At 39.6% G+C, this 245,748-nt stretch overlaps 4 protein-coding genes and 2 long non-coding RNA genes across 6 annotated transcripts; 4 read left to right on the forward strand and 2 right to left on the reverse strand.

Moving 5' to 3' along the window:
• The first annotated feature begins 8,135 nt into the window (after positions 1-8,135).
• On the forward strand, positions 8,136-126,358 carry PDSS2 (decaprenyl diphosphate synthase subunit 2). Its single transcript, XM_032683721.1, has 9 exons — positions 8,136-8,220; positions 8,267-8,606; positions 56,221-56,352; positions 81,897-82,095; positions 99,366-99,440; positions 107,675-107,848; positions 109,962-110,093; positions 115,328-115,363; positions 124,128-126,358. Exons 2-9 carry the CDS (start codon positions 8,380-8,382, stop codon positions 124,284-124,286), a joined length of 1,134 nt encoding a protein of 377 aa, XP_032539612.1. The 5' UTR covers positions 8,136-8,220; positions 8,267-8,379; the 3' UTR covers positions 124,287-126,358.
• Positions 114,060-122,925, reverse strand: LOC116784784. The gene is made up of 2 exons (XR_004356243.1): positions 122,455-122,925; positions 114,060-114,320 (listed from the first exon to the last, which is right to left on the reverse strand). It is a non-coding gene; the product is annotated as an uncharacterized LOC116784784 (long non-coding RNA).
• Positions 126,359-138,646: 12,288 nt separating the features above from the next.
• BEND3 (BEN domain containing 3) lies at positions 138,647-158,018 on the forward strand. The gene is given in 5 exon segments (XM_032683720.1): positions 138,647-138,876; positions 147,635-147,679; positions 148,084-148,304; positions 153,208-153,913; positions 153,916-158,018. Coding segments are annotated over 4 exon segments (2,526 nt in total). The 5' UTR covers positions 138,647-138,876; positions 147,635-147,645; the 3' UTR covers positions 155,481-158,018.
• An 8,264-nt stretch (positions 158,019-166,282) lies between these two features.
• Positions 166,283-170,701, reverse strand: MTRES1 (mitochondrial transcription rescue factor 1; the record flags this gene model as incomplete). Its single annotated transcript, XM_032682231.1, is given in 6 exon segments — positions 166,283-166,654; positions 166,657-166,687; positions 166,689-166,712; positions 167,796-167,868; positions 168,693-169,124; positions 170,484-170,701. Coding segments are annotated over 6 exon segments (897 nt in total), but the record flags the coding sequence as incomplete, so codon positions are not given.
• Positions 170,702-172,860: 2,159 nt separating this feature from the next.
• LOC116784783 lies at positions 172,861-176,104 on the forward strand. Its single transcript, XR_004356242.1, has 3 exons — positions 172,861-173,125; positions 174,496-174,628; positions 174,775-176,104. It is a non-coding gene; the product is annotated as an uncharacterized LOC116784783 (long non-coding RNA).
• A 6,094-nt stretch (positions 176,105-182,198) lies between these two features.
• Positions 182,199-186,767, forward strand: CD24 (CD24 molecule). Its single transcript, XM_032684190.1, has 2 exons — positions 182,199-182,347; positions 184,877-186,767. Exons 1-2 carry the CDS (start codon positions 182,279-182,281, stop codon positions 185,060-185,062), a joined length of 255 nt encoding a protein of 84 aa, XP_032540081.1. The 5' UTR covers positions 182,199-182,278; the 3' UTR covers positions 185,063-186,767.
• The last annotated feature ends 58,981 nt before the right edge of the window (positions 186,768-245,748 follow it).

Raw genomic sequence — 245,748 nt, forward strand, 5'->3', positions numbered from 1 at the left:
TAATCAGAAGAGAGATAAAGTGACAAAACACATGTACTTGAAGAGACTCGTGGTCTCAACTAGAACTCAGCTCTTATGCCTTGTAGGACAGTCCTGTCACCATTAGAACATGTAATCTAACCTTCTTGGAAAAAAATGAAATGTGAGCCTCCCTTTGAACCGGTTTGACTTTGAGCTCCCTCATGAAACACTGACGACCTTTGAAAGAACACGGGGATGGCACCATAGACAGATTTTCCCTCAGCTGGCTGCAAATAAAGTGATTTGAAATAACTGCCAAAGCTGTAATTTATCAGGCTTTTTCACAGATTCCACAAAAGCAAGGAAATTCGAAATTGAAAGGCTTTCTCCAGGCAGAACATGTCAGGCATTTGTGCATGAATTGCAGGAGGAGACACGATATGTTTCTTTTAGAGCTGTTGTTGCCATCGTGGTAAGCGAACAAGCATCTGTGCTTCGGAAATCAGTGGATGGAAGGTGTTCCGTGAAAAGCAGCATGTGGGAAAGCAGCTTAAAATGGTGAGAGTGTACAAAAGTAGCAGGAGTTCTGAATGCCATTCCGGAGAAGAACTGGAACAAGGCTGACACATAGAAAGGTGGTGAGAAAGCAAAAAGAAATGCAAAGAGGAGTACACTGAAGAAAAAAACCCGCCCACTTCTGGCTAGAGAACAGGTCTGAGCAAATTCCAAGAGAGGAACAGAGAAAGAGGAAAAATTAAAGGCCGAAAGGGAAGTGTATCTATTAGATGATTGTGCAGGTGAACATGTAAGTTAAAGTTTTGGTATGTTTTATTGTGGAAACAGATACAAAACTGAAAATCAGATGTCCCAGCAGGACTTCTGATGTAGCAAAGATGTATATATTTATAGTACACAAAACCTGTAAGATGATTCTCCTCTGTAGCAATCGCCACTGATACTGAAAAAATGGCAAGATTCACATTTAGTAGTATTTATTTCACAAGTAGTGCTTACCTTAAATCACCATATGTAAGGGTTGCACTGCCAGTCCTAAGGTTCTTAATTTCACTCCAGGGCTGACAATTTCCTATGTCACTACACTGTGAAGCTGTATCCAGAATAACAATTTAATACTTGAGTGCCCAGAGCCAGGCAGACGTTTTGCATAAAAGTGTTCTCTGGTGCTTGTGGAGTGCCTGCAGCTCCCCCCAAGAGGTGGTGGGTGATAAGCACCTCTGAAAAACAGGTCACTGTCACTCAAGAGCTCAGAAAGGAACTGAGGCACCGAAGTTTAAGGCTAAGCTTACAAGTAAGTGACATCACTGTGGAAGAGTGGGTCTCTGAAGGACTGCCATGCTTTCGGTCATTTGAATTTTGGCATGTAATAGGCATGCATTTGTAAATCAGATGCCTTTATAGCTTGTAACATCCTCCAGAAATGAGGATAAAAAAAAAGAGGGAATTAGAGAGGAAAGAAGGAAGATGAGGGGAATTAATAAAACAGAAATGGATGGAGATGTATTCAAGGTTCTTTTAGACTAGCTTGAGCATGCCTCATTGGTTCTGAATGCAAACTATCAGTTTGGAGGCTTAAAATAAACATAATGAAGTGAAGATTCTTCCACGTAATGCACACTAAAACTATGGAACACATGTCCATGGGATGTTTGGGGGAGAAAAAGTCTAAACAGCTTCAAAGAAGAGCTTAGAAGAGACAGACTTGGAAGATCTGGGAAATAGCTCCATTTTCATTTATAAAACATGATAGACTTGATAGGGCATCTGGCTCAAGAAGCCTCTAAAATGCAGTCAGGTGGGAGCTGGACTGATGTACCACAGGACATATTTCTTTGTACTTGCTTGATTTTTCATTCTATTCCCTTAAGCATTTCCTACAGACTCTTATGGGAGATGGTATACTACTGCAAATGCTCCTTTAATCTGACTCAATACTCCTATATGCTATCAAATTTTCTTCCTCTTGTCCTCCTGCAGCAGCGACTATGATTTCTATAATGTCCAAATATTAACTATTTTAGAGCATGTCCTGAAGAGGAGGGCAGGCATTTTACATACAGGAATTAAAGGGAGAACACATGCAAGTGAGTCGAGTGCCAGGTAAATATAAATGCATCAGGTCTGGTACCCTGAGATTCATCACTCTTTGCCTCCAATGGATTGACATCAGGATAGATTCAAAAGCAGAGGGAATAGTTCTGGCAAACACCTATATTTAACAGAAGGCTTTACCTAGACTGGGGGAAAGTGTGTTGATAGTACAGTATAACACAGACTAATACCTTCTAATTTCCCCAAAGCTATGTAATTATACTTGAAATAGATTATTTTAGTCAGAATTACAGAATTACAAGGACAGATTCAAACGGTTTTGTTTAACTTGGGGTTTCTAACTCAAATTGAAAAACCATTTTCTTTATCATCCAGGTTCACTTTCATATATCGAGGCTTGGTTCCCAGACTGGCATTACTGTCCACCTGGTAGCAAGGCAGTGAGTGGGCACAGAGGGAGAAAAGTCCCCTAGAAAACTGTTCTCTCAAGTGTTCTGGGCTTTGAAGTTGATCAGTAAACAGCAAGCCAGTGTTGAATCTCTGGTGCAGAGCGCTCGTGCTGGGCAGAACTGCTCAGGGAGTGGGTAGTGGCTTTCTTGGGAACTGGATCTTTCAGGCATGCTTCAAAGGGGACTCTTAGAAAGGTACAGAAACCCAGGTGATCGTAACAAAGACACTGGTGATTTCTGCAAAATTTACTTCAGAGGAAATGTGCAGCCAACCTTGGTGGAGAATACATACCTTCCACCCTTATAAAAAGAGAATGATAAAAAAGTGAACAAACCCAGCCCTACTAGCAGGAAGAACATTTAGTATTACATCCGTGTTTTGATTATGTATGTGAATAGTAAGCAGCAAAATATAAATAACACTTCATAAATTACGTATATTTAGTCCCTGAGAAGTAAGCACTTTAACGGAGAAATCTTTCCATTTATTTATTTAAATCCATGTAAAATGTGCATGTTGTGTATGTTTGCCAGTTTCCTGGCCATACTAGGTCTTTAATCCCTGGGTTCTATCATTACTTAGTAACTATGACATGATTTAGGTAGAGTTTTGCAACCAATTTTTCACATAACATACAAAATCCCAATTTTTTTTCTGCAGGACCCTCCCAAATAACATCTTCCGTGATTTTAAGGGATATGAGATGAAAAAAAATCCATAGAAAATCTACAGATTTGTGAGATATGGAGTTTAGTAATGGGCACATAGGTAAGCCTTTGTTCAGCATGGCTGTCATTTCGCTCTTGCCCAAAACATGAACTCCTTAGGCAAGAGACCATTTCCTTTGTTCTGGTTTTGATATGTGTCTGGCTGGAGTTTTCCATTGCTACTAGTGTTCAATTAAATACAAATAATAAATAGTTAATGGGTTGCCAAGCTGCAGAGGTGGGGCTAATCAGCTGAGGCTTCATAGGGTAGTTAATGATGGATTAGGAATGGGCGAACTGATAAAGCTGAATATTTAAAGGCTAATATTGTACAGGATGATGGATGCTTTGTCAGCTTCGATTGCGTATGACCAGAACTAACAATGTGCTTATCTTCCTCCTCCTTCTTCTGTAGATTACTTGGCTCCAAATCGCTGCTGTTTTGAGAGTCTCTGTCCAAATTCCCCTGAGTGGGATTCCGCCTGTCAGAGGAAATGGCCTAAGAGGCTGTCTTACAATTGAAATTGGGTTGGGAGGTGAAAAAACAGTGACTCTACGAAGGAGGGATGCGATCAGCTGCAGACTTGTCTGCCCCTGCTCATACTCAGCTTGCTGAAATGGAGCGACTTCAATTGATTTTGCTATTTTTGCAGTGCTGACTGACGAGCCAGTGAAGAGGGAACTGTGTTCTGTGAGAAAGCAGCATGGGAGGGGCATGTCCCACTGCCTGTGCTGCACTGCTGGGAGCTACCCTGAGCTTTGGCTTCTCATCTGCACTGTGCACCGACGAGCTACTGTATCACTGTGTTTTGTGTGCAAAGGGTAACATACACCTACTCTGTCAAAGGATTCCTATATATCACATCTATATTTATTTATTTGTTTAAAACAAAAATAGTTATGCATTTGTTATTTATTAACCAGCATGTTCTCATACTGGCATACTTAGGCTTAAAAATTAATACCTTTCAGTGTCAAATTCTGTGCAAGGGACATGACTCCTACTGAAACCAACTGATGTTAAACACTGATGGTGTTTTTTCAGCATCTAACTATGGGATCAATAAGGCCTTCATCCTTGTCGGTAGTCTGTCAGCTGGTAGGAAGACAGGCAGCCTTGTAGACAAGGCACAGACAAGGAGGTCAAGAGAAGTGGATTCTTTTCTCAGTTTGCCTTCGGGCTTTTGCAAAGCCTTGGACAAATCACACAACCTCTCTGCTAAACCTCCTGACTTCCAAAATGGAAATGAACATAACTGTCTGCTTCGCAAGGATGCTATGGAGTAAATCAATTCTCAGAGAGGGGGGAAGGGAGGGGAAGGAGGTGTGTGGGAACAACAACTACCTGGATGTTTTGGAAGGAACAGACATATTTCTGTTAGTATGCATTTTTGTAAACAGCCTTAGAGTGCACCTAAGTATTAACACATTAAAAAATTAAGCAACAGCTAGAGGATTTGGTTATATAGGTAGGGTATAGTTAATATAATATATTAACATTGCTAGTCTCATTTTCCTATGGACATCACTCATTTTGGATAAGGCCAGGGTAACTACAAAAAACTGAAAGGTCAAACGTTCCCAATCAAATGAGAACGCTTTGCAATTGTTTTGGTTTAGATGGTAGTCAGAAAAATATTTCCACCTTTCATTTGCTAGAAAAGCTATCCAGAGCTGGCATTAATAGTGGCTTTGATGTATTCTCTGGTACATTGGTCCAGAGCATGCTGATGTAAACAGAAGTGTCTCTTGACCTGTTATCTTTGTTCTTCAACTTTGATATTGGCCTCCTTCAATGGCTTCTTTCTCCTTCCAGGGAGGCTTAAAAAAGTCAATTGATAGAGGAAAGAAACAGTTTCAGGTTTTTTCTCTGTGTAAGACCCTAAAGAAATAGACACATCTATTGTACAGTCACTGAAGCTCTTGAAATAGTGTGGGTTTTTCTCTTGAATCCTGCAGGGAAATGAGCAAAGAAGGAAAGAAAGAAAAAAGCATGCAGTTTTGTCCACAACTACGGTAAGTACATCATACTTTTGATAGTTTTGCTCCTGATGTTTTTTTTGAGAGAAAAACTGAGAAACTCGGCTTCAGAAACAGGCAGTGCAAACAGTAATGCCTATGGGTAAGTTGGTCCATCATTGCCCATTATACGACCTTGGTTTTTGATGCCTATATCTGTCAAATATTAGCTAATTTATAATGACTTTTTTTCTGTGATTGGTGTGTCAGCCTGAAGCTAACTCTTAAAATAGTTCAGTCAGTTTGCAAAATGACGTTGGCAAAAAAATACATTTTTCTTCCGTTAAAAAATATCGTTGGGTTGCATGACTGAGAAAGTCTCCATGCACTATACCTGAAATTTGGCAAAGGATTTGCCAAGGATTTGATGGGTACCACCCATAAACATGTACGATAAGAAGAGCCCACTATTAGGATGCAAGCTGTGCAGACAAGAGGATGAGTGGAAGTTAATGAGCAAAAAATGATGAGGCTGTGACAAGAATGAAAGAGCAGTAGCGTGTAAGGATGGTGTGCAGGACTGAGGCAAAGACATGAGGATGTTAGGAGAAAGAAACCATGAGCATGGTCCAGGAGTTAAAAATGAACTACTGAAGTAAGATTCTTAGATTCTTAAGAGAAGGGATGAAGGGATTGGACTGGGAGACAGAAAGACCTTGGGTATTAACAGCACAGTCTTTTCAAAGAGTCTCTGTGGTCAAAAACTAATAAAAAAAAGCTATAAAACTCACTGACAAAGTGTTTCCTTTATTTCTCCAGTGATTGCTGCATTTAAAGAACATCAACCTACTGCTGATGAATCCTGAGGAAGCTCTAGTGGCAGTGTGTGGTGTTGTGGATATCAAGGGTCTTTCCCTAGTCCTAAAACATTTGGACTTAGAGGAGTTCCACATAAAGTTTGCAGAGGTGTTCAGTTTTTTAGACTAACACAAAGAACAGAAATTTGGAAAAGTGAAAGTTTTCCAAATCCATCTCCATGTTAGGAGATGGTAGGTTTGCTGCCCATAGAACCCTAATTCTCCTCAGTTTATATGCATTATTTTAAGCAGACTTTAATTGCATAATCATGTTAGTTTTTCACAGAACGGTTACCACATTAAGTGCAAGAATGGATATGGCTCAGAAAATGAATCAAGGAACTTGTCACCATTACAGGATGAGGTGCCTTGGTAGCAACTCTTAAGTGCATCCCTCCGGCAATTTTCATTAACTTACTCTTTCTGCACAGAAACATGCCACTGCATTCTGTCATTTCTAAACTGTGTTTATGAGCTGAAATTCCCTATTTAGCAACAGTTTGTTCTGCGACACCAGCTAACTAAACTGCCTCAATGGCAGCTCCTTCAAAGTAAAGCTTTATTCTCTCAGTGAACAGGCAGCACAGAAAGCAAAGATTTGACACCAGAACCTTAACTCATATGTCACCTTCCCAGTTCTCACAAGTTCTCTCTATTCTAGTTTTGCCTCTCTCCAGTCTGGGACAGGCAATTTACAAAATGCCACAGGCATGTCCAGTTGTTGTTGACTCCCCAGTCAAAGTCTCTTCCTTAGCACAGTACCTTTCAAAGTCTTGGAATTGTCTCAGGCATGAGCACAATAAACACCTTGTCATTGCCATTGAAAAACAGGTAAGGGTGTTCCTCCTCAGTAGCTTCCCCCTTGTAACTCCAAGAGTTATTTGCACTTTTCCCGGACATCTTTATTTGTGATGCAATTGTTTTCTATTTGCATCTTCTTTTACAGTATCCTTCAATGTAACTCTCTTTAATCATATGGAACAGTGCAAACAAAATAAAGTGACATGTATCTTGTATTGGTAAAGATAAGAAATGTAACACCCTCATTTTTCATGTGAATGTAGTCAATGGGACAATTTTCTCATCAGAACTCTGCCTGATTTGTTGTGACAAAGCCTTGAAGTTATAGGAGGAATGTAAGTGACTGTAAAGACAGAACAGATCGTATTCTTGCTGAAGTATTTGTGGGATTGAGGAAGTTGTTTAAATCCAGTTTCTGAAGATGGCCAGTGAGTCTTCCTCCTCTGGGGTACCGAAAATCCAGACTCTGAATTCACAAAAGGTTTGGGTGCAGGTAGCCGCAAAGAGGCATCGTGATGGCTGTGCTCAGAATAAATGAAACACTACATGACACACCATGTAGTGCAGACCATACTGTAGAATTGTGGGATTCAGAAGTCTTCAGAATTAGCTGTCAATTTTGATGTTAATTTTTTAGTTGTAAGTACCTCTTCAGCTCTCAAGGAGGCTGTTCATAAACCCCTCATCTGTGTCACAGTAGAGCACCATGGAATGAACCTATAAGGAAAGGCAGAACATGCAGTAACGTGCCACATCCCAAACAACTCTGAGAAGAGATAAAAAAAGAACACCCGTACACTGCAGTTATGGAATCACAGAATCATGAAGGCCAAAAGAGACCTTTAAGATCATCCAGTCCAACCATCAACCAAGTACTACCACTGTAACCTCTAAACCACTAAACCCCATCACTCAGCAGCAGATCCAGACGCCTCTCAAACACCTCCAGGGACGGTGACTCCAACCTATTCCAATGCCTGACCCTAACAGCGAAGAAATTTTATAGAAAACATGACTGTGTGGCCAAAGACTACAGGCTGAACACTTCAGGTGTGAACCTGAACTCTCTTCTCCGCCAATCTCTCTACCACAACCCTGGGCGCAGACTGAGCACATCCAGTTCTGTGAGACGTGTCCAGCCAGCCAGGAGCCAGGCGCGGGCAGAGCTCCCTCTCCAGAAGCTCCGGGAGGCAACAAGCACAGAATAGGGAAGAGAAGCGCTGCCCCTTTCCACGCCACGCGGGCTGAGGATGCAGGAAAACCAGAGACGCCCCCTCTGAGCTCCCAGATATATGACCCCGCCCGCCGCCCGCGCTTTACGGCCCAGCGCGTTTTGCGACGCCCAAGATGGCCGCCCCCAGGGCAAAATGAACCCGCTCCGGCCGCCGCCGGGGGGAACGCGGGCCAGGGCCAGGGCCAGGGCCAGGGCCAGGGCCAGGGCCAGGGCCGGCCGGGGCACAGCCGGGGCACAGCCGGGGCGCTTCTCCGCGAGGGACACTCGTCCGTGCCCGCTTGGCGTGCGGGGCCCTGCCGGGGCTCGTAGCTGGAGAGCGGAGACTCCCCGGGGAGGCGGCATGTGGGGCGCCCTGCTGCGGAGCGGGGTCCGCGGCACCGGCGGGCTACGGTCCATGTCGTCGGGCGGCCCGCCCTGGAGCCAGGTGGTGTCAGAGGCCGAGAAGATCGTGGGCTACCCGACGTCCTTCATGAGCCTGCGGTGCCTGCTGAGCGACGAGCTCAGCAACATCGTCATGCAGGTCCGCAAGCTGGTGGGCACCAAGCACCCGCTGCTCGACACCGCCCGGTAAGTGCCGGGGGAGGCCGGGGGGCTCGGCGGGGCCGGGGCCGCCCGCAGCCCTGGGAGGCTTGTCAGAGCTCTGGGGAAGTTTTGGGCTCCGCTCGCTGTCGGGAGTCGGCGGTCGGTATCGCCGCACGGCGCCCGGAGCCGGGGCCGTGACTGGGGTGTCCCTGGGGACGCGCTGTCCTGGGGCCGTGGGGTTTCGCCTCCGCTCCGGGATCCTCCTTCCCCTACCGCAACAGGTTTTCCCTGCGATTATACGCTGTCATTCGGAAGTTGCTTCGTTGTGACGCCACGTGCAATGCTTCCCCATGCGGTGCAAAAAACCCCAAACAGTTGTGTGTGGTTTGTTTTTTTTTTTAATATTAAGAACTATATGGCAAGGAAAACAGTGGAAAAAAGCGGGGGAACTACACAGCTTAAAAACTCAAAATGGCACTGCTCTGAACTGTGTATTTCGTTACCAAGAGCTTTAGGAAGCATTCTGTGTTTTGGAATATGCAGCTGGGAGCTGCGAGTTTTTTATGTTGTTGAGAATTTTAGGGTTGTTAAGCTCTTTATCCACTCTTTCAGTTTTTAAGGCAAACTAATGGAAGACTTGCATTCCTGCCAATAAGCAGAAATGGGGGTTGTTGAGTAGCGTTTTCTTTGACTGTAAAACAAGAACTGAATGGCAGTGGGGTTTTTTATATATACAGTAAACCTCCAGAAGCTTACCAAAATGAAGAGAAAAAAAGAAGTGCAATTTTCCAAGGGGTTTTTGGTTGTGGATTTGAGTGTTTTGATTTTTTTTGTGTGTGCTTTTTGTTTGATAGAACTGTGTTCGCTATAACTGCAAGTATAGTAACATTAACAGAATCCAAGTTCAGTATGCATAGTATTTTTAAACAGGTGTAAGAGGAAAATTAGCATTTGTTTAAAACAGATGTTCTGCTTTTCTTTTAAAGAACAGAAATTGTAGCTGTGTAGTGGTCCTTAGCAACTCCACAATTATGGTGTAATAATATAACAACAAGATTTGTTTTCCAAGCTCTTTGTCTCTAAATCTGGTTATATTGAGTGAACAGAATGAGTATAGGGGACTAACATAGCTTTTTTAAAGAAACATGATTTTCAGCAAGGGTGATTTATATATTTAAGTAGACTTTTCTGGAAGAAACAAATCAACTTGTCAATAAAAAATGGCAAATACCTGACTTTAGAAAATGCTGGTAGAGGGGATTTGTTGAATTAAACTTATAAATGGAGGTTGTGATATTATGATAAAGAGAAGGGACAAGAGAAAAATATTTTTCTGTCTTTGTGAGGTCAGTTGATGGAATTAAGGGAATAGGAGGACCAAAGCACAATATATTTGGGCTCTTAAGTTTCCACCACAGTCATAGAAGTATCATAGAGATCTGCAGTGCTAAAGTGAAACTTCAATGTTAGCTTTAGAGTGTCTGTTCAATGTGTGGTAGTTGCTGGTTTATTTGTGAATTAAATTTAAATGCAGCATTTTGGGGACTGGTGGGAAGTTTTGTGGTGGAGCTGTGATGTAAGAGTTTGTTGGTAGGAGTTTTTTTTGTTATTTTAAGTGGGCTACTTCAGGCTTAATTCTATAAGCCTGCGGCTTGTGGGACACCAATAGGAATATAGTCATGCCCAGGGTCAGCAGGATTAAATCCATTAGTTTTTAAAATTCATATATGTTACAGAGTACACTACTGACTAACCTGATGTGTCATGCTGGAAACAAAAAGTATTTACTCACATAAAACTGAAACCCTGTACCCTTCCTTTGAAGGTACTTAGTTATTTGCTTTGCTGGTATTTCCAAAGGCTTTGATGCAGATGCGTTTCCAATGGCCTTGACCTTCGTATTATAAGAAGAGTTAATGTCCTGCTGAGAAGTTGTAGTACACTGATAGCAATGCACAAATTGTTTCCTCATTCGCCTTGTTTTATGGTGTGATTTTGCAATAAGGTAAAATTTGACCTTGTTCTTTCTTAATAATCTTGATAATTTATTTCTGAAATTTAAGCATTGTATGTTTGAATGAAAACATGAGTGATTTTAGTTTTGGGTCTGAGATCTGTCCTCTAACTTACTACAGCAATTGATTTTTCAGTACTAGGATTTTTTCAATACTTTTAAATCTCTGGCTCATTACTTTTACTTAAAAAGTAACATAGGTTTCCTGTTGTGTGTTCAGACAAATGTTTTAAAGCATTGGTGATTTTTTTTTTAAATACTTAAGTGATTGATACGTTCTGCAAATCTAATCTTTGAGAGTGTGGGTACATACTGCATACGTCTGATAAGTACTCCAGCACTGAAGGAGGTTTTTGTATTTATGAAATATCTGAAAAATATGTGCTGTAAAATTGATTAATTGCGTGTGCTGTTCTCAAGTTTCTACTAATTTGTTTTTGAGGTTATAAGTGGTGACAATCAAATTGTGATTGTGTGCTGTCATGTCTAAATAATATTAATTTTCCTTAATCTTCTTTGACTGCTGGCATTTTGTCGTCAGTGGTTTTGTGTCTACCCTCCCTTCCTGCCTAAAGGCTTTACCGGCCTTTGAAGTCTTCCTGAGACCATTAGGGATTTCTTAAAGCAGAGAGTTTTCTACCAATACTTACCTGCACGGAGTAGGTTCTGATCTGAGGCAACGTAAGTCATAAGTGCCACCACACTAAAGCCTTTAGCGTAATGGGAGTGTTGATGAATGTTTTTAAAATTTTGCTGGGCTTTGGGTCACCAGGCTGTTGGAATGCAATGTCTGTGCTGAGAGCCTTGAAGAAGGCAGCTGAAAGATAAGTAACTGTCCATGTGAGACAGGACATGTGGAGAAACAGCTGTCGGGCCAGTGTATGTTTCTCTGATGATCCCATCCATTTCTTTCTCTTGTTTGGATGCAGCAGTGGCAGCTCCTGGGTATAAGTGCCTGCCGTGAATCAGGACTGCAGCAGGTGTTGTGCTGGGATGATGTGTGACCCTGATACCTCCTACCAAGGCTGCACCTGACCAGTGGCTTTAAATCTGTGAGCTATTGCTGACTCTGCTCTTGGGAGGGCAGAGATGGGTAACTGAGCCCTACGGTGAAGGATTTGGGAGCTCTGTAATTCATGCAGTGAAGTAAAGGGGGTTTGGTTTTGTTTTGTGGGTTGTTTTTTTGTTTGTTTGTTTGCTTGGTTTTTTTATTTCTAATATTTTGGTTTTTTAAAAGTCAGCCACATGAAGTGAACATCCTTAGTACTAGCTTTGCCAGACCTGTTAGAAAGAGGGTGAAATGTGAGGGAAAGGTTACATTTTGTTTTAGAAGGGCTAATGTCTAGTGGTTAATGGATCATTGGAAGCTGAGATATCTGGATTAGATTCACAGCTGTGCTTTTGGCTCTCTGACTAGAACAAGTCACTTAATTTTTCATACTTGCATTTACTTATCTGTGAAATGAATAATGTAGCATCTGTTTTCTGGAGATGTTACACTTCATTCATTACAGCCTGTATCGATCACTGTGATCTTTGAGTGGAAAATGGTGCATAAGCAATATTAACAAAGAATACTTTAAAGAAATGTTATCATTAAAATATTTGCCTCTAATGGATACTCTGGAAACAAAATTGCAACCTGACTACTTCTGGATCTTTCTTTTTGTAGTCCTGTGAGTCACTGTATGTTTTTTCAGAGCTTTAAGATTTCTTTCACTATAATGAAGTGTCTTCAGCAGCTACTAAAAACTAGCATTTATTTTTTTTTTCTCTTCAGGGGTTGCTGGACTAAAGGAAAACTTTTTTTAATGTGTGAATGTATGACCTCCTTTTCGGTTGAGAAGCAAACAGATCTCCAGTCTTCTCTTTCCCCTCTCTCTAGGCTAGCATACATCCTTCTTAATGTAGGAAAGAGTCTGTAATTGGCACAGTGATCTACTTTTCTCAAATACATAGTGTGAATAACGTTTTCTTGATTACTTAATCTCCCTTGAGAAGGGTATAGCTTGCTGCAGATTGTAAACAGTAAATGTTATGGCCAATGCATCACTTTTATAATATCACTGAATGAAATGGAACACTTCATACACGTAAAATTATTATGGGATACCATTTAGCTCCAGCCTTTCTCTCATTAGCCTGCGGGAGGAATGATTATATTTTAGTTCTGTCAGAATTGTTTGTTGGTGATAAATGCTTAAGTAGACTTAGTTATGGTTTTCCTGGATTATTACAGAAATAAAAAGACTGGCTAGAGTAGGTTTTGTTCTGTTGTAGTCTGCTCGGTGTAGATCTCTACCCATTCTAAGCACCAAACATAAAATGTGATCCAGAGGACTTTCCAGATTACATGCTTTTTGTTTCAAATGTCTGATAACATTGGTTTTCTGGTAGTTCTGTTTCTTTGTCAGCTTGCAATGGCTTAGTTCAGTAACAGGTCTTGTAACTTCAGGTGTGATGTGCCTCTGACTTCCTATGTAGGTGATCGATTTCAGAGTAGACCTAGGGGTTTGTTCTGGCCTATTGTTATTGGAATTGTTACTGCCAATTTATATTTTGCCTTAGAAGAATGGTGACCTTAAAGCTGTCCTTTTTTTATAATTGTAGGTTTAATTACCTAGGCAGCCTCCTCTCCTCGGATGGTAAGATTGACAGGGAGATAGACAACAGGTTAGCAAAGTCATATAGTGCTTTCAGAAAACTCCATAAAAGAGTATGGTGTAATTAAACACTTGAAGAAAAGTACCAAGATCAGTGTTTACAGAGCCATAGTGCTGTCTACTCTTTTATATGGATCCGAATCATGGGTCATTTACCGCCACCACCTGCGTCTCTTAGAACGCTTCCATCAACGCTGTCTCCGTACAATCCTAAACATCCACTGGTCAGATTATGTGACCAATACATCTGTTCTAGAACAAGCAGCAGTCACAAGTATTGAGGCCATGTTGCTGAGAACACAGCTGCTTTGGGCAGGACATGTCTCAGGATGAAGGACCACCGCCTCCCTAAGATCCTGCTCTATGGTGAACTTGCCACCGGCTGCCGCAAGAGAGGAGCCCCGAAGAAAAAATACAAGGACTCCCTGAAGCAACATCTCAGCCTCGGCCATACTGATCATCATAACTGGTCTACTCTGGCCTCCAGTTGGGAGGTCTGGAGACACACCATCTATAAGGCTGCTGATGCCTTTGAGAAAGCACACAGGATCACTCTTGAGGAGAAAAGACAGCGCAGAAAGAATCGTGTCTTGCAGAATATACCATCTAAGGAGTCTTTCTGCTGTGCCTGTTGCAATTGGACATCTATCTCGTATTGGCCTCATAAGCCACCAGCGTGCTTGTAACAAATGTGAATAAAGCCTTTCCCAAATCTTTGTTCGCCAAGCCTAGCCATGATGATGATGATGAGGTGCTGTGATTGACTGTGAGTAGCTTTTTAGCAACTTGTTTCAAATATTAATTATTTTTTTTCTGGGCTAGAAAAATGATAGTGTTTGTTTACTTGGCAGTGGCTAATGAGGTACCTTTCTCTGAAAACAGCAGGCAGCCGGATACTCAAAATGAAAAAACAAAGGGTCTGACTAACTTAGAACTACTAAAATTTACTACAACCTTGTAAGTTTTACGGAGTTGCCTAATCTGTAATGGGCCTGGAGTCATAAAGTCCCTCTCCTGCACTTGCCAGATTAGAAGTTGAAACACATTTGCCTTCACTAAATTTTATTGTATTTTCAGCCTGCTTTAACACTTTGTAAAAAATGTTTTTGTGGTAGAGGATGTGATTTTTATGATTGTGATCATAATGCCTGTGAAGTTAGCTATGATACAGCAGTTGTGGAATTTCCTACGTTTGCTGCAGAGATCTGTGACTTTGTGGAAACACTGGCCACCACAGCTGACCTGCAGGGCACTTCTGCAGAAAGTCTTAGTAGGGATGTTAGAAATGTGGAAATGTTTTTCCTTCTTGATGTGTTTGATACTACTTGCAAAATTACCAAAATACTTATAGGAAGTCTGGCTTTGTCTAGGAAGACTTTTTCCCAAAGCCTTTTGCATAGCTGATGGAAACAGGTGTTTTCAGGATAACTCCAGTTGATTGAAGTACTGGAGTTAAATTCTTGCTTTGACTCACCCCATCAAGAAATCTTTGTCTTTCAAGAAAGACTGGTCCCTTTTAGCTGAGTTGGGTTTTGTGAATATCTCCCAGTCAGTTGGGACAGACTTGAGTAGTAATTTCAGAACCTTCATGTTACATCTCTTGTAAATGTTGGTACTCCCTAGGGGTTTCTGTTACCATACTCACCATCACATAAACCCTTCTTAGACACAAAAACCAGTTGATTGTGTATTTTGACTGAATGAACTCACAAAGAGCTATTGCAGAAAAGTTAACCTTGGAAGGTAAAGACTTGAAAGAAGTTAAATCATTGTAGGTTCATATAGGGACTGAAACTTCCTTTTGATTACTTCCATCCTATTCATTGTACCTGTGGCCTTCAGAATGGCTCTCAGTCAACCACCACTTAATACTGCCTTGTACAGTTAAGAGGAAGAGAGAATCCATTTTTGTAGGTCACGCTCTTCCTTTATGCTGTAGTAAGGTAGAATGGGATGAATAGGTGTGTACTGTTTGTTCTGTTTTCTGAATTTTGTTTTTTCTTTCTATTCTTTGGTAAGTTTCACCAGTGGGTTTTTTTTTTTGTTTGTTTTGTTGTTTTGTTTTTTTTTTTTTTAGTTTTCTCCACCACCAACTTTACAGTCATATACTTAAATGCTCATATCTGTAAGTTATTACCGCTCTTTTGAAGAGTTGCACCAAAATTTGTACACTTGGGCTTGAGGTTCACAGTTCACGTTTACGGGACCTTAACTTTCTTGGTTTTGGTTATTTTAAACATTACATTTTGTTGGGTTTGGCAGTGATAATCTCGTTGTTGAAGGTAAAACATATTAGCCAGTCCTGTGTATGTGTGTGTATAGATATATTAAAAAAAGAGTATTTACTCAAGTTTGGTGCTTTTATTCTCAAAGACTCATTCCTCTCCCTCTGCCCCTCTCCCCCCTGAATTAGTAAACCCTAGCTCAAGAGGTAAAGGCAGTCATTGTCATGATTGTGGGTTTGCTACAGATTTTGAGAGAGGCTGAATTGATGATTAAACAGCCAGTTTTCACCTCTAATGGTGCTGAGTTCTTGTCATTCATTGATGGTATTTGCATGGAAGAATTTATGTAAAGGATGTTTAATTGTATGGTACAATTTTCTGCTGAATATTTTGCCACCACGAGCAAAGTAGGATTGAGTACCAAATCTGCAGTATGGATGTGCAAAAGCTAGGCTGCAAATTAAATTTTCTTGCATTTGAATAATTGCTTTTTTGCGATGATTCTCATTTAAATATCTTTGCAATGATTCTCATTTAAATATCTGTGTTGAATCCAGGCTTCTGTGCTTATGAAGAATGTATTATTTCAGCATGTAGGGTGGTCTTTGTAAGCAAAGTGTATTCAGTAGGTGATGATTCTGTTTGGGATTCTCTGATGGAATTATTTATGGTGAAAACTAATATGGTGTCCTGATGTTGGTAAGTTATGGTATTTTTAATAGGGAATACAAATCTGAAGATTTCAGCAGAATTTCATGTATAACTCAGTATGATTAAGTGAAAGACCTTGGAATTTCTTAAGCTTGGGTTTCAAGCATGTGACAAAGAAACTGAATCTATAATGAACAGATCCAAGTGCCTGTCAATCTTGAAAGGATGTAGTATACCACACCTAGAGAAAACTTTGCTTTACTTTGGGCTTTTTAAAGTTCACATCTGTTCTTTCCTGCTTTCGAGTACAATTGATTTGTAATGCATGTGAATATTGAATACCAAGTTTAATGTACTAGTGAATGACTGTTAGGTCAATGTTTGCTCTACGCAGGAAAAGAATACTGAATAAGTGGAAATAGTTTCAAAAGAATTCGTTGTAACACAGAAAAGAGTTGCCAAATATGCCTTTCTAGAAAGTGGAAATAAGAACCAATGTCAAAGAGTAATCAAAATTAATATTTGGGTTACTGGAAGTGGTTTTCACTCAGTGAATTTTCTGTTTGGCTATGATAAGTTAACTTCTTTGCCTTACAATAATAAGGGGAAAAAATACTTTTCCTAGAACTTTTTCTCTTTCTGAGGTCTATATTTTGTAGCTTACAGATAGTGTTTTCCCCTACTCAAGATATTTTCCTGCTCTGCTGCCTTTTTTGTTGATGCTGCCTCCCAGTTGACTTCTTTCCTTGCTTTGGAGGTCCTGGCAGTGAGACCTGGCAGGAGACCCAGTTAACCACGAGCATATTGAGAGCTCCTCCAAAGACCATGGGTAACACTGTATCCTCTATAGCACTTCATAATCTATTGAGGAAAATACAAAGCTCATCAAGGAGGAATGGCAGTTCGGGAGTTAGATGTTTTCATACTTACACTATTGCTTTCTCTGAGGGGTGGCAGACCATTGTCTTAAATTATTAATATCTTTCCTTTACCCCACATCTGAGTGTCTTAGTTTCCCTCAGGGTAGGCAGACTGTCTGCAGTGCTTGCCCTAAAGGAAGTACTGCTAGAGACAAACCTGACAGACTATAAAGGAGCACTAGGAATTTAAAAATCAGATCTATTACAAAAAATAAGTTTAAAATCTGTAGCAGCTGCTTTGCTGTCCTTGAATTGTCCCTGCCAATTGTCTGGCATTGACAATCACTTTAGATTAATTTTTTTTTCTCTCTTGCTGTACAACAGAATTTCATTTAAGGAAAGAAAAACTGATCATATAGGGAAATTGGTGAGACTCATTATATGTCTGAGCTTTTATCAAATATATGCTGTGAGCTACCTGGACTTTACTTATAATGATAGATAAGGCTTAGAAATTTGCCTCAATACTTAATTGAGAAACTCTAGGACTTGTTCAACCTGCTGGAGGTTCTTCAGGTGAGCCACAGTCATCTTTTCTTCAATCATCAACTATTCCTAAAGAAACATCAGGGCCTCTAGCTTTTGCGTTCATCTTTCTCATTTCTTTTCCACTTAAATTACTAGTGATGGTTGTTCCCATTTGCCTTCTTGTTCCCCCAGTTCTTTTCTTCGAAACAGCCCTAGTTGGTTCTTCATGGCTGCTCTTCCTTTTTGGGGAAAAACAAAGTAAGTTCTACAGGTAATCCTCTGTTTCTTAATTAAATGAAAGTTAATAGTTTGTTTGTTATGGTTTGTTACATCTAGTTTTTGTTCTTCCCAGCTAGGAAAGGGAGTCATACATCTAGGAACTACTGATTTAGCTTTATTTTTCTAGTTAAAAATATGAACAAGCAAATCCTTTAGCCTTTACTCCCAATTTGTTTCAAAAAGTACCGCCTTTAGAAGGAGCTTTCTTCAAAAACAAGTGGAAATTATTTTTGATTACTTGTTAGTTAAATGATCCTATAAACATGAATTGATTGACTTCCTAGCTGTCACTAAATTAATTCATTTTATAGAATTTGAACTGTTTAAAGAAAAAATCATTCTCCCTAACAGCTCCCATTATTTTGTGGTCCTTGAAATAACTTGCATATTTCACCTTAAAAAAAAGTAAAAAAAAAAAGAAAGAAAAATTCTGTGTTTCAGTCACAAGGTAGGTCTGGGTCTGTAACAGGATGAACTTGTGTAGACCCATCCTGCAAAGGCATAGTCGATTAAGGCAATTTGAGGGTAATGATCTATACCAACGTACTTTGTGTCTGATTGTCATCTGAATGATTAGCCAGTAGCAGAAGCACCATAGTTAGTTGATTTGGTAAGACTGCTTTTAGTCAAACTTTACAGAAAGTTCAACTTGTTAAGAGCTTAATGAAATAATTGTTAGGCCAAATACACAAGCAAAGCCACAAGTGGAAAAATTGTCTCTTTTACCCATTTGAAAATTGACTGTGCTACCATACATGATGGTTTGTGTTTTTGTTAAATTAGTGTTAAACTTTGAGACTGAATATTACAGAGCCACTATGTTTTCCTAGTATGGAAATTCATATGTTCTCATAGGCTAGAAACTAAAGGTTCCTGTAATATGTCAGTGCTGCCCATGTGCATGCTTTTATATGGGGGAAAGGTTTTACCACTGTAACCTTCCAGTGTCTGACTCTCAAATGCTTTCTATTCAATGTGGTTTGTGAAGATGAAGGTATACTGTGTGCATATTTTAAAAAGATTCCAGTGATGTTAATGCTACATTATGAATTTCATATTTGGATCATTCTTTTAGAAGTTGACTTCTGAATGTGATCTGTCTGGTATGACTATATTTCAGTAATTAAAAAATTATTCTGCAGGAAATCATATCTTCCCCAAACCTGCATTGCCTTGTGGAGGTGAAGCTGAAGTGTTAAAGAGCCTGGAGATCAATTAATCATCTGTTCTTTATCGCTGGTTGTTAAAGCCAGAAGTACCATGGAGGGTTTGTACTCCATGTTTTATTGTCCATGGGAAGAATTTGTCGCTTACTGATTATTTGTAAATTTAGATAGTATGGGAATCATTGGCAGGCTCTGGAAGAAATCAGATGACATCTCTCAGTAGGAGTAATAATGTGAAAAGATCCTTTTCAGAAACTACTTGAGAAAGTAGTAGCTCAGAAAACTTGAGAAAGCTGGAAGTACGGAGACCTTTGGGCAACCGTGCTTCCAATACACATTTATTTAAGGAATGGAAGGCATTAAAGGAGTTTCTATTGGTAGAATTTACAGTATATTTTATGTGTCTTTTGTCCATAATATAACTTCATAAAACTGAAACAAATAGTCCTGCCAGTTGGAAAGTAGGGAATGAATCCATGTAATGACTATAATGTGTCATAGCAACCAAGTTTTAAAATAGTCAGATTCCAAAATAATGTTACAAAAATTACATCAGAGGGGGGAAAAAAAGTACTACGTGTTATGTTATAACATGGCCTTGTTTGTTTGTGAATCACTTGAGATCACATTGCTGCCTGTGGATTTTTTGGGAGGAGTGGGGCCAGAGCCAGAGTCTATGTCCTAGCACATAGTGCTCATTCAAGGGATGCATGAGGTTATATTTTTTTTGGCCATCCTTGTTCCTGGGACACTTTGAAAGAGCTGAGTTAATTTTTCCTATTTTGAATTTATTTTCAGATAAAGTACTAACTGAATATTCACCTTCTTGATTGCTTTTCTACTTTTAAGACTTTGAGTTCCCTTGAATCTTTCTGGGTTTTTTTTACCAGGGCTTGTCAGGGAATGATTAAGTTTTAGTGCAAAACATTAAGAATGAAACTTCAAGAGATTGTTTGTTGTTTTTTTTTTCTAATTAATGCAAAATAGCATTGTTGGTGGATGCCATCCTGCAGCATGACATCTCGATGCTTCCCAGAGCAACAGCAGTGGGTATTTGTGCATCCCTCTCCTACCTTGAGAGGAGGACTCTGAGCCTGGAGGAGCTGCTCCCTGGGGGTGAGCCAGGCTCACTTTTTACCCAAGTGCCAGCTGAGGCTCTACAGATCTGTTATAAGACCATAGTGTATGTCTAGTACCTGTGTGCACGTAAGTGGCCAGCAGGACAGCTCTGTGTTGGATTCAAAGTGCAGACCCAGAAATGGCATGGGCTGTCTTGCTCTGCTTGTACAGATGTTCTTCTTTATGAGATTAGTGCTTGCAGTTAGCTCCTTGGAATATGTTTTCATTTGAGGGCTTTGATTTCTGTTTGACAGGTTTCATTTTCAGTCTACAGCGTTCTTTCAGACACACCATCTTCCTAATAGTTAATTTATAAAAAAAACTTTTTCAGCTAACTGTTAAAGTAAACATGCATTGTAACTAGAAGTTGAGGTGTCTTCAGAACTAGAATTGTTCCTTTCTCTTTCCTTGTTCTGTTGTAATTGCTAGGTGACTTGCTTCCTAGAAATATCAAGTCTGTATTAATATATTGTCCCTGGGTGCTACCACTGCTTCAGCTTACCTTGGTGTACATGTAGGTATTAAATATTGAAAGATGTTTTCATGTTGTCATGTGGTGGAGCTCTGTGTAAACAAGTTTTATTTACTGAGCAGTTTGGGAAGCATGTACACACCAGTTTGCCTTAGGAAATCTGCCATTTAAGCCTTTGTCCTGATTTTCTCTGGCTATGGTAAATGGAGTGGTAGACAAGGAACCATAGTAGTGAGTGTTATTGAGAGGAAGAACCATTGTCCTGAGGTTCTTGAATAACTTAAATGCTTACCAGCTACTGTCACTAAACCTCATAAAACATTTTTCAAACCTTTTTTCCCCTCAAAGGAATTCAAAAGCAAAAGTCTGACGTTGTATAAAATAGTATCTTTGCTCTAAAAATCTGTAATCCATGTGTTCAGTCTGGAGACAAACAAATATAAGACCTTATAAATATTAGGAAAGCAAGAAAGTATGTTGAAGATTGTAGACGTATTAATGCTTTAAATCTGCATAAGAATCAGTGTTACCATGGTATAGAGTGGAGTGCAAACGTATGAAACCTTTGAATGATGTTGCTAATTTCTGAGTGTAGTTGTATCCTTCACATTTAAAAAAAAAACCAAAACAACCAACCAAAAAAACCCCCACCACTTCAGGGAGCGATGAAGTGGAAGTTTTATTTGTTTCCTAGTTCCAAATGTGTATTGTTAAAGACAGCAGATGCTCAAAACTTATATATGTTTCACCCTGGCCTTATTGTGAGTAATTTGGAGATATTTTTACACTTCTGTATCAAGAATGGGAAATCCTTTCCTCATTTGAGTGTTTAGTAAACATTTCAGACCTGATCTGGCTCTAGAGAGTTAGAGGAAGAAAGAGCAAGCTGCCTCTCTTTTAGCTTCGAATTCCCCATTTATGAATTCACAAACCATTGAATATTTATTTATTTTTACTACTGAGACACAAAAGGCAGAAACCTGCAGGCTGCTTATGGTGTGGATAGTCTATTGTGTTTCTGTACCTGATGTATTATATTTAAAAACTGAATTTTGCATTAGATTACCTCAAAAACATCATCATTTGTTGATGTGAATAATTTTAAATTTTTCCCTTCCCTGTGAATGATGAATTATTCTTTCGCAGGAGATCTAGATTATTTTAATTAATTACTTTAGGCTTTAAGTCTTTAAATTTTAAATTAAGTTACAGGTGAGTTAAGCTGTTCCCTGAGGAGCTTTTACTGTTAGCGGTGGAGAAGGATAATATTTGCTGCATAATTCTCTAATGGGCTGTTGTATGCTGCTCCGTTGAACAAGTCTGATGTTTTGCTTTTGATTTCTGGTCTGTATCCAGCATTTCAGGGATCAACTTGGACAATTAGAAGATATCACCAGAAACATATTTTCCTGTCTGCTGTGGAAGAGAAAGATTAGGACCCATTGAAATATATTGCTTTGTGAAGTTGTTGAGGAGACCGCAGAAATTTAATGTAAAACTAAATGAGGCATTGATAACTGCATATATGAAAATTTAGTAGACAATGGGCAAAACACAGAGACAGGTTTATTGATGTTAGTTTCATATCCTGATCTCAGTACATATTCCCTTTGCCTAAGCTATTTTTTTTGTGTACATATATAACCATATACAATTACAGAAGGTAACCTAATCATTGGTTTATGGGCTGTGGAGATTGAACCAATGCGTATTTTCCTCTTCTCAAGTATGATTACTTGTTGAAGATGTCATACATGTAGGTCATATTTGGTATGTGTTTAACTGAGCCCAAGACTGATTTATGAAAACAGGGGAATAACAAACCTAAATTGTGTTTTCCCATGTGTGATTATTGTAGCCAAGCTGCAATTTATTTTGTAGTGTCTTAAATTACAATAAAAGTTACATTCATAAAATGAAGTAGGGTAAAGAGTTCAGTCATTTAACTTTTTTTTTAAGTTAGCTTTTGTCACTGTGCCTTTAATTGTGTTAATTACTTCAAAGAATTCTTTTGGAGGCCAGTTGAAGAGCAGAATCAAGAGGGAGGAAAAACTGCCTTAAGCAAAGACTTTTTTGTGAGAACATTCTTACAGTATCTTATGGGAGAGATATCACTAAAACACTAAAATCCCCCTGTCTGCATACATTTTTTAAATCTTAATATTTTTGGTTTCCTAGTAATCTTCCAGAATACCAGATTTCAATGCCTGAAGCCAATGGCGGAGAGCAAAATTATTGTGTAATTAAAATTTTCTCATCTATTTTCATTTATTCTATCTTTTGAAAGCGGAATGCTGAGTTAGATAAATTCAGTTGTCGAATTTGGTGTGCTCCCACAGTGTTCAGTGGTTGGAGTGCTACCCTTTCACATAAGAGGCCCAGACTGGGTTCTTCATTCTGCCCGTGTGACTGTTGGCAAGTCTTTTTTCTGGGCAAATTGTGGCAACTTGATGTGCACAGCGCCGTTTAGGAGTGTGGGTTCAGAGCCTGGTAGGAACATATCACCCCAGATACCTTGAGTTCAGAACACATGTGTACGTTCTGCTTCCCACTCCCTGTGTTGTGGAAATCCCCCTGGGGGAGCAAAAAAAAAATTGCCCTAGCCTGGAGTCACTGTTCACCAGGGTGCAAGAGCTGAAATATTAACAGAAAAGTTTATTAAAAACTTGAATGTGGCTAATTCCAAGTGATTGGAACTTGGCCATGATGTTTTGGAACTGATATACTTCAGTTTTGTTGTAGGTTGGATTTTTTGGCCTTTTTTTTTCTTCTTTTAATTTTTACCATCAGCTATTGTGAAGTCCTCCTTTCAAACACTACTGGCAAGTAATTTGGCAAATGCTTAATTTTTTTCACTACAAGTTATATAAGATTGCTTTGGTTATTACAAATTCAATATAAATGTAAGTTATTAATATAAATGCAGTTGGGGATGTCAAAGAGTGACAACATTATTTACAGAAATGTTGAAAGTCATAATGCTAAGTAAATGGGAACTTTTATTTGGCATCCTGTGATACTGAAAAAAAAGTATTTATTTATTTCATATGTAAAGAAAGTTACATCCAGTCTGATTTATTTCTTGCTTCATATACAAGTGGTTCTAACACATTTTTAGGCTGAGGCAGACAATAATCTCCAGGTAACAATATTCTGTGCTATTTTAAGAATGCATTCCCTACTGATGGTTTTTAAAGCACAAAATAATGATGACATACCGTGCAGAGGTCTTACTTGCCTGAGGCAAATGATCTGAATTGCACTGGATGCAGACTTCTGTTTGCTGATGGAAGTGTTGAAAAGGTGCTTGATTTCATTGTTCTGTGGTTGGTTTTTGTGTTTGTTTTTTTTTTAAAGTAACGTTTATTTCTTTTAATTTGCTATTAATTATACTGCATTCAATTAACAGCTGAAATATTTTACACAGAATAAGGAAAAAAGTGTAAGGTTGCCTGGGAAAGAAGTTTGGTCCTTAGTTTTGGCAAAAGTAAGGTTCAGTTGATTGCTTGATAACGGCAAGAACGCCATGCAGTTTGGATGAAGGGTGCCAAGCCAGGGGCAAGGTAGCTTTTCAAGCAAAGGAAAAGAGTTCTGACGGATTTCCTAGCAAGTGGGGAATTGGAGTGAAACCACTACATTATTAGAGAAGCAGTTAGTGAGGGAGGAAGCAGTCAAGAATGCTAAGAAACCCACAGATTTCAGAAGGACAAAGTAGGGGTATGTTACAGAAGTCAGATTAAAGAGGAGTCAGGGTGGAGTGTGTGCATGCTGAGGGCTGATCACAGTGAGATAGTTAGAAGTGCATGAAACAATTCCAGTTTGCATCCAGAGCCTTCCAGCAGTTTCAAGAGGTTTTTGGCTGTGTAGTGCTTTTGAAAGCTAAGCACCATGTATGTTCTTTTCATCACTTTAAATTGAAGCCAACAGAAAGATGTAGTTCAGCAGACAGCATCTCCCCTTATGGACAACAGTTCATGAACTTCATCTGTCTTGCAGTGCATGTCTGTGTTGTGCATACACAGTCTGACAGCCTTTCTTCAGTATCAGTGCGTACCTGTCAAGTAAAACTGGAAATACCTGGTGTTTTTAATACTAATCTTCAGAGAATATATGATACATAAAGGAATGCAATGTGACTCTTTTTAATTGAAGAGGTGTGTGAATAATATCATCATCATGGCTGGGCTTCGCGAACAAAGATGTCTGAAGGACTCTACCCACATTTGCTACAAGCGCGCTGGTGGCTAAAGAGGCCAGTGCGAGATAGACAAGTCCGGTTGCAAAAGACACAGCAGAAAGACTCCTTGGATGGTATCGGCAAGACACGATTCTTTCTGCGTTGTCTTTTCTCCTCAAGAGTGATCCTGTGTGCATAATCAAAAGCATCAGCTGCGTTATAGATGGTGTGTCTCCAGACCGCCCGATTGGAGGCCAGAGTAGACCAGTTATGTTGATCAATATGGCCAAGGCTGAGATGTTGTTTCAGGGAGTCCTTGTATCTCCTCTTCGGGGCTCCTCTCTTGCGGCAGCCGGTGGCAAGTTCACCATAAAGCAAGATCTTGGGGAGGCAGTGGTCCTTCATCCTTGAGACGTGTCCTGCCCAACGCAGCTGTGTTCTCACTAACATGACCTCAATACTTGTGACTGCTGCTTGTTCTAGAACAGATGTATTGGTCACCTAATCTGACCAGTGGATGTTTAGGATTGTACGGAGACAGCGTTGATGGAAGCGTTCTAGGAGTCGCAGGTGGTGGCGGTAAATGACCCATGATTCGGATCCGTATAAAAGAGTAGACAGCACAATGGCTCTGTAAACACTGATCTCTGTACTTGTCTTCAGGTGAATAATATACTAGTAGAATTATAGGGAAGAAGAACGTGTACTAATTAAAAATATGGAAGTGATGGTGTTGTTTGAGCAGGCGAATGACCGAGCATTGGCGTGTTGCATATGTATTTTTATGCAGGAATAGGAAATGATTTCCTAGTCTTTTGGGACTTAAAAATATTTAGTGTAAGAGATTTCTTTTCCATAATGAAGTAACTTCAATTTTAGTCTCATGATTTGCTGAGGGATTTAATACTTCATCTGAAATCTTGCATTGACTTTTGTAACAGCTCTTGCTATTTGAATCTTTGGAGTAGAGACATTAAAACTCTGCAAAGCTTTTCCTTTGGCAAGAGAAGTTCTTGGCTATGGTGGGCCCTAATAAGTTTTATTCCTGTTGCCTTAGTTATTACATTCTTGCTTCTCAATATTCTAGTTCAAAAAAGCTCTATGGAAGAGGAAAAAATCTGTAGCAAAATGAGAGAGAGCAAGAAAATCCCTAAGATATGTGAATCTCCTTTTCCTGGAGAACAAATGAAAGCTTACTGAAATTGATAATTATTTTGGAAAATGATGTTTGTGTCAGACCACTGTGTCTGTCACTGTGTCAGTGACCCATATAGTCACTAAAATCCAGAAATAAATCAAACCACTTTTTTTTCTTTTCCCAGTTTAGTGTCGAGACCATTTGTTCTGTATAGGAATAATACATAAGAGATTTATTATTGCTGTATTATTGTTATTTCAATTTTAATTGCCTCTTTTGAGAAGAAAAATTTTAAGGTGGAAGAAAAAAATGTCTTTGTACCTACAGGATGATGCTAATACTTTTGTGAACTTGTTTTTCTAATGGTTCAGGACAAAATTGTAGATAAATGGTTTTGTTAACTAAAAATCTTTCTGGATATATTGCATAGTTATTTCAGAAAGCGTGAAAGGAATCTCCTTGCTTTGGTTGGCCGTTAAGTGATGCAGTAGGATAGTTTTAACAAGTGACTTAAGGCTCATTGTGTTGGGTGGAAGATGCAAGATGAGCCAGAGAGATCTTGCATTGTGGTTTCACAAGCAGCTGAGTTGGTTTGATGGCTATTGCTGCTGAAAGGGAGATGATGCTCTTTTCTTCCCTGCTCTTGCCTGTGCCTCCTGCACACTGGCTGTGGTGTGGGTCTGACCTTTCTGTGAACTAGTGTAACTTGTTAATCCAGAAGGGAAAAATGGATGTTTTCTCTGTTTTGGTTTGTTTTCTGTTGTGCTGATCTGATTCACTGATATGGAGGTGCTTTAATGATCACTCTCTTTCAATGCATGATATTTAGGTTCCTTAGTGACGCTGCCTTGTTGTGGAGGAGTGACTGCTTCCCTCTTGGTGTTGGCAATTTGTAAAGACACTCTTGTTCCAGTGTCTGAAATAGCAGCTGAGCTTCCATGTGGCACAACATGTGGTTCCTCTAATTCTCTGCTAGTTTCTCCTTTAGCTGAAATGAAAAAAGCTTTAACAGTTCTCAGTTTCTCTCCTTGATTCCTAAATATGGATGAATGGCCTTGCATATTGTAGTTGTCCTTTGCTGTTACTGTTATTATACATTGGTTTCATTTATGGATGTAGTTCTGCAAACAGGCAATGAAGAGTGGTAGCAAGCCATGAATTGAGGTTTGTGACTAGATTTTCTCTGTTTACCCCTTCACTTCAGGATTGAGTCAGTAAAGGAGTGGCATCTGGTAGGAGCAATCCTGCTCTATTTCACGATAATTTCATCTTAATACAGAGCTCAGTGTAGGGAAGGATGTATTTGTCTTCACAGGCTGTCTAGTTTTGTGAGGTGAATACATGTCAAATATGCCTCAAATATTTTAACAACTGATTTTGTCTTGGCCATAAGAAGAGAAGGTTACAGATCTCTTTTCCTTTCAAGGATAGCCAAGGTCACACTCAGTCACCTCTATATGTTGTCTGAAATTTAACTTGCCTTAGGAAGTAAATGCATTTCAATGCTCTTTTTTAAAAACCTTCTCTGAAGAATCTCAGATAAGCTGAGATGAGAATGGCTGCCCTCCCAGACAGGGTAAGTGGGATGCTTAAAATCTTCCAGCTGTTTGTCAGATACTTAACTCTGAAACTGCTGTACCATCTGTCTAGCTAAAAAAGGTGAACCGAGCAAGAAGAAAGTATCTTTCCAATTCAGATGAGTCTGCTGCATCCTGTGAGGTAATCAAGTCACAAATGATTATAGGAACAGTGAATTCTAAATTTTATAGGAATAAAATCTATGAAAGATGAAATGGAATGAATTCAGCTTATGAGTGTCTCAAAGGAGCAACATCACACCATCCTAAGTTTAAAGTCACATTTTTGTCTGCTATGTGAATTTGTTATTCGACCTTGTATGTTGATAATAGATTTTGCTTCCTCTGTTAAAGGTGTCATTTTATTTAAATAACTGGTGTTATCCATTATTTTATATAACGTATTACACATGCCTAATATTTGTTGTATAAAGATTTTTTTTTTCCTGAAATTTCTGAGGAGAGTTGAAAGGTGCAGCAAGAGGACAGGGTAAATTTTATAGGTTTGAAATAATCAAGATAATTAAAACATGAGTTCTACAGAGTACAATTCAATGAGGAGGAAATGAATGCAGTGTAAAAGCCTCCGACAAGAAAAATATGAAAGACATTTCTTGGCCCCTAGTGCCATCTGCAGGATTGCCACTGGAACAAGCAGAGTAAGTAGGGGAACAGAAATTTGGGTGAATTTGATGAGAAAACAAGAAAGTGTCACCTCCAACAAAACCTGAGAAAATACAGTTTCTTTGTCATGCTAAATTACATAACAATGCATGTGTCACTTTGTTTTCAGCTTGTGAGCAGCATGAGGTTTGTTGGGAATACACTGTGTCATGAGGTTTCTCCACACATTTTGTTTTCTGCTTCTGCACTAGCAGGTGGCTTAACCAAGCTTCCTTTCTTTACACTTCCTGAAAGAAATATCAATCATGTAAAAACATACATCCACTGGGAACCATTTTTGGGATAACTGGCCCTTTGGCTGTGCTTTCTTTTTGAAAGCTGCATCCTCAGAGAGGAAGATTGGACCCTAAATATTTTCCTGATATTCCTTCCATAGACATTTATATAAAGGTACCTATCAGAAATAATGATGTAGATCTGCAGCTCCCCTACCACGTCTGCTTTTGTGGTATGAGACGGGAATTTTTTTCTCCAGAGACCATTTGGCAAGCTGACTGTAGACATGTGTGGTGGCAGTAGGCAAGTGATGTATACATGAAAGGGCATAAGTAACAACCAAGAAGAATCAAAATTGGGGTTTTGGGAAAGAGGGAGTGAAAGTTGAAACCAAATGTGGGTAAGATGGAGGTGACAATGGTGATGGTATCTGGAAAATTGCTAAGCCCTTCGAAGTTGCTGTACATACCTGCTCTTTGGCATTTGGCTCTGTCAGGAGTGTTCCCATCTGCTCTGCAAGAGCTTAACATTCACAAAGAATGTTTTTTCTTGCCTCTCCCTGACGGGAAACTCTCCCTTGTCAGAGGCCGACCTGACCTCAATTACCTACCTATTCATCACTTTTCTCCTGACTATTGTAATGTGATAGTCCTGGGCATAAAGCCTGCAGTTCCTCTGAAGCTCTAGTTGGTTTAGGGTCTTGTTGTGTGTCATGTCGGCAGCACTGGCTGCCACAGGGTGAATCTGATCTTTCTTTCTATGTTGACTTTCTGCAAAACAGCAGGCTAAGGTATCTGTCCATAATATTCAGAGTGCTTGCTGTTTGAGGTTCAGTATGTGTTAGGGGCTGCAAGAAGCTGCAGAGGGAAAGCTGTGGTTGCTTGATGTGCTTTCTTGCATACTGGAGCCCTTTTGGAGTGAAAATCATATTTAGCAGAACATTTTCCAGGACTGGTCCCTCACCAGAGAGGTAGGTCCCTTTGGGCCTAAGGACCTCTTAAGCCTACATTGGCAGTTTTCTGGCATCTGTTGTAATAGAAAGTTAATCATGTGAATTTTTGGAGTATCACGGACTGGGGAACAAAAGCATCAGCCTGTGTGTCCATCAGGAGTTAGTTTTTACTATGCCAATGTCTGTATGAGAGCTTGTTGCTGTGGACAGCCTTTATAACGAGCATAGGGAAATGAATACTTCAGAAAGCACAATCTGTGGCATCCTGTGCTGTGTTACTTTAGTAAGTTTGATGGTTGTCTTTTTGCAGAGCTATGCAGGAGGGAAGTGAATGATGCATGCTGACAGTGTTTCAGGTCTACAGGCATCCCTACTGAGTCTCTGAAGTTCAATAGTCACTTTATTTGAATTAGTCTTTGGATCAGTATAGGGAAGAGACTATGTGAGGGAAATACCTGAAGTCCATCAAGGACTTTTGGAGATTAGACATATGGTGATAAGTCAGGCATACTGGGTTGGTCTTGTGAGAACCTGAATCGAGACATTCTCTTAATCTTTCTCTTAAAAAAGGATAGCAGATTTTTTTCCCCAAATATATGTACCACCAGAGAAAAGGCACCAAGACTTGCACAACAGAAGCTGGGTTAGTAAAGTGGTTTTAGCACTGAAAGAGTGTCTTTTACACGTGAGGCTGTTTTGGCAATGAAAGTCAGAAAAAAGTACTATAGCAAGACCAGGGATAGGAAGAGGCAAAGGCCTTACTTTGTAAGGTTCTTCTTACTAAGTAAGCTTTTGCTTGTTTAAAAATAATAGAAGAAAAAACTGTAGTGGAACTATTATGTGCATGTTATTGAAAAACTATACCTCTCTGGCCTGATTAATCTATGTTTCAGAATTCTAAGAATTTTGCAATTCTGAATCAGTTATTTTGCTTGAGCCAGACTAAAACTGAAATTCCGAAGTGAGTTATTGGTCCTACAAGCCACCAGAGGAAAGTAAACAAATAGAAGTCTTAGCTGTTTTGTGCGTGCACAGTCTTTTGTTAAGTTGCACATCAAAATAGTAGACTCCTGGCCTTGAGTTCTCCAAGGAATGCCTTTTATTCTGTCCTTTTTTCATGAAGAATAAAATATGAAAGCAAACTTCTGATGTGAAAAAGGCGATATCACAAAGCAAGGAAGTGTAGAAATGGTGCTGATGCTAAATGAACAAATTATGGGAATGTTGCCATTGGGCACTTTGTCGTTCTTTGCATTTGAAAGGCAGGTGTCTGCTCATCTGAGCATATGTGATGGTTCCACACAGAAGGAAGCATCAATCCATTATTTGTGACAGTAGTCACAAATCTGCAAGATAATGCTGACTCTCCTTGTCACTTGTGTCCTGTTTATTTTGATTCCATCTCTGTTCAGAATGTTACTGGTATTTAGAAAGCATACAGGGATAAAGAATGGTCTCAAACAGCAGGTTGTAGTATGTGACGTAAGTTCTGCTTCATTTAAAAAAGTCCGTTCAAATATTTTAAAAGTCCAAAAGAAATCAGTATTTGTTTGCTATTGCTTATTAGAATAAGTGGGAATCATAAACAGTTTGAGATCACTAGAGCAGTTTGGGTATAGCAGAAGGTGTTTCATTGTTTAAGGGTATATGTACTGTTCTTTACTGTTCTGTAGCTGAACATGTATGCATATAAATTCTCTCTCAATTTATTTCCAAGGACTTGTGGAGAAGAGAATAATTTCATTAGGCAAGCTCTTGTAATGAAAACATATGTACTTTTGGCCGAGATTCTCCTCTAATTTGAATTATTTTCTTCAAAATAATTTGCCTATGAATGTGTGCGCACCGAAAGCGAGGTTCATGTGAGTGTAAAAGCAGATGCCAAAGTTGATCCTTGATTAGAAGAGCTTTCCTCTCAGTTTTAACTGACATGATTGTTCCCTCACAATGACACGGTGGGGAAGGTTTTTCAATGCAGCCTGCAAGAGTGCAACGAGTTCCTGTTCACACTGGGAATGGCGTAGTTAAATCCTCATGCATCATGCTGAATGTCTGTCACAGCAGTCAGTTATTAAAGGTATGAACCTACTGGGCAAACTGCGAGAAATTCAGAGGGTTGCTGTAGACATTATTAGGACCAATTACATGTTTTGAAAGTGAGCTTTACATGTATAGTCATTACTTGTTCTGTGCTGTGCTCAGATTGCAGCAAATGAAGTGACATTTAAAAAGATGTGTACAGTAGGATGCTTATGTAGCAGCTTAAATAGTCAACATTTTGATGTCTTTATTCCAAGGCAGGAACACAGAGGGAGGGAAGAGATTTTTTTTTTCTTTAACCCTCATAGAATAATTTGACCAAAAAAAATTATTCTTCTTTTCATGATTGTGGAAGAGACTACCTGGACTGTGTAAACTTTGAGTTCCAGGTTTTGGTTTCATCTCCTAGTTTCTTTGAGTCTTTATTTCCCTCTTTGTCTTTTCTTGTAAAACTTTCTCTGTGTGGATTCCTAGTTAAAATGTAAATTAAGGCACTCCCATTTCCTCTTACTTTGTCTAGAACCCTTAAAGAGACCCTGTACTGCAGAATTGTGGCCTGTTGGGATGATGTTTTGCTGCATTTTTGTAAAAAGAGATGTCGTTTGAGAGAAGGAATCAACTCCCTTAGGACACCTTTTACTCCTCACTTTTTTTTTTTTCCTCTCCTCCTTTGCTTCTTTCTGCAGCACCTTCTGCTGTTCAGCAGTTGCATATTGTTCAAAAGGTTTCTGCAACAGCTTTCCAAAAGGAAAAAAATGAAGAGCTCTCACCAGGAGCAGAGGAGATTTTCCTGGTTGTGGACTACTGTGCTTATCTTGGGACCTCCAAAGATGTGTATGGATCCATGCAGATTAAAATACTTGTAAAATGGACATTTGGATCTGGTTGAGTTGAAGGATGTTCTTCTGTAAGAACTAAATCTTTCCAAGCTGTTGTGAAATTAATTTCGGTGTTCATTTGGGTGCAGACTGCAGGAATATCTCATTGAAATGGTAATCTACACTTACGAAAACAGTGTCATTTTTGTATCCAATCCAACACCAAAGTTAATTTAAATGCTACATGAGAAGAACTGGGCAGATGTTAAGCAGACTCCAAATGGCCCATAGAGTGAAAATTCTGTCAATTCCTTCCATGGTTTTAGCATATATTTAGCTGCACAATACTGACCTTTTTTAAAGGACCAGAAAAGCAAAACCATGTGCTAAATTTTCGGGTTCTGTCCATTGTACTGCCAGTGGTAGTGTACTGTAACTGTGCGTTGTCTCAACACATGTAATTGAGTCTTAAAACCAGAATTGTTTATCAAGGGTGTGCAGTGAGGTTACTGCTCATCTGTGAACACTGAATAATGTGCATTCACATAGCCCAAAGCAAATGCAAAATAATGCAATGTAGATTGACCTTTTCTTATTGCAGGTTAACCTGATTCTAATTATCCTTGATTTGCCCCAGGCTTAAAGTGGACCGGAATCACACTTTGACCGAGTAGAAACTTTTTAACTCTTAGTAACTTGCTTTTGTGTTTACATTCTTTGCTGCTAGGGGGGAGGTAAAGGAATTGGGGGTAGAACAAAGGAGGACAAACCAAAAATGCTTGTAGTGGCAGTGGGAGTCACCTACTATAAATCTAAACTGAAGTTCAGCATCGAACATCTGCTGGGTGTTGTGCAGTCTTCAGTAACTTACAGTTCAAAGAGTTTTAGAACCAATCCCAAAAATAAAAAGCGATCAGTAACTTTGTATCAGCAGCACAGGGATTTTCTTTCAGTGAGTGTTGTTTGGTTCGTTTTTTTTTTTTTTTTGCCTTTTTCCGTTCAACACTGTGAGAAAATGAAGATAAATTGTAAATGTGTGAACTCATACGGGTGTATAAAGTGAAGATCTGAAGTTTTAATTTTGTTTAGCTTTGTGGTATTGAGTGAACTATATCTTAAGTATCACATCTATTTCTTTAAATTTGTATAATTTTTATTAACAATTATGAAAGTGATTTCGTTTCATAAGTCTCTTTTCTTCACTGACTCCAAATAAAGTCACTGAATTGTGGATTCACTGCTCCAGGCTGAAAGTTTAGAACAAAGAAATGCCAGTTTTGAGACGTTTGTGTTTTCTGTGTTCTGTAAATTCATAAACTTTTTACTTTACTCAGAGAGTACTCTAGATAGGGTTAAGAAGTAAACTCTCAGTGGTGTGCTGAGGTAGCTGTTATGGCAACACACTTTTGAACTTTCCCTTCCAAAATGTGAGTAGTAGTTTTTTTTCTTTTTTTGAATGGTGTGTGCTTTTCTTGCTTTGTGTTCCACGTGAGAGGTCATCACAGCTTGAGATACCAGTTGAAAAATTTGTAGCTCATACTATCAAGTCACATCCAGAAGTTCGTGCAAATTGTTGAAGTTCATTTTTGTGCCAGTGCAGCTGAAAAGCAGGAGTTTCACTACCTCATTGCGATTAACATGTAAGGTAATGAAACTAAGAATTGTACAACTGCGTTCTAAATTGTGCTCAGCACGAAATTCGGTTTCACAAGTTATTAAAAAATTCACTGTGTAAAGCTTAACCCACACTTACAAATAACTTAGTTCAGCTAGTGATAAATATGCCAGGTATTCTCAGTGTGTTCATGCCTTTATTTTGAGTGTGGTTCAAAATCCCCAACACTTCAGTCTAGTTTTTGTAGCTAGGAATAAATACACCAAATAAACAGCCTCCAAATGGGAATGGGTTTATGCCATAGCTTTTCATGTAGCTGCAACAAAATGAAAAGTGAGATAGGAAAGTCTTGACTGATAACTGGACTTCAAAACTATATCAGCAAGTTTGCCATGAATTATTTGAAAATTCTTGTATCTCTAGGCATATGAGACTTTTCATAACATGATATGGATGGTTTAATGCTACACTTGCCATGTGTGCAGCAGCTACAGCATCCCCGGGGAATTGTTGAAAAGATTCAGAAAAACATTCTAGCTTTATTTTGAAGAAACAGTAGTCTTTTTTTTCCTTGTAATGTTATGGCCAGCATCCCATCCATGTTACCCTGTTTCTTGACTTTGCTTTGCAAAAATAGTTTTGGTCTGGAAATGACCAGTTTTACCGTGAAGAAATAACGTTTCTGTAAAACTGTAAGTGAAGTCTAAATTACAGTACACTTGCAGTTTTGTTGCAGGTTTGGGTTTTTTTTTCCTTTTAACTCAAAAAAACCCCAGCCTTCTGTTTTCATCTGAAACAGCTTTACTTGAAAGTATTTTCAACACTTCTTGAGATTTAGGGGTCTATAGCTGAAGAAAAAGCAGTGTAAGCCCATACCCTGACACTTTTAATAATAATTTTGAGCTAAATACTTTTTTGGATCAGGAAAGATTCCTGTTGTCCTTTGCAACCGACATAGCAGTGTACAGTACACCCAGTAATACACAGTATTTTGCCCTTGTCCTAGGAGACGGAAGGATCAGCCTATCTGTTAAGTAAAAAACTGACCTATTCACAACCCACCCTCCCTACCTAAGGCTAAAACAGTAGACCATGTGCATATTTTGTTGATGGTGGATTTTTGGTGGGTTTTTAATAGAAACCTACATAGCAATGGTGCCTTGTCTACACACAGCAGTGGACTGGTGTAGCTATAGCACAAGAAGCTATTCTGGAGCAGGGTATAGATTCTTTTACAGAATAGAAGTGGTTGTACTCCAAAACAATTGTGGTCCTTTCTGAACAGTGCACTTATTTAAAATTGCTCTCTTAAGTGGTGTTTGCCTATAGCTGTGAATGTGAGTAGTTTAAAGACCTGTAACTGTTGTCCCCAAGCACCATCGTGTGCACAATATTTGCTTATATGATTCTTTATACCCCTGGGAAAGGAAAAGTCAAAACTGATGTTGCCACTGCTATATTGACATGGAGAGCAACTTAGTGTCATAACACTTGGCAGACCAGCTTGCTGTACATTTTTCCTGGGTCAGGAAATATTTTGTATCACTGCTCTCTAGCTATTGGGGATAAACTTCATCTTTCAATTTGCTCTGTTTTCTTGTAAGACAAAATAGTTGACCTTCTTTCAGTTGATGTCTAGTGATACTCAGGAGGTGGTATGTAGTTCCCCACACCTAACTGAATTTATCCTTTCTGCATATGTTCCTGTATAAGAAGCCCTGATGAATAGTGGATGCTATTCATCATGCTATTCCTCCTGAATAGGGTTCAGGAGGAAAGCAAGGAAAGACAAGGGAACATCAGCTGTGCCTCATGGTAATAGATGTCTTGATCTCCCTTAAAGAAAAATCTGTTTGCCTGACTTCTTGAACAGTAAGGATGGTGACATTCCACATTCCACATCAGTAGAGCTTAAGAACACACTTAACTGCTGCCTATCTCTAAAAATTTTAATTATTTTGCACAGAAATGGGATTACTGATCACTGACCTACAGTAGCATGTAATATTAGCCAACATCCTTGGATATTCATAACCCTAGGTTTTAGATGAAGGCACTTTTCTACAGGCATTAAAAATGATTAATTGACTATGAAATCATGTGAGAGCTCCATGCCCATACTGCTTATATCTGTGCATAACTTGAAGGATTATTCAGCTTGCTTGTTGTGGTATGGCAGAAGTGAGCGACTGGCACTGTGTGGTGATTTTGATCCTCTTTCTTCAACAGAACCCAGTACAAATGATTTAGAAACAGTTATTCCTCTCTGTTGGGCACCCCAAGGATAGGTTCTGAGCTCTTCTAGAATATTGTACTTCTTGGAAAGATAGGTGAACATAGAAACCAAGTACTGTTAACTGAGGTGTTCTTGCTCTGGATCTTTTTGGTGTTCAATTCCAGAAGAGATTTAGGGAAATTTTGGAGCTCTGTTGTTCCTAGACAATACTGGAAACATTTGTTTAAAGATCTTTCCACTGAAAGACTATTAATAACCATTATCTTTCACTAACCTTAATAACCAAGGGAGAAAACCTGCCTCTAAATCAATTGAAAGCAAGGTATATTAATTGGAAAAGGAAAAGAAAGCTTTTCCCAAGCTAAATTTTACCCTAAATGTAACAGATGCCAGAGACTGAATGTATTCAAACACAGATTTTTCTGTTAATTTCGTGTGAGAGGTAGGAGAAGTAGTGATGGACCTCAGTCACTTATGTCCTATGGTTACTAAAGGAAAATAATGCAGTTTTTACCTCTCACCCTTTTCCAGTGTGCAATTTTTTCCCTTCCCTATGTGCGGGATGTAATCATTTTGTCTGTGAAACTTAATTGGCTTAATGCAATTTGACGTAATTACCACCTTTTCTGAGAGGAAATAGGATCTTCAGTGCTGCTTCATCAGCCAACCTCCTCCTTCATTTCCAGCTTACTTGGGACTGGATTGTTTCTGGAGGAGTTAGTGATTGCTAGTCTACCTGCGTGTAACCTCTACCACAAGAAGAGCAGGTTCAATGGGTGCTGTGGTCTGTGACAGCCACCAGCCTAGCTCTACCCTTTCTTTTTGCTTTCCTTTCGGTGCTGTCTCCCCTCCTTGGGCTGTAAGAGCAAGGACAGGAGCTTTTAGCATGTATGGCAGTAGCTGGTATGGCGAGGAGGAACAAGGTTAATAGGATGTGGATGAAAAATGGGGAGGTTGGGAGCCAACATTACTGCAGGATTCACTGGAAAAAAGTCTGTGAGGGAGTAGCCCAGACCTCTAGTCCAGCCACACAAGTTGGCAAGACTGTGTGTTACAAGGGCCTTCAAAAAGTGTTGTCTGTAGCCTAGATTAAAAAGTTGTTAACCCTATACCAGGTTGTAGTGTTTCTTAGGGATTGAGGATGTGATGGAAAGTGCTGGTGATGGAAGACAATTTTACCTTCTAAAATAATAATAGCAGCAACAATAGTAATTATTATTAAGTAAAAATCAATTAGACTTTGAGTCATATTTCCTAGAACAACACCACTTTGATATTGGTGGCAATACTACCTTATATTACACAGTAGAAGTGTTCATTCCATTGTGTATATGATGCTGCATTAGCTATTATTCTTTTATTAGATGTAGATTGTGTTGGGAGAGATCTAATTCAAGTTGCTACGTACTTTACTACATGTTATTTACAAGAACAGTTTCCTGTTGATGTCTACCTTACCCTTCAAAAAAACTCCGTGTAATTTTTTTTTTGTTAAATAAGAGTAAATAATAAGATACATGATTGGACATTTAACATTCAAGAAGTGCTGATGCTGTGTTTGTAGTCTTGTATATACTCTTGGAATAGTCCTGGTACACTCTTAGATGAAGGAATAAATTGCAACAGATGTTTCTGGTATTCTTTTTAGCAGCAGACTAGTGGTAGGATTGCAGCAGATCCCCAAGAACATGAGAGTGTACCAGAAGCACCAAGTCCTTGCCACTTGAGATAGGAGCTTGTTTTCTTTTATTAATGGTACTTTGTCCTCTAGTTAAATCAGTCCTGCAAAGAAGCACAACTGTACAGCTACTGTCTCTGCAAAACTGGAAAGAAATTCAAGGTGAGCAAGGGAGTATTTTGTTCCCATCTCTACTCATCTTGTAAGTTACATTGTGAAAACTTCACTAAAAAGAGAGATAATTCTAAGAGACTGTTGAAGAACTTCAACTGTGCAGTCCTAAAACTGGGGACCATTGTAGTATCACTACAAACCATTTTTCATGTGAAAATGGTGGAAGATCATTGATTCAAAGGAAGAATTAAAGTCCCAAGAAGAGTTCTTTTTGCATTAGCGCACTGTATGTTTACTACAGTGGTTTTAATAAGAGAATATAGTGCAAGAGTAAAACTATTCTGAGTGTTTATGTTCGTGGCTACTATTTTATTTGAATACAACAAGCATAGTCTATGTAAATATAAAATTACTGCATGATTTCTATATGATGAAAAAGGGACATTATTTAAAAAGAAAGACTTTGTGCTGTTTTATAAATTGTTCAGTTGAAGTAATTTAAGTCACCAGTGTGACATGTTGATGACTTTGGATATACCTGGAATTACAGATTATATATGTTACTTGTCATTTATACTAGCTCATTTGAATTTTCTGCTTGAGGCACTGTCTCAAATGCTCCTCAGCTTCAGAGCTAAATCAAAGTGTTACAAGTTCCTAAGTGTTTGTTTTTGTGGATTTTGAAGATATGTTTGGTAAATTTAATGCAGCATTATTGACTGACAAAAAAGAATTAAGATATTCCATGTTCAGATGTTATATAAATGCTGTCATATGCCCCTTGTATTATTTTACAGAAAGAATGTTTTAAAATTTTGTGGTTTTGATGCTTCTGCAAGCGTAATAGATCTGATAAGAATGGAACACCAGTCCTACAAAATCATTTTTCACCAATGGTAGTTGCAAATATAAGCTAAAGACAGTGGAACATTGGGCTTATGTTCATATGAAGTCTTGGAAAGAAGGTTTGTCCTAATACATGAATATGTACTGTAACTCGGGTCAAGGGCAGTATATTTTAGTAGATTTAATCTTAAAATTAGCAGATGAAACACACCAAAAATTAGCATGTTCTCTCTTTTATTGCCTGGAAGGAGCATTTACATTAAATCATGGCATGGTCATTCAAACCTCTGGACAGCATTAGAAATTTCCTCTGACAGAGTCACTGAATTTCTGTCTGATACAAGGACTGAATGCACTGTTTATATTCTTTTATCAAAATAGGCTCCGTGGAGTCAGTTCTAAAAAGGTCAATAAAGGGGAGCTAATTAAACTTTACTTGTTGAGAATTTGTACCAGGATTGACATTTTCTATATACAGTCTATTAACATTTGCAAGTTCTTATTTTTAGATGGCTGACTTACCTATAACTGTCAGATGCACCCTTGACAGTTGAATTATCTTTTTCAGTCATTAAATCTAGAGAACAAGAATTTGATTACTTAAAGACTACATACTTTGATTTGATCTGAAGTTCTGCTCAGTGAATATAACTAGAAACCACTCTTGTCATTAAATTTAGTTAGCATGTGTCATTTTAGGTCCTACTATAGTGCTAAAGTGCCCTCAGAAGTTACTTTGTTTTCAAAGCAATGGGTGATTCTGTGTGTATTTGCAGTGGTTGAGAATGTGAAATATTTCTGCTTAAGGAGATCATTCTCTGTATGTTTGCTCTGTGTAAGTTAATGAGACCATATAGTCCTCTTTGTGAGATAAGATTGTCAGTAAATTGGAATTTGTTCTCTGTCCAAGATGGGCAAAACTGTGGCTCTCTCCAAAGATGTTATTATTGAGAGTTATCCTTCTTATTGAGAAGTGTCACCAATGTACTGTCATTCTGTCCTGTGGCACTAGTCAGCAGAATTGTATTTCTGTAGAGAGGACTGTGGTCTTCCAAAAGTGTGCAAATCCCGATGTGGGCTTGAAGGATCCCATTTGATTTTTATCTCCTTCACTCTCTTGCTCCAGTCCTGAAAGAGTAGGAGACCTGACTAGTAACTGATTTCAAAATTTTGGGCATTGAGGTTTGACTTTTTTTTTTTTCTTGTGGCTTGCTCCTAAGAGCCTACTCTTCTGCAGTTTATAGTATGGTAAAAGAGGAAGCAAGTTGGTGAGCTTATCGAGGCTGAGAAGAGCACTGCCTGGCCTCTGATCTGCTGACTCAACAAAGCTCTTGCAAGTTTGCTTCTAGAAGTGAAGACCATTTGAAGTGAGGATGTGTGCAAAGAAACAGATTTATTCTTTGAATTTTTAAAATTCAGGAAAGTTAAGGAAGATGGTAAGCCTGAAATCTAGAATAAAGTTTGCTGTAGTGTTATCAGCCTAGAATTAAAATTGCACTGAAGTACCTTCTAGTGTTTTGGGGATTGAACTGAAAGCTTGCCTGGCAGGTTGTACAGAAAGATGAGGCTAAGCCTCAATATACAGTGATGGCCTTTTTTATCATTGACTTTTGCAGGTTTATCTGAAGAATTATCTGAGTTATAAAAAAACTGTGTGTGTGTGTGTTCTTGGGTGTTTTCTAAGACACTGAATAATGCGTGTGGCAGGAGGCAGTGGATCCACACTTGTCTTTCCACATAAGGACCTCTCTAGATGCTTACTATTAAGGAAGAGTATAGTGCATATACAGACATTTTTGTGAATTATGTCTTACCTCTGGGTCAGACTGTTCATTGTGCCTGGAGATTTTTTTGTGCAATTTCTACTTTCTTCAGTGGAGTAAAGTGTTTTCAGTTCCCTCACAGCAGGCTTGCATGTCTCTGCAAAAATTTGTTGTGAGAGGAAAGACATTTATGACTTTTATTTTTTTTTCTAGAGGAACGAGTAGCCAAAATAGAATAAAACACAGAAACAGATACTGTTTTTTAGTGGAGAATCCAATATCTTCATTTTCTGCCTATTCTTTATTTCTCATCACTCACATTTCACCACAAAATACTAATCACATTTCATTTTAGAAACCTCAGGATCCGCTGTGGCTGGCCTCATCGACAGAAAGGAGATGTCTGAGCACAAGCACGGTCTCTGAAAGGTTCCAGCATTCTAGCTGGCTACCTCCTAGTCTGGTGAGGAGAGAAAATGAAATCTCTAGAACTTTTTTTGGAATGGCATCTGACAATGCTAAAGGCAGTATTTGCCAACTGGCAAAAAGCGAAGATGATAGGTAAAGGAAATTGTTGAGAGCACTGTGTATTATAATTGTAGTGGTACTGGGTTGGTTGCCTTTTCTTTTTTAATGTTCTTCATGATTCCAGTGGCGTGCTTCTTGGATATCTGTACATTTTTCATTTACATTTTGACATTTAAATTTATGATCCTGTAATTTTACAGCTCGTCTTACATACACTTTTTTCAATGGCAAATTGAAATCACAGATGAGTGCGCTTAACTTGAGTGCAGAAAAAAAATGTTTAGTGGGGTAGGGAAAAAAAAAGAGTTGTAGCATACAAACTTATTCCTTGGCTGCAAGCTTGTATGTGCAAATTAGGTTCTCTTATGAGAACGACCTTTTTGATTTTTTTTTTTTCTGGTGCTAACAAATCCCAAGGAAAGTGCATATGGTTCCTCAAAGTATTAAAATGTATCCTGCTGTTGGCATGGTAGGGAACATGGTTTGTAATACTTGAGAACTTGTCAGCAAACTGCAGTAAAAATATAACTGGACTATCAGATTTGTGGTGAAAGTTTAGCAAGTTTACTTAGAAGTACTTTGGCTATGATCTGAAGTTAAGTTCTGTCCTTCAGATATAAGGTAACATAGGAGGAAAAAAAAAGTTCTTTAACACTTTTGTCATGTTCTATCTCTTAATTTTTTAGAAATATGTTATTTTGTAATTCATGTGTCTTAGAAGCATTTTCTGCTGAAGCATTTACCCTGGTTTTTGTGTTCTAAAAGAAACTTAGTAATTAGACACCTATACATTAAAGCTGATGAACAGCACTGTTATGTGAAGTGTAGTGTTAAAAAATTTAGTTTGAATGCATGGTATTGTTTTGACCAAAGACAGACAAATAGAAGAATAGAACAGGCTAGCGCTCATCATAATTTTAGAATCTGAAGCATGCAATCGATGTTTTTTTTCCAGACTGAAATTATGTAGAGAGGTTTTCATTCATCGTATCAAGCATGAACTCTTCAGTTAATCCAATGATTTTATGTGTAAGCAGTACAAAATGGCTATTATTGAAATCTTACAGAATGATGTAGAAATTGAAGCAAGAGTTCCAAGTCTTTCTGGTTGTGTTGGGATGGTAGTTCTCAAATTCATTCATATTTACTTATGGGAACATTTGTAGTTGCATGTCATGAGCAGAACGTAGTTAGCATTGCTGTGGTGATTAATCAAGTCACGGCACATCAGGCAATGTGTATATTGGATTTTGTCTTTTTTCCATGGTCTCATGTGAGCTAAGTGAGGTCAGGCGTAGTTGGTTTTTAGCTAAAGTAAGAGCTGGAGAACTGGTGGAGGGAAAACCGATTTTAACAGGTAACTCGTTAACTTGTTTCTACAAGTCAGCGCTCCAGGAATATTGCCAAAGTATCATTTGGGAAAAACTGTTTCATAGAACCTGATAAATTTGGGGTGAAAATTTAAAAAAGATACTGAAATCTGATATTTGATTTTTGTATAATTTTTTCCTCAGACAAGACGGAGAACTGCCAGTTCTGTGCATTAGTTGTTACAGGTTTTCTGGAGCATTTCTGGTTTTTCACAAGGTGGTGGTGGTTTGAACCATTTTTTATTTTTCTTTTGTTCTTCTTCTTTTATTCTTAAGGTCTTGCTTTAATTTTTTGAGTGTATTGCAAGCAGTACTCTTGAAATAGTATTTGTATTTCATTCTTATATAACTGGAAAACTAAAAGATAAAATAACTGAATACTGGAAATTATTGTGTTTTTTTTTTTCATAATTATCTTTGCTCTTTTTTTCTTTCCCTGAAATGTCAGTACACTCAGGAGAATAAAAAGCCTAGGAGTTGTCATAGTTTTCAGTGAGTTACAGCTTTGCATGGGTGCCTTTTGCCATTGACAATAATAAGAGTGTGCTTTTGGTATAACTAAAGAATATTTGAAATACATGTAGAATTACATTCAGAAGATTTGTTTTCTTTTGTCAGTAGGGTGGTGTTGGTTTGGATAAAGTTACATTGCGTGACTGAAAGCAGCACTTTGTTGATCTTCATTCCAGACAAATTAGAAATCTTAAGATTTAAGATTATTAAGAATATTAAGTGGAAACATGCTTTCAGGTCTTTAAAGAAGAAATAGATACTCTTCAACATAAGATGGACTTCCAGTAGCAATTTGAGTTGACATTTTTCATGTAACAAATTTTATCATCATTTATTTAAGATTAAACTACTACTGAAAATACAGGTCCTATTTTCAGTTACTGTCAGCAGAAACTATTGGTGTTGTGAGCTATGTGGCAAGATGTGTGCCAGGTTAGAATAAAATATCAGGTACACCTGGCTAATCTACATAATAATAACAAACTACATGTAAACTACATGTAAAAAAACATTAGTTATCTCCCTGCATGTCACAGGCAAAGGTTTCTCTCTCCTCACTTCCACTACACTTTGTCTCAGCAAAGGTTTAATATCAGTGCTGTATTCCTTTATCAGAACCTGCCATTTTGTTTTTATTTGCCTCTGGCCTCTATATTTCTTGGAGGCAGGATCAGATCAGTGACTTAAATTTCCTTCCTTGTGACTCTTAATTCTGGGATAATTTTGTTCCTGGCAGTTTCACCCTGAGCTCTCTTTAGTTTTCCCTATGTGGTAGCCCTTGGAAAATCTTTATTTTTAGATTACCTGAAGAAGATTCCTCTACTTTCACCTTTCCTATTCCAGTGTTTTCCAAGGTTACCTGACTTATATAATGAATAACATTTTTTGTTGTACTGTAGGTACCTGAAGTGGTGGATACACTTCTTCGAAGCAAATTGACAAAGCATGACGTGTCCTTCATTTTTCATTTTTGTTTTCACTCTTACTTCTTCTCCAAGAATGACATTTTGGTAAGGTGTTCTCCTTTTTGACAGTTCTAGAGTGGCTGTTTTATGCCTCTGTTAGCAGTTCTGCCTTCCACTTGTTTGCTGTACAGTCAAGGTTGCTCCAGTGGGGAGAAATTAGGATCCTTATTCACATTCCAGCATTACTTCCTCTTGCCAGTTTTTTTTCTTGTGGACTCCAGCAATTCCTCTGAACTAAGTTTCTTAACTTGCCCTCCAGATTGTTGCACCTGGCAGTCTAGAAAAAACTGAGGTGGTCAGTACCACCAACACCTTTCTTGAGTAACTACGTGAGTTTAGTGCAGCAGCTCTATCTCTTCTTTATTTGTGCTGATGTTCTGTTTTGAAATTGGGATCCATCTTTTTGTATCAGGTAAATAAAGCAGCTGGTGTGAGGACTGTGTTGTCTTATCTTACTTGTTTAGTCTGGAGTCCTCTGGAATGATAAAAAGCATGTTTTTGCCTTCCACTCCCCACCCCATTACGAATTTTGTGTTGTTCCATATACTTGCCAAACGGAAGCTCAGACCCTTCACACACTGCTTGTTCTGGTCTACCACCCCTTTTAAAAGGGCTCTGTTAAATTAAAGCCTCACTTATTTGAAATGCTCATTGAAGATTTGACCCTACCTGCTTTGTAGCTTTAGCCGTCTTTGTAGCTTTCCAGCTTCTTTCTTGCCCTTCTTGAGCATGAGTGACACTTGCTTTCTTCCAGTCCTTGGCAACCTCCCCTGATTACCAGGACTTTTCAAAGATCATAGAGTGACCTGGCAATAATATCAGGTAGTTTCTTCAGCACTTGTGGGTGCATCCCATTGACTTGTGTACATCTGACTTATTTTAATGTTCCACAGCCTCATCCTCCTCCACCTGCTATTGATCAAGTTTATATATCAAACATAGATATTAAACTGGATTTATGTTATCACGGAGCTAAATTACCTGGAGCATAGAAATGGTGAGTTTTGGTGTAGCCAGTAGGTGAACAGTATCCTAAAATGACACTAGTGTTTTGGGATTGCTGGAATGTTGATCTTGGCAGTGGCCAGTGGACTGATCCTTGAAAGCATAGACAACAACAGGGACTTCTTGTCATGTGAACATGTACTTCTGAACAGGCTGGGCAACCAGACCGACCTGTGCTAAGTAGCGTTTGGTATCTACAGTTTAAGCACTGTTGGAAACTGTTGGGATTTTGGCAGAACAGACCCTGCTGTTAAATTGCACTTTTGTGTCATTTGCGTGGTATCAAACAGAAAAACATAAAACTAAGCAACACAAAAATTGTGTGTGATTATCTCTCTCTTGAACATGTTGCTTAATGCAGTCTCATTTGATGTGCAGGAAGACTTCTCATCCATACCCGAGCACATTTCTGGCTTCTCTGTGCATACTGAATGCTTGTTATCCTCTTGATCTTTGCCAAACATGTTCACATCTTTAGTAGTTCACACGTTTCCAAAATGTATTATTGGTTGTTTTATGAAGTTGAGTGGGTTTTGTGAACTTTGGGTTATGTGGTGATTTTTTTGAATCTCAAGCTTATTAGTGATAACTGCTGTGATTTGGTAGTGGATTGGATAGGAGTGGACCTGGAAATTTGTATTTGGGGTAAAGACAAGGTTTTAGATAGTACATTTGTCCTTGAGATACTACTGCTTAGTGAAAAAAACACCAGACCACAAAGTTACTACGAAAGAGTTACCAAAAATAAGCAATGGAGAGTTTATATTTCCTGATGGAAATGGGATGAATTTCAGTGGAAGTTGGATCAAAAATACTGATATTTTTATAGTATTTAAATAATAAAGTAGTTTGTAATCTGGTTAGAATACAGGCGATGCTTCAATCTGAAATGTGTAACTTGGGCTCCTGACATTCAGTGAAAAACCTGATGGGAGTTCTGTTTCTGCCTTTCCTTGACTATTTATCTTTTTCCCCTCATTTTTGGCACGAAACTTGTTAAGCAGCTAAACCACTGGAGGGATAAGTTGGATTTAGTGGCAAAAATCTATGTTAGCTTGCACTGCCAGTAGTTGGTACTTCAGACTTTTCCAGAGAGGTACCAAATCAAATGCTGTACCAAAGCAAATGCTCTTGATACTTCAAGCCATCTATGGAAGAAAATCCCCGAAGTGCTTGTATGTGATGTGCCATAGCTACAACTGAAAGATTAAAATTCAAAGAGATTTTCTTTATTTTACAAATCACCTGCAAGAATAATCTCTGCTTATTGTTACATGATGAAGATGAATTTACAGTTTGCTGCATCTTCTCTGAATAATTCCAAATGAAACACAACAAAAACAGTTCTAAAGTACACTTTATTACCAGTGGGTGTAAACAGTCACATTTCTTTTTCCTGTTTGAATTCAGTATTTTAATCCCTGACAGATTCATATTTGTGGTAGTAATGGACCCTGCATGGCAAGTGCTGAGAAAACATTTATAAAAAGCTTTGCCAAAGAAATCTGCCTATATAGAGTACAGTGACTTTACTGTTGAGAATGTGTTTATGGGAAAAAACCAACTTACTAGTTGAGCAAGTCTGATTTGCAGATTTTGTTGCTCAAATGTCCAAGTTACTTAATAACTCTAATACAAGAGATAGAGTAGTACAGCAGTTCTATTGATATGTTGGCAAAGAAGCAAACATGACTGGTCTTTACCATCTGTTTATAATGCTATATAAAGAAGACCTTACTGGTTGCCATGGAAACCAGCATTTCCAAAACCACAAGTGTTTGCTTAAAATCTCAGGCCTTCTAAAGTCTTGTATTTTCTGAGGAAAAAGGAATTGAAAATATCCAAAGTTTCCCAGTGATTTTTATTTCCTAACAGTTGTTTTACTGTAAAATGCTTTCAGTATTTTTGCTCTGTATCTTCTTTGAAGACTTGAGAAGTTTAAAGCATGCCACTGGTAACTTACTGAGCTTATTTGATGCTTAGCAATGACCCAGGAAAAGGGGACAGATACTTGTTGGGTTTTAGGTTGATCTTTGTAAAATGAGGGTTTTTTTGTTCAGATGAACAAGCCCAATTGTGATATTGACACAGTGGCGTGACAAATACGGAATTTGGGTGGAGGTTGCATTGAAAGTACTTCTTAGTCTAGTAAAAACCCAGATTCATCTCGATTAGCAGAGTCAGCCACCTGGGTCTCACTGAGAATAAAAGACTCTCTAGAATCAGAAATCTAGAGAAAAACAGCAAATGAAGGTAATACTGATAAGAGTTATGGTCTAAGTTTGTCTGTGGTCTCCACTCTTGGCTTGAAACCGATTTTTAAATATTTTTTTTTTTTTTATTCCTTGGAACTATTGAAAAGCCCTGAATTCTAGTATTTAGAAGTACCTACATTTGTCATAGAATGTAGGAATATTTATATTTCTTCTCATTTGTTACTATATGTACATATTACTGCCTTGCATTTTATCCTAATTACCCACTATGTTTTAAGGTGGTTTTTCGCCCCATCAGTTTACAAAAGGCTTCTGCTGTGTATGGACCACTTAACTCTAGTAGGCAGTGCCACTGTAGAGGTGCTGCATTTTGAGTAATGGTGCTGGTTGGTTTTCAACCAATTCATTTTATTTGTATTTAAAAGGAAGGTTATTATTTGTGGACTGTTGGTGTGTATTGGGCTTGAGTTACTTAAAGTGAGAACAATCCATTGAAGTACAGAACTTGGAACCTCTTTCTCACTACTGGTAAAGATCCTTCAGCGTTTTTAAGGAAGAAATATTTGTAATTAATTCATCTGAATAATGCTGAAAATCAGTTAAGTTGTTATCCAGAACTCTTGTTGCGTACAGAAGGTTAAAAGAACTTTTTATATCATTTTGTCATGGCAATACAGATTGCAACATTTTTGCCTTTTTATGTTTCATCCATTTGTAAAACATGCTGTGAGCATTTCAATCTGAGATAATGGCCAGGAGTTGACCTATTTCATTGTTACATTTTCCTAGTAAAGTTTATTTAATGCAAAATACATTTTTATGACAGGCTCTATAATTACAATATTGCTGAAGTGACACTGGACCTCCAGAGGTGTCTGAATTCATTAGCCTTGTGAAGCTAATCATCTTTCTGTCGTTCTCCAAACACTCCCAAAATATTTGTATTTCTTTTACTTAGCAGAATATTGCTGCATCTGAGAGAGTCTATTGCCAGAAAGGTAGTCTTGTGCTTGAGTTGACCTGTTGATATTGGTCGACAGTGGGGTGCTCGACCTCCTACTAAGTTTAAATAAAGCAAATATTGATGGAGAAATCAGACACACAAAAATTAGGCTTCTGTTTAAGTATTTGTGGTTAGAAAAATAAGGGTGCCAGACCTGCAAGCTACTCCTGGTCAGAGTAATTGCATTCAGACACTAACTGCATTTTTTGGTATTAATTTGCCTGCTACCCACATCACATTCCAAGATCAAGTCAAACACTGACTAGGAAAACCAGCGGAGACTGGCAGTTGGTTTAAAACCACATTTTGGTGGTTTGTTTTCTATATGGTGTCTTTAGTGTCATCCTTAAGGTGGTCCTTTTTGCCCTACCCCTACCACTTATAAGATGTGATGGATAAAGGGTAGAATGATTCAAAATAATAATAATAATAATAGTAGTAAATAATCTTTTTTTTTTTGAATAATCAGTGTCTTTGAGATAAATGTCTTATACGATTATAGCTGCCCTTTATTTTTATAGTGGGTTTTTTTGGGTATCCATTGTAGGCTGTTTTCAGATCTTAAATGACCATGCAACCTCAAAACAGCTTTTTTCAGCTTTAGTTTCAAACTGTTGCTGTGCATCTCCATCTTGATTCAAATGAAAAAGATAGTAGTTCCCTTCTTTTCACCAAGGAAAACTTTTTCCTCCTTGGCCTCAACTGGTCATAAGTTTTGCAGGAAAATGGGCTTCTTTGTTTTTTGGGGGGTTTTTGTGTGCTTTTTGGGTTTTTTGGTTGGTTGCCTTGGCAGGGTGTTTGCGTGTTTTTTTAACAGCAACTCCTCCCATTGATCCTAGAGATTATCCTGTCCTAAAGGAAATTAGTGCATCAAAACCCCTGTAAAATAATATGCAACTATGTAGCTGATTTCAATGGGGAATGATTCCAATAACCTCTGCCTCTGGGAAACCAAATAAACCTAGTAGCAGTGGATGGTAGACTGATATGAGTGTCTAGATAGGGTTCTACAGTCTCCAGGGGAAATTTTGTGGTTTCTTATTTCAAGAATTCAAAGGCTGTATTGATTTCTAGAAGCTGTAAATGTTCAATTACAGTGAACTCCAAGTTACCAAGGCCCAGTATCTGTATTTACTTTGTACCTGCTCAAAAAGCTGTCGTTTCTTAAACTTCATCTTTTGGATGAGGTTTGATTTTTGTGGGATCTTACCCATTTGAATCTCCACAATTTTATTTAACCTTCTGGCTTTTGTACTTTCCTAGAAGGTTCTCTCTTTTGTGATCATTGTTGTGTTTTAAAGGTTCTTGGAATTTTCTTCTTGAAAGTAGTGCAATAATGTGGGATAGATACCAAAGCTGGGAGAAATGAGTGCATGTAGCAGCTCCAGAAAGGGATCAGTCTCTCGTCTGATATTGAAGGGTGCTGTGGCTTTTCCTAGAAATTTATCTTGTTATAAATTACTTCTGGGAATGATGCAATTGACTCTGAATTCTGTGTGCCACCTGCCTGGAAATTTAGTTTTCTATACTCCCAGTCCCTGTGAAGATCACATTTAGTAAGCAATAGAGTGATGAAATTTTTGAAATTTTTCACCTTCAATTAAAAAATATTTCTCTTTGTAAGCAATATTCCATGAAAATTGAGCAGCTAGAGTCGCTCAGGTTGGAAAGGACCTTAGGAGCTCTCCTTCAGGAGCTTTCTGTTGAGGAAGGTATGCTTTTGCAACCTTCTTCCAAAATAAAGCAATGAAGATCATCTTTGTTACGTTTCTATTTAGTTAGTGAAGACTGTTTTTAAGACACACTTTATGTGGCTTTCTGGGACTCTTGAATACCTAAATTTCATACAAGCTGTATTTTAAGTGTACATTGAGTGATTTTTAGCCACTCTCTCCAGCTGAGTAGGTGTCTGAGACTTCATAAATGGAAGAAAAGGTACCCAAATTTATGGAGTTCTTTTCTGGAACCGAGCATTTTGAGGCCTTGGTTTTTCATTGAAGGCCTTGGTTGCAATTCGTTCCCAAGTATCCCTAAGTTCAAGACTAGCCAAATGGAAGCACAGATACCACGTTTCCTGCATAAGTTTTTCTGTGACTCTGCCTGTAGAGATGGAATTGTGAGCCCGCAATTTTGAAGCAAGTACTTTCTCACTGGACCACAATCATTCTTCTTTTGCACATAGCTAAGTTACCATTTTGGCTTAGTTTTAACTATACAAGCATCCCACTGTGTGGTGGTCAAAGTTATTCAAAAGTTGCTTTGTGTCATAAGTGAAGGCCACACACTTCTAAATTGCCTTTTTAATCTTTTTTTTTTTTTTTTTTTTGGCTTTGGACAAAAATCCAGTGCACAGACAGGCCTCTGTCATCTTCACACCAGAGTCCTTTTTGGTTTTTTTTTGTCTGAAATCTTGTGTTTCTTTGTGGTTGGCTTCACAAGCCAATGGGGTGAGACCCCTCATTTACTTGGAGGCAGGGAGAGCAGAAGTGCTATTAAAGACTCCCTTGTACCATGCCATAAGATCTTCCCTCAAAGTGGGATGGGAACATCAGTTCCTCCAAGCCTGGTCTGACACCTTAGACAAGTCTGCTCTTACTGGATAAACCTTTTAATTACCAGGCTGTTACATGATAGTTATGGTGATGAGCCCCACCCCCATCGCAGCTCGGTTTTTCAGGTCAAGAAATTCCCCCAACCCCAGTACTCATTTTCCATACGCAAAGAGATGTTTGGTTCTCTAAATCCAGGAATAAGTTTCTAAAACACGTTCTTTTCTGCAGCTCCAGTGAGCTTTTAAGATGAGGTGGCATGTGAGTTGCAGAGCATCCCTCCCTTTGCCCATGGTCAAAGTACGTGTCATGTCAAGGCTGATTCTCCCCTACGCATTTGGCTGTGGACATGGGAATGGACCAGGGTTTTTAATTCGTTCTGGAGATATGTTGTGCAGAAGGGTATTGAATATATACTTGAAACTTGAGTAGCAAGTGAAAAAAAAGTTGCTGTAGACTGCTGTTAGCATATACCACATATGTAAGATTGAATGTTCTGAGTCATCATATGCGTGTTTGAGTGTGATCATGTGGTCATATGGTGAATCCTGTGTGCATATACAGTGGTTTAACATCTCTTTAAAACCTGAGTATGTCAGAGAGTTTTCTCTTATTTACTTCTGACAAGTCATTAATGAAGCAAATTGGATAAAAGCCCTTAGGCCGGTATTTCTTACATTTCTAATAAGGAAGCTGACAATCTTGCTGAGTAGCTCCATGCCTTACCTCTAGTGCTAGATATAGAATTGTCAGTTATAATTGACTTCAAAAAAGTGGGTTATTTTTTAAATGTATCTGCAACTGTAGCCATGAGTGCCTCCTGATAACCCTTCTATACTGAGCAAAATAGAAGGTACTTTCCTGAGATGTTACAGGTTATTCAAAACTGCATTTGTATTGTCACATCTGGGATTGTCAGTTTGAATTTGTCAGAGGGGTTTCTTTTTTAGAATAGTTTGTATTTTATCCTAAAACTAGCCTGTGTTTTCAACGACACTATCCTAGGCTTATAAATCTTCATCAACGTAATTGATTTTGGTTGTGTTACACTTTCTCAGCTGCTTTTTATTGGAGCTGTGTGAACAGGTGATTTTTTTCCTCCTTTCGCTTGACAACTGAAGTGGGAATATAGAGGAATGGAATCTTTCTCTGTTTTCCTTCCTCTTGTAGTTACACAGATGATTGATCTTGTCAGTGGGACACGTTCAATAAAATGCATGGAAAGGAAGAGCAAAAATCACCAGAGGAGGTGAAGAGGACAGTGATCTGTTCACTTCAACTCCGACCAGCAGACCTGTGGCTAGAGCACACATGTGGGTGATGGTGGAGGGGCTCCTCTGGGGTGACTGAGGACAGAGCTGCAAATCCTGCAGCTCTTGCTTCCTTCGGTCATGAGTGGAACATTTGGGACTGACAACATTTATCTGAACATCTAACACCCCTTTTATGTCCATTCCAAAATACATTACCACAGCAGGTTTGTTTTTTTTTTTACTTCTATTTGGTACCATGGTACCATGAAATTACCCCATGTCCAGCTCCTCCTTACAGTAACTGTTGTATTTGCCATGTTTCCTTTCTGTTGTTTAAATTCACAGGTTAATGTAATGCAAAAAACTGTTAAGAATGTAACCTGGCTTTGTCTCATGCAAATAATTTAAAATCTTTGTGGTATTTAAATAGGATTGCTCAAAAATACAAATGATGCTTTCAATGAATAGCAGATTTTTTTTTTAATGAAAGTGTAAATTACTGATGGAGTTAAACCTGACAATTATTGGAGGTTAAAATTCTACTGAAATAGGTGCACGCGTGGAGCCATACACAAAGCACTAAGTGAAATGCTCATGTTTGCTTGATTTATTCTCTACAGCAGACGGATTTTGGTAGTAGGAGGTGTAATTTGCAGCACATTAGCTATTAGCCATGTCATTGCTTGAGTGGGTGGTGTGAGTCTCGGGTGCATGTACAGTGTCACACTGCGCATGTGTCAGAGCCAGGCGCTTCTCCCCTCTGCTGTAAGATGCATTTTTTGTGAACACTGTTCTGTCTTTAAAACTGTGAATTGCCAGTTTTCAAATGGGTTATTCTGTGACACAGAAAATATCCACAATAATGCCTTTCCCTCCTTTCCTCCCCACTCCCTGCCATGCCCTCCCCTAATTCTTAATGTTTTGCAAAACTGGATTATAAAGGTGGTTGACTTTCCTACCTTTTTTTGGTATGCAGTCCTCTGAGGATGAAGTATGTCATTTGCAGGATACCCAGCCTGTATTTTACAGGAAGCAGAATTGTGCTAACAGTTGGGGGTTTTTTGGGTGCCCTGTGCATGCACTTGTGGTGTTCAGCAGAGGTTTTCCAGAAGTGTCAGCTTGATGCATCTTTTTTTTGTGTGCACAATTTCATTTGTGATGCTTTTAGTTCACCTTTTTTTTTTTTTTCCCTGGAGGCACCTGTCTCCTGCCACATACCCATCAAGACTAATTGCACCATCTGGAAGATTTTTGTGTTGCTGTTACTTGTGCAGGGTATCTCTGGGGAGCTTAATTCAGAATGTGAATGTGACCCCTGAAGCCATGTCAAGTAGCTGCAGTAGTTTCTAGTGTCTAAAGGATGATCACCATAGGCTTTATTTGTTTCAAGTGTAATGTGGTTTGCTTTAGTGTGGATGTGTTATGTGTCAGTAGCACAACTTCAGTCATGTTTTGAAAATGGAGTTTGACTACTAGTTTGGTAATTCACAGAATATCCTGTCTAAAAGTACATCCAAACCATATGTAACATATAGGCTGTATGATTAGGTGTAGAAATGATAGACATGTTGCTCCTTATTATTTGATTTTTATGTCCTCTTCTTCCCCCCCCTCCCCCCCTGCTGCGCTTCTCATTAACAGTTTTCTGTTAAGAATGCAAGGTATTCCTTGCTAACTGTGTTGCAAGCCCCCTGAACAGCTCTGAACACTTGTTTTGCCTATTGCTGTGGACCTGTTCGAGTATTTTCAGCACAGGTAATTTTCTTCTTCTGTTCCTCACTTAGTTTGAATCAGGTAAAAGTACTTCCCTTCTAGTGTCTATCTAGGCAGTGGCTTTTTTTAAAGGCCAGTTCATAATCCTGTGATGAACACCTTTTTTCTCTACTTTTGTCATATCCTGTCCCATGTCAAGCTGTAGAGCACTGGGCACAAAAACCCAAAGTGTTCTGATTGTTAAAAGTATCACTACAATTTGCTGTGCTTTTTTTAAAAGGCATTATTCATTTCTCATGGAATCCTGCCTTTAATAATTCACTCCGATTTTACCAGATATGTGGAAAAAAAGCAATTATTTTCCTAAAACCAATTTTCTTCAAAAATGGAGTTGTAAATAGTGTTGAGGAAATATATTTAAATTTAGTTGCATCATCTGTGTACCTTTATGTGGCTGTGAGTAATGTGGTCAACTGAAGTTCAAGCCAGAGAAGTACTTACACCACCACACACAATTATGAGTTCTGTATACAGGATATGTACACACTATATATTATTCATTATATGTATTTTCTGTTTTTCCCTGGGTGGTTTAATGTTCATTGTGGCTCTGACTTTGGAAATCTGTGGAGTTTTAAGTGTATAACTCTCTTGGCTGCATTCTGTTAACTGTATATTGGAGCATGGTAAGAAAGAATTATGTATTTATGTGCTTGGTGAGAATAGAGTTATGCAGGTTATAAATTCAGAGTGTTGAAGGCAAGCAGCTGTCCCCTGCTCCTTAAGATCCCTCACTACTTGTACCCACTAAACAAAATAAAGGTGCACATTGCAAGACCACAGTGTGTGCCCGTGTGAAGAGATCTGAGCTGTGCAAACTTCTGTGGATTTGAGTGGCTAGAAAGTGCTGGAGACTGAACAACAACAACAAAAAAAGTAATTTCTGCTTGGGGAAGTTAAACAGTATCTTCCTTTCACTGCTTTTTGTGCTATTTTAGTCAGAGTTGCTGTGAGTGTGGGGTGTCATGCTGCCAGGCTCAAAGGGCACACCTGACCTGCCCGGGGTGGGCCAGCCTGTTTAGTCTGCAGGTGAAACAAATAGCATGTGGGCAGATTATAGAGGCACAGAAGTCATGACCTCATTTGGCTAATTAGATCTCACCAGAGCTAAAAATGTTGTGGGTTGTGGTAAAAAGCCATACTGACCTCCTATTATCTTAATTGATCATGGCATTCGTAGGGTGCAGCTGCACTGAGTGTGAGCTCAGAAGCTTCTCTGGAGGGAAAAATATTAACCTGGAATCAGTATGGGTGTGAAGATCAAGCCCAGTAGCTGTCAAGCACCAGCTACCTAGATGGATCTGCTCATTCTCCTCCTAGAGGATATATTTTGTGCCATTTTCCCATCACTGCCCCATGGGCTGTAAAGACTCACGAAGTCAGGATTTTATTTGCCGTAGCACAGGAACTTTCACACAGAAGGGTGCTATGTAAATTATTATTTTCATGTTTGTGTCTGTGTTAATGAAGTAGCATACAGAATATATTCTTGCATTGTGGAGTAATGACAAAATGCCAAATGAAACTTTAGCTTGCATCCACTGTTTTCTTTATTCAAACAAACTTGCAGTATGAACATCCTAGATTTTCATTCAGCTGTTTTAAGGATAGTTCCATTTTGATTTCCTTCAGTTATTAGGGCTAAAATTATACTCTGGAATAAAATGAGTTAAAGTGATTGTAATGTGGTTCTTCATATGATTTATTTAAGGAATATTTACATGATATAAGAGGTATGGGCTCTTATTTATTGAAAATTAGCTTACAAATTTAATAGCGTCTGGAATGTATTGTCCTTTTGTCTCGTATTTAGCCATATTGATGAATGTAGGAAGTAGAAAGTAGTTTGAGAAGAACAGGAAGAATACAATTGGAGACATTGCAGTCCAAAAAGAAAGCTAAGCTCGCCTTAAAACAAATTAATTTCTGAGGTGGTGTATCTAGAATTGCTGAGGTGGTCATTTAGAATTGCTCTCAACAAATACGATTTCGTGGGTAGTTTCCTTCTGAACCCAAACTTCAAGTTGTAGCATTCGAAACAGTTCTTTTGTTTAGAACAGCCCATCTATACTTCATTTATCTCCAACTTTTATTGTACATATTTCGTCAGTTTCTGCAAAGTTTTATTTCTAATACACTGAAACCTGTTTTATGTACTGTGCCCTCTGTTCATAACCACTCTGATCTAAACAGCTTTCTTTCAGCAGGTTATAGATTTTGGTTGTACCATTCCTCCTTTGCCTTTCTTCTCATGAAGTGGAAGGCTTCTTTTGGCTTTTTTGTATTTCAGACAAGAAACTGAAAGCTCTTATGTTCCTGTTAGAGTAGATCACATTGAATTATTTTGAAATACTCCTGTCATGACATGATGTGAAATGCAAGAGACATGCTGCTCCTTGAAAATAATCAAGGTTTAATTAAATCCTGAATACTTGTTTTTCTCTGCAATAGCAGTATTTCATTGTAAGTGTCAGGGAAGGCATGACAGAAGATGATGATTCATAATTCCAACTTACTTCCTTGCAAACATGAATATTAAAGACTGGATGAAGCGGTGGCAGCCCGAGGTCTTTCTTTTTTTCCACTTTGGTATGACCAGTGAAAATGGGGTTGTGAAAACATGCCTTTTTTTTTTTTTCTTTCCTTTTTCCAGGGGTTTTGTGTATGACAGCCGAAACAATTTACAAATGCGAGGTTTGGTCATATTGCTGATTTCCAAAGCTGCTGGACCCAGCACAGCAGAGCTCTCTTTCCAGCACAACATGGTCAGTGGAATTTATTCCAGGTATGTAGTAACTTTCTTCAGCATGATACCCTAAAGTATACATAATGGGCATTTTCATGGTAGTATCAAAGCATCTTAAGTGGCCTGTTCAGCTGTTCAGGAAAATCAGTACTTACCTAATCACAAAACTTGGTTCTTCAGGTTTATTATAAGCTTTCCACAGTGAAAACCATTTTTTACTGTTTGTATGGCTCATATCTTAATTGTGGCTTTTGGGCAGAACCAAATTGAGGCCATTTGGGTCAAGACAGCTGAAAAATTTATATTAAGAGGTACTTGGAATTAAAAGAAACCAAAGATGTTAGAAAATGTTTTTAATTAGAGTATTTTCATTTTGATTTACTCTGATGTTATTTGGGTACATGTGCTTACTAGAAATTTCAGAGTGAGAACCAGTTGGTTTGACTGAGCACATGAGTTTTTGTATAGCCCATTTGAAGGATATTTTCCCACAAAACAGCAGCATAGAATAAAGTTTTTACCTCCCACATATCACAGCAGATTTACTGAACTTACCACTACTGTTCCTCAGGCTTTCACTGAGATGTTTCTGCTTCATTGTGTTCCTAAATATTTTTTAAGTTTTTAAGCTAAGATACTTAATACTAGTAACAACAGTAATCAAAATCAGTGATTGCTGTCCTTTGTATATTGGACAGTGAACTATTCCATTGAAGTAAGTAATGAGATCTGGTTGAAAAATTGTAAAATTTGAATTTTTTAAAATCCTTTTGAAAAATCATGTGTGCTGCTTGGTTGAGGAAACAAGACTGTTGTATTTTACGTTAATTGTATTTCTGACCACTGTGATATATTAAATGAAGATGCACAAACTTAGTGACATGTTTGTATCCTGATTTAGTTTAAAATGCAGAGGTAGTATTTTAGAGTTGAAAAGACCAAACAAAGAAAGATGTTAAAATATATGTAGTATCTTAAAATAGCAGAGAAGGAAAATATGTATGAATTAATACAGACAGAAATAACAATAAGTAAGAAAAAGAACAAGGCTGTAAAAGAGGCTTGTTATGGAAGACTTTGTTGTCCCTTTAGCTGTTTAATTTGATTCTTGTTTTGTTTCATCTATAATGTCCCCTTAGGGTTGTAAAATTTTTATATTTATATGCAAATGATGCTGTATGAAAGCATAATTCTAGTTAGTTAATTATGGCACAGGAGGTATTTTAGTTTGTTTTGTAAATGAATAAAAAGGTTTACCTTAAATGTGCCTCATAGAAGGAGAGATACTTATTTTTTTGATAAGTAAGTTCTTGAGTATGATGATTCTGACCATGGAGGAAATGTTTGAGCATTTAAAGCTGCCGTTGGGAAGGTGACTAGTGGAAGTGTTCATTAAGGAGCAAATAAGACCTTGAATTAATAATGAGCCATTTGGTGTAAATGGACATAATTGGAATTATGCCAGTTCAACCAGCCGAAAATCTAGCCTAATAATCTAAGTTTGAGCAAGTCAGTAGCCATTATAATATCTAGTTCAGAGTTACAAAGGTACTCCAAAAATGAAGCACTTTTGAATACACCCACACAGGTTCACTTAAGGTTCATTACTGTCTGCAGAAGTGATAACTGTGGAGTTGTTAATTTAAATGGATTTTCAATGACACTTTAAGTCTGCAGAACAGTGTAAATACAAGCAAACTTGCTGCTGCTTTGTTTCATTTTGTGCCATAGTGGTCATTTCTTGCCCTACACTGAAGTCACTGTGGGCTTTGATTTTTGACTTTGGATTTCTTTCTTTATTTAAAGTACTTTTGCAACTACACTTCTAAATGTGAGTCTTATTTCTGATTTTCATTTTTGTATTGTATAAAGCTAAGAGAACAAGCAGCTTGTAAAACTGTGATCTTAAAGGGCTTTTGTGATTTTTTTTTTTTAATGCATTACAAATACTGTTTTACAAACTGCTTTCTTCTGAATAAGAACAAAAGGATATTGTTTTCCATCAGTACATTTTTGTCTGATATCTTGGCTGCATTGTAATTATATATGGTGTGTATATTGGACATATATATCAAAGGCAAACTATATCCCTCAGTGATATGAAGTGAAGAAATACGCTTAATCCTTTATTGTTCAAGTCTCCGATGTTGGAAAGCATTTTTTGGAAATAGATCCTTACAGATTTTCAGCTCAACTGTAAACTATACAGCTCTTTTTGTTGCCATGCCATATAATTACTTCATCTTTATATATTTTACTGGAAATATTATTTCTGGCACTGTAATGAGCATCTTTATTGCCTGATACTTACGTGCTGTGAACATTATATTGTGGACTATTAGCTGGGATATGGCTCACTTGATTTTAGGATACTTAGCAGTGATTAATTAATTACATTTCTGTAATCTGAGCATGAGCTAAGTTGTTCCAATACTTGTCAGCGACTGCACCCGCCCAGTTTTTCTTTTCCCAGTGTTTGTGTTGGAATCAGTTCTTGTACTGTCTTTAAACACTTGGTTCTGCAGCAGATAGCCAGGTTACATCAGTCCACTGTAACTGGTGCTACAGTCAATGTACAATGTGTGACCAGGAAGGTGTAACAGTGTAGTAAATTTTTTAACTTAGAAAACCACAAAAAAATGTGGTGGACTTTTTCATCCTGGATTTTGGCACGTTCTGTGTAACTTCCTCTCCCTATTTCATGTTCTTGTATGGCAATATAAACAAGCAATACAATAACTATAATTAAAATAGACACTGAGACCTGAGTTTGGAATAGCAAAACCTTTTTTTTTCTTATCCTGTTCTCTAGAAATGTCAATTCATGGAACAATTGACCTAAATGTATAAAAATAGATTATCTAGCTTCTTAGTGGGCATCTGTTTTTCACTGGTACACAATGGAACAAAACTGATGGCTGCTAGCAGAGAGCAACGTTTTCCAGAATAATGAGGATTACAATTTAGGTAGTTACAGGAACAGGGCTGGTGTAGTTAAATGGTGCTGCCGCTGGCCAGCATTGCCTCCAGCTTTAGCACTTCATAATTTGCAGGAGTCATGATCTGCCTGCATTAAGCTGGGGCCATGGGGGTCATTGTATGCAAGGATATTGCCTTATGAGCCATGCTGAAGATAAGGGAGGAAATGTTATAAAAGCCTGCTTGGCATGCTTTACTCTGTACAGCCACCTCCCTATCATGTTGGCAGCAACCTGACTTTATTCCTATTGGCAGGGAAAAGAACCTGGCTTTACTTCCAGCTCAGCACCAGTGATCCCAAAAGAGGATGAAGAGAAGTAGCAGAATGATAAACAGCTCTATTTCAGGTGCTGGACAGATTCCCAAAAGTTGAAACTTTCTGCTGGTCTCTTAGTATTAAAGAAAATATTTCCTTGGCTACAGAAGCATTGCAAATATAAGGATGAATTGTAGTGCTCACTACAGAGTATGTAGTGTCATGTAAGGGTTGATGTCATTGCCTGTAGTCAAGCAAAGTATGCATCCTATATTCCCTTGAAACTCCTTACTCCTGTGCTGAAGAGAAAGCAGAACTCCCATTTGGGTTTAGGCAGAATCGAAGTAACAATAATTTATCATGTGAATGGTATCAGAGAACACCTTAGATGAGACACAGGGGGCTAGAGCTTCATAAGAGCTTTGAGACGCATTTCCTGACTGGTGATTACACTAGAGCCTGACACTACATTGCCTTCTGTCAGAGCAAACTCACTTGTATACTCACTCAAGTATGTAGCTTGCTGTTATTTTACTTTACTGATGAAAGTGAGGTTTTTAATTGGAACTCCAGGGTCATGTGGTCTCTAAACACTGACAGCTTTATGCTTCATGGTTGGAGCTAGATTCTTACAGTTGAAGATACTAAGACTGGCTTGGATCCTCTCACTAAGTACCCAAAGGGGTGTCTTTTTCTTTTCATGTCTGGCACCACCAGACGCTACTGGCTGGAGACTGAGGAATCACCTTGGCTTTGTATTGAGCAATGAATTCTTGACACAGCCTCTATATTGCAGCTTAAAATGCAAGTGACACCAAAGAACAGGTTTGGGCTGTCTTTTCAGGACTCAGTATCCTTGGCTCTAATACAATAAGTTAGCTTTTTCTCTCTCTCATGTTTTGCCTTTTTTTTTTTTTTTTTTGCCATTAGTGCCAGTTTCAAAAATACCCTCTAGTACTGACATCCATTGAGTCAGCTCTGCAGATTTCCTTGGATGCTTATCAGAGATTTAAACAAAAAAACAATCCTTTTTTCAGTCAAATCTGCTGGTGCATTGACAATGGTGGATACTACGGTCATTGAAAAGCAAAGACCTTTTTATTCTACCAGTCTCTGCGTGTCTATCTTACTGGAGATGGGGACATATAAAGTACTGATACTGAACCTGATAAATTCACCTGGTAAATTCAGTAGATTGCTGGATTTGGACAATCGGTACTGGGGTCTGTCCTCGCCCGTTCTTCAGAATGATGCAGCTGGTCTTTTTAGCTCTAGGAATTCATCTTATTGCAAGATGAACACGCTTTCCTGCAATAAGGTACTCACTGGATAAACTTGTCTCTGAATCAGAATCCTTCCTGCTGCTTAGAAGAGTAGTGGCAATACTGTAGTGACAGGAATCATGAACATAGAATCCTGTTACTTAGTGTTTTAGTAATGATTTTGGAACCAGCATCGATGCTGCTTCCAATAAAAACCTGATTTAAGAGTAAGAAGGCAGCAGATGCCAACTCCTTGTTATGGTGATGGGTCTTTTGCTCATTGTATTCCAGTAGTAATGCTTATTAATTGCCCAGGGTACCCTTTTTGGGAGGTTTACACACACATGGGTCACACAGTCTGATTTCACATGCTTTTTGTCATTGTGGCTGTACCAAAGTCATGTTGTTCTAACCTTCTCCAAAGGAACACTGTTTTTGAATTTAAATCCAGATCTCAACCAGAGAACCATTCACCCTTAGGTTGCTTTTTCTCTGAAAGATTCTTTGGTTACAAAGAAGTCAGGAGGGGTTAGGTGTCTTCCTAAGGTCCATAAGGACAGAGGACATATAGCTGTGTCCCTTTGCAGTTCCACCTAGCTTTCTTCCAGTATTTTTTGCTGCATATGAAAACAAAGCTTTGCCTTAATTTTCTTCCCCTGTATCCCAAAGAGCTTTGTACCATCTTCAGAGAAAGTCTGACCTTCCATTAACCTCATTTAGGGTTAACCAGATGCTGTTGATAGCACATCAGGTTCACAGGATAATTGAAGTTGTAAGGGATATCAGGAGATCTGTAGACCAACCTTCTTCTGACAGTGGAGTCAGCAATGAGGTCAGGCTCATCTAGCTTTCTTCACAAAGGTCAGGTCTTTCAAGAACATAGTCTTCCCAAGGTGATAATCAAGATGTGTTTTAAACAGATAAGTGGAATGTTCTGCAGCCCTGCCTGTAGCCTCATGCTCTGTGTTTAATGCTGTCACTGGTGTGCATTCACGTATACATAGCTCACAAGAGGCCACATTGATGTTGGCGTAATCTAGCCTGTTAGGTGTCCTTTAGGTCATTTGAAAGCTGAAGTATCCAAAGAACTTTCCATCCCAAGATTTTCAGAATTAGAAATGGTGACTGTGTCAAGGCCTATTATGAAAACACAAGCATAAAGGTCTTGTCTCTCTTAGGGATGTGCGACTGAGTATTGGGGACAAATTGCTGTGTGTTTTTGTGACACTAGGAATCTCTTCTATTTCTTGAGGTGACAGCTCACCAACTGCAGCTCTCTCTGTTCTTTCTCCAAAACCCATGGCAGCTGTTACAAAGGTGATGCTGTGCTTATTAATGCAGTCTTTATTGCTGTATGCATGAAAGGCGCTCAGGCTGTCTCCTGGGAATTGAAGGTTATGTGAATGATGGTCCTTGGACAACTTCAGTCTGCAAAGAAAAATATGGACTAGGATAGTCAAAAGCTTAGAGGTAATATACTGGTTATAGTGTGCTTTTGAGACTCGCAGTCTGCACAAATTTACACAAATGAACACTGGTTTGTTGACTACTTATGTATGTGGCCTGGACTGCTGTTGGACTGGGATTTTATGGTTGAGAAGAATCTGAAATGGCAACACTCTGTTTTATGTATTTAGCATAACAGCATATGAGGTGTGAACACACCTTCTCTGGAAATTGAGAAAATGTAAAAGGTGTTCTGCTTTTTGGAATATAGAATTCCAAAATGCATGAAAAGTAGAATAAAATCCTGCATAAGGATGTGCACCTTGGGCTCTGTGTTCCCTGAGAGCTCCAGTTGTTGGCAAGTAGCCTCTGTCCTGTCTTTGTGAATACAATCAAACATCTGAGAGATGATAATGCTGTTCTTGACTTAGATGGCTGTTGCATCTCCAGCTGGAGTAGATGACTACAATAGCAAAGGGCTACCTTCTGGTTTAGGAGCAGGTCAGTGTTACTCTGGCAAAAGAGGTCTTTTACTGTGTAAGCTGTATCTTCTCTTGCTCAACTCAGCAGTAAAGTTTTGCCAGCAGATTCTTTCTACTGTAGACAAGTTTAAAGATGCTTGTGATTTTAAATAATTCTTTAAATGCTTTCCCACTGAAGTGTGTCTCCATATTAATATATGTTCGATTATTTATTAGTTCTATGGAAAGAAATCAGATAGTTCTTCTTTAAAAGAAAGAAAAAAAAAAGTGAATCCATTACAAAGCATCTTAGCTAATAAGCCGTGACAAACATGAGTAAATTTTGGTGCAGATGGTGAGGTTACAGTACAGCAATACAATAGTATTGCTACAGTGTAAGTGACACTTAGAGGTTGCTTTGACTTCTTTGCTGTTACATTTTACAAAAGCCTTCTTTTTACCTTGTATGGTGCAGGTTTATCTGTGGACAAATTCTATTTGAGAGTTACTGTAAAAGGCAAAACTCAAATGAAATAAAACCAAAGAAAAGCCATACAAATTATGATTTTGGTACCTACAAAAATACAAAGAGCACAAGTATGTGACTTTTCACCTCATCTTCAGATCTTACCTTTTTTTCAGTTTCTATTCTCTGAACTGTACAGCATTGGATTGGATTTGACTGTTTCTTACCTTCATATTTTGAAGTAAATAAGTGATTTCTAACTCTATCATGAACTCATGTCATGTGAAGAGTACTTTTGTATTTGTAAGAAGTTGGTTTTTTTCCCCATTACTACTTTTCTGAGTTTACTACTAATGGAAACTAAGATTTACCCTGACCTGGTGCAATGCAGAGGGAGTGGCTGTGAACCAGAGTTTTGGAGACCTCATGCTACATTACACCTCTTCCCATCCATGACATAAATCATAGTAAATATGTTTAAACAAAATATAAAGCAAGAAATGAGAAAAATGTAGTAAGATCAATAGTGTATGTAGGAACTCAAAGAAGGCAAAGCTTTTTTCTTTTGTGTGATGTAAGTATTGAAACTGGGAGTTTTAGTGCAGAATAGCTGTTGCATTTTAAATTCACACTGGCTTATTGTGCACAAGCCCTGGGTCTCAGCTGCAGATATTACAGAGATTAATCTTATTAATGGAACTGCTAATTGGTGTTTGACTTCTAATTATAGTAACAATAGGCCATAACAATCTATCCTCACCTTTACTGGGGCACATTAGGACTCTTTATCATAAAAATGATTTCCTCTGGGACTTACTGTTCTTATTCCTATCTTCTGGAAGGCTGGCTTTCAGCAAAGGTACAGTATCCCAACTAGCATGTACTTTGAAAGCTTAGCTAATTAACTGGTAGAGAAAATGCATGATCCTAAAATATTCAATATCTAAGTACATTAAGAAGTACAATGCTCTTGACAAAACTGTTTGAAAGATAATGGGAAAAGTATGTCAAAATATGAGCAGTGATGTCTTTTATAATCCTTGAGAAATATATAATTTTGTCTTCCAATCTCTGGTAGCTTTTCCATAGCTTTTAGTGAGAGGAAATCTAAGCGGTTATTCTAAATTATTCTATTTAGATTTTGCTCTCCGTGATTAATCCTGTGAGATTCTTCATCTCATTTACAAGACGAGTCTCAGGAGATGAAAAGCACATACAACTTGATTACATATTCCTATTGATCATCTTGCATCCACAACAATAAAAATCAACTCCAAATACAAATCTAAGAATATTACTAATTCATTACAACCAGTACTTTTCTTCATTAACTTTTATTGTTTTCAGCATACATAGTATGTGCAAATACAGCAATTCTATGTCAAATAGGAAAAAGTCCTCTCCTTATGTTGTAGAATAATAAAAAGGCACTGCATTAGAGCTGATCAAAGACAGTGCAGAGATATGGGCTCAAGTCTTGTTCAGAATAAGTCTGTTTAGCACTAGATAGCTGAGCAGTATGTGCATTGCAAAGTGAGTTTTGTTTTCTATTTTAAAAAGAAAGTAATTTTCACTATCAAAGAAAGCACAGTAGGGATGACTTACCTTGGAGAAATCATAATGCTGCTTCTGTCTGTCCAGCCCTCCCTTTTCTTGGAGCTTCTTCCTCCCAGTGAAGTGAGAGCTGGACCACCACGATGTGCAGCACAGCATACAAAACCAGAGCAGCATTGATGGAATTCTGCAGTGGGTCACGAGCAGCTGTGGGAGCAACAGAGCCCTGCCTTCACCCTAGTGGGAGCTTTTCGAAGAAGGGCCAGGCGACCTGTGGGTAACAAGATCTAACACAGCCTTTCTGGGTCATGGCACCTCCACACACTAGAGCTGTGCTTTGGTGGTTTTCTCTTGCCACAATTTTCTACTTGAGAACTTTCACATTTCTTTACAAGAAAAAGATAAAATAGTATTTGTGAAGAGAAATTTCCAACCATCACCTAAGGGCAATCCAGTGCTGTACCACAACAGCTCTAGGGACTGCTTATCCCTCAGAATGATAGTATCAGTGTGACCAATTGCTTCACTGCAAGTTCTAAAGTAACTGTACCTATGTAGTTTATTTGTCCTGCAGTCCCAAAATCTCTCTCATTCTTTTCCATCTGCTGAAGTACCAACTGTCCTTGTTCCAAACACAACCCATTAACTTCTCCCTTGACAAATTTTACAATGCAATTATGCAGTTTCAATACAATTTTCTACAATACTCAGAAAATTGTAGCAATATGAAGTATTATGAGACTTACTGTATCAATTAATTTATTTTCTTAATATGATTCAGTCAGTACTCTGATATAATGTAATTGAAGATATTACAGAATTTTTCATCTCCTGGAGTGGAGTTGAGGAGAAGGTCTTCATTTTACTCCACAAGTACATGTATATTAAAATATGAGACTGTATGAAGACTATGCAGCATTAATTCTCTTCCCCTCGCAATAACGGCATATTCTGGATCCTGATCACATTATACATTAAATGAATGAATATTTCTTACCTCTTCATTGGTATCTGGCCTTTAACCTTGAGTAGATTTTTATGTGGAATTTGACAGCTCTGAGATGCTTTTAGAGCAAACAATAAGAAAAAATAAGGACAACATATTATTGCGAGTAGTGTAGACAGGGCATTGTGTTGCTGGACAGAGAAACTTGGTTATTTGTAATATATTCCAGTATAAAGGTGGGTGTGTGAGTACACAGAGATAAGGAAAATACAAGCAAAGAGAGAGAGAAGTTGCCACTTGCTGTAGTGTTATAGCCAGGATTGATAAAGGTAGTAAAAAATTTGGCATGAAAAAAGGAAGAGAGGCAAGAGAAGCTTTTGTGTAGTGGTGTTGGTTGGTTTGTTTGGGTTTTTTTTGAAGGTGGGGAGAAAGGACTCGGTGGAATTCTGGAAAATAATCTAAAATAAAAAATTCCTGACCTGAGAAACTGCATTTTCCTTGGAGGCAACAGTTGGGCTGGGAGAAACAAATCTTTGGACTGACTCCCTTTTAAGTGGACAATGACTGTGAAATCAAGTGTATGCTGATGTCTTATGGTAGATCTTCATCTACTCAAGCAAAGCGGGATTTTTATTTGATTCAGTAGTGCAAGTGTAAGACTACTCTTTTATATGGATCTGAATCATGGGTCATCTACCACCATCACCTGTGACTCCTAGAACACTTCCATCAACGCTGCCTCCATACAATCCTAAAGATCCACTGGTTAGATTAGGTGACCAATACATCTGTTCTAGAACAAGCAGCAGTCACAAGTATTGAGGCCATGTTGCTGAGAACACAGCTGCGTTGGGCAGGACACGTCTCAAGGATGAAGGACCACCGCCTCTCTAAGATCTTGCTTTATGGTGAACTTGCCACCGGCTGCTGCAAGAGAGGAGCCCCAAAGAGGAGATACAAGGACTCCCTGAAACAACATCTCAGCCTTGGCCACATTGATCAACATAACTGGTCTACTCTGGCCTCCAGTCAGGAGGCCTGGAGACACACCATCTATAAGGCTGCTGATGCCTTTGAGAATGCACGCAGGATCACTCTTGAGGAGAAAAGACAATGCAGAAAGAATCGTGCCTTGCAGAATACACCATCTAAGGAGTCTTTCTGTTGTGCCTTTTGCAATCGGACATGCCTGTCTCGTATTGGCCTTTTTTTAGCCACCAGTGTGCTTGTAACAAACATGGGTAGAGACCTTTCCCAAATCTTTGTTCGCAAAGCCCAGCCATGATGATGATGATGACGAGTGCAAGACAAATTACTAAGGAACAATAGCTAGAATTAACCTGATGGAAATGACTCATTAATAAACGTGAATCATCTTTGCAGAAGCATTTTCAATGGGTATGAGAGGGCATTTCAGTACATTGGAATGGAGAATATTAGTCCTAATTATATTCTTCTTTGGCTATTAGATGAAGAGGAAAGTTAAATTATTACTTAAGTTAATAAAAGGTTTTAGGTATGGATGGCTTGCAAGACTAGCAAATCCAGATTTGGAGATAATGGTTGCATTTTGAGTTTAAGTTACTAGAAGTATGTACAATGACAGTGATCAGTGATTTGAGAAGAGGAATAAGGAGGTGGAGAATTAGGGATAAAGATTGTAAGAATATGAATACAGTATGTATTCTAACTGTGTTGTATTTGAGAAGGTGCTTATGCAGTCAAAAGATAAATTAAAAAGATGATGATTTTGTTCTAGAGTTTGCAGCAATTGAAAACTTCTGATCAGCACTGCCAGCATGATTATGGAGCATGTTTGGTACATGTGAGATTTTGGGAGCTTGATTGCTCAGCTCTTAACGTCCATTTAAGTACTTGCAGTTGTAGATTTTAATTTTTTCCAAGACTTGGCCAAATTTGTGTACATTTTTGTGGAAAAAAAATGCAGCCAAATAAATTATGCATCTATTATTGCTGGAAAGGGAAGAAATATAACCAAGTTTTATTTTATACTGTATAGTATTTCTGATTTCTTTCTCATAATTGTTATGTTTCACCAAGACAATGTTCTGAAACTTACTTCAGAAACTTACAAACCTTACTTCAGTGTCTTATAGCTGAAATTTCATTCTGGCTTTTGATATTCATGCAACAAAACAGTACAAAAGGTTCAACTAAATTCTTATGCTGTTCCAGTTGGCAAATTAAATTTTTAGCAAAGCTCCAGTAGTAACTGCAGTCAAAAAAGGATCCTATTTTGTGGACTCAGGTAGGAATTCTGCAGAAATAAAGTTTGTTCTTGAAGGTGGCTTATTAGCATATAGCTGTCTCTCTGTCATCACTCACTTGGGGTTAATGTTGCTTGAATTGCTTGATGTCATTTTATCCCGTATTAAAGTGTGAAGATTGAATCATTCTGGGATGAAAGAACCAAAAAATGAAGGCATGAGATTTTCAGATACCTTATAGAACTGCTGTTAATAAGGTAAAAATAGATGGAAATTGTGCCAATGGTATAATAGTAAGTCATTTTTTTAATCAAAAGGCACATTTTTCTCAAAATCACACAGTACTCTATTTGCATAATATATATATATATGAATAATAATGATAAAACTTTGCAGACCTCAACAGCACCAAATGCTTGTTACTATGCTGATATGGTCCCAGAAGCAGCAGTCTTTGCCTTGCTCCAAAAGGTTTATTATCCTTTCCCTGCTGGCGATTCTGTCAACACACCTGGTGTAAGGGACAAGGTCTCTGAGAAGGCTGCTGTCTCCCTTTAGCTATTAGTCTCTTTCCTTGTACACAGCAGGCAATATCCATCTGCTGCATACTTCTGCTTTGTGAAAAGCAAAAACATTCCTATAATAAACCATCTTAATATATGGTATTAATGTCCCTATCCAGTTTTGAACATGGAAACTTCGGAGAGGAGAGCACCTGTGATAACCATATTTGTAATTGCTGACTAGCAGAAATGCCATTACAGCTGTTTGGAATAGGACAGGTTTCCTTGATAGTATGAGGTATCTGTGGTTGTGCAAGCAGTATATGTTTTGAAAACTTTTTTCCCCTCTGTATCTTGGATATTTATGGGTATTTCAGAATATGCAATGTTTTTATGTAAGCCTGATTAAAAAAAAAAATAAATATATATATTTATATATTTATAAACTCTATCTGGGACACTGTATTCCAGTGATTCACATTTTATTTTTTAATGCCTTTTTCCTGTGCCATTAGACATATGAACAATCTATTCCCTTAACAGGACTGCTCATTTATCAAGTGTTCACTGCATAAAAAAGGTTACCTTCTTTGCTTTCGCATAAAAAGATTCCTTGTATTTCAGGTGTCATTAGTACTAGAGATTTAATGTCAAGGTTACTGCACCTTATCTTTCAGCTACATTGAATACAATTACAGACAAACTCTTCAGAGATATTTCAGAGGAAAACTTGAAGTAATAAGTCAAGCTGGCGGTCTCATCATAGGTGACAGTACACAGGAATGGGAATTTCTGTTATGTTGGATCAAAATGTCTCCCATAGTCATTGCAAGTAAAATGATAGCCATGCTTCAGAGTCTTGGAGGGCTGAGAAACAACTAATAAAAGGTAAGAAGAAGTATGGTCATAAAACTAATTGTTAGTATCCTGTTTCTTCCATTTACCTGCAAGTGAGAATTTTTGTTTCCCTTCATATCCTTGCAGTTAGTTTTAATGGAAGTATTTAAATATTTTGGTTAAATAAAGTGTAGAATAGTCAGAACTATTTTTAAACCATGATGTGAAATTTGTTATGGAATAGATGCATGAGATGTAATTGGATGATACGTATTGTTGAGGGCCTATAGAGCAAATCTGAGTAGTCCTGGATGGATGGGCATCCTGGGTGGTGCCCACAAGCAGTCTGGCTGACATATGCTGCCATCATATGGGAAGGAATCTCGGTCATTCCCGTAACAAAATATGTGATTTTCTCCATTATCGTGTTCCTTTTGGTTTCTGCTTTGGTGATAGCAAAGGCATCCAATCAACAAATTAATCCTTTAGTTCATACCTCATCTTTTGAGGTTTCTGGTCAACATACCTTATTCAGTTCTGGGTTTTACTGTCTTTTCTTGTATGGTGTATCCTACCATCACATTTTTTTCCAAGGCCATGCTACAGCAACTGTTGCCAAAGCTTTTGATTACCTTCTCTCTTGTCTTTTTTTGACTCTTGTTTGCAATACCTGTAACTCACTCACTTCAGTAAGCCAAAAAGAGGACCTTTATACTAGCTCCATTGTAAACTCTTCTTTTGGCTTGCTCTTATTCCACTGCATCAATTTCAAATGCCTTATTTTTACCTTTAGTTATTAAAAATGTAGTACTGCTGTTTTAAGGCAACAGTAGCTGTTTTGTTGTTTCTAGACCTGTGGTAGTTATGCAGAGGTGGGCTTGCTTGTGATCAGCTTTTTTGGAGCTGGTTATTCATTTTAATTTTTGAATTAAGATTACAGAATTTAAACTTACTCTGAGCTGCCTGGAAACTTAGCACTGATATAACTATATAAAACTAATGCATGATATTTGCTATGTTCTACTTAGACCTTTAAATTAGCCTGATGCCCTTTGGATTAAATAATGAATCAGGGACTTGGGTTTGTTTCACATTGCACAATATTTTCATATTTGCTGGTGTATGCTTGCAAAAGTGTCACCTTGTTGGGGTAAGTAGTTTTGTCAGTAATAAAATGAACTGTAAAAAGGGTAGGATGAACTTGATGCACAATATTGTTGTTGATAGAAAACTGTTTACTGTATTTCACTATCAGAGTACCTATTCAGTTGTCATAGACTGGCATTGCCTGGAATTAATGGAATTCTTTTTAATTTTGTAAGCATTTTTCTAAGACCCTCTTAAATAAAACATGTTTTTTATCTTTCAACCAATTGCAAAACACAATAGTATTTGTTGGTTTGTTTAACTAGAAAATTTTCTGAGTGGATTACCAAACTGGAGATATGCTGTTAACATTGGTCTGTGTTCTTTAGCCTCTGACTAAGCATTCACTGAGGATGCAGGAAGTCCAGGTTTGGCTTCCTCAAGAATTTTGTAGGATGCAAATCCCTAGTACTCCTCAGTCTGAATTTTCAGAAAAATCCTCTTTGCAGGGGGATATAGGACACCTAGGTCAGGAATGCCCAAGACTGTAATGTTGTTTCTCTCCCATTAACTTTGCGAAGCAGGATCTGGAGTCCAGGTGTCCCACCTTTCTTTCCTATAATCTCCTGGAGACGGACTTTTTTCACTCTTTTGCCATCTGGCTGAATGAGTAATTCAACGTTTTGTGTAACGGCAGAATAACTCAGCAGGAGTGGCCGAGGAAGGAGGTGTAAGGATGCCCTGGCCTTGAGAGCCCTGTGGCTCTCTGATGCGGGACCCAGATTTCCAAGTGATGCACTGCATGCTTCAAAAGAGCTTGGTCTGAAAAACAGTTCTCTGCAATCGTGCTGTCAGGTGGCACGTCCAGTACTCAAGTTCTTCCTCTCTCTTACAGTTTTATGACTTCCAAATGCTGGCTGTCACTTGGAGTTTGGGGGGACATTGGCATCTTTATAAGCAATAAACACGTCCTTGCTTGTGCTGACAAATTTTCACATTTGCCTGGTTACATCTTTTCACCCACATACCATCTATAAACACAAAAAGACAGGAAAATAAATGTCTCCAACAGTAATTTTCTAACTGGAAGTCAATGTATGCAGCTGGGTAGAAAGGTACTTTAAATCATCTTATAGGTGTTTCCTCAGAGATGGCACTCTAGTTGTTTGAAACAACTGTTTTTCCACCTGCTGTGAAGAATTAGTTGCCTTTCAGACACTTAAATATTTCCATGCTGTTAAAGCAGCAAATTGAAAAGCAGATGAGAAAGTTTAAATCCAAGGCTGAAAGTTCAGCTTCAACTTTTAGTTTTATGACTTTTTTCACTTTGTGTCACAACCTAATTGTTGTTTTCACTTTGAGCAAACTCAATATTACTTAATTAATAACTCTATTAAAAATATCTATCTTCCTTCATGGCAAATGACAGTTCTTTTTAGTATCCTGTGTTAGATAATAGTTGAGAGAATAATAGATTCAGGGGACCTTTGATCTACCATTACTGTAAAATAAAAATACAACTTAATTTTTTTTTTTCCCACTGACCATAATGGTTTTAACCTTGTGTACTAATTGGAATGGGCTTGTGGGGGCAGAGTCTTAAATGAGACACAAATGAAGGAAAAATTGCTAATGCTGCCACTGTATATCTAATGAGCACTGTGTAATAAACCATAACCTCTTCAACATTTCTATGGAAAATGGTGTGATTATTTTGGATGGCTGGCCCTTTGTGTGCGGCTCATTACCATCTGGCATAATGTGTATTGATATAGCCTGTAATTGTCAACTCTTATTTGACATGCTGCCTTTAATAAATGTGACTTGCATGGCTAGAACCCCCTAATGCTTATATGGAAAACTGTAATTAAAGAAAATATGTATACTTAGGTAAAATACACACCCTTATATCCATAAAATGATTCCGTAGATGGTCTCTGTTTTTCTTTGTCCTGTTCTTTGTGGGAATACTTGTATGTATTCCCAGGTTAGTACTGCACCAAATACATTGCATTACCGATGTGGATACCTAAATATATGAAGACAGACATGAATCTTGAATGTAGGTAATTTCCTCTTGCAGAACTTGCTGCAAAAAAAATGTTGAAATATATTTTCTATGTACTGTAAGATGGAATTAATATACCTGTGGTAATGGAAGGGTTCCCAGCCTGCTGTTTGCTTTGTGTGCTCCTGTGCTGGGAATGGGGGGAAACTGTAAGGCTCTGGTTTTGATGTTTTTCCTGAAGAAGGTGACTGAAAGTATTCATAGCTATTTAAAAGAAAATGGGCTTCTGGCCAATAATAAGTTTCAGATGCAGGGACCGGCATTATCTGCTACCAGATCTAAGTTATCTGTTGTTTATTTTCTGAAAAGTTTCCTTTCCTTGGCTTAATGATTCATTAATACATGACTGAGACATCATTCTGACAGTCAGAATGTTTGCACTACAAAACATAGGATTTCCCCAACTTTAATCAGCTTTAACGCTTGTGCAATGGGATATCATCAGGTGTTACCTTCAATTGTGCTGTTGATGGAGAGTCAAAGATCGTTGCTCTTTGTAATAGATTTTGGAAAGTGCCTTCACTTTATTCTCTTCTGGATTTGCTTATGTTCAGGCTACTGGATCTTAATTTATGTTTGCTTGATGATCAGCGTATTCTCTTGAATTTGTTTTCTCTTGTGTAGAAACTTAAAGATTCTTTAAATGGCTGTGACCAAATGTACTGATTGAATATCAGCCTTCTCCTTGCATTAAATAGCTTTGGTTTCTCACTTTGTCTATTTTCTTTTCTTTGACTGTTAGTATGACTCTTCTCAACTTTTTTCTCCTTTCCCAAATTCTTCCTGAATGAAGTTTCCAAGTAATAATTCTTACTGGTATCAGAAACTCAGAGTTGACCAAAACACTAGTTTTGCTAGTATTCTTCCCTTAAATCATCAGTGGATCCTACTGGTCTGTTTGAATACAGTCACATTTTGTATCTTAGCTGATGATCTGGGATGATCTGTTCCTTCACCCTCACTCCACCCTTTTCCAAACTTTGGGTGTTTTCTTCTTGAAAGAGTCCCTTGTCCTGTATGTGTATGGTCTGCTTTGAGATCTTTTGATTGATCTTTTTTTGCATTGCATATTTTTACTTGAGTAAAACATATTGAACCAGTTCAGTTGACTTTGTATTGAAGATGAGTCATTCTTTTTGCTGTTTATCAGCTGTGTCATTCCTTTTTTGTTGCCTTCTCTCCTGAGTGCAAGTTCTCTGGACCTGCTAACTGTAAAATCTTACCCTCTGCTGCTGTTCATGAGCATTATTCACTGTTGGACTAGGAGATATAAATACCTGCTTGTGGTAATACATTGCTTAAAAATATAGCAAGTTTTCTAAAATCCCTTGCTTTTACGTGGTTGTGTTTCTGCCCAACCTTGCCTAATGGACCAGTGCAGTTCCTAAAGTTCTTCTTGGCTTTGAGGCGTTTTTAGTATATCCTTTTAAAATTGGCTTTGCTCAGCTCCCAGTCCATCTCTGCGTTTTCTCATCCAGTCCTTTATCATTTTTCTTCTTTGACTTGTTTCTCTCGTTTGTATTTGTTGCTCTCAGTTTTCCAGTTTGTCTAAGCTAGATAGAGAAGGAACTGTAGCTGGTTTGGCTTTGTCTAAGCCACAATCTTTTAGCTTTTTGTTTTGTTTTTAATCAGATTAGTCTTTTTAACTGAGGATTTTTGACTTTTTGGTCACATAGCAAAATATGAAAAAAAATATACTCTTGAGGAGTTTCCAAAAAGTTTTCATGTTTTCCTGTTTAATTTATCTGACTGATTCAGCTTGTTTTAGCAATGAAAATATTGCTCATGTGTAATATTATATGCTTCTCAATATTATCTGTCATATTTGTAAGGAATGTTTTTATACTGGTTTGGATTATATTGTCTTCATGTAACAAATGTATTGAGCTCATGTTCACTTGTACCTATATTTTTAGTTGTGATATGAACTCTTTGTAGCAAATTGAATTTTTAATGTAGAGAATTCAAGTTTTAATGCAACATTTCTTGAGCAAGCAAAATTCCTTTTAGAAATTTGAGCTAGTGTCAATACATTATATTGCCAATATACATTATTGCATAAGCATACTGAACACTGAATACCTGCATCATTATTTACAAAATGAGGAAAGTAGATATTTAAAGAAGTAAACATCTTAGCTCCTGTTATTATTTGATGTGATATTTGACATGGTCTACATAGCTGTTAATATAGTCTATAGTAGATACCAACTGGAATTTCAACTTCCCTTTTATTAAAAGTTTAAATCTTGATAATTGCCTTATAAAAACACAATATAGCATTTGACAGCTTTACTTGATTTTTGAAATATGAATATTCCCATAGGGATAGTCAGTGATTTTAAAATGGGATTTTGATATGTGATTTTTATAAATTTGACAATATGCTTATAAATTAGTAGCTCTAAATTTTATGATTTATTTTTGGCATCAGTGTTCAAGTAATCAAAGAAATCTTTTTCCAGATAACCTAACTAATCAAACCAAAGGAAAAAGCAAAGAGTATTAACATGAATATGTAAAGAAAAAATTATTAGGTCAAGCTAACCAACTCTCCTTTAAAAAGTAAAAAAAGCCATAAAACCTAAACTGTAAAGCCATTTTGTTTTTAACAAAACTTATGTAAGTACTGGCTCATGTCTAGAACCTCTTTCTTCTCTAGCAATGTAGGAAAGGTCTCTAAGAAAAGGAAAGGTAATTGATATCTCCCTCTTTAACAGTTCTAGTGCTTATGAAATCTGTAGTAACTAAAATAAGATACAAAGCTATTTAAGTTTCTCATATCCTGGTCAGTGGGGATTAGAAAACATACCTAGACCTGCCACCATGTTTCACTTTGAGCAATGCCAGTGTTCTTTTAATACCTGTTCCATGCAGAAAGGACTTTAATAGCAAGAAGGATGCAAAGGACAAACACAACAAGATTTGTCTTTACAGAGAGTGTGTCTGGATTCTTACCTTGTCAGCCCAGCCCACCTGCTCCTTACCTGTTTACACAGCTGCATTGTCGTTGGTTTCTGGACCTTAAAGTGGCTAGATACTTCCTACTAAGCAGGTTTCTTCTTCATATTCCCTTCTTTATTGGTCCCAGCCTACATGCCTGCCTTTGGAAAGCATCAGCTTGACTTAGTGATTCTGGTGGTATTATTCTTCTGACTTTTCTGATTAACACTTTTTCTTTTTAAACTGAACTCGAGATAGTGAGTCTTACCAGGTCTTTGTCTAGATTCTTTCACCTGATTCCCATAATTGATGCTTTTGCTTCTAGTCTGGGAATACTTTTCTTTTAGGCTGTGCAATTTGGAAAGGGAATTGCTGTGATGATGCCATCCAGCCCAAGAAAACTGTGCTGTAGGTTGTGATCCCTATTCTTTGACCACTGATGCTGATTATAGGAGTAAGACACACAGAGCCTTCAAACACAAATTTACCAGTTTAGGGCTTTGTTTTGCTGGGGGTGATGATGCAAATATGGATTGGTTGCAATCTGGTGTAGGCAGCTGGCTCCCAGGCTCAAGGACTCCTGGCTACACTGTGATGTCACAGTGGTGGCTGTCTTGACACATCAGTGGCACTAGTTGGAAACTGATACAGGTTGATTAACAGAAGGGTTTTTGCAGGTCTTGACTTCACTGATTGCTCTGTGGTAGACTTAACACTGAAGTCAAGACCTGCAAAAACCCTTCTTCCTAATTCCTGCATTAAAGAAAGGAACAGGACCCTGACCTCAAGGGCTGTTCTCCCTCTGCTGCCAACCACCCACAATGCTTAGGAAAACTGGCTTTCCAGTTCAAGTGAATGTCTGCCCACTAAAAATCAGAAAACATTTCAAAACCTGTAATGGGCTGAGGGAAGATCTTACTAAGACAAATTATGGTGAAAAGAACCTGAACAATAATCAGTGGTGTGTGAGATTCAGAATGAAAATGTAAGATCTTTCCAAAATAAAGAAGGAAAACATGTGAAGGAATATTAGTAAAAGTTTCACTTCAAAAACTTTGTGATGCTAGGAAGAGAAGGATATGAAAGAGGTAAGATACATAGCCAGTTTAAAAACAAACTGGTTGTTAGGAATACAGTTAAACAACATACTCAACAAATTTCATAGAACTGATATCTTTCACCTGAGGGATAAATGAAGTTGAAAGGCACTGCTAACAGTAGCTTAAGTGACCAACATAGAAGAAAGCACAGAAGTCTTGGTCTCTGACCTTGTTAAGGGATAACAGTGGGTAGATGTTTTCTGCTGGATAACAGATATGTGAGTCATGGTAATGCAGTAAATATTTGGTGCTCTGCTTAAGTCTGCTGCTTTAACCTGAAGATTTTTCCTCTTAGTGAAACCACAGTACCTGCCACATATGTTGACTGGCTAAACACTTCCCCCCTACCCTTTAATTTCTTATAGAAGAGACTATACACACAAGATGAGAATGAGACTTTCCATCACTACGATGCTATTTGTTACTCACTATACATTGTTCCTCTAATCGTGGTTTAGTAACCATGGCATTGACTTTGAGAGGTGAATGGGAAAAAGAATTGTAAAAGTCACTGTCCTTTCTTGCTGTGTAACTAGGTGGGCTGTCTTGGTGCAGCACCAGATAGTATCCAGAACATACAGGATCAAATTGAATGTAGTGTGTGCACCTTCTTGTCTTTATAAAATTTTTCATTCTGTTAATTTTTCAAAAAACCAGTAAAATTGGATAGGGAGTTCTGCCCAAATACATTGTCAGTACCTGAGATTATTACTTTAATTCTTTAGTTAATGTTTTTTCATATGTAATTTCTACTAAAGAACTATTTCTTTTTTTTTTCAGATTCATAGGTGTGTATATATAGATTATTATACTTGTCACTGAAGTGGAATGGATGTTGGTAGTTTTAATTTTATTTTTTTTTTTTTAAATCCCAAATGTAAGGCTTTTCATCCGAATTAATCCTTTGTGTATTGAAGGGAAACTATTGAATTGACAATCACAAAGAAAATGTTCAAATCTTGGGTGTGTACTGTTAGTCACTTTAATTCAAAGGTTTGATGATAAAAGTTCTTAAAGAATTTTTGATCTATCAGTTCCATTATCTTTGTTCATTGCAGTTACTTCAAAAATTTTTGAATGTGGTTTTTAGTGGCTAATTTAAGTCTTTGGCCCATTTCTGTGAAATATTATGCCTAGTAATAACATTTTTAATTATTAAATGCTTCTTTGTGTAACCTGTCATCCTTTGAGAGGCCCAGTGTAGTTCTGACAGTTAGCTGATAATGAAAGGTAAACTGACTCAAGTTTTCTTGCTGTTACTGAGAACTTGAATTTCCATCACAAATATTTCCAAGGAGTATTTAAGCTGAAGTTCTCTTTTGTTTACAGCAATACAAATGCACTATTTAATATTTCTGTTTTATCACATTTTACAAAATGCTATTATTTCTTTTTAGAGTAGGACCTGAAATTAGGAACTGAAGTCACTTATAAGAACTCTTGCAGAGATCGTGCTGGTTAGTGTTTCATAGCCACAGGTCTTTAAAGGTAACGCAAACAACAAAGAACGTATTCAGGGTGCCAGGAAGAAACACTGCAAAAGTTTTAGAAGTTACATAGGAAATTTACAATCAAAACCTCTTTTGTTGCCACAGAATTTCGTTTCGCTGTTTTGCCAATCCCCTTTATCCTGTCATACATTTTTTGTAGGCTTTGACATTTGTGTGAATTCTGCATGAGATGTTCATCACTGTAAAACCATTACAGTGATACTGTGATGAGGCAGACCGCAAGACCTACAGATTGGAAATTTTAATCCAGAAAAAAACTGTGAAATGCATTTTTTTGCAGATAGAAGCATGTTTACAAAGTTTCTCCATTAGTTCTTTATTTTTCTCTATAGGTGTGGTGCCTGTATGAGTGTGAGGTTTCTACAAAACCTATATTCCTTACTTTGGTGTCACAGTAGCAGGTTGTTGCAGCTACTGCGTTAGTTTATGTGGGCCGATATAAAAGATTTCTTAAAGTCTGCTCAGAACTTTATCAAAGTTCACCAAAATATACTTAAATGTCAGTGATCTATGTACTTTCATTGTGGGGTGGGAACAAAGAGAGGGAATAGAAATAGCACTTGTTTTTTTTGTTGCGGGATCTAATTGTTCATATAACTTAATTTTTGTTTTTCTAGTGTTTTCCTGCAAGCTGGCGTTTCACTGTCCTAGAATCAATATAGCTTCAGAGGACCTTGCTGTAGGGTTTTTTCATTACTTGTGGGGTTAGTTTTTCCTTTGTCTTTCCAGAATGCCATTTACAGCTTGAGGAGCCCATAATATAAGGGATATTTTACAGCAAGCATTTAACAGAGCTTTAGATTAGGTATGCTTTTACTGAAAGTGCAGGAACAAGGAGTCAGAAGCATGTGTTAAACCACGATAGCCAGACTGTGACCCATCAAAATTTCTTAGTAAGGTCCCCCAGGTACCATTCTCTTTGGAACAACCATTTCTTTGTGTATTTCTGCATGTGGGTTGATTTTTGAAAGGGGGAGAAAGAAAAGAAGGTTAAGTAGTGTGTGGAGCTCAAAATAGTATCATCTCTTAAAACTTGATGCCTGAAAGTGGAGTTTCTGGGGCATTTGGTGGTGGTTTGCAGGGCCTTCTTGCTTCAGAGGTGAAAGGTGTGGAAGTGTGTTAGCATTTGGTGAAAAAGTTTTCCTGATTTTTAGCCTGCTTCCATTTAGGAATTTTGTGTGTTTAAAAATGTTGACTGTTTTGTCAGTTCTCCTTTGCTATGTAAATAATTCTTGTGGCAGCCACTTCTTGTGTGAATGTGGGCTCTGGAGTGGGAACAGGATGGAAGCAGTCAGTTTGTAATCTCATCGCCCTGTTTCTAAGTCCAGCATTGCATAAACATTATTTTTTTTGTATTTTAGGATTGGCTGCTTTCAAATACAAAATTATTTAGTCACTGAATTGTACTCTGGATTGAGAAAGCTGTATATAGTATTACTTTAGCCATTCAATAGCAACTTGGTAATAGCGGTGTTTATTTTTTGGATACTGGCCTTTACAAAGTTGTGTCAAGGATCCTCCTGTATCCACAGCAGCACCATGGACTTCTTATTCTGCCTGGGTGTTATGGAAATTATCACAAAAAGCATTCAGAAATGCATTGCCTGGGATTTCTGCAGTAGCTTTGATTCTTGTATTTTTAGTTTGCTAGGGAGAGAGGGTGGAAGAACAGTGTGTAAGATCAGAATTAGGCACAGATTATCTGCGTAATATGGTTCTTGTTAGCACAAATAATATGAATACCTCTTGGAGAACAAACGAATTATATAAAAAGAAATGAAAACATCCAGATCCTGAGCATTTGGAAAGCATGACGGTGATGTATTTGTGTAACCTTTTCATAAAGAGCGATGCTGAAGTCAAAGAGGGGATTTTTATTTCCTTCATTAAAAGCTTATTAAACGAAGAAATAGGACAGTCGTCGTTTTGCTTCAATAGTTGGGGGTCACAGAGGCAGGCCTGGTCTCCTCAGGATATTAATGCCTGCTTTCAGCTGGGGGAAATGAGCCATCGCTTGAGTTAGCTGCAGCTTTATGTGCTCGTCACTAGGGATCCCCATATGTCCTGGGATCTACGGCAGTCGGAAATGGCAGAGCTCGGCAGCAGGGAGCAGAGGGCTCTCATTGCTATTCGTAACAGGTAGCTCGGCTCAATCTGCCCAGAGCAAGTCTGTTTAATGTTGATCAGCTGTCCATCTGATAAACCGAATTGATATGGACATATCCTCCAAGGGCTGCCCCGACAATGACAGCAGGAACATCAGGATGTCTTGTTAGTCTTTTTCTTGGAGCTTGAAATTTTATTAACCCTTTGTTAGAGCTGAGGCAAGTGTGATTACAATACTGCAGCTGGGTTGTGTGAGTTTCTCCCTCACCTCTTTGAAAAGCAGCATCAACCTTCAGTTTTATTGTCTACATGGAGAATGGCTAGCTGTTTGGTTTTTGGATTCTTTTTCTTTCCTTGGAGCCAAAAATTGTGAATTATACAGGCAGCTTTGAAAACAGCTTAGTTTTTTTATGCATGACAAAATACATCGGGAACCTCTATTTATCCTCTCCCCCAAGCTCATCTGCGATTTGCATGCCTGCCCAGGCCACGTGACTCTCCTGGCTCTTCTCTCTTGCTAATTGGCACAGATCGCTGGCCTGAAACAATTGCTGCTGGGGCTCTTCACAGGTCACATATATCTGGGGCAGAAGGTTACTTTAGATTAATATGGTGTGGGGCAGTTGCAACACATCTGCACTGTCCAGAGGAAAGAGAATTAATTTACTGAGTATTACGTTAGTACTGAGGCAGAATCTAACCTGAGCGTGTATCAGCAGGTATATGCCTATGTGAAGGTTAGGAGCAGTTTGGTTACTCAGTGAATCAGCGCTAGGCCACTTTTGAATAAGCACAGGAAGCATAACATGCCTTTGTTCTATGTTGTAATTATTTGGAACTGCCTTTAGTCATCTGTTTAGTTGAGGGCATGAATTGTGGTTTTGCTCATATGTGAAGTCTCCATGGCATGAAGTGAACTGCTTGAGTCAGAAAAGATGTGAATATGCTGCAGATTTCATAAGGGGGGGGGTCCTGTGTGTATCTAGGTTTGCAGTGTTAAAAGGATGCTCCAGTGCATGGCTCTGTTCCCCTCTCTCCCTGTCCTGTTCAGTTAATGTCGGTTCAACATCTCGTTGTAGTTCTGAGCTAAGGTCACATCTCTGGGCTCCTTGGAGTGACAGTCACTAACTGTCTGGGGCTACAGGGTTGGACTGTGGGAGGAGAGGGCTGTGCTAATGACTCTTTTCATGCCTTTTCCAAAAAAAATCAAAATAGAGGGCAAACCTCTATGGAATAAGCTCTGTGGAAAACCTCTCACAGGGATTTGCTGGACAGTTGCTTTAGCTGCTTTTGACTGAAACAATCAGTGAAAAATCATTAGTACACAGTTCTAAAACGTTCAACTGTTTTTCTTCTGCCTGCACTCTTCCCCCTTGGTCGTATTGAACTGCAAGGTATCCTATTATTAATTAAACACTAATTTGAACAGTCATTGACTGCAGCATTCTTATGGTGTTCATATTGGCTTGCTTGCAGTTCCCCTGCTGATACATCCTTTGTTCCTTCCCATCAGTACTTTCTGCTTGGCATTTTCCTCATGTCAGTGTCCCTCAAGCTTCTGGTAGACAAAACAAAAGAAGAAAGCACCATGAGGACTGTATGGATTATTTTGCTTTAGAATTCAAACAAAGGGTAGCTGCTTACCTGGAAGTACTTAGTGACAGTTCTCTATGCTTAACACCTCCCAGTTGTGGCTTCTAGCAGTACATAGAAGAGCTACACAATAATTCATAAAATATCTGTTTAGTACATGTGGTTGGTTGTCCATTTTTTTTAAGAATCTCTGTTCATAGCATCAAAATAATTGTCCTTTTTTGTTTCTTTCTTTCAGTCAAAGAAGTCTGGCTGAGATTACGGAGCTGATCCACACTGCTTTCCTGGTGCATCGTGGTATAGTAAACATTGGTGAGCTCAAGTCCTGTGACGGCCCACTGAAGGATATGCAGTTTGGAAATAAAATGGCTGTTTTGAGTGGAGATTTTCTCCTAGCAAATGCTTGCACGAGCCTCGCGCAGTTGCAGAACACCAAGGTAAAAAGAAAAAGATTTTACTGCCAGAGCAAGTAACTAACTATGAGTGAATCTTTTGAAAGAGAGGCCCTTTTAAGAAATCAGCAGTTATGTATGTATATATGGAGCATCATTTAAAAATCAGCATACTTACAATATAGCTGTAGATGGATTGACAGGCTGCTGCTGCTGTGAACATGTTTACTGCTCTCCTATGGAACTACTGTAGTGATATCTTTAGTACACATTCTGAAGCACTGTAGTGTAATGGGTGAGTGGTTACTTTGGTGAATTGAAGATACATGCAGTGGCATCTTTATGACATGTCAGGCTACAATGCCACTGGCAAACTGCCAGCTGAAGACATATTTGGTCTGTTATTTTCTTTTACCTTGTGCTTTGTGAAAGGTTTGCTGTCTTAGAAAATTCTTGGGGGAAAAGGCTTTATTGCTTTGTCTCAGGTGACTTTTTGCTCTTAATAAAATTACTTTGTTAGGCATTTGGATGTCCCTGTATATTGGACTGCCCTATTGCTGTATATGTACTGGCTTCTACAGGACAGCTGCAATCCAGTTGCTTATACAAACTGTTTGAAACTTTACAGGGAGATGTTTTTAATGAGAAACAAATTGCATATATGTATTGTCTTAGAAAATGAGACCGATGGAGACATTAAGAGATCATCTCTCTAGCCGGTTCTTCTTTTTGCCAGGTATGATCAGCTACTCCAAACCATTCTTGACATGCATTTGTCTAGCTTGTTCTTAAAACCTCCCATGGTGGAGAGAATCCTGGGCATCCCTGTGCCAGTCTAATGTGGCTAGACTAACATGCATGGTTGAAGAGCTTCATGTGCCATTCCAGTAGAAACAGGAAACAGTACTTTTTTGCAGAGGTACTTTTTATACATTTGAAGATTGCTGCCATATCATAATGTAAAATAAATGTTTGTCCTGTGCAGCTGTCAATAATCAGCATAGTTGTAATCATGAGTTTAAGGAGACTATTTTTTTTAGATTCTTATGCTAAGTTTCCTCATGGTGGTAGTTGAGTATTTCTGCACTCCTTTGATCATGAGTGTGACAGTTTCTCTCAGAAGTGGTATCGTTTTCTAACACAGAGCTGAGATTCAAGAGAAGAGACAGAAAATTAGATGTCAATCTACTGGAATAGTGGGTTAAGCCATTATGGTGACAACTGGTAGTAAGAACTAAAAAAAAAAGTTTTAAATAGTGCATACCATAACCAAAATGGGGTGCAGTTGATTTTACTAATTATTATTGATTTGTATAAATTCATTTTTTTTAGTACTTCGTAGGATTGTCAAGAGAGACCAAAGGATTTAACCCTACATCAGTTTTTTGTTTCAACATAAGAGGAAACTTTTATAAAACATAGCACCTATTACTTTGCATTTAGTACATCAGTGAGTGCTGCAGCAGGAATGTATTATCCCTGAAGACTTGCCAGGAAGCAAGCCTACAGTGAAATGAAGCACAAGAAATAATTTTTTTTTAAAAACAGTCATTATACTGCATGTTGGAAAATTCTGCCAAAACATTTTAGCACTTTTTTTCATTTTTCTGACATCTAAATACTTTCGTAGCTTCTACATACGATAAGTGGGATGCCATTATGGAAACTGATTGACTTAGTAAATGATTCTTTTTCATGTGTCTAACCCTACTAGCAAAGTAAGAAAAATTGAAGTACAAGGTATAGAAATCTCTTGACAGGTGCAATGATTTAAACATACTGTATTTATTCTTTTGTAAATGATGAATTTTCGAATCCGGCATCTGTTTTTTAGCAGTGTGAAATAACTGTGACTTCTTTCCTTCATAATGTTTTGTGTTCTGTGATGTAGAAGGTAAAAATCACAATACTGCTTTTTTTGCTGGCTTTTAACAAATTGGCTAATGAAATGAGCAGCATCGTATCGTACATGGTAGTGACCATGGTATGCTATAACCTCCATAGACGTGCATAGACCAGAATTTAAATTAAAACGGGTTTTAACGTTAACTGAACTCACTGCTACCAAGATAATTTTATTGTGCTGTTAAACTCGTCTGAGCTTGTGTATGATGCATTTATCTCTGTGCTTCTCTCGGGGCTGACAATTAGACATGAAATTCTGTAGTCGTAATGAAATGCAGAGCTATTTTATAATTGCCAAGGGTAAAATTAGCAAAGTCAATTATTTTCCCTTAGGCTTTTCCCTGTAGATATTAAAAGGCTGCAAGGTAATTGCCTTAGGTAACACTTTGATTTTTAAATAACATTAAATATAGGAATTGTTGTTGTTAATTCGTAGTAATTTTCCTCTTCTTGCTACTGTTGTGGAATATAACTGTAATGATATTAACAAGAATCAAGGCTCAGTGTTTGTGGGTTTGGGGGTTTTCTTTTAAACTAGGTGCCCGTACCTCTCATATGTTTGCTAAAGTTATGCAAAAGAAGGGTTTGGAGTGGCCTTTTGGCCTTTATGTTTTTTAATCTCTGAGGTACAAGGACTCTAGATTTCTTGAAATGTTGAGTTAGGAAGCGTCCTGTAAGATAAATTCTTATTTATCTTTATCTTTTGGATACATAACAATTCAGAGGAAAGCATTGTCATTTTCTACTTTGTGAAGTTATGATACAATAATTATGAATACAAAGTTGGTGTCAGCTGAGGCTTAAAGTATTGACGGGCAGATGCATCTGCGTACTATGCTTTTGTAATCATGGCAAAGTTCTACATTTATTCAGATAATAAAAACTTTTGAAAATTAACAGTAATTTCTTCAAAAACCGTACAGCTGCAAAGCATTAGACTGATCAGGTCACATGTATTTACAATTCTTTTGTACATTCATGATAACTTTTTGGTTACCTTATATAAACTCACATTTGGATGGTGGCTCTTCTTGGCCTGTGGATTGTGGTGATAAATTATGTTATTGAAAATTATGTGGATAAAACCTTACTTCAGAACCACATCCTACAGTAGATTGAATATTGCTAATCCATGGATTTTAGAACAGAATTGAGCCTAAAGATGAATTGGGTTGGGATCTTTTAGTAGGTGGTATATCAGCAGTGGAAGGGGGAGCCTTTGACTAGGAAAAACTTGTTTTGTTTTGCTACTTAACAATGCCATAATGTGTGGTAGTGTGATGATTTGTTAATTGGGGTGTGTTTATAAGACAAGGTTATTTTGGTAGGCCTTCTCATTTTGAGGTTGCAGTGTTCTGATACTAGGATCATGATAAGATATTTGTGAAAGTCATTGTAAACATGTAGTGGGAGTGATGGAAGAGTAAATTATGTTTGCCTAACAAAATAGGGTACCTCCCAGCTATCTTGTGGGATATGTGAACATAAGCAGTTTTAAATAAATGTGTGAATGAATTATTAAGAAGTATAAAATGATATCTCTAACGGTTGGTTCTTTGTTGCCATCTGAAGGTAATATATCTTAACATTTGTTATCTTGCTTTGCCTAGCCAAGGATATGGGCATGAAGCTGCTAAGAGCAAATTTTTTGAATGAAAGTCCTTCTTTGGCTCTGGTAGCAAAAAGTGTTAGTTTTGTCTTTGATTTATGCTTGAGTAACCTTCACTTCTTGCAATGTTTTTATACTGGCTTTCAGATGCAAACATAGCAAAAGTAACAAATATTAATTGGCATTTTTGTCACCTGTCAGCCAGATAGATGTGCAATACAGGCATTTTACCACAGTGATGTGTGCATAGTGACCATGGTATTATCAAATAATGTACTTTTTCAGGGTTTATAATAGATAAGTTGGAAGAAATCTGTTGCAGCATTAAAGCTGGTACTTCCTAGCACACCTGAATCATTAGTTGTCTTATGAAAAACTATAGAGAGGATACCTAAAACATGTAATTATGACCAGTTTTGAAGCTTTCACACTCTGAAGACAGTGGTGCATAGAACTTTCAGACGGCTGAAATAATGCATTTTAGTGCAGTGCCTAGAAAATAGTAAAATAATCTGTAAATGCATTACTTTCAACTCCAAAAACTGATAAGAAGACATCCCTTTGTATTTAAAGAAAGAAAACCCACATAGCAGCCAAACAACCAAAATAAAACCATACAAACCCAGCATATCCAAAACAAAAAATAAAACCCCCAAAAAGAAGAAGAAAAAGCCTAGCCCAAAAACCTGAAATACATGTAGTGGTAGTGTTCTCCATAGTTCTTACTGAAATCTTAAGAACTGACTATTTTTCCCACCATAATTCAGTGAGGTCTCGTTGAAACAATTAAACTCTTCATGGAAACCCTTCAAAATCTGCAACCTGAAAGCTTAGAATTGAAATTAAAAATCTTGTCTGCCAATGCAGATCTCTGACAGAAGACCACATTATAGAGCATTGTTTTATTAAGTATTATTTGTTTATAAATAAACAGTAGCACAGATGTAGTACTTATATAGTGGATGCATTTCCTTATGTTAAGTTTATGTATTCCTGAAGACATAAATGTGTTGTTTATGAAATAAGCCTTTTGTTTGCATAAACATCAATAAGCTAGTCATTTGAGTCCTCATATCTTCCTATTGCAACAATCTAAATGTACATTGAACTTCGTATAAGAACTACTTATCTTGAACTGTGGTTACAACCTTCAAATTTTTTTATAGAAAACAGAATAAGGAGCTTTTCTGAAGTACTTTATCATGTCTGTCTTACGGTACCTTCCTCTGAGGCACTGTTTGATGATGATGTGTTGGTCAAGATGGGGAGTAGGATAGTATCTCTATTGATGAGTATTTTTATTTTAATTTAGTATTTTAGAGTACCACAGGGGCATGTCTTAAAACCAGACATTACTGAAAAATACAGATAAGTTTAAAGAGCTCTGAACTAATTTATGGAAAAGTACACTTAAGAAACACTGCTTTGTCTGCATACTGGGGGAGAAGAAAACCAAGGAAGAAATCCTATGTTTTTGAACCTTTACCCTAATATGCAATGACATAAGGCAACATGATTGAATTATTGCATATCAAAACTCTTCTTTGGCAACCCGAAGTAAACAGTTCTGTATCTTAAAATACTGAGATATATACTGAATATTGTCATACAACTTAGCATAGATTTTATTGGAGAATGCAAACACACTTTCAGTACTGACAAATTTATAATTGATTCATAATTATATATGAATCATAATGAAGAAAAGTATTATTTGTTTTAATTATTACTTTTAGACTGCACCGAAATTTACTAATGTGCATACATTTCTGAGAGGTAAGTTTAGTTTTAGTTTACTGCAAAATAAAACTTTAAAGAGACTGTAATTGAAAGAAAGTTTATGTTCATTTAATGGACATGTATTGTTTTTTTCTGCACGATGTTCTCAAACATTTTTAAATAAGAAGATTTCTTTTCTGAAGTTTTATTGACAGTCATGTGAAGTTCCTTTGGTAGCAAAAAAAAAGGCACTTTTTATAATAGTTGATAAAAGTATTTAAGCATGAGGGGAAAAAAAACCTTGTATGTTAGAGATAAAAGGTTAAAATCTTTTGGACTCAACACTTCAAATTTTACCCACCCTACTGCCGTAAAACTTTTGTCTAATATTTCTGCTGTCATTAGAGGCAACAGTTTTTGTGATGTTGATGATGATAAAATTCTAGAATGATGCCAGTGAATCTAACATTGTCTGTTCTGATGCTTATGTCAGTGGAACAGTTTCTTAGCAAGTGTATCTTCTGCCACTGTTTGCAAGAAGTAAATTTATAGCCCCTAAAATAAAATGCAAATTCAGTTTTCTGCATATTTTACAGAGTTTTTCCTATTTCACTTTTGCTATGTATAACTGGTAATATAATTAAATATTTAGAAAATTTCATTACCTTAATGGCTGTCATTATATATTTGAAAAGTAATCTTTTAGAGAAGTTAAATTAGAGGATTAGGTGACACAGCTTATTAACTTATTAATTTAATTAAAATTCTAAAAATTATACTTAATCTGTAATTGTGATAATATGTTAGAAACAGTCTCCATTTAGATCTATAAGAGTTCTGCTGCATTGCAATGAGTGTCAGTTCTGAGATTAAAACTGCTTAACTTTGCATTAATTCCTAATCGCTACATTCCTCAAATAGGTTTATCCTTCACCTTAGTGGCCTGTTGCACCTGTACTGGTTTTTAAAGCTAACGCTTATGTTAAGCTTTCCCAAAGTTGGACTCCACTGCGGTTAGTATAAGTCTGTATTGGAAGAGTATATTTTTCTGTGGTTTTTGGCCATGGCACTGCTGGAAAAATTTGTTTAGATTTCAGGCTGTTTTCTGTCCTTCCACTTCTGCATGAAAAAATAGTTTTTAAAAAAGGAGTGATTTCTGCCACTTCCCTTATGGACATGTATGACTTAAAAACAGGGCCTTGTAGCAGAATGACTGCTGCAGAACATGGAAGGACTGAAACTGAGACTGATAGCAGAATACATAATCACAGGTATCATTGAATCTTCAAGTCTAGATTAAAGTCTTTCCCAAAAATATACTGTGAGAATATTTTGAAAGGATCAAGGCATGGTGCTATTGAGAACAGAATTGTGTTTCAGGTTCTGTCTCAATGTCATGTTGACTGAGAAAGTAAATGTCTCAGGAAGAAGTTTTCCACTGAGTTGGGAGGTTTTTTCAGTAGCTTACTTAAGATTTTTATAGTGGTTTGCACAAAGTCCATTTAATGATCTTGCCTCTAAATTCTCTCACTAACAATTTCCTCAATTTGCATCTGAATTTGCCTTCGTCATCATAGCAGACACGTCTTTCTGCTTCTCTGGTCTGCCCAGCAGACCAAAGTCAATGTTACTGCTTGAGTTCTTGAACAAAACACCTGTCGTTATTCCAGGTAAATATTGTCTTCCTCAGAAGAAAACTGCACTGCTGCTTCTAACATGTGGTTAAGTAGTTCTTTTTCTGAGAGAACTATGGTTTGCCTCATTGTAGTTAGCAAAATGGTCTGGAAAATACTAATATGCTATCTGTACATGAAGGAGAGAGGGCTTTTTAGAGATGACTGAGCACCAATGAAGAAGAAAATGAAAACTAATTTAAAGAAACTGAAGAAAGGCTGATTTCAATGAAAGTCAAAAGTCATTTGACATCTCAAGATAAAAGCTAAAGCTGGGAAGTCTATTCTGGGTGGTTGGTGTCCATCCTTCTTACGTTTGCTCCCTTAATGTATGTCCTGGGATAAAAAACTGTTTTCCCCTGGAGTTAGAAAAAAGTGGTTAACCCCGGGGGGTGGTGTTTCTGGTGTGCCATGGCCAATTAGAAGCTACATTTTACTACTGTAAAAATCAACATATGGCACAGGCTGGAAGAGAAGGAAGTTGAGGTAGTTGAAAAAGTTGTAGCCATGTTGTGAAGCAAGGAGGAGGGAGGGCCAGCAGGCCTTCCCCTCCAGCCCTTGGCTGGGGGGCCTGGAGCAGTGCAGTAGCTGAGTGGAGCCTCTCCTGAGGCTGGTGATTGAGGGGGACTCCAAAAGAATCAGAGAGACCCCTGGATCGCACCTTCTTCCCCTCCTCTGTGTGTGTGGGGGGGAAGAAGATGGCTGCTTGCAGAGCTGAACAGAGACAGTGGTGGCTGAAAGGCAGAAAAATAGCCAGCAGCAGCGAGATGGCGTGGAGCCAGGCTCAAAGACACAGAGAGATGTCCTGCAAGGAGAGAGAGAGAGCTGGCAACAGAACAAAGAAACTCAATGAAGACTGTTTTGGGGGTAAGACTGAATTAAATCTCCCCAAAACCCCTTTTAGAGACCCTCTTTTGGAAAGAGGGGTGGACTTCCATTTGAAGGGAATTCCGAAATGCAGCAGCACCAGAGAAAAATAGTGAAAGTCTCCAAGGAAGTCCCCTGAAGGCTCGAGCTCGAGGGATTGGGATTTTCACAAAGTAAGAACAGAAAAATTCTGACTACAATACTCAAATCTGCTGCCTTAAAAATAAAGGGCACTAACTAATACCACAGAAACTAATTTGAAGGAACTGTGACCTGAAAGGTGACAAAAGGACTTTTCTCTTTTCTTCCTGAACTCTTGTTGAAGAAAAAGAGAAATTTAATCTAAGGTAAATATATTATTTCATCGTGAAAAAAATATTTAAGTTGTTACCTATATATATGTATGTAAATAAACCTTGTAAGTATTTTCCCCTTCCCCCTATGCTGAGTAGCTGTGTTTTGTCTGAAAACCCTCTCACACTGAAGCAAATTGGGGGAGGGGGGCTCAAACTCAGAAACTGGATTTTTGAGGGGTCTCAAACCACCACAGTGTATGACACTAAATTGTCAGTTGTCTAGTGGTGAAGACAAATATCTTAGAAGTCAAAATATTTACAGGCTTTGAGATAAATAGGTGCATATTACAGATGTGTGTATATATATGTGTATATATATGTAAATCAATTTAATTTGAATGTTAAGGCCAAATTGTGGAAGAAAGGGGTTTTTTGTGGGTTTTTTGTTGTTGTGTTCTTTGGTTGGTTTTTTTTAGGGTGAACCTCCTCAATTTTCAGAGAAATTGCCTTTCAAAGGTTTTAGACAAACAGTAAAAAGTGGCTGTATTTAATATTTGTTTAACTGTTAACAAGAGGCTGTATCCAAGATCACTGCCAGAATATATAGCAAATAGATGTTCAAAAGAAAACAAAATTTATTCTAAGAAATTGAACGAATGAAAACTTTTGGATATATGATGTTTTATTCTGTGTGACATGCATACTGTGAGAGAGGACTCTCAAGAGCCAGCAGTTCTGCTGCTTCATTCACCACTTACTTAGAATAGGTATTGGCACTGCCTGGGTTTCTTAAACAGAGATATTTGTTGCAACTTTTTCTTTCACAACCATGAATAATCATCATGGGGGAATTCGTTACAAAACAGCTTTCACCCCTACACAAATTATAAAATGAAAATGCATTTTCATAAAGCAGGTACATGAAATGAGTACTAGTGAGATTTCTTCACTAAAAGGGTTATGAAGCATTGGAAGCAGCTGCAACAGGGAAGTGGTGGAGTCACTATCCATAAAGGTATTTAAAAAGCATGTAAATGTGACACTTAGGGCCGTGGTTTACTGATGGACTTGACAGTGCTCGGTTTAGTTTGGACTTGATGATCTTGAAGGTCTTTTCTAACCCAAATGATTCCATGATTCTAAGGTGATGTCTTCCAGGAGTGATATTTGCAATGTCAGCTTCATTCTCTTTATAGCTGAAGGAGTCAAAGATCTAAAGTTCAGTTTTCTTGGCTTTATCTGAAGTCTGTTTCTCAAACATAGTAAGATTCCTATTGAGAGTGCGTAGTAGGATAAAAAGCAATCAGATCTCTCTTGGGTAAAATACTGTCTCAATATTATCTCTAGCCATTTTTGTGTGTGTGAGGACTTAACACATACTAACATCCATCTTTGGATGGATGGGGTCTTAGGTCATACTTGGTTCTAGAGGTGGACTTTCATGACGAGGCATTTAATATATACAGTTTTACAGAAGGACTGAAGGTCACTGTGATTTCAACAGAGAATACACTTTTAAAAAGCGAAAATGTATTTTATTTTCAGTTGCAATTCAAGCTGTTATTAGTAGTGATAAGAATCTAAGATTTGTCTGCATGGCCTTTCTTAGTCTCCCAAGAACATAACTATTTATCATAGGGAAATCTGTTCCCAGTACAATCAGTAATCTTAACTCTTCTGTAAGAGAGTATTTGACACCAGCTTTGTAGCCTTGATTTTTATTATTTTAAAGATGAGACAAGTTGTTGTTGTTATTATTATTATTATTGGTATGTAAAATCATCCATGTTCCTCCTCCAGTGGGCACTAGTGTCACAGAATGGTTGAAGTTGTCAGGGACCTTTGGAGATCATCTAGTCCAAACCTCCTGCTCAAGCTAGAGCAGATTGCCCAGGGCTATGTCCAGATGACTTTTAAATATCTCCAAGGATGGAGACTTCGCAGCCCTTTTGGGCAACCTCATCCATTGTTTGATGCCTTCACAGTAAACTGTTTTCATGTGTCCAGATGTAATTTTGTGTTTTAATTTGTGCCCATTGCCTCATCCTGTCAGTGGGCACTGCTGAGAAGAATTTGGCTCCCTCTTCTGCATTCCTTCCCATCAGGTGTTGTAGTGGGTTTCTGTGGATGGTAGGGGGGGGAGCTACAGGGGTGGCTTCTGCTAGAAGCTTCCCCTGTCCCATGGAGCCAATGCGGGCCAGTTCCAGGACGGACTTCCTGCTGCTAGCCAAGGCCAAGCCAATCAGGAGCAATAGTAACACCTCTGTGATAACACGTTTAAGAACAGAAGATTGTTGCACATAAGGAACTCCAGCCAGGGAAGAGGTGGAGTGAGAACAGGGGAACAACAAAGTAGACACCAAGGTCAGTGCAGAAGGAGGGGGAGGAGGTGCTCCAGGCACTGGAGCTGAGGCCCCTGCAGCCCGTGGTGCAGACCATGGTGGAGCAGCTGTACCCATGCAGGACCATTGGGACAGCACTTTGGGAAGAACTGCTGCCCGAGAGATGGACTCACGCCAGAGGGGTCCATCAAGGACTGTCTCCCATGGGAGGAACCCCATGGGAGCAGGGGAAGGACTCCTCCTCCTGAGCAGCAGCAGAAACAACAACTGACCGTAATCCCCATTCCCTGTCCCCCTGCACCGCTGGGGGGGAGGAGGGAGAACATGAAAGGAGGGGTGAGGGAAGTTGTTTTTAAGACTGTTTTATTTCTCACTCTTTGGCTCTTATCCTGTTAGTAAGAAATTTAAGTAATATCCCCACTTTGAGTCTGTTTTGCCCATGAAGGGAATCAGTAACTGACCTTTCCCAGCTCTTACCTCTTCTTATGAATCCTTAGCTGTTTCTCTTTTTCCTCTCCTCTGTCCAGTTGCAGAGAAAGAGTGAGAGAGTGGCTTTAGTGGGTACCTGGCATTTGGCCAGGGTCAACCCACTACAGCTGTTTGTACTGTAGGAGAGGTTAAAATAGGTGTGTCTTGTAAATAGGGTGATAGATTATATATCTTCTCCTTTCTTTTCACTGCTGTAAAGCTTGTCTTTAAAATTAACTTTCCCATTGTAAAATTTTTAGTAAAAGTGCCTTTACACCTGGAGTGGTTTCAGTGTAATATTATAATGCATAAAATTTTAGCGGTAATGTAGATAAGTTAATTGTATTTTTAAACAAGATGCTGATGTATTTGACTTCTTGTTGGCTAGCAAGAGTATTGAGTCTTTGGATGCACTGTAACTGGTTGTTAATATTAGCGTTTTGAAATTCAACAGCATTTCATCTGAAGTCTAGAATCTGATTGCTGCTACTCTGGTTGTTGATTTGTTAACTTAACAAACATCTGCAGCTTCACTTAGTTGATTCCATCTGTCAGATGCTAAGTGGTATTACTTCTGATTCACATTTTTTCAGATACAGACTGTGCAAAATTGTTAATGCTGCTTGCAGGTATAATTTGTGTTATTCAGTTGAATGCTCAATTCATTCGTGAACGTATCCTGATTTGATGGTTGTCTGCAACTGTGAGTGGGAATAGTGTTTTATAGCCATGCTCCTGTGTATCACTTATTGATGAGGAGGGGTTTGTATCTACAGAACCCTGTAGTCACGATACCTTCTTTATTCGCTGTTTTGTATAGAGGAAAGATGTAATGAAATTACCCTGTCCAAAAGGGTCAAGATGAAGAAATCACACATTTCTCTAACCTGGATTACTCAGCAACAGTTGTTGAGTACTGTATTGCTAGGATCTGCTGCACTGGATCTGCAAAGGTATTAATAAACTGTGTGAGGTATCATGTGGAGGTAGACAAGGGAAAAGGATATTTCTTCTGTTGGTTATGTTGGCATTAAGGAAAATGACTGAATTATGCACTGAAAGTCTTTATACTAATGAAACCCACTTCTGTAGATAGTGCTGCATCAGCATAAAAAGGGTGGCTTAACACTGGTGAAAATCCCTAAGGCAGACTGACCTTAAGGTAGATATTTGACAGTGTTAGCAATCTTCAAATTGACTGCTGCTGATTATTTTTATGTCTAGGAAGTACCTTTTTAACAAGTAATGGCTTTGGGTGATGCATTTACACTGGACATTGTATTTTGCTACTAATTCATCATTAACAGAAGACAAAAAAAATAAATGTGGTCTTCTAGACCACTTAAAACGTGCTAGGAAGCAAATCATTGTAAGGAGTCCTTTCTGTGTGTTTCAACTAAGAGAGGGCCAGCTTCAAAAAATAGTAAAGCTCAAGATGATTTCAAATAGTAAATTCAATAGGATTCATTAAACATTAAAAACCCCCAAAACATTCTGTAGGCTGTCACACTTAGTCATACCCCTGTATGACTAATGATGTTTGAGATTACCAGGAAAGAAAATTTAATTCCACTGTTCTTGGAACTCCTTTCAGTTTTTGCTCCCCCCCTTTTTATTTTTTTTTTAAGGTATTATTGATTAATTGAAATCCAATTTCAGCTGTTTGGTGAGTTTTGTCTTTAGCTTCCTAGTGTTGCAATGTTTCCGTGTCAAATGCAGGAGAATATTTAATTTTAAGAGCTTTCTGTATAATTTTTAAGAGTGGAAATATTTCCCAAATAAGTGCTTGTTTGTGGAGGGAAGTGAAATTCAAGTTGAAGGAATTTTTGTCTGTGTATTTAATGTTTCCTGACTATTTAGTTTTCTTCTTTAATTGTATGGGGAAACCTTGCAACATTTTCAAGTCTACATATCAGCAGCAAGTATTAGGGTCTGTCATAGCAGATGTGTGAGGAAAGGATATAGTTTCAACATAAGGATGGAAGGAATTACTTGTGGTCCTTCTTGGAAGGAATTTGGCAGAGCTAAGGAAGTTTGTCAAATAGAAATCATGAGGGACGAAGAACAAAGATATACCCATTGCTCTGTTCTTCCTAGTAATGTTTCCTGTCTTCCTGCAAGAGCTTCATCCTTTCCATGATGTTCCCCTTGAAAATATCTGGTAGAGTCTGGAGAGACACTGTATTACTACTCTGTAATAGATTGTTCTGTGTAATCAATTCTACTTCAGCTGCTGAATTTAAAATAAATTGACCATTCTTTGAATGGAACTCAAATTCATTCCTTTTTTTAAAATTAGAAGGAAAACCGGGAAAAGATACATATGCGGAGTTACATTGCAGTAAACTTTTAAAAGAAAATATTTTGAAGACAAGTGAAGGGAACAAAGTGCTCGAGTTACCAAACTGATGGCATCAATGTTGTCCTTTCATCCGGGTTATTTAGAAATCCCATGAAGGATGAGTGGGGCCTAGAATCCATTCTTTTTACTGTGCTTGATGGAGTCTGAATCTTATCTTGTAACTTCAAAGAAAGTGTTCTACCAAAATGTCTTCTATTCTGTGATTTCCCTGCAGTCTTTCTAACATAAAGTTTCCCTTTAATTAAAATATGCCTCTTTTTCTATAGATAGAGTTTGATTTGTGCAGGACAGTCAGCTGCAGTCCCTGCATGAACTGGGATGCTGTACCTGCAACACTGAATATGGCCCTGTTCTGTGTCATCATGTATGATGAATTCTGAACTCTGAATTGTCTTATAGAGAGGTCCTCAGTAAACTACATGAAATTCTGATTTCTGGAAAAGGAGGGACATATGTGGTTGGTTGAATGTCCTGAGTGATTTTCTGAACAGCTAAGTGAATTACCAACGTTTTGATTTATTTCTTCAATTAATATTTAGAAATTTTGAGCTTGAGAAAGTAGACTTGAAGTAAATTTGAAGAACCTTCAAGGGCTAGAGCTGTGCATTTTTGACAAATAAGTTACTACCCCAGAAAAGGGTAAATTCAGTTTCACCAAATTTTTTAAACCTACAGAACCTAAATATCTTTAAACCTACAAAACTCTTCTGGCACTGAAACATAGCACAGTCTTTTGGACTTTTTCATATTTGAATGAATTGGAGAGGTCAGAGCATGTATTCTACCTTGTTATGGAATGAGCAATCAAGTGGTTGTATCTAGAATTTACATCATGTTATACACTTAGTCTGCCTAGACAGTAGGAGAGATTTTAACCTTAACAATCTGTCTCTTTTCCCTGTATTCATCCTAAATTGATTGCCTTTATGTTGACCGTTTAAAAGCAGAATAGATCACATCCCTAGAAAGGTGTTGAAGTAATACCTCCTTAGGGAAAAAAAAAAGATACACTGACAAAACTGTTGCAAAAGGTGTTTAAAGGCTATGAAATCACTTGCATGTGCACTTGTCACCTACAGGTAATGGGTCATCCCCTGGTCCACTCCCAGCCCTGTGGACACTCTAGGGGGAGCAGAAAATGCAGCGCTTTGGAAGATGCTGATGCAGAGTGGAAAATGAAAAATAGAGTGGAAGTTTGTTTTCTCTCAGTGTGATGTTACTCCTGTTCATCTCGAGTACCCATGAGGAACCAGGCTTCTCAAAAACATGTAGAGTAGTAGAAAACAGTGGGAAGAGAGATTATAAATAGCCTGCCTTTGGTCTCTTTTGAGTTGCTGCTGTTTTCAAGCACTAATTCTGGAGATCCTTTCTTCTCTTTCCCCACCTCTGAACTTGTTTAAAATGGAACTCAACGTTCAAATGAGAAGAGAAGCAGTTGAAAGCACTTCATTTTTCATCTACCTTTCTTTCCTGCTTCTCAGACTTGCTTCTCAGAAATGCCGGGAAGTGGAACAGGCAAAAAGGCACCGATGAGAATGGGGATAACTTGGATACTGTTTTCTGCTCTTCCACTGGCATGCTGCATGGTTTTGTGGAAAATCAGTTCATTGTCACCATTTTCCCCTTATATAAAACAGTAGGGAATATATTTTACAGGGATGTTGATTGCTTTCAAATTTTGTGATGAAAAGTGCTACGTAAGAATTAGACAGTGTATCATTGAATGAATACTACTGAATCTGTAATATTTTTTCTTCCTCTATACCATTTTGGGATGCAGGGGAAAATTGCCTGGTTCCCTCGTTTCTCATTTCTTTCCCCAGCGCTCAGGACCCCAGGCCACAGACATTGAGCTGCATTTTCATAGATCAGATTAAGGATTGGTGAGGTAACAGAGCCTCATGCAAGCATCCCACTGTGCTCTTGAAACTAGAATTTCATTCCTGGTAGTAAACTGTATGGCCTTACATTTACCTTAAAAAATATTCTTTAAAATATATACATATATGGAAAGAAGGGAGTTAATATTAGTATTAAGTTCTCAGTAACATACAGTGTTCAATGTATCACTAAAGGCCTAATGATATTTAATATAAGGATTCTTCTAAATAGCTGATGTGTAATTCTCCTAAGATGTTTTATAAACTCATAAGAGGAGGAGATACAGTTGTTCACAAATGTTTCACCGAGCTTGTTTTAAGACATTTAAAATTGCCTTTGAGAGTAGAGTTGCATGAAAAAGAGGGAGGAGAGATGGAAAAAAGAAACCCCAAAACAGGGTTCTGCTCAGTCTAGAGTTTCAGGCAAGAGAGGAAAAGGTCTAGTTATCCAGAGCCAGCTGCATTGTTAAAAGTTCATACTATCACTTTGACATTTAGAGTAGGACTCAGTGTCTTTGTAAATTCCTCTTCGTATTACCAGTGTAGGTCTCTGAGCTCAGACCATTTCACAAACCATAACATTTTTTAGTGAGTGATTGATCTGTATTATGTGTCCTAGCCATCAGAAGAATCTTGGGATGTTGCTTGTATAAACTGTAATACAATCTGATCCTGGGCATTTAGTTACAGACTTTCATAGACCTATTGGCGATACTCAGTCCTCCTGGATTTGGGAATAAGGCTTATCTGATACCTTAAAAAAAAAAAGGGGGGATGTTGCTTAAAAAAAAAAAAAGGCCCTCATTTTCTCTGTTCCCCACTTAAATAACTCAACACATCTGGTAACACTGTAGGATCATTGTCCTTTCAGTTCCTTAGCAGCTCATATTGCTACAATATTTCTTCGGTATCTAATTTCCTAAAGGGCAATGTGATTTTTTTTTTTTCCCAGGCTGTTTTTGTAGGTCTTGCAAATTAACCCATATGCATTGCAAGAAAAAACATGACTTTTAATCAGCACCATTTCTAAAGTTAGCACTTGCTGTGTGTATATGAATATGCATATGAACCAGTGTTTTAAAAAAAAAAGAAAACACAACCTTTTTGCTAGTGCTCAAAACTAGCATACAAATGTGTTTTTATTATCAAATAAAGCGTGCCTGAATGTTAGAATATCTTTCTGTTAGGGGGTTTATCATTTGACTTCTTGTCTTCAGTTACAGGAATGATAAAAATTGAAACTAAATCTTTTAATTCAATAAGAGCTATGTTGAATTTTAGGAAGCAAAAAGAGGAATCAGATACAGATTCATATGCATAGGAAATTAAACATTCAAGAAATTAAAACTTTGTGAGCAACTGAAAAGGTAGCCTTAAGGTGTGCTTATTTGAAATGCCTGCATTTAATTTTACAATAAATCTGAGTATTTTGTTCCAATTAAGACAGTTCATGTGCACAACTTTAAATTGTACAGTAGTTCCACAGTCTCAGGGAGACCATGGACTGCTTGTTTTACATTCTGGATCAAGTTCAGATTTTTAGGCTTTGCTTGAATAAAATAAAAAGTCTGAACCCTGAAGATAATACAGATTGATAAATCTGATTTAAACATTCCTATGTTGCAGACTTTCAGTGTATGTGGTACAGCTGAGCCTCAGGCCATGCACTAAATACATCCACAGTGCATTCCCAGGGCACACGAATACCAAATGATCACATTTGAAAGGTTACCTTTCTATGAATTCTGACTTTTCTGTGTTAGCCATGAAGATTAGAATTTTAACAGCTCCCAGGGAGAGGTATTGTGAAGTATTTACTTGGCAGGAAAAAAACCAAAACAAAGCAAAGCCCAGATGAGGTACTGTCTCATATTCATGAACTGGGATTTATTAGTTCTGTGAACGTCCTTTTGAGAATACACTCCATAGTTCACACTTTAGGAAAAACAAGTCTTGCTTTTCATTTATATTAACTTAAAAACTTTGATAGAAGAGTTACTGTTGTAGAGGTTTTAGCAGAGGCACAGCATCATGCTTGTGCAGAACAAATCTCAGTAAATCCTGCAGTCTTTCACAACTAGCTTTCTGCAAGGAATGGTATTGTGGTTTGTCTCTCTGGAAATCTGCCAGTAGCTTTGTTAGTGAATTTGGTGATAATTAAAGATGTAAGTTTTTTTCTGCTTTTCTTTTACAGGTTGTGGAACTCATTTCAAGTGCTATTGGTGACTTAGTTCAAGGTATATATTATGAAAACTCAAAATCATCTGAGGTAAGAATTTTAGTAGATTTATATACCCAAGGCATTTCACGATATTAATGTGTGACTACAATAAACATGATTACTTTATCATCTGTTAAAAAGGAGGGAGAAGGAGGAAGAGAAGTAGTTGTAGTCCTAGTGAATGTCATCGTTATGACACCTGTAAGCTCTGATGGAATTTTCCAGAAATGCCCAAGGAGGGACTATTTTATTTCTGTGAGTGCTTAATAAGATAATGTTGTGTCATTACCAGGCACTCTAGACACATCTTACTACAGTCTTTCCAAACACTTCCAGAGGTTTCTAGTCAAGGTTCTGTTAGAGGCATTTATTACAAAGTTGTCAACATCATTAATATTGTCATGTCAAACCTGTCATTTCTAAGCCCAAAGATGTTTACAAAATGCTTCATCCTGAACTTATATCATGTCCTTTCTTCTGAGTTTTGTCCTAAAGTGTTAGGAGTGTAGCAGTATATTCTTCTTCACCAGAAGTCACCATGCATGTATTGTCTTTACTGGAATATTTAAAGAAACTTCTAGAGAGCATTCATGAAGTAGGCTTGCTTAGACAGAGTTTTGGTGAAAAAAAGAGTTCTTTCTTTGATTTACTATGACTGTGTCTTAACACATGCAATAAAGTCAACAATTTGAAGTTGCCATGATTCTACAGATTTTATGGTAGCAACTTTTCAGTCACTGATGAGCACTGTGTATATGTGAATATCAATCTTGAAATCCACTGAGGTAGATAGATTCACTTGCAGTGGTGTTGTCTCATGCTTCTGGTTTGCCTTGGAGACCTGCATCTTACAGTTCAGTAAGTGTTGTGTACTCAAATTGCAGCTCTGGTTTGCTATTGCTTAGTTGTATTATGTAGCAAAATTAACACCTTAATAGTGGAAGCCCTGATCTTATGGGTTACTGCTACAGTACATGCCTGCCCTGATGCCCCTGCCCCAACCAAACCACTGTGGGCAAGTGGAGAGTGACAGTGCCTATCAGTGGCTGGGCTCCAGGGGCTGCTCCCTTGGTCAGTGTCTGTCTCTGCTGCCCTGCAGCAGCAAAGACATGTCACTAAAACTAACCTTATTCAAATGTGTCCCTCTTATTTTGATTGAAACAATCATAGAGCTGAGGGAGAGCCTCCAGCAGGACAGCGGTAATGGCACACTCAGGAGCTGCCTGGGGCTCACGACTCACTGGGTTCTGCACAGAGGATGGCATGTGCCCAGCATCCTCTGGCACCTCTCAGGAGGGGACCCTGGATGGAAGCATGGCAGGAGTGCAGTGTTAGGAACTTGACAGTGCTTTTGCATCTCTGTGTTTTACCTGAGGATAAACCAACTTCAGCCTTCATTGTTGCTCCCAATGAGTGTGCTAAAGGTTATATGTAAAAATGGACAACATCTTTAACATTTTTGGAAAGAATGTTTACTATTTTCTCTACTCAAGCAGGTTTCTAAATACAAGTAGATCACAGGTATATTTAAAAAACACCAACCTACTCTATTTTGTGTAGAAATAAATCCCTATAGGTTGATCTCAGCAATGAAACTGCTTTTTATTTTAACCATGGCCCCTGTATAAATGAGAAATGTTGTGGATTCTTGGGTTCCTGTGACTGCAGAAGATACTAATTTTCTCTTTCTTAGTTATTCTTTTTCTATTTATTTTCTGCTGCCTTACTGAAGCACCCCTCATGTGTGGATTGCAAGGGCAAGTGTGAGAGAAACTAAGTGCAGCTGCATGATGTTTACCTTGCCCTGGCCCAATTACAAATAGCCAAGACTTATTTTGTTTCAGTGACTATTTCTAAGGAGAGTTGAAAGTACACTGTATCCTTCCTAAGGGGAACCCAGTTAACTCCAAACAAAATTAGTATGGTGCCATAACAGAGACATTTACATGACAGTGTCTGAAGTTTAGTCTTTATAATGGATAGTGCTTGGCTTCCAATTAGACCCACAACAAAGTGTGGGATCTACTTTAATTTTTTTTTAACCTTGTTGGCTGAGAAATTTAGTTCCATGTTGTGTGATAGACCTATCCCTATTGCTTTCTTTGCATTTTTCTGCTGAGGCAGTGTCCTGTTCATGTCCTGAACATCTCTTTAGCAAAGACTGCCAAATGGACTAGATCAGTTGTTTGTCTTATTTGTATCCCTTGTGCGTCTTCCCTCCTTCTCTAATTGCAATTTGATTGAATCAAAAATGTGAACTACATTTCCTAGAGGTAAGTCAAATGCTTTAATCTGCTCCACTACTAAATCTCAAATGTCAAACTTTTTTCTTTTTAGGAGTAGGGCCTAGGGATGTTAGTAAAGGAATTTTCATTGCTGAGAATGTCTTAAATTTGGAAAAGCAGAAAGATATCTTCTCACCTTTTCCCCCCTCCTTCCATTTTTAGGCAGGAAAACTGTACTTCATATGTTAAAAGTCTTTAATGCAGTTGTCATAAAGCTCTTCAGTACCATAAAATACACTAATTTAGCACCAAGGTGTTTTGATTTTTGTTGAATGTCTACCTAGATGGTATACAGAAATACTCTGCAAAATTAACCTTTCTCTTCTGACATCCTAAGCTTGTGTTTATCCAAAAAGAAGTTTATCTTCTTGGATGACCCAGTAGGAAAGCTGAAATAATTATTTGACCTAGCAAAACTGACCTTATTTACCCCTGAAGATATATAATGGGTATAATTATTTGACAGTGCTCATTACCACTTTTTTTTCCTCTGCACAACCACGTGCAATCCTACAGCTGTCCCATTTTAGTATATTCTGTTTGATCGTTCTTCATCTTGTCTGCACAGTAAGTCATTAGATCTGTGTGAAACTGGGGGAAAAAAGTGCTAATATTTAACTTTCCATCTTTATTTAAAATGGCAGTCCAAACTACAAGGTGTAGGCTTTGACACAGCCTCGAAGTTAAGGTTGACACTCATGTTCAAAGTAATAAACATCTGCTGTAATTTAAGATGTTGCATTATCAATATTAAGGTAATATTTTGGACTGTGAGTTGGAGCAGAAAGGGGTGATATGATAAACCTTTACAGCTCTGTGCTCTAAATCCCCTCTTAGACCAAAATTCTGCAACTAAAGGACATTCTTCCGAGTCCCATCTGCCTTTCCTGAATCTAGGTCTAATTTGGGAGTAAAAATTTGTGCCTTAGTGAATGAAAAGGTCATAGTTGTCTAATCTGGCCTTCAGTCTTGATTGTGGCATCTATTTTTAGTAGAAAAAAAACCCCATTACTCTGAGTCTCTGTTTCCAACTTTTAGGAGACTGAAGGCTTCTAAAATGTTTGCTAACTCAGAGAATATTGTCGTACTTTTAAAAATATTCTATTTTAATATTCCAGATCATTTAACAAATATTAATGAAGGTTGCTTTAATATCCTTGTCAGTCCACTGAACAAGGACAAGATATACAGGGAAGTTCAAGGTCAAACTGCAGAATCAAGAGTGGGACTTGTTGGCTCTTGTGCTTTACCTGCCAGACCATTCTTGCAATCTTAAAACTTAGGGACTCTTATGGGAAATCACTTGGTTGGTTTTTGGTTTTTTTCCTCATCTCCAGAGTATCTAGCTGATGCTAAATGTGCATTGCCAGAACTCCTGTTAGTGTCAGAATGGGATATTATGTAAGACAAAACCATTTCCATCATGTTCCACTGATGACCAGAATAGCTGTTTGGTGTTTTTGATGCAATAGTGTGAAAGCTGTGCACAACTAATATGTAAAACAAGTTTAAAAAGAAATACATTAGTGGGAAGTACTCAGTTTACCAAATAGTGAATTACCAGGTATTTCTAATAAATGTGTTTTCTGGGGAAGGACAGGCTACATGTAGCAAGTGGTATCAGTTCTTTGATGTTTGGTCACCAGCCCTGCTTTGAGAAGTAATGTTTTGGAATACTGCACATGTCCATCAACTGGACTGCTATGAGTGTGTTAAAATAAAGGATTTGTTTATAATTTTACCAAAGGAAGTAAACCAAATGCATTTTGAGACATGTAAATCACCTTTTAGCAGTGCAGCAGTCAGAGTTTTCACTTTTTTTAAACAAATGTTTCTGTTGCAAGACAAAAGGGAAGGATAAAATATGGAATTTGAGTAAAGAGCATCTGTGAAAAGAATGTGTCAGAGGGGAAAAAAGCATAGCTAGAAAGAAGGCCAATGCTGTTTGTTTACTGCTTTTGTTCTTTTAAATACTAAGCTTTTCCAGAGAGATTTAAAATAACAGATGTGAAGAGATTTAAATTTATTATAAGTTTTCAAAATTTTTTTAAGTCATGTGGGTTTTTTTTAGTGTCACATTAGAAGTAGTTGGTGGCGTGCTTTGTTGACTCATTTACAGACACCCTTGTTCCTCCAAAAGCAGTGAAGACATGTATTAATAGACCAATAAAACATGCCCTGTCATGTTCAGCAAGCACAAATACATCTGTTGAAAGCTTATGTGAACCATGTGCAAGATGTTTTGCAGGGTCTTGCTACTGGTAGAATGATTCATAGTTGCATTGGATTTTATTTATGTAAAATAGAAGTTCTTGAACTACCTAATTTAAAACTTGAATATGCAATTTAAAATTATTTCCATGTGTTTCTGCAGATTATTTGCCCATTGAGAACTAAACTAAAATTTGATATAAGTGATTCAGACATTTCAATCATTTTGTGCAACAGCAGATGGCTAAGAAAGAGCTGCCATGGTATGGAAATAAATTAAGTTTTCCCTTATACACTGTAGCTGAAGTTTTACATCGAAGTGTCTCTGACTTCTTCCTGGTTTTGCAAATGGGTTTTTGCACTTTGAAGACAGGTTTTTCATGCATATTTCCTTAATATGTTTTCAGCTGAACCACATATGAGCATCTTCTTTGGTGTGATAAATCAGACTGAGTTAAGTGCTGCTTTTGTATTGGGGATCTTTTTTGCCATTGCTAAAAGCTACCCGTCCTGATGGTTATGTTTGCATATTTTGTCCTGCAGTTTCATTTTCTAAAAGTTTTTTTGTTTCCTGTTTCCTGAGAGGATTGTTTCAAACACAGTTTAAAATTATGGAAGTAGCTTAATTAAAAAAAAAAAAATCTCAACTAGACAATTTCTAACAAAACAGTAACCGACCTTGCTGATAGTAAAATAGGAGCACCCTCAGCTGTTCTTAATTTCCCATAGGAAACGATGATTGACACAGTTGGATTTGTATATTTTCCCTGTATTCCCATGCTGACATTATGCAAACTGTATCTGGAGTTGGCTGTTTTCTTCTGGTGATGGTGAGGGGTTTGGCTCCCTTCTTCCAGTTTCTGCCACCCAGACAGCATCAGGAATGGTTGTGATCTGGACCAATTTTAGGCAACAGAACTTGTGAATGAGATCCCAGGCATTAGTTAATCAATTGTCTGAGCACTGTCAACTACAGCTGGAGTTAATTTGAGTTAGAAAAGGCTTTTATATGAAGGACTAAGGAGTCTTCTGAGCATGTTAATGTCCACTTTTATACCCACTGCTGACAAAACAAAACAAAGCTTAAAAAGCAGTGAAAATTTCTCTAAAAGTAGTAAGCACTGTCATGATGTCAGATTTTACAGCTTTTGCAATCTAGAACTAGTTTTTGTAATCTAGAACTAGTTTTTGTTTTCCCTTGATGTTTTTACAGTAGTGTTTAGATCTTGTCTTACATACCTTTATATGAATGTAGTGTGGTCGGTGAACGCTCTGTGTACAATATGAGTTAAGCTTGGGAAAAAATGACATTGTTGAAAAACTTTGCTGAAGAAAGGTTGTGTCTGTCTTCTTAAGCAACAGAAGATTTAGGGGTGTGTGGTCAGAAGAGGTTCTGTGATTAAAATCGGCTATATTCTGTCATACAAGTTCATATGCTAAGGCACATCCATACGGACATAATGCCTTCTTACAACTGGCTTGTTTCTGTAACCCAGAGATTTACAGTAGTTATGTTTTTTAAGATTTCAATACTGTATCTTCAAATATGTGTCCAGTTCTTGTCTTTTTTTTTTCTTCAAGTTAGATACTCATTTTAGATGCTTGAAGCTTCTACATGATGTTCATCTAGTGGACAGTAACTTTTTGTGCCGTCATTTTCAATCTGGTTATGAAATTCCAACTCGTTTAAGAATATGATTTTATAACAAATCATAGAATTAATTTCCTTGTATATGTTGAGTTGCAATAATTGTTTAAGCTTCTTCAGTTCCTGTAGTTGATATTTGATAATGTCTGCATTTCTCTTGCTGCTCAAAGGCTCCAGCAAGCAAATATTTTCAAGTTAGGGGTCTTCTGAAAGATTTTTTTTTTTTAACTTCAAAATTGTTTCAGGGTACTTTTCTAGAGTATTTTTGTCTTATTTGGATTCAGAACAAATGATTATAAAAATCACTGCCAATTTTCAATGTCATCCAGCGAATTTTAGTAAATACTGTTTTTTCACTGAGCAGATTGGTTGTTAAGGAAAAGATTGTGTTTCGTCTTCCAAGAGTTCCTGATTTTAAATTTCAAATAAATTGATCTATATCTGAGTGGAAAAAAAGAGACTTGATATATGCGGAACTACTTGAATTAAATGCTCATTTTGACATTTTGCCAGTCATGGGAATTTGCAGATGCTCTGGGATGAGTTAAGATATTAAAACAAAAATACTGAAACACGAGGAAAGTTTAGGCTTGACTTTGTAAGTTGTCATATGCATAATAGCAAACATGTGGTTTCTCTGTTCTTCACTTTCCTTGTATAACTTAATAGTATGTCTGAAAGCAAAGACATTTTGATATAGCTCTGTGTTACTTGGCGTTGCAGAATTCTCCTACTTCTTCCATTAGTCTCAAATTATCCTCTCCCTTGTAACACAGCACTTCTGGGTGATATCCATAAGGGAGGAAAATTAGAGCCGAACGGATGGATTCTATTTCATTTGTTACTGATTTCATGACAGATAATACCTTGCTAGAAAACTATAGGGTCACACAGAATTACTTCTTGCTCATTTCTAAGTAATTTAATTGACATCACTTTGAGAGGAAAAGCTTGTTATATAAAAGGGGTTTTTTATTACTCTTTTAAAGAATATCTTTTGGCCTAATGTATGCTACAGATTTAGCTGAACTGAAAAATTACAGAATTTATATGCTTGAAATTTTTTTTCTGTTGCTTCTCATTGCTAATTTTATTTTTTTCTAAGTAAAACAACTGTGGTCTTTTCAGGTTTTGGTCTTTTATTTTTTCCTCTCTTTAGAGAGTACCTAAAGGTGTGACAGTATCATGTATGTGAGACAGATGAAAGTCATGTCTATCTTTGAAGACCCGTTAGTGAAATAGTGCCATATTAACACCTTATAAGTCTAAGAAATGGCAGTTGAATTTGGGTTTGGGGAGAAAGTATTTTATTTGCATTAATTTAAAAATGCTTTGTGAAAAGTAATCCAAATTAATATTTTGGATATAAAAGGTTTTGAAAATGGTTGAACATTTCTGACCTTACAGTCAAGGTGATAAAGTTCAATAGAGGTATCATTGAGATCTCTGTCAGCCCCTGAGAAAGTTAATACCTGACACTTCTAAATCGCAACTTTAATACATTGTCATTCCCCACCCTTAACATGGGAGTAGAAGAGGTACAAATCATCCATTGCAGCACTTAATTTTTTCAATGCAGTCTATAAGAATATTTAATACCTTTTGTAATGTGTTTTTTTCTTCACCACAAAGGAGAAATTGTAGGGACTTCTCAAGTTTGTTTGGGATTATTGGTTCTTGGTAACTGGTAAGGGGCTGAAGTGTAGGTGTACTCTGGGGGGTTTTACTTTTGAGATTTGTTTTGTTATTGTCGTTTTGGAGTTTTGTTTGCGTTTTTTTTAACTCCCGAGTCCCTCATGAGGGATGTAGTTGGCTGTTAATGTTCAGTCATTAAGAAAATTATACAGTCATTAAGAAAAGATTTATACTGAATCTGTTGACAACTCCACATATTTTTCATTGTTCTTTTTGAGCAGAAAATGAAAAAGGTTTTTGTTTGAAGCTGCCAGTATATTTATTCCGATACTTTTCTCTAATCATCCCTAAAAACCACCTGTCTTTATTTGGCATCATGGCACCCAGAGTTTCGTTTGTTTTGTTACTTACCACATTACTCACCTGTGCCGCACTGTTCATGTCTGTGAGCTGACAAATCTGCAGTTTTGGTGTTTTCATGTTAACCTTTGTTTCGTTTTCAGGAGAACTGTCTTACAGATGATATTGGCGTATCTCGGTGGAAGGAGCAGGTTTTCCTGTCACATAGTGCCTTGCTGGCAAAGAGCTGCCAGGCTGCAATGGAGCTAGCAAAGCACAGCACTGAGATTCAGGACATGGCATTTCAGTATGGGAAGCATATGTCTATGAGTCATAAGGTATGCTTTTTCCTTAGGTTCTGGGATCTTAAATACAGCAAGGCTTGTAAGATGTGTTGATCTTGAGCTCTGTTATATACTGCCACTATGCTGTAGACTTTTGCCAGCAGGTCATTGTTGAGAGATTTTACTGCTACCTGGTGTGAAGATGTTTGTGGAAACTGCTGGTATGAACAGTGCTTGTGAACTAGCAAAATCACACTCCTGGCAAAGTAACTCATTACGTTCAAGCTTCTGTTAATGTCCCTGTAGCACATCTTTCTGCAGCAGCTTAAAACTTTACCTTACCTGCTCCTACATTCTTCCTAAAGCCACAATTCCAGTAGCAAAAGTTGCAGAAGGAAGCATGTCATAGAATATCCTGAGTTGGAAGGGTCATTGAGTCCAGCTCCTGGCCCTGCACAGAACCTAAAGAATACTACCGTGTGCCTGAGAGCATTGTCCAAATACATCTTGAACTCTGTCAGGCTTGGTGCCATGACCAGTTCCCTGAGGATCCCGCTCCAGTGCCCAACCACCCTGTGGGTGAAGAACCATTCCATAAAATCCAGTTTAAACCTCCCCTGAGGTTTAACCTCATTCCGTAAAATTCAATTTAAACCTCCCCTTCAGGACATTCCCTTGGGTCCTGTCACTGATTGCGAGAGAGAAGAGATCAGTGCCTGCATCTCCTCTTCCCCTCACAAGGAAGTTGTAGACTGCAATGATGTCTCTCCTCAGTCTCCTCTTCTTTAGGCTGAACAGACCAAGTGACCTCAGCCACTCCTCATACGGCTTCCCCTCAAGGCCTTTCCCCGTCTTCATTGCCCACCTTTGGACACTCTCCAATAGCTTTATATCTTTCTGATGTTGTGGTGCCCAAAGCTGCACACACTGTTCAAGGTGAGGCTACACCAGTGCAGAGCAGAGCGGGACAATCACTTCCTTTGACCAGCTGGTGATGCTTTGCCTGATGCCCCCCTAGACACAGTTGGCACTCCTGGCTGCCAGGGCACTGCTGACTCATATTCAACTTGCCATTGAACACCCAGGTCCCTTTCCACAGTGCTGATCTCCAGCCTCTTTTTTCCCAGTCTGTACATGATGTGTTGGATCTTGACTGCTACCATGCAGAGATTTGTACTGTGAGGCTCAACTGCTGTGGAGGTAACTTCCAGAGGGGGCAGCTTGAGAATAAGGAGGGAGACCACCACATCTGGACAGGAGCAGCCCGCACCTTTGCAGTAGTAGGATTTCCCACAGAAGGTTTCTGACCTCCACTAGAAGACTTTCAGTCTGCAGCTACTGCTAGTCCAAAGGAAAACACATAGTGGGGAACTCAAATCCTTGACACTCTTGTTTTGCCCTAAAGATCTGTTCCTGTTGTATTGCACCACTTGCAAGATTAGCCGTAGCTTGAGACAGGCAGACAGGCTTCTCATGTACTTCAGCTGAGTTGATTTAGATAGTTTCTAGTTCCTACAGGAGAAGGAAGTGGTTTTATAAAGCACAGTTTTACTGCCATAGAAATGCCACTGTATGCTATTACTAGGTACAATTCTACCAGAAAATTGCTTGTAGTGCAGCTATAGCCTTAATGTTTTGTGGATGCTTTAATATTAATGTATTCACTATTGACACATAGTTGTGTATAAAGGATTGCATAATTTTCCTAGAAAGCTCCTAGCTATGTAGCATTTCCTTTGTCAGAAGGAAGGTCATACTGCATTGGCTTCCTCAGGTACTGTAAAGTAGAATGTATTACCCTGCACAGATTAAAAACTGATCTTCTTCCCACCAAAGACTGGGTCATTTATATTTTTAATGCTTCCTGACACTCCACAGCTTCCTACACGGCTATGTCCTATGGCTTGCCCAGCTCTGTAAGCTGTCCTTTACCCACGTCTTTGCAGACTCTGTACATGCTTCTCTTTACCACAGCTTTCTACCACTGCAATGGTTTCACAACATCTTTCTGTCCCTCCCCCAAAGTTGAAAAAGTGCAACCCAAGTACAAGTGTCAAAGCAGAAAGTGGTGAGTAGGTGTAGAATCAGGATATGGACCTCAGTTTGGTGCGTGGGTGGATATGTAGACTGTTCCTGGGAACTGAAGAAATGTGTTCTTCTCTTTCAGCTACATTCAGACCTTCAGCCATTTGTTAAAGAAAGTTCGAGTGACACAATGGCCTTCAGTTTGAATTCTGCTCCTGCAATCCTTCATCAGGAATTCCTTGGAAGGGAGGCATGGATTAAGCAGATTAGAGAGGTAAATTAAAGCATTGTTTAGAATTTCCTGGTTTTGCCATTTATCTCTTCCTATCCATACTTTTAATCTTCAAAGAAACTTAGAAATTAACAACAGGTTTACCTATGCTCTCCAATGCTTACTATCTCTTCCATGCTTTCAAAATGTAGGGGAAATCTAGGGACCTGACAGTCAAGCTCTGTCAAACTTTTGTATGTCAGTGTAACAAACAGATTCATTTATGTGGAGCTTATGTCTGGTCCTCTGCAATACTTGTGCAGTCCCACATCTTAGTTTAAAGCTACTTTCACTGGCAGCTTAAAGCAAAGAACTTCAACAATCACAGTGCTTGAAAGGTAGACACATTTCCTTCTGCCAACTTGACTCTGGGAGCAGTAATTTTGCGTGAAAGGAGAAAGATTTGGGGGACTTGGCTTTTAGACTACTACAAAATATTTGTGAGATCTGATAACCTTATTCTTTGTTCTCTTATTCAGCTATTTTTTTCCTCTAACCCTTAGATGAGGAAGGCAATAAGATAGCTATGTGGTAGCTGTCTTGTTCCACAGCAGGAATCAGGTCCATGAATAGCTTCTTGGGTGTTTCTGAAACACAAATAGGTAACTGTAGAAGGCAGCAAGAAGGGAAAGGAGGGGGAAGCGCTGCAATGGCCAAAATTAAACACTCGTCAGTTGGACATGTTTTGTCTGTCTAAACAACAATCATGACTGCCATTTGGAAATTCCTGCTTGTAGTTACACAGATTTTTTGTTAAAAAGGCTGCTGCCTTCAATAAGAAGTTGGCTCTGTGCAAGCATATTCGTTCAAGATGTGTTGGTTGAATGGCTCCTTTCCTTGCTGGTTTAAAAGCAAGACTCTTGGCTCTTGAGTCCGAGCCTTTGCCTCATTCTGCATTCATGATGGCCAGGTTGCAGCCTACCTTCACATAATGAAAGCAAGGAGCATAGTCTCTTCAGCAGTAAAATTCTGGGAAGTATATGCAGACTCTACAGCTGTACAGTGGTGTGGAGTTGGGGAATCTTAAGGTGAAGCAAACCTATTGTCATTTTGAAGTTAGGGGCTGGTAGTTCACAATGCATGACAAAGAATTTTGGAATCTTACAGTCACAACACAAGGCCCATATGTGAGTTAAGTGTAAATGGATTTGGATTATTGCAGTTGGAGAATAATGGTATTTCCACAGCACGGTGTCTAAAAGCTTTGAAACAATTTCCCATCTGCAGAATCTAGAGGAGATTGCAGGACTCCAGGAGTGCTGTCTGTCTGCTTACTAAATTTTCATACCAAAAATGGGCATTATAGAAACAACAAAGCAGTTCTTTGTGAAGGAAGCCAGGGTGCAAAATGACATGTACTATGCAGAAGTATTTGCTGTCTACTGCTACTTCATACATTTATACATATACGTATGTATACTTTATACATGGTATTTACTATACCGAAAGTGTTCAGACCTTCATGATGCAGTCATCATCACTTTGTATAAGAAGAAAGGAGTTAAATCAGACTGTTCAAATTACCATGGTATTACTCTGCTCTCCATTGCTGGCAAAACCCTGGCAAGAATACTCTTGAACAGACTAATACCCGCTATAGCAGAAGGAATTCTACCTGAAAGCCAATGTGGTTTCAGAGCCAACAGGAGCACCACAGACATGGTATTTGTTCTCAGACAACTGCAAGAGAAGTGTAGGGAACAGAATAAAAGTCTCTATGTAACCTTTGTTGATCTCACCAAGGCTTTCAATACTGTGAGCAGAAAAGGTCTGTGGCAGATTTTGGAACGTTTAGGGTGTCCCTCCAAGTTCCTTAAAATGATCATCTCACTCCATGAGGATCAACACGGCCAAGTCAGATATGGCAGTGCACTTTCTGAGCCCTTTCTAATTACCAATGGTGTGAAACAAGGCTGTGTTCTCGCACCACCCCTATTCACAATCTTTTTCAGCATGATGCTCCAAAGGGCCATGGCAGACCTTGATGATCAGGACGGTATCTACATTCAATACCGTACTGATGGAAGCCTTTTCAACCTAAGGTGACTGAAGGCCCACACCAAGACCTTAAATCATCTTGTCCAGGAGCTGCTTTATGCTGATAATGCCGCCCTTGTGGCCCACACAGAAGCAGCTCTGCAGCATTTAACATCCTGCTTTGCAGATGCTGCTGAGCTCTTTGGGCTGGAAGTCAGCTTAAAGAAGACAGAAGTTCTCTATCAACCTGCACCTCAGGAAGTCTTCCATCATCCCCATATCACCATTGGCCAATCAGAGCTCAAATCAGTCCAGCAGTTTAATTACCTAGGCAGCCTCATCTCCTCGGATGGTAAGATTGATGGAGAGATAGACAACAGGTTAGCTAAGTCATATAGTGCTTTTGGAAAACTCCATAAAAGAGTATGGCACAATAAACACTTGAAGAAAAGTACCAAGATCAGTATTTACAGAGCCATTGTGCTGTCTACTCTTTTATATGGTTCCAAATCATGGGTCATCTACCGCCACCACCTGCGTCTCCTAGAACACTTCCATCAAGGCTGTCTCCGTACAATCCTAAACATCCACTGGTCAGATTATGTGACCAATACATCTGTTCTAGAACAAGCAGCAGTCACAAGTATTGAGGCCACGTTGCTGAGAACACAGCTGCATTGGGCAGGACATGTCTCAAGGATGAAGGACCACCGCCTCCCTAAGATCTTGCTTTATGGTGAACTTGCCACCGGCTGCCACAAGAGAGGAGCCCCAAAGAGAAGATACAAGGACTCCCTGAAACAACATCTCAGCCTTGGCCATATTGATCATCATAACTGGTCTACTCTGGCCTCAAAGCGGGAGGCCTAGAGACACACCATCTGTAACACTGCCGCTTCCTTTGAGAACGCACACAGGATCACTCTTGAGGAGAAAAGACAATGCAGAAAGAACCATGTCTTGCAGAATATACCACCTAAGGAGTCTTTCTGTTGTGCCTTTTGCAATCGGACATGTCTATCTCATATTGGCCTTATTAGCCACCAGCGTGCTTGTAACAAATGTGGATAGAGCCTTTCCCAAATCTTCATTTGCGAAGCCTAGCCATGATGATGATGATACTATACTACTCAGCTAACTACTCACTGCAACATAGAATATCTCGCTCAGGAGCCTTTCTTCGCTTGTGTTGGTTTAGAAAGAAAGATCATCTTTCGTTAACTACAAGCTCTTTAAGATGTCATCCGTAGTCACTTTGACTGTGTGACATTCAGTGTTGGCCAAGCACTCAAACCAGAGACTTCATCATATTGGCAATGCTCATAAGCCACCCTCATGTGCAATGTCATTGTATGGTTTAAATAGCTAAAGCACATGCAGTCCACTCAGTCCGTGTCAGAAGCTTAACCAGTTGAGCAAATCTGATGTAAAAGGTAAAAAAGATCTGTGTGTCTGAGATGAGAGTCAGAAAAAGTCAAACTGCTGTGAGGGTAAAAAACACAAAAAAAGCAAAGTTAGTACAACTATGCAGTTGTAGTAAAGAAGGCTTTGGAGACAGATTGGGTAAGGTTGCTGCTTGGAGAAGCACAACTGCCATTGACTTGAATGCTTGACAGGAACAGATCATGAGGAAATATTCTTGTTGTTGGTTATAAGAGCAGGAGGAAGCAGGGGGAGCACACCTCTTCTGGTATTGCTGAGACCAAAAAATATCTTCCAAAAAACATGTCAGATTCTCTGCTGCAGTGTGAATCTGCATATAGACAATCACTTGTTAAGGAACATGCTTCTGGTGTGTTTTGCTACTCCCAAGTTCTATCAGGCTGTTTTCTTAATATTCATTCCAGAAAAGCTGCCTCTTGAGAAGATTAAAGAGAGAAGCAAAGAGATTTGGTGGATCAGTCGCCTTTCTCCTTCAGAAGAATCAGCTCTGTTATCTACTGTTTTCCTTCATTTTCCATTTGTTTAGTCTCTCAAGGGTTCTTTTCTCTATTTTATTTTTCCTCCCGTACAAAAATTAATTTATTTTCCAAATCTGTGCCATCTTGGCAACATCTCTTTAAAGCTGTGCTTGCCACATAGTGTTCCTCTTCAGTGTGGGCTTCAGCTCTTCTCCTTGTGCCTGTTGTCTGCTCCTTTTGGCTGATCTCTCAAGTGCCCACAGAGGGCATGGAGAGGTAGTGGTCCTAAACTACATCTTTTCAGGAGACACATTCCAGAAGAACTGAGATTTGTGGTCTTTCCTTGTGGAAGCTAGAGGGAAAGAAACAGGTGATTTTTTTCTTTAATGTGCCTGAAAAAAGAAGAGCTGTGGTTGAATGAAGTGATAATGACATTGGATCTGACCTCAGGGAAGGGCTTTCAGGGTGGTTAAGCGGGAATACTCTGGTTCTGTCAGAGCACTGCCACTGAGTGAGAAAAACATCTTCCTGTCTACATCATCCTGTAACAAAATTGAGGAAGTTGGATCTCTGCAAATATTCATCAGGATCTATGTATTCCGAATTGGAAGGGACCCACAAGGATTATAGAGTCCAACTCAAGTGAATGGCCTGTACAGGGATCAAACCCACAACCTTGGGTGTTATTAGCACCATGCTCTAAGTAACTGAGCTGTCTCAGGGTCTACTATGTACTTGCCTGCATCTGGGCAAGAAGAAATGTAAAGTTTATTCATATTTCTTTCTGAAAGTATTAGGAGTTACAGGTTGTATGTCTCTCTCTCTCTCTCTCTCTCTCTCACTAAAAGGGTGATGCTGAAGCTTAAATACAATTCTAAACCAAAAAGCACCTCTAACCCAGGTGTAAGAGCACTGACAGCATCCAACATCCTCTTTTGAAAGCTGTAGACTATTACCTAGTGCAAATCACTGTAGATATACAGAGTTCTCTTTTAAGAAAATAAGTCCTGTTATTGCTGATAGGGAGTAGAGCTTATTTCAAAATCTCATGGGAGGGATTAATTAATGCAAACAGCAAGATCTCTTAAGACCAAAACATTTTGGATTCAACAAATGTTTAACTACAAGTCATAATAAAAAAGCCTAAAAATTACATTAAGTATCTGCAGCTCTCATCTGAAAAAGAACCATGTTGTAAAAGCTGGTAACACATTTAGTTGTATTTTAAGGTTTTCTGTATCAGATTCCTAAAGAAAGTCAGTTATGTTTAAAGTAGTAGCTCTTTTAATTGCATTCTTTATTCTTGCAACTCTAGTTTGTAGTATATAATGTCTTATATAAAATCTCTTTCTTTTTAAGGCACAAGGAAAAGGAAACATAATGGACTACAAAAAGGTTGGTAAATTACATTTATAATTCATTTTTAATATTTTTTAAATATTTTCAAGGATATTCTTGATAATTGAAGAAAACTTCCTTATCAAAGTTAGGCTATAATTTGTGCATGTGTATATGAAGGGAGAAAAATGGCTCATGCCATTTCTTGATTTTAAAAAGCCAGTAACAGCTGTACGGTAACTATCAAATGTATCTATTTAATGATAGAATTTTAATAATGTATTTAATAGTAGTAATTTAATAATTAGTAGACATTGAATGATCATTTTTGCTGTTATTTCTCCCATTTACTTCCCCAAACTTGGTTTTGAAACCAGGATTCTGATGGCTTTTTCTGTCTTTTTTTTCTTAGAGCCATTTGCAGGTTAGATCCCATCACTGGTCTCTCTATTTTGGTAGAGTATGCTGTTAATTTTTTTTTTAATCTTGCCTTAGTTCCAAGCCATCTATTAAAAAATATACATACACATTTTATAATAATTTGTGTTTCTTCCAGTCCCCATTACAACTTTTAGCTGAGTCACCACTATATTTGCTGCTCCTCTATGATAAAGGCAGACCTGACTACGTAGCTGGAAGTAGCTGGGACACCCTAAAGCTCTTAGAGAGCTGCAGGAGATGGCTGAGAAAGTTCCCCTGGTTAAATATTTGAGCACAACATGGTTGTGGTAGAGACAGATGATGACATCGTGTCCCCAACTCACTGAGTATGACTTGTTCTGAGTCTTAAGTAGATTGTGAAGGCCCAGCCAGTTATCTCCAGCATCAGTGGGAAATAATATATAAATTATTGAGCCACATGCATGATTGAGAATTGCTTCTTGAACTGGGGCCTGAAGAGTGTTGCAGCTCTGACTGATTGCTGCTAGTATGGAAGGCTAACACACAAGTACAGGTCAGATTATTTAAATTATTCTGTATTAAGAAAAACTGTGATTTGGATTATTAGAAAAACTCTGTCCTTCCTCTTAGAACTTAAAAAGGATCTTAACCTTACCTTGCTACTTAAAATCATTGTGCTTTTAGGTTTTTCTCTACAACAGTCACAGTTGTATCAGTTTTCTTTTTTCTAAATCACCACTGAGAGCACTAAATTTACTCTTCAAATATGTCTGTGAGGCACTTCTGTGAATGTTTAAGCCAAGCCACTTGCTTTTGTAAGTCCAGAAGGGGTTTTCTCCTTTTAATTGTTTCAACTGTAGTCCATAAAATGTCATTCCTGTACTTTAAAAACAAGAGGGGGGAAGAAAAGCATCTAAAATTGCTTTACTAAATTAAACATTTGTCAGTATATTCTGTATTTTGACTGAAATTATTTCATATCTTGGATCCTACACATGAAATTTAAAAACTTATACTAGGCTTAGGCAATTTGGACACTTGAAAAAAAGGTAAGGAAGGAGAAAAAACCCTTTGAGTTTTGTATTTTGAGCAACTGACTTCTGGCAGAAAGCACGTGATTTTTATTAGCTTCGGGTAATTATCTCTTGCACAAGCACAGCTATTATGAGTTTAATAATGATAGTGAAGAATTCTACATGGTTTTTGTGAACTCAAACAGTAATCAACTTTGGCTTTTGTAGACGTCAGTTTTAAAACTATGATGTCGAATCCTTCTTTTCTATGTTTCTTTTTTTAATATAAAAGTTGTCATTAATTACATCCATGCTAAATGAACTCAGTAACCTGTAGGTCACCCCAGCAGAGTAACTTGGCCAGTACGTAGAGAGCGTGTGCAGTACAAAGTAGTATTTATTCTTTTGCTCTTTGCTGTGTTGCCTTTTCTCCTTGTGTTTTGCACAGTGCTCAGTCTTTTCTTCTCAGCATCACAGTCCTTTCTCATCTTTCTGTTCAGTTGCTAGAATTACTTTAACGTTTCTAATCAAAGCAGGGGGCTTGTTTCTTACTGAGTGTCCAAAATATCTCAATTTTGAGACCGATTAAGAATTTTGAATTGTTCTTCTGATGCATATTATATTAAAGTGGTATCCGTGATTTCTTTCACAGATAAAAAAATCTGCATTGTCCTAGCAAGTTTAGTGAGGTCTCTGACACAAATGTAGAAGTGAAATACTTTGTATGAATTTCATTAGGTCTGAGACTGTCATGTCAATAAGTTCACTATGTTCTGCAAATTTTTTAGGTTTTTTCCTCCCAGCTTTGCTCAATCTTTTTATGAGAAGGACTTTGCTATCACAAAAGGATTAAGGTCTGTTTCTGAATGTATTTTCTCACATTAGTATCTGAATGTTTCACTCTGTTTTTTCCTACACCATCACACCACATCCAGGCAAATTATTGATACATCATTGTGGTGTTTGAAAGTCTCTTACAGAGATGAAAAAGTAATTTCAGCTGTTTTAGTGGGGTTTCTCAGCTAACAAAAGGGAAAGTACCAATGTATGGCAGGGATGAAATTCATGTGTGTCATTGAAAGAAACAGCAACTTTCCTGTCACCCTCATTTGTATGTGGCAAATATCTCAGACTTTTTGAAGTCAAAAAGCTTTTACCCATTTTACATCTACTTTGCATGCAAGATAAGATGTGTAATTCTGAAACAGCAAATTGAGATTATCAGTTTGTTACCGTTTGATAATATTGATTTAAAACTTCTCTAAAGTCAAGGCCTTAATGGTTCTTGGCATTATACAGATTTGTTAAATGAGTGTTAAAAAGGCACAACTAGTAGCAGAAGTGAGAAAGCCAGGAATAATTCTTGTTTTCTGGCCAAGGCTCTAGAAAAATTATAAGATTACACTAAATAAAGAAATTAATCCTGGGTTTTGCAGCCAATGAGTATGCTATGCAAGGATTTGTTGTTTTTCTAAACGCAATATTCATAAAAGATAAATTAAGTGAAAGAGGATGTAGCAAAACTTCTTTTTTTTTTACTGTAGCCCTGTCCATTTGCTCTGCTGTCTGTTATAGAGGCAAACTATGGCATGGGAAATACTATGTAGTATGCTGTGACATACTTTCTTGATTTGTATATGAAATATTATATATATGAAATATTGTACATGACACCAACACAGGGAGCAGAGTTTGTACAGTGCTGGAAGAGCATTTCCCATTTGACAGGAAAGAGAAAAAAGATGGGAAAGGTCACATTTGGAAAAAAGGAGGTTTCTCAGTGGTAGCCTATTGTCATGCAGCTAATAAATAACACTAACACAGTACCATCCAGTTGTGTTAGCAAGAGGTGCATGACTGCCCTTCCTCACTTCACTGCTGACCACCACGGTGAGTTCATTCATCCTGCTGCAGTGCAGCCCCATGGTGTAAATGACAGTAGTCCCACGGTTTTGTTTAAATGCCAGAGAATCATCATGAGATGTGTCATGGGACAAACCAAAACCATTCAGATTAGGCAGTTTTCTTATTTTTTGAAATTAATGTCTGAATTATCAAGGTGTACATCCGGTATCAACAACCAGTTGCATCTTTATAGTCAGTGGGCATTTTCCCGCTTCTTTGGTATGAGAGTTCAGCGCAACTGTTGTTTCACTAAAGCAAACAACCATCACATTTTTTAACATAAATATGAAGTTGATTGCTTGTGTGTATGTGTTTTACATTAATGGGATTTAAGGAAGTTATGCTTTTTGGTAAAAAGTCATCACAAGTACTATTGTTTAGATTTAAAAGCTAGTGGGTCTTGTTCAAAAGTTCTGTGTGAAAGACACGGAAAGGCCTAAGGAAGAGGAGTTGGTATCTCTTCTAAAATAACAAAGAGTCTGTACAATCACTCCGTCTCTGAGGATGACTTATAATTTTTTGGCAAAGTGTAGTATAAGAAGTGTGTAACAGCAGTGCTCCTTGTAAGCAGGCCATCTTTCCTCTGCTCTTGGGGGCAACCCTCATCAGATTTGGTCTCATCCTATTTATAGTGTAGCTTTTAGTTTGAAGTAAAAAGAAAATTCTTCTGTTTGTCAGATGAGTAAGGAAAATAAATCCTACTCTACTTATGGAAGTTTTCTGCAAAGTGTCTGGGCCCTTTGAAGATGCATTTATTTACCTTTGTACAGAAGAAATTTCTAATAAAATATTGGATAAATACTGCCCCAGTTTCAGCTGACATATTCTGCATGTAGCCAACAAAGATTTAAAAAAAAAAAAAAATAAAATCTTATGACATTACAAAGTGATGCAAATAAGTGATCGTCCATCCCATTTTGAGAACGTAAAGCACAAGCCTGTGTCCAACCACAAAAACTCCAAGAGTGGTTGCTGAAACATTCCAAAGTACTTAGAAAAGAATGGAAAAAACCTGACAAAATTAATCTACTACCTGTGAAACACATCATACCTTTTTGAAGTAGCATTTCAGCAGTCTAAAGCACCAGTGCATATCGAGCATGCTGTTCCCACAAAAGAGAAAACAAATTTAGAAAAGCCAGTGCAAAACACTCCATACACCTATAGTGTTGTTCAGTCGCTCAGCCACAGATCAATTTAGATTTTGGGGTTTGGGTTTTCTTTTTATTTCAGCAAATACTGTGCACTGCAAAAATGTAGAATGTTTTAGCTCACTTCAAGATCAGAGAAAATGCATGATGTTTGAAGATTTCGTTATATAATAAATTAAGCTGGTTTAGGATCATTCTTCTAAAATAACAACATAAAAAAAATTCTGAAGTTACTTGTTGATATCTTATCACTGAAATAATTAATCCTAAGTTTGACTATTGCAAAAAAAAAAAAATTAGGAATTTCAGTGTTCTCATTCTCCTATTGCACATAAAGTCTAGTACAGCCAAAATACTCACCAATCTCTCCGCCCCCGATTTATTGTTCCCTACAGGTAGCACTGTCTGAAAGGAATCTTCTTTACTTTGGCTAGTGAGGCAGAAATGTCTTAGCAGAGAGAATTTGAAATTAGTTGTCTTTGTACTTGAACACCTGCTTACTTTTTGACTCCTTTAATTCTTCAGTCTCCAAAATCCAGCAGTTCTTAGCTTGCCCCTTTGACCTCTTGCTGCCCTCAGACCAGCCGTTCTGTCCAACAGCAATCCAGAGCAGTTGGTCTGAAAGGCAAATACTTAACTGCTGTGGTACAGATGAGAAACGATCCCTTTGCCTTTTTGAAACAAATGGTCTGGGAAACATAGTACTTTGAACTCTACTTTATTCACAGAATTGTACAATAATTTAAGTCTGAAGGGACCTCTGAGGGTTGTCTGGTCCAGCCCCTCGCTCAAAGCAGAGCCCATATGGGTTTGCTCAGTTAACTTTTGAGTATCTGCAAGGACAGAGATTGCACAGCCAGCCTGAACAGCCTGACCAGTGCTTGACCCCCCTCCTGATGGAAAAGAATTTCCTTGGGTCTAATCAGCATTTCCCATGCTGCAACCTGTGCCCATTACCTCTCATCCCTTCCATGTACACCTCTGAGAAGAGCCCAGTTCTGGCTCCTGGCCCGTGAGGTAGTTGGGACAGTAGTAACAGCCTTCTCTTCTTATGGCTGAACGAAACAATTCCAGCATTTTCTTGCAGAGCATGTACTGCTCCAGGCCCATATCACCTGGGTAGCCTCCCACTGCACTTGCTGCAGCACAGCAATGTCTTTCACTTAATGGGAAGCCCAAAATTGGGCACAGCACTCCAGACTCAGTCCCAACAGCCCCAAATAGAGGCAGTAGTTGCTTGCTGTATACACTTGCTAACACAGCCTGAGAAGTGGTTTATGATCTTTGCTTTAAGGACACACTACTTCAAGAAAAAAAAAAGTGTGTCAATAACTAACTATGAAGGAAAAGGAGTGTAGCTGAAACACCAGAAAAATAGCTTGTGGTGTGTATTGGTCACTGATTTAAATCTAGTGGAGTGTGGTCAAGCCTGGTAAGGGGCAGATTCTTTTAGATGTATTTATGTACCCTATGTGAAACTAGCAGTTGGTTTGAGTTTCAACATCACCATTTAATTAACTTTTTTTATATTTGTAACAAACCTGTAGACTCTAAAAGCTGTGTAGATCCTATCACGATTGTTAATCCAAATGCAGAATATCCCTTATGAATGTGCCGAAATACTTAATAAAAGACTTCCAAACATTAATGCTTCAAAGTAGGAGCAGAAATATGAATCCACTACAATTTTATGTATCGTATGATCTAGGCAGCACAGGGTTTTTTTCATTATCTTAAGACAGTGAAGATTATGATGGTGCTGGGTTTTTTAGTTCTTAGAATCATAGGACAACATTCAGAGGTAAAACTTTGGGTTCTGAGTGAGGCAAAACTGTCAAGCCTGGTCAGTATCTGAATGTGTTGAGGAAAACAGAAGATGCTGAAGAAAACTGTGCTGATATACTGGGAAGGAAATCACTTATCATCTGAGTTTAAACTTGGCTGTGCTATTGGAAGACTACTCTATAAGCTGAATTTAAATAACCAGTCACCAGTTGGTGATTTTTTGGTGTCTCAGCACCTTTAGAAAAAGGAGGGCTGTAGTGCTTTTTTTCCTATGGAGTTATTTCCTGTATTTCTCTAATAACTATCCTACTACCAAATGCCAAATTTGTACTTCCTTTTTTTCTTTTACAACCCCAGCTGAGATAGAGGTAGCATGCAGTCTGGTTAGTTCAGACTGCTTTGCCTCTGTGTATGCTCATTTGAGTTGACCAGCCACTTCTGCAAATGGAATACAAAAGAGGTAAGTTTTTGAGGACTGTAAGTTGTTCATTTCATACAATAATCTTTAGCTGAAAAGCTGAGGAAGGAGCTGCCAGAGGAGTGGGTATTTTTTGTTTTGACGTTCCTTGAACTTTGCTTGGAAACGTTCAATAGCGAATTAGTCTGATTTTTGTGTAGTGATTTCTCTGCGTATAGTTTGACACGAGCTTTGCAATTGTATGGGCTTCAAAGCAGTCCGTGTGTCTAAGGACTTACTCGAGACAAGCGTGTAAATGGATTGCGTCCTTGTGTTAGGATTCTCCCCCTGACACAGATTGTGCTGTTTCGACTAAGTCATGGTACATATGTGCGATCATACATATGCCTAAGCTGAGCTCCTCTGACCTTTGACCAAATTGAAGACTTTCTAGGAGCTATTTTCTTTGCTGTTTACATCCCAATATATACTCACATGAGTATTAGAAGGCGTGCTAATCCTTTTTAATAAGCTTTAGCAAATCAGCAGAGTTTGCTTCAAGATGTGTGGGTTCCACTGTCTCACAAGGTTGTGCCTCAAAGAAAGGGAAAGAGACACCTTTTCACACTGCTAGCATGCCTCGTCTCACCTATCCCCACCTTTGCTGCAGAGCCATGAATATGTGGCTGATTCTCATTCATTAGAAGACATGTGGAATTAGCTGTGCAATGCATTTATGCCTCAGGGCAAGTTCCTTTCCAGCACACAGTGCAGGAAGATTGTAACTGAAGTGAGAATAAAATTTTTATGAACTGGGACTTGAACACTCAAGTGCTGTAATATGCTTTCAGCTGATTTCATCTTTAAATACAGATAATGAATCCACTCCAGTTTGTATTCAGATAAGAAGTGTCATTCATTCTGTATGAATGCAAGTGTGTATAGAAAGCGGGTAACTTTCCATTTGGTCATATCTCAGGATTATTTTATTTTTACATTATTTTAACTAGATAGGTAAGGTCATACTGATGTATTTTTAAACGAAGCAATGAGCTCTGTATTGGTGGAAAACATGACTTATAAAACCTTGTATAGTTTGTTACTGTAGATACCTATGTGCAGGAAAAGCCCCTCTTTTAAAAGCTGGTACAGTGAAGTAAGATGGCTGTGAAAGCCAGGTGGGGCACATTAAAGATCATGAAATGCTTTAATGCTTTTGGAATAATCAAATCCCAGAGATCCACCTGGCCTTGATTCCCAGGCTCTGGCATGAGGCATCAGGCTAGAGTTGGTCTGGGAACACCTGTATTTTAGAGTGGAAAATGTAACCGTGTTTTGTGGCAGTCTCATGATGCTGTTCAAGAAAAAATAATAACTAAAGATAAAAATACCCTTAATAAGAGCGTTTGCTGTTTAGAGCTTCTGCTGAGTTCAGGTACTGGGAAAAAAACATGTTTTGTTTCTAATTTTTGTGTTATTTCATAAGAAATTTAACCTAGTTTGCCCTGAAATGTCTGTTATTCCATGAAAATATTTTCTTTCTCATATGGTGCATCACCAAGCCTTTGTCAAATTCCATAGCCTTAGTGAGAAGGAGGAGTTTGCATGGATGTAGCTCAGTATGATAGTTTAACACATTTTGCTGACACAATTTCCTTTTGTCCACTCTGACACATGTAATCACGTGGTCTATAAATAGAAACTTGTATTACAAAAGACACGCATTCAACGTGTGTCATCCTATGCCGGTTTCCAAAAACAGGTGATAAGATGGGTGTTCATGAAATGCAGGTTTTGACTGCAGAAAACAAGAGTGAGTGGCTGGTTTGCCAGTTCTGAACAAAAGCTCTCAGGCAGTGGCTGAGGTATGAAATTCCCAGATATTTAAAAATTTTAATTTTGTTTTTAATTTAAGTGTGCACTTTGGAGAGCCAGTATCTCTCAGGTGATGAAGTAATGGGTGATGTAGTTTAAACTGTGCACAGTTTAGCTGTAGTTGAGAGCCAAACAGAGCAGCTGGGAGGATTTAAGAGCTTTGTCTCATGGCTTCGGTTTTGCCTTTACCTCGGAAGGGGCGGTGGAAGCCCTGTACTCCCAGAGATAGCTGTGCAGGCTGGTACTGCTACTGCTGAACCACCCCCACCCATTGTGCTTGTGTTTTCTGACAGCTGCAGGAAGCGATCAAGGCTGGAAAAGGTGTGACTTCTGCCATCGACCTCTGCCGCTGCCACGGAAACAGCGCACTGGCAGCCCTGGAGCATTTCCCTCCCTCCGAGGCCAGGGATGCCTTGGCCAACATCGTCTGCGCCGTGACCAGGTTTCCCTGACCTGCTGCTCTGAGGGGAGCGTCTCTCCCTCCACAGGTGGAAGCAACCTGGCGGGGAGACTGACGATGCCTCACACCTCTGGTCCTCTCATCATCCCATCCCAACAGAGGAATGCATGCCGGCTGCCGCCGCCACCATCACCACCAGCAAAATTCGGGAGTGGAAAGAAAAAAGGTCACAAAAGGCTTTTGCTTGTCGTGCCAGAAGCGCACTTGAGGCTGCACCAGTAGAAATAATTAATGAGTCCCGTTTTCGTGACCTCAGCAAATGGACAGGAAATAAGTTGGTATTGATTGGGTACCGGTGGGGACGGCGCCAGGGTGGAGGACGGTGGTTTTCCTGCCAGAGGGGAGGGATGGAAGGAGGGAGGGATGGAAGGGCGTGAAGATCCAGGTGTCACAAGAAACTCGTTTAAACCTGCCCAGAGAGAGTGAGATGCTGAAGCCGGGAATTAACATACCCGCTTATCCAAGGAGAAGGGCAGATTGGAGGATTAATGGGGGAAAATCCTCTCTGTCTGTGTGCAGTCATGTCTCCTCACACTGTTTTTATGTATTAAAACATAAAATTACCCTGTGCCTAATGATTTTTGTATTTGAGAAACTTGCTGAGAAAATGTATCAAGCATGGTAAGTAGGAGCTTTAAAATATTTAATCAAATATTAATTTGACTCTGTTAAGGGAACTGATTGCCTGGGGTTTATACTGTGCCTGTGTAATATGTCGCTCTGGGTCAAAGAATGAGGTTTTCCAACTCTTCTGAGGGAGGGAATATCCCTCTTTCAGATCCAGATTTTTTTTTTCTACAGTCTTACACAAAAGAATTTCCTATGTTTTTGACACTCGTGTTAATTTAAGCCAAATAAATGTTAATTTGTAGGGCTAGACATCATCCTTTGGCATAAAGAAAACAGGAATGTTTCTCTGTGAATAGTCACCACACTAAATAAAATGCAGAAAATATTGGAGGAGTTTTGAACCTCAGTGTGTTGAATTTTCAAGTCCAATTACCGACAGCATATAAGGTGTATCAGAAGCCTGCACTTTGAGACCGTCTCTGTTTTGTACATAGGAGATGATTTTTGTGGTTTGCACACGTGCAATCTGAGAATGCCGTTGACAAGAAGGCTGAGTTTACATAAATGATCTAGATTGAGACTCAGCTACCTTTCTTCCTTCTGTGGTGTAATTACAGCCCAATCTGGAGACAGCTAGCACAGCAAACAGATTTCATTACATCCCTCACTCAAACACTAAGTGGAGTTATTTCTGTTAAAATCTCTCCTCCCTCCTTTTCTCCCTGCACTCACTCCCCCTGTCACACAGTTTGTTTGTCATAGACCGGAGTGTTGCACTCCACCCAATGCAAAACGTAAATGAAAACTCTATCCTCTGAAAGTACACTGAAAATACATCCCGCATGATGTACTCTGTGTACATTCTGCTCACATTATACCATAGTATTTTATGTATAATAAGCAACTTTGAGTCGCAACCTCTGTTTGGGAGCAACACCCAGAAATCAGGAGACTTTGTTCTGGAGAATGGCTTCAACACCTGACCCCTTCTTGCTTACACTTCCTCTTTTACCTGCCCTCTCTTACCTTCATTTTCTCTCATCCCAAGACTCTGGCACTTCTCCATGAGTTGGTGCTGTTGCCACAGCAGGAAGACTGGAGACAGAAGAGAAGCACTGAGAAGCGTGGATTATCCCAGGCAGTTACCTGTGAAGTTCCCTGAAGTTCTGCTAACATAAAACATGCTTTAAATAAATACCTGAATTCAAACAGAGTCATATTTCAGTTTTCTTTGTCTCTGGTTTTTACATATTACGTATAGTAAGAGCCATACATCATCTTGTCTTTGTCTTACATCTGTGTTAATTGGTTCATAATGATTTAGGGCTGCAAGAAGTTTGGATATGCTGGAGATATTCTGAGTCACCTCAACTCAGTTTTGTGAAAGAAACATCAAACATACTGCAAACCCATGTACACCTGGTTTATTTTTTCATGAAAGTACAAGTTTTTATTTATAGTTGTTACCAATAAAGGAGAATAATAAAAAATTAATTACTTTCTTTTTTTTGTATTTTTATCACCAGAATGTTCTGATTGCTCTTGTATGATTCAACCTTAATTTAAAAAAAAAAAAAAGAATGTGAATAATCTCCTATCAATATTATTAATTAATTTTATAATTAAGATATTTATCTATAATTCTTCAGGATTTTTTGTTGTCTTGTTTCCTCCAGGTAAACTACAAGCAAACTATTATAGCCGTCTGTCAAACTGAGTGAATTAGTTATTGCTGTGTACTAATATACTCCTCACACCTCATATAATTTCTGAGCAATGGTGTAATTTTGGGGCTGTTCTGGTCTTATTTTTGTCCCTTGATTCCTTTTCCCCACCAACCTCTAAAAGGCAGTCAGGGAGAGGGAGACCTGTGGTCTGAGGGGCAGCTGAGGAAGGCATTCACACCATTAACTTCAGTCAACCAGCTACTCAAGCAGACATACTTGTTGGCTGCTTCTCTGAATTTATCCCAGGTATGGAATTGCTGGACCTTTCTACTGATGCACAAAATACAGGACAAGGTCCCGACTGCTTTTTAGACCAGACTAAATTAAAAACTAGCCCAGTGTACTGGGTCTTACTGTGATGGATTTAATTTTCTTTGTAGCATCCTCTACAGTGCATGTTTTGGATATGTAGCTCAAACAGCATTGCCAGCCTGATGATGCTTTAGCTATTGCTCAGCAGTGGTTCCACTGGCTTTTTCTGCTTCTCACTCTGATACCCAGTGAGGGGGTTGGTTGTGGGCCAGGGGCAGGGAGGGGACACAGCTGGGCCAGCTGACCTCAACTGACCTCTGAGCTAGTGTGCACCGTATAAGATCATGCTCGGCAATAAAAACTGAGGATGGGGTGTTTGGGATGTTCCAGGGGGTCTGTTGCCTGGAGCTGTTGGCACATCAGTCAACTTGTGGTCATTGCTTTGTATCACTTGTTTTTTGTTGTTTTGCTTTCATTTTTTTCCCTTTTATCTATTAAACTGTCTTTAACTCAACCCACAAATTTTCTAACTGTTGCCCTGCTCTGGATATGAGTCTGGAGACACTTCCCGATCTGTTAATGGTTATGGATTTTCAGAAGTATCTATTAAAAATGTGTCTTTTATTGGTGGCATCAATTTCAGTTTCCCACAATATTTTTGACCTTCAGGAAGGTTAAAAGCTACCTTTATTAGCTTCAAACTGCTCAAGGAACAGAAGTAGTTCAGTACAAAGCTCACTCTCTTCTGGTCTGAGAGTCTCCTTGCCCTCACCCATGCTTGCTGAGCTGAAGCACTAGCAAATACCAAAGGGAAACAGTCTACTAGAAGTGCCTTACGTTATTAAAAGCATCTCTTTTTAGTCTCCAGGTCCCCTTACCTGCTTTTAAACACTCTGTGAATGGTTTTGCACATTGAGGATTTTAGTAAAGGAGCAAGTCGCGTTCTAACCTCCATCTTCCCTCAGTTGGAAGGAGAGGAATGCTGCTCGCTGTTCCTCTGTGCTGGGCACAGAGGGTGGGATGTGCCAAATCTTAACTTGGTTAGATGTGCCTAACACAGAAAATCTCATCCCAGAAAATACCTCTATAAGGGACTTTATCCATCCTTTCACTACACAGAACTAAAACGTATAGTGCACTCCACTGTGGGGGGCAGTGAGTGAGCAGCTGTGAGATGCTTAGCTGCCAGCCACCACAGTCCTTTTTGGTACCCAGGATGGAACACGTAGGGCTCAAGATAATGACATTTGACTGGAATGTGCTAGAGGGAACTTAATGTACCTGTTTAGCTATTGCTGGTCATGATGTTGACTTACTCATTTTCAATGCAAGTTTATTTGTTTCCTTACCCACTCCTTGTCATGCTCAAGAGTGAGCTTGACAACTCGAGAGCTTGTTGAAGACTGGTTTTGTCCTCTACGGTTTGCTATGCTGTGTGGCATTTGGTTTTGTTTTGCTTTGGAGAACTGATAAAAACACTGGCCCTGAGCCTAATCTGATATTTGGGCTCTGCATTGCTGCTGTCCCAGTACTTTGGGAACCATCTCGTGGAGATAATTAACAATTACACCTTTTCTCTCTTTTCATCTGAGAGACAGTTTGTGGAGGAAACAATGGCACCCTCCCCTTCACCTCCTACAGGATAGTAGTTTCCCACCTTGTTGCAATGACTCTCCAGTATTTTGAACACCCCTGGGTAATCAGAATACTCACATCAGTGTGTCTCAAGAATCTGTATCCAGCTTTTCGTAGGATTAACTGAATATTTAGGAGTGTCCTGAGGCCATGTGGTTGTGGGTGGCATGGTATCTAGATCAGTTTTTCCCTCCGACGATGTAGGACTTGACCCCCAGACAAGTGCAGGATCCTGATAACATGACAGAACATTTTTTGAAAAAGACGCCCTGGCTAGCTAAAGAGACACAGCTTCTCACACTGTGCTGGGCCTGGCCTAGGCCTGCCAAGAACTGTTCAGCACCCTTAGAGGGGAGAGGCGGTCTCTGTGTCTGAAGACATACAAACAGGCACCATGGCTAAGCCAGAGACCCAGCTCTCAACTGTATCAGTTGCCCCTGTAGTCAAGAAGAAACAAGGGAGGCAGAAGTCAGTTTGTTCAGTCAGGAAGGAAGCTTCTCCCAAGAGGGAGCAGGAGGAGGATTGGAGAGGCAGACAGGTGTGCAGCAGAACAGTCACAAGAACAGGAGGAAAAGGAGAAATCATGAACAAGCCAGAAATCACCAGCTCCTTATCCCTGAGTTAGCTTCAAGATACACACAAAGATTATAGCCATCAGCCTGGTGAGCTCATTACCAGCTGACTGCTGCAATGCTGGGATACTGTAGCCAACAGTCAGAAATTGGAGAGCAAGGAGGCCCAGCAGCTGGGATCTCTCACAAAGGATTGTGGCATCAACAAAGGGATTGTACAAGGAGCAAAAAGCAGCCTCTGGAGACAGCTGCTGTTGAGCTCCAAGGAAAAGTATCCCCTCAAGGAAGACCTTATAAACTCTTGAGGCAAGAGTGGACAACTACTGAGTGGTTTCCAGTGTCTGAGGGAATTAGTGGCAGAGGTGATCTGTGGCAGCCTGAACAACAACCAGGCATCGAAAGACCCAGATGGAGTCCCGTGCCTATGGTCCATACAGTGGAAGTTTGTATGGAGCACACGGTCAATCATATGCCAGCACCCTGGTGCTAATGACTTGGCCAGACATCTCTCTTCCACCCCAACCCTGCAGGTCTATGTCTCGCCTGGGGAGAGACTGTCCCAACAGTTCCAGCTATTCAAAGATAGTATGTCTTCCTCCTTGTCCGTGCCAGCCATCATCTAGGCTAACAGGTGAGCTTTCTCTGTTCAAGGGGGAGGCTACCATGTGCACATTTATGTGCCACCCTCTGGTTCTGTCTGCATGACCATGAGAACATGAGGAATTGGGATGCCTCAAACATGGAAGCTGGGGTATGTGAATTGCAAGGAATAATGGTGACCAAAAAGTACCCATACAGGAAAATTACCACTCCGGTTGCTCTTGCGCAATTCCCCAGACAGTGTAGAAGGACTGATACTCCCTCTGACCCGAATGAGGAACTTCTGGTTTGCAGTTAGAAGAATCAGGTAATGAAAACACTGTCTAGGAATAGAGGGGCCCTGCCTCTGGCCAGGTGAAGGAAAGGGATTACCAGCTTTATTGGACTGCATGGATTTGATGGCCTGACTATGCTTCTCTTAATGTAACCCTGCATGTGCCTTGTCTTATTTGCAATAAAGAGTGCAGAGGTGGCCCGTATTTGACTTACTGTCGAACTTGATAGAAGTTGCTAAAAGTTTGAAAAACCCTTTTCGATTTACTGGAAACATTAAGGAAATATTCTCTGGAGCTGCTGGGGAGTGCTTCTTGCCCCAAGCAGTGTTAAATATGCCAGACCGCCGTCCTCAGGGGTAAACCTCCTGGTGAGATCTCTCTGTGGCTTTTTCTTCTGAGCAGATAGTGTTTGAATTTTCTTCAACGCAAAAGGGTAACTCAGGCAACTGTGCCATGCTGCAGATTTGCCAAGGAAGTAGCTTCTGGGTCAGATGACTAGCTGTCACTGCTCTTATCAGCTGCTTCAATCTCTCAGAAGAGTAAGGCCTCAAACTTTTTTTTATTCTTTGTAGTCTTCAAAGTACTTTTACCTGCGCAGTGTCTTACAGAAAATAAAGAGCTAAAGCTTTTCAGTCTCTCAAGGCAGTTCAAAGGAAAGAATATTTCCAGTTGTGGAAGTCATCTATTCTGACGGTCTCTGCATTAAATTATCTTCTTTTTTTCCCTTTCAGAAATCAATCCCTAAAATGCATTAATTATTTACATAATTGGCATTCACGTGTTTCTCTTTTAAACTAAGCCTGTTTTTCTAAAGCTAAGAGAAAGTAGCCATTAGACTCAGATTCTGATAGCAAATGCCTTTAAAATAACCAAAAAGATAAAGTACTAAGCTTGCTTTGAGTGGTGAAGGGCAGAAAAGGGTGACAAACAAGTTGGCAATCGATCCACCAAAGCCTCATGCAATCACCTTTGTCCACCTTTTCATGCATTTGCACTTGTGCGTGACTCTGCCCGCAGCTCCCGGCGTTGCTGCCGTATTCCCAGCCCCCGACAGCAGCCAGAGAATGCTCGGGCTCCCCCCTGTGTAGGAGATTCCTTCATTGCAGTGCATGAAGTTGACTTTAATTCATGCTTATTTGCAAAATGCTTTTGTCAGCGTGCATCTCCTGAGGAAAGGCAACCCTTTTCTTCAAAATAGAAATAGCAACAAGACAACTTACTAAACTGGGAAGCAGTGTTCTACAGACTTCACATGGTGAAATTGCAAGTTTATCTGCAGGAGGAAGGACCGAATGTATCATACAAGAACACTGTTCTTGGCTAATAGTGACAGGCAGGTGTCCCACTGATAATTAAAACAATAGTTCTCAGATTTGTCTGGTTGTTAAGAAATTTATATATAAAATTCCATTCGAGGCATATTTTATATTACTGTATAGGAGAATTGCAATTTTGCAGTGACATTATAAAAAATCTTGCTTTGAAATTTTCTTTTTTACCCTACTCCACTACTCCACTTTTTCTTCCTCCCTTCATCCCTCCCCCCAGATATCAAAGACTGAAAATACTCTGCTTTATTATTAGAGCAGTGGTCAACATTTTTAAAGTCCTATATAAAAGTAAGTATTTTACTTGCAAAAAAACCCAATATCTTAAAACTAGAATTTTTTATGCCTTCAATGTTTACAGCAAATGACTTGTTTCAACTGCAAGGTTCAAAATTTAGCATTTATTAAATGTCAAATTATAAAAATTAAATGTTACACAGAAGTAATTAGAAAAATCTAAAACAAGTACCAATAGATTAGATTAGATTAGGGGTATTTTTTCACACAGAAAAAATATAAACACTCATTTTAAAAGGCTTTACTCTCTGCAGATGAGCATGACGCTTATCCGAAACACAGCGTGGTTAGGAAATTAGCCATTTTTCCCTCTTTGCTAGTTTTGATGAAAGCTCTCCAAGTTGCACATTGTGTCTGAACATTTCTTCATTCATAGCATGTGCCCATCGAAAACTGTTTTCTGTTTGCTGCATTTCAGCTGTACTATTTTTAAGCTGGTTGAACAATGCTACTAGAGGCTGTAAAGGGTGTGTGTTTCATATGCAAATCATTGGCAATAATTTTCTACAATTACACTTAGTTGCTTGCATCATTATTTTCATAAAAAATGGGTTTAGCAGGAGAACATTACAGAATAAGTGTCTATATTAGTAAGATTTATTTTTAATCAAACAATTCTGTTGCTTTTGTCAACCTATGGAAGTTAATACGGTAACATTTTATATTGAAGTATAAAAACTATGAATGTCCCTACCTCTGCTCACATGTTGTATGCCTACAAGAAATATACACGGCTTTTATTTGTAATATGCTAAGATATCTTTGCAGAAAAATAAACAGGATTTAAACATCTTTCTTAAAGACGACTGGTGCTGCTAAAAATGGTCACATTACTAATGATTGGAAGTATTTCTTACATAAACTTTCATGAAAAGTAATTGCTTTCCATCACATTCTGTTGTAGTAATAACCACTAAGGAGGTGGGTTTTCTCTGTTCTTCTTGTAAACCCAGGTCTCCAAACCTACAGTTCTCATTAAAAATTCAGCTCAGACTGAATTTTCACCATTTTCAAAGGGAAATTTCTGTTGGATAAAATGCCTTTTAAATTCAGGATTGTTCTCAAAGTAATCACTGTAGGGTATGACTGGGTTATGCTAGATGGGTTATAACTGGATGGATTAAGGCATCTGGTAGCCACGAGCCAGAGATCTATGTTAATGCAAATTCAGAAGGGAAGGTTGCCATCCACCCAAAGAACAAGGTTCAGGAGTAGCTTCCCAACAGTAGTGAGGGCAAAAATCGAGAAGGGAGGATCACTGGCTGCTTCTAAGACAGTGACTTTTTTGTGAAAAGGATTATATAATACCCTGACCATGACAGAAGCAGCTGGGACTCAAAAAACCTAGAAAGGCTGTTTCAGTTTCAGAACCTGAAACGAAGAGGATTCCTACAGTCCAAATATTGCTACTTCCAGTCAGGCAGCTGAATTCTCAAAGAAACCTACTTTTCTACATTGCTTCACAGATCATCTTGTTTTCTAGTATTTTTGCAAACAATTGAACTTACATATCTTAATGAGGTATGAGACTATGCAACAGGTCCAAAATATTCATTATATAATGGGCAAGATATGGAATTGAGTGTTAAGCACACAAAGCAGAGTGTGCTGTTTGCACTTGATTGGGAGATATGGACCTCTTTGAGAGAAAGGACTTTCCAGGCTGTATTTACTTCTTTTGGATGTAAAACAGAACTTGGCAAACAGACCTTTATGGGATAAATGCTTGATCGTTCAGAGTCAGTTATGGTGTTGATAATAGGATGACTGTGCATTAAGTGAGCATTACTCTTTTTAAATGCAAAGCTGTGAAATAGCTACAATGGCACAGTTCTTGGCTGAACTAACTTAAAGAGAACTGCGATTTCATTGCCAAGAGATTAAAAGAGGCTTATGCTTCCAAGAGTGAAGTTTCTCAGATTTGTCAGTTTTTAAACAGTTATGGATGCAGCTGATGTCTAAGTAAACTGCTGCAGCACAGAAGGATAATTTAGGTTGCGCACTGGGTTAAGTTACTCTATTCTTGAAGCTCCTTTACATTTCTGTTCTACTCCATCTTCCACTGCAGTTTTGATCTGATTTTTTTTTAAGCTTTTATATCAAATTCTTCTTCCTTTGGTACTCAACTGTTACATATCTACTGTCTTGCCAGTATACTCTGGTGCTACTTCAGGCTAGAAAAGTGTTTTCTTATAATGAATGTTCATTTTTTTGAAACTTTGTGAGCTTAACTCTTAATATTTCTTATCTGCATACACTTGGAGATGAATCAGCTTGGTTTTGGATTCTCTATTTTGATATCCTTGATTCAGCAAGCAACACAATTATGATACTTCTTGCCCATCTCCCTGAAGTCTAGCTAAACAGCAATTTTGAAGTTTCCAATCATTGTACCTACAAACAAGAAGCAGTGTTGCGATAAAATAATTTAAAAAAAGGGGTATCATGTAACAATTCTGTTTCTTGAGAAAAAACAAAAGCAATTATATTAACTGGCACTCCAAACCAGGGTTTCACAACTAATGTAGTATGTTGCTGGCAGAACCCTCCAACACTGCTTGCAGCCATAGGAAGTTTAAAAATATAAATGAAGTTCAGGTGTCTGCCACTGCTCATTTCTGCCTGGGTTACAGCAATGTATGGATATTGCCCGCAGCATGTTACTTGTTCAGTATTGTTGCCTGTGGGCCAACAGAGGTTCCAGATATTCCTGTGCAATGTGTCCATACATGTCCTTTCAGTCTGACTGGCAGTGAAGAGCACGAAGGTATGCAAATTTTGTTATCAAGTTACCTTATTTGCCATTAAATATTTCAGGTTTTATAAACTTGGAATTGTAGAATGCATTTTGCTGCAAATCAGATGAGTTAATTGGACTGATTTTTTTTAATGGTTCCTTTCAGACCCTTTTAATTTTAATCTAAGGCAGAAGATTTCGGAACCTGCACATCCTTTCCCCCCCACCCCAACATATTCAGTCTCTTTGAAGTTTATTTATATCAAATACACACCTAAATAATTTAGAGTGAATTCCAAGCTGCCTAATTTAAGTACCTGCCCGATTTCTGTGAGTCAGTGCCTGATCCCTGACACCGCACACACAGTTGGTGTTTGGAGTCCAGCTGGACACCTGCCGCGGGGCAGGGGCCAGCCTCCCTGGCGTTCCTCTAGAGGGCAATCCAGCCCATTCCATCCGGCCCATTTGAGCCCAAGCCAGCCCGCAGGAACCCACAGTAAATATGAGGCGCTCAGATTAAGAAATTGCTCTGTATTCCCAGAAAACAGCTGCTGGGCTCTGGGCTGCCTTGCAAGAGGGGGCACCCACCCCACCTGCTACACACACAGCAACACAGTGGCCAGCAGGCAGAAAGAAGTCTGGTTACCAGTGGGGGCTTGTCCTTCTGGGCAGGGGGCTTGTTTTCCCATTAGGGTCTTAAATTGTATATAAGGTTTCAAGGAACTTGCTCTGTACACCGCTGTTTCTCATCTGCTTTCCTTCCGGACTCTGTGACTCTTGTGTTTGGCTGCAAGGTGGCCTAGTTTCAAGACGTGGTGGAGAAAAGTGATAGACGATGTACTGGTACCATAGCAATACTTTTTACAGAACGAAACTGCCAAAATTAGTTGCTGCTGAAAGTGCTTTCGACATCTCATGCCACATCTCTACCTACTGAGTGCTGTAGGCTATTGCAAGAATTTACAAGAAAGAAGCCTTGCTGAAGGATTTTAGTTGGATTCTTGCTTATCCCAAACGTTTGCAGCACAGGAAGCAAAAAGGCTTCTAAATTTAGAGTTATACTTCTGCTCCTTGTTGTCATACCAACTCTCAGCATACTGAGCTGCTCTGACTCCCAGCTCAGAGCCTGCCACAGGGTCAAGCACTGTCAACCACCTTGGTGGTTCCTCACCCCTGCCCAGGGGAATCTCTAGCTGACCAGATCCTTTGAACTAACTCAGATAGGGCATCCTCCGGGGGAGGGCTTGGCACATTAGAGTGCATAAAAGTCAAAGGAGCTGCCCATAGTCCACCCTTACAGAACTCCATACAACTGCAAACAGGGCTTTCAGCTCGCCAGGGGTTCTGAGTGCATCTGTGTTGGTGGCACGGCTGAAATTTAGTTGCAATTTGGTCAAGTCACCAATGGCCCATTGTACTGGAGAGCAGGGGTGATTTTTTTACTAAGGAGTTCTCTTGCTAGAGCACCACAACTCCCCTCCCTGGTGACCTGAAATTTTTCAGAGACTGCCGTAGTGTCACAGAGTGGCTTTTGAGCCACAGGCACGAAGTGGGGGGAAAATGAACATTTGAATAAATGACGTGTGTAGCACAAGTTCAGATGGTGAAAAAAAATGGGACTTGTCTGGCTGAGAAGCCAATCTAAGCTTGCTACCTGCATTGCCTGGAGACAACTTGACTCGCTCCCTTTCCATTAAATACTGTTATTGCAACAATATGCTCGTGCTTCTTTATGCTTAGCTGAGGCCCTTCAGGTCTCCTCCTGGGCTTGGGTCCCTAGTAGCTACAGTGCCTCAGGCCAGCACTATAGAGCAGAAATGAGGTGGAGTTCAAACTGGCAAGTGTTTTCTCAAGGGCTCTGAAATTGAGTTTGGGATTCCACGGGTTTGCTCTTGCCTTATGGTTGCCTTTCCCTAATCCCACTAAGTAAAGCATTCGAGTAAAATCCAGCTGAGATCTAGCACTACTTAGCAGCTGGGACAGGTGTTAAAACATGGTACCCTTTAAGAAAACCTTCAGTTAGCTTTACAATAAAGGGAGGGGGCAAACCATACTGTAAACTTAAGTCTTCATAGTGCTAACAGACTCAGAAAAGTTAGCTGGATGTGCTCTTATCTCCAAGAGAGAAGGAGCAGGTAACTGCAGACCACTTGTCTTGTTAATAAAATGTATCCTTCGTTCAGTGGTTCTTAGGAGTTAAAATGCTGGTAGTTCCTGCTTTTAAGGGCTCCTTTTAACAGCTGTCTATCAATGACAATAATAAAAAGCGCAGTCAAACTATTATCTGTTAGGATTATTCATGGAATATGACACTGTAAACACACCAAAAGTCCCAGATGCTAAATTTAGAAGAGTGACGTAAGTGGAAGAACAAAATTTTAGAGAACTGCTTCTAAAGAAAGCGACAAAAATCTGAAATGGTTTATATTTTTATATAAAAATTTTTTATATTGAATCACTCTTTGTATTGCTCAATTCTAAGGAAACAGCAAGTGTCTAGGAAAGTGCTGAGTTATGGGGCAGAAGATTTATCTGAGATTTTTTTCCAGTTATTTCTCAGTTGACTTACATGGGTTTGTATTTGCTTTTAATTTAAAAAAAAGCATCAGAGATAACAAACAGAAGATTTATTTATCTGGTACATTCACAGCAGTGCTCAGAGGTCATGTGTTCTACCTTCACATTTACTTGCCGCTTGCCTGGTGTGTACTTACCTTGTAACTTCTGTCGGATACATCCTTCATGCTGGATGCAATCCATCGCCCTTCATAGAAGCCTATTTTATATTAAACACCTTTTATACACATCTTTAGACTTAACTTCTGTCACTCTAGTGGAAAAAAAAAGTAAAGCAATTACAATATAATCAGAGCACTTGGCTGTGTATTTTCGTTAACAGCAAAATTAATCTATTTATTAGGAACAGCAGCACTGGCCGAGTTCATTTTGCAAGTAAAACATTTCATGCCAAGCTGCCAAGTTCCAGAGGTATGTTACATATAGCCAAAAAATGTAATCGCCATAACTGGCCATAGGTTACAAAACCAGGTTTCGCTCTCCCACATTTTTTTTTTATTTTTCTAATCTGTGGGAAATGGTTTGGTTTTCTACAAGCTGTTAAGTAGAAAGGGAACGTATAATTTGGCAGGCTAATGTAATGTCTTTTGCGCTCCTGTCAATTTCAGGGAAGATAAAATCTACAAGGATACTTAATTAAAAAAGAATGCGATGTCTGTTTTATAAATCACTGCTGCCATCTGCCCCCCAAACGCGGAGCATGGAAACGGTCTCGTGTTAAACTGGCGTGGGAAAAAGCTTGGATGTGAATTAAACCAACTTACTTTTTTTTTTTTTTTTTTTTTTTAAGTACAGGCTTAAGCCTAAAGCGGCACCAGACACCGGCCCTTCCTACTTGGCGATAAGTAGAGAAACCCTTGTTAAGGTCACACAAAGGCAGGCGGGCAGAGCTCCCACGGGTGCCGCCAGCTCCGGGCAGCGCTGGCAGCTCCAGGGGCCGCAGCCTCCCGGTCCGGGCACGGGCTGCGTGCGGGTGTCGCGGCCGGTGTGTGAGTGGGACCCTGGGCGCGTCGCCCCAGCTCCGCCCGCGGGGCTGCCCCGGGGTGACCCGCGGAGAGCGGGCATGGGGACGGATGTACGGGATCCACACCGGTGCGCCCGCAGCCGGGGGCTTGGGAAGCGCCGTGCGGTCCCTCCGCCGGCCCGACCGGAGCCTGGTGCTGCCTGTGGATGACGCGGATCCCCCCGCTCCTGCCCCAGCCCGCCGGCGGCGGGACGCGCGTGGGTGTGTGGGTGTCCGGGGGCGCGCGGGCGGTGCGAGTCCGCGTGCCCGCGCGCGGCCACGTGCTCGCCGCCACCTCCCGTCACCTGCCGTGGGCACGCGGCCTCGCGTCTCCCCCGCGCGCGCACGTGAGCGGCCCACCGCCGGACTCTGCGCGCGCCGCGTCCACGCGACACCGCGCGGTGCCGCCCGGCCGCGCGAGCCGGGTGGAAAGCGGGGGAAAGCGCGCGCTTTCCACGCGGCGGCGGGGAGCGCGCCCCGTCCCTGCCGGTCCCCGCGTCCGGTCCCGGTTCCGTCACGCGGGGCCGTGTCTCCGAGCGGTGGCGGCCCCACGTGCGGGCGAGGGGGCGCGGGAAGGGCGTGTCGCGGAGCGGCCGCGCGGCGCCCCCCCAGCGGCGGGGGCTCTGCCTGCACGGCGCCGAGTGGGCGGTGGGGCGCGCGCGGCGCGGGGGCGCGCGAGGACTCCAGTGGGAACCGCGCGCGTTCCCAGTGGCAGCGCCGGGGAGAGCGGGGGGTGGGGAGCAAGGGGAGGGGGGAGGAGCGGGCCGCTCTCCCCCCTCCCTCCCCTCCCACCCCTGCCCCTGCCCCGGGGCGGCGGGTGGCGCTGGCCGCGGCGGGTCGGGGCTCGGTGTCCTTGTGCGGAAATGACACACGGTCCCGTCACGTCACGCGAGAGCGCAGCGCGCGGACCCTCGCACACAAAGAGCGGGGGGGAAGCGCGGGCACCAGCGGCGGCCGCTCCAGCCGCCCCCGCCGCCCCGGGGCTCCCGTGGCCCCGCGCAGAGCCAAGGTAGGTCCCGCTGCCGCTGCTGGCGGGGACGGGCGCCGCTCCACGCACCCCACGGCGAGCGGGGAGCGCCGCCCCGGCGGGTGGAGGAGGACCGGGGAGAGGGGGGCCGAGCGGGGGGGGGGCGCGGGAGGCGCGGGGCCGGCCCCTCCCCCGGCCGCCCGCGGGCCGGGGCCGCGCTGCCGGGGCGGACGGGCGGGGGGCTCTTTGTTCGCAGCTGCGGTCGGCGGCGGTGGCGCGAGTCGCGCGCGCCCGGCCCGGGTGCCTCCATCTGCGGGGCTGGGGAGGGGGAGGACGGGGAGCAGGGAGCAGAGTGGAACGGTCACGGCGCCGTCACCTCCAGCCTCACCTTATCCCGTTCCCCCCGCCCCCCCCCTCCGCTCGCCGGCCACTTAGATCCGCCCGGGCAGGGTTCGGACCGGAAGCACCAACCGCCGCCGTCGCCGCCTCGGGCTCGTGGGTCTGACCGCGGAAGCGGCCGCGGCCGCGCCGCGTGCGGGGCGCGCGGGGCGTCCCCCGCCGCAGCGCCCGCCCCCGGGCGGGGCCTCGCGCCGCCACCGACGCCGCGCGCGCCGCTCCCACGTGGCGGCCGCTCCGCCGCCCCTCGGCGCGCGAGGGGGGAGCCTCGGCCGCGCGGGCACCGCAGGGCACCGGCACCGCTCCCCGGGCCCGACACGGACCCGCCGGGCGCCGCGCGAGCGCTCCGCGGGAGCCGGGGCTGGCGTCACGGGCCCGCCGGTCGCGTGGCGTCCGGCGGGCGGTTCTGCTGGAGTTCGTGTAGACTCTGGGTGGGTCACGCGCTGAGGGGGCCGGGGAGGGGCAATGCGGGGGAAGTGCCGCCCCTGCCCCGAGCACCTCCCGCTGACCGTCTCCCGCTGACCGTCTCCCGCTGCCCCTGCTCGGGTCACCTCCCGCTGCCCCTGCCCTCATCGTTGCCCACTAACTCCTGCCCACATCACCGCCCGCTGCCTTTACCCGGGTCATTGCCCGCTGTCCCATCCCAGATCACCCCCTGCCTCTACCCTACTTTTCCCTGCGGTGTGTCCACACAACCTTTTGTAAATAGAAGGGAACAAACTCTGAACCAGCAGAATGCGAGCCGGCGGCAGGCCAGCAGCCATGTGACGGCTTCCACATAGCGTTGACGCAGTCCCAGAGCTTTTTGGATTGAAGTGCAAGTAGGGTTTGTCGGTGCCACCTATAAACGCAGTGTATGCCTGACCCTTGGGGCAGAGACATTTAAACAGGGAAAGAAAAACCTTTTCCCTGCTTCTGGCCAATACCTGGTAATCAGATAATGAATTTACTTGAATGATTACATCTAATTAAACAAATAATTAGCAGTATATGTTAATACATTTTCATCTTCTCTCCTACTAAATCAAACTCAGCATTGGACCAACTAAAATTTTTATCTTTGTTAAGTATTTTCAGAGCTTAGGTAAGTCCAGTGGATAAAAAGAAAGGAAAGTTGAATGCAGTTTGGAGGAAATTTTAAATTGCCTGCACAGTATTTTAGAATAAAAGCAAAGGATGAAACAGCAGAGAGGAAAGTATTGAAGACAACAAAATCTAAAAGACCCAAATTAAGAACATGCCCTCTAAGTCCTGTTGGCAAAATGCCCTTATTGCAGCCTGGCTTCCATGGAGGCTTGAGGCTTCCTGTCCTATTCCCCAGGGCAGCAAAGGAGGTTTTCAAACTATGTAAAATATAGGGATTGTTATTGTCCATAAGAGTAGTGCTTCCAACAACATCTGCTGGTTGTTTAAAAATATTTTTCTTAGATTTAGATTGTTATACATGTATTTGTAGTCAGAACGTGTTTGTAATGTTGGAATGCTGTTTTCTAAGGTATTTAATATCTCAAGTGTCAGTACTAGATATCAAGAAAAAATTTTACTCAAAAACTGCACTCTTGGGTCACTCAGTAGCAGCACCCTACTACCTCAAAATGGATGGAATAGAAAGCATCTGCTTTTGGTGTTATTTATATTGTCTAGCTGCATTTTGCTCATTGTTCAGTTAACCAAGGCAACATGCATATTTCACAGTTTCTTTAAAATGCATAGTCAATTTGAAATCAGTTATCTGTTTTGTTGGGATTTTTTTTTATAAAGGTGGTTTCAGGTGTCAAACTTCTTCAGTCTTCTGCCTCTTCAAAATTTGTTAGGCTTTGTCAAAATTGTGTAACATTTAAAGTCAAATCATTGGCCAGTATCTGAACAAAAGGCAAATATTGCCTCTAAAAAATACATTTTCTTGCTCAGCCTTGGAGTGGTATTTATGTGTAATTCAGTTGAATTGGAGTTGCATTGTTTTTTACAAATTGGAGGAACCAAATGTACCCTGAGGATAATTGCAATATTGAAATTATTGAACCCAATGCTACAGCTAGGAAGTAAAAGATGCAGATTACTTGCCTCCCAAAGGAGAACTCAGAACTCAGGGTTCTCTAGGTTTACTTCTCAGCCCAGCAGGAGAGCTTTCCAAGAGACAGCCTGGAAGGGAGCACGCAGCCTGAGCAAAGGGCACGTACCTCCAGTCCTTTTTGCCTCTGGGACCGCAGGGCTGTGTGTTGAGAATGGTTGCTTCCTCTCATTATTTCAAACTGTTATGTAGGAATCGGTCTTCCAAAACATCACGAGGAACAGAATTTCACACTGTTACCAGAGAGTTAGAGCAGCCCTTTGCTCACCTGCTGCATGGAACAGGGCTACTTCCACCTACCACACCAGCTTTCAAGACTGTAGGCTTCCCTTGGGAAGCCTTGGTTGCTTTCTGTGGTTTATCCGTCCAGTGAGTGTTTCTTATGAAATACAGGCAGAGACAGGGAGCAGGACTTCAGGCATTTGACTATCCACTGTGTGTCTAACTGCTAGATCATTTTCATTTGCGGAGAATGAATCTGTGTACAATACTTTTGATTGGCTCTGGGTAAACCAGACTCTAATTACGTAGTGTAATACCATTGCAATTTTGTGATAAACTGCTGTTACAGGATGGCTTGTGTAAGAGAGATGCTACTTTTGGCTCTTCAACAGCAGTTCAATGTACACATCTTGTAAAATTTAGCCAGTGTTATCTCCTTGAAAGATCAGCTTTCTTTGGTGTTTCTGTCATTTATTTATTTCATAAGTTACCTGTGCTTTAAGGAATGTATCTTGTATCTTTTACTGCATGCTGGAAACAAGGAAATTGAGCAGTTTATTCCACATATGCTGTTAAACACATATTTGATGTTATTAACAAATGTGTAGGTATTAACATTTGTCTGAAATGTAAAGAACTTGCTCTTCAGAAGCAAGTAACACTCAAGTAGAATACTTTTCATTGAAGCCTCTGAGTTTTATATATGAAACAATATACCACTGTGATGCTTTACAAAGAATAAACATAATAGACAATGTCTAAACCCCTGCATTTTTAGTAACATTCTTACAGTCGATAGTGTAGAATTAGGGACATTCCTTCCAACTTACGTGAAGATGCTAAAATATTTAGTGGGATGGTGTGCATCCAAGAAGCAACATCTACGCATTTACCATGCATTAGTGAACTGAACAGTGCAATGTTATGCAAGTATTTAATTTATAAATAGCAAGCTTCTATAAAACTGATAACAAGCATTATTGTTATTATAGTATAGTATATTAGTTAAGGTAATGATTAATTTGCATTTGTGATTATTAACAAGTGTTATGAAATTGGAATTGCTTTTCACATACAGCACGTGTACATTTTTATACTTTTCTTCATGGCTTTCACGATGTTTTTTTCAGTTGTCAGAACTTAGTACATTAGATACGGGAGCTCAAAGACTGAAGTTACTTCTGTAGTTACAAACAGCAGAGCAGCTGTATTTTTTTCTGGTGGTATTTTTTTGTTTGTTTTTTAAGTCAGGACTTGAAAGTGATCAGTCAGGCTTTCTTTAAAAATGATTGCAGAGGTGGAGAACTGCCTTCATCTTATATTACCAGCAAGATCTTTTCTCTTTGCATAGTGCTTTTACAATGGTCATAATCATAAGACAGGTTGAGAAGGCATCCTCCGAGGCCAACACATTGGTAATTGTTAGGTGGTAAACAGGAGGAGGAGAATGCACATTGTGGGATGATTTAACTTAGGCTTGTGATTCAGTTTTGGTTTATGGATGAAGAACTAGGTACACTTCTGTGCTATGTTTAAGTACCAGTATGCATTATACTAAATTATATGAGACTGAAATACAGTTACAGTATGAGTTGGAGTTTGGTCCCTTATCATAAAGTCGTTTGTACCCAAGTGCTTTAAATCCTTAAGGCTTCAGTGCATATTTCAGGTAGGTGCATTTTTGATAGATGGATCGCATTTTTACTCTGCTTGCAAAAGCAGCATCAGGATGGTAGTTACCAGTAAATGCACAAACATTCCAAAATCTCGTTTTTAATGTGTTCTTCCATGCTTTGGAACTTGCAGCATTGCACTGTGCTTTGAGCTTCTCTGTTAACTATGGTAATGATAATGGTAATACCATTTCATTGTTGAATGTTAACCAAAATGATACAACTATGCAGTTAAGTGTCAAAACCTGGTAAGGTTTTTGCCTAGAGGCATGTATCTGAGCAAGAGTAATGGAAGTAGAGAGTGTTAAGTCCCTTCACTGAGCTATCTTGTTCATTGTCTAATCTGATAAGAAGGGGGAGCAGGATCTCTGGAGAGCAGGATTTTTGGGAAGGGAGTTCGGTGAATAGTGACAGCCAAGCTGTGCTGGGACTCTACTTTCTTTCCCTTACCTCCTTGGATCTGGCTCTTGATATAATTGCTGTTGTAGGTGTTTGGTGTGTTTTGGAATCCTCCTTCTAGAGAATTCACCAGAAAATAGGATGTACTGCAGCAGCTGTCTGTATCATAGGAAGAAAAAGCTGCCAAGGCTAGTTGCTCTGGCAGTCACAGTTGCAGGCCTGGGCTCCCAACTTCAGCACAGAGTATTCACTCCTTCCTAGAACTAGCTAACTGCTGTCCTCTAGATAGCATTGAGTCATTATTAGGCTGAGGGTGATAAGTATGTTTATCTTCTGTTTTGAAAAAAGATTGAAATATGTTTTGTATACTTAACATGACAAGGAACAACTGCCAGGTGTTTGCTTTACTGTATGGATTTCTTACTCAATTGTTTTTTGCAGTACTTTGTCCCAAGATCTTTTAGGTCTTTTTTTACTCCAGCTTTGCTTATTCTGGGCCACAGCGCTACCTCAAAACAGGTTTTACACTTCTACCTCTTTTAAAGAGACAATAATTATTATCCATAAGTACTGATGCATAGCAGAAAGTATTTTAAAGAATCTGAAATGTTTTATCTTTAGTGAACTTCAAAAAATCAACAAAATTATTGTTAACCTTACACAGACAGGCATACATGCGTGGACATGCTCAGGCACAGACTCAGACTTTTCCCTCTTCTCATAAACCCTAATTTCCTATGGAAGCAATTGCTCTGTTGATATCTCTGTGTCCCTTCACTACTCACTGGTGACCCAAATTTGAGGCAAGAGGGTGGTATGATAAGTAAGGTTTCGTTGGCCGTGAGATTGGTTGAGTTGGTTAGTGCCTGGTGCTAATAACACCAAGGTTGTGGATTCAATCTCTATATGGGCCATCACTTGAGAGTTGGACTCAATGATCCTTGTGGGGCCCTTCCAACTCAGAATATGCTGTTATTCTGTGATTAAATGGTTGAGTCAAGCCAGTGGCTTGCTGGTATATGGAGAGATTTTAATTCTTCCTTTCCATCCCAAACCTTGTGCATACTCCTGAGCTGGACCCGATTGCTTGCTTTACCCTGTGCCTCTCTGAATTACAAGGAAAGTAACTCAAAAAAAAAAGTGAGGTTTTGGGGTTTTTTTTGCAGTTTATCAAGAAGGTTAAGGTTAAGGTGGGCACCCATGGTTGATTGAGGGAGCAGGTGGGGGCTGTGAGGTAGGAGATCCAAGAGGCAATTGAATCCTGTCTCTTGACAGAGGCTGTTATATGTGCTTCATTTTCTCATAATACCTGAGTTCTTACAAATCTCACAAAGAAGACAGGAAACTAGATAAGGAGACAGATATTATTAGGGCTCCTAAAAGGGAAAAAGTTGGAGCTTGTGCTTTTTTTGGCACCAAAGAGTTCAGGAATGAAACCCCATCTTTCTAGGCCTCATTGGTTCTGATACTTGTTTTGACTGTTTGCTTTAATTGTATTCTGGCAGTTTTCAAATTAAAAAAAAAAGTAATAACACTGTGTTTCACATTTGTGAAACAATGTTTTGACTTAATGTTATTTGACCTGAGTTCAGGATAGCTTCGGTCTTCCTGATGTTGCCTCCTTCAGAAAGTTAACTGTTAACCAGGGTATATGCTTTAGTTTTAACTTTTTTCCAGTTCTATAGAGTAGCTTTTCAAATCCTCATTTTTTCTTCTTCCAGTTTGATTGCATTCTCTGAAAGGAATTCTCTTAAGCATTCTTCCTATTTGAATAGCAATAATAGCAGGAGTCAGAAAGAAAATATAATTCCAAATATACCCTCCTAAATATTTTATGTTATTCTACCCACTGCCACCTTTGTAGCCCTTCTTGCTCTGTGTTTAACACTTTTGTAGCCCTTCTTGCTCTGTGTTTAACATTTTTTAGTGTTTTGCTCTGATACATCAGCCTAGGATTATCTGGAAAACCATTTAGATTTCCATTATAGAATATTCTTTAATGGTATCAGCAGATTTGCTTACTGTCACCTCAGGCCCTCACCAAAAGACTATGTGTAACACTCCTTGATTACTGGCACATGTTGGTCTTGTACCACAGCCCTCAGAGCTAAGCCTAGTGCAGGATGAAAAAGTGCAAGAAAGGTCTAGATGCTGAAATATCAATGTGCCTAGGATATTAGGGCAAAATATGAGCAGTTAGTACTTTGTGCTTTTCTTAAGGTCCAGCATAGCTTTCTTATGGTGCTGTACGAAGTACACTGTTGTAGGATTTTTCATAAAGAGCTGTAGTGGCTGTGTTTAAATTCATAAATATAGTTCAGTTAGTAAGACTTGGTATTAACCCATACCAGTGCTTATCAGGTTTAGAAGTTGGTGTGGGCCACTTAAGTTTCATGCTGTTATGTCTCTACAGAGTTTGCAAAAGTTTAAGTGATGTGATTATTGTGCTGTTAAACTGGCATAATTTGTATACAGATCAATTAATAAATGCAAGTTGTGAAATAGGGAATTGTGGTGGTAAAAGGAATAGGTGTCTGAGGGGTTTGTAGTAGCTCTATGTCCAACTGAGAGAGACTTATTTTTATACATGATGATGAAGACAATTACATGTTATCCCCTTGAGGATGCCCTTTACAAGGCTGTATATAGGGGCCCCGTGGAAGATCAGCACATCAAAGAGTATTTTGGCTTCTAGGGTGGCCCACTATGAGCTGATTTTGTAACTCTATACATCTTTTGTGTGGCTGCTATCCATTGTAGTGCAATCGTACAAAATCTAATCCAAAATGGGACCTCATACTTGCCATTACAGCCATCAATTGCTGACAAATTAAAATTCATATCTACACAGCATTCAAGTGTTTATGGCGGTTTTAAACAGTATCTTAAGATTTAAAAAAAAATTGTTATTTAACATTATTCAGGAGAGCGTACAGACTTTTCTTCCTTCCATGACATTCTCTTTTTCTCCCCATCTCTCTTTTAAATTTCATTATAATTCCCAGTCCTGGGCTATATGTACACTTTTGATTGACTGGTTTTATTCACTTGCACTTGTAAAGTAATAATTTTGTGGGACCAAGTAAACATAACACTCTGTGTAGATGAACATGAGCGGAGCGTGACCGTTCACCAGTCACCAGTTTACCAGTTGAGAGTGTCAGTTTGCATCTGCATGCCCTGTAAGGGTCAGTGAGATCTGATTAAGTTGTTTGCGTTGTAGATCTCTAGAGATTTAGAATATCTTTCAGGAACGTGTTCAGAGATTGATGTTTGTCGCTCAGTAACTTGCAAAATTAGTTTTCTAGTAAACAGAAATACGGCTGTTTACTGTATTTCAGAAATACAGCTGTTTACAACAGAGTTGTAAATACAGAGTTTTTCACGTGAGAAGTAACTCTAAAATCATGCTAGCATAGTACGTATATTTGTTTTTCCTCACAGGAAATACTTATATTTTTTAGAGGCTGATAGGAAAAAAGGACTCATTGTAGATTTATCTGCATTATTCTGCTTGAATTAATGCAATCCATATCAAAAGATCAAAGATTTTTAAATGAATAGTTACTCCAGTATGTATATTACAGTTTACGACGAGTTTTCTTTTTATGATGACTTTGTGTCACCCACAATAACAATATGAAAACATTTGACTGTAATAAGTAGTGACTTTGTACAGGGTGGAGAGTTTAATACAGTTAACTTCCATTTATATACTGCCAAGATACTTTATAGAGAAGGTCAGAATGACTTACACTTTTCTCTGTAGCAGAAGAATAAACAGAGTTTTAAATATTTTCCTAACTGCTGTCTGTTGTCTGCAATGTAGTTTGCATGTTGACAGGTCCGTCGATGGCCATGAAATTTACTGAAAATAGCTAATTGTTACAAAAATACAGACTGGAAAGACTGGAAATTATCTGTGGGCTGTTAATGCCCAATGCCTCTAGATGAAAAGTAATTATAAGAACAGATGTAGGTATTTTCTAATCCCAGAAGATGCTGATATTTATTTTCATATTTTTGTTTTGTTTTCTAGTGAGATAGAAGATGAATTCAGCTGAAATCGCTGATGATGATGAAGGTAAGATATTACACTTGGTGTCATTTTTGATCAGGCAAAAACTCTTGTTGAATTAAAGCCTTTATCATCTGATAAAGAATGAATTTGGATCCAGACAAATTACATTAATGGTTCTTAAAAAGCTATCTAAAATGCACCATTATCTTTGTTACTCATTATATTTTCTACTCTACATCCTTTATGCTTTAGATTCTTCTTTAGGGAAGAAACTGTCATTTACTGGAAAACTGAATGATTTGACTTTGGGGTGATCTCGACATACACTTATCATAGAAGTCATAAAAAATGATGATGCTCTTCAAAATACATTTCATAAGAAGAAACAAACCACAAAAGATTGCATTAAGGGTGTCATGGTTTTCTGGAGAGGGTGCTTTATCTTTCTAAACCTTCTCTTTTTCCAGTAAAAATTCCTAAAAAAAATGTGAAAGTAGAAAAAGAAAACGAAGATGAAGCTCTAGACTGCTCAGTAGCATCCAGATCTGCTGAGAAACACTCACTGGATGGCGCAGTTACTTGCCTGCAGGATTCCAACAAACGGAAACAGACCTCAGTTGGTTGTGATGGTTCAGGAGGCCAGCCAGATGCCTTACCCAGTGTGAAGAAAAGACGCTTTACGCAAGAGGTGACTTCTCTATACATCACTGTGACTTTTCGGTTCATATTTCTTAGGCTAAATTCATTGCTGCTATAAGTACAGTGCAAGTCGTTTAACTAGATTTGCATTGATAATGAATTTGATGCAAATGTGGCTAATCTTAAGTCAGTTTGCACACGTCTGGTGCAGACTGGCTTAAGATAACAATGGAGCAATCATATTTGTGAAATACAGTTACAGGGTAATTCATTCATGTGAAGTATGTTTTTGTTGTTCATCAGAGAACGTAGGAGCAGGCAGTGATTCGGAGTAACTGGGCATGACTCTAATTACAATCCTTCTCATGTCACACAGACCTTCAGCTGGATCCTCAGCGATAGAATCAGGGCTGTAATTCTTCCTTCTGTGACATGAATTTAATGTCAGTGAGACAAGTATAAATTTGCGTATTATTTGAAAGGTAAAAATGCAGGGATGCAGAATACTTCAGCATATCAAGAGTGGAATGTATTACAACTTCTAGTGCAGCATCCCACTTCTGGTAATCCAGATGTTTTTCTAGCTGTGAAGGAGATGCCCAGTCTCTTCAGTTATCCTGATCTAGTGTTTCACCCCTTTAACAATGGGAGATTTTAATTAATCTTTTCCAAAACTGAGCAAGTTTCTTTTTGTCCTTGTTCTTTTTAGTAGAGGGAGCAGTGATCATCTGTTCCCAGAAGAGTCAGCCCTTCCTTCCCAAGACTAAAATTCTCTTTTTTCAGCTCTTCTTCAGGAGTCACTTTATATTTTTGTTGCTTCTTTGAGAGTCCTGAAAGAGTAGTGTCCAGTGTTAGATAGTCATATCTCTCCTGATACCCTCTAGAGCAGTATAATGACCTCCTGTTTTTCACACTCAGCACTTTATTAAAATAACCTAGATTCAAATTCATCCTCTTTTGAATAACTTCAGGCCCTGGGTTATATTTAGTTTGTGACCTACTCTAACACACATATCCTTTTCTGCTGTTCTGCTACCTAGCCAGTTGTATTTGCACATTTCATGTCTCCTTTCTAGCCATAGCTCTCTGTATTTCTTTTTCTTGACTGTCATCTCTCTGACTTCTCAGGGCTGGTTTTTTCCCTGAATGCCTGTGGTAGGTAGATTTTAATCTTATTACACGGTTTCTTTCTTTTCCTTTCTCTTTTTCTTTTTACAATTGTTTCCTTGCATTCAAATTCTTAAAAGAGCTTTATAATGGTCTCTGAACTGTGCTTGCTTTGTATTTTACTGTTTCCTCTTTGCCATTAATAAATTTTTGAATTTAATTTTAAATGAATTATAACTTTGGACTTATAATATCAGCAATTGACCCAGCAATAACGATGAAAATTCATTCTTGGTTGACCCCAGTGAATCAGCATGTTTAGTTAAATAACCAACCAGAAATAGTCCTGAATCTTAACAGCATTTTTTAAGTTAATTGCTTTTTTAGTACCAATATTTTGTTTTAATTGGTGACTTCATTAACTATTTCTCTTTAAACAGTGGACAAAATCTTAATTATTTTCAAGAATGTTGTGCTCATAGTATATTTTTACCACACATTGCACAGGCATCTATGTATAATATAAACAGAGCTGTACTTTTCATTGGGCTGCTGATCATATTACTGAATTACTTTCTGTCTGAAGACATTTCATTTTTTTTAAAATTCTGAATGCCACTGTATAACGAGAAATTAATTTCCCCTGATTTTCTTTCAAAAAAAAAGTTGGAAGATTGTAGGTTTAAAAAATTTATGGGCAGGACTTTTTGAAGTTCTCATGTGTTTGATAAAATTTTTCTATGTTTCTTGCTCATATATTTTTTTATTCTTTACTTATATGCTAGAATATTATGTGCTGTATTCTTACAGATATTTAGACTTGGTTTATTAGGCATATTAAAGGTCAGAAATTAGCTGGAGTTGAGCACTGAACAGAACAATAACTAAGCAACTTTTAAAACTTGAATTAGGACTCTGAGAAAGAGTGCAAGAGACTATTTCACAATTTCTTGTATTGGTTGATGTTTTCCAAAATACTGCATTTTGCAAATGTTCAAAGAATGTTTAGAACGTAAAAACTTACTGTGTAATTGTAGTATAAAAAGCAGCACTATCTTGTGTACATTGAGTCTCATAGAGCAATATCTTTGCTTCTTTTTTGATGGTACATGAGAGCTGATCATCTTAAATGGGAGTAGTATTATCTGAAACGCAGGGATGTTTACAGATCAGTGTTACAGAAAACTAATTAAAAATATTAAATACTAGTTTAATTGGAGAATTTACAAACAGCTATGTATTTATGGTGTGGATAGTGCTGTTCCCAGAAACTATAGACAAGATAATTAAAAGCAAAAGGAAGGAAAATAAGAATGCATCTGAAGTAAACAATCCTTAAATACAGGCCCAAATGTTTTGTTATCTGTTAGCCGAACACTGACTATGTGTTTCTGAAATGTAGATAACCAAATCTGTCCCCGAACTCGATCCAAGCACTGTGAGCTGCATCAGTGAAAGGGCAGAAGTTCTGCTGCCATTGCAGCAGAGATCTGCTGTAGTTCTTTGCATGAGCTCCAGAGCATCATGTCCAAAACTGAGAATGCAGACTTTCGCAGTCTCACCGTCAAAGCGCAGTAAGGTACTTCAGATGATAAACTTGTGGGTTTTAATACACATTCTAATATTGCTTTGCCCCGACATTGCATGTGAGGTGTGCATTAATAGAAGTTACCCCCACAATGCCAAGTTTTATTATATAATTAATTAGAGAAAATAAACAGCAGGAGGTTAGATGAGAACTGACAGGCACCTGATGGCCCATGGCAAGCTGTTTATTAGAAAAGGAATTGAATGAGTCATACGCTGTATGTGAAGGAATATTTGGGAAATTCTCTGTTAACAGGACTGTTAGTGGAAGAGCTAGCTACTTAGGTAGCAGGTCTCATTGTTTGTGTAAGAAATATTTTGTTTTGTTCTTTTGATCTAAAACAGTAAAACAATTCGTAATTCAGTTTGGGTGTCTGACTGGGAAGCAGTACTGTGTTTATTGTCAGTGGACATTATCATGGCCTGCTCTCAGGTGATGTCTATTTGATGGAGCTCTGTTACCATCCAGAAATACCACTGTTTTTCCGCTGACAGCTATAGGTGGTGTGTGATAACTTCAGTCCCAGCATAGGAGCCTACAGTTAGGTGGGAGCAATGTGGATCTCAGTTTGCTCACAATTTCGTCTGTGCTATGGTATTTTACAAGTCACAAAGAGCTGATTTAATTAGGATGTATCATACCACTCTGGAGTAAAAGCCACCCTTTAACAATTGGTGGTGTTACAGGCCTCTGGTTCCTCGCTGTCCTCATAGCAAATGTGCTTTACTACCAGTGAGACAGTCTTCTAAATGTATCGCCTTTGCATTATGCTTTCATATGATCATCTCTTCATCCACACAGCTTTGGATGTGAAAATACAAGGTTTCATAAGTAGGGTTGTATGATGTGAGTGAGAGCAGAACTTGGAAACGTAGCTTCAATTTAATTGAGTGCTCGTTTCTACTTGGAGTAGAAACCAGCTAGTTCTTTCTGAGCCTCTTTTGACTATACATTGCATTAGAAATTAAAGAGTAATTAGATTCAATTTATCAGTGCAGTAAGTAGATGCCAAGTGGGAGTACACGTAGGGACCACATTGATTTCATGAGTTACAGTCTGTTTTTTTCAGAAAGAAACCTTAATTCAAGTTCCTCACTGTAGGACATAGTGGGGTCTTCACTAGAATTTCAAATTTCTTGTGGCTCAGCTCAGACCTCAAGTCTGTGTTTCATCTGTTTTAATACTTGAACGCAAATTCTGTAGTTTTTTAGCTAATTAATCTTCCGTAGAACAAGCCAAGAAGAATGTTTCAGTACAGTCATCTCTAAAATATGGGAGTGTTTTCTCATGTTTGAATTATGTATCTTGGATTTTGATTCTGTTGTATCTGCTTAACTTCCTAAGAATTATTTGCAATATCTATATGTTTGGAAAAAAAAAAACCAAAACCAGACACCCAAGCCCTGCGTATTTGCTGTGAGATGATGAAAATGTTTGGCATTTCAAGCAATGAGGAAGAATTACAAATTATTGAGAACATTAATTCTTTAAGAGCTCATTACTGTTTTTATGTAAATAATTTAGAAAATTATAAACCCATGAGTCTAAAATTCCCTGCATTTCAGAAATAAGGAAATATTAGGCTTCCAATACCAAGGTACTTTTCACTGTAAGTTTTTATTATTTAAATAGAATACCTTTCAAAAATTAAGTCATTTTTAGAATTTGTTTAGGAGTTGTGCGCCATTATAAAGATTTTTTAAAAAAGCTCTATATAAACCTTTCACATCAGAAAGAAGAGAATAAGCATCATTTTTGTGTTTTATAGCCTTCGTGACATTTTCAAAAGCTACCCTAAAGAGAGTGCTGGAACATTAAATGCAGTTGTTGGAGGCAGTGGCAAGGTCACAGGACTAGGAGTTAGAAAATCTAGATGCTATTCTTGGCTCTGTTGCTGACTTGTTGCCACCCAAATTCTCTACAGCCCAAGGTCCTCATATGCAAGGTGAAGCCTAATGATACTTAATTTGGGAGAGTATTTAGAGCTCTGTGGGTAGAGAGTACTAAGAATTATTATTGCATTTCTATTCCATGGAGAAGGTCATGAGCCAAAAAGAAAAGAAAAAGAAAGCCTAAATAATACTTTACTGTATTTTTATTTTTCCTAGTGAAGTTACTAATTTTGATTATTTAACACAAGTCCCCTGGAGAACGTTTGACTTTGCATATTTATGTAACAGTGCCTGCTTAAGGGGCACATATCTATAGCTAATATTTTTAAGGCAGTTTTATTAATGCAATGTTTATTCATTTGAAGGGCTCCCTTTCAAACATGAAGAACAGAGATACTGGCTCACCCACTCAGGTAAATGCAGAGCAGCCAAACAAGAACAAGAATTCTAATGTAACATGGCTCTCTGAAGAAGAATCTTTCAGTGACATAATCACTCCATCTTATAAAAAACCTCTCTATGGCATCTCACACAAAATCACAGAGAAGAAGAACCCACCAGGAACAGAGCAGTTTGCTTCTTATGAGTTGTTTGAAAAAATCAACCCCAGCAGTCCCTCACAAATTCGGACTTTGAACGACCAACGCAAAAGAGACTCGGCCACAGCCATTGCTGTAGCAGCAGCCACAGCAGATTCAGACTCAAATATATATTCTTTGATACAGAAAATGTTTTACACACTTAACACCCTCAATACCAATATGACTCAACTTCACAGTAAAGTTGACCTGTTGTCTCTGGAGGTTAGCAGAATTAAAAAGCAAGTCAGTCCAGCAGAGTCTGTTGCAGACTTCAAGCCTCCCCCAGAGTACCAGCTGACTTCTACGGAACTCAAACAAATCATGGATCAAAGCACATCAGGCGGAGACCTGGCTTGCCGGTTGCTAGTGCAGCTCTTCCCAGAGCTCTTCAGTGACGATGAGTTCGGCAGGAGCTGCAGTGCATGTGGCTTTCTGAACAAAAGGAAACTTGAATCTCTTCATCTGCAGCTTATCCGTAACTATGTGGAAGTTGTTATCCTTCTGTGAAGAATACAGCCGTGTGGCAGTTGGAGTGTTTGCCTCAAGTCAACGATTTTTTCAATAGATTTTGGGCTCAAAGGGAAATGGAAAACAGTCAGCAGAATGTGCAATCATCCAGTTTTTATGAGACCGAGCAGGTTGAATCCTCTCATTTTATGGAGGATAAAGAGCAAGAGGAAGCCTTATCCTTGGACAGGAGTAATGTAATTGCCTCAGATTACATGCTGGATGCTCAGGATCTCAATGAATTTTTAGATGAAGCTTCTTCACCAGGGGAATTTTCTGTTTTTTTGTTACACAGACTGTTTCCAGAACTCTTTGACCATAGAAAATTAGCTGAAAGGTACAGCTGCTTTGGAGACTCTGGAAAACAACTGCTGGATCCTCATCGGCTTCAAATAATCCGTAGGTACACTGAAATTTACTTTCCAGATGTACAAGAAGAAGAAGCCTGGTTGCAGCAGTGTGTTCAGCGCATAAATGATGAGCTTGAAAGTACATATATGGATGGAAGTGAATGTGATCAGATGAGAGATGACTGTTACGATTCTTCTAGTTTACCAGATGATGTATCAATCATAAAAGTGGAAGACAGTTTTGAATATGAAAAACCTGGCAGGCGGTCAAAAAAAATTTGGCTTGTACCCATAGATTTTGACAAACTTGACTTTCCCCCTCCTGATTTTGATGTTCCTGTCCCAGATTACCTGTTGAATAAAGAACAGATTAAAAGCATATATGAAAGCAGTCTTTCCATAGGCAACTTTGCCTCTCGATTGCTTGTTCTCTTATTTCCTGAACTATTTACTCATGAAAACTTACGGAAGCAATACAACTGTAGTGGATCTTTAGGCAAGAAACAGCTCGATCCCACTAGAATTAAATTAATTCGCCATTATGTGCAGATACTGTACCCCAGAGCAAAGAATGACAGAGTGTGGACATTGGAGTTTGTTGGGAAGCTTGACGAGAGGTGTCGACGAAGAGACACAGAGCAAAGGCGCTCATACCAACAGCAACGGAAAATCCACGTGCCAGGGCCTGACAGGAGGGAATTTCTCACCTATGCAATAAACCCTGAGAGGTTTCGAGAAGAATTTGAAGGGCCGCCACTGCCACCGGAAAGAAGCAGCAAGGATTTTTGCAAGATACCACTTGATGAACTTGTTGTTCCTAATCCAGACTTCCCTGTGCCTTCTCTGTATTTACTGTCTGATAAGGAGGTAAGAGAGATAGTGCAGCAGAGCCTGTCGGTTGGCAACTTTGCTGCCAGGCTTCTCGTAAGGCTCTTTCCTGAACTCTTTACTCCAGAGAATCTGAGACTGCAATACAACCATTCAGGTGCTTGTAATAAAAAACAGCTTGATCCCATCAGACTGAGACTGATCCGTCATTATGTGGAGGCAGTTTATCCTGTGGAGAAAATGGAGGAAGTATGGCATTATGAATGTATACCGAGCATTGATGAAAGATGCCGGCGTCCTAACAGAAAAAAGTGTGATATACTGAAAAAAGCAAAGAAAGCAAAAAAAGTGACAGGCTCCTTAAATTGCTAAGACTTTGACCATAAATTATTGTCAAGATTACACTTTGGTTTAGACTGAAGGCCCTGTCAGGAGCTGAGGGTGCTCAGGATCTGGGACACTCAGGCACTAAATTTGTTGCATTTCAGTGTGTGTGTTGCATCTCTGTTGGCACCGCAGCAGTGGGAAGTGGCTTACTACATGGGTAAAGACCATCAGTGACAGAGCTATCAATGACTCACTGAGAGCATGATTTTCACTGGTGCAATTACATGTATTGAAACTATTACTCCACTCCCCATTTCTGCATCTTCTTTTTCTATCACTTTCTAATAATAAAGAATTTTTTTTTAATGGTTGTGCTCTTCAAGGGCAGTTTTTCATTATACTTTATAAACAATATTGTTAATTTGGATTTTGAAATGTTGACTAAACAATTTAAATTTGAAAGTGCCGTGTTCATTGGAAATCATTGGAATATTAGATTTTTCTTCTACAGCAGCTGCAGCTTCACATTTGTTTTGTTCTTCATGATGTTGAGGTACTGTAATAATACTGTGTCAGAGAATGGGTCAGAATGGTGTCATTTGCATTTTTGACTGTTACCCAGGTTTTGTTTCTAAAATCAAGAATTAACTGTTGAAGAATTGAGATGTGAGCGCAGACACCATGTGAATTTTTTTTTATATTGACACCACAAACTTGATCCTGCCCCTTTGAGTTCTTTTACTGTTTTGTCTGGCATAACGCCTGGAGTGACTGAGGATTGCTGCTCTGAGTAAAGCCAGCAGAACCAGACTCAAGTCTATATCCATGCAATGTCTTCCCATCACCTGTTTGTAAAATAGTAACAGCAACAACAAAAAGACCTGTAACAAGAACTTAGAAAAATTATAGACCTTACTTTCTATCAAAATCATGATTCCAAAGGTTTCCAGTGTGCTCATATTGAATTGCATATATAGAAAGTATGCACAAAGATTGGTTTTGTGATTAAATTCAGTGTTGCAGGGTCCCAACATATGAGCTGTGGTAATGTAACTCCTTTGCGTGAATGCAGCAGTGTCTGGACATTTTGGGTGTAGGGATACTGAACTCCCTCACTTTGCCAAATTGTTTTAGTGTAATTAGTAGCTATTTGGATACATAACTGTGTATGTATAACTTAGGTTGGTATGGTCAAGTTTGCATCATTAATATGTTCAAGTGTAACAGAGACCACCCAGAACCCAATGTGAATTTGCTGTATGACTTGTCACTGGAGAATGCTGCTTTAAAACCAGTTTTCTCTTTCTTTCTTTTTCTTCTAATACTGTTAGAAATGGTGAGAGAGAGTCAAACATGAATTTTAAGACAGTAAAGACAGTGATTGCTTACAGACCATCGCTGGAACACCTTGGAGTAATTATTGATGTTCTTTGTGGTCCTTTTCTGTTGTTTACTTAGATGGGTCATAGTAGCAAATTTTAAGTCAGTTCCAGTGTAATTTTCTATTTTAGCATTTGTAAGAAATTACAAAATATTTGATATTTTTACTTCAGATTTTTAGAATTTATTGTTCGTAGACTCATATTGATCCCTTTAAAAGGAAAACAAAATGTTTTTCCTGATGGCAAGAACTAGTAAAAGTATTATATTAAGCCAGGAGTAAATCATAGGTAGTAGCATTTGCTCGTTTTGCCCATATGGTAGTAACATTCTCAAAGAATGTATGAAGAAAGTCATGAATGTACTAAGTAACACACTGATACTGTTTATATCCATATAAATGTTTCCTGTTGGTTTGAATAATAGCAGACCATGCTCAAAATGGATATCAGAGCAAATACAGCTATAATAAATCGAAACCATTTTACCAAAGATAAAGAACTGATACCACAATGTCTGCATCTGTTCATTTAGTGCATAAATTTAGCAAATCGAATGTATCAGAAACCAGGACTTTCTCTTGTAATTGTATGCTACCTAGAACCTCTGTGAAATTTTTCTACATGCACTTTTGTGGGAGATGTAAAATAACAGAAGATATTAACAGCTGTTTAATTTGCGGTGCAAATGACTGGCCAAAAGGTAAGAAATGCAATTATATTTTCTTATCTTAATGTCATACATGTTTCACTACTTGGTGACATCAAAGCTCCCAGAAGAATTCAATATATATTAAACTTTTTTACAAGTTATAGATGTTCCTAGCTAGCATGCAAGTTTGAGACATACTGGCTTTTACTATAGATGTTGATATTAAGTCAAAAAATCAGTCCATTCATACTGTCTACAAAGTAGTGAAAAACAATTTTCACTTCGTAAAATGACATTTTCGACAGTGAGTATAAAAATATTTTTGTTGCATTTTTCTCTTCTAATGACTGTGTACATTCCTTTTGTCTCACTCTTCACACCCTTTCATGATTCATTTGATTGTATGTTTTATAACTGATACCAAGAAAATGCAGACATACAAATAGTGACATAGTTCACTAACAAAAGCTCTTGCAGTGCATCTGAAGTACAGGCACTTCATCCAGTTTGGTCAGTCTTGTAAATAAATTAAAGGTATATTTTTTCATACAAGGGGAATGTTGTCTGGTGATTGTTTGAGTATGAGCAGGTTTTTTTTCCTGTAAAATCTATTACTAAGATCTGAGATAACCTTAGTTAGTCAGACAGATACATAAATAAAAACATCCCAGTTTGCTGGAGCCATTTTAAAAGATTTTTCTGTCTTTCAGACTTTTTCTGTTAAAAGAATAAACTTTGACAGTGAAGCTGTCATAGGGGAGTTGCTAGATATTGAAATGTTTGGCACATATGTAGCCATGCACTGACTTCTTATGGATGAGCATTACTTTCTACCTACCACATCAGTAAATTCTGTTAAGGTGAATATCAGCTTCAGTAAGTATTGAGTATCCCATTTCTAAGCTTTCTAACAGAACAGTGTAGTATATCATAATTATTTTGCATCTTACGCATTTTCTACAACTTAAAAATTTCTGTATAAGCTCTGTAAAAAACTTAAAACAGCACATCAAAAGAGAGATGCAGTATGCATCAGTTCATTGCCTGTTAACTCTGTTCGGCTGACAGAATCAACAACAAATGAGTTAGCAAATGAGACAAATCTTCACTTGAAATCACTTTGTTATGCTGATGCAGTACAGCCAGTAGTGTTTCGTATTCTAAGAAATGTGACTTTTTTTCATATCTTCAGAATGCATATAATTTATTTCTAGGTTCATTGTTTTAAATCTATCATTTGTCTCTTTCACTTATTGTTCGATGTTCATGTTATAGCAGTGAGAAACAGAATTGTGTGCTCAATGCTCTAGGAAGGCACACCAGGTCTAACTTCATGCTGGAAAGGGATAACATGAATTCTGCATCCCCAAGAAGCCCAGAAAATAATATGCAGGTCTTATTCATAATTTACTTTTATTCAGATTTTGTTTCTCTGATTAAAGGGATGTGAAACAGATGGAAAATTCAATGTCTTAAGCTTGCCTTGTGGACAGGGCATAAACTGACAAATGTTCTTACTTATCAGCCACATTTTAGTTGATTGCACTTAAAATTTATGGAAGACCAAGTGTGGCAGGTACAAGTCTACAGTTTTTCTGAGTAAGTGAACAAACTATCACCATCATTGCCAGCATTTCTGTACTGCCTTGGTTTGCCTTTCTGATTTTTTCCATTATGACTGCAACTTTGCACCAATGGAGCCACAGATTTTTCCTCAGGAACATTCTGAAAGCTGCTTTTTAAACGTGCTTGAAGTGATAATGTGAATAGATATAAAGTGATGGTTTAGTTTCCACTTTTAATTCTCTCTTAAATTGACTTTGATACCAAAGGCAGAAGAAGTAAGAATACACATTTGTTTGTCTTCATCCTTTCCTACCTACTTTTTTGTTAAGATAGATAAATTTCTAGTGGTACAGTGCTTTTGAAATCCTCATTTTGCTACCTCCATTTTAAAATCATCCATCTAAATTTCTCACTGGTAGTGATAGTCTTAATTCTTACAGAAGTGTCTCACAGAACACATAATACCATCTTTGTCACAACTCACGTAAATCCTGCTCTGAGAGGTCATCTCTCCTGCAGCAGAGGGCTGCTGAGGAGCTGCCCTGGGCTGGCCAGTTCCAGTGCTGGAAGCAGATGACTCCTACAAAATCAAAACTCCGTCACATTACCATTTTCCTTGTACCTCATCTGATTGGTAGGAAATGAGCCCTTGCACACATTGTATTTTTTTTATCCAACATAATCCTTTCATTTTTGTAATTTTCTAGATGCTGTTTTTTCTAGCTAGTGGCATAAAAGCCTGTGACATAAGCAGACCACTTGCTTACTCCATTTCCTGGTCTGTTCTGTCATGGAACTGCAGTCCCACTAAACATTTTTCTTTGATTAACAATTCGGAAAGAACAACTCTGCCCCCCATGGGAGGGGGGAAATATAGAAGAAAAGTAAAGCTGTTCTTTCCCCACTTCTTTCCTTCCTTCCCTTCCATACCAAGACAAAAGTCAATAGAGCAAACCTGGTTTGTTTTTGTTTAACTGTTTTCCTTAAATTCTGTTTACAAATTAGGTGGAACTTCCCAGTCATAAAATGGGCAAAATCACCACATCTCAATCACACCAAAATTGATGTTACTAGATGGAAACAAATTATTACTGAAGACTGGAGGAAGATCAGCTAATTAGTATCTACACACATACATCACACGCACAAATGTCAAGTAATCATTCCCAATTTCTTTCACAAATCTCATTATAGCAAAACAACTGTTTGTCATTGTTTCCAGAGGCATTTTGTAGTCTTTGGGTTAGTGCTCACTTCTCTGGAAGGCAAAATATTCTTTTAATTGTTAGACTTTCAGGAATGTACCACTTAGGTTAGCTCTAAGGTAGTGTGTTAGCAAGGTCTACAAATGCTTCCTGTGAAAAGAAAATCCTAAGGTACCTGTCAGTAGTAGGGACAAGTCACTTAATCAGATCACATCCTACATTTGAAATCTGACCCCTTGTATAAAACTTAGAGTTTGATATTATGTCATGTAATGTTGTGCCTTGTTTCTCTTGCTCCCTGTCTCTCCTTGTTCCAAGAATTAGATCAAAGCAGGGTCTCTCTCCTTGCAGTGCTTGTCTACCTGCAGAAGCACTGGAAACCAATGAATTTAGCTTCAGTAGTACTCAGATTTGCATGGCTTACACATACAGCCCTTTTGCATTCCTTTCTCTGGCACGCCGTCATAGAGTGACCATCACAATTGGCCTGCACAGGCTGTTGGAACGCTGTAATTTGGTACGTGCTGAAGGCAGACTGTCCTCTTCTGACATGGCATTACAGGAAAAAAAACATCACCAGGAAAAAAACAACACTAAGACACAAAAAACCAAACCAAACAAACAGCAAAAAAACCCTAACCAAACAAAAACCACAACAAAACCCACCAAAAAAACCCCCACCAGAAACACTTTGGTGCTTTTCTGTTCTATGAAAAAAAAGAATTGTCTATTTTGGGTTGCCAGAGTGGTAAGGGTATACTTCCTCCTCTCTCTCTCTCCTGCCAGGCCCAAGTCCAACTCCTGTGTGAGCAACACAGGCTGTCCCACGTGCAGCAGATGCTGCAGGTGTGTAGCATTGCTCCTGCAGCAGGTGAGACACGCAAAGCTGCCAGATAATGCTATGTGCTGTGGCAGTGCCAACGAGGTCCTGTACCCACAGTCTGATGGTGCCTGCCTCTTTAGGACAAAGGCACAGTCATCTGGATCAGGTCATCCCTCTGTGCAATGGCAGGCAAGCCGGCCATTCTGAGCTCCGTGCCTGACAGCATGACGTTGAATTTGTCTGTGGTTAAGGTAGAGGTGGCTTGGACAGCACAGTCATCTGGGCAGCCTCCTATGAACTTGTCAGTCACTTCTCAAGCCATCCAAGTCTTTTTGACCTCAACAGTACTCCAGGAAGAAGCCCTTTCATATAGTTCCTCCACCATGTAGACTAAGAATGGCAGATGCCCGTGTCTTGGAGCAGGAAATTCATTTCAGCAGTGACAGAAGGGCAGAAACAATGATCACTTATCAAATTCATGTCCATAACCTGAACTCTGAGCAGGATGAAAAGCATTTGAGTGTCTCTCACTACTCCATGCACAGTGGGACTAGAGATTTGGTAGCTGACCACTAGCAGATCCTGTGTTTGGAAAGATGGTTAAATTTTTGTTTGATCACTTTTACTATTTTGCCATATCAATCTGACCAGACACTTGACAATGTTATCGATGGACTCCATAATGTTAAATTCATGGCTGATGAAAGGAAGATGCTCAGCTGACTCCCAGATCAGTTTATGTATGCTTTACATGCACAGTCGGTCTGAGCCCACCTTGTCTAAAAGTCACCTGAAGGTCCAGCAAAAACTCTGTTCCTACACCTCCAGAATGCATGCTGCCCCTGCTTGCCTCCACTCACTCAGTCATTAACCAAGCCTTGCCTTTCTTTAACTCACACAATGTTTAAAGACTGCAGAAACAAGCACAACCTGCTTAGCAATGTCTGACCCAATAAAAGGTCTGATCAATAGAGAAACTTATCCAGGACAGATCCACGTAGCCAAGTGGAACAGCTACTTAGCTTCCTCCTGTCATAGTTTTCCTCTGAGATCACCCTGCCTCGTGACTGAAGATTTCTATTTTGAAGCACATGGGTACAGTTCCCTCTCCAACCATTTCAATCCTGAAACCACAGAGGGTTGTCTTACGTGTCACAAGACTTCTTAGGAAGTCTGCCTTTCTTTCCTTTGCTCATATCACCAGTGGATCAACAGTTAAAACCTATAAAATCCTGTTTCTACCTTCCACTGTCTGTGAAGACCTGGTTTGGGTGGCAGATAGAATCACAGAATGGGTTGTGCTGGAAGAGACCTTAAAGATCATCTAGTTCCAACCCTTTCAACCCCCCTGCCACAGGCAGGGACACCTTCCCACTAGACCAGGTTGCTCAAAGCCCCATCCAACCTGGCCTTCAACACTTCCTGGCATGGGGCATCCACAATTTCTTTGGACAGCCTGTTTTCAGTGTCTCACCACCTTCATTTAAAAAAAAGAAAAAAAAAAAATTCTAAATTTTTCATCTTGCAGTTTAAAACCAGTGTCCCTTGCCTGTCATTACAGGCTCTGATTAAAAGTCTCTGTCATCATTAGGAAAGGGCTAGGTCTTGATTGCTTGTGCTCTTATCTACTTTAGTTTCCAGTAGGCTTTCCCAAACACAAAAAATTTAAGGTTTTGGCCTAAAATAGTATTCACATTCTGTCCAGCTCAGAAATTACCCTGGTAAGTGCTCTTTCTATGTCACTGGCTTTCAGGGATGCAGCTTTCCTGCCCATCTTGGATTCCAGGAAGGTGCTGACTGTTTTTTTGTCGTTGTTGTTATTGTTTTTATCCTACACAGAACAGACCCTTTCAGAAAATTAATTTCTTCACATCCATACCTTATCTATCCCCAAGCCCCAAAGCATTCCTGGTGTTCACAAGTGAGGTCCTATTTTGGCCCTGTGCTCTCTGGTGTAAGTTACTACTGCTGGAGGTGACCAGCTGACAAGCATTTGACAGGTTGCTGACCCGCCACTGGAGCTCACTGACATATTACAACACACCTTTCTACTTGTTTTTCTCAACATCCCTCGAGATTATGGGAGGCACTTAGAATAGCAAGGGTAAGTGCAATTGGGGAACAGAGGATCCATCTCATTTATTTCCAGAGCAGTACATGCAAACTCCAACAGAGTGGAGAGAGCAATGCCTACAATGAAAGTACAGCCTGCTGTCTTCCTCTGGGTGTTTGCTATGCTGAATCCCTTCACTTCTGCAAGGATCACCAAAATCCTCTAGAAAAGTTTTCCAGGATCATGTCCTCTCGAGAATCATTTTTTTAAACATCTACACAATCAGAAAAAAACCCACACCAACCAAACCAAAACACAAAACCAACCATAAAAAATCACACAAAAAAACCCAAACCAAAACTGCACAGATTTTAGCTATGCCTGAAGAAAGCTAGAAATTATTTTAAATCCTTCACTCAGCAGCCACCACTCCTGAGGCTATGGAGAGGTACAGCCTGCTTAAAACGCACCCATCGAGTAGCTGTTGGCATGAAAGGAAAAGTGTCTGGAGTATACTATACTCCTGCTGCCTATTCTGGGCTCCCTTCTTCCCTTGGGGCAGACTGGATGAACAGTAGTTCCCTGCTCCTACTGGCCAGCTTTCCTGCAGACACACACCTGCATGTGGCTGTCTAAACATATATAAACAGAATAAAAATTCTGTGTGCTTCACAGTTCATCCAGCAAGTTGCTTGTGTTAGAGGAAGCATATGTTTAACGTCACCAGTGCTAGAGGTTAGTCCTGAAATGCCTGTCCTAACTGACAGTATTTTCTATAGTAATAGAAACATGAGCTTTCATCCCAGTATGGTCTGACCTTCACTCTTTACACCACCTAGTATAAATATCCTGTTAGATGCCACAGTGAATTAATGTGACAGTCAGAAATTTCATCTTCCTCTCTGTGGTTACTTAAACAGTAAAAACCAGCAGTACTACACGCATCTCCTCACTGGTCTGTCTTCTCCGTGAGAGCAGAGTATTGCTGCCATGGTTCACAACTTCCTGACACACCTGGTGAGAGACTAGCCTGGCTGAACAGAGAGCTTTGGCTGGAACTCAGGAAAAAAAGGAGAGCTTATGATCTTTGGAAGAAGAGATAGGCAACTTGAAGACTACAAGGATGTTCTGAATTTATGCAAGAGAAAACTGGAGAAGAAACTAGAACTTAATCTGGCTACTATCATGAAAGACATTAAAGATGCTTCTATAAATACATTAGCAACAAAAGGTGGGCTAAGGAGAATCTACATCGTTGATTGGATGGATGCGGAGGTAAACGTAGTGACAAGAAGGCTGAGGTACTAATGTTTTTTTTGCCTGAGTCTTTAATAGTAAGACCAATTGTTCTGCAGGTATCCAGTCCCCTAATCAGGACAACAGGCACAGGGAGCAGAATGAAGCCCTCATAATTCAAGGAGAATGGTCAGTGACCTGCTACACCATTTAGACACACAAGTCAATGGTGCTGAGTGGAATCCACCCAAGCATGCTGAGAGAGCTCACGGAAGAGCTCACTGGGCCACTTTCAATCATTTACCAGCAGTCCTGGCTAACCAGAGGCATCCCAGATGACTGGAGGTCAGCCAGTGTGTGACACCCATCTACAAGAAGGGTTGGAAGGAGGATCTGGGAAACTACAGAACTGTCAGCCTGACCTCAGTGCTGGGGAAGGTCACGGTGCAGATCATCTTGAATGCCATCATATGGCACATGCAGGACAACCAGGGGATTGGGCCCAGCCAGCATGGGTTTGTGAAGGCAGGTCCTGTTGACCAACCTGATCTCCATCTATGATAAAGTGATTGCTAATGGATGAGGGAAGGCCTGTTGGTTGTTGTCTACCTGGACTTTAGTAAAGCTTTTGATGCTATTTCCCACAGCATTCTACGGAGAAACTGGGTGCATATGGTTTCAATGGGTGCACTGTTCACTGGGTAAAACCATGGCTGAATGGCTGGGCCCAGAGAGTGGTGGTGAATGGTGCCACATCCAGCTGGTGGCTGGTCACCAGTGGGTTCCCGAGGGCTCAGTATTAGGGCCAGCCCTGTTCAATATCTTATCAATGATCTGGACAAGGAAATCAAGTGCTCGCTCACTAGTTTATAAATGACACAAAATTGGGTGGAGTGTTGATCAGCTTGGGGGTAGAAAGGCTCTGCAGAGGGATCTGGACAGGCTGGGCTGCAGCCAACTGTGTGAGCTTCAGCAAGGTGAAGTGCTGGGTCCTGCCCTTGAGTAAAACAACCCCAAGAAGCGCTACAGGCTGGGGCAAGCGTGGCTGGAAAAGCAAGCTGGGGGTGCTAGTTGACAGCAGCTGAACATGAGCCAGCAGTGTGCCCAGGTGGCAAGAAAACCAATGGCATCCTGGTCTGTATCGGTAGTGTGGCCAGCAGGACAAGGGCAGTGATTGTCCCCCTCTACTTGGCACTGGTGAGGCTGCACCTCAATCCTGTGTTCAGCTTTGGGCCCCTCACTACAAGAAAGACACTGAGGTGCTGGAGGGCAATGGAGTTGGTGAAGGTCTGGAACACAAGTCTTACGAGGACCAACTGAGGGAGCTGGGATTGTTTAGCCTGGAGAAAAGGAGGCTTAGAAAGGAGGTTGTAGGAAGCTGGGAGTTGGTCTCTCCTCCCAGGTAACAAGCAATTGGACAAGAAAGAGGAAACAGCCCAAGTTGCACCAGGGGAGTTTTAGATTGGACATTCAGAAAATTTCTTCACCTAAGGGTTGTCAAGCATTGGAACAGGCTGTCCAGGGAAGTGGTGGAGTCACCATCCCTGGAGGTACTTAAATGACATGTAGATCTGGCACTTAGGGACATGATGTAGTGGTGACTTGACAGTGCTGGGTTAATGGCTGGACTCCATGATCTTGTATCTTCTAACCTAAAATATTCTGATTCTATGATTCTCTGTCATCATGAAGTTTCCTGCTTAGAAATATGCCACTGGAATCAGTATCCTTCTGTATTCTTGGTATAGCAGCAGTGGAGTTGGTATTATTAACCAAGATTAGACTAATAATGAAAAAGGAAACAATTTAACATAATTGGGGTTTTTAGCCCTAACTACTTCATGAATATAGAGATAAAACAAAAGAAACACATTCTGCTTGTTGTGATGTCAACTTTAATGTAACCTTTCTGATTAACAAAATTAGACAGCAGTTAAATAGTGATCAAATTAGTCTTTATTGGTTCATTATTTGTAAGAAACTGCCCAGAAATACAAGTGTTGGATCTTTTACCAGCAAAAAGTGACAGGTTTATTGCATGATTATTGATGTACGCAGCAGAGGGAGATAACATTCTGACACAAGCCCTTAAAAAAAGGGTACTGCAATTTTGTTTAACCAAAATTCATATTTAACAAAAATACGGTTTCTGCAAAAATCTTATGCTACCACATGCAACCCCCCTGTTACTTAAGTACATCCTGTTTGGGCACTTTTAAGTTTTTCCAACGCCTCAAAATTACTTTGTATTTTTCACTTTCAGTTTTGTCCGATAATTTTTTTAAGACTACCCGCATAACTACAGCGTTCCTGTTTCTTTATCTTCGCCTACTATGAGATTCCAGTGTGTCACCAACTTTCACCTGGAAACAGAAAGAGAAGATGAGTGATTATAAACATTCTCTGGGGAAAACAAATCCCCATAATCTATATCCAGTTTCATTTTTGTTCCTTTTTTTCCATTTAATATTCTTATCACACAGGAGAGGAGGAAGGCAGCCAATACTAAACCCTGATAGATCCTCTGGCTATAAATTTCTAGGAAAGCTACGGCAATAAGCAATTAAATGGCCCATGACCTTCCCTGCCAAAAGTTTCACCCTTCCTATTACACAACCAACACCTAATCTGTGAAAAGGTGCAATGTACGGGGTTTTTTTCCTTAAGGGTGCTTCCCACCAATCTTCTCTATCAACACAGACACAAACAGCAAAATGCAAAGTTCTCACTCCTGTCTTTAAAACAGTTTAAAGTGTTTTTAAAGAACAGAGTGCTCACCAACTGCTTGTGCTCCTCTCAAAGGTCACAGAAGCAGCACACCTCTGAAAACTAGCCTTAACTTTATGGGATCAGGAGTGAAAAATTTCTCATCATACTGCCCTTTGATGACAGTAACTACCACCAAGGATCACCCTCACATAAAGAAAGGGTGGGTAGAAGTATGTTTGTCACCATTCTGGTGAGCTCTGCTGTCAAAAGCATATGGCCTGCAACCCTTCTGGCTCTTCCCCTAACTGTGGTCCTGAGTGTTCTATTACAGATGCAATAACCTTCCCTGAGTACCTCACTTTCAAACCCTTTCTATCATCAAACTTTCCTTTTTCTTTAAGCAGGTGCCTGCTTCACCAATATCTCATATTAATCATTCCTACTCCGTCAACCTTGTGTATATACCATCACTTCTTTCAGCAACTTAAAATGTTCCGTCCCTGCTGCCTTCTCCTGACTTTCAGCCTTAGATTTGAATCTCCAACAACACAAGTCTCCTGTCTGCCTTAGGGAATAAGGTTTTACCAGGGAATCATAGCCACAAATACCCCTCCAAAGCTGGAAGTGGTGTTAGCAATGCTATGCATTCACATTTGCAGAGTGATTTAGAGGGAGAAGGTCATGCCTTAACTTTTCTTGTACTGTATTAAAAGAACTTAAATTTCAAAAAGTCTTACAGTTCTACTTTTCTTCCATAGTTTTTCTCCGTTCAGCCTGAGTTCATTATTGTAGAATGCATCTTCTACTTTACTGAAGAAAAACAAGATATTATTGCAGTTACAGCATGCAGCAAATAAAATGCAATTGCTTTTCTGCAGATACACACCACCACCATTCACATGCAAGGCACATTTCCACAACTCTAATTTATGCATAAAGTACACCTTTATTTATAAGGTCAGGACAGACCTGAACTGGAAGTAAAGAAAAAGTCTTTCACAGATATTAAATGAAATAATAGCACATAGTTGCTCTGTGCCAGAAAAGCTGTTTCTAAAGATGTCTCCTGAATACCCAATGAATAACGTACCCTTTCCTGCACCAGCCAGTTTAATAATTTTTAAGTGATCAAGTTATACTAATATTCTGTTCTAACAACATTGAAATATAAGGCTTCTGTAGGTTGCATTAGATCAAACGTGATACGTTTATTGACTGCACATTTACCTGTTGGACCTGCTACATTAGGTTTGTATTTACCATCACCTATTTCTCCAGCCATTAAGCGGCGCATTATTTTACTCCCTCAATCTCAAATTAGATCTTTTTGTATTACTCAGTACAGTATTTTGCATTTTCTTCATTTTAAAAAACCAGTAACTGATAAAAAATGCCTCCTCAGCAATCTTAGAAATACTGCAGACAGGGAAAAGCAAAGTCAGGCTGTTTCAAGGGAGGTAAGGTGAAACAAACAGGAACAGCCATACCCTGTGAACATATATTTAGACAATTAAAACAGCTACACCAAAAGAAAATCCAAATACTGGGTTATTCCAGCAGTAAAAGGTTATCAAAAGTCGAATTTAAGATGCATGACATTTTTCTCATCAGCAAGTTGTTTCTTCTGTACTTACTTTCTCGCCATGTCTAGGCCAGCTTTTATGATCACATCGTATCGAAGAGACTGCACTACTTTTTCGAGATCCTTGTAATCTTTTACTATGTTGGGGTCATTTTCAAATTCATCTTCCAAATCACTTTCATCTTCATCGTCTTCTTCCTCTTCTTCTTGAACAGTTTGTGTGCTCCTTCTAGAGCTTTTGTTACTTTTGTTCCGCAGAGAAAGTACTGAGATATACTCTGGAGAAAGTCTTAGTGCACTGAGTTTCACTGGGGAAAAACTGAAACATCTTCTGTAGTTTACTGTGCTTGCTTGACAGCTACATAATATGCTTCTCCTCCAAGTGGGATACAGTTTATTTGAGGGAAACTTCTCCCATAGTCCGAACCAGACATTTAGTTTTCTAAAAGCAGTGATGGGAATCTGAAGCCAGTCATAGCATACCCTAAGATAAATCAAACATTCATATGTAAAAATAAGCAACTGCTTTGACTACTGGAAGGATTTTCCCACATATGGAATAACAGTTACTACAAAAAGATGATTATCTAGCTCCCTGTACAGCAGTGCATCACCTAAAAGCACAGGGCTTTAGATGGCTTTATGATGTGCCTTTCTCATACACTCCTTTCTGGTGTTCAGTATTAAATGCCCAAACACATTGGTGGCACTTCCCTCCCTACATCCGAAATACAATTCACAAAACAAGCAGAAATTAAGTTAACCATGTCATAAAAAGCACAGGGAGATCTATATCTACCATGAGTCATTCTCAAGTTCCTGAACACTGCAAGCAAGCAAACCCAGAAAAGCCGAAAGCTGCTTAACTTCAGTTTCTGCTTGGGCCACAACACTGCTGTGTGGCAGAACGCTGCACAGTGTCCCCCTGTTTCTCCAAATGGTAACTGTCACCGCGGTAGAGTTTGGGAGAAATAACACAGCTCTGTGTACCCCAACAGGACAGACGCCAGCAACTGCAGCCTCACATGCAAGCTCCCCGGCGCTGCTCCCCTCTGGAGCCATTCCTAACCTGGGACAAGGAGGTGGAAACAACCCCCCAGAGTCTTTCAACTCTGTGAGAAAATGATTTACAGTCCTTACTGGGTAAGGGTGCTGCGCTGGCTTTTATTATAGCCTTATTTCCATGGAAATACGTGTTTCTTCATGAGACTGGCGCTTTCCCCACACCCAAATGACCTCTGCTGAAATCTGAAATGAGGCGGTTTTGTGGTTGCGGAAAAAGCCCTGATCAATGAGGGCAATTACTGGCCAAATAAAAATAACCACACCTCCCTTCTCTCTCTTTTTTTTTTTTCGGTATTTCAAGGTATGACATATAGTTTAAATTGTAGGATGGTACAATCCTCGCAGAAGACATTCGCCTCTCCTTAATTCGCAGACAAATTCCTAGAGCAGTTATTTGAACATGTAAACAATTATTATTGCTTATTTTTAGCGCTCGACCTTAGTTTGCTGCCCGCTGGCAAGCGGGTACAAGCGGGCCGGGAGGGCCATGAGCCCGTCCCGAAGGAAGGGGCCCTCTCTCCCTCGTTAGAGCCCTCGGGCAGGCAGAGCCTCACCCACCACCCCCTATCCGGGCCGGCCCCTGACCCGCCGTCGGGGTGCTCGGGGCCCGGGCAGCTCCGCCTTCCCTGGCGTCTGCCCGGGGCGGACTGGGCCGCGCAGGCCCGACCGCCGCCGGGGGGGCCGCGCCGGCCCCGCAGCGCCCCGGCCCCGCCACCTCGGAGCCGCGGCGCGCCCGTCCCGGCCCTGCCGAGGGGCGGCCCGCGGGCGCGGGCCTTACCTGGGTCCCACGGGCGCCTCAGGCCCCGCCGCCGCTGCCGTCCCCGCGCCGCCGCTCGCCGGCCGGAGGCGGAGCCGCCGCAGCCCGGGCTCGGCGCCCTCTGCCGGGGCCGGGGCCCGGCGGACCCGGGGTGGGACGGGGAGGGCGGGGGCGCCGGGGCCGCTCACTTGTCCGCCCTTGTGCCCACAGGTTTGGGAGTGGAGGTACCTCCCACAGAATCACAGGATGGGTCACGTTGGGAGCGACCACAGTGGGTCATCTGGTCCTATCTCCCTGCTCAAGCAGGACCATCCTAGAGCACATGGCACAGGATTGTGTCCACACGGTTCCTGAATATCTCCAGTGAGGGAGACCTCACAGCCTCCTGAGCAACCTGTTCAGTGCACGGTCACCTGCACACTCAAGCAGTTCTTCCTCATGTTCAGGTGGAACTTCCTGTGCATCAGTTTCTGCCATTGCCTCGTGTCCTAGTGGTTGGCACCACCGAGAGGAGCCCGGCTCCATCTTCTTGGCGGCACTCCTTTAGATATTTGGCGGTGCCTCTCCCCTTCTCCTCCCCGTGCCCGCCGGCTTGGGAGCGGAGGCCGGAGGGGGTTGGCAGAAAGGCGGAGGGCGGTGGGTACCCTGCTGTTCCCTCCCCAGCCCCGGGACGGGAGGGGCCCCCGGAGGAGCCCCCTGCGCTCCAGCCTCTGCCCCCTCTTCGGCCAGGAGACCTGTCCAGCCACGGCTGTTCTCCCGCCCCACTGTCAAGCTTCTGAGCTGTTTCCCGTTTTATTTTTTCCGGTTTTCTAGGGATTTCCCCCCCCCCCCCCCCCGTGTTTTCAGCCCCTCATGCTCCGCCCACATGCCTAAAACAGAAAACGGTGGAAATGCTAGTTTCCCGACCACAGATCAGTTTGAAGGTCTTGACCACCATGACAATCTGATCCCACTGTGGCCTGGGTTTCCCCTTATCTTTCTTCACTTTACATCTCCCTCTTTCACTCCCCATCTCAATTACTGATGGTAATTCCTTCTCTTCAGTGTTCAGAAACTTGGTGCTTCTGAATGCTCTGATTGCTTAGCATTTGGGGAATTCTCTGTATCCTAACAGAATGGGTACAAAATACAACCCTGCCAGATTGACAGCATCTTGCCCTGATGTAAATGGCTGCACAAGGTCCGGGGTGATTCTGGCAGATGAAGAAGCTCCTCGGCCTTACAGTTCTGTTTTAAAATGCTGTTGACAGATCAATCATCCCTTGGAAGATTATTGGCAAATCTGAAAAGTGATGTAACTGTGGAGCTACTGCTGCACAACAGCTGTGCAATGAGCACATTATAAGTGATTGGTTAATTTTACACCTATATAAACTTTGTCATAAAATGTTTGAATGTGAGGTTTTTATCTCAGAGGTATTTTGTAATGGAGCAAGTCATTGACAGAGCTATTTCCTCTCTCTAGAAATCTCACTGGGAAGGAAGCTGTGAATGTCTTTATGTCTTTATTTTGAATGTTCCAGTGCCCAGTTATGAGAGATTCTGACCAATTTCAACTGGGAATATAAATGCTAACTTTTTAGCACTTTCCCCCTATATGTCTTAAAATACATACTTACTGAGGGGAAAAAACAGGTTGGTAAGAGTAACTTTCTTGCATTCATAGTGGCACATAGTAAGTCAGAACAGAAATAATATCTAGAACAGTGGGGAATCCCTGAGCAGACGTTACCTCCTCTATGGGGGAAAAAACTCCACACCAAAAATTGAACGAAAACCACTCCAAACCTAGCTTTCCATATGCCCCATTCTTTTCAGATCTCTTGAAATTCGATTTGTCTCATGTAGGATAAAAGCCATGATCTAACATTGCTAAGAGTGAAGTTAACTTACTCTTAATAAAGAAAGGTTAATCAGGCATTATATATTTTATTGTACCTTCATATTGAAAGGCAAGGTAAAGAATGTGCCTAAAATCACTCTGTCTTTTGTATTTTCAAGTATGATGATATAGTGGCGTCTTACAAAAGCAGAAATTAATTAGCCATAGAGCAAATACGACTTGGATGTCATGAACATGCATCTGATTTATCTCATCATGCACAACCCCAAACAGGGACATCTTGCTTCATTTCTTAGTCCAGCTATATGGGTGACTGTTCTAGTTGTACTAGTTAGAAGGTACATCATGTTGCTATGTCTCAGTCATGAAAGCAGATGCTTACCAAGCAGTTGTTTTCAGGATTCATTCAGACCAGGACCAAAGAGGAACTTCAGTGTCCCATTGTCAGATTGCCTCCATGCCACAGAGTGCAGAGGCCAGGAAACCCCTAGCACAAGATTTGTACTACAGTTGTGTGAGGGCTTGGGAACTTCCAATATGAGCCAGTAAGTGCATTTTTTAATTAAAAAATGCAAAAAAAAAAAGAGTTATTAATCATAATTCTTCTTTAATTATATGGAGCTGTAATTATAACCAAAACGTTCCGGCAGGGTGAAAACCTCAGTGTTAATTTTTCTCTTCTCCCAGTTTGCCATTAGATGGCAGTGAAAAGCTCCTCTCAAAGCTGCCACGGGCTCAGGCTTCCTTCACAAGAGGCTTTGCTCAGCCACAGACCGGTCATATCTATCTCTGAGAAGGATGTTCTTTAAGCTGCTTTCAGGTAATTTGATTTTTTTTTTTTTTTAAATCATATGACATCTCAGCAACATACAGTCGAAAGTTTCAGCTTTGGTAAGAAGCAGTGATCATTCATCTCTGGCAGATCAGTGGTGGTCTAACTTTTTTTTTTTTTAATTAGTCTGACCAAGATGTATTCTTCTTCCCAGGGCTATTCTCATGGAATTGTTTTTTTTTTTTTTTTTTTTTTTCAGTCGAGTCATCTCCTGTAATTCTTCTCTTGTTTATAGTTTTCATGTTGTGCATTTCCATATACACCCTATGACATTCACTCACAAGGAGACTAGTCTTTTAGGTCTGGCAACTCAGAGGGAAAATTCTCAATAGCTTTTGACCTGTATGTTGGGTTCTGTAACTGGGAATTCCCTCCCCACTGCCTAGGGGTTTTGTTGCCTTTATTTTCCTGCAAGGTCTGTCAAGAACAGACTCCCCAGGGAAGTGGTCACAGCACCAAGATTGACAGAGTTCAAGAAGCTTTTGGACAATACCCTCAGGCATAAGGTGTAACTCTTGAGGATGGTCCTGTGCAGGGCCAGGAATTGGACTTGATCCTTATGGGTCCTTCCAACTCGGCATAGTCTGTAATTCTGTGAAGTGACAGCAGTAGATCTGCTGACACTCATTCAATCTCAAAGTAAAGAGCACCATATTGCCATTAGAGCCCTGTGAGTACCTCTGACTAACATTCTGCAATGCACATCTCACCAGATTACTTGTCACTGCAGATTTAGCTTCAGCATTGCATTGTTGAGACCACATGCCTTTTAAGTTGCACTGTTTATTTCAAGGTGTACTGAGAAGGTAATTGGGCAGTTTTTATACATATTTATGCTGCCTGGGAAAACACAGTGTCCCCATGTGAGCATCACCTTTAAGTTTGTCCATATTCATTTGAATAATGAGTCCCCTGACTGCTAATTTATCTCCTCCAGTGTTATAACTATTGTAACTGCTTAGATGTTCTCTTTTCTTAGTCCATAGTCCGGAAACAATTCCTCTAGCTGGTTACTTGCATCAGGTCTGTGACTTGATAATCTTACCCTCTTTCTCTAAAGCTCCTCTCTGAAAAATAATCTTTCATGCAGAAGAAGATCCCTTTCTAGCCCTTCCAGTGCTATCTTTTCAGTTGACACTCTGCTCTAAACTACCCATTCTCACCCATTTGCCCATATACTGTGCCAGTTTTTACTACAAACAGCGTGCTTATTCTCTTTAGGATACCTTTAATGTATCCAACCACTATATACACTGAAACTTGGCTCTGTTTCTCTCTACTTACCAAGTCTTTGTGTTGCCGTTTCATCTCTTGCAATAACAACCGCGTTATGAACTTCTGTCCATTTTCTCTTGCAGCCGCATTGGCATCCTGCACAAAAAAATCCCTTTCCAGAAGCAAGCAAGATTTCACAAAGCACCTTTGACTGCAGCTTACTTATTCCTTGAAAACACATCTTAGACATTAAAGATGGATAATGAATGGAGTAAGGTAAGATAGATGAGTTTCAGGTATTGTTTGGTATTTTTTTAAGTGATGGAGATATAGGCACTTGCTAAAGTAGTATTCTCTTTTTTTTTCCTATTCTTTTCACTACCTGACTAATTTGGCTTTTGTCTGCCTGCTGTCTTTTACAGTAGAAGACCACACTGAGTCATAAGAAGAAAAAATATGGAGGTGGGAAGTGCAGACTGCTCTGATCAGCACTGCAGAAGCAAGAGAGGCCACCCTAATCAGTCAGAGCAGGGCGACCCACCTAAACCAGAAATGCATAGCTGCTTTGCCATTGAAAACTGGTGTTACATCACTGGTTAAGCAAATGAGAGGAAAACAGTGAGTAACTTCCTTCAGTCAGTCTGGTATTAAATCCAGCTACACTAAAATTAAAGTCTCTGCAGTTCCACTGCTAATTCTTAAATTTCCCAATTTTGTGAGAGGTTTTCAATGAGATTTGTTTGGTTGTTTCCCCCTCACTTTCTTGTTTGCCACTTCTCTAAAACATTTTTCTTTTGTAGGAAAAGTTAATGTACTGTTGCCTAAAAAGAGCTTAGAGACTTTCATTCATTTTGTAGTGAATGTGCTCAGGTCCTGCTGGTGTTGGTTGCTGCTCTAGGATTTATCTAGTTACCACTAACAGCGGGTGGCAAATAAAAAGGAAAAGCAATCAATTAAGCAGTCATTCTTTGAACCTTATTTATTAGCCATAAAACAACATAGTCCATGAGCAAATGTTAATTAGTTTGAATTATTTGTTTATTTCTGTGTTTCCTCTGTATTCTCCTCAGATTAATGAGTTTAGTATTTAGGAAATAATGTTCTCTTCTCTAGTTGACAGTAAATAGTTCAATATATACACAGGAAAAAAGCTGTGCAAAGTACTTCAGCTTCCATTGTGACTAAGGAACAAAGTTGTCTTGATTAGCATTTATAAACATTATTGCATTAGGAAAGAAAAAATGATCTGTCAGTGTCAATACACCTTTGAGATATATATATATATATGTAAAGAATAATGTAAATGAAGGTACAATAGGGAGGGATAGAGTGTCAGAATCATATTACTTAGTGTCAAGGCTGTCTCATCCTTTCATGGTGTCCAGCTCCAGAGGTGTAAAAGATGTGTAAATTGCACAGTGGAAGATCTGGGATGATCTGTCTCCTATGGAAGTGTGTCCTTGCAACACTAGCTGTCTAAACTCTGCATGTTCTCATCACTGTGTGACCACCCCTTCTCTACACCTCTGCTAAGGATACCCTGTGATACAGTGTTCACCATCTAAAAGATAGATAAGTCTGGACACTCTTAGTGACAGACAATACATGCTTTCATTAGTTCATCTTTCAAATCCTAGACTAGTACCTTTTTCTATTGTGAAATGGGAAGAAGAGCTGACCTACCTTCTAGAATTTGGCCATTTATATACATTTTAATAATATTTGCTCTTATTTTGGCTTAAAATAAACAGTTCCAACTTAATATCTTCCTGTTTATCAGATTTCTCGATGGTTCATTCTCATTATTTTGTTATCTCTGCCTGTCCCATACTCAAACTAGAAATTACCTAGAAAATGTTACAAAAGAATAAGCCTTTCAGGATGCCATCCAGCAGTCACGACTAGGACTGAATTCTGAAACTGAGTACTCTGTAAGGTAGCTTCTCTTTTCATATACACTATTTTTTGATAACTGTGTGTAAAAATCTGCCCTGTCAAGTGGCAAAGAGAAGGCAGCAAATAAAGATAAATAAATAAATACAAACAACAACAAAGCCACAAACAAACAAAACACAAAACCCAAAAACAAGCAAACAATAACAAAGAAAAAAGGGAACCAGAAGAATACTAGATTCAAATTGCAAGGTACAGATGTTCAACACTTCTCAAAAGAAGATAAAGGCTTCCATTGCTATCAGAAAAAAAAAAGCTTCATCTGCAGGGCTGAAAAGTGTCAAGGGTAGAAGAAATCCATCAAGTCATAAATTAATGGTGGTGGTTTAAATGACTAATAAGTATGCAGAGATTTTCAGTGTATGTTTTTGTTGGGAAAGAAGCACAATGAAGTAGCAGTATAGTATGAGGATAACTAACTTTTTATCCATTGGTAAGAGAGGTAATGCAGAAAATCATATCCAGTGGGAAAAATCACAGGCTTACAGAGCTAGTGCTCAAGCTAATGGTGAGAAGAACTTGGTTGCAGTACTTGCAATTACGGGTAAGTCTTATGATAGAAGAAAAATTCAAGGAGATTGGAAAAGTGCTAACATTGCACTATTGCTCAAGACCTGGAGTGAGATAATCTCAAAATTGCATCAGACCACAAACATTATCAAGCTGAGGAAGAAAAAAAAAAAAAAGACAAATTTCTTTCTAAGCTGCATCAGCAGAGTTGTCAAATGCTGAACTCTCACCTTAAGCAGAGTGTGCTGCTTTGGGAAACATTGTCTAATGAAGACAGATTTGAGAGAATACAAAGGAAAATGACAAAAATGCATAGAAATCCTGGGAGAAAGGTTGAAGGAACTGAATCTGTTCCCCAAAATACAGGAAAATATAGTGGTAAATGTCTGAGCTCATCATCTACACTCTTGTGGTAGTCAGTGAAGAGATGTCGTCATCCTTCGGATGCGATTAATCTGTTTCAGATGTCTGTGTTGAAATGAGATGAATTACATCGTAGAAGCACTTGTTTCCCTTCATCATCTATCAAGGATTTCCAGGGAGACTCACTTAGATGTAGATGGCTGTCATACAACCCTTCCTTCTCCTCTCAATGTAAAGTGCTTGATACGTTCCAGTAAACACTTTGTTACAAATCTGGTCATATGTTATCTGTGTACTTAACTGTGCAATGCGATAATCATACTATAAATTTGCAGCAAAGAAGACTTTGTTTAAAAGAAATATTCTGCAAAGATAGTTTGGCAAAGTAACAGGAGTCCTGTGGGCCGTGGAATGATACTGTTCACTGATTTTTTTCTGAGAGTTGTATTTAAACTTGCTTCGAATCAGAAGATGCATAAATGACCTTTGATCTTTTTTACTTCTCCATGTCTATAGACCTGACATTATGCCTCATGATTGAAGGAAAGCCCTGTCTTGGTTTTGTCCTATTCCAAGTAGCATGATCCCAAACAGTTCCTGACCATGATTCAGGAGTTGGCCCAGGCCAGGACAACTACCTACCAGGCAGTTTAGACTCAGCCTCCATTTTCTGGAGGCTGGGGGAATTTAATAGTATCGACAGGCCTAGACATGTCAGTTGGCCTCAAGGCCAAAGAACAGGCTCTTCTGCCATTTAATTTGTTTGTACTGATGTCACCTAAGAGTTTGTTGACTTAGGGAGAAAGGTGTGCTTTCAACAGATCTGAAGCCACACCTAATTGTGTAGGCTGACACCATCCCTTGAAGTCTACCCAGAAGTCGAAGGATTCATAGGCATTAAGGTAGCAACTCTTATATGTTTCTTCTTGAGACTGTTTCTGAAATCACAATTTCACTTCTGTTCAAACTTCCAGACTTATGATTCCACGGCTGGAAATCATGGCTTTGTTTACTTCCCTAATTGTATGCTGCTAACTAAGAAGCCCAATGGTTTTGGTCTCAGACACAGAAGGGAACCAGTGGCACTGCTGGGATCCTGGTGTAATGAGGTTCTGCATCATGGCAGCAAGGCCCATGTTGGAAGACACGCATAGTGGAATCCAATCAATATTTATTACCAAGTGGAGATTTACAGTACCACCAATCATGCCTTCCATTAAAAGTTCTACTAACGTAATTTTAATATCAACCCTCCACTGGAAGAGGAAATGCAATCCTCAATGTATATTCCAAGTTCTTACCCAAGACACATGCCAAACAGCTTTGTACGGTTGTCTAAAATCAGTTTCAACCAGCCAACTCCCATCAGTATTTCAGTCTTGTTCTGCTATGACAGTGAATGTGCAACCATAAGGAAGGATGCTTCAAAATAGCTGGCAAATTTTGATTATATGACTGGAGCTGCTGCAAGATAGGTCCTTTCCACTAAACAAGCAAGAGAAGGACCAGCCTAACTAATGAAAAGGTAGTGTTCCTATATATTAGAAAATACTGACCTTTTTCTCAAGGCAAAATCAATATGCCAAAAATGGACATCAAGGAAACATATCACCAGATGATGCTAGCTTAGATCAGCATATATGAGCTAGTTGATACATACTGCAAGCTGGATTCTCTCTTCAAATCTGTCCTTTGAAAAAAAAACCAGGTTCTAATATATAAATTTGTATGTTCACAGATGGATATTAACTAAAATAACTCATAATATGACTCAGGTGAGTACTGAGAGCTGCAGTAGCATGAGCTTGAAATGGAAGATACTGAGATGAGCCACAGTAAGTGTTCTAATATATGAGTAGTAAGTTCTAGTCTATGCCCAACCAAGGATAGTGAAAAGCTGGTTGGGGAGCATGAGATCTAGTGATTCTCGTTGGCAATTGATGGTTGTAAAATATTTTAGACGGATCAATTGGCATCTAAAGGTAAGAGTAAATTAATGGTTAAGTCAAAATTATTTCTCATTAATTCCACATAATGACTTATTTTGCTAAAGCTTCTTATTTTAATGCAATGTATTTAAATACATTACTTATATGTCTCTGAGACTATTTCTCTGCATCCTTTTATAGACAATTTTTTTTTCTGCCAGTCGTTTCAGCTAATCTTGTTTGCTAATGCATTACACAAAATAGCACAAGTTTTGCTTCTGTGCCTATTGAAAAGTTCAATTAACTTAAAAGTCACTGGTGGAATATACAGAATTACATTTAACTCAAAAGATCGAGATAATTTTCTCTCCTTCTCTTGCTAAACTATATCTCAGCATGATGAAAACTAAGAGCACATTGCTATCAAAAGCTGATTGATTGAGGGAGTATTTTCTTTTCTGACAGAAAAATATCAGAAGTGACTTTTGGCCACCAGATAGCAGTGCTTCACTTTGTACAGTTCTCAACTCACAGTGTTCCTTGCCTTGTAAAAAAATCCATATATTGATTTGGTCTCTTTGCTCAGATACATCTTTTGCAGACTTCATTATAGACTTCAGCTGGAAAAAAAAAAAAGGTAGAGATTTTGTAATTAGGAGTGCATGTTTATGTTTCAGGAGGAATCAAGAACATTGCAGATTTCCAGAGCAGGGGAATTTGGTTGTATAAATCTACAGAGCGCAGGCATTATATATAATTTTCAATGACAAAAGTTTCAAAGGAAATCTTAGGCTTAAAATATTTTAGTACTTCTCCCTTGCTGCCAGTACCTTTCCCTATCTGCATTAGTATTTCAGGAATATTTCAGAAGGGCATGTTTTTCGCCTCAGAACATAAACTTAATAGTTTTATTATATCAGTAATTTATAATTTCTGCCAAATGTGTTCAAACCTCTGGATTATTCTTTATTTTTTAAATAAAGGAACAGATTTTACATTATTTTTAGCAAAAGAAAGATATCCTCATTTTCACTGAAACTTGTTAAAATGCCAAAAGTGCAATATACTATTAATAATAATATGACTATCATTTGTATAATGTTGTTGGTTCATGTCACCTTGCAAGAACTGTGCATCATCCTAATTTTACAGATTCAGTTCCAGATCACAGGCAAGATGCACAGCTAAAGAGAATGGGAAAGGCCATCTGACAGTTATTCCCTCATTCTTATCTGTCCTGGTATTGACATTAAAGTGTCTCAGCTGCCGCTTTAACTTGCAACAATCAGTTATGATCCCTATGAGATCCTGCAACAGCTTTATCACTTTCTTTTCTCCCAAACAAGGCAGGAGAGATAATAATGGAAACCATTCCTGTCAGCTTTACACTAGAATATTCTTTTCTTTGGCTATTTTAGAGCCCCAACTGGATTCCCTTTGTTTTACATCTCCTCCAGGGAATCTGTTGTCAGGATGGTGTGAGCCCTCACTTCACTTTACTGCTGTGATTCACATGACTTTCCTTGCAAGGAATTTCACTTGTGTAGTGTTAAGCTTGTCTATTGAATGAAGGGTGACCTTCTCTCCTGTTTGTGATTCATTTAACTGTGACAACTAAAGCAAAGTGTTTGCAAGGAAAATGTTTTCAGCTTTGTCACCCCTCTCTTATTCTAGGTCCATTACAGTTTCCTTTTTTCTTTCCTTGTGTCTGTGATCAGGACAACTCATCTTCTGATTCCCAGCTTTCAGCATATAACTAATGAATATTCAGAGGCATAAGACCCTCAATTTGATTACTGTTACCATAGTTACACTATAGACTGTGCCTCTAATATTTAGGAACTGGACTCTGATTATGATCAGGGATTTATTAAAAAAAGAGGGAAATGTTACTTCCAAAAGTACTTCGCCACAGCGTAGCTCTCAGAGCTCTTTCATCTTGGTATAGAATAAGGATGATATCTTGAGCAGTACAGCTTACAAATTTCCTTTATTCCTTGGGAAGAAAAATAGCTCTAGCTTTGTCAGGCATTCTGAAACAATTAATGTGAGACTTGGTCTAGACACGTTTCCTGTGCTTTGGGACTCAGTTCTAGCAGTGCCCTTGGGAAATCTTCAAAAGCCGTCCTGCCCTTAAAGATGGCAAATGAGTTAGTAGTGCTGCACTGGATATCTGGATATCCCTCTCACACTTTGTTCTGAGATGAATAAAACTTATCCATTTGAAATCATTGATTAGTCCTGAGCCAACAGGCACCTTCCTCATCTTTTAAATAGAAATAAGTGCTTTGTGACAACAGTCAGCACATTGGTGTCTCTTTTTTGTAGTTTATAATGTGGACAAGATTGTTTTTGTTCATTTCTGTACACTGAGACACTTGATGGATTTGGTGAGTGCATTGGCATAATATCTTCAGTCAGTTTAAGGGAGGGATAGAATATAACTATAGCATTTACTGTGCCAAGCTAGAACCTCACCTACGCAGGGCTACAACTGGAAGCATCTTCAGTTCCACTTGTTAACACAGGTTTCTTTAAATGAATAATGGTAGTAACATATCCAATCCAAAGTGCTTGAAATTGCAACCAGTGATCTGAGAACTAGTGTTAGGCAGCTCTGAACAAGATGGGATCTCAAGTCCTCACCTTTCACCCACTGCTCCCTTCATTGGAAATACTTAAGCCTCCTTTCCTTCCGTTCTCTCACTCATGGTTGGAATTTTTTTTTTTTTATAGAAAAAGCCTGATGTGTTTTATACCACAAGCTTTTCTCGGCAGTAACTGCGCTCAAACCTCCGCAGGCCCTGTGCCAGCCCCTCATACCAGAACACGGCGCCGTCAGCGAGAGAACCACCGCCTGTAATACCCAACCACTGGGGTCGGGGGACAGCAGGCTCCCGGTTTGCCCAGAGACAGCCCGGGGGGGACGGAGCCCGCAGCAGCGATCAGGACAAGGGCTGCGACGGGAGGCACGACTTGGTTTGGGGCGGCGGCGTACAGCGGAAGGCGGGGCAGAGGTATGGCGGTGGCGGTGAAGGCGCGGTGGCTGGGGGCGTCACGAGCCCGCTCCGCATAAAAGGGCCGTGGCGCGGCGGAGCGGCGCATCCTTAGCGCGCAGCCCACCAGGAGGAGCAGCAGCATCGCTATCGCGGCGGGACAGCATCAGACGGGCATGGGGACGCGCTGGCGGCGCGGCTCGGCTCTGGGGCTCCTGCTCCTGGCCCTCCTCCTTCCCACGCAGGTGAGCGCCGGTGGCGGCTCGACGCTTCCCCTCCGCCGTCCCCGAGCTAAACACGGAGAGCGCCACGCTGGACCCTCCCCCGCTTCCCCGCCGCGGCAGCCGCCGCGGGAGCGGCGGAGAGCCGGGTTTCTCCGGAGAGAAACTCCCCTCCGTGTGAGCCTCCCGGAGCCCCCTGGTGGCGAGCGGCTCCTCCGCCCCGGGGCAGCGGCGGCCTGAGAGAAGCAAGCCCGGGCAGCCCCGCGGGGGATGGGGCGGGGATAGGATGGGCGCGGACGGGTGGCCGGGCGAGCTCGGCGCCCTGGGATGCGGGGCGGTGCCGTGCTTACTTAGCCCTGTCAAATTAAAAAGATGAGTGCAGTTCGCCGCCTTTTTTTTTCCCATGGGATCCTCGAGGGAAGCCGCGGAACTGAGGTGTACGCGGCGGCGGAGCGTTCGTTCCCCCGCTGATGAGAGGATAACAATCTCTCTAAATCCGAGAGAGCTCCGGGAAGGCACGAGTGTTCCAGCGGGTCCGCCCCAACGGAGCGTACTGGACTCTAGGTCCGGTCCTGGGGCTCGTTCACGGCAGGAGTGGGAGGTTTGGAGCTCGATGCAATGTCACCAGCATCTGGTTGCTGCGCTGGCTGAGCCTTGCCCTTGGCGCAAAGGTAATGGATGCAGAAGCGATCCGCTTCTCCGTAGCGACCAAGCCGAGCGGGGCTCCCAGATTCCGGGTCGGTCTGTATTCCTAGAGAACACCTCTTCAAAAAGGTCAATAACACAGTACAGAAATACAAGCAGCAAAGGGATTGCCGGAAGGTGTTTTAATTCCCCCTCCCCCTCTCCCTTGGTTTGCAAGGAAAGGCATTATCCTTTTTCCATTGGCTCAGTGGAGTTTTGCCTTTGACGGTGATGAAGTAGGATCAGACCCCTTGGGTTACTGGTATTTATCACACTCACGTTAAGAAAATCTCCGGGGTCCCATCTACTATGATGTTGTGGAACTTGGCTATAAGCCCTTTCTCTTCCCACACACAAAAACAAATCCAGAAAAAAGGTTTTCTGTTTAAAACTAAGAAACTTTTAAAATATATAACCAAGTGTGGAACGGTTGTGGAATATTCGTAGGAAAATTCCAGGGTGGGCTGGGACTTACCTTTTAGGTTATTAAGTCTGCAGTTCATTATCGATCACTTTTGAACTGGTTTCAACAGAAACTTCCACACAGCGATTTTTATCCTACAGTTCTAAATTGCTTCCAGCGTGGTGCCGGTTGCCAAAACCCGTAACTACCAGAAGCTTTACACCATCCTTATGTTGTATGGTATGCTTTTTTTAGTAGAAAGTACTGAAAGAAAATTCTTATGCAATTTTCTAATAATTTAACATTGACTTCATGGCTTCAGTATTGAGGGACAAATTTATTTTTTTTTCTGCTGAATAAATCTATTTTCTCTCAGCACTAGAAGTACCTGAAAATTAGGACTCCTTTGTGGAGAGTATTATTTATTAAGTGAACTTGTTTAAAAAAAAAAAAAAAGAAAAAATAAAGTTGTTTTTGCTTTAATTAACTCTAAGGGCTTACCAGAATGCTCTGGTATTACACAAGTTTGCTGCCACAGAACTGAAGCCAAGCTTTCTGTACTGTGTTCATTTTTGAGGAGCAGATATGTGATTCCTGCTCTTGTTTTTCATCTTGTGTTCACATGATTTTTCACTGGAATAAAGGAACACTTAAGCTTATCTTTGAAAGTCTTCTTGTGCATGTATAGGAAATAGCTTCATATTGAAGTCACACAGAGTGTAGGTTTTCGTTCTGTTCCTGTCATGCAGAGTTATGAAGGAAAACAGTATTTTTTTTTAATTTTACTTTCTGTCAGCATTTTTAAAATTTGCTAATATTCTGTGGTCTTTCTGCTGCACTTTTTTTTTTGTACATTCTAGCATGCTGATAGGTTCTGATTTAATCAGTATGGTTTGATTTTCTAACTTCAGCAGTTCAGTCTACCACAGCGATATAAGAAGACTGAAATATTAAATCTCTCACATAAGCCCCGCCTTCCTTGAAAGGAATCCACAAACCAGTCTCAGAAACAGTATCAGTAGACTCTTGACCATTGTTTGCTCATTTCTGTGGCTTAGCCTGCAAAGGCAGACTGCAATTCACGCAGTTGGTTGAAGGTCTTTCTTATCCTAAGATTAGTCTTTGTATATCTGCATAGCTCTACGTTTGCTTTGTTTGTTTTTTGTGTCTGTGTGAGGTTTTTAAAACCTTCTTATCTTTTATTTTAGAACAGGGTTTTGATAAAGTGATAGTTGTGTAAAAACATTTAGAAAAATATCAGATCTATTTCTTTAACAAATCCCACGTGTATGATTCAAAATGTCTTTGTCCTTAACTGCACAATGAGAGACATGAGCATTTGTATGTATTGTATCTGAGTACTGTGACTGAGTGTTGCTACACATTGTTCATTACTAGTAATTTGTCTTTGATTTGGAAAAAAAGGCAATAAAACCTTTTTGTTTCCCCCCCCCTCCACATTCTAGATCTACTGTGATCCCACTGGAACAAGTCCATCACCTTCAAACTATTCTTCAGCAAGTTCCACTTCTCTGTCAACTGTGACAAATTCAGTGAACAATACCACCACTCACGGACATGGAAATTCTCTTCACTCAACCACAAGTCTTTTTTCATTCTCTCTGTTTCTCTCTCTGTATTTTTGCTGTTAAGAGACTCTGGCATGGAAATGGCTACCACTCCCCACCCTGTTTCCTGAACCATCTGAGATGGCTAGATCTCCAACCCAGCATGAGAATAAATCAGTCCAACTACACATCAAAACAGCTTGGTTCCACTCCATACTCAAATTAGTACCAGTCTGACCTAGAGAAGCACTCAGTATTCTGACTTTCCAAAGCTGACCAATGTGAAAGACCAGCTTCAACAGAGGTAAAATGATGAGCTCTTTCACCAAATGAGTTGGAATTCTGAAAAACAAGATGGAAGCAAAAAGAGACAGTATCGACAACCCCTGATTTAAACCCTGGAAAACGCAGAAAAGCTCAAATGATTCTGTTTCTTGCACAGCCTACACAGTTATAACTCATGGGTAGTATGATATGTGAAAAGGAACAATATCAGTGGAAAGGCTTTACTTGAGATTTAATTTCTATAAATTTCATACAAGGCTGAAATAGAATACCAAATTTTTGTAAGAATCTCTTGTTTAACCTCAGTCCTAACCAAATGGTTAGCCAGCAGGGCTAGTTTTGAAATAGCTAAAACCCCACCAGTTTTCATAAGAGTGGAATTACTTATGGTGGGAATTTGAATTTGACATTTTCTTTAAATTGTTTGTATATTAAACCATATGTGCCAGAGAAAGGAGGTGTGGAAATATTGGAAGAAGCACCAGGAGCTTTTTGTAAATGAAGTTCAGAAAAGAGCAAACAAACAAACAAATGTCAAGGGATAAATGTCTCCTCTTTCCCCTATTTCTCCTCCCAAGTTCTACAATTTGTATAATTAATTTTTGCTCCTGGAACTTTCCTTAATTATGAAGGATTTATGGGATCTTTTCAGTAATGTTCTAGTGCTGCTTCTTTTTTTTTTTTTTTTGGGGCACAAGGTAAATAACTTACTGGTTTTTTGAAGAGTTTCAATTGTGATAGTCTACTTTAAACATGGGCTAATATTTGCGATGGGGAAAGGAATGAGGAGAGGAGAGCAAACCGCCAAAAAGAAAAGAAATTAAATGATTAGGTGTTTAGAAGATGAAGACTGGAGTCTTAACTTTTAAATTCAGTGATTAAATTATCTTTGTAAATACTACTTTTTTTTTTAAATTTTCTGAATCAAAACTGCTATACTTGCACAGATTGTTTCTGTATCATCCAACACTTTAGAGAATAGTATCTGGTACTTGATCAAAACAAGCTTTGTTGAGGAGGTTCAACTACCTTGATGATGATACCTTGTCAGAAAGAATTAATTATGTTGATATGATCACATGTGAGTGTACATGATCATACCACTGTCTGTAGATTTATCTCAGTATAAGATCATGTTAAACATGAGTGGCTCTCTAATTTTTTTTTAATACACATCTGTCTTTCAGTTACATTACCACCAATTCACAGTACCCTATATTAATAGCAAACTAACAAATTCATGTCAGTGAGCGTACATTTCCTTATGCTTTATCATTTGTATTCAGTAAATGTTAATGACTGTATTTTTGTGTTTGTGTAATTATGCTTTGATTTATTAGCTACTGATTTTCATTGAAAAAATCTGTAAATAAAACAGTGGACAGGCAATGCATTCTAGATGTGCTTCCAGACACTTCTACAAAAATTTGTAACTTGCCTGCGTTAAGTGAATGAACTGTTAAGCAAGATGGTGTATGTGATTAAAAACCTCAAGGTCTAGAAATGCTGAAGTGTAACTAGTTTTATTTCTCTGGAAGGTTTAGTGGCGCTGGGAGTCTGGATTCCACTCTGAAACCAGTGACTGAGATTTGATTAATGTTTCTAGTAACTGCAATAAGTTTTCCATACTTATTACAACCTCTTCCCTTTCTAAGTATTATTATTGTTGAGGAATCCATCTGGTGCAGGTAGCTCTGCTTTCATGTTAGACAAACAGTGCTTAAACAGTTTTCCTTTATTTCCTTTTGTGGCAATGAGTAATTTCCCTCACAACGGCTAAAGCTGTTTTTCAGCTTCTAGCTATCAAGTATGTGAATTTACTGCTTGAGGTTTCTGACTCCCACAAACACACTAACATACTAAGAATATCCTAATAATACAAGCTGCACCATTCTTGATAAAGGACAGAAGCTGGAAAAGGTAGGAGTTTATGCAAAACTTTGCTGAAAAGCAAAAATTAGCCAGATGAGAATTCAATAACAGATTGTCACAAACTGTAACTTTCCAAATCTGTCATTGTTGTTTTCAGGTATGCTCCTTTCTAATAACCATTAGGATATTTGATATTCTGAGTGATTATCTTTACTCCCTAAATGTGGAGAAACACATTTAAAAGCCCCTAAGCACTTAGGCATGCTGCGCATGAGTCTGTGTTTGTCAGTGGGAAAGAGGCCCCTGGAGAGGCCTCCGGAGGGAATGTGGCTCGGCAGGCCTTTGCTTATGTTCCTTTACTTTTCCAGTAGGCTGAACAAAGCCAAGGAGCAGGATAAGTTTATCAAAGCTCACTGTTTGACTAAATCTTGGAATGTGCGGGGAGTATCAAAGCATATTGTTCCCTGGTTTAGCTTTTCTCCAAATGCTCCAGGAGAAAGCAATGATGATCAACCAACCAACCTGGCTCTGTACCTTTTTTAAAAAAACATAACATTGAAAACAACCTCTCTCCAAAGACAGGCAGAAATGAGAAAGGCTGCAACAATTATCCTTAATTCAAATGAATTGAGGTACGTGGCCTATTTGGTAGCATGCTTTTTTTTTTTTTTTTAAATAGAACCAGATTGCTCTTTATAGCATCTAAGCATTTTAAAGTCTCTCAAGTTTTTGAGTTTTCACCAGACCAGATGAGTGATTTAGAAAAATGATCTGGTAACCTTTTTTCTGTTCCATTCCATCACTGGACAATAGAATCGGTGATGAAGAAATCCATTCAGGGAAAGAAGATGTGATGGATGTAACAAAATGGGGGAGGGGAGGCAGAGAATGGGGCCCACACATAGCACTACTATTTAATTTTCTTTAAATTACACCTATAATAACTAGAACCAGCTCTCACCTATGCCTCTCACTTTCACAAATCTGTCCAGCTGAAGTGTGTCTGGATAATGTATATTGCAATGACTCTGAAACAGTTCTGCTTCTGTTTGATGCATGGCACTGCTTTTGATGTAAACATATGCTAGCCCCATATGTCCTGAATAAAGTATAGTGTTAATGTTTGAATGAAATAACCTCAAATGAGAACTTACAGTTTGTTTGCAGTTTACTGTTCCTTCCTTTACAACATCATACTCTGAATACCCTGTAAATTTTTTCAAACTGCAGTTTTCAGTTAGTTTAGAAATGCACACTGTCTTTGAATGAACAACTTTCATTCAACAAAAATCTCCACAAGGTGAAGTATTTGGGGCCATATCCAACACCCATAAGCTTCTTCTAGTGGCTTCCTTGTTTTCAGCAAGATGCAGCCATGTCCCCCAAGCCTTTCTCCACATGTGAAAGCACTGTGCATGGTGATGCAAAGGGGTAGTCCTCCTTTCTCTATGTGGAGATGGGACATTATTAACCTCAATAAATGACTTTCCAAATGAACTCAGGGTTAGTTTGACAAGCCATTACCAATTCTTAACCTAATCCATCAAACACTTAGGATTTGCCTATACAATGCAAATATTCTCAAGCTAGCTGGAGACAGTAGCATACTCTCTAATGTTATTAGTACAACGTTTAATATGGAATAATTTCTCCTGAGAGTAGTTCTTACACAGCCTGTTGGCCTGTGGAAGGGCTCCTGAGAACAAACATTTGCAGGGCCAGGCTCTTTGTCAAGGTCTTTCCAAGTCAGCATTTCCCTGCACTCAGGTTACACCTGGCTCAGCAGGGAGCTCACAATGACACCTTGTATTTGAAAGTGAAGATCTATATAAACGTGCATATTTAGAGGCAATTCAGAGAGATTTGCATTTCGTGTGCATTCAGGCTTATAGGGATTTGATTTCCGATACATGACTGAAATGATTTAGGTACCAGACTTTATCATCCAGCATCTTTATTGTAATGGATACAATTGGGAATGTTTCTTGGTTTTGCATTAAAGATAGCTTTGAAACAGGAGCTGTCAGCTCTGCCTTGTAGCAGCACAAAGCTCTTCATTCCAGAACACACACTACATTTGATGCACTCTAAAGGTCTACTGTGTCCCAACAGATGAAGGGGATGGTTATTTTAAATCCACCAGTTTATCTACAGCAGTTTGAAGAGCAGTACTAGGCTTTCTGCCATACGTGCTTTGAGATGTAATGTTTTCATCGTTATGCAGTAGCCTCAGGAAAGATACTCGAGCCTTACTTCGGTTATCAGCCTTCAGTTTTCCAAGTGAAACCCTCAGCATCCTGCTCATGAATGCATAATTGCTCTGGTTTAGACTTCATCAAATGTCCAGAATGAATGACCGGGCTGAAGAAAAAGACCTGATCAATTCTATACCACCCAATCAAAATCCTAAACTAAAAAATCTCATCTGCGAAGGGTCATTCAATTCTCTCTTGAATCCAGTAATACTCCCTGCAATGTATGTGCTACAAGTACATGAATAAAACATTTTCAGGCTTTTCAGAAGTGAACTGAGACTCTTTCTTTTATGCTTTCAGCTTAGCAGGAGCTATGCTTTAACAACTGATGGGTGTACAATATAAAAATTGAGCACACAGCAGAATTAAATCGTGGTAGCTTGGGTTTGCTGCATAAACTGAATGATCGCATTCCACCAAAATCTCTCTTGAATGACCTAATGTGAAAAGTATTCTTTATGTGGCACAAATTATTAAAGGAAGCAATGCCTCTGTAAAGCAGTTGTTCTGTTTCACTCTTTTCAACAACTCTGACTGAAAACACAGCATGGACTTTTTTTTCAGATTGCTTAGTGTGCATAATCTGGATTTAAAATCTGTGTTGAAATATGTAAACTTCACATGACAAAACTGTATATTTTTTCTACTGAATTGCATAAAATGCAGATGGTTTTTGAGGGGTAAGACTGAACTTTGCATTCAGAGGAATATATACACCAGAGTACAGTAACAAATGCATATTGTGTGATTGTTTGGACTAGTAGGATTCAAAACTGACTGACTTCATACAGCTGATTATAGCAATTAGAGCCATAATAGCAAGGATTAAAAAAAATCCAATTTTAAAATGGATAGAAACCATGTTGTGAGAATCCTGATTGTTTTAGGAGTCAGGGAGAATTACCTCTGAAAGCAGATTACCTGGTAGCTGTTCAGTTACAAAGACAGTCTGAGGCATGTTAGTAGAATGAAAATGGACTTCATTGAATCATGAAACATGATAAACAATATAGATTTGTTGAAGTCTTTGCCTGAACAGGGCAGTTTCAGTGTTTTTAATGTGTAAGTACAAAAAAGTTTTTGAACAATGAGCAAGAAAAGTCCCTGGGCAGGGCTGTGGGTAATGCAAAGAAGTCATGGCATTATTATTCTGATAATGACATTTGCTATCATATATCTACTATATAAAAATTTTAAAATATATTTCTAAAACTTACTGTCATTTATTGTCTTTTTATGTTTCCATCAGTATTTTCAAAACCCTTTTTAAGGCTATTGTCACTACTCTGATTTTATTATCTTTCCTGTTTCGGGAATTAGTAGTTGCCTCCATTCCAAAATTCTCAGGCTTCCATAAGGTGTGCCCTCTCACAAAGTCCCCGGAAATGAGCCAGCGTGAAGCATTAGCAGGATGACAGAGTTGACTCTTTTCCCCTGCTAGTCTGTGTTTTTACTGAAATTAAAATATCAAAAGAACATTCAGCTATTTTCAGAACACAAACTCCACAGTAATTTAGCCCTGTTAATCTGGCACTGATGTAAGCCCTCTGAACATGGTGGAGGAACCGGATGAGAGGTAAGGCATCCACACGTACTCCTGCGACCTGACTGAGATGTCAGCTTTGATCCCAAAATGCGTGATTCAATGTACCAGGGATTTGTGGATTTTGCTAGGTGGCTGATAGAGGTCTGTGACTTAAATTAGTATTTCAGTTTGTTTACATTTAGCAGGTCTGTTCTCACTCAGCAATGCAGGCTGACACTGTTCAACATCTGCTTCAGTCCTTTTTTCCCCCCTCCAGTCTGATATCATGCATTCCTCAGAGCAGAGGCAGTCTTTGCTGAGTGTCTGCAAAACTACTACTAAGCTTAGGTATTAATCAGCAGGTTTTATACTGCTTTCTGTAGCAGCAGTAATTAAAGTGCAGGTCTTCAAAGGTAATTTGGTGCCTGACTTGAATTCTTATTGAGATCAGTGTCCTTGCAGGTTATAGTCTGACTGCCTTCCATTTAAAATTAGTATATAATACTGAAGACTTTTATAGAACTCACAGGATCTCTGCTTATTTTTCAGAGAAATAACATCTAAGTCCCTCTCTCTTCTGTTTTTCTTGCGTGCTTGTTTGCTTTCTATATTATAGAACCTATGATTGCTATGGCAGAAAGGGTGTTTGTAAACACAGTTCCACCAAGATGGTGACTTTGGTACAGCTGGGTTCAGAGTTGCCTGCTCTCCACAGTCTGCCTGCACTCCTGTCCCAGGCTCTCACACACGAGGGTCAGTGCCATTTCAGAGCAGCCATACTCTTTTAGCCATACTCAGAGAGCTGAGGGCCTCAGCTGTACCCCAGTTTTGGGCTTGAGCCAATAATTGCACTGAAGACCTGAATGATGGGTTTACACTCATTTCTGAGATGACAGGAGGAGGGGCTGAGTGAGAAGCTGATGAGCTGGGAATATGGAAAATTGCATTCTTTTTCAGCTGGACCCTTCAAATTTGATTTCCAGTAACACTGAAATACTCTTACTTATCAGCTAAGTATGGCTAATTATAGCTAAGATATTTAATTTTTATATATTCATCGTTTTATATGTATATAGCAGGTATAGCTAATGCAGCTAATTATAGCCAATAAATTATAGCTAAGGGTCTTTTGAGATGGTCTAAGCCCTGAAGAGCTGGCAGTCTTACTTCAAAAACATACACAGCAGATGGGTAGACAAGAAAATGTGATTCCTCATCAACTCAGCGCACCCCAGCCTTTGGGACGTGAGGGCAATGGATGGCCTCTCACCTCCTCATCTCCTGAGTGGAACAGGCAAGGCTTCCCTGTCATGCAAGCTGCCCCGAGGCCAGAGGGAACTGCTGACTGTGGATAAGGAGCAGGGCAAACGCCCCAGGTGGGATCACGGCAGCAGCTGTTGCCCTAGGGGGAAGATGAAGTTGAGTGCAGGGAACACCCTGGCTGTGCACCTGTGGGGAACCGGAACCCACGTCATGGCACGCACTTCTGAATCCCCTGGCTCATGAGCGTAACCAGCAGGTCATGAACAGGTTGAGGGAAATGATCGCTACCCTTTATTCATCTCCCATGTGAGCACATTTGCAATATAGTGTGCAGTTTGGGGACCCAAGTGCAAGAGTAGCCTGAGAGAGGCCAGAGGAAAGACACTGTGGTGGTCTTGGTTCTAGAACATGTAGAATACGAGAAGAGGCTTGGGGAGCTCAGCTTGTTCCACCAGGGAAAGGTAGGAAAAATTGGGGTTTAACTGTTGTCTTTCACTACTTATATGACAGGATGGGGTGCCAGGAAGGTTAGGGATAGGGCAGGAGTTGGGGTAGCAGGTAGGGGATCTGGTGGGGAAAAGGAAAGCATCATGGAGGGACTGAAAAATAAAGATATATCTGAAAAATGTTTATAGCAAACCCTTCAACAGGAATCTTACAAGCTCCGAAGAAGTCCTGCATCCAGTTTTGGACACTGGAATTAGCGTATATGAACTGGTAAAATTCAGAGTAGGGCAAATCACAAGAGCCATAGATGCAAAAAAGTAGAAAGAGTGGAGCATATTTAGCTGCAAAAAGAGAACTAGGAAGCATAATGAAACCTGTAGGTAAAAGGCAGTTGCTGAGATATAGGGACAGAGCCTGTCCTTCCTGCGTGCTCTGAATAACAAGTCATGTTCCAAAGCACTGAGCTAGTTTGCTTGGGGGGAGCTTGTGGATATTTCTGAAAGCAGGTTAGACAAACATCATTTGGTAATAGTTTAGATCTAACTGATCATAACTTTGGGAGAGGGGAGGGCTGGAGGGCCTCTCACAGACCTTCTCTCCCCTCTGATTCTAGTATAATACTGATGATGCAATCCCAGAGCACGAAGAGTACACATTCAGAATCTCTCCACTCAAAAAATATTTTCTACTGTGTAAAACATCCCTTTAAACAAAATAATCAGGATTAATAATGCCGAGTTGTTCTAGTTTCCCACTTTTGTGAGTACTGCCTCCTTGAATTTATTGCTTCAGTATCGAAAATTCAGAAGGATCCTCTGAGACTGTCAGGTGGATAACACAAACAAGCTTATATGCAGCACTTAAATGAGACTTTACTTTTCTGTGTGCCCAGTATATAGTTCCTTGTTTCCACTGTGTAATAGTAATATATACAGGAAGTATCTGTTCTCAGCTGGTGGCAACAAGACTTGTAGATATCTCCAGCTCCAACCCATGCCTCCAGTTAGCAAATTCCAGTAACTATGTTGACCATTCAAGTGCTTGGAGTAGCGCTACGCTGGGTATGTTTGAAAAAGGGCAAACCAGCACAGCTCCAACACAGCCCTAACCATAGGAGGTGGAAGGTGTGAAGACACGTGTCTTGCACAAACAAACATTGGTCTTCCAAGGCAGGAAGGACAAATGTCACCATGCACAGCACTCTCTGGAATAGCAGATCTGCAAAGCATGTGTCAGAAAGGCTCGTGTCACCATAGCAGATGGTAATGGATGCGATCTTTACCTCGGGTCTGCAGATAAAACTTGTGGGAGTGGGAGACTAAAGGGCAGAACCTCCAAGGATTTGGGGATATGGAGAAGTAGGACTGGCAGAGTTGTTTTAAGGACAAGGGTAAATAAGGAAAACCAAAGAGTTTGTGTGGGTGAAAGATAATGATGCTGCACGGTGGGGATAATGAATTGTTATCAAATCACTATTTCGCTACTTTTGCAGTTAACTTTATTGCCCTTTAGTGAAAAACCCCATGGACACTGAAGCTACGGGAATTCTGGTGTCTAACAGACACTTTCTGTGTGAGGTAAGCCTTTAGGAAGGCTCACTGTCTCTCACATGGGACAAGTGTGTGTTGTTCCAAATTTCTTAATTAGGGTTTTTAAAGGATGCCTCTCTTTTCCCCAGGTTCTCTGTTTTCATGGGATAAGCAAGAACTTAATTCTGTTTATGGCTTTCACTACTGTGTAAAAGCCTGTTGAGATGGGCCAGTGGGTTCCAACACATGAATTAAGGAAATGTGAAGATGGACATGCACCACATTGTCATGTAAACTAACAGTTTAATCAGTTAGCCAGGCTGGAAATTATGTAAGCTTTAAATAATAAAAAAACCTATCATGCCTTTGATAGCATGAGAAAGACAGTAAAGAAGAGAAAAATAAGTTCAAAGAAGTTGTTTCTTAATGTCTGTCTCCTTGAAATATGCTTCTTTGTGTAACAACACTTAAACGGTGATAAGGCATTTGTCAAATGGCCCAGATTTACTGTGCTTGAAGTTGGAAGAGGAGTTACTGGAATTTTAGTAAGTGTTCAGGAAACTTGGAGCTCATAATATACTATGAAAGGTTTGTTTGTTTTGTCTAATTTACATCTTTCAACCTTTCATTTTCTGTAGAAGGAGATAGAATGTGAATTACTTTTTTAACGCAGTAAAGATTCTCTGAAGGTTACTATAGTCTCTATAGTCCATTCAGCACATTCAGAATGCAAATTAGTTCCACATCAGAGTCTTTTGTGAGGCTTTCATTACAGGGGGACATGTAAAGCACTCGAATTTCTTTTTTAATTTCAGATAAAGGTGGATCAAAAAGTGTATAGATCTCTTTATTTGTATTTTTAAAAGTCTTTTTAATACTTTTTCCTATCAAACATGAAAAGGAAAATAGTTGCATTTCTAGGTATTTGGGGACCCCTTTGAAGCACTGAGCAAAGGAATGCTTAATACTTTGAAACTATCTATTATTGAAACTATCAATTATTTTAACATTTTTTCAGAGGCAAAACAAGATCCTCACCAGACCAGCTTTGTGTCTTGTTTTTCTTGTTCTAAGAGATTGTCTATCTTTGGTGTAATGAGAAGATCGTTAGACTAACTTAATGTTTAGCACAAGATACTTTTCATCTTCAAAATGCTTTGTGAACATCAAGTGAGCATATCAACCGATGTTTCTCTAGTGAATACTTGTGTTGAATACAATCAACAGATCATGACTTTTTGTAAAATCTCACGGGAGTCACTATATACTAGTGTTAATTTTAAAACCTTCCAAAAATTAAATACAGCAAACTAGAATAACACCTCTTGGGTTTCTAATGACAAGTAACTTTGTCTGCTGAAGGTTAATATCACCGAGGCCTGGTTTTGTAATTTTAATTCAGGTTTTGTTGAAGTCAGACTGCGCACGGAATTCTGCTGAAGCAATTGTTTTATTTTTGCAACGTGTGGGGGTTGATGAAGGCTTTTGTGACTCCTCCCATTGTCTTGTTCCTACTTACATTTTACTACCACTGTCAGGATGCATCAACAGAGATGAAAATTCTACCTACAATATATTCTGGGTCCTTAAAAGAAAGGCAGGGAATATACCATAAAACCTTATTCTCTAAAGAGGCTTAATCAGACAACAGGTAAGGTTGTGGTGCTAGGAAAGATTATGTAGAGAAGAAATGGACCAGTTAATTGTTCAGTTCTTGATATCAGATGCTGCTGGATGCTTTTTAATAAGACTTTACTCATTAAGTATGCAGTGGTTAGAAAAATGAAACCTTTTCATCTGAAAGGAAGAATAGCTTGGAAAACTTAAGGCAACTGCACCTGAAAGATTTCTAAGGAGTAGTGACTCTGCTGCACATGTTGCATTGTTGAACTTTTGACATATTTAGGTAAGCAAAAATGCAATGAGGCACAGAGGAGTACAAAATGGGATATAAAGTTCTCTGATTATACATTTTTTTTGTTTATGTGACCTTTCTTATTTTCTTCTTGTTTTCCATTAGAAACAATCGCCTTTTGCTTTTTCATCCATTTTCTTCTCTACAGTTTTGTTCTGAATCTTAATGATTTTTTTTTCCCTGTGATATTCAATATCTTAATCAGTGTCTGGTCTTGACTCTATTCAAGTTAGCCATAATGCTTCCCCCTCCCAGTATTAAATTGTACATATTTTATGACCTATAAACTCATAGCATATTATAAAGATTTGTTCCACTTCCTTTTTTACCCATTCCCAGGATATCTTTTTTTCCCCAAAGAAATTCTTACTTTTTAAATAATTGTGTAGAATTCATCCCTTTTAAAGGGATCTGTAAAAATTCTATTATCTTCCTCTGTTCTAAAATCATAAGTGGATAATGCAGATGTGAAATATTCTGAAGTTATTGCATCATTACAAAAGGTCTGTAATTACATTTATTATTAATGGTTTTCATTAACAGATTCTTTGAGTTTACATTGCTCCTTTCATCCAAAAGACTTCTGGTGCTACATAGTAAAACATCCATTAAGCTTAGACACCCCTGGAAGACAAATGAGTCCTCAGACATATCTAGATATGTGAAGAGGAACTGAGGCAAAGACTGCTTACAAGACAGGAGCTGTGAGCTGGTGTTAGAAAGAAAATAATTCTCGTGACTTTTCTTCTCTCCCTGTACATTTCAAACCATCTGATTTTTTTTTTTTTGTGCAATTTTGAAAGAGCTTTATCTACATCTCACAATGTCAAAAGCATTGTTGCAGAGGGAGCAGCCTCCTTCTGCCAAGGAGAGAATGAGAGACCTGGAGGACAAGGAAACTGGGGATTTCTTTGGTCATACCCTGGACAATTGATCCCGGGGTCACAGAGGTTTGTGCTTAGCATGGTGCAGTTCTGTGTGATTCTTTTTGCTCAGCACTGGGCGACAGCACTGCCAGAAGCTGGAGGCAACACTACTTGGATATGCACCTGCATTTCCTTCGGAGTTAGGCCCACGATACAGCCCTGCTTTGGCAGCACTCCCTGACACCCTTGAATGGATAAACACATACTGATATTACATCGAATATCACTAACCTGTGACTAGGAAAGAGAGCCAGAAATGAAGTCACCAGAATAATTGTTTCAGCTATAGTGGATGTGCAATTTTTTTCTTTTAATAACAGAGAGCAAAGATGTTCCCAAGGTCTTGTTTGGTGCTTTTTTCCAGTGCCACCTTGGCACTGGAACACTGAATAGCTTCCAATTAATCACAAATTTGCTGGAGCTCGAGCAAAAATCAACATCTACTGTTCTGGGGATGTCAAGTGCCTGAGCTATTTGTCATGGATGGCTTCTGCTAATGGCAGATATGCTAATGGCATGATATTTTATCTTACAAATAACCAGAAGTTTGCATTGATCCAGTGGAGTAAGAGGGAAGGGAAAGTTACCTATTAGATACTACACCTCACTAATGGACAGGTTAAGCTTCTGTCCATAGTACTTCCTTGTAGTACAGAGACTTTTTTTTTGTCTTTTGTTTTGTTTTCTGGGGGTTTTGTTTGTTTTTTTTAGTTGGGTTAGCCTTTTTGTGGGTTTTGGGGTCTTTTTGGTTTGGTTTGGTTTTGATTGAGTTTTTGGGGTTCTTTTATATTTACGTGAGTGATAGTCTGTATGATAGCAAGAATTCAGGCACCGACACCTGAACCAAGGACAAAAAATACTTCATTTGGTGCACAGTTGCTTTTTTTCACCTTCTAAACTGGAACCTTCTGTATCTTCTTCCATTTCATCATGGTAGAGCAGCTTGACTCTGATATTTGAGCTTCAGCAAAGGAAATATCAAAGCCTTTGACCCTCTTTCCTCCCAGGAACCTCACTTTGCATCTGTTGGAGGAGGGCAAATTTCACATGTTCCTAGAGGAATCCCTCCTCTTCAGGTGGGGGTGAAATGATTCACCTGCCATTTCCTATGGAATGCAAGGTCATTGATCAGTTGAAACAAAAGCAGCATTTCTCAGGGGACTGGAAGTGGTGTTCTACAGGATTGGGCTATCTTCTGCTGAACCTAGAAATTTCTTTCACTTTTCAGACTTGCCAGTGTTAGACTGCAGCCATGCTACCTAACCCATTCTGTCACTAGTCAAGGTGGCACTAGGAGTACTACCCATGGATTATAACCCTGCTACCTGTTGCATAAGCATGAAGCAAGGTGCCCTTGCTGCAATGACCTTACACTGAAGAAGCTACCATCTATTGTTGCTTTGTTGCTGTTTTGGGACAGATACCTGCCTCTTTGTACCTCACTGTTCATTTTCACCCTTTGATTTTAGTCTCAGTCCCTCATCTGACAATTTTTTCTATTAGAATTATCAAATGGGTATTCTTGATTTTTTCCCCCCCTTTTGGCTGCCCATATTGTATCAAAAACGTGGTATTGTGAATAAGAGTTATCTCTTTGCTTTGAAAACTGTGACATGTTCAGGTATCCTTCTCAGGTTTGGGCAGCATGAAAAATACCAAAAATTTTCAGCACCTTCTCAGTTGTTGCTTTCTTGTATTTCACTGCTGGAAGTGACTCCTTCAATTGGGACATCCATCCATTTCTTTGTTTTAATGGAAACTGTTTGAGGATACTAAAATGATGAAGCGTTTATCTGACAGCTCTTCTCAGACATTTGCTAAACATTCATAGTAATCCCTTCTGGTTGTGGTGCAGATACATAAATGTGCTATCTGAACTGAAGGGGTATGCAGAAATGATTCTTCTGCAGCAGCACAAGCTTCAAGTGTGGGGCTGGAACACTTACAAGTGTGAGAGCCACTACTGCAGCTTGATCTGAGTCTGCTCAGCAGGCTCAGAGACCTCTGAGTAGTGGTGTAATGGTGCCTGAGCTGCATGACTCCCTTTTGTTGGTGGATTCAGTTTGGCTGTGGTGTTACAAGAGGTCATTCTCTCTGCACACGTTAGAGTATGGTCATGCATTTGATAATGAGAACTGAAAGGCCAGTACATCTGAACAGGGACAGAAAAAAGGAAAAGCTTCGTTTTCCCAGAAATGCTCTCCCACCTGTTTTCTGCCTGAGAGCTCAAAGCAGACTCACACACACACAAAAGCTAAAGAGAGAGGAAGAGGCCATCACATTTTATCAATCCGTTTATGTCTGACCTTCCTTTTTTCTTAAGGAAAATTATTTTACTTTAATTATTTTGGTAGAGTAGTTTCTTATAAATTTTTTCCTCAATCCCTATCTCCAGTCCAAAATACAATGAACTCACTACTTCAAGTGGGGAAATCTTTTTACAATTGATCAACAATACATGAGATACAAAATAATCTATTTGTGCATCATCTTTGACTTGAAACTATAAGTAATTTTCTCCTGAAATCTAGCTTCACCCTTTTGGGCTGAAATAATCCAACTTGTCGTTCATTCTCATTAGAGAGTCACTTGGATACAAGCAAGCAGAAAGCTATGGATGAGTAAGTTCAGGAAACTGGAAACAAAACACTTTTGTTATACTGACAGTAATTCATATGACCATATGAAATGGCTGCAATGTACGGAGGAATTGGGATAGACACAGGAGTCCACCTGACAGAAGAATAACAGGCAATCTGCTTAAAATGAAAAAAATTATGGCATCAACCTACATTCTGTCCTGATTTCAAAAGGAAATTACACTCAAAAAGTGTGAAAGGCCAAAGATAGATAGAAAATGGAAATTCATTCTTTGTTCCTGAGAGTGCCCATCATGCAAAGACAACATTTTCTGAATCTTATTCACACTTTTGACTCTAATAATATCAGTTTCCAAAGTAAATAATTAATTTTTTTGAATAAAAAAAAAATCTCTTATCTCTAGTCCTCTTGATTGATAAAACAGATACCTAAAGCGGTGGGAATCATCATGCAACAGAAGGACTGTGGGATATTCTTAGCCTGAAAAGTTTCCATCCAATTGAAGACTAAATTGTGTGAAGTAGATTGATGGTAAGGAAAACTGAGTCCTGACAATAACTGTCAGGGAAGATATATTAATGTACAGTAATGGAGTAGAAGATAGCCTTTTTTTCCCCTTCTATTGCAGCTTCAGTAATTACTTGCACAAAATGTCTAGTAAGTGTCTTTTAAAAAGACATAAACCAAGTTACACTACTCCTTACATGAAAGGTTGAAGTAAACTGAAGACTAATTGGACCACGCGTAGGAAGAGAAATGATACAAGAGGTTTCTGGATACTTTGTAATCATGAAGCATACTTTCATACAGTGATTTTTTTTTCGTTTGGCTTTTTAGGAGAATTCAGCAAAATGTGCAGTGATTTCTCACAGAACCTGCATCATGCTTCCAGCCGCTCTTTCTTGAATGACCAATGTCCTTGACATGAACGCCCTTATCTGTGCCCCTCTCCTGTGAAGTGTTAGAGCAGAAGTGGATGAAGAACAGCAATTCCATCCCATGGAAAGTACTTGTGGTTTCTGAAGTCTTTCTGTATCTTTTGTGGGAATGAAATATAAAGTGGCCTCTTTCAAATGCTTCTGTGAAAGAGAGCTGGGTTGAAATACCTAGTTTGAGATCAAAGACCTCAGGTATGCAGTTCATTTTTGCCACAAGCAAAACTCACTCGAAATGCTCATGTTCCTCTGAGATATTTCATCTTTGATATAGTGGGATATTTGGCTAAATTTCACTTTGAAAATGGTGCCATTGTGCTAGGATGAGAGGAACTTAAGTGGGGAGAGCTGATGTGGAATGACAAGGAATTATGAAAGACCTGGAAAAGGAACATGCACATTTAATAAGGTGTTAGGTCTCTGCAGGATCCAGCTTACCTAAATTGAGACTTAGGAGCCCAAAGCCTAAGGCTCAGACAGTTACCCAGTCTGTCTGCTTCCTCCACTGCAAGGTGCCTCTATACCATGTTTGAAAATTTCCTGGGCACTTACTGTAGTAATCTATTCATGCCTAAAAGCACCTGTTAGAAAAGAGACAGGTAACTCCCGCTCCCCAAAGCTGTCATGGTTCATTCAGGCAGGCACCCGAATGGCATGGGTGCTCTGGGATGGCCTGAAGTCCTGAACGTGGCTGGGTCTGTGACTGGCTGATGGGTTTGTGTGGTGGAGGGACAGGACAACCTGCTCCTGAGGAACAGTCAGACTTGGCTGTGGTGCTCAAGCCCTCATGTTATGTGTTTCTGCACAGCAACCCACAGAGGGTAGGGTAAAGGCTTTCCCCCGTATTCTCCAAGGGTTCAGAGAGTTCTCTTCAGTGTAGAAAGCCTCAATACAGTCTTTCTTGGGCTCATCAGAGTTTAGAAATCATGCTTTTGTCTTACAAATACTATCATCAGGAGGGGATGGAGACATCTCACACTTCCCACCAATTCTTTCCACTAACAATAGAAAGGAGCAGCTTCATACACAGAAAACTTCCCTGCACATCTCCAGAGAACGTGCTAGGAATTTATGCAGTTAGGGCAGGTGGACTGGCCAGTGTCCTGCCAAGTGACCTAAAGCACATGGGATCTTTGCACGGTAGTGTGTAAATGAGCACTTTATTACAACTCTTACAGCTCTTTATACCACTCTGTTTCTATATTCTTCAGCCTTCATCATCAGTGGTGATAAGATCAGGCTTTTTGTATGCTGCTGCCTTGCAAGCATACTGATGTGCATTCATAATTGTAGCTGAAATGACACGTGGTGCAAGTGATGCCTCATCCTGCTGCAAATGCTGGGAGTGGAATGCAGTGATTGTTTTAAAAGATATCTCTATTTGTGTAGCTTGTATTAGTTTTATATTATACAAATAAGTGGACTTGAGAAAGTACAGTCTTGTGTAAATAGAGGTATAAATAAAATTAATGATAGAATCATAGGATGGTTTGAACAGGAAGAGACCTTAAAGTTCATCATCTTCTAGGCTAGGTTACTCACAGCCCCATCCAGCCTGGTCTTGAACACGTTTAGTGGTAGGGAATCCACAACCTCTCTGGACACCTGTTCCAATGCCCTACCACCCTCACAGTCAAGAATGCCTTCCTAATATCTGATATAAACCTGCCCTCTTTCAGTTTAAGGCCATTCCTCCTTGTCCTATCACTACATGCCCTTGTGAAAAGCCCATATCCACTCTTCTTGCAAGCCTCCTTTAGGTACTGGAAGGCTGCTTCTTGGAGCCTTCTATTCTCCAGGCTGAACAGCCCCAACTCTCTCAGCCTGTCTTCAGAGGAATTAAATGCTGGATGGGTGAATGTTCATGTTCTGTCTACTGCAATTACAATACCTGTTCAGTACAAGGGGAAAGGGGAAAAAAAAAGTGTCAGGCTGCTAAGGTTTGGAAATTCATGCCTTTGTTCCAGGTATAACAATCTAGATCAAAAGCATCTCTCTGTGAATCACATCTTCAGGTACTGATGATAAGAGAAAATCAGGAACCCAGAAATAAGTTTATTTAAGATGTTGCATCACACACACACACAAATGGAGCATCTGGATGTGAATGTCACTATCTGTGGTGCATCCTTCCACATAGAGACTAAAATATTTAATTTTCATCACATAAATAGACAGCTAGAAAAGCTCAATCTGACTTAGAGATTAATATCTAGCAAACTAGGAAATTAAAAACTGCTCTTCAAAAGAATTACACATAGAGAAGGAATTTGTGGGTTCTGTACAGCCTCACAAGATCTTTCAGTTTTGTCCTAGAGTTTACCTATAAAGATGGCTTGATGCCCAAACTTGTGGCAGGTATTTACGTTACTCAGTTAACTTGGTTCCAGCTCTACTCTATTACATTTTGGCTGAATGGTTATTTCTGTACCCCATTCCTCATCTGTAGAAGTGATGTCATGTGTTTTTTCCTCCTAAAGTGTAAGTTTCTCTGCTCTTGTGCTACCTTTCATGGTAAGTACAGAGGATGCAATCTTCTTTACTGCCTCTGAGCTTCCACAGTATGCAATTATCAATGTTAATGTCTTTAAATTGAGGGAGCGATTGGATCTAGCAGACTGCTTTGTTGTTTGTGTGTTGTGTAATTATCAGCATTCGTTACCAACAGGTATGTCTAATTTTTCCAGCTCTCAGCAAGCTGACTACAATGGTGGTATTATGGGTTGGGTTAAACTGACTGAACTGGTGAGTGAAATGGCTGCCCTTCTGTTATGAATAAATGCAACAAACACAGAGCTAGGCAGATTAAAAAAAAAAAGGATGAAAAAAGGACTTGTTCACTATGTGAGCTCTGGATTTGAACTGCTCACAGAGGAGTTGAAAGCATGGAGCTTCGGTGGGATTTCCCAGGGTATTGTTTAACCATGTGCACACAGCGTTCTTCAATGGGCAAACAGTAGGTGAGAGACAGCCACAGAAAACAGTAAAACTGGAAATATGGTCCTAAGAAAATATATGCAAGAGAGAAAGCATTTAAGCAGTGTCACTGGGAATTGAGCAAGGAGAAAAGAGTCACCTGCTATACCAAGAGATACTGGGTTCTGGCCAACCCATATCAGAGTCTGTCCTCAGCTGAAGTGCTACAGCAGTTATATTTCATCAGAAAAGTGTTCTTGCTCAAGCACACTGCTGTGTAACTTCTCCGAGGTGCGAATGGAAGGCTGAAGCTACCATGATGGTCTGCCTGACAAACTGCTTGCAAATTTATAAGCAGTCAGAAACGAAACCTGGTAAGGAAATGTTTTGTAAAAATCAAAATCCCCTCATATCTAGATATATCTAGAAGAGAGAATTATTATTATTCAAGAGAATACTTGGCCATTGCTTCTTCTTTCCCTGTGTTTTCCCTGCTTCGCTTTAGTACAGGTGCTATGGCTTGACAAAGGCATGCGATGTGCTCAGAAGCACAGAATCATAGCCCATGTTTTCAGGTGTGCAGGTTCGTCTGAATCTACAGCAGTCTATTCCCCACTGGGCAGCCACCAGTTTACAGCATAATCACAGTTACTGTGTGCTGGAATGTGGTGGGAGGCCCTGGGGACACAGGGAGCAAAATCAGCTATGCCTGTCTCCGGTGCCGTGCCGGTGTGTTGGGAACAAGAAGGGACTGGGTGCATTGCCCAGGGGACCGAGGGCTCGAAAACAAGCCCTGCCGCTCCGTGCGGACACAATCACTCCTTTGTTCTCTGTGGTGGGAAGGAGAGTAGCTCGGTGCGGAGGATGCCGTGGGGGAGAGTTGCCAGGTGGCAGGCAGGGCTGCTGTGACGCCCTGCCCGGCACGGGGCTGCGGCCATCGCTGAGTGTAGGAGAGAGAGAAAAAATGCAGATTTGAAAAGCTCTTCAGAAGTAAATTACCCAGGAAAACGTACAAAAAGAGGCACTGGCACTGTTTGGAAAACCAGGGCAATGTTTCATTTGATCTCGATAGCAGGAGAAAGCAGAAAGTGTTTATTCTTTATTCATACGCTGGGGGTGGTTTGGCTGGGGAGAGGTAAGCCAGGTTCTGTGCAAGTTTACATAGGTTACTGTGCCAAGAGATATTACGAGATGTCACAGAAGGGCAGTTTGGAGAGGTGTATAGTACAGCTGTTGATAAAGGCAGAGGTTACTTGTGTGCCACTACAGGTAATTCCTATGTGCCCTTAATTTTGCAGCTCAGAGCACAATAAAATTTAGCCAGCTAAAGTATTATATGGAATATACAGCAAGATAATTTTTGTTGCCCAGTTATCAGCTGAAATGAATTAAACACTTTACATACAGTAGGTACCAGTCTTGACATTTGCCCCCACCAAAGAAATAACCTCTTGTTCACACACTTCCTAAGTTTGATACAAGAAAAACAACATCACAGCTATGAATTGTTCATGCAGGTCAAGGTCTGAACTGCAGGAAATAACATCAGATTTTGAAATCGCCACTGGTGACACAGAGTAGACGTCTAAAAGCACAAGTGAGAATGAATTTCAAAGTTTTCTTGGCTGCAAACAGAATAAATAACTAGTGAGCAATTTGAGGAAGTATTGGTGTGGACTTACTTTGGCCCATTAATGTTTTGTTTGATTGTTGCAGTCAGTTAAAAAACAGTATCCTAGGCACAGGGTAGATTGACAAAGAGAATAAAGCCCCAGTTCATCCTATATAAATGTTACCAAGGTTGTATCAAGAGCACTGAGGCAATTGTTTGACTGTTAGAAAATATGTAAAGGGGTATTTCCCCTGTGAGTTTTATCGTGCCCTTTATTTGTATTTCTGTATTTTCCTGCCGTTAGTGCCAACGAGCACAGGCTGTATCAGGGTGTTATAAATTCCTCCCCCTTTAACCACAGCAAGAGTTTTTAAGGCTGGTTGGTGCTCTGAGTCCAGCTTCTGATCTCTGTTGCGATGAAGGAAATGCAGGAAGGATTTACTGCACCACTCAGGATTTGCTCCTGCACAAGCAAAGGGAGGAGTGGGAGGCAGATAGGCAGAGGCTGAGAAAGAAACAGCTAATGGGGAGCAAGAACTAAAAAACCCAAAGACCAAGAATAAAACGTACAGTAATACTTCTTTTTATGCATAATGTTTTGTTTAAGTCTCTTGATGATGTTTTGTGGGTGCTTTCTCCTGTTCTTATTTTTTAGTCTATCATCATAAGAGCGGGTCATGTAAGGTTTTGAGGTTTCTCTAACATAGACACTATTTAAAAAGGTGACTGAATATTCCACTCTGTACTTCTGTATATTTTGCTTCTCTGCACACACTTTGCTCAGTGGCCTGCCCTCCCATTAGAATACCTTTAATGTTTTATTCGGATACCTCCTACTCGAAATGGTTTAACACATAAAGGTGCTTTGCTCATTTGAGAAAAAATTAAGCTACATTTCTGATGCAGAGGCAAGATTATTTGGGCAGCTCTCCTGTATGTTACTGTTTATGCAAATGGTGCCTTGGGAACGGGCAGATTAAAGTGTTTCAGGGTAGGATGGCAATGCAAATATTGCATCTACTTGCCTGGGAGTGCTCCCCTGCAAGAAGGGAAACAAGCTCTCCTGCATGTTGCTGACTTCTCTCTTTCTGTATGAAAGTTCAGGGACTGCCTTAGAAAACAATTAGCTATTTAAAGTAAGGAATGAAAGTCCAGAGTGCCTGTTTCTGAGAACTTTGCTTTCTTTAAGAAGGTAGATTCAAAAATTTGGATCACTGTCTTCATGAGGCTGAAGATGTGAAAAAAAAGAAGTAAAACTGGAAAAGGTGATGTAAACAAAAAAAAAAAAAAGTAAAACAAGAAGGAGTGCAGATGACATCTGAATGTAAAAAAAATTTAAGTCTACACAGGTGATTTGTCTTGAATTACTAGAACAGGGTTTTCTACGACAATGAAAACACATTGGGTTGCTGCTTGTTGAAAAGAGCATTTTCCAAGCCAGTCTAAGCTAAAAGAGAGCTGCACTTTGGTAAAGGGAGGAGAGACCAATCCAGGCTAAGAAGAGAGAGAGGCAAAGAGTTCAGCTCCAAAGATTCAGATTAAACCTTTTTCTGAGAATCAGCCTTTTCTAGGATTGTTTAGACCTCATTTTAACATGCTTGGTGATGGTGTGCAAAAATCCTTCTCTAAATGTTCCTGTTGTGTTTTTTGTTGGTTGGTTGGTTGATGGGGTTTTGTTTGTGTTTGTTTTTCAATTGTTATTTATCAAAGCCTATGGGTAGTGGAAAAAAAATGCTTTGTGCATTCCAGGTGCTGCGCACATGTAATTGCGTTGCCAGTGTGTAACTGCTGACAGAAGTGCGGTGGGACATTTGGCTGCCTGCCCTGAAGGTCTCCTCCAGGCTCCTGCTAGGGCTCCAGACACAGAGATGGGGTTTTTTTGTGAAGCGGTGTGACACGTTTGTCCTCATCCAGTGTCCTCCTCTAAAGGCAGTGGAACATGCTCCATGAATTGCTGAAAATCTCAGGGAGAATCAAAGACCCTGGAATCCACCTGAAAAGTCTCTGAAGAGATCGAAAGACTTTTGGGGGTGAAATAGAGTTATCTCCAGGTCTGCTCCCTGCAGGGCTCTGAGCAAAGGCCTGATTCAGTACCAGAATTCACGCTTCAATTCAAGTGTCTGTTTATGCTCCATGGAGATGCCTGCAAGGGGCTGACTGAGTAAACTTCATTTTTCGTGCCAGCATTTCAAGATGACAAAAAAGAGAATGGCACCTGGGGGGGTCTGGGGATAATTCAAAAGCATGGGTGTGTGTAGAAAAACCTTGTTGTAGCTACCAGTATCCATGGCATGAATTTTCTGTTTGCCACCCTTGCACAGCATTTTCTTTGTCACTGAATTAGTCTTCAAACAACTTGCTGTTATCCTGATTGTCAGTGTACCCATGGAGTGCAGCAAAAGATTAAGGGAAGCACTGTGAAAGATTGGGACACCACAGGTATTGCAAAGAGCTAAAGGGACTTTCTTCATTGGAAAGAAAATCCTTTTACAGCCCCATTGAAAGGCTAAACCCATTTACTCAGCCTCTCTGCAAGGAGCAAGATGTTGACAGCATCCCTTCAGAATGTATTATACCATATGGTGCTTGTAAACCAGGCCTCTGCCACTACTATTTTGGAATGCTTGTGTATAAGTATCTTTCCAGCTATATAATTGAAATATTATTGCTGCTTCTCTCATGACTTCATTTAACAGCCTGCTGCAAAACTGGAGTAAACTTGCAAATCTGGTACAATGGTACAGACCTACTATGTCTGCCTAATTGCATGAAAAAGTCTGGAAAACAGTCAACATCTGAAAAACAAAATGCCATTTGCTATTGTGCAGTGACTCTTACTGGAACCTCCTTAACTACTACTGAAAGAGAGCAGACATTCACCTCTTCCATTTGCCCTCCCTCTCATCTGTCCAGAGGAGGACAGTCCATTTCCTTCATTGATTTAACTGAGGATTGAAAATGCAATTTGAAAAGGAAGAGTGGAAGTGAAGATTTATTTTGATATGAAAAAGCTGGGGGTTTGCTTGTTGGCTTCTCCCCCCTTCCCCCCTCATGTGCGGATGAGGAGGGACCTCTGAGATGTGATGACTACTTGGAGCCAGGTTTGTCAGAATATGTACTGTCCATCTTCCAAGCTGAAGAACTGATAAGGCAGACAGGGAATATCATGGCCTGAGTGCTGCAAAGGAGTGAAAGTAATTGTGCCTAGAATGAACAAGCTATTCCTAAACAGCAATATTTCTCCATATTTTCTCCAAAGCACTGCGCAGAAAAGTAAATGGAAAAAATAAGAGGAAAGGGAATACTGTTCATACTTACAGTTTAATTCCACAGTCACTGCCCATTTTCTACTTGAATTAAATTTTCAGAGCAGACAAATAGGAGGGGAGATAAAAATTATGGAAGTATGGCATAGCATATTAGTTACATCAGAAATAATGAGTGGTTAGATCTGAGTTGTTGAGCAAAGGTTAAAGGAGAAAATTGTTAGAGAAGGACCATGAGAAGTGTCTTTAGACCAAATTTTTGAGGCCTTGCTGATGGTGTTACACAGGATATTCAAGTTAATGTGCTCAATAGGGAAGTCTCAGGTGGAAGTGTGAGAACACGGTAAGTAAAATGACGGTATCCTTCATTCCCAGCCTCCAAATGTCAAAGAGATTGATTTTTACAAAATTGAGAACTGAAGACACTGAAAAGTGTCTGTTAGCTCACTGTAATTATGTGGGGCTGAAAATAATCCTAAGCCAGCTGTAAAGAGGAAGAAGAGATCCAGGTGCCTGGAACAGGTAGACACATCAGTCGGTCTGCTGTTTTGTTGACAAGTTGCAGCTGTGATGTTCGTGGTGCCTCTCAAATGCTGCCAAAGCACTGTAGTCCTAGCTCAGTCCACTGTGTTTTAAGGGGCTTTCAGGTAGGAAGGAAGAAATCCTAACCATGAATGCATTCCTGTGGCCAGTAGACACCTCATGGTGACTGAAGGTGTTAGTGACTCCATTCATGGCCATCCTGCTAGCTGTCAGGGTACCAAACATCACCCACAGCACAGATCAGGATCAGGACTTCTGAACAGGGAATTTACAAGCCATTTGACTGTCAAGTTTAAACTAAATGAAGCTGCTGCCTATGAAAATGGCTAGGAAAAAACCCCACATTCTGAAAAGTGGGAATAAAAGATGTTGCTAAAATTTGAGGGATTATTTGTTTGGGATTTGTTATTGCTGTAGTTAATTCGTTTGGGTTTTTTTGTTGTTGTTGTTGTTAATATTAAACAAGAAAGCATGTACAAGACCTAATTTCTTTTCATTCTACTTCTTAAAACCGTTTGCACTGGCATTGTTCTTGTTGCCTGAAAGCCCAACCTGATCAAGACTCCATATAGAAGATGGTTACAAAAATAACTCCAAAGGTGGCAGTATCCTTTAGGCAGCAGGGAATCAAGGTAATGCTGACACCTTCCTTGCACCTGGCTCACATGTCAGTGATCAGGGAAGCCTGGGACAGTGTTTCTTATTAGGTTTCTGTAATATGATGCGCACTCAGATAAGTAAGCCACTCTTTTTGTTGTTTTTTGTTGTTGTTGTTGTTGTTTTGTGTCTACATCTGTTCAGAGAAAGGAAGAGGGAAATCTAGGAGAGTCTGGTGGGGTTTCTGTCCTCCCCCTTTTTAGGGTCAAAGGCTAAGAAGAGAAGACTTTAATGGCTACAGGGACACAGTGACCAAGAGCAGTCAGAGGTACTTCTGTAAGCAGTCATTCTGCCATGTACTACTTTAGAGTGAGTCTCTACTTACTGATATGTGAGATCTACTTGCTGATAAAATTCAGCCTTCTGCATGTCTTGAAAACAAGGATCAGAGGGTTAGGGAGATGATGTTGGAGGCAAGTGCAGAGTTCAGATGGAGATGTGTAAATACTCTGAATAAAAGGGAAGAGCAGCTGCATAGGCTGCTCAAAATTTGCCCAACAAGAACACCTAGAGCATGAACTGTTTAATAACGAGAGCGACCATCCAAGAAAGAGGACCAGATTATCTAGTGGAGTAGACTGATCTTGAAATACAATCTCAAAAACAAACAAACAAAAAGGAGATGGTAATGGAGGAGGGAAAACATGATGCATGTGAAGAAGACATGGAATTCTTATCAAAGGTCTAAAGTTATGTTGAATTTGTGAAAGAAAAATATATCAACAGTTGATGTGAGCACTTAGCAGCCTCAGTGACAAAGGACAACTTGGCTGAGAAAGAAGGAGATTTCTGGGGCTTATGAAGAGCTGTTTCCCCCAGCATGAAAGCCAGAAGAGTAGCAAAATCTAAGAGAGTCTTTGAACTGGAGGATTCAGAGGAGGGCCGTGAAGATGTTCAGAGGGCTGGAACACCTCTGCTATGAAGACAGCATGAGAGATATGGGGTTCTTCAGCCTGGAAAAAAAGAAGGCTCCTGGGAGACCTTACAACACCTTCCAGTACCAAAAGGGAACCTAAAAGAAATCTGGAGATTGAAGTGTTCAAGGCCATGTTGGACGGAAGTGTCCCTATGAATGGCAGGGGAATTGGAACTAGATGATCTTAAAGATCCCTTCCAACTCAAACCACTCTATGAAAATGAAATGTCTGTGGAAGTTTAGAGGTGGATATGGGTTGCATTGTAAATGTAAGCAAAAATCTCAGTACATGAATAATGAGCATCTTCATGGGATTCTTCACCTGGGCTGCTCCAATGGCTCAGCTGTCCAGGGTTAACCTGAAAGAAGAAAGGAGACCCTGCTGCCATGCATAGAGAGTGAATGTGTGCGTGTGCGTCTGTGTGTGTGTGTCTGCGTGTGTAAGAGTTTTCATGCATAGAAACTCTGCCTGGGTGAGAATTTTTGTGCCTAGAAGATGGGGCCATATCGTGGAGACACTGGGAGAGGCAGCATGGTTTGATAAAGCTTGTGATGGGATGTGCAGGTTTCAGGTAAGGCTGTTGGGCAGGTGGTGACACAATCCATGCTGACCAAGATATGTGGTACCAATGAGGAGCTGGTAGAGTTCAAGAGACCTATATTTTGTGACATGTTTAGTATCATCCCTGTGCTGTACGGAGCAGTGATTTTGGGCTATCTGTTGTCCCTGTAATTCTCGATCATGAGAAGTCAGCAAGCACTCTGGCTTTTAATGAAAAATCCATCTGTTACTGCTGTTAAGGGATCACTTTCATTTGGGTCTTCTCTGAAAATTGTTCCACAGATGTGGTCACCATTCTTAAAACTGTTGGCTCTTATCCTATTATAAGAGAAGTAACTGTCTCCTCCTTTGTCACACTCCTGCTGCCTGCCTAGGGTGGTGTTTTGGTGCCGGCCAGAAACGCTATTCCAGTGCGTGAATACATCTAGATTTGCTCATTCATAAATAACAGGTTTGTAAGTGTAATTTCTTCCTTCTGCCACTTAAAACACAAACTTGAACTCTTCAGTCAGTTCTTAACAACACTGATGTCAAATTTGTGTATGTTGGATTACATGTGAGGCACTGCTGACTCTCATCAATTCATCTCAATCTGTCCCTCAGTTATCCCAGGGAACAGGAGAATGAGGAAGAATGGATAGCAAAATGGGTTAAGCAAAACCAAGGATAATTCAAAACCTCTGTATATTTACTTGGCTTCTGCCAACTATGTTCCTGCTGCTCAGACCTAATTCTGCCTATTTGAATTAGGTGAAATAAGGGTTAAAAACTGCTTCTGTTCTGGAGTCACTCTTTAGGGCATCCCAGGAATGCTTGAACTCATTTATATTTGTACCACACCTGGCCACAACTCTGTCATGGTCTGGTTAAAGCTGCTAGATGGTACGTGATAGACCCAACTGCTGGGGCGTGATACTCACACAGTATGTTTCTGTCCTTGAGATGGAGACAGCATGGAAATTAAGGAAACTGTACCCTCCCATAGTGCACCCTCATGTTCCTCTGATGTAAATGTAAAATATTTCCATATGGAAAATGCAACCTTGCAACTGAAATGAGACCTTAATTAAGAAAAACATTAGTTTCCAAGTTGCTCATGGGCAACCACTGGGCAAAAATCATTCTGAAAGTGGTACCACTTTCCATTTGACTGTCGATTTTGTGCGTGTGCTGGAGCTCGGCTGCCAGGAGCCCCACACCCACCACCCTTGATTATTTTGGGATGTGGTGAGGGAAGACTAGAGACTGATGAGAGCCCACTGAACACACAGGGACTCTCCTCCCTCCAGCTGGTGGCTGGCAATGCATTCCCACAACAAAATTTTTAATTAGAAACCTTTTGCCTCAGGAGTCAGTATATGTGGAGCTAAACTTACTTCCTCGCTTCAGTGAAGTTTCACTTTCTCTCTAATTATTTGTTATTTTCTTTCTTCAAACAGGTGCTAGATACACTCCCTTTTCATATGTCTAAATTGTGTCTCTTCAGTATGGGTGAGTTAGTTGCCTGTAAGGTACAGCCCAGTACCATGCTGCCTTTTCAGTGTGGTAATTGAACTGATGAAATTTTTAGGGAGTGTAGGGGAGGTTTTCTGTACCTGCTATTGTACATTCTTCTTAGATTAAACATTTACTGGAGAAAAGTTGGCTACTGTTGTAGGAATCAGTACACCTGCTTCACTTAGCAAACTGCAGTCTGCGTGGGCCTGGCCAGTGCCACCCCTTGACAAGAATGAGGAACCACACAACTGTGTTGAAGCCCTTGGATATCTGTGACACGGGTACAGCTTCTTCACAGGTCTTTGGGGATTTAATTTGATTTTTGCCATTGACTTTACTGCAGCTGCAAAGTGCAGGGATTCCTCTGGCATGCAGATCTAATTAGGCAGAAATATAGAAAAATAATGAACAAAGCCTCTTTCCCCTGAGATCTAACAGTTCGAAGAGTGCCATATAATTAAGAGATATTTAGAAAGCCTTAGATGGAAAGGATGAAGGATGGAAATCACCGTCATATTTGCAATTTGTGTTTCAGGCCACATGGGATAGAAATCTAGGAAAAAAATCTGGAATGTGCCTATTTAGTGTCTTCCTTTTGATAGAAAATTTGCAGGTACCTGCTTTTCACATAGGCAAAGACAATGTTATTTATACACACTAGGATTGGAATCATGCTATATTTTTTTTCTTAAAGCCTAGTATTTGTGAGAATTGACTGCAACACATATTTGACAACTAGCTCATAAATAATCAGAATTGTACATTCAAGTATTACCAGGCATCTGCATACAGACAGAAATTGCAGCTGATTGACTACTGTCCTTTCCCAAACAATAGAACCGCTTCATATATAAAAAAGGAAAATTAATCTGCTGTTTAGTAAAATGTTTTCTTTCTGTTAAAATTATAGGAGAGAAAATTAGAGATCCTGATACTGCCTCATTTATAAGCATACAGAAGTTTCTGGCAGTTTAGCAACTGATGAATGTTTATTCTTTGAATAAACTATTTTTAAATTGCTTATTAAGCTATAGTTATAATCCACATGAGCTACAGGAAAATCAGAAATGGCTCCAGGACCTCTTCATGATCAGGAGGTACTGAATTGGTGCCTACTGCTCTGCACAGCACAGAGCTTACATGAATGCCTCATGTTGTGCTTGTGCACTGCACAGCTCAGGCAGGAGAAATGATGTGACAATTCTGAGATCACTGCAACGCTTAAATTTAGGAGTGATCTGCAGCTTTACCTGCTGAATCCTGTGAATGCCGTGTCCCTCTAGTGCTATGGGCCAAACTCAGAGGGTGATGTGTATATCCAAGTGGTATCTGAGAGACTTCTTCACTCACCGTGCTGATGGCAATGGCTCAGCTTCTGCCATGGTACCAAACGTGGGACCTGTTGCTCTGCTTTCCAAGTTACTCCTCACAGCTTAAGCTGTTTGTACATTGTAAAGCTGGGTTGTCAGCAAGGCGCGCTAACACTGAATAGGAAGTGACTTTTTTTACCAGAAAAATGATTGTTCTTCAGGACAACACTAATTACTTTGGAAAATAAGTTAGCATTTGTCTTCCAGAATATTCCACCCACTCAGAGAAATCCTTGTCTCTGTGCTGTTGTTTCACCTAGCGCATCCCAGTTCTCCTGCACTAAACATCTCTCCTCTGCTCTGGTCACTTCTTGCAATTCAAGGGACCACATGTACACAGCAATTCCTCATGCTCCAGTTCCTACAACACAGATGCAATCTGTTTCCCAGCTGTGACAGAGTGTGCTCCACCTGTAGGCTTTTTCCCAATGGTTTATTTTCATGTGGAGGGATAAGCTACATTTTTCCTTTGCAGAAGAGAAGAACCTGTGTGTGGGCTGCTGCATGTGTCATGGTGGAGCAGCTGGCAAGTGTTAACTTGGTTATCCGCAAGAAGAGAGCTGCTCCTGAGCTTTCCCTGGCCTACCCCAGCTGCACCTAGGCTGGGGCTTGCCTGTGGAACAGGATGAGAGTCAGACCTTTGAGAACTGGAGTCTGGCAGGGGAGAGAAGGTTGGAGTAGGCAAGGACGGGTCCAGGCTGTGGTCATGCACTTTGGGACATGCAGGACTGTGAGGGTTGTGGAAGGATAAAAAGGGGTGTTGAGAAGTTGGGTGCTGATTTGGTAGATCAGTGTAGAGAGACTACAGGAAAACAGAGGGACAGGCAAACTCATTATTCTACAAAACAATTTCCAGTTCTGCCCCAAACTGAACCTCCTCCTACATCTCCTCCTCTGTGTTTGGAAGAAGGCATGAACCCCACCAAGACTTGCCTCCCAGTCTCCTGCACCCACCCACAGGCTGCCACAGCCATCTGCTCACCTCTGCCAGGCCAGCGGTGAGCTACAGAAGTCTTGGCCACCCTTGGCTTGGTCCTGCTGCCTGTTTCCCGTTCAACATGGGGAAGAGCTAGAGCCTCCATGTTCTCTACAAATGGGCATATGCTTATATCCTGTCCCTAGTTGCCCATTGCAGGTGGAGTTTCCTGGAGCAGAAGATTTATCCTTGCCACTGCCCTGGTCTGCTTGGGAAGGAAGGTAAGGGTCCCAGCTTTATTCTGAGACCTTTATCAGAGTGTGGTATTTTTCTCACTGATAGCAGTGGCTGGAAGTTATAGTTGCCACTGTAACCAGTGGGAGTTGGAGATACTCAGTACTTCTCTAAACGGGCCCTGAGAGTGGGATGCCTAACTAGGGAGTCTGCAAGTTAGACATCTGAACCTGAGCTAGTCTTCCTAGCCACTTATTATGCATTAGATAAAGCTCTCATTTCACATGTTTTCCTCTGGCACAGGAGACGTACACGATTCAGCTGTTAAGTGATTTATAGTACAGCCACCAGTGAGTCAAAATCTTCCAGAGATGATGAGTTTGGCAAAATTTACTTCTGGTCTTTCATCCATCTGATAAACAGCCTTCTCTTGGCCTTTCCTTTACAGGGAAGGTCCAGCCTCACAGTCAGATTCTCAGGAGTACATTGCATTAAATTGCTTCTGCTACTTACTGTCCTGCTGACTGATGGTAGAGAAAATGCACAGTGACTTCTGCTTTAGTTTCTTTGGTTGCACAACACCCTACCATTTCTTTTAGATTATAGGAGCTCAGCTTTTTGATGTTGCATCTCAAAGCTCTTGTGGGTTTGGTTTGCTCTATGTTTTTAACTCTTCTGGAAGGCTCCAGTGAGTTTCCACCCAGACTACAAGAGCCAGGATTTTGTCAGTAACCCTCCTCTCTAATGAGAAATGCTCTCTGCAGGTCCTACTTCTTCAGGCGGGAAAGACAATAGGTTTGCTTGGCAGTATCTGAATGTTTATCAGGTATTCTAAGTTCATTAAATGAAATGGAATGGAGCTTTTAGCAGTATTATTAGCAAGATGAACATAATTTAAGAGAGTAGGAGAGTGCTTCATTTCCTACCTTTAGCAATAAACTGAAAATAAAATGTAAATGTCAAGTGGTAATGTAGCAGTGTGCTTAGCAACCAGATGATCAAATGTTAGGAAAATGCCAACAGCAGTAAGTCAGAGCTGCGTGCTTGTGTGTTTGTGTGCATGTAAATAATCTTCCTTCCCCAACTAGGACCTAAGTGTTGAAAAAGGTATTTTGTTCCCTTTCACTTCTCCGTTGAGTCATAATTACCTTAACAAGATTAAAATATAGCAGAGAATCAATATAACTTTGACAGAAAGGCAGGCCCAAAATCCCCAGATACAATAATATGCCTTAATATTATCATGGCAATCAAAGTGGTATTAGGCTGGATAGAAATGTGACAGACTTTCAGACTCTTCAAGAGGCCGAAGCTGGTATGAAGAGGGTATATCTAACAAGCATGACACTATAAGCAGTGCCCTTAGGCTTTGAGATAAAGATCAGCTATGTTTGTGGGGATTTAGATAAGAAAAGTATGTAAAAGGACAGCCTCTCACCTTAGGATGTTTATGAGCTCTTCATGTCCATTGGAAAATCTTGAGACACTTCTAGGTTTTGGAGAAAGTTTGCGTGACCCATCATAAGGAAGCAATGGAATTATTCACAAGCTATCCAAGCTTTAGTGCTAGGTATTAGTATGGACTCACTAATCACTATTTCCCTTCCTTCATGTTTTCCTAACTATACCATATTATATTTTTTCCTTTCTCAAATATTTATAGTGTTATCAGTTCTTGCTCACATGCTCTTGAGATTTTTTCTTAGTTTTCTTTTTTATTTTTTCTCCGGTAAATCAGCATCTCCAGGGCATTACACAATTTTTTGTTGCTTTTCCACTGAACTACCTGTTAGTATTTTATCAATATCTTTTCAAAAATAAGCTACCAGGTCTTACTGTGGTATCTGCTCTCATGAGAACAGTAACTATTGCTCCCAGCCCTGGAGCAGCTGCATTTATAAAGCAAGAAATGTGTTTTTTTTTCCCTTCGAGCTATTTCAAGCAGGCTGCAAACACCAAAGGACTAAGCTATTCCAAAAGAAAGCTTTTCCTGTGGCATCATGTCTAGGTTTTATCCATGAACATGCAGCTAGATATGGCGCTAGGAAACCATAAACATCTATGGGCATCACTAGTGAAAAGGGCCTCAAGCATTTTCCCAGATGGCATGGAGATTTTTGGAAAATCTGCTATAGATTTAACACAGCCTGCTGCTGCACTTCTTCCCAGCGCAGCCCTCACTGCTTTGAAGGGTTTATAGGCTGAAAGACAGGGCCTGGATAAATACAGTGTCTTGTGTTTAGGTCTTTGTAACTTTTGGATGGATTAAATTTTTCTCAGCATGCTCTGCCTCGCCCTGCCTCTCCTCCTGTATTGATTTTCTTCATGTGGGGTTGGAAAGCTTTGTTCACCTGAGAGTGATAACCCTGGTCTCCCACTGTCCTGCCTGCCTTGGATCTCAGCCCATGCACTGCTTGCTTCCTTCCTGTTTCAGCATTCTTCCTCAAAGGAAAGGCCAGGGATATGAGCACTGTTTTGTGCCATTGTTCATCACCAAAATAAAAGCCAACGCTCTAATTGACTTCAGTGAGCACAGGAATTGGTGTTACTTTAGTGCCACTATTTTATTTTTTTCTTTTTAGAAGATATATGATTGAACATAGTGTCCTCTGTGTTGTCTTTACATCCAGTTGGTTCCAAAGGAAGGTTGTGTTGCAAAAGTAGAGGTATCATCAGTTAACCCAAAAGGAAGCTTGAGACCATAAGTACCTAACATCTTTTTCAAACTTTCATCTCCTTTGTGCCTGTGCTGAAAGCTGTATTGTTTAGTAATGACTAGATCTAGGCAGGAGCTGGATTATTCCTCTTGGGAGAAATTCTAAGGGTTCCCAAACATATTATTTGTCACAAAATTGACTAGAATAATAAAAAAAAAATTCTATTTCTCCTGAAAAAAAATATGAAAGCAATGAAAAGGAATCAAAAATTAAACTGTTCCAATTTTGATGGCTGTCTTGAAAGTTTTGAATGTCTGAACTTTAAAAGTTTGGAAAAGTTTTACAAGTCCTTTTTTAAATGAAAGGGTGTATGCTAAAAAAAAAGAGCTAATATATCTTCTAAAGACACTGTTTACACATTACAACTTCCTCTCAAAACAAAGCTGCCTTTCCTTTTAAAGAAAATTTCCCTGAGAAAAATCTCTTGCAAAGTCAGCAGATGATGTCTGGTACCTCACTTTTTCCCACCTGTGTTTTGGTTTGCTTAGCTCCTCTAAAGCCTTCTGGGGTGCAAAATCAGCTAGAAATATCTTGCACATGGACTACTACATGGCATATATGGACTTACTTTTCTAAGTCAGAGCCATGAAACCCTTGGTAGGGATTTTGTCGGCTGAAGGCTGTTGGCACAGCTGGCTCCAGACTGTGGAAACGCTGCACTCATGGCACAGGCAGGGATAGTCATCTTGGCATGGTCCTCACAAGAGAAGTGGTGTGTTGGATTGCTTGTTAGAAACCAGAGAGGGACTGGGTTTTAATGAACGTTATTACTGAAAATATCAGGCCTTTAGAGAAAAAGTAGTTTATGAAATTTAATTATCTTCTTCCACTGAGTTAGTGAAGGAAGAATAACTATGGCCACCTTCTTTCACTGTCGCCATTGTTTTGTACCAGATCACCAACAGCAGAGGACTCTGGTGAAATTCTGCTTTCCTGTATTGACTTCCATTTAAACTTTTTGTATCCCTGTAATGACCAATATAAGTAACGACGATCTGAAAATAGCAAATATAGCTAACTAACAGAATGACTATCTGATGACAAAATCTGTTGGCAGCACATAAAAACTCTCAAGTCCTTGACTTTGCCTGTGTAACTATAAATCATTGCTAGCATCCTTTCAGGATCTCCTGTGTATAACGGTTGTATAAGGGTCTCCTGTTGTACTAGTGCAGTGTACATACTGCGTAATGCTATGGTGTTCTGCTGTCTTAAGTTAAGAGAATTTTTGCCCCTGTTGGTACTGACACAATCTGGTCTAAGCTATAGGCAGCAGTTCCCTCATCTTCACAAAATTGCACTTGGCACAGACCTGGATCCACAGCCCAGGTAGTTTTATTCTGTGTAATTGATTTGTTAGCTGCCAGGGGGGCACAGATCATTGCATAGTCTCAAATTCGTTGGAAGAACTTGGATTCAAGGAGGAAACGTGAGTTAAACAGGGAGCTTGGAAATTTTTCCCAGGCATCAAAGTTGGGAAGAGGTTAAAGCATCAAAATATTTGGACCATTGATGTAAAGAAATTCCTGGAAGCCTGAACATCACTGCTTTCTACAACAATTTCGGTTACTTTTTGCTGGCATTTCTGCTGCTTAATGCCACTTGTGCTCAATTAATAGTTAATTAATGTGAGTAAAGCTGCAGTAGGGAAAAAACATAATAATGAGTCTGCTTGCTCTCTCCAGTCCCAGCAAAGAAACAACACAAGAGATTAGTTTCTTCTTGATGATTTGAAAGCCCAAATACTGCATTTGTGTACTCTTTGTCTGTTTGTGTGTATTAAAATAAAATTTGTATTAGGTGGTGTCATGGTTTGAGATAGCCCAAAATCCAATTCTCTACCTCTATTCCCCCTCCCACATCTCAACCTAATGTGACAGGTGGATGTTTATGAAACAGCATTTAAGGATTCATGATTAATTTTGTAATTTTTTCCAAAACCTCTGTAGCTTTGATTATTTTCCTTTTGGATATAGGAAGACTTATTTAAAGAATTAAAATCAGCATCACAGTCCTGGGGAATTTTCTTAATGTGCTTGCTGGCTCGCATTTCACAGTTCTGGTTTTTTGTTTGTTTGTTTTTCAGAAGATTTAAAGTGAATACAACTGATACCAGACTTCTGGAGGGGCAATGAATGAGTTCAGTGCAGTTTTTTCAGTCATTAATTTTAGCCAGTGATATTTTTACCAAAATCTCTCTTCATTGCTCCCTAAATTGCAATTACTCTCCCAAACAGGAATAAATGTTGCCTATACAAATTCTTCTGTATGGTTTTATGTAGACCTAACTTAACATATTGATGTCATCTCACTCCAGACTAGAAGCAGAGCATCTCTCATGTTATCACATTTTAAAATTAGTTCTGCCAGATTTGCTGTGATTAATTTTCCAAGAGAATTTAACTTTCAGAAATAGGGGAACTATCAGAGGGTTTGTCTTAATGAAGCTGTTTCCATTTTGCTCTTCCATGACTGATAGGTTTTATCTTAACTAGTTAAACAAGAATGCTGTGATGGAAAAGGACCTTTAGAGAGAAATAATCTCATAAGATATTCAGTGTACCAGAATTAGCTCTCTTCTCTAGGAGTCTGAGTATGTGAGTATATACATATCTTAATTTTTCAGAGGGTTTTTTGTCTTATTGCTATGTTTTTCATGGAACACTTCAACTGTCATTTAATCAGCTTGATATACCTTCTTAGGAAGATTAATAAATTCACAAAATTCCTAAGAGGATTTAGATATGTTACTGATCACAGAGCTAGGAGACTGGCAGTAGTTAGTTTTTTAAAACCCCATTAAACAATTTAATGAGACTGCAAGCGTAGTTCTGGAGAGTTTAATTTCTTTTTTATGTGTGTGTGAGGAGTGAAAGAAAATATTTTCTGTCAAAATCTCAGTGAAAAGCTTCTTGCTGTGTGCATTATACATGGGATGCATCTAGGATGTCAAGTCCAGTGGATGGCCCTTTGGTCTTTTTAATGGGATGGGGGACATATGGTGAGTGCTGTGAATCCAAGACTAGTGATGGGCGATTCACAATGAGAGCCCAGAGCACACTACAGCATGTTTTGCAATCTGTGCGGTCAACTCTTTGGGGGGAAGAAAAACCCAAACAACCAAACATTATGAAATAGAAAAGCTGTACAATTAAATATCAAAAAATGTCACTCTCTTCTGTTGGTTCCTTTGGTTGGACTGGTGCATCCAGCCAGTCTGGAGCCCAGGAGTAACAGATTCCTCTGCTGGCACCCACCTCAGAGGCAGACAGGCTCACAGGGAAATAGGGAGATGAAAGTGAGTTTTTAGGATTAGAACTGGAAGTATTTCTAGAGCCAATGGCTTAAAAAGAAGTGGATTCTTCTACAAAAGTGAAATATTTATCAAATTGCAAAACCCCTTCGCATTCATCTACTCTGATCTTCCTGCTACTATCAGCCCTCTACCTTCTTTAATATCCATTTTGAGTCAAAATATTATAACTAAGAAAAACTTTGAGTTAAAGAGAAGCTACCAGAAAACCTGAGAGCTTACTCCAGTATCTGACAGCCTGCACAATTAAAACCTTGCACCTTTTTATTTTCTCTACCCTTGGGTTCCTGCCTGTTGCACCAAATGGCTCAGTACCTCCAGTCTTGTTCTGTATGGCTGGTATTTACAGACAAATACACATGATATAGACATGTAGCAAGCTGGGACTTGATAAAGATACAGAACTCTGGATATGGATATCTGTGTTTAAAGCATATTTTCCATTTCTTTGGTTGTGCTAACTTAATAGAAGTTCCTCTTCCACAACTGTGGAACCTTAGTCAAGGTTCTCTAATAGCACTCACAATGCATTAAAAACACAGAGGTAAAATACCGGCTTTGATACTGCTCCATACTCCTTCTTCCATTGGTCAGCATGGGATTGTGCTGTCTCTTTCATCTGGTTGTACTGGAGATCCAGCTCAGATGATGATCCCAGTGATACCCAATTTCTTATCAAAGCTGCTCTTTCCTGGAAGAGAGGCTTTCAAGCTATAAGTCTGGCCTGCAGACTCTGTTTCTAGATGTTTGGCTTCAAGTCTTTTGTATGTTAACATTCAGTTTTCGAAATCTCTCTGTTCTTGTGCCCTGTCCCCCCAGTTGCTCCCCTTCTCTATTCTTCAGGTTACTTGCATACTTGGGTCAGTATCAGTTTTTATACCTCCATTTCACTGCTAAAAACGTTGCAGAATTAATACGTTTATAAAACTGTTAGAAACCCTCCTCTTTAGTTTTTGTATCTTGCTTATAGAATCTGTGCTTGTGATTTCAGTTTGATGTTCAGTATTGAGCCTTTTTTCCTACAATTTTTTATATATTTACTATACTAAAATAGCTTACATATAACTGAAGTTATTATATCAGTGCTATTAATTTAACAACCAAACTTGTAATGTCACAAAAGGTCATAAAATTTATTGGGCAAAATTGATTTTCCATGTATTTGTATTACTGGCATTAGTTGTCTCATGTACTTTTAAATTCTAGTAACTGTCTCTCCTTTCAGGTTGTCAGTTATATTGACTAGGATTTTTACCCAACTAGTGCAGTATTTATTTATTTTAACTTCCTTAAGAAGTCTTGGCACAATATTAGGACTCTTTCCAACTTTTGAGCTATTGAAAATTGACATATTGTCTGATTTGTATAATTCCTTCACCAACACTTTTTGACATTTGGATACAATATTTAAGATTAGAATTTTAAGAAATATATTTAGATTTTGTTTATATTTAACTATTTATCATTCTTCTCAGTTACAGATCAAATAAAAAGCCCCTTGCCAGGCTCTGATTTAAGTATGCCATCTGGTTTCTTTTTGCAAATTGAAACTTAGCAAGGGACTTTTGCACTATAACTTCCTAAATAAAAGATACAAAACTGTTCTAAAACCAAGATAGAAAATGGAGCCTTAAGTCAAATAAATTTGAAGACATAGAACCTTTGTATAAACTCACAGAGGGATAATGAGCATCCAGAAGTCCTGTACTTTCAAAGTCATCTGGTAGAAATCTGTTTGTATATCTTTTAAAAGACTTAAATGTAGCCTTATATGTCAGAAAGATCTTCATTACTTTACTGAAATTACAAAACACTCTATTTACTTAATAACAAATGTGGATTAAGACATAGAGATTCTTTGCTGTGAGATGCTGTGAGATACTCTTCCCTAAGAGAGAGAGAGAGAAGTGCCAGCAGGAGGGAAAGGTGGAAGACTTTGCACTTGAATTTAGAAACTGAAGTGTTGCCCGCCTGGAAGGGAGAGGACTCCTAGGGAACCTACCCAACAGTGACGGGCAGGAATGAGGGGAGATTAAGAGATACTCCAACCTCGTGGTTGGCTTCCCACTGAGAAGCAGGTGACAAGAACAAACAGGTTCACATAGAAAAGTGAATGATGGTTTTGCAAGCACCAAGAAGCCCTCAGGGTGCATTGCAGCCTGCAATTCTTTGCATCAGCGAGGTAGGAACTGTGCTACTGCCATATACCCGTTGTGATAAACAAATGTATCTAAAAATGAAATCATGCAGCACCTAGAAGGAATTGTGTCATTCTGTATGTATCTTTCCCAAGTCCTCCAATGTGCTTCTTGCAGGTCAGGTGTATAGTATAGAGGGATAAGTAGGTGGTGAGGAAGAGAGAGAGCATCCTTTCTAGCTTGCTGTCTTCTTCATATGGCATCGCATCTTCCTCACCCAGGCAACAAAACAGTGAACTTACTAGAAGCCTTGTTTTCCAGAGTAGTTTTGTGTTTTCTTCCCAGGAACAGCACACTGGTGGAATAAAAGCCCTCCAGCCTAAGGTAAATTTGCCTTTTTTATAAAACTAAATTGAGAAAACAGGAAATTACACTCCTCCTGGAAACCAGCCCTTTCTTCCTCTTGCTCCAGGTAACATTTGAATATATTGACCAATTCCAACCTTGCCTGACAGAGAGATTTGAGGAGTTAGGCTCTCACTGACTTTGTCAAAAGAGTTGCTGTGAGGAACCACCCCAGATCTGATGGAAGCTGCAGCACAAGCATGATCCTAGCCATCAGAGTCCACATTGTTGCTTACCTTCAGGATGTGAAGCACAGGACATCAGGTTTCCATGTAACGCACAGAACAACTGCCTGTTGCTTTTCGTGTTAATTCCACATCCCTATAATTCTTTAGCAAAAACATTAATGATGGAACAATTTCCTGTTTGTATCTTTATTTACAGCATTAGCTGGACCTGAACAAAAAAACTGCACTGAATCTTTTTCATTAAAGCAGAAGTTTTATTGATAAAGACTTCTGAAAATGTGTAGTTCAGTTTGTCTGCAAATATTTTTGGTGCTTGTTGATGTTTATGCCATAGCACTCTGCCCTGGTATGCTCTTAGGGAGGTGGATTGGTCATTCATCTGCTATACTAATAACCCTTTTTCAGATGAAGTGTGGGAGGGTTGGTTTTACTGATCAAAAGCTAAACTACCATCTGCAAGATTTCAGAAAAAATGTTGTTCCATGGTGTTGCAAATGTGTTACAGTCTCTTTCCTAGGACCATTTGCATCCCCGAAAAGACGAAAAGAAAAAGGAATTCAGATCACATGAATCACAGGCCCAAACACCCTCATGAAGACAAGTTGATTCAGTTTGTTTTCTACGGTTTATTTCTTCAATTACATCGAAGCTCTGATTTGTAATACATCTTAATGGAGTAGTTATAGAAGTCCTGTGAGCAAACACAAGCCACCCTTTGTCCAGGTGCATTGCTAAAACGACAGCAAGGTCACTTGGACACCTTTTTAGAGGCAGTGAATTGGTGTGAATTACCGACATCGCATGTACACCGCCTGTCTCCAGCTGTGGATATGAGAGGAGAAAAGAGGGGGCTGCAGGAACCCTTCACATGAGTTGTGCCCCTCTCAGCCCAGGCCCACTGTGATCCTGCACCTCACTGGAATAGCATCATGTTCCATCACACTGCATTCATTGCATCTCCAGTGTTACTGAGTTCATATGTAAATGACTACAATAGTTAAGCAAAAGCCCCATTAAAACTGTTTTCTTACTCTCTGTATAACTTATTTAAGGGAAAGTGCCATTTCTTTTTATTTTGATGTAACAGCTTCACTTAAACCCTTGGGTACATTGGTCCCAATTTACTAAAACTTCTGTGTATACCTAATGTATTTTTTCAAGGATAACTTCTTCAAAGTGTAGAAGTCAGCTTAGTTACCATCAAAGCAGTAAAATCCAGTATTTCAATGTTCCTGTTAAAACTTTATTTAAAGTCATTAATTGTGCTAGTGCCAGCAGGGTGTCCTTGCAAATTTAAAGAACAAAGGCAGTTATTTTGTAATATGCACATTCCAGGACATTTAAATTATTGACCAGGTATGTAAATAATTGATGGCTCACAGACGTATCACTGTAAGAGCCCTGGAAAGCATTTCATTCATTTGCCAGGGAGATGGTGGGGTCAGGACTTCTGTAGTGAATAATGATTCATGCTTTCCTTTCCCACTCAAATGCTATTATCCTGCTCAGCTGCGTGAACAATACGTTTAGGCTCGAACCAAGGAATAAACCCTTGACGCATGCAAAGTATGAGGAACATTATGTAAAGGTGCCTTTTAGTGATAAACACGTGAGTATGTTTTCACTTTTCTCTTGTCCTCAAGATAAAGTGGTGCTGGAAATGAGGAAGCCCTGTGAATTTCTCAAAGTACAAGCTGGCAAAAAGAAAATAACTGTGTCTGTTAAGGAAAATTGACCCTTACATGGCACACTCTTGCTGCCACTGCTTTGTGTCATACCTCCTGCAGACCTGGCAGCTCTGTCCTGGCAGAGCCATCACAGGCAGGACTCCACAAAGGGCAGTGCCGTGGCTGCTTGGGATGGCATAGAGACATCAGCTCCCGAGGGAAAGGTGTGGGAACTTGCCCCAAATGCAGCCTATGTGGAGTACAGGAACTGAGGTGTTTTGGGCTGTGGATTACAAACAACAATGCAGTCACTTTTGGAGGGCTCTAATGCCAAGCTCTCCCTATCAAGGAATACCAAATCACTGGTGGCATGAGAGTAAGCAGTGGTCCCCAGGCAGTACCCCACGCAGGCAGACTGAATTTCCATCCCCCCACCATGTCCTTGGCACAAGGTTTGCCCTATGTTTGGGTCTCCTTTGGAGCCAGATGAGGGAAGAACATGGCTGTGATCCAGCTGGTGCCCAGGGGGGTGCCTCCTGTGGTCCCACTGCTCCTGATGTGGTGCAAGAAGCAGTGTCAATGAGCCACAGCTCAGCACTGTACCTGAGCAAAATCCATGCTACACAATTTAGAAACATGCAAATATTTGTGAAGTTGACCAGCAAGATGTAATATCAAAAAGCACATATGTCACATGAGAGGCAACAGTCCTCTGGTAAGCCTCAAGTGGGAAATCTATCCCTTTTCCTAATAGCTCACGGATGCTGTTGAAGCCATGCCCGCATAAATATTGAAACATTTTTTTAAAATCAGTTTAAGTCATCAGTCATTTAGGTTGATGCTTTTCCTCACCCAGCTTTTGCCACAGGCTTGCTGACCCTTTTTTTCATAGACTCGGTTTAGCCCAATTCATAAGACAGAAGAAGGGGGGCATGGAAACATGAGATGTGATGGGTGACCTAGAAGCAGAGATGCGAGAGCATGATGAAAGGGGAACTGAGCTCACCCTGGTCAGTGGGGTGCTCCAGCAAAGGGTGAGAAGAGCAAGGAAAGGCCAGTGGGAAGTCCAGAGAACACCAAACGAGATTAGAAACCCATATTTAAGAGGAAGACATAGTGTGTCCTTCCTTGCCAAATGAAAAAGAGGAACAATTTAAAAGTCAGGAACAGCATGGGAAGGTGAACTCTAAACAAAGAGCCTGAGCCTGGTGGAATGAGACAGCACCCAAGGGGACCAGCAGCTGCAGCAGCCTGAGGCAGAGCTCTCTCCCAGGGTGAAGGACCCTCACCATCCACTTTCCTCTTGGGTCAGATGTTTTCAGCATTAGTTATCACCCTCTTAAATCATTACCTTTTGTCCTTCAAGTGCAACACTCTGAAAGGGACTTTATAGAGTACCTTAGGGCTGAAAAGAATGGAATTGTGTCTCCTCCTGTCTCTCACAAGTGGCATCCCTCTTAGTGTGGCCCGGACTTACACAACTTCTTGATACTGATATGTAAGAAAGTTTGTACCCATTTTACAGCCCAGGTCTTTTGAGAGTCAGATGCTCCTTGTTTTGTACTTGATTTTTCTCTCCTTCTGCAGAGTAGCATTAGCACTCGTCCTTGCTGGATTTCTTCATAGTGATTTCATATCCTCCCTCCAAGCTATTATCAATCACTTTGAGCTCTAACCCTGTCCTGCAAAGTATTTGCAACTTACAGTTTGGTGTTATCTACTACCTGTACCATCATTTAGTTGTTAATGAAAATATTGAGTGAAAGAGAGCAGATACTATCAGGTCTCTGCCTGATAGTCTCTCTCCCCATCTGACAGTGACTCACCAATAACCCCCGTGCTAAAAGCAAGTTTTCAACTCCTTGTGCCCATACTTTAGGCTGGTTACAGCTAGACCTTGTTGCTGAAGCTTGTTTATGAGAATGTCATGTGAGACGATTGTAAGTCATGTATAGCTTCCCCCTCAGCAACTAGGTCGGTTACCTTGTCAGAAAATGACACTAGATTCATCTGGCATAAGTTTTTGTGAAAACAGAAGCTGTTTGCTTGATTCCTTTGTCATCTTGCAGATACATGAGGACTGATTGTTCCATCGTTTTTCTGGGGCACTGGTCAGTCTATTCTGGCATTCACATGTCCTCCTTCATATCAAATTTGCCTTCTGCAGACCTCTCTTCTCTTCCACACAGTGTTGAAAATAATCGATAGTGATCTGAGGTTTTGTTGGACTGATATGTTATAATGAAATATGCTCATACACAACCACCCACCCAGAGAAAGGCTGGGTGATGTCTCAGCCAGAGTCTCAGAGTTTCAACAATTGCCAGATCTTCCCCAGCTCTGGGAAGGTCCGTGATTGCTCAGAGTAAATAATCCAGTGGTAGATGAGAAATAACCTCAGGCAGATGGATGTGAGAAATGGTGAGGGGAAAATTAGCCTTCTTAATGAAAGCAGTGTTTTTGACATGCTGACAGTAGCATAGTATACAGGAAAATCGTTTAAAAAACCTCTTCCTCGTAGTCTTCCTTTTTGCTGGCTGCTGTTTGCAGGTACAAAATGAGAAGTATGATTTAAGCCTTCTTTTCCAGAGATGTTTTCATTTTGGAAGATCCTGAATTGCTCTGTTCTTCAGGGGATTATTTTCTCAGTCTTGATTATAGATGATATCCAGAAATTCCTCAAAGTCAGGGAAATTAGTGGCCTTTGTGTTCCCTCTGGGCCTCTGATTCCTCCTAGACCTAGGTATTCAGCTGGGGGCAGACATATCTACAAAAGTATCTTGAGGAAAGATAGCAATATACTTAAAATATTTAGATATTGAGGTAATAAATTTGAAGCCAGACAGCTCTCCTATGCTTCAGAAGGTCTTTTCTTAATTCGAAGTGCTCTAATGTATAAATCCTAAGTATTTCCAGAAAATCAGAAAGTAGATGTAATGTTGTGTGTGTATCTGAACATCACCTTGCTAAGTTTAAGCTAGTCACCCTGAGCTTTATTTACATCAGTGGAGAGAAATCGGCCCCTTGAGAAGGTAATTCATCAGACCCACCTAATTTACACTACTTTGTGAGTCATTCTCTTGAGGTATATGTAGCTCTCTATTGACTATAAATGCAGATTAGGATGACGTGGATAACTTCAAGATGCCCATGTTAGATAAGACTGTTCATCAAGCATGTCTGGACTTATTTTAAGAAATAGTAAGAGGTTTGGGGCTATTTTAGTTTTGATTTAAAAAAATACTCTTCCAACAGCAATATAAGCCCCAATGAAAACAAGTTAATATGCTTTAGCTGCAGACTGTTGAGCCCAGGAGTATTCAGGAGTATTCGAATTTAATTCTTCTGAAAGGCAAACTAATTATCATTGTCAATTTTAATGTTATAAAGCTTCAAGCAAATATAAAAGCATTAAAATATCAGTCATTTATGCTTTGCATTCAGTACAGAAGTAGCTGAGCATTTGTTTTCCTAATCTTTTATGCCTACTTTATTGTCATCTGTTGTTTGATGTTCAGGAAATAACACAATATTTTAATCAACAGTGTAAGATTGTGTTAAAACTTGATGGCCCATGGTTTAATGGCAAAGCTGAGTAATTAAAGCTGTGGCGTAAGTCATAGTTGGAGGCAAGTTCTTGTAAGATTTCTTCTGCAAACAAGGGAACTTCCAGGATGTACCCTCCAATGTTTAGTGACATAGAGGTGGAGGAGCCACTAGTATTGCTTTCCTCTGTCCTGGGCTGTGTAGTGAGACCCCAGGCCTTCATATAGTCATGCATAATGTAGTGTAGCACTCCTTCCAACGTGCAGCCCATGCTGATGACATTGAGACTGTTGCCCAGCTTTCTAGACACGCTACCCGGTGGGCCGGTTGTCCTGTAACTGAGATAAACAACAGCAAGGATACCACTATTGCTGAATATTGAAGTTGCTTCTGGTGAAAGCAGAGGAGTGAAACTGCTCTGACCACCCCCACATAGATATTACGTGTCTCTGACAAATTAATGGGAAAACTTTCATTACAATGAAGAAGAAAATCCACACTGAAACAGCCTAGTATAAGACAGGTTTCCTACTGCGTCCTGGAGCCCCCTTCCTCCTCTCTCATTGTCACAGGTCAGCTAATATGTCAGATGCGAAAGATGACTTAATCTTCGGCTTTGCTGTCATGTCTGATATAAAGAACGTTTTAAAGCTCATGTCTAGGGTGTCTGGTTTGTAACATCCTCTAGCATATGTAACAAAGTCAAAACCAGTTCTGGTACCTTACAAAACATTACCTTCCCAGAAATGTTTGTCATCCACACGTTTTCACTATGCAGGTTTCTCAGGTTTGCCCACTGTATGAAGTGGTTAGGAAAGAACGTCATGGGAAGGAAGAGGGTCACACCACTTTCTCTTTTCTGGCTCTGCTTTTCATAATGCCATCATCTCACAGGTGTGGAAGTGTTTGAAAATGAAAGCTTTGAAACCAATGCCTATGTGGCAATGTCCTTTGAAGGAGCCAGGGAGTGAGATACCATAAACGTGGCTCTCAGGGGACGGTGCGTCACACAGCCCTAAAATTTGGCTGTATCTTAGGAAGAACTGAGAGGAGCAAGGCTACACTGGAGATGTGGTGAACGATGCCTCACACATCTCTGGGGCTGCATTTCCACCAGTAAATTGAACAGAGTGCTTAGAGGTCTTCCTTCGTGAAATGTAATTATATTACTGATCAGAAAACGTCCTAACATTTCTAATCCCCCTATAAAATTGAATATACATTAATTTTACTTCTGAAAAATGTCTTTTTAAAATCTTAAAGGTGAGACATGCTTAAGGTTTGTAACACAGTGGCTGTAGCATCCTACAAGTTCCTTTCCTTTTCCATAGGGCATTTTTTTTTGGAGTTCATTCATTTCACAGAAACACAGAATCACAGAATAGTTAGGGTTGGAAGGGACTTCTGGAGATCATCCAGTCCAACCCCCCTGCCAAGGCAGGGTGACCTAGAGCAGGTGACACAGGAACTCGTCCAGGTGGGTTTTGAATATCTCTAGAGAAGGACACTCCACGACCTCCCTGGGCAGCCTGTTCCAGTGCTCTGCCACCTTCAGTGTAAAGAAGTTCTTTCTCACAATGAGGTGAAATTTCTTGTTGTTTAGTTTATGGCCATTGCCCCTCATCCTGTTGCTGGGCATCACTGAAAAGAGTCTGGCACTGTCCTCTTGGTACCTGTCTTTGAGATATTTATATGTACTAATGAGGTCCCTTCTCAGTCTTCTCTTCTCTAGACTAAACAGGTCCAGCTCCCTTAGTCTCTCCTCATAATAGAAATGCTCCATATTTGTGGCCTTCCTCTGGACAACTAATTTCAAATGGTTTTCAAAATTACTTGGGCTTGGGTATGGGTCTAATGGATCATTAAGGGAAAAAATAAAATCCTGAGCAAAGTATACTCTTATTCACAGAGTGTTTGCTTCTAGTTGTACCTTCCACATATAGAGTGAATTAAGTTTTTAGTGTTTCAAAAGGAATAATGTGATTGCAGTAGCAGTACTATGGCAGCAAAAGGAAACCTGCAATTCATATCCCTTTTATTGTTCGGTGTAGAATGATTTCGAGCAGAGGAGCGGATATTTACCACTGTACCCAAACCTGACCCTATGGTATTTGCTTTGGGAATTAGAAGAACGTTCTTAAAGTATTTTTAAGACATTTTTCTTTGTCTAGAGATAAAGTAAATTAATTTAGGTCCTACATGGTACTTCTCAGCTGTCTTGTAAAAATAGAATTTTTCTATGTTATAGCGTAACAACTATTCTAAGTAGTAAAAAATAATGTAGTTCCTCCCTTTTTTTTCTTTGTGGGATGTAGTTTTTGCCCTCTGTCTGTCTGTCTGGATGTTTCTGCTGGTTGATAAATATGGAAGGAAGAATCACACCTCTGATCTTTGAGGCCTTTCTCTTAGAGGCTGAGTCCTGAATGCAGGGTCCTAGTATCCCTCAATAAAGAAGTTTAATTGTTCTCTTCACAGGAGCACTAGAGATACTCCACAGATAGTCTTCAGTTTCTATATTTCATATGAGATGGACAGAAGAGATAAAGGAATTCTGAACAGAAATTCACATCACAGTTCACCTCATCAGTATGTAGCAGCAGAGGTGAGAAGAAACCCACACTTAATCAAAGATTGCCCTGGCTGCAATAGCATTCATTTGTTCATTCATGTTTCTTCTTGTACAGAAAGATCATTCAGGAAAGAAAAAACTGATTTAGAAGACAAAAAATAAATGCATTTACCTAGCAACTAACAGGATTTATTCCAGTACTTGCTGAACCCCTGAGGAGCAATTCTTATTGATTTGTCATGGAACCTGTCAAAAGTCCTTTTCCGCTTTTCCAACTATGGAGGTGCTGTCTGTGAGACTTAAACTAGTGCACTGTATCGTGCTCTGTTCCTGGAAACCTTTCTGCTCCTGAGATCAAAAGGAAAAATAAAGTGTTTTATTATTTTCATGTCCTTTTCATATGCTGGTATCTCTTAGCGCAAATAATTTAGACGCTTCTCAAGTGAAGTTAGCAAAGCCTTCAGAGTGGGAGAAATTGTTTACTTCTGTGTGTGGGTTTGCTACCAGGCAGTATTCAAAAAAAAAATAACCATACCAATTATGGGCTGAGATAAGGTCTGCATAGTCTGGCTCAAGTTAATCATAAACTGAGTTCTACTGGATTTCTGCCTTTCACAACACCATTAAAAAAAACCAATCAAAAACCAACAAAAACACCCCAACTTCTTTTGTAATTCAGACTGAAGTTTCAACAGGAAAGGATTAAAGGTCCTTGTACTGAGAATAGCTGTACAGCCAAGCTCTTCTGTGCATGCAGAACTGTGGTCAGGTTTTGCCTAATGATCTCAGAATGCTGTCTTGTAATGGCCTAATAGCAGTAATTTTTGCTCTGAGACCATTTAGATGTCCATACTGATAAGTAAGCAGATTCCAGGAAGGCAGCCCCTCCTCCCCCGCCACAGTATTGTTTGGAGAGTCGTTCAACCAAGAATGGGAAGAACACACTGAGAGCATTGCTAGAAGAATACTGGATGGTCTAATTGAGAGACAAGGAGTGAGCGGTAAAGCTGATGTAACAGAAATTATGGGAATAGACACATCTAAAAATACACAAAATTTATGGTGTTCTCACTTTTTTTTTTTAATATTCTAGAGCATTGTGATTTACATTCAAACACCATGGAGGGTTTAAATTTTAAATGAAGCTGGCTTAGAATTATGAATAAGGCCATTAATAACCTTTTATTGCATGGAACAACTTCTATAATTGCAGTAGGGAAAAGAACTTCAAGCACTTGCATTTGAGTAATTGATGGGCAATTTGCAATGTTTGTTTTCTATTTTCTGGAGAGAAATAAGAGGGTCCTAATTTTCTCGTTGACATTTGTTTCTCTCTAATGGGATTTTCAGAATCCAGCCTCATTGATCAGGTGTGCAGAGCTAGTAAAAGTAGCCAGCCGCTTTGAACCTTGGAAGAGGGAAATCACAGAATTTCATGGGATGAGAAGTATGGATCTAGATTGGGCAAACTAGTCTGTGCACATTTACTGGTGCTCTGTAGGGCTGCCAGCTCCACTGGTATTACTAAAGTTGGATTGTGCACTTGATTCTGAGGCTGCAACAACCTAGCCACCAACCCTGAATACCAGATATTCCCTGGGGGTTAGAAAATGAGAAATGAAACTGAGAAAGGGTTTTTAGAAAAACGAGTTGCAATATCTGTCCTTTACATGGGGAAATACACAGCCCTACTGGTGTGACTGCTGAATCAGAGCAAGGACTACGCAGAATAGGAAGGTCAGATTGATTGGTGCTGTAAAGTGGCATTCAAATGTAGGAATGCAGATTAAAAGATTACAGTGAATCAGAACCCCACCTGACATCATTTATGCTACAAGTTTGACTTGATACTAATAATGATGGCTCTAAAAATCTCTTGATGGATTTAATTTTCCACTCCAGATTCCTTCAGGTCAAGGCTAAGTTGTGTTTTACTGGTGCTGCCCATGCAGTCTTTGTTTGGGGATAAATACTGTAACTGTTCTTAGACAGGCAGTTTCCACAAGCACTAAAGTTTTTAATGTTTCAATTGATTTTTGGCCAAAGAAAGAGGAAAGCAGAAAAGAAACTAGAAGCATGACACAGCCCAAGACAGAAGTACCAGTATTCAGATTCCCCTAATAGAGGTGAGTTTCTTAGAAAAAATACTCTGGTCAAATAGGAGTTTGAAGTAGTCCAGTGTGGAAGCGGCAGAAGGTGAAGAACACCTAATGAAAGGTAGTGATAGAAATGGGATCTGGTAAGGCACAAAGCAGAAACTTCAAATTCCTCTGAAATGTTTCAAGTTGGGAGCTTACATTTATTAATAACACATTCTGTTTTCTAAAGGAACTCAGAACTGAATTAACTGTGATCCATTACCTCTTGTTTGTGTATTTGAAGAACTGAAGGTTTTAAATATGACACCAATTTTTGAATGTGCTTCAGAGGAGATCTGAGATACTACGGATCTACATCTGCTATGTCTGTACGAGGCAAATCACCAGGAACCGCCCTAAAGAAAACAGTTAATGTACACATGGGTAAATATGATATATAGGGGATGGGAAAATCCTGCTAAAATGTATTCCTCAGAAATGTATCAGAGCTTTTTTTCTGAAGAATTCAGCAGGGATATTGATGTAGGAGATACAGCTGCTCAGCCAACAAAAGGCATGCAACAAGGCTTTAAACCAGGCTGCTGTGGACATTCATCTTTGAGATATACAACTAGCTAAATGAAGAGAGAAGTTAGGAGTCTTGAATGGTTTTCACACTGAATTCCAGCTAGCAGAGGTTAATGCAGCTTTGTATTGGGGGGGTGGAGTGGGATTCAAGGTCAGTTGTCTGAGCACTCAAAGTGATCAAACTAGCAGTAAGATATTCAGGATAGTAAAGGTAAGGGCTAATTGTAAAGGATCTGATCTCCTAATATTGTGTGATAAAATGGCAAGTGAAATTCAACATAGGTAAATATAAAGGGAGGGCAAAACCCACTACTAATTTCACAGTGTTGGAACCTGCCCTTTTTTTCCTGCAGAAATGAAACATTGATGTTACTGCGGACATTTCTAGGACACTTTGGAGGGGGAAACTATAGAGATTAGGGGGTTTTTTTTGGCCATTATATTGTTGCATACCGCTGTTGTGCTCCACCAACCCTGTTCCAGCTCCCAGAAAAGATATAATAGAACTGGGAAAGGCAGAGAAGAGGGAGTGAATGGCTGAAAGTAAACAAGGAGTGACTAAATATCCATAGACTTTTCAACCTGGAAGTTAGGTGACTATCTGGTAGATATCTATAATATTGGTAGTACATATAAAGAAAAAGCTGAGGAAAAACTGCTTGTTGTATCTTGCAGCACAATAGCTAGGAGTCTTCAAACAAAACTTGTACTCGGCACATTCCAAGAAAGCAAAACAGATAACTTTTAAGGAAACATGCAAATCAACTGGGGAACACTTCTTATGTAGAAATTTGTGGACATCAGCAGCTTATATTTGTTCAAAATGCAAGGACAAATTCTTGAAAAAAAAATATACAAAGGTGCCAGCTTTGACCCCAGAGAATCTTGAGTGGGGGACTGGGATATGTACCAAGGAAGCACCTAGGTACAAATACAGCTGCTCTTGGGCGTCGGTGTGAGCCCCTGATGGGGAAAGAGTAATGAAGAATACGAACCTGTGAGCTCCACAAGTATGACTGTTCTTCTGCTCCTATATCAACATTCTTTCAGTCTTTGGAAAATGAAAAATGAAAAAAAAATAAGTAAAGGAATATGTTTTGCCTCTGATTCTCACTGGAGATTAGACCTGGTGGAAAACGAACTTTGGACACAAGAAGGTATCCAAACTGTGTGACCTCCAGTCATGACTCACTGAGATTGGAGTCACCCCAGCAGACATTATACAGTGTGCTGTCCAAAAGACAATTTCTCTGTGACTGTCTTGGCATTCTATTTGGCAAAGACTGTGCAGCATGTCTCTGGAACTGAAATTTGAATATATTCATTTTTAATGTCCGCCAGTTTTCACAGGCTGAGCCTGAGAAAGCCCAGAGCTTTTGGTTTTCTCCCTGCTAAAGCTAAGAGGTCATAGCATACAAACTGAGCTAATAAGTAGCTTCTGAGAAAGTGTACAAGAAGGTAAGATGTGAAGCTGAGTAATAAAATAGAGTTTTAAATGGCTTCCCTTTCACCCCTTCCCCCTCCTACCAACCCTTAAAAATGTGTGGTAATTTGTCTTTTTATACCTTTAGCTGCAGAAGAAAAAAAATTCAGCAGTCCCTTAAAAAGTTAGCCTCAGACCTGTGTTTGACACTAAACCAATTTACCAATTTTGAGCTACAGCAACCAATACTCAAGCTAGACTAAAAATTTACATGTCACCATACTACATGTCAGAGTACTTCCTGTGGAGCAGCCTGCTACAGTCAAGGTAACTGTTTCAAAGTTTCAGTCCTAAATGTGCATTTCCTTTTTGGCTGCGTGAAGTTCGGTCTGCACTGACTGTAACCTGTGCTTTCCAGTGACTCCCTGTACACACAAGCTACACCAAGGTGAACTCTACACCCATACGACTGATACACAAACCAGCCCATTAAAGCTTCCTTAGGCATCTCTGTTTCTTGGAAGTCTTAAACATAGGCTGGACAGGAAAAAAAAAAAAACCAACAACAAAAAAACCACAGAAAAAAAAGCACCCCCGTAACTGTAAATGAAAGCCATGTCCTGGGGAAAAGTGTAGACTTTCTCCTTTAGTGTCCTCATGTACAGCCAAGCTTTGCTGCAGGAATAGCACCCTGGGATTAAAATCCTACTTCGGGGGTAGGGCCACAATTTTTAGTGGCTGTGGCAGATGGATCAGACCATTGCTGCAGAGGAAAAAAGGAGGATTCTCAGTACTGTACAGAAGGACTAGATATCTAGAAGGTGCTCATTTTCCTGTTGGAGTAGCAAAAGAGAAGAGTCCTAGTTGGGTGTTAAGTGCAGTTTTTCTTGTAAAAGCAAAAAGTTTTTCACTGCAAATGTTTTCATAACTTCCAGCAATCCAGGAAGATTGCAGAAAACAACAGAATGGGGATTTTGAATCTTGATACAGAGCTGTCATCTGTAAATGACAGTCACAGGCTGTGCTGGAACAGCAACTTGTGTTACAGATCCACTTGTGATATATTTTTGCCTTTTTTCCCGTGCTTCTTTCTTCTTTTTCCATGTTTTATATGAGATGATTCTTGACCTGAGATGCCTGCTAAGATTGTATACATATCTCGTTCAATTATAAAGAAGCATAAGGGAAGATTTTTTTGCTTGGTTGTTTTTTTTTTCTTTCTCCTCCATTTTTATATAAAAATAAACTGTGGCACAAGGACTGATGAACTTGCACAGAGTAAGAAATAGGAACAGGTCCAGTTTTTCTCATTTCCCCCTACCTTGGCATTCATCTGCTGACTTGAATTCACTCATGCAATAAACAGCACAGTTAATACCAGATTTGGCTCTGTGCATCAAGACTTATAATGGACTGCTGCACTCTTCATACCTGCTAGTCACTTCACTCAAAGCTGTCACCCATCCGTCATTTCCTAGAGGTCAGTTCTTGTGTTTGCCATGCAAAGGCTGATATATATATTGCATTTGTTATTTACTTTCACAGTTGAATATTTTTCATTTTGACGAGTTATTCCAGTCACTTTTTGGATACTTTTTTGGGTAGAATCTTCTTCATTGTCATTTTCATCATCAGGACCAGCACAGACATCAAGTAGGGACAAGGCAAAAGGTACACTGTGGGGCTGTGTCTTTTTCCTTAATGGTGCAAAAACACTTGTGATATTTTTTTGCCCCATGCTGGAAAATTCCTGTCAGGTGATCTCTTTGGAGTAACATAAATACTCACTTAGGGCATTTGATCAGAAGGATGGTTTGGTGTGCAGTGTGCATGACTGAAAATCTCATCTGATGCCTCCCCTCCACTTATTCCCCTACTCATTTTAGTAATAAATAGATCACAAACTAAGCACAGAAATATTTTCCTGTTATTTGACTCCCCTCTGTTCATAGCAGTGCTGCTCCATAAGCCTCACTCTATACCCTCCCATGCCTGCGGAAGGCTTTGTTCAGTAAAATATATTCAAGCTTAAACTAAAAGTCAATGCATCACGGGTCTGAAAAAATTACTAGGAATATTAATGGAAACAAATTTCTTCCACCAGTTACCATCACTTCCCACGCTGTAAATCACATCTTAAGAACATACCATTGATGCTGCTCTTTTTTCAGTTCTGCATTGGCAGATGTCACCGGAATAAATGTCTTGACAAGAAGTTGTCATAACTTTTTTCCTCCTCCTTTAGATAGTAACTGAGTACCGAAATGCCAGTTTTCCCACACACTGCCTCATACGTTTAGAATGCATTATGCGTTAAATTACTTTGAAATATTTGGCAAATGAGCTGGCATCTCTCTGATAACTCCCGAGGAAGTCAAACATAATATGCATGCACTTTTAAACTATCTATAAGCAGTGCTGTTCAGTTTTCAAGGGTGAATGCTCAACTGTGTTTCACTTCCAACATGTTTTTTTAAAACTCATATTTAAATGTGAATATAATAGTACATAAGAATAAAAATAAAATTAGTGTATACTAGTGTTTCCACAAATTTGAATAGTTTCAGTTTTTATACTTCTAGTAAGACAATGGAGCATAAAGATAATTTAAATAACAACAAATTTTGAAGGAATTTTAAAGTAGGATCTAAAACTATACAGTTCAAAAAGTATATTCTCTAGAAAGTGAATGCAAACTCTAACTTCTAATGGCATTTTGCCACTTGCCTTTAAGCAACGTTTTTGCTGTATCAACACCCAAAAGACTTCGGTAGGAAAGGAGAAATTGAGAAACTGTCTCTGCAATCAGAGCTTTGCTTTCTAATCATGAATTGCTTCTAGGTCCATGGATAACAGTTGATAAGGCTTTCTTGAATTTTAAAATGACACTACTTACTAAGTTGGGGTTTTTAATTAAAATGATACTTTAAAAATACCTAGATGAATAGCTATGATAAAGCTCATAGTAAATTAGGGGAAATACTTTTAATATGAAAGAAGATCCTAAGATGATAGCATAAGCCAAAGAAAAACATGAGTAAGGGCCCTGAAGAATAGCCCTGCAGAAATGGTCCCCACTGATGTGAGGAGACTGCCTGTTGAGCTTATCCAAACAACTGGCAATACAGTCATTGTAGGATAAGTGGCTAGGAAACTATCCAGTAAGGGTATCCCCTGGTATGCCTGCCACAATATGCCTTGGAACAGGTTGTTTCTCTGATTATCATTGAGGCAAGACTTTGGGAGATACGTTACCAAAGCTACCCCATGAATAAACTAAAGATCAGTGTAATTCAAGGGCACGGGAAGATTTGCAAGTAGAATTACAAGGGAACCTCAAGAAGGCATCTGGAATTGAGAGGAAAAGAAACAACAGGCTTAAGAAACTTGAGTCCCTCTTTAGCTCATATCTTGAGGGATGCAACAAAATGACAAACACTCAGGTACAGCTCATCTGATAGATATATAGACATTAATTAAGTAAGTTAAAAATGTGTTTCTTTCATTTCTGTCTTTAAAAAACCTTTGAACTACCTTATTGCTTTTGGCTTCTGCAAATAACCATAAAAGAGAATGAAAGTATTTATCCAGGCTTGTGCTAGGAGTGATTTTGAGATATTAGTTAGCATCAAGTTATTTAATGATTATCCTGATAATCTCTGAACCACACAAGACCCTGGTATTTCAGTGCTTTTCCCCAAAGCAGGGAAACTGAAATGTGGTACCTCCACGGAAGATGTTGCCAGACTGTTTGAAAGTTGGTTGCATGGAGTTTTAGTAGAAGATGTCTCTTCAAATGGCAACATAAAATAAAGAGAATCTGCTGAACCCCAGGCAAAGCTGTAATCAGGGCTTCCTTGAAAAATTATAATCAGTATGTTGTAAATAAATGTTTGGGAAACTATGTCTTGGAGAAAATAGTAACCTGCTACCTCAGCACTTGATCTAAACCAAAATGTTTGCTACCTTGACCTGATTATGGTAATTTAATTTCCATTGTACACAGAATAAAACAGAGAAGTGGTTTGCTAATGTGTCTTGAACACAAAGCCCAGTCTAAATAACTAGTGTAATATCTCAGTGTACTTAGAACTAACTCTAAAGATCTCACAGTCTCTATAACGTGGTAGACAATCTGGAGGATGCTTCACAGCAGATCTTTCTAAGGAGTACTCAGTACTCTGACATCATTCAGTCTGCATTTATAGAAGGCAGGATTTCACTCTGCAGCCCACACCTTTGCCAGTCGCTTGTGTTCTAGTCTTTTTCCTCTCCTTGTTTCCACTTCATTCTCTGACCCATAAAAGAAGGGCACTGGCCCCTCTCTTCACCCATCATTCGTTGCTGTCATACAGCTCTGGGAGGGCCTGGCATCCTCAAGCATCATCCAAACTCTAGGTGGACACTTACGTTATTTTCTTCATTTTTTTTCCTTTATATTTGCTCCTACAAATTGTTCACCTGTATTGTTTGTTTGCATTTTGCAAACACGTGCTTTTATTTGCTTTTATTTGCTTTATTTAAACCTTGCTTGCCCGAGAGTGATTTTAAAGTAATTATTGCTTAAAATCCTTCTGGCAATCTTAAAAAATAAGATACTGACTGTTTTTCAGGTTCACAAGCTCCACACTATACTCCACAGGTTATCTAAATTCAAAGAGGCTCTGTCTCTGCCTGTCTGTGGAGAATAGTTTGAGAGTTGGTTAAAACGGGTTTGGGAAGAAGAAACGTTTCCTGCTCACCACTGTCAGTCAGGAAAGTGCTCTTGCACCTAACAAACAAAGAAAAGTACAACTCATCACCAAGGGCACTTTAAAATTTCTTCTTAACAGATAGATTTCTCTTCTGAAGGGAACATCATGTGTGTTTTGAATTGAGGACAACAGTTCCTCAATACTTCTCACAGAGTATTGGCTGTGTTTTAATAGTGCAACAGTTAAATTATTTTAGTTCATATTCTTCTTCATTTAATCCATTTAAACAAACAAACAAAAAGGGATGTGATAGGAAGGCAGAAATGAGATACATACAGCTTTAAGCTAACTATTTGGGTATAGCTGATAAGTATAGCAGCATGGCACTGAAGTAAAAGCATTTACCCCCGGCCTAAGGAGGGTTTGTAGCCTGTCTTATGCTCAGTATTACTTCAGGTGTTTTGCATGTAGTGCCTGCCTGATCCAGCCAGCTTAGACACATCTACTCAAGCTGCACTTTAGCAACTTACATAGTTGTAGCATTCATCTAATGGGTAACATTTTGAATATTCATTGGGAGCTAATTCTGCTTCCTGGAAATTAAATGGAGTGTGACTCCTGGCTTCATCGACAGGCAATCACTCACACAAACACCACCCTGCTCCCCCCTTGAATATTCAGCAAGATAGAATGGCTTGGAGTATTGCGTATGACAGTTTTAATATAATCTTTGAAGGGGGGGTGGATTTTAAATTAGTAGCAGAGTAAGCAAAAAGCTGTAGTAGGGTATTAAAGACTAAATAAAAACACAGTTGGCAAGCTTAATTGTCACTCACAGTGAAATTACATGCCTTCGTATTATGATAGAATTAAAATATTGCTACATTACTTGTACTTATTACTGTGAATCAGCCTCCTGCCTGGTCCACGGCAAATGAATAGGCACCAAGTTTATCCGCAGAAACCATTCACTCTTACAGCTGTGTATTCCATAATCAGACACTGGAAGGAGGGGCAGTCAGTGCTCCCCCATACATTATACTGAAATTCGTAATTTAACCAACCATGGCCGGGAAAGGATGAGCATTAAAAAAATTACTTCCTAAGCATCAGCTGAGAAGCCTTGATCTTACTGTTGCAGGTGGCTCTTTTAAGCCAAGTAATTAAATATAATATGTAAATAGTAGGTATTACATACAGCAGTTGACTAAACCCTAGTAAAGAATAGAGGAACAATTTTACATTCCCAGATGTTGGAGTATTTGCTTTGGAGCATTCCCCAGAGGTGACTTCATGAAATGTAGTGGTGATCTCCTAGCTTCCTTCCTCTGGTTTTTGAGAAGTGAGAGGAAAGAGATCCCAGGCCAGACATTTATATGCTACAAAATGCCGCTGCTCTGCTGGGTCTCAGCCTTGCTAGGCCAGTCTTTTCCACCTGACCAGGAGACCTAAATGAAATTGCAAACATTAAAATAGACTGGATTTTCCTTCAGTTCACTGATGGATTTAAAACTGAAGATAATAATAACAATAAAAAATCCTTAGAATAAATACAAGAAACCTCATGTCATGTTATACCCTTGAAAGTCCTTTTCATGAAGCAATAAATCATAATACCATAAAGGCAGCATGTATGGAAATTTGCTGATTATTCAAGATTTGATCTTTAAGGTTAGTGAGAAAGTTTAAAAGATTTATCTGACTAAATGTAGATGTCTACATCTGAGTTACTCGCCTTCATAGATGTCTTCATAGAGATATAGTTAAAAATGAAGTAGATTCATTATGAGTATGATTCAGAGTAGATTTTTAAATTTAGCTCAAAGGAATTGCTCCTTCTAAGCACCTGTTTACCTCCATCAGATACAAAGGAATTCCAGATATAAAGGAGTTTAGACATCTGCAGTATAAGTATCTAGATCTGACTTAAAGTGAATTTTACCCCTTCATCAGTGACTCCAAATTTTTGCCTGCAACCACAATAACAAAAATGATTGGGAATCAATATGGGTGCAAATACCAAAACTGAACTGTGATAGTGCTGAGATGCCCTGTGATACTGTCTGTATTTCTGTTGCAAACTCAAGAGAAGAAAAACAAGTTTGTGAAAACCTTCAACACTCCCCTTCCCTCAAGTGCCAAGTCAATATCAACCGCATGCAAGTGTGAAAAATCCCTCTAATAAGCAGCTGTGTTGACTTTGCTTGAACATCTGCTTCCTCATCATCCCCCAAAAGAAACTTTTTTCCAGGAAGCCTCATTGGGAACATGCCTGTTGTGAGGGGTCTCTGACTACCTTAATGTAAGTATTAGGTTCGAGGTTTTTAAATACAAAATACCAAATACTCAACTTTATTGCTTACTCTGCAAAACTCACTGCTTGTTGCTGAAGGCAATACTGAGACAGAATCATAGACTTATGCTTTGTTTTGGTGTAAGTTAGAATTTGCTGGCTTTCATAATCTAGTGATCCAAAATACTGCCCATCTATGGCTCTGGATGTATGGGGTAGAACAGTTTGTTTCCACTGGTAGACTGTACAAGGTTTACAGTGATGCATATAGGGCTGGTCCTAGGAGGGGTAGATATTAAAAACCCTTGTGAAGATGTGAGCAGTCACTGAGTTTTGTTTGATGCCAGAGTTGGAACTGAGAGAAGGATCTGGGTTTGGAAGATGAGTGCCAAAGAGGTAATTTAGGTCTGGACAGATGCTCATGTTTAGAACTAAGGAATGGTGTCTGAAAAGATAGATTAATAATGTAGAGTGCATGTGGAGTAGGATTCAGTTGGGGGGTAGTTAAGGCTATACTTTGGCTTCATTAGATCAGTCAGAGCTACAAATGCTAGGTGTTTCTGGGTCACAAAAATGACATTTAGAGGGAGGTTGGCATGGGGCTGCAACGGCAGTTTCAGGGGTTATAGTGAAGTTTGGCCTCCCGTTAAGGTGATGGAGAGCTGACTTGGACAACTAGGCTTTTAGCTGTAGAAGGAATGTCGCCCTGGCCTAAGTTATGGGCTGGTTTCATAAAAGAAGACTATTTTGTGTCTTCATGTGGCCTTCAGCTAAGGTGGAGATTATGGCTAGCAGGGCCTGATGGAAAGTAGATATTTATGTGGCAGTTTAGGGTTAGGTACCCAGAGGGTAAGAGCTCATTCTTTTTTCAAGCTATGATAAGTATCTTGGGACTTTAACTGTGGCCAGACATCATGTTAGGGAAATAGACAGCAGGACCAGAAGACCAATGCCTAAAGGTAAAATACAGAAGGCATTGTGGACTAAGATACGGGCTTGTGCCAGGAGGCAAGATTATTTCATGCTTCTCTGCAGCCTGCATAAGGTTTTCAAAGATACAATCAATTTTAAGGTTAGAAACAGCAGAGCCTCAAACACTAGTTTGATGATTTGACTCCTTAGAGGTGCCATGTCTAGGAATCAAGCAGGTGTAGGCTTTGTAGCCTCATAATTCAGTCTATCACTATTCCAACTGGACTTTGAATTTTTGAGTGCCAGGCCCTTACGAGTTTGGCTTAATTCGAGACCATGAAGACTGTCTAGGATGAAAGGCTGTGAAAGATTTTGGTGGAGAATGGTCTTTGCATTACTTTGACCTCTTCCAGAAGGCTATGCACACACATATAAATGATGCATGTGTGTGTATACTTTATGACTTTATTTTCTGTGTTTGGGTAAAGGGTTAATAATCTACCTTGTGCTAGGTCCTGAAGACTTGAGGCTTCATGGCTATAGTCCTCAAGGCTTGATCTCTTACAATGAGGACCATTTTTAGAAGGCAAGAATAGCTTAGTTTGGCTTTTTTGTTTATTTGTTTTAGGTTTGGGGTTTGTGTGTGGTTTTGCTGTTGTTGTTTGTTTGTTTGTTTTCCAGCTACACCTCTCTGTGTTAAGCGTAAAGCCTAACTTTAGTTAGGGAGTAAAGTTAAATTTTTTGTATGTTGAACTATACATATTTAGTATATAGGAGTACTCTAAGCCAAAGTCTTGCCAGTGAGTTCTGTAAAACATTCAAATTTAGAAGGAATAGTAGAGAGGGTCTGTTTCCCCACAATTGTTGTGCAGTAACCACATTCCCAATGCTACCCGTACCGAGAGACACATCCCAGTAGCAGATGTATATGGAGCACAAGGAGTTAGCTTCCTTTTAGTACCAAACCTCATCCTAATCTGCTAGACCTGACAAGATCCAAGTCCTCCAGTCTCTGCACTCTGTAAACCCAACCTTAACTGTAAACATAACCGCAAACCCTAGCCACAGGCTTCATAACAACCAGAAGAAAGATCATACTTTCCTACTGATAGCAGTCCAGTCCACAGTCATTCCAGTATCTGTGAATCAAACTGCTCTTCAGTTGAATCTTGTCTTAATTATATAGCCCAGAGCTGTCTCTTCTCTTTAGTTCTCTCTTGAACTTGGAGTAACAAAGAACCATTCTCACACATGGCCCTACATCTCATCCTCAGCAGTGATCCTTACATTACTAAATTGAGTTCTTCATCCTCTTTTCCATAACTCTCATCCCTTCTCCAATCTTAATCTTAGGTGTAAATAATTTTTCAAGAGACATAAGGATCATTTCAGCTACAGAGATGGACTTGTGACTAGCCTTGAGCCAGTTTCTTTTCATCGTGAATGCCATCCTGCTCCTCTGCACTGACAGATCCATGACAAAGCTGCTCCTGCACTCACTAACTGTAATCATAAAGAGTAGCCTAACCTTCCTTCACAAGTGTTCTAGGAATCCAAAATTAAAGGAAAAACAAGCAGGATCAAGAAAATGTCCTAGTAATTTGATCCTTTGAGTTCAGAGCCTCACATCTAAGTCCATTGTGAACTTAGACTTGTAGAGGGCTGGGGACATCCCTGTTATGGTAAGAACAATTTAATTTCATCATAGGTCCTTATTCTAACCCAGAGTGCCTTCTATTTTACTTTATCTTTCAGTTGCCTTCACTTTGCAATCCCCTCTCCAGCACCAGTTCTAGCTGTAAACCTAACAATAGCCCAGAAATACCTGCCTGGAGAAATAGCTGTTGCAGTGTACCACCACACTTCGAAGTGTAAATACAGTGTCACACAGTCACCAGTCAGCTAGAAGGGAACTTTATTATCAACAACAATGTGACCTGTTAGATTAACTTTGTATCTGTTATGAAAGAGCAAAATTGCAGTTTAACAGAAGCTGATCAGATTTTTGCATCATTACAGAGTATCCCAGGTTCTTGCACTGCTTCTCACACTCTGGCAATGCTCCTTGATGTTGGATGCTGACAATTTCTCTTTAGTTTTCTTCACCACTCACCTTTTTCTCAGCAGTTTCTCTTTACAAGCTTCTATGTACTATCAAAACAGTTTTTTACATCAAGTCAGAGGTTTTATCACCTCT

Source organism: Chiroxiphia lanceolata, chromosome 3 (assembly GCF_009829145.1).
Source record: "Chiroxiphia lanceolata isolate bChiLan1 chromosome 3, bChiLan1.pri, whole genome shotgun sequence".
Lineage (NCBI taxonomy): Eukaryota > Metazoa > Chordata > Aves > Passeriformes > Pipridae > Chiroxiphia > Chiroxiphia lanceolata.

What these genes read in the sequence shown, in the direction of transcription:
- PDSS2 (XM_032683721.1), top strand. Translation starts at nt 8,380, where the DNA reads ATGTGGGGCGCCCTGCTGCGGAGCGGGGTCCGCGGCACCGGCGGGCTA. An exon ending in GTCAGTGGAATTTATTCCAG is followed by an intron (nt 56,353 to 81,896) that starts GTATGTAGTAAC and finishes TCTTTCTTTCAG; the next exon opens with TCAAAGAAGTCTGGCTGAGA. An exon ending in ACATAATGGACTACAAAAAG is followed by an intron (nt 115,364 to 124,127) that starts GTTGGTAAATTA and finishes GTTTTCTGACAG; the next exon opens with CTGCAGGAAGCGATCAAGGC.
- CD24 (XM_032684190.1), top strand. Translation starts at nt 182,279, where the DNA reads ATGGGGACGCGCTGGCGGCGCGGCTCGGCTCTGGGGCTCCTGCTCCTG. An exon ending in CCCTCCTCCTTCCCACGCAG is followed by an intron (nt 182,348 to 184,876) that starts GTGAGCGCCGGT and finishes TCCACATTCTAG; the next exon opens with ATCTACTGTGATCCCACTGG.